General features: G+C 39.8%; 1 protein-coding gene and 1 pseudogene across 8 annotated transcripts; both read right to left on the reverse strand.

Moving 5' to 3' along the window:
• Positions 1–9,693: 9,693 nt before the first annotated feature.
• ARHGAP21 (Rho GTPase activating protein 21) lies at positions 9,694–145,447 on the reverse strand. Of its 8 annotated transcripts, none has more exons than XM_042945125.1 (26): positions 145,373–145,447; positions 143,497–143,956; positions 86,424–86,603; positions 86,138–86,162; positions 61,838–61,930; positions 59,795–59,873; positions 57,236–57,290; positions 50,032–50,061; positions 46,789–48,685; positions 35,018–35,194; positions 34,765–34,867; positions 29,927–29,963; positions 27,691–27,816; positions 26,059–26,343; positions 23,652–23,716; positions 23,436–23,572; positions 22,700–22,842; positions 21,726–21,881; positions 21,545–21,623; positions 20,779–20,852; positions 20,612–20,701; positions 17,747–17,872; positions 17,489–17,530; positions 17,063–17,168; positions 15,093–15,124; positions 9,694–12,217 (listed from the first exon to the last, which is right to left on the reverse strand). In XM_042945125.1, the coding sequence occupies exons 2-26, from the start codon at positions 143,572–143,574 to the stop codon at positions 10,580–10,582; spliced, it is 5,853 nt and encodes a 1,950-aa protein (XP_042801059.1). In that variant the 5' UTR covers positions 143,575–143,956; positions 145,373–145,447; the 3' UTR covers positions 9,694–10,579. The 8 variants fall into 8 exon arrangements, with proteins under 8 accessions (XP_042801059.1, XP_042801058.1, XP_042801057.1 ...); XM_042945124.1 differs by lacking the exon at positions 145,373–145,447 and adding an exon at positions 144,961–145,045; XM_042945123.1 differs by lacking the exon at positions 145,373–145,447 and having other exon boundaries at positions 143,497–144,056.
• LOC122225721 lies at positions 127,262–127,360 on the reverse strand (annotated as a pseudogene).
• Positions 145,448–233,596: the final 88,149 nt, after the last annotated feature.

Here is a 233,596-nt window from a genome sequence, read left to right on the forward strand (position 1 = left end):
AGGACCTATGGACTGGAGTAGATCAGCGTTTGGGGATAGCGAGCCCCAAACAGACCGGCACACACATGGGAACATGATATATGGCAGAACTGGTGTTGCTCACCAGTGCGGAAATGGGGCTCTGGTCACGACACGGTACGGAGACCATAGGATGCGCCGAACCTAAGACACGTGTTGTGTGTGAGGAACTGACTTCTTTTCTCCGAACCTAGAATGGTACTGGGCATGTAGCATCCACTCTTGAGAGAATCGCTGCTCAAACCATTTTCTGTGTGGTGTGTTTCGGATGAGAACTTCTGGCTGGGGAAGGCTGCAACGATGATCTCACGGGCCAAGAGATGCGGGGGGAAAAGCGCCGAGCTGAAGGCGCCCTGAGCGGCATTCCGATGCTGCCCGTTGAGTTCTCCCCTCAAGAATTGCAATCCTTGCTGCCATATTGTAGTAGCTGACAGAGATTTAGGTTCGTAAGCATAATGGAGAGAATAAGCACGAGCCTAGCTCTTGGTCCCTGCCTCCTTATGTTGAGTACATTTAGGGTTAGCGTATACTTAAAAAAAAAAAAGTTATGTCGTTAGAATACAGTCATTTAAAGCCTTCTGGTAGACCACCCTTGTGGTAGGCTGGATAATGGCCTCCAGAGACACACAGGTCCTAGAACCTGTGAACATCACCTTATAGGGCAGAAGAGGCTTTTGCCAATGTATTACGTTACCCAAGTGCAGGAGAGTATCCTGGATTTTTGGCAGCTCTTAAATGTAACCACAAGGGTTTTTATAAGAGAGAGGGAGCGAGGGGCTACAGGAGAAAGTAGTATGGGAACCGAAGCAAGGTACTATGCCACCAGCTTGGAAGATGGAGGGAGGGGCCACCCGCCCCCAGGTGCCGGGACAACAGCTCCAGACGCTAGAAAGGGACAAAGGCAGCCTCTCCCCTCGAGCCTTCAGGGGGCACAGCCTCACCGTGATTTCCAACCAGCGAAGGTGGTTTTGAACCTCTGACTTCCAGAAGCGGGGGAGAGTAAATGCGTGCAGTCCTAAGCCACTGATTTGCTACAGCTATGGTAAGAAATGAAGACTGCGGTTATTTCTACTGAAAGGACGTTAAGCTCAAGACCGCACTCCCCTTTCCGAAAACTCCGGCTCTCACAGGGCGGTGGGGGTGGAGGAGCTAAGGAAGACGAGGGCGGAGAAGCGTGCCATCCCTCCCCCCCCCCCCCAACTCTCTTTCAAGGCCCTCCGGGGAGGAGCCGGGACGCCGCTGCCCCGCAGAGCCCCGGAGGGAGCGCTTCTAGCGGTGACCGGTGAGAGGGAGGGGCTGTGCAGCCGGGCACCGTTTGCCACGTTCTCTTGTCCGTGGATGCGGTGGCTGGCAACGCCCAGCCCAGCGTGGGGGAGACGCGGAACGGGGCTGCCGCTGGTCCACAGCCGCCGAACACGGGGGAGGAACAGACCTTGCTAGTCGTGAGCCAGCGCGGCCTGACCTAGCTCACCCCGCGCGACCCAGCGGGCAAACAGCCCCGCCGCCCGGCCGCGCACCTGCCGGGAGATGGGAACACCGAGGGCAGCTGCCGAAGGGGCACGTTGGCGGCTTTCAGTTTTTGAGGCAGGGGCCTGCGGCACTAAAACAGAGCCGACGGGGCTTATGGTGTTCAAAGTGTTGGAACACCTGGGTGGCTCAGTGAAGTGTCCGACTTCAGCTCAAGTCATGACCTCAGGGTTTGTGAGTTCGAGCCGTGTGTCCCGCTCTGTGCTGACAGCTCGGAGCCTGGAGCCTGCTTCGGAGTCTGTGTCTTCCTCTCTCTCAAAAGTAAACATTAAAAATTAAAAAAAAAAAAAAAAAAAAAGTGTAAGTGGGAAGAGGAAAGGCCTGGGAAGAGCATTCTGGAAACTGTGGCTGTCCATCCTGCTGCTTAGAGAAAATACCTTTTGAGGGCGCTTGAAAATACAAATACTGATACTAAGAGGCAACGCCCTAAGCCAGAGATAAAAGAATTAACACAGAGAAGTGTACACTGGGTTAAAGAAAGCCACAGATCCTGCACCGTCCTTTGCCTCGAGAGGTAGTCTGATCTGCCTCCCTTTGAATCTGGTCTGGGCTTGGTGCCTTGCTTGACCAATGGAATGCAGAAGTGATGTTCTGGCTCTCCCAGGCTAGGTCCCAAGTAGCCTTGTGGCTTCTAGTCTATCGCCCTTAGAGCAGCTTGTTGTTGGGACGCTCCCTCTGGGCACCCAGCCTCCATGCTGTGTGAAGCCCAAGCTGCTTGGAGAGGCCACGTGTGCACTGGTCAACATGTGCAGCTGAACCCCTAGCTGAAAGCCAGCGTCGGCTGGTAAGAATTCAAACTAGGGGCGCCTGGGTGGCTCAGTCGGTTAGGGGTCTGACTCTTGATTTCCGCTCAGGCCATGATTTCATGGTTCATAAGTTCGAGGCCCGTGTTGGGCTCTGTGATCATGGCATGGAGCCTGCTTGATATTCTCTCTCCCTCTCTCTCTGTCCCTACCCTGCTCTCTCCCACTCTCCCTCCCTCTCAAAATAAATAAACTTAAAAAAAAAATCAAATTGGAATCAGATGTCTTTGTGTCAGGTTAAATTACTTCCTGTGGATGGAAAACACCCTAATAGACTAAAGGCAGTAGTAGATGTGATTTTTTTAGGGACACTAGAATTTGCTTATTTCTTCAAATGAACATTCTTGGTAATGGCCACTAAGGTATGCTTCCCAAGATGCTTAGGTAGTATCTAAACAGAAAGGGGTGGGGGGGGGGAGATCCTGGATTCTCCATAAATAACATTCAGTAAGGAGGATACAGCTTTTGTGAGAGTCTACACAAAACTTCATTTCCAGGTCATGATCTCACAGTTCACAAGTTCGAGTCCTGTGTCGGGTGAGCACGAGCTTCTTGTCAGGTGAGCTCGAGCCCCTGCTTCGGGCTCCGCACTATCAAGTGGGATTCTCTCTCTCCCTGCCGGTCTCTCCCCCTCTCTGCCCCTTGCTACTTGCACCCTCTCTCTCTCAAAAACTAAAATAAATAAATAAGTCAATAAATAAATAAAATAGTTAAAAAATTTTTTTTTTGCAAAATCTACTTTCTGTCAGTCCAACAACCAGAACTGAATGAGCCACAATCGAGAGCAATCTAGCAGAGCAAATGCACACTGATGTCAGCTTTCTACTTCCAAAGGTCAACTCAACTCACTAAACAGTGGGACCTGGTTAGAATTCTCTTCCTCATATGGAGATAATATCCACCTCCTTTTAACTTTCAACCACTCTTCCGTGTTCAGCAGTTAGGATGCTTAAAATGGAAAAAGATAAGATTTGGGAGACATGATAAAGGTCTTTAAATACTTGTTGTGAGAGTAATTCTGTAGAAAATCGAGACTGACTTCAATATATGTATTTAAAAACCCACCAGGAAACTATGAACATCATTGTAAGGTGACCCACACATCTGTATTTACGTAGCGCAGTCAAGAACCGGGAGAATAGTAATTCTGCCTACTGGAAAAATGTATCCGTATCTTGCAATCTAACACTGACTACTAATCTATGTGAATTTCAGCATATGGCGTGTGAGCACCCTGGTGTTTTGCTCAATTCTGCTGGTAGGTTCTCATAACCATCATCTTTATCCTATTCTCGAAAGTAAAGGTTTCACGGCCTTTTTATTTTTTCTATGTCCGGAAGAAAGCATCTGTAGAAACCCCATAGTCGGGGCACCTGGGTGGCTCAGTCGGTTAAGCAGCCGACTCTTGGTTTTGGCTCAGGTCATAATCTCACGGTTTCTGAGTTGGAGCCCCACATCCGGCTCCGTGCTGACAGTGTACTGCTGGGATTCTCTCTCTACCGCTCCCTCTGCCCCTCCCCTGCTCTCTCTCTCTCTCTCTCTCTCTCTCTCTCTCTCTCAGAAATAAACTTAAGACAATTTTTTTTTTTTTAAAAAGTAAGAAACCCCACAGTCAAGTGGACAATTGATAAGTCTCTATCTGCGTTTCCCAATAGTTTCCTTTTGTAGCTGCTTTACGATTGGAAGGTTGGGACATATAGAGTCTCAATCCTCTCCTTGGCTGGAGAGAACTAAGCTTTCTCCTGTTTGTGTATTTCATCACTGCTCCAGCTCTCACTTTAGTTTGCACTGCAGGGACGCCATGAGGCCGGGTGGCAGGTGTCCCCTCGCCCCCGCAGTACAGCCCTACTTCCTTTTGAGCAGCCAGCTGACCTGCCTGTGTTACAACCAGCGCCTGCTGTTCTCTGTTGGCACAAAACAGTCTGCTAAAGCATCCTCGCTGCTGGGGTAGAATTTCTCCACCTTCCAACAGTGAAGTGGCAAGGAGGGACACTTGGTTGTCCTGTTTAAGAATTCCTGGATCCAATGTAATATTATGTGTCTGAAACTAGTGTAACATTGTCAACTATACTAAAAAAGAAGAAAGGAAGAGGAAGGAGGGAGGAGGGAGAAGAAGGAGAAGAAAAAAGAATAAGGAGAAGGAGACAGAGATGGAGACGGAGACGAAGACGAAGAATAACATTATTATTATTATTATTATTATTATTATTATTATTATTAATATTCCTAGATCTGTAGTTGTGTAGCAAAAACATCCACAATAACTACCATAGGAGAAAAAAAGTGTTGTCATACCACCTCACATCATTTATAAAAAAAGTCCCAGACACCTAAACACCTAACAGTGAAAAACACTCCTTCCCTCCCCTTCTTTCCTCTCCCCTCCCCTCCCCTCCCTCCCTTCCTTTCCCTTTCCCTTTCCCTTTCCCTTTCCCTTTCCCTTTCCCTTTTCCTTTTCCTTTCCTTTCTGCTTCATGCCCAGTGTGGAGCCCAAGGTGGGGCTTGAACTCACGACCCTGAGATCAAGACCTGAGCTGAGATCAAGAGTCAGACTCTTAACCGACGGAGGCACCCAGGCGGTCCTGGAAGTATTTCTTAAATGGGACTCAACAAGTACATGTAAAAGCTAGTAACTCTGATTTAAAAAGACAAATTTAAAATATACAGTTAAATACCTTAAAAACTACAAACTGAAAGATGATATTTGAAATCTACACAACAGGTAAAGGATTAGTATCCAGCTTATATAAAGATCTCTGAGAAAAAGCCAGCAACAGAAAACACTGTCTTGACTATGCACAACAGTCAGACATTACCTCACATGCGTCAACTTTCCAAACAAAACATTAAGAACCCCAAAATATCTAGCATCCAAGAGGATGTGAAGAAATGAGAAAACTCATACACGGCTGATGGTGTCTAAGTGGACACCACTTTGGAGATTATTTTGGCAAAACCTAGTCAAGTCGAAAAGGTGCACAGTATCGACCCAGAAGCTTTTAAGACACTCTGTATGTGTGTGCACAGAGGCAAGTACAAAGACACCCCTTCGAACACCACGCCCACCCCAAGAAAAATGGGAAAATAGAATACAGCTACATGGTTCAATAAAGGCAGATCTCGAAGACATATGAAGTGACAACAGCAAGTTAGATAGATACTATGCTATGATTTATGTAAATTAAAAATATTATACGTTATAATTATGGTTATATACATAATAAAAGTAAAATGTGACTGGAGCGATATACTCATGATGTCTGTGTTGGGAGGAGGGAAGGGAATAGGAATGGGAAGGGTAACAAACTGGAGTAAAAACAGAAATATTTATCCTGTTAAAAAAGAGCTGATGCCAATATCACAAAAATGTTAATAATATTTGTTCATCCTGGGCAATATAAACAGAGTGTCATATTCTTCTTCTCTGTGTTTTCAATATTTTTCTCTACTTTTTCTTAAGAAAAGATAAAGCAATGTTGCCATATGTGGAAGACGCTAGAAGATGCTAGAATGCATTATACTCTACAGAAGAATCAAATGGTGGGCCTGAAGCTACTTTAGGATCATCTGTTCCAACCTGTTTTTACAGATGGGAAAACTGAGGCCCAGAGAAGTAACTTTCTGCCGAAAGTCACACAGCTGGTCAGCAGCAGGTCATGACTATAGTCCAGGGCTTTGAGCGTTCAATGCGGCGTTCCAGGTGGATGTGAAGTAAGGCTTAGAGAATATGATCTCAAGGGGTTCCTGAGTGGCTCAGTCGGTTAAGTGTCCCAACTCTTGATTTCGGCTCAGGTCTGATCTCAGTTTGTGAATTCAAGCCCTGTGTCGGGTTCTGCGCTGTGCTGACGTGCGAAGACTGCCTGGGATTCTCTCTCTCTACCTCTCTCTCTGCCCTTCCTTCACTCATGCTCTCTCTCCCAAAATAAATAAACTTCTGAGAAAAAAAAAAAAGAATATGATTTCAATTTAAGAACCGAGAAGTAGGAATCTTTGACACCTCCACGTAATTACATATTTCCACCTGTCAGCTCCTTCAGAGAGCGGAAACTGCATTTCAGCGTGCACTTTATAAATCTGAATAAAGGAACCCCCAAACAAATGCTGGGTCCCTTCTTTCACTAAAGAAGCAGTATAAACCACTTTTAAAATGAGATCCCAAAATTTCTTAAAACCTTTTCATTAAAAGGTAGACACAAAACAAAACAAAACTTAGACACAAGACCTGCAGGATAAGCTAATCTAACCATTACAATTTTTTTTTAATTTTTTTTTTAACGTTTATTTATTTTTGAGACAGAGAGAGACAGAGCATGAACGGGGAGGGGGAGAGAGAGAGAGACACAGAATCGGAAGCAGGCTCCAGGCTCTGAGCCATCAGCCCAGAGCCCGACGCGGGGCTCGAACTCACCGACCGTGAGATCGTGACCTGAGCTGAAGTCGGACGCTTAACCGACTAAGCCACCCAGGCACCCCTCTAACCATTACATTTTTATTGAAATGAGACCAGAATAACTTAGGCTGGGGACAATTTGAATAACTGTAAATCACTGACCTATGCACATAAAATCATACTACTTAACAGGAGATCTCTGGCTATCTGGGTGTTTTTAGAGAAATCACTATTTCTAAGATTTTTTAAGTTTATTTTTGAGAGTGTGGGGGGGGAAGGGGCAAAGAGAGAGGGAGACACAGGATCCCAGCTGTTAGCACAGAGCGCGACGTGGGGCTTGAACCCATGAACCATGAGATCATGACCTGAGCCAAAGTTAGATGCCTGAGCCTAGCCAACTGAGCCACCCAGGCGACCCTATAATTAGAGTTCTTTAGGAAGAGAAAGACTGCAGATAAAACACAAAAGTAAGGAAAGAATAAAGAGCAGTAGAAATGGTTATTGTTGGTAAATGCAGATGAATATTCAAGTATATAAAACAAAAATAATGTCTTACAAGGTATGGAGATATATATATATAATCAACTGTAATAAGCAGCATGTCAAAGTAGTAAATGTTTCATTTAAATTAGGTCCTATTAGATGAAAAATGTCTCTAAAAGAATAGTAAAAGAATAAATAACATGCTAATAGAAGGGGAAAAGGGTATAATAATAACATTTGAGTAATTCAGAAGAGGCAAGAAACAAGAGAAAAAGGTACATAAAACTTGTGAGACAAGTAGAAAACAAATAAGACAGCACATATGAATCCAAATACATCAGTAATTTCATTAAATGTAACTGAATTACGTACTTCGGTTAAAAGACAAAGATTATCAGACTACATTTAAAAAAGAATAATATGCTGCTACAAGAGATAAAAACCGAATATAAACACACAAGGGTTGAAAGTAAAAGGATGAGAAAGATTACTATGCAAACACTAGCCAAAAGTAACTGAGACAGTCACATCAGTATCATATAAAATTAAACTTTAACACAAACAGCTTTGGTAGACAGAATGAAGGGCATTCCATAACAATAAAGGGGCCAATTCACCATGAAGATAAAATAATTCTAAATCTATGTCCACTTAGTATAAACTAGCTTCAAAATGTATAAGGAAAAAATGGACAGAAATAAGAGACCAAAAAAATTTGTAAACATAAGACTTCATCACCTCTCAGGAAATGATACGAGCTAGGTAAGATATCAGTAAGGATATAAAAGATCTGAAAAACTAAAATTAAGAAACCTGACCCAGTTAACATAATAAAGCACCAGTTATATTGTTTTATTTCTTAAAAAAAAATTTTTTTTAAATGTTTATTCATTTTTGAGAAAGAGAGACAGACAGAGCGTGAGCAGGGCAGGAACAGAGAGAGAGAAAGAATCTGAAGCAGGCTACAGGCTCTGAGTGGTCAGCACAGAGCCTGATGTGGGGCTTGAACTCATGAACCACGAGATCATGACCTGAGCCGAAGTCAGAGGCTTACCCGACTGAACCACACAGGCGCCCCCGGTTATATTCTTTTCAAGTGGACGTGGAACATTTATAGAAATCTGCCACATGCTGGTTTATGTAATGGAAATCTCCATTAATTTCAAACAGCTTGAAACTATCAGAATATGTTTAATGATCATGTGAATTATACTAGAAATAATTTTTTTACAAGACAAACTAGAAAGCCTCCAAATGTTTAGAAATTAAGCAATATACATCTAAATAACTCACAATAGAAATCACAATAAAAAAATCACAACAGAAATTAGAAAATGTTTTGAAACAAATGAAAATAAAACAAATAGCCTTTTAAACAGCAAATATCAAAAAACAAAAAGTGGCTGAAAATCAATGATCTAGCAAACATCTCAAGATCCAAAGAAAAGTGAAGATAATAAATATAAGAACCGAAATGAATAGAAAATCATTATTTGAGCCTTGAACCAGCTTCTTGTTTTTACATATAAAAAGTACTTTTGATGATTTTAAGAATACACTGGCTTTTCCAGTAATATGCCTACTGTGTACAGTAGGAAAGAGCGTACTTATATTTTGTTCAGAATTTTATCATCGTTTAAGAGTATCATGTCACCAGTAGCAAAACTACTCACGGTACATAAAGTTATTGCACTGTTAGTGACTCTCTATATTGGTGCAAATATCTGACTGCTTCTCATATTGAATCGTTTATTACTTTATTATAAATCATTTTCTTTCCTTTCTATAAGAAAATTATAGACATTCCATAATATATGGAATAAGATATATATTACATATATAGATTTGTTATACAGGTAGTTTATATTATCTGTGAATTTCTCTTCAGAATAGTAAAGGAGAAATTTAAAAATATTCTTTACAGAATGAGAATATGGGGTCTGGCAGGGTTGAAAACAACTCGATTTGATGATTTTTAAGGCCCTTCCAGTCTTACCATTCTGAGACTTTAAGTACCCATTATTTCTTAGAATAGGTTTGACATATTTTGCAAGTTGTGAGTGGCAGGCACTATATCTGGAACAGTATGGCATTTAAATCTAATAACCCTTATAATGGATACTATTATCATTATTTATCTGAGGGGATGAATTCAGAGGAGTTACATAATTTGTCCAAGTTTACATATCTAGGAAGTACAGAGTTGGTCTGATTCCCAAACACATGCCCTTTTCATTCATTATCTCCAACAAAAGGTAAACACAACATGTTACTTTAGCTAGAAAAGCTAAATATTATCTGTGTGCAGAAGGGAGGTTAGGCCAATGTAAACATTTATAAGAGATCCCTGTCCAACACAGCAGAGAGATGGACTATATAAAGAGAGCAGTGATTTTCTTAAAGTCAGGACCAATTAAGGCAGTTATAAATGGAAGACATTTAAAAATATATTAGAATAAGTTTCAAGCCGTGCAAAGTTCACCAAAACAATTTTTATTTCCAGTGTTTAATTGGGTATGCACACAGGCATGACACAGGTTTGGATTCATTAAGTCCTCATGCAGAATTATATTCTTCTCGATAAAGAAGCCAGTTCCGTCCAGGTCACTATCTACACACCTATGTTACAACATTTATATCAAATCTGGTATCTGAAGAAAAGATACACATATAATATGTTCATTTAAGTTATGTATTTTACAGAAAGATTAAAAATTCAAGTCACACAAAACTCAAAAACTGTATTAAAAGTTTGAATATAAAACTCAGAGATCCACCTGGAATGACTAAAGAATGGAAGTTCCGTATCCACCTGTGTTAAAACTGGTAAATGTAATGAACTTTGTTACCAATAAAATGCGTTCATTTATTCAATGTAAGTTATCTAATTTTAACAATATGGCACCCTAATAACCAAATGGATTTTTATGATGAGGCACTTTTGTTAGTGATGAAACCAAAAGAACAAATTTGCTGCATACTAATAATGCCAGCTATTTTCTTCAGTAATCTTGGGTATACACTATGTAGTAAGTTGCAACAAATACCTTGCTCATTTGTATACAACTATCCTATATATATATATATATATATATATATATATATATATATATATATATATATATGTTCTTCTGGCTGTAGTAATGCACTGTAAAGCTATTCCACAGTGCAAAATGATGAAACCAGCCCAAATGAAGGCTGCATAATAACAATTCTGGTACAAGAAAATATTTACAGAGTTACTGGAACGTGTAACAGTAGCTTTTTTTATTTGCTATGGAGGACATACCCCAGTTTAAAGACAGGGATGCAACTGTGCTTTATCGCCGGGGTTTCAGACAGTCGAGGAGGCTGGGCATTATAATGCTGCAGAACTAGCGTGTTGGCTCATGTTCTGGAAGCTTTCTCCATTTATTTGGTCAGGTGACTGGGGTGGGCTGGAAAGAAGGGGCCTGTTGGTTGAAGCCAAGGTACCGGGAGAGCCGCCCGCGTCGGCCTGGGAGGACAAAGGTGCGTGGGCCGTGGCTCCTTCCAAGGCGCGCGAGCTGTCGGGCTGGGGGCCCCCGGTCTCCCCTCTGCTGAGGTCGGAGGCGCTGGTGCGCAGGCGCTCCCTGGCCAGCCAGTCTGAGATGGAGAGGTCCTGGGCTGAGCACTTGGGCTTTAACCGATTCACAGCTGAAAGTTCGGATTCCCTCTCCGCACCCTGCTCGTGCGCCTTCCAAAAATTCAAAACACTGATCTCGGCGGCATCTCTGTGCCCTCCTAGCGTGTGCCGCCGTTTGATGTTTTTCCTCTTGGCCGCCTCGGCGCTCGCTTTTTGGGTTCCTACTCCGAACATGTCGTCGGCCGGCGCCCGGGGTCTCAGTTTTAACCGATCTGCTATCTTGGTCTTCCAAGTGGGCTCCTGTTTTTCGGATTCACTTCGGGTCGGTGTCAGTAAACTGCCCGTCGACTTTCCTTTCTTCATGACGTCAAACACCCGGGTTATGGCAGGGGCTTCTCGGTCGCTCTTGGCATCCCCGAGGCTGCCGCTGTCGGACTTGAACCGCGCCGATTTCTTCCTGGACAGGGTGTCGCACTCGATCAGCTTGTGGGAGCTGAAGAGCTGCCTTCGGCTGTCCAGGCTCGGTGTCAGACTTCCCTCCGTGCAACTGACCTCGCTGCCTTCCGAGTTCCTCCGGCTCGCCTTCCCGGCCTCCTGCAGCTTTCCCCGGAAGAGCCTGTCCGGGGCCAGGGCCGCGGGGAACACAGGGAAGTCACTCTCGCTGTCCGTCTCGACCGGCCGCCCCTCGCTGATGAGCTCGCTGCGCTCGTCGTCCGCCTCGTCCCCCTTGCTCTCGGCCACGGAGCGCACGTCGGGGCTCAGCCGGCTGCAGTCCAGGCTGGCCGGGTACGCGGTGGGTGGCGCGGCGGAACAGTCGGAGGTGGCGGTGCCCACGGTGGCCAGAACCTCGCCGCGTTTGCTTTCCGGGCTGGTGGACGTCTTGGTGGGAGGCCTGGCCGGAGAAGCCTGCGAGGAAGTGCTGGGCAGAGGGCCAGAGTCGGACCCCGGCTCTTCCAAGTGGGGGGACGACTTGTGCGCGGCCGGGGATCTGGAGCTGTCTCTCAGCAAGGGGAAGCGGCCGCTCAGCGTCGGAGACTTGCTGTGCCTCGAGCTGTGCGGGGGTGAGGGTTCTTCCGACGGCGCGCTCTCCTGCCGCGGGGGCGTCTTTTCATCTTTTGGGGCACCGCTGTCCTTCTTGGCGCTGTTTTCTTTGGAAAGGACGAGCCTTTGCTTTCTGCACAATGCCTCACTCTCTTTTTTGGACTCCTCTTTAAGGTCATTGTGACACTGTTCTGTGCTCTCTTTCTTAAAAAACACACTGTCCAGTTCGTCTTCTGAGCTGCTGGGCTGCGCCTTTTCTTTGGGCTTTTTCCTCTTGCGACTAGCGGCCGCGAATATGGAGGACACGAGCAGTTCCCTGCTGTACTGGTCTCTTCCAGATCCCCACGAGCCCTGAGAGGCAATCAGAGAAACGAGGCTTTCAACACAAGGACGCCACGGAGCTCGCCTGAAGAGGCCTTCCCCCAAACGTTTCTTACCGAGTTAGCTCTACGGAAGCTCTACGCACACTACAGAGTGTGGGGTTTTGTGCCTCCGTGTGACCTGGTCCCAAGAGACATTTTTCTTTCTTTATGACCAGTTCCAGGTCTTGGTAACTGGTGGTATTTATCTGGCAAGTCACAGCGCACATACATCCGTCTTTCACAGGGAAATAGTTCGTGCTTAGAGCTACCTAGCGCTCCTATTCTTGTTAGTTTCCCTGCACCTACCGACTGCCCCTGCTTGTGCAATGCTGGACCTACTTCAGGTTCCTTAATCTGGAACACAGGTTTGAGAGTTAATATTTTGACAGAGTTGCATACAATATTCTGCCATGGGTTACTAAAATTGTATGACTGACTTCCGTGTTCTAATTACAGACGCCATATGATACACATCTGGTATCAGATAAGCTCATTAAGGGAACCCTTTGGTCTTGCATTAGTTCAGCCAGACTGGGTCTTCAGACTTGCCTGGGCAAATCAGGTAGGGAATGTCTCATTTATCTCAAGGTAACAACAAAACCAGACAATTCAAATAATGTGAGGTCAGTTAAAGATCTTAAATCCTTACCATAGAAGCACCATCATTGCTAAAGCTGTAGTGCAGGCTACTGGCTTCCTTAGCTATGCTCAATAGGGTCTTGACGACAACTATTTAATTAGTTTCTTCATAATGCCTATCTGCTAAGTCACGGGTAGTGGTGGGCGAGGGGGTCAAGAAACATTTGATCACAGACCGTGGAAGACAAGCAGGAAGGCAGGAAGTATGCTGAGTAATAGAAGCAGAAAGTGTGTTTCTCTATTGTCATAAAGATCTGACACAAACTAAAACTACCGTATCAAAGTCGTAAAAAAAAAAAAAAAAAAAGGAAACATTTAGGCTGTTGTATGAAAAAGCATTCACCACAATAAAATCACAGATTAAGAGAACTTTGTTTTTATGGGCTGGAAAGGAACGCCCGGTTATCCAGTATCCTTCTAATTGGTTATCTACATTTTAACGCCTTCTGCTGAAGATTGTAGTGGAGAATGGTTGCGGTTGGACTCTGAATCAAGCCTGACCTTCCTTCCTCTGGCTTGCCGCACAGAACACTGAGCAAGTGATTTACTTTCCAACATCTCAATTTCGTTGTTTATTTAACCAAGACAAAATTAGATTACATTAAGATTTCCTAGGGTCCCCTTCAAAATCCTATGATTCTGTGACCATATACGTGTTGGAGCAAATAATTTGGCTGTGGTTATTTTACAATTGAAAAATTGCTACAAAGAATTATACTACTTGTATATCCACCGTATTACAGGCAGAATACAACTACCACCATTGTTAACATGGAAAAGCTGTTATAACAACAGATTAAGAAATATGCACCTAGTAAGAGGGAAGGAGAGATTTCAAGTAACTCTGAAATCTCAAATATAACATCCAAATCTAAATCTGAAATCCTCTGGCAAAAAAACCCAACAAAACAAAACAAACAAACAAAAAGGAAACTGTCCTAGATCAAAGAAGCCTAAAGAAACATGACAATAAAATGCAAGGAGTGATCCTTCATTGCATCCTGTATAGGGAAATAAAAAACAATTTACATCATTGGGACAACATGGAAAATTTGTATAAAAACTCTACATTAGAAATAATAATGCTGTGTACTCATGCTAAGTACCTGGGTATTACGATTACCCTGTAATTTTACAGGACAATGCCCTGTTGTTTGGGGGTGGCTGCTGAAGCATTTAGGGATAAAGTGTTATCGTGTCTATATGTAACTCTCAAATGATCGACCCCCACATGTATATCAAGATTTACCAAATGATGAATCTAAGGCAAAAGGTGTGGGCGCTATTTTTCTGGTAACTTTTCTCTAGGTTTAAAATTTTTCAAAATAAAAAGCTGGGGCCAAAAGCCAGTAAAAATCACAACATAAGTTATAGCAAATGGTGTGATGTGACTGGAATATTTTGTAAAATTTCTGGCAAGAATTATAATTTAATCATACACAGCCCCGTTATGGAATTTAAACACGATATATAAATCTCTCGTCTCATTTCTGAATAGAACAATGTTTTAGGAAGTTTCTTGACAATTCTAGTTGCTACTGTCTCAGCAGAGCAAAGTTTGGACAAAGTGAACTAATAAAAAACTTCCCAAAACTACTCAAAATGTTGTATAGTTTGGCAGTGTTGTCAATGGCATACAAATTATGCAAAAATACTGAGTTTGCTGAAAGGAGCCGAGAATATATATTTTCTTATGAAATATGTATCATTCAGAAGAATGTGTAATAGTCACAAAACCTATATTACTACTGAAATATTTACAGATGAAATACGATGCTTGAACTTGCTTCAGAGTAGTCCAGGAGGAGGGAAGTGGGTGAAATGCACATGAAACAAGATGGCCAGCCACGTGTTAATTGTTGAGAATGGATAATGGTTCCATGGGGACTCGTTATACTATCCTCTCTGCTTTTGTGTGTGTTAGAAAATTGTCATGTTTAAAAATGAAAAAGTGTCTACTCCTCTGGTTTAGGCTAAACTATGCTGAGAGAAACCCAACATTCCAACTCAAAATCCAGTATTCTACCATATTCTAAGAATCCATTCTTCCCTTTAAAAGACTTTGTCGGTCTGTGTCCGGAAACGCAGAAAGGGATGCATTTGTATACTCATCACAATAATCAGCCACAAGGCAACTCTCCCCGCCCCCTCCCCGCCCCCCCCCCCCCCCGACCAAAAATCAGCCACAAGGCAACTCCTCCCCAAAACTGTACGAAACAATTTACCTTAGATTTTGTTGAGTCACTAGTAGCTGAATCTGTGAGAAGTTAAATAAAACACGGTCAGTATCAGCCAATGTGTACTGCTTTCAACGGACAATGCAAAACTTATGGAAAGACAGGCACAGAACAAAATGTGAAAGCAGAACTCAAACAGAACAAGAGAACACAGTGGATAGTCAGAGCTCACAAAGATGCAAGCTGCACCACAGAAAGCCACCGCCATGAAAGGATGCTGTGAATTGAAGGCAGAGTCAGCTCGATGATAGGAATGGCAAAGGAGCCCTGGACTAGACAAGAACAGAAGCGCTAGTGTTTAATCGAATTTCTAACGAGTAAATCTAGCAATAAAGAAGCTGGAAGACCTTTGTAAGAATTGTACTATGTACCACATCCTGTATCTGAAACTGATACACAATGTAGAACTTTCAAGACTGTCAGCTGGCCTCGCTGCGAATTGAGACACTCATACTCGGTGTGCTTATGTTGATTTTTGTCAGACCGTCAGACTTCAATTTTGTAAGCACGTACTGCATGCATACGGATGCATTAGGTAACCCTGCTTCCAGGTCACTTTGGTTTGTAAATAATGCTGATCTTTGTGCTTTAGACCCCAGGGTCACATCTGTGCAGTCAGGGATCCTTTTGACTAGTTTGGTCAAATTGCTACCAGTTTTGTAATTATCTATCACAAATGCTATTATGGAAATGGAAAAATGGAGACCATAATTTTCACTGTCTGGCAAAAACTCAGATTATACAATTAGAAAGAGGGTAGGAAGGGGCTAGCGCTATTCAGGAGAGTACCAATTGTGCAATTTTTGTCTTTCAACTTGAGGGAAATTGATTTTCAAAATTAATGAGCTGAGCCCCATGCCACGCCCCTTTGAACACATGGCTAAATGCTTTATGACTTTAAGAACTGGTGGACCATACCATGCTATTTCTCCTCACGGTCTGCTTCAGAAATAACAAGAAACAGCAGAAAAACTTTTAAGAGAGTAGTATTGATCTGTTTACAATAATCTTGAAGAGAAAATTTACACCACAGATCAACCAGGTTTGCATTTACAAGAATCGGGGGTTTCTGCAGACAAGGCAGCTACAGTGTGGACAGCAATCCTCCTTCTTCCTACAGCTCCAGCTGTCCATCAGGGCCACCACAGAATCCACTAGCGACATTACCGTGTGATAGACTCCTCCCACTTCGCCTGTTCAACATCAGTATAGATTTGCCTGTGTCAGTAAGTGCTGAAAAAACCCTTTAGGACTCAAACAAGAACTAGAGACAAAGGGAGAACAGCGTGTGAAACAACATGCTAGATTTAGTGCAACAGTTTGGCAGGCGAAAATTGTCAGCAAAAGAGCCTAGGAAAACCACTACTTAACCAGACATTAGGGCGGCAAGAGAAAAACAGAAGAAAACGTCAAATAGATTGACTTTTTTACTGTGACATCTCTAGTGACAAATAATATACTGCATTTATGAAAATGGTGCCCACTTAGCAGTTCAACATATTTCGCTGGCTGCTTTCAAACAGAATGTCTAGCTCAAGAATAAGAACTACTTATATACAGTCCAGATCATACTTTCTGCCATCACAGCAACCACATATTCAGTAGCATATATCTGTTTTACCTTGTGATGACTATTACATGGAAACTGTGAATTAAAAAAAAAAGAACAAAACAGTGGTTTGCATGCTCATTTCCCTCCTATTTCCATTCGGACAAGCATTACAATTCCATGCACTGCCAATGGCATTATAGTCACTGGAAGATAATTAAGATCAATCAGAAAAGGAAGATTACGTTTTTTTATTAGTAGAAAGGAAAGAAAAATAAAGTAGAAGAAGAAGAAGAGGAAAAGGAAAAAAAAATCACAGTGAATTGTTACTTGTGACTGATTTGTTCTTTCATGTTATTAAGAATTTAGCTTTTAACCTAGAGATCAACACTGCCCAGGCAAAAGTTACCTGATACATCTCCAGGGGAGACTCCTGTCCTTCCAATGTTGGTGAGTAAATGATCTATGTTTGGCACTGGCTGGGACTCTACTGTGTTTTCCTCCTGCACTGTTGTCTATGGTTAATAAACAAACATCTCTTCATCATCTCTTCAAAGATACTTTAAAAGTCAAACAACATTTAGCAAAAGACACATTACTGAGTGGAGCACATGTGCTTAACTTTTTACACCGTTTACACATAGTTGATTAACTACAAAATAAGCATCATACTTGTATTTTCATTAGACCAGAAACTGAGGAGCTATAGACCTGCTTCCGGGGTGCAAAGCAGACAATAGCATACAAAGCAGGAAGGTGACACTGTTGTGTGGCATCGGGATCTGGTGTCCCAAATGAGAACAAGTCAGTACAAATGCTGACGGACAATACTTACAAGAGGCTCTTCGGCACCTTCTTCTGTGAAAAACCAGTCATGCTGAAAGTTAAAATAAAAAAGGTGAAAAGAGAAATGAAATAACCCCCTACATAGATCTATATTTTGGAGAATAATATAGGAAAAGAAAAAGGTAATTTTCTCAGTAAAAAAAAAAAAAAAAAAAAAAAAAAAAAAATTATAATCAAATTCTGTCCTACCAAACATCAGCTGCTTACAACAAAAGGATTTTCTTGAGGAGACGAAGCCTGAACTTACGTGCTGGATAAGCGTCTCTACGATCTTGTACTGGTCTGGCATGTGAGTGACCATGTGGGTCATGTTATCTTCAGATGTTCTCACAAGAGTTGGGCCAAACACTATTGCTAGGTTTCTGGGTTCCATCTGGAACAAAGGATGTAATTGAAAGATATCAGAATGTCTCTTAAGAAAGTAGGCTTAAATTCCCATTGCGTGTTTGGCATTTTATTTCTGAAAGGTTCTTTTGATGAAAAAGAATTCAAAGAAGAATGGTTGGTTGATTGTGTGTAAAAAAAAAAAAAAAAAAAAAAAAAAAATGCTTCCTAGTTAGGCTTTCTATAAGCTAATCTACACCTAACTTCTTTTTCCTGCTTTAATGACACGTACTATGCTTAACTGGCATTCGTTTTTTTCAATGAAGTCTTTGATTGCAAGCGACTGATCTGGTTCAAAACTAGTATTATGACAGCTACATTAACCGACAAAAATATGAAAATCAAAGGAAAAAAACATTCACGAAAGAAGAGGGCAACCCTCTCCCCTCAAAAATGAAAAACTGGAAAAGGTGCTCAGAGACACGTAACGTTTTCCAAATTTGTCCCTGTAGTACATTAAAAATGCAAATATTTAAAAACCTAAAGTCCGGAAATACTCTTTTCTGACCAATTTTTACTTCAACGAAAACAAAGCTGTCCGCTTATCCTTGTGCCAATCTGAATGCCTCGACAGGGCATGCTTTTATGTTTGAACATTCATTTCCACGATATTTTGTATTCCTTGTTTAATTACATAGTTACCTAATGTATAGATCCTTTGTTTCCTTTTGTTATATCTTACAGTGTCTGGTGTCATATTTTGAATTTAGGATTTGATTAAAATGTCAAATAGCTTTAACCAACCCTGAAAACGTACCAGGAGGCTAAAAAAAATCACTGCAGTACTCAAAGAGTCAAACTGGTTCAGGGGGCCCCACTGCTATACTATTTTGGGAGAGCCAGGCGCATGCCCACACGCGTGCATACACACATTTTAGGTATGGTGCAAAGTGGAAAACGCACAGACTTCCTGTTCTGAAGTGATTTTTATGCATCAAATATGTTAACTACCGTAATACATGCATTATTACACTGTGCTCACTGCAGAGATATAAGTAGAAATTGCGATCAAAGTCAGTATTTTCATAGAAAGCTGACTTGGTGGAAAGAAAATCTGACAACAGGAAAGGCTGACTTGAACTGGGCTCACAGGCCTGTTTCTTATTTTCCCTCCGGGAGATGTTGTCCTCTTATTCCTCCATCTGTACTGGTGAAAGTGGCTCACAAAATAAAGTCCATCTCAAAGGTCTCATGCAAAATTTTTGCTAGATTCATTTACATTTGTAGACTAATGGTAACACACATTATTATTTCTGGTATACAGTCGTATTTATTATGCGGGTATATACTTGTAGCTGGCTCCTCCATAAGACTAATAACACAGGTAGTTCACAGTTTATTTAGTCATTCGTTATTTAAGGCAAATTCTGTATTTTTTGAAAGATGTTCCAGAAGTGTCATCAAATAAGTCAGGGAAATGAAATGCCTTAGTCACTTCTTAAAGAGTCACAGTGTTAGTTAACATATTAAAACCACTAAAAAAAATCTACAGTAAAGAAACCTGTTAAGTGTTGTTTAATTCAGTGCTTTCTACACTGATTAGACCATCAACCGCTACTTTTCCAGTGCTTCTAATACCAGCAAAAGTGATGAACTGATCAATGATGTAATGCACTTAGGGGAATGCTGAAATAATTAGAAAATACTTCAGCTATAATTGTATCGAGAACTCTTTGGATTCTACTGGATGAACTTCTGGAAACAGTACAGTCAATCTCTCTCTTGTTTTTTCCTTTTTCCTTTTATAGCCCTATCACTACTGAGGAAATTGAGAGCCTGAAGGATATAATAACACTGCTTGTAAACTGCTCAATCTGCAGGGAAAGGGCTTGACACTGTTCTCACACTCCAGCCTTACTACAGCTGTGAGCAACTGTCTTCCAGAACACCACAGACACTGAACTGACTGAATCGATGCTTTTCTCTACCTTAAGCAGGCATAACTCTTAGAAAAGGGGGACAGCAGTGTCCTGAGCTTGTGGTATTCTGTGTTTTTCTTCTCCAGAAGCCAAAATGACTTCGTTTAAATATTGGTCAGTAATGCTGAGCTTCAGAAAACCATCATTTTGCAACCTCTAATGATATAATGGGTTTAGGCAACAATCACCAGTGACGGATAAAAATGATGAATGAAGACTACAACGGTATCAACCAAACACAATGTGTGGAACTTTAGATAATGATTTAAACAAACAGGTGTACAAAGACATTTCTTGAAACCAATCAGGAAAAACTGAACACAAACTGAGTATCAGATCATTTCGAAGGGTAACTAATCTTGGTGTGTTTGATAAAGGGAATGCGATGGTGTTGTTTAAACAAGCAAACAGGAAGGTCTTATCTGCTTAACACAAAACAAACCAAGAACAGGTCAGTTTTGCTGTATACACCACTTGGTACATCTGGATCACTGTAGCACGCAAAAGTGTCACAAATGGTGCCTATCCAAAATACTGATACACAGCTGAAAAATAAAAGAAGGTTTTGACTTTTTTAAAATTTTTCTTGCTGGATAAATGTGAAAAGAAATGTGTTTTTCAAATGGTGACAACTGATATTTTGGGATCTTTTCCTTTTAAGGGTGATCTTTACAGGGGCTCACCGGCCAACAGGATTTCAGAGCCTTTGCTGAATTGTAACCCCGTTTTTGATAGACGTGAAGCAATGAAACTTATCTTTTCAACTAAAGCCACTGAAAGTATACCTCTTCCATATGTACTTTACTCACCTTATTTTTTTCTGAATTTTCTGCCACTGTCTTCAGATGAGCAGAAAGGAACTTAAGAGTTTCGTAATGATGTTCGGGCAAGTCGTGGATCTGAAACATATTAGTTTCATGGTGGATTTAAAGGCTGAATTTCAGTTGTATCTCCAAAAATAGAAAATAATACCTACTAGTCTTTTTAATGTTTTCAGACGGTCTAGAGGATCTTCTTTACGGTTGGCCTCAATGAAGTCGGCATATTTATCTGACAACAATAAGAACAATAAAAAGAAATTTATCTTAAATTGCTTAGGTGAGTTATAATCTGGATTTCCTCTGAGGTTCAACTTCAAAACACCACACACACATTTAAAATGTAGGAATGACCCCAAATAGCCTTTGAAATGTAAGTCTCCAAACCTGCTACTGTTTTTAACGATCCTCTAAGATTTATCATCAAATAAAATTCCCTAAAATGTGAGTTCTCTGAGGGTACTGTCCTCTATTTGTAGTCTGTCCATTCTTTTCTCCCCCCAACCACAACATTGAGAACAGTGTCTTAATAAGTCAAATATTTGGCTCGACTGAAAAAATGTTTTTCTACTAATTGTACCGTAGTATGTCTGAAAATTTTGACAGAGGACAATAACACATTTTTAATCTGACAAGTAAACATGCATGAACGGGGTAAGATATGTTTTATTGAACCTACATAATTTTATAAACTTTTTCACTGAAATTTATCAGGAGGAAAAACCAATCTGAATGACAAAAAATAGCTATAATTTTAAAGAAAATAGCCATAATTATGGTTTACACAGAAGTAACAAGTAAATAAAATCTCCTGCTTCCTTTAACAAAGTATTTTCTCCAGGTTCAATTTAATATTCTCTGGCTTTCCAACAATGTCATTTTAAACTATTTCAACTGGTATCTTTTGTGTGGGAGTTCACTCACCATTCGTGAAGAGAGGCTCAGGGAGTTTTCTGAAGAAGGATTTTAGTAGACTGCTTATCACATTCAAATCTCGCCATTTCTGGGGGTGCAAAAATAGAAATGTGGCATTTTTGTTGTCAGTGCTACCAAAGGGAAAAAAAAAACACAGATCAGGTATTCAAACAGATATAAACACACTTACATCGTCTTGTATATCAATATCCGCCATTCCCTTGTTGAGCTCCTCCTGCATACTTGAGATGGCTGCATTATTTCCAGGAACTCTGTAAATACCTGTATATTCAAGACCTCTTTCTTCAACTAATTTGCAACATATGTCAACTATTAATGGAATATACTGCAAAACAAGAAATAAATATTTTATTTAATACAGCACAAATGTTCATATTTGTTAGTAGATGTATATCGTAGCTAAAAGGCCCTTTCCATCCAAGAGGAAAAACATCAATCACTGTTGTTTGATAGAGAGAAAATGAAGAATGCAGACATGGCAGAACCAGGAATAGATCAAAGCAGCAAGAGAGATTTGGGACAGTGGGAGGAGAACAACTAGGTCAAGACAGAGAGAGGAGGGTCCCCAGGGAGATGAAGGTCTGAAGAGGAAACGAGGAAAGTCTGCAGTAATGAGAATGTGGGCATGACTCAGGTGGATAAAGGGGAACAAGGTCAAAAAAAGAAGAGGGGGAGAGAACAACATCAGTCAACTCATGACACAAATCCTAACATGGACGCTGTATACACACACGCGTGTGCGTGCACACACACACACACACACACGCACATTTACATTTATTATTACTTTCTTAATCAGGTTCTTGTTCTCATCCTTCTTTTAAGATGCTAAAAGCAGAAACACACAGGATTTGAAAATGAACTCTTACCATTTCAGATACATTTCAGATATATTCCTAATGGATGAATCATGATTCGATTTCAGAGTGAATATGTTAGAAAAAAATGCGTTTATAGATAAAATTACTCAGCACACCCTGACAGGTCAGCAATGCTCAGGGAAGCTGGGTCTGCTAGGAGGAGGAACATGCTGGGCAGACTGACACACACTCTCTGTTATCTGACTGGCTGTGTACTCAGGTCCTACAATGACTATAATTGAACTAGTGACTGCAGGAAATCCAGGTGGCTGGGATCTCATACCCGATTGGTGTGTGCGGGTGGGCAGTCGTCTAGTCTGACACCGAACGTTCCTGTAGCAGTAGGCTTTTTTTCAAACGTCTTTCTCATAATACTTGGAATGCCTTTTCTCCACGTGCCTTTGTCTTTTGGGGGACTGGTATCGTCTTTTGTTATGCAAGAAAAAGACATAAGAAAAAAATGAAAACAAGCACAGTTAAATCATGTCCTTTATCAATATTTCTATAAATCAGAGTCCTGTCCTATAAATAATATCTCCTATATTTATCAAAAATATTATATTCTCTTCTCTTCCTAACATAGCACTCCTTCTAACCTTCTATGTAATTTAATCAGAATCTGTTCCGCTTCTCCACCCTTTTACAACCTGCAGTTTTCTTTAAAACAGTCAGGAAATTAGGATCAATGTGACTTCTTGATAGTGAGATTTTAGCAAAAGGAAACATGATGGTTTTATCTGACAATGACAGTGCTTGTGTCCTCTGCATTAATCACATTTGCAGTGTCTTTTACGTAGATGTATGTGTTATATTTTCCTTCACTTCATCTACTACAAGACAAAGACTCATCTTAAGGGAAAGGGCCCATTAGCCTAGACCAGGTCCAAGGTGACCTTTGAGCTAGCTCACACTGGGCTGAGGTCAGCAGAAATGGTACAGAGAAACATGAAATACCTTTAAAATCCCAATCTTAAACCACTGTATTTGTCAAATTTCTCCAGAAATGCTAACATCAGTACCTTTACTGAGAAGTTTCCTTTCTGACTCTTCCTTGGGAGAGTGTGGACTTTGAGTCTTTGGCTCTGATTTAGCACCAAGCAGAGTCTGCCGGATGCTGAGACTCTGGCGAGGTGTTTTTGGCAACTGTTCTGCTTTGCTGCTGAAAGAAACGAACATTTCTTAACAATTATGTATTTTACATCCAAAATAACTTGTAGGCATGGTGGGATTCTCACCTCATCAGACTGTTATATTCTTTTATTCTTCGACTAATTAGATCCCTGTTAGTCACTCCAGTGTCCTACAGAATGAACAGGAGGTAAGATTAGAAAATCAATTCTAAACTTAAGTGGGGATCTCTACTTATTTTTTGAAGCTCTTTATTGTACTACATTGCTTAGTAAATACAAACCCTATATTCTCAGTGCGCTTGTTTTGAAACCTCTGTTCAACATCACCCAACATCACTCTGCAATAAATGATCCAAATACTTCCCACCCACTGCCAAAAGAGCTTTCTGTTTCTTTTCTGTACTCCTACGATACCTAGACTAAAGCCAGCAAGCAGCAGGTGTTCAAACTTATCGATCTGACATTTTTTATCAATGGCAGAAAGCAGAGAGTCATTTTTTCCCCCTCTAACACCAGAAATGATCAGCATTTCAAAATAATACAGTTGTGGGGGCGCCTGGGTGGCTCGGTTGGTTGAGCGTCCAACGTCGGCTCAGGTCATGATCTCATGGTTTGTGGGTTCGAGTCCCGCGTCGGGCTCTGTGCTGACAGCTCAGAGCCTGGAGCCTGTTTCAGATTCTGTATCTCCCTCCCTCTCTGCCCCTCCCCACTCTCTTTCTCTCTCAAAAATAAATAAACATTAAAAAAACCCCAGTTGGATAAAGGATAGAAAAATACTGTCAAAATTTGTTAATGATGAATCATAGAAACATTGAGATTGGGGGTGACTTAGTGTCAGAAATGGTACTTAGATTATCCGAAGAGAAAAGCACAAAACTGGGCTTTTCAAGTTCAACAGATTAACTTTTATAATATGCTATACGGTAAACTCAGATTTGACCATGAAGTGATGATTGTTTTCTACTGATTCCAATTATACATCGACATGTATCCCCATTTTTTTTATTAGTCTCATTTTGATTAGAATGAACAATTCAATTTACAAATATACTTTGGAGTCAAACAATCTCGAGTTCAAATACTCTTCCTACCAAGCAGCTGAGAGATCACACAGTTAAGATCGACAGTAAGATCGCCTGGGTTTAAATTCTGGCCCTGACACTTACCAGCTGTGTAACCTGGAGGAAATTACTTAACCTCTCTTTGCCAGTGTCCTTGTTTATAAAACGGTGATGACACATTCATATGGTTGCTGAAATTTATTCATGTAAAAAGTTCTTACTCTCCCTGTTTACTCTGAAAAACTTCAAGTCTGAAGCTTTACAGTGGTGGTGTAAAACAAAGGTTGTATTGAAATGGATCTGGTGTTAATTTTTAACTACAAAGACGGTAGGGTGTAAACTATCAGAGAGAAAAGCACAGACTTTTTCCTAAGACCTAAGACCTTTTTTCATAATCTGAATTGACGTAATGGAAATGACGACATTAGAGAACATAACTTTACAGTTAATCTGGGTGTCCCTGTGCACCGTGAGTTAAGGGAAAAGAGTGTTGTGCTTTCTTTGTGTGTGCCTTAACAATGAGCACAAAAGGTGAGAACAATGTGTAAGAAACACTGTGTTAATGATATGAGAAGATACTCTTGAGCAAAAGTTATAGACTTAATCACCACCGAATGTGCACTGTCAGGTTTATAATTATGTACCCTGAAAACACTACCTTTATGAATGAAATTCCTGTTGTAAAAAATATCTTGCTGCTTGTGAGCCAGAAACCCTCAAGTCCCTACATATTTCTTATTGAAAAGAAAAACAAGCTTATCCCATGATTTCTGACAATGCAAGTTTTCTTGAAAACCAATGACTAAATTCTAGCAGGCTCTATTATATTCTTGACTGAATTTATATTTCCATTAACAAAAATCCTCCTATCAGTATCGCTTTGCATTTATACAGTAATTTGTTTTGACAAGTATTTTCACTATAACTTAAGCCTCACAGTAATCCTGTTTTTGAGATAAGGAGCCAGAGCTGGAATTACTTAGTAATGACCAGGACTAGGACCTAGGATTTCCTGACCCTGCTTCTAAGAAAGTAGGCAAAATATAGGAATTATCTCTTTTTGTAGTTCAGTAATGGAGATTTTCAAAATAATATTGAGTAGGGACATGTGAGTTTTCCTTTTGATCAATTTTTCAAGCAAAAATAGCATATAACTTGTTTTTAATGTTTATTTTTGAGAGACAGAGCAAGAGGGGGAGAGGGGCAGACCGAGACAGAGACACACACAGAATCCGAAACAGGCTCCAAGCGGTCAGCACAGAGTCCAATGTGGGGCTCGAACTCACAAACCGTGAGATCGTGACCTGAGCTGAAGTTGGCGCTCAACCAGCTGAACCACTCAGCACCCCCCTTATAACTTCTTTTTAAATGATGTATCAGATCCTTTCAGTCTTCCTAAGAAAAATGTCACAAAAGAATCTGGTTTTACAAGCACCACTCTGAACACACACCTCCTCATTGAGGTTGCTGCTCTCCTGGATGGTCTTGATCCACGCTAGCATGTCGTCTCTGTCCTCGGCCTGGAAAAGGCACTCGCAGTCTGATGTGGTGAGTCGAAACACATTTTTCCTCTTGGTCTCGCTGTACGAGATGTCTATTAAGCAAGCATTGACGCTGATGGGCTGTTCTTCTTCAGACGGAGTCATCTGTTCCCTTTTATCTTTGTACAAGTACAGCGAATGGCCCCGAAGCACAACATACATCTGTTTCCACGGCCGAATACTTCCACCAACTCGCTGGAAAACATGGAACAGTTCAGGAATACTTAATGCGTGGCACAGTCTTAGTGACAGGATAAACACACCAAGCAATACTGTTAACACACAAATGGACACCAAGTCTAGCAGGTGTCTGATTCACGATCGTATGCGTTGGCCAGGAGAGGATTGGCAAATTGTGCGGAGGGTAAACCAAGCTAGGCAAGGTATTCATGACAAAATCAAGGACAGTGAAATGTCAACTTTAATTTTGGTCGGAGAAAAAAAACTATTTTACCGTTCATGAACAAAGTAATTAAGATAAATTGAACAAAGCAAGGTAAAACAAGAGTAGCAAAATACGTAAAATATATAAAAATGGTAAGAGAACAAAAAGTAAGAAAAAAATCGGTCAGAAAAGTCTTTTGAGTGAAAGTAAGGCTGACGACAAAGTCCCAGCTCATGCAAATGACAAATAATGCTTAAAAACAGCATGTACAAGGAATGAATTAAGTTAACAAGACTGATCAACTTTATGCGGTCAAGCAACAATATCCATACCCAAGGTGGGTTTTTCTTAAAAATTAAACTCTTTTGACAGTATTAAAATTTTTTTATAAATAATCTGCCCAAATATTGTAAGAAATTTATGGCAAAGGTTTTATTGTATTGAAATCTACTTAATGAAGCATATAGATATTGTGATACTCATTTATATAACTCAATATTTATAAAATAAAGTGAAACAAGGAAATTATAAAAGCAATTTAAAAGAATAAAATGGGAAAGCTAAATAAAATATTTAAAATTATTAATATGGAGAATTGTCACTCCCTAAAGGAGGACTCCGAAAATCTCTGGCTAATAAACTGATAAGAAAAGCTGAGTTCCTTCTTGAATAACTTCATTTCTCTTTTATGCTGGCAAAATATAAGACAGTATACTCCATTTGCAGTTGATACACAGGACAAAAATATACAAAATTAAATCAATGATTAGAATTTTTTTAAGTAACTTTTTCCTTTATGTAAAAAACTATTTTTTATAAAAAAGTGACAGAATTTTATTTATTTTTTTTAAATGTTTATTTATTTATTTTTGCGAGATCATAGATGAGTGGGTGCAGGACAGAGAGAGACAGAGAGAAAGAGAGACACAGAGAGAGAGACAGAGAATCCCATGAACTTCGAGATCATGCCCTGAGCTCGAATCAAGAGTCGGACGCTTAACTGGCTGAGCCGCCCAGGCACCTGGAAAAAGATATTTATATGTGATGTTTTCTACTCTTTATTCTGGATAATTTGCCGTCTCATCTGTACAGACTTTATGTGTTACTTCACAGGGGCTGCCTTCCATACACTCGCAGTAGCTGAGAAAACATACTACCTTGCCCTTATCGGTGACAAGTGGTCGGAAATGGAGCCATCCTTCCTTTGCAGCATCACTGAAAACCTCTGAGGAAGAATCTTTCCTGGACCCAGAGTCTTCCGATGACTTCTGGCTGTCTATGATCTACAGAGAAGGTCAAAAAAATATAGTAAAATATCCTTTTCCTTTATAAATATTTGCACATGGAAATTGCTTTACTGAAAACAACTCTTTTTTACTGTTTATTTTTGGGAGAAAGAGAGAGAGGGAGAGCCAGCCGTGTGAGTGGGGAAGGGGCAGAGAGAGAAAGAGATCTGAAGCGGGGTCTATGCTGACAGCACAGAGCCCGATGCAGGGCTTGAACTCATGAACCATGAGATCATGGCCTTGAGCCTAAGTCAGAAACTTAACTGACTGAGCCACCCAGGCGCCCCTGAAAAAAATCTTTAACGTTCCAAAATGAATGGTTATTTTTGAAGAATACCAACTTTATCAATTCTGTTAGAAAATGTTCTGGTCTTGTTGAAAAAAAAAAAAAAAAACCAAAACACGTGAATTGTGAGTTGACTGCCATCATTTTTTAAAGGTCATCTGTAGGAAGTTTTTCATCTTTAAAAAAATAACAGAAATAGTATAATGTTCCTGCTCTCGAGAGCTCACATTTTCGTGAGCAAAGACAAATCAGAATAAAAAATAAAAACAAGAAAATGATCAGATTGTGATTAGTACCATTTGGGAAAGGAAAACTGAGATGTTGTAACAAATGACTGAGTAGCGGCTGTAAGTTCAAGGCCTACTGAAGGAAGAATATTTAAGATGAAATATGGAGGAAAGGGGCCATCCATGATAGGTCAGGAAAAAGAACAGTTCAGGGAGAATGTATAGCTAATGAATGTACATTCATCATTATCGCTTCAGGGCGTGTTCTGGAGGTACAGTGAATAACACTTGATATGGGGGAGGGTGAAAAAGAAGCAACAAGGCTAACTCCCAGTTTGGGGGCTTGAAAACTGGGTGAAGTGGACCTAGTGGGATGGGGAAAACTGGATAAGCATGTCTGGGGTATAACCCAGATCTATTTGGCCACTAAACCTTGATTGCTTATTAAACAGCCAAATAAAGATGTCAAAAGGGTAGCAGCCTACATGAGCTGCAGCTTGGGGAAGAGGCCATCGCTAGCAGTATAAACTGTGGGAGATCTCTGGAAAAGATCATGTTGGCAACGAGGGCAGATAGAGATGAAAGAGGGGTCAGAACCAGTTCTAGACATTCCAACATTTTAAATGTTAGAATGGCAGAGGCAGAAATGGAAACCAGCAGAAGAAAGCGTTTTAGAAAGGCAGTGGGAAATGGTGTTGGATACTACTGGAAGGTCAAAGAAGTTAAAAATCGAAAATAACCGTTAGTTTGGGGACCTTGAACATCACTGGTAATCTTGGCATGAGCAGGGTCATTCTGGTACATGTGGGGTGAGAAAGATGTGACGTGAGGAAGTGGACCGACTGGCCATTTTTTTCAAGCAGTTTTGCTGTGAACAGTGGAAGAGAAAATATGAGGAGGAAATGGAGGGGGATGTAGATTCAAGGAAGGTTTGTTTGTTTGTCTTTTAAATACAGCAAATAGTAGAATGCGCCCATATGATGGTGAATGAGCCACTGGCGAGAGCGATTCTGCAGAGGGGAGAACGATCTCGAGAAAGCGAAAAGTGATAGAATCCAAAGAAATGTGGACGTAGCCTTTTAACCGGATCATGTTCCCAGTAAACGGATACTTAAGAGTAAAGGAGGCAGAAACCATGGGTGCGAATGAAGATGGCTGAGATTTCTGGAGAATGTGAAACAAGGAAATTCCTGTCTAACAGCCTTCTGTGTGTGTTGTCAACAAAGTAGGAAGGGAGAGTAGACGAGAGAGGACGGGGTGAACTGTACCGAGGAAAGCGGAGGGTAGGAGTGAAACGATAATTTTGAGGAAAGAAAAATATGCATACGGCAAGATACAGGGCGGCTGGGTAGTTCGATTTTTGGCCGTAAACTGATAGAGTGAGAAAAATCGGCACAATGTGTGTGAAGTATATATATTGATGAATACGTTTAGAAATTAGAAAAGAACACCTTATAAATAATATTTTCCAAATGCACCTGAAAGGGACAGAATATAGGATAATAGCAGTAATTTCCTGTGAAGAGCCAAAGTAAGCTAAGGTAAATAGAAACATTTATCATTTGCTGATATTTAAAAAATATTGAATACCAACCTTGATTCCCTTCAGGCTAGAAACGTGCTTAAAGGACCTGTCGGAAAGAAATGTATAAATATTTGCCATAAATGCATAAGACACCTTAGAGATGTAAAAACAAAGTGAGTGTCACAAGTTAGTTTTCGATAATAAGCTGATGTTTCATCATTACCATGTTGAATGCTCACTGTTCAATGCAAATGAGACAAACAGCTAATTTTCTAAATACTTACACTTTTGATTCCATGCTAGAAGCTTTCTTAGTGGATCTGGTCAATTAAAATGGTTTCTGCATAAAGTTTGAGAGTTTATCCTTCTTTTTAGATGAAAGAAAAAAACCACTCGGGCTGAACACTGGGCTTTAGAATAAATTATCAGTTAACCATAGTTGCAATGCTCTGTTAAGGGTTCCCACAATGTTACAATGATTGATAATGTGGCAGGGAGACCATTCTTCCTGCCAACCGCATTCGGGATGCTTTGATATGGAGACCAGTGGCTGCCAGTGAAAAGGCTTAGGGCTTCCAAAGATAGGTGTGCTTTAACTACTCAAAATAATTTCACTTTAGGGGACAAAGTTGTTTTGCTGGGTTTTTTTTAATTCAAAATTAATTTTAAGAAATTTAGGATTCTAAACAACAGCAGTGAGAGTGGACATCCCTGTCGTGTTCCTGATCTCAGGGGGAAAGCTCTCAGTTTTTCCTCATTGAGGATGATATTAGTTGTGGGCTTTTTATAAATGGCTTTTATGATGTTTAAGTATGTTCCTTCTATCCCAACTTTCTCAAGGGTTTTATTAAGAAAGGATGCTGAATTTGGTCAAATGCTTTCTCTGCATCGATTGACAGGATCATATGGTTCTTATCTTTTCTTTTATTAATGTGATATATCACATTGATGGATTTGCGAATATTGAACCAGCCTTGCAGCCCAGGAATGAATCCCACTTGATCATGGTGAATAATTCTTTTTATATGCTGTTGAATTGATTTGCTAGTATCTTGTTGAGAATTTCTGCATCCATATTCATCAGGGATATTGGCCTGTAGTTTTCTTTTTTTGCTGGGTCTCTGTCTAGTTTGGGAATCAAAGTAATGCTGGCTTCATAGAATGAGTCTGGAAGTTTTCTTTCCCTTTCTATTTTTTGGAACAGCTTGAGAAGGATAGGTATTATCTCTGCTTTAAATGTCTGGTAGAATTCCCCAGGGAAGCCATCTGGTCCTGGACTCTTATTTGTTGGGAGATTTTTGATAACTGATTCAATTTCTTCACTGGTTATGGATCTGTTCAAATTTTCTATTTCTTCCTGTTTGAGTTTTGGAAGTGTGTGGGTGCTTAAGAATTTGTCCATTTCTTCCAGGTTGTCCAGTTTGTTGGCATATAATTTTTCATAGTATTCCCTGATAATTGCTTGCATTTCTGAGGGATTGGTCGTAAGAATTCCATTTTCATTCATGATTTTTTATCTATTTGGGTCCTCTCCCTTTTCTTTTTGAGAAGCCTGGCTAGAGGTTTATCAATTTTGTTTATTTTTTCAAAAAAACAACTCTTGGTTTCATTGATCTGCTCTACAGTTTTTTTAGATTCTATATTGTTCATTTCTGCTCTGATCTTTATTATTTCTCTTCTTCTGCTGGGTTTGGGGTATCTTTGCTGTTCTGCTTCTATTTCCTTTAGGTGTGCTGTTAGATTTTGTATTTGGGATTTTTCCTGTTTCTTGAGATAGGCCTGGATTGCAATGTATTTTCCTCTCAGGACTGCCTTCGCTGCATCCCAAAGGATGTTGGATTGTTGTATTTTCATTTTCATTTGTTTCCATATATTTTTAAATTTCTTCTCTAACTGCCTGGTTGACCCATTCATTCTTTAGTAGGGTGTTCTTTAACCTCCATGCTTTTGGAGGTTTTCCAGACAATAGCCAAATTATGGAAAGAGCCTAAATGTCCATCAACTGATGAATGGATAAAGGAGATGTGGTTTATATACACAATGGAATACTACTTGGCAATGAGAAAGAATGAAATATGGCCTTTTGTAGCAATGTGGATGGAACTGGAGAATGTTATGCTAAGTGAAATAAGTCACACAGAGAAAGACAGATACCATATGTTTTCACTCATATGTGGGTCCTGAGAAACTTAACAGAAGACCGAGGGGAGAGAAAGTGGGAAAAAAAAAGTTACAGAGAGGGAAGGAGGCAAACCATGAGAGACTCTTAAGAACTGAGAATAAACTGAGGGTTGATGGGGGGTGAGAGGGAGGGGAAAGTGGGTGACGGGCATTGAGGAGGGCACCTGTTGGGATGAGCACTGGGTGTTGTATGGAAACCAATTTGATAACAAATTTCATATTAAAAACATAAAAATAAATTTAAAAAATCATAAATGAGAGACAATAGCATCTGCTTTAAAGAGCTGTTACAAAGATCAGTGATAATATATGTAATATGCCCCAGAACATTGCTTAGCACGTAATAAATGTTCAAAAAGCAAAAAAAAAAAAAAAAAAAAAAAAAAAGGATTTGATTGTAAGATGGGACTGAAGATGGCACTCCCGTTCCTTTTCAAACCGCCCTGAACAAGATCGCTAGAAACAGATACGCAAACTTCATCTACCAGTATCAGGAGACACGTGTAACTCTGAACTACAATATATACATACATGAAGATAGGGGGTTAAACACAGGGAAGAAAAGAATGGATACCGGAAGAGAGGACACCCCTAGCGGCGTATTTCAGACAACACTGCAGTGCGCTGCTCACTGAGAGATCAAAACCTTCCCTTGTTTGGAATGTGGGAAACCGGGTGCCAGAGCTGGTGACAGGAGCCTCGCTCGTCACCACGGATATCAGGGTTTATGAAAACGAAGGAGGAAACACACAGTCTGGCCATCTCTGCAGGGAACAGTGTGTAGTTGGTGCAGGGTATCTTTCGGGGAGGAAGAAGTGAAGGCAAAAATAGGTCACGAATTCAACTCTGCATCATTAGAAAACTTCCTGTTAGCCCGGACCACTGCCATGGCCACACCTCACACAAACTTCCCCCATGTGGTTGGTCCAGGAAGAACTGACTTTATTGGAATATAAGTAATAATCAAATGGAAGCCTCAGAGAATCTTTCCAAAAATACCATGATAAAAAACGACAAATTGTTCTTTGACCGAAGGTTCAATATCATAAAAATGTCAATGTTCCTTAAGTTAATCTTAGAAATTAAACACTGTGCCATTAAAAATATCCATAAAAATTTAAGAACTAGAAAATTGACTTTAAACTTCAAATAGTAAAATAAAAATAGCCAGGAGAATTTGGAAAAACATAATGTAATGAGAGAATGGCCTTACCAGATGATAAATACATTATAAAACCACCACAAAAAACCACCACAAGTAACAGAATCTGGTGTACACGAGTGGATAGATAAATCAACTGAACAGAAAGGAGGCTAAAAATAAAACTAAATATACATAATAATTTAATATATAATAAAGATGAAATATCAGTGGGAAAAATATTGTTCTGGGGACAACTGAGAGACACTGGAAAATATAAAGTTGGCCCTTTATCTTATTAATTGGAATAAAATAAATTCCAGATGAATCAAAGTTTTAAATACACAAAAGAAAAAGAGGAACATAAATCTGAGAGGCAAACATGGAAGAATTTTGTTGTAATTCTGGAGGAGAGAAAGGCTTTTTCAGTATGACCTCAAATCCGAAGGCCATAAAAAAGAAAAAATCCTAAGTGTGACTGCAAGGAAAAAGTTTAACAGTTTTGCAGAGTTTAAATAAAAAGAACTTAAGAAAATCAGATGAAAAACACTGAATTGGGAAAAGACTTAACAACACTTATCTCAGAAGAGAGCTCGTTTCCTTTATATAAAGAGCCTCCAGAAGCCAATCAGGAAAACCAGTAGGAAGATGGGCAGAGGATATGAAGAAGCAGTTCACAGGAAAATATAAATATCTCTTAAATATATACGAAGTGATGTTGAATTAATTTAATAGAAATTTTCAAATAAAAACTACAATATGATACCATCAGATTTAGAAAAATCAGAAGTGAAGTAACATGTTGTGCTGGTGAGGAGAAGGAGGGACTTCTATGCTCTGTTGGTGGAATTGTGATTTGGTACAAGCTTTATGGAGAGCAGCAGACGATGCATGATGCATATTAATATAAAAAAAATACACACCCCTTGATGTAACAATCTCTCTTCCAACCATATTCACTTATACACTAAATGAACTGTGTACAAATATAGTCACTGAAGTATTGTTTGCAGTAGCAGAAGGCTCAATCAATCTAAATGTCTATTAATAGAATGTAGAATACCAGTTAGATAGATTTTGGTACAGCCATTCAATGGAAAATGAAACAATCATGAAGAAGTGAGCCAGGATTGTATGCACTGGATGATCTCCACGGTCAGTGTGTATAGCATCTATCACTTGTTTTTATAAGTGATTAGGATACATGCACACACACATAGGAACTTATGTAAACATGTGTATGTGATTCGATGCATAGAATAGCTCTGAAATAATACAAAAGAAAACAGTAACATAGTCATGTCTGAGAAGAGAACTGGGTGGCTAGCGGCCTAGAGTAGCAGTGATTGTTTAATACATATCTTGTTTGTATTATGTTTGTGTATTACTGATTTTTAAACATTAATTTTAAAAACTCAACTGAATATATTACTGAATAACAACTTTGCTTTATTTTTTATTTGTATTTCTAATGTTATATAAAGTTAGAAAGTATAAAGGAAATCATTAAAATTCAGTATTTATATGTCACAATCATGCTGAACACCCACAAACAGATACTTAAAATGATATGCTTGAGACTTACAATTTTGCATCTTCTCTGTAATCATCCAGGCCCTCATCATAGGATTTTGATCTTTCGGTCTTTGAGCTGGGCTGGGCATCTAGGCTGGGAGGGCCGACAGATTCTGTAATTAAAATCCAACATTTAGACATCTGTAAGTGGTTTCCAGATCTTCTTATTAGAGAAGAGATCACAGATCACAGTATGCCATAGCATTCTAAGCAAAAAACTGAGAAAGCAGAGATGGTTTGCACAGCCACTCACTGAAACATACCCTGATCATGGGAGAGCTGGCGGCGAATTAAAGGAGCCGACGTGGTGAGACTGGGCGGGACCGTTGCTATGGAGGGTGCCTGGGGCGCCTGGGGTGCCTGGGGAGTGGAGGCTGAGATGACAGCCGAAGCAGGGATGTGTGCAAGGTCATGATCAATGCTGGGGCTCGTTGGTTCATCTAGAAGATAAAATGAAAATAAATATTGGAGGGGAGCCTGGCTGGCTCAGTCGGTGGAGCATATGACTACTGAACTCAGGGTTGTGAGTTCGAGCCCCAGGCCGGGCTTAGAGCTTACTTTAAAAAAAAAAATTTAAGAAAATAAAAAGAAAGGAAATATTGGAATGTTAAATGACTTAATGATCAGTAATCAGCATTTATTATTAAAGAAAAACCAGATACAGATTTTAACACTTAACCACTAAATCACCAATAAATGACATACTTGGTCTGATAAAAATCTTATAATTACTCTAGTAATTCCAAGTAATTCTGAGAGTGTGGTCCAAAAAATTAAATAAGTTGCTTCTTCTACCAACCAATTAATACTTTCACTAACTGGCAATCAAGATACCAAAGTTCAACGGTATTTAGAACCTGAACCTATAAAAGCAGAATGATAATCATACATTACCCTAAAAGAATTACTTTCCCATTTTAAATGTATTACCCATCATTTCAGGAAGTTAAGCAAGGTGATGTGGCCAAGGCTTAACTCTCAGAGTATCAATACCTAAAATTTTCCTGTGCACAAACACACAGGTATACCTTCAATTTTTGAGAAAAATGAGAAAGGACAGTTACAGTCTTAGAAAATCTTAACAAAACCCTCTATAAAGAATATATTATAGGGGCGCCTTGGTGGCTCAGTTGGTTAAGGGTCTGACTTTGGCTCAGGTCATGATTTCACTGCTCGTGAGTTCAAGCCCTGCATCAGGCCCTGTGCTGACAGCTCAGAGCCTGGAACCTGCTTCAGATTCTGTGTCTCCCTCTCTCTCTGCCCTTCCCCTGCTCATGCTCTGTCTCTCTCTCTTTCCAAAATAAATAAACATTAAAAAAAATATTTAAAAAAGAATATATTATAATGATGAAAGAGGGTTTTTGATTTTTTGATTTAAAAGATCGAACTATTTTAATTTTGACCAAATTCTAAAAATGCTCTATCATTTTAATGATTGGCATTTTAATCAAGATGACTAATGATACAAAATTATAACATGTATACCTACAGTCTATAAATTCTGACTACCTTGAGCTCAGTTTCTGTTTTTACAGTGTCTTTAAAAGCAGCTCTTTATATCTTTGCAATAGAGAACATTTTAAAAATTTCTCTATGAATCAAGCTTACTAAGTATTTGATGATTTAATATCTTATGTTAGTGGGCATACAATTTTCTTTTTTCAAAAGGAAGGCGATAACAGGTTTTTACATCAATTGAATAAAGATAAAATTTAATTTTACTACAGATTATAGTATTCTTTAAAACTGTCATTATGACTTAAATTACCACAAATTAACCAACCTTTTCAAATGATACATATCTATACAGTAAGTTAGTCTTATGGGGTCTGCTTAGGTCACCAATCTGTTATAGATTCAGAAACATGGTTATAAATGGGAAAATACTGTATTCTTTAGAAATGATCAGGCATATGTAGGACTGATAAGTACTAATAGTCTGAAGAGATTTCTGTGCAAAAACATCGACAAGAGTGGTGTGAAATATAGGTGTCAAAGAGTGTCTAGGAGATGCCGTGGGATAAATCTTTCAAGACCATTTCATGCCTTGCAAAGTAACTTAAAACATTTTTATATTTGTTTAAAACTAAATTACATGAAATGAAATTCAAAATGTTCATGGATTAAGCATTAAACAAAATTTCAAAGGTGATTTTTTTTTTTTTTTTATGACTCTGGACTTCCTAGAGGTATGCATTCAATCTATTTTGACTGACTACACTTTGGAGGAAATTTCTGCATTACACTGGGTTGAAATAATCTCTGTTTTAAGCATGTTGTGCAAAAAGGGTTGGGACAGACCCCTGCCGGTCTGGGAGCAAGGGTGAGTGGAGGAGGCCCAGCTGGAAGGTTAGAACGCTGTGCTCACGCATTTTAGTCTTTGCATTCTTTAGAATAAACAGATCTACTATGTTAAAGATAGACAAAGAAAAGCCAGATATACTTTTAAAATACACAAAATTACATTACCCCACATTTATGAATTATACTAATAAATCCAATTCCTTATTCTCTGTAAAAATGTGAGAACTTTTTCTATCGTTTTAAAAATACCACTGTAATGATTAATTGGAATTATTTTATTTTATTTTTAATGTTTATTTACTTATTTTGAGAGAGAGGGAGAGAGCGTGAGCAGGGTTAGGGCAGAGAGAGGGAGAGAGCGAATCCCGAGGAGGTTCCAGGCTGTCAGCGTGGAGCCTGACATAGAGCTCAATCCCAGGAACCGCGAGATCACGACCTGAGCCAAAACCAAGGGTTGGACGCTTAACCAACTGAGCCACCCCTAATTTTAATATCTGCTTTCATTATTACCGACGTATAGATTACATAAAAACAAAAATAATTCATGCTCATCTCATTTTCCAATGTAAGAAAATGGGCACTGTTTAGTTGTCCAAAGAGAAAACCAGTGTGCTGTCAGATTTTCAACTAATTCCTATATTTTTAATAATCAAACTGATTCTGTCAGGTGAAAATAACGGATCATCTCTGTCCTAAGCATATCATATACAACATTAAGATGTTAAGCAAGGCATACAAAACATACTTCTGACCTATCAAGGCTGCAGACTTGCTATTACCGGGCGGCATAACCCCTCAGGGTAACCTAAACTGCATAAAGAACTCACTTAACATATGAGGCCCTAATTGACTTTATTCACTACAGGCCCCATAGCTCTTCACAATAAAGAAAAGGTGGAGGACTCTGAAATTATTATATATTAAAATTCAAAGCGATACTGTTTCCTAACCTGTAAAAAAGACAGACCTAAGTGTCCAAAGTTTTATTTTAGGTTCGGAAAATACTGCTTGCCAAAAATAGATAAATAACTAATTCTCCCAGAAAATATATACTCCATAATTTGGGTTTTTTTTTCCAAATAGAGAATACTACAAGTTATTATGTTTAAACTGATTAGTCACATCTGAATAAAAAAATCTTCACTGTTATTTCTTAACAGTTAAAATTCTAGAAGAACATCTATAAAATTTCACAAATCAAGAAAAATAGAGTGGTACAAAATCAAGGCAGCATATTGTGAAACGATGAATAACTCTTAGAATTATTTTTCAAACAACAAAGAAAAAAAATGGAAGCCCTAAAGTATATTGAGAGCTCTTATAAATGGAAAAAACTAAAATCATAACAGAAGAAGAGCAAAGCACATGAAAAGACAAATCATGGAAGAAATACAAAAGCCTGATAAAAATGTGAAAAAAAAATCCTGTGAAAACCTGACTACTAATGAAATAACAAAACGAAACCAAGTGAAATAGGACAGCTGTTTTTCATCTCACAACCTGGCAAATATTTTCACCTCATGATGTTCTTATCCTATTTGTTCCTCTTCATCTGCAAGATGACTGCAGAGAATGTATGTTGCTAGCTGCCCAGCTCTATCTTTGGGGTTCAGTGGGGTTCAGCAGAGCACCCCCCATCCTGTGGATGGGTATACGTGCAAGGGCCCTCGCTCACTGAGTCCACAGTGACTGGCCAAGGGTGAAGAATATGATCCATTTAGGACTAGTCACACAGTCTCTCCATTGGATTTGATATACGGATACTGAGAAAAGTAGTCTTTTTCTTCCCTTCCTCCGGCAACAAAAACTATAAAAATCAGTAAACTGAGTTGCCAGCGGCCATCTTTTCTACCACGTGGAGAAAAAGCATCTGAGAAGGAAGAAAGCAAAACAGAAAAAGATACACAATCTTGATGACAAATCACTTGAGTATTTGGCCCCAGCCACGCACAGAACCAGGTCCACCCCAACACTTCTTCACCCTGAGCCGACAACCCTTTTTGGCCTGAGCTAATATGAAAAAAACTTTCTATCGTTTGTAACCAAGAGAATTCCAACCGACACAAAGGTAGAGCACAGTGTGTTTCTAGTTCCCTTTCACAGACCAGCTTTACTCCTAACACCTCCTGTCCAATGCTGCAGGTTAGAACAGAGGGCAAAATGGGCCTTTTCTAAAACAAGCTGAGCTATGAAGAATTTTTCTCACAGTTCACATAATTACTCAAAGAAAGCATGGCATCAATGTAGTTTATATTTTGAAATTATAGTTGAGAATAATTTTATGCAACTCAGTGAAATTATTGGAGTTTTTGGCAAAGACCAAGGCAAAATAGTTTCTTGAAGTAACTTTGCTTTTTATTTCACTTCTGCTAACAAGAGGTAATCCTACCCCCTCCCCAAATAACAGGGGTTTAAGGAATGTAAACAGCATAATATTCAAGGATGGAATAAACTGTAGTTGCAAGGGAAGGAGTAAATTTGTGTGAGTTGGAAGAAATGGTAACTAGTGTAAAAGTGCATATTTCCAGAAGAGCCTGAGTGTGTGCGTATGCATATGTGTGCGTGTGTGTGTATATATATCATTTTTACTAAAGATATGGATTAAACAAAATGCTCCACAACAGGGGACATTCACTACAAATGACCTAGAAAGTCAACCTACACCTCACGCAAAATACATGTTTAAAAATCTTTGAGATTTTTCCTTGTCCTTAAGGAAAAGGAGAATGAATAAAGTTAATGTATTCTTTGTCTAAAAAGAAATTCAAATGGGAAAGCTATCCTTCCTTTTTATTTGCCTTCTGTGATACTTCTACTCAGTTTAAATCAAAGGAAATGAACAGGTTATAGCAGGTTGAATTCTCTTTTCAGCAGGCAAGCATAAGTTCTTTCTTGTGTATTAACAAGTAACAACCGATTAATCTTTGGTAATACCACAGTTTTGTTTTTAATCTACTGTAACCATAACGAACTGAAGGAATTCTAAAAAAACTGGAACTCTCTAGGCAAATTTTCTTAACTTCATTAACAGCAATACCAGTTCCCGAACATCAGGTGGAAAAGTTGTGGGGTTGATAAAAATGGCACACTCAAGAAATGCCCCATACATTAAATTAAAAAGATGTGGTTAGAAAGGATGCTTAAAAAATAAGTCACTAAGGGGCGCCTGGGTGGCTCAGTCAGTTAAGCCTTCAACTCTTAATTTCGGCTCAAGTCATGATCTCAAGGTTTCATGAGTTTGAGCCCCGCATCAGGCTCCGTGCTGATTGCACAGAGTCTGCTTGGGATTCTCTCTCTCTGTCCCTCCCCCGTTCATGCGCTTATTGTCTCTCTCTCTCTCTCAGTCTCTCAGTCTCTCTCTTAAAATAAACTTTAAACAAATAAGCCACTAATATATTAACATATATTTCTCATCTCTGATCATTAAGCAACAGATCTCTACTTACTGAAACTCTTCATTAGTTATAACTAGAGTTCCTGAAACTGCAAGTCCTATTATAAACTGATAAGGGGTGCCATCACCTAATTCAAATATCTCCATTTTTAAATAATAATTCAACTCATTATCACAATAGGAATTATTATGGCCAAGCTTCTTTAATAATCAGCTCAATGACATGCATTTAAGTAAACATTTGGCTTTGTGAAAGCCATTTTCAGATTTGGTTATTTTTAATAACCAAAATACTGTATCTTCCTATGAGATAGATGATTTTTTTAATGTTTTTTTTTTTTTTTTTTTTTTTTTTGAGAGAGAGAGCAAGCATGCATGAGAGTGGGGCAGGGAGGGAGGGAGAGGGAGGGTGAGAGAGAGGGAGAGGGAGAGGGAGAGGGAGAGGGAGGGAGGGAGGGAGAGAGAGAGAGAGAGAGAGAGAGAGAGAGAGAGAGAGAATCCCAAGCAGGCTCCACACCATCAGTGCAGAACCTGACGTGGATCTCACGAACGGTGAGATCATGACCTGAGCCCAAATCAAGAGCTGGATGCTTAACCGACTGAGCCACCCAGGTGTCCCTGAGATAGATGATGTTTTGAAAGACTAAGAAGTGAGAAGAATTTTGAAAACTTTATGGAGATGTAAATCTAAGCAAATCTAATCTAAGCAAAAATCTCAATCTAAGTTTTAAGTACCAATGGAGTCACATCTAAGTATATGAAAAGACTGTAAGATGAGGAGTATAGTTTTTCTCTTTGTAGATTAGTTGCTTTGTAGAAAGTATCTATGTACTAGTATAAAAGAGGGACTGGGTGCTCAGTGCACTGCCTCTAATAGGCGACTAGAGCTCCCAGAGAGGAAGGGGTGTATAGGGTGATAGTCACCCACTCCCATTCCTTTGGGGTAAATTTTGGACACTATAATCTAGATGTGTATCTCACAAGCTTTAAAACTCCTGAATTGGTTTAAAATGGCAGGACTAGTAAGGTTGTACCAATCTAATTCAATTTTACGTAGGCTAACACTAAGTACATGCATATTGGCCAGCTTTGGGGCGAGAACAAGAAGGGGTATTAGAAATATGGCAAAAAAAAAAAGAAAAGGGGGAAATATATTTGAAATGAAATCTGAGCGTGGGTAATACAGCTAGAGTTTCTTTATATCAACAAAATTATATGAGTAGTATAAAGAAATGTAGAAAGTCCACATGGTGGAATACACCTGAAGTCCTACTATTGTGATGTCAAATTACTTATAAGCTCATTACTCATTTTGTGTTTTGTGTTTACTCGTGAAAGAAGTCAAAATTTATTTTCAGTACTTACTGTGAAGCTTTATAAACTGCGGGTAGGGGGTAAACAAATTACTGTCAATGACTGATATTCCTAATTTAAGAACAAATAAAATGGTTTCTTTTCTTCACTTCTCTAAATCTTTGTGAACCAAAAGAAATATTAAACAATAAATCTGTAACAAAATATTGGAAAATTTTCCCTCTGTAAGACTTATCATTTGCTCTGTATTATAAATAACTAAATAAATGAATTGGCTCCATTCTCTGGTATTTTGGGAATAAAGCCAAGGCACTTATTATTTTTTGCATTCATTTATAATGTTTTCAAATAAAAAAAATAATTTTAAAAAATTTGTTTTAATGTTTATTTATTCTTGAGGGAGAGACAGAGCATGAGTGGGAGAGGGGCAGAGAGAGAGACAGAGACAGAGGGAGACACAGAATCCGAAGCAGGCTCCAGGCTCCAAGCCGTCAGCACCAGAGCCCAACGCGGGGCTCAAACTCACAAATCACGAGATCATGACCTGAGCCGAAGTTGGACACTCAACCAACAGAGCTACCAGGGCGCCCTCCAAAAATAATTATTAAAATCACAGAAATTAAGATTCTGGAGTATGATAATATAAAAGCAAATCTTGATTTCTTCCCTTTAAATGTTCCATGAAATACCATGAAGTATATTCTCCGAAGTGTTTTATGATACATTAAACAGGGATACTGTAAATAAAAGGGCTCATGGTCAAATATTTCTGAGAAAAATTGTATTATATCCTACCTACCTAGAAAATATAGAGTAGCACATCAACGAGTCTAAGAGTCTTATGGGAAAGACAAATAAAACTTGTATAGCTATTTAAACCCAGCATTTCTCAATTTATTTGATCCCTGTTTTTCTTTTTTTCTCCTTAATCAAATGGAATTAATGTTTCCTGAAAATATACTGGGAAACACTGCAAATAGTCTATTTTACTTCATTTCAGTGCTGATGTCTATCCCACTTTTATAATATATATATAAAATTTTTAAAAATAACTAGATTGGAAAGAGAAACACGTATGAGTCAGGTAACACTCTAAAATGATAAAAGGATGTCAATATTAAGTTACAGAACTTATACTTAATGAAATCTAAAAGTTCTTTCATTGATCAGTTACTTATCTATTCAACAACACAGTCTCTAATAAGTACTTTTTGGACTTCCAAGGTGAAAGTGCAGGATTTGGGTTACTGAAGAGCTAAACGCTTTTTGCAGTAAAAAGGCAAGTATATTGGGGCACCTGGGTGGCTCAGTTAGTTACGTGTCCAACTCTTGATTTTGGCTCAGGTCATGTCTCAGTTTGTGAGTTTGAGCCCTATTTGAGCCCCGCATTGGGCTCTCTGCTGATAGTGCAGAGCCTGCTTAGGATCCTCTCTCTTGCTCTCTGTCTGCTCCTCCCCTGCTCATGCGCTCTCTCTCTCTCTCTGTCTCTCTCTAAGATAAGTAAATAAACATTAAAAAGAAAAAGGCAAGAATATTAAGCAAAAGAAATTATACTTTTGATATTATGTTCTAAAAATTAGATAAATATTACAATTCTTTTCAATGCCTTTACTTCCAACAGCATACAATTAAAAACTCAGGAGGCCTGGCATTATTCCACCAGGGCATAGAAACTTTTAAGAATTCTTGTGTTGTGGACAACTTTTACATACAGAAACAGAGGGAAATAAATACTGTGTTTGTCTTTCAGTTTGTTATCCTGCCCTGTTCCACTGGTTATGGTATAACTTACACACTACAGTAACCATATGCTATATATTAAGGCTTTAGGAGGTAAATATGAAATTGTACTAAAAAGTACTTAAAGTAGAATGTGATCAGAACTAGTAAGTTGAGCATTTTTATTTTTAGTGACTTAAACAAAATAGTTTATTTTAATAATGTCTCTAAATCCATATGCATATAGAATTATAAGGATTTTTATTTTTTAGCCAAAGTTCTCTCTTCAATAGCAGTGGATTTTTTTTAATGTTTATTTATTTTTGAGAGAGAGCAAGAGGGGAGGGGCAGAAAGAGAGGGAGACAGAATCCACAGCAGGCTCTGCTAGGTCAGCACAGAGCCTGACAAGGGGCTCCGACTCACGGACTGTTGAGATCATGACCTGAGCTGAAATCAAGAGTTAGATGCTTAACCAACTGTGCCACCCAGGCACCCCTAACAACTGAGTTTTTCATTTATTCAGCGCATAGATAACTAGGAAGAACTATTAAAAGATATACCTAGCACATTTTTTATTATTCCAATATAATCTGATTATATTATTCTTATCAAGTAGGAAGAAAATACGATGTCATTATTCTGGTATAATCTCATAGGCTTATCAAATAAAACCGCAAGTTGTAGGGACTTTTATGTTTAAAAATAATCATAAAACAATCGTTAGTCCTCAGTTATTTTCTAAAAAATATCTAGATGATGTATAAGATTCCATTTATGGCAAAGTTCTATTCTCTGAGCTTGGACTTAAGGGTATGGATATAAATTTGAGTACAATTTAGGTTGAGATTCCCTGCAATGTTTATAACTTGAATATATAATATTTATAAAAAAATACAAGTTACACAGAACTTTCTCAAAAGGTTTCTGCGGGCCTGGGTGGCTCAGCTGGCTGAGCGTCCAACTTCGGCTCAGGTCATGATCTTCAGGTTTGTGAGTTCAAGCCCCACAATGGGCTCTCTGCTGTCAGCGAGGAGCCCACTTCAGATCCTCTGTCTCCCTTTCTCTCTGCCCCTCCCCCACCTCTCGCGTACACGAACGTGCACTTTCTCTGTCTCAAAAACAAACATTAAAAAAAAAAAAAAGGCTGATTCTGATAGTGTTGCCTGACTGTCCAATAGCTCAGTAGATTTAAAAAGTTTCTCTAGAAGGGTGCCTGGGTGGCTCAGTCGGTTAAGCGTCCGACTTCGGCTCAGGTCATGATCTCTCGGTTCATGGGATTGAGCCCCGTGCCCGGCTCTGTGCTGACAGCTCGGAGCCTGGAGCCTGCTTCGGATTCTGTGTCTCCCTCTCTTTGCCCCTCCCCCGCTCACTCTCTGTCTCTAAAAATGAAATAAAAACATTAAAACAAAAAGTTTCTCTAGAAAAGAAAAAACCTTGAAATGTTGCTCAAGGAGAAGCACAATATAAAATTATGGAGAACTCTTCATGAACTTATGGGGTAACAGGATATGAGTACAGGCCGTGGCCTCGAAAGAAGGCCCCTGCATCACACAACTCCAGGGGGCGCTCCTCACAATGCATCTATATAAATGGTATGCTCTGGAGCCGTGCTCTGTGATGAGGCTGAGTCAGAGGGCCAAGTGTCAGTCCCTACTGTCTATTAGTTGTGTGACTTCAGGGAAGTTAGTTAATCTCTCTATAGCTTAAACTTCTCATTATTAGGGAAAGGTAATTCTAAAGACATACAAGACAATCCCGTGAGCAGATTATGTGTGTTAGAGCTGCATAGTAACTATGATGAGAACTTTTTTATTTTGCTATACATTTAACCATCATCTCAAACATTATCCTTAGCCTATTATTTCAACAAATACCATGTTGAACATGTCAGGCAGTGTTCTAGGTATTGAGATTACAGACGTAGACAACGGATCTAAAATCCCGGCTCTCATGTAGCATATGTTTTAGCTCTACAGAGAAACGTGTAGTAAAAAATATAAAACATGTCAAGTGGAAACAAGCAGTATGAAGATAAATAAAGTAGCTTAAGGGGATAGAGAATGTCAGGTTCTGTGTATGTTGTGGGGGGGGGGGTACCTATTTTAGACAGGCTGGTGAGGAAAAGCTGCTTTGATAAAGTACTAACTTGAGCACAGACCCAAATGCAGCGAGGGAGTCTTGTGACTATCTATGGAATGTGTTCCAGGGCTGGGAACTGGCAGTGCTAGGGCCCTGAAGCATGCCTGGCATGTTCCAGAAGGGCAAGGAGGCTGGGGTGGCTGATGATGGGTTACACATGCACAGAGGACAGGAGAAGTGATCAGAGAAGTGGAGGGTGTTGTGGGGCACATCACGGAGGGCCCTGCAGGCCACGGAAGGATTTGAAATTGTATTCTGGGTAATGAGGAAAGTAAACAGGGCTTTCTGGTCAGAGGAGTGGAATGATCTGATTTACACTGTTATTTTATTATTTTAAGTTTATTTATTTTGAGAGACACAGAGACTGTGCAAATTGGGGAGGGGCAGAGAGAGGGAGAGAGAGAGAGAGAGAGAGAGAGAGAGAGAACCCCAAGTAGGCTCTGCACAGTGCAGAGCCCGATGCAGGGCTCAAACTCATGAATGGCGACATCATGACCTGAGGAGAAACCAAGAGTCGTAAGCTTAACCGTTGACTGAGCCACCCAGATGCCCGATTTACATTTTTAAAACACCACACTGGCTGCATTGTGGAGAATATATCTAGGGTGCATGGGAGCAGACAAAGCCTAAGTAAACATAACAGCTGTTCCATATTGGGGCACATGCTTGTAATTTAAGTAATTTTTCCAAACCTATCCCAAGATTCACTCCAAGACAAAGTAACTTGCCAACGAGGAGGTCTATTCATTCAAGCCAAAGAAATAAGAAATAATAAAGTAAAAAGCACTGCATAAATGAAAGGTCGATGACTAATTATTAACACTGTTCTACTTGGCTTTCGGTTCAGATATTATCGTCAACTAGGTACGATTTGGTTTGCTGAGTCCCTTGGGCCCAGATAGGGAAATTCTGTCTTATTCAAGAAAAAGAAAAAAAAGTATTGAGAGCATAATGTTAAAATAAAAAAGGCAAACAGTCACTTGAAATAATTTTTGAGGGTAAGAGCTCATGGCTCTGGTCTTAGCTTGGTGCAGGAGATTCGGAACAAGTGTTTTAAAATCCGAGCGTACAATTTTTGTGCCCGTTGGAACTAGAAATAATACTTTGCTGAAAAGATCTGCAAAATATTTGACACAGTAGCCACGGGCTGTGAATAAGCTCACCTATAAACGGGATTGATGCCAAGGAATCCCCAGGTGGGCTGGTACTTGAGGCCTTCCTTTCCTCCATTCTTTTTATATGGACCTCTCGGCGCGCATCATTAGGCAGCCAGCAGGTGGTGTCTGACCCGGCCTCCTGGTCATTTACTGCCAAGATGTAAGACTGATGCCTTAAAGGCTGTGGTGTTTGGCGGCCAGATGGAGGTTTTTCTCTTAGGATGACAGTTTCTTTATTATCTAAGGTATTCGATTCCTGCATTTCAGCCTCTTGCAGAGTTAAATCTTGATTTCTTTGAGGGGCAGGTAATTCTAAATCCGAAGCGCCCTGGTTCTCACTCATCTGAGGGACAGGCTTAACAGAAGCTCCAGGTAAAGAGGGGGGTTTCCCCGTCTCCACTTGGTGATCCGGGGCACTTTCGGTTCTCAGCCACGGCTGCTGATTCAATAGACTGTTTTGATGCAAGTGATTTACTGGTCTTTGGTCTTTGACAGAGACAAGTGAGTTCTGGCTAAACGATGGTTTGGTGACGTGCGTAGAAGGCGCTTTCAGAGAATTACTTCGGACTTTCACAAGAGGTGACCTGTCTTGTGTAATACCTCGAGACAATGACATTCCACAGGTAGTCTGAAAATTTCTGTTGGACTGCAGTGTTTTCAGATCTGGTGGCACTTTTTTAAACTGAGACACAGACCCCACTCCTCTGCCAGTCATTCGCCTGTTATCAGAATTAACGATGCTCGGGGCCACGGTAAAATTTGAACCTCGAAAAGACTTATGAATTTCTTGCTGTCGAGGTCTTTCATGAATACCTCGTCTATCATCCTGTTCGGTAAATCCACTCCACTTATAAGTCTGTTTTCGCTCTCCATTTGAATCGGGTATTTGACCTTCAGAACTGACGTTTTCTAAGGTTTCGCCCTGTCCCTCGATATAATCCCATGAACGAGTTCTGTGATTACTGAAACTAACAGACGGAGATGTCAGCGCTCCTTGAGACGCACTTCGTGGGCAATACTTCATCAACACAGAATCCTCCAGCCTCTCCTGGGACACGCTGCGCTGTCGGATCTGAACAGACTGCGGCACTCGATCGTGAGAGGTGCTTCGACGTCGTACCTGCAAAGTAGTGCGGTTTGGTACCACCTGGTTATAATCCGTTGTGCTCTGAGATGCTGCTCTTAAACTATCTAGTCTTTCTTGAATCGTCCGACAGCCTATGTGCAATCGTCTGTTATCAATATACTCTTTGTAAGTTTTATAGTTTTTCCAGTCTATGTGCTGATGGGAATTTGGAGAATAGTGATTAACAGAGACAGAAGGAGAATCCACAGCTTGAGGTCTGCTGCTTGAGATTCCTTCTGAATGTCCACTGTAATTGCCGGATTTAAGTAAGATTCCAGAAGGTTCCAACGATCTGGAGCCTGTCGTCTGATGAATCAGATGGGCAGTGGGAACTGATGATGGTGGCGATGTGGTTCTTGACACTGTTTTCAAAGCGGTCTGCTCATTTATGCCATACCTCACCTCTTCAGTTCTATGTGAAGGAACTGTGTGGTTGTTTCTATTAGTTAACAAATCTACAACCTTCTCAGAAGGTACAATGACAGTCCTTACACTTTCATTGCAAACACACACCGCTGTGTTGGACTTTGCAACATCTGTTGGTGATGGAGGCACTTGTATTTCCATTCTATAGGCCCTGCCAGGCTGCGTCAGTACTGGCGTAGTGGTTTGTGGTTTGCTCGATGATGAATCTGGAGGAGAGATTTCAACTGGCTGTGCCATGGCTGAAGGGGCAGATGGCAGCCAGGGATAGCAAATTGGTGGGGGTTCAGGTATATTGCGGGCATTTCCACTGTAGGCTTCATTGCCTTTCAGGTAGGCATCTTGAGAATACGCCTACATGGAAACGAGAAAAAGGCGTCATTTAAAATTCACAGAAAGAACAACAGCTTCTGTTCTTGCGATGCACTATTTTATTTTACCATGCCCTGCCTTCTTCCTAAGTGACATTCGCTAAAGCAAGCATGCAAACACAACATAAGGATGCTCCACAAATTTAGAAAAGGGCTAGTCTTTCAGAAATCAAATAAATTGTAGAATTTGCAACAAATAGAAATGACAACTGCCTGTTTTCTCAAAAGACTGAAACATACCAAATTTCCCCCTAGCCAATTAGATACAGCCTTGTTGCTTCTAAAATTTTCCCCAGTCAAGTTTGATGATCTTTCAGCATTTGACAGGTTAAATGGCTGCCTGATAAATCCCAGCAACATTCTGATCATTTTGCCAGAGAACATTTTGATCTTTTGCCAGAGTGAAGGTGAAAATATTAAAAATCTTAGCCAAATGCCTTTTTATCTTAAGCACCACTGCTAGCATAAATTAAATGTAACATATTGAGCAGTGTCTTGTAGATTCATGATTACTGAGTCCTTAAAAATAATCCATTTTGATAAATTAAGTCCTAAGCCATGCTAAACATTTTAGTATTTAAAATCAGAGAAAATAGGCATGTTTAAAGTAAGCATGTATATTAAAGACCCCAAAATATGAAAAAAGTAATTCATCTCTCTGTACATAATTTTTATTTATTTTAAGCAAATGCAAAATTACATTGCACAAATTTATTTGGTCTCTTACTATAAGGAGACATTTCTCTATTACTAATAGGCTGGCATGCAGCTCAAATTATTTTTTATCCATTACTGGTGAAATTAGCTAGCCATATATTTTAAAACTTCAAAATAACTGAAATTAAAGACAGAGACACAATAAAACAGAACCAATGGATGTAACTGAGGACTATGTCAGCATCTGAGACAGTGAGGTGTGGTATCATGTTACACATCCTCCCCTAATCAAAACAAGCTTAAATCCATGTCTATCATCACATCCTGCCTTTGCATCAGACAGCTTGCAAAGCCCAAGTGCAGCCACAAACATAACAGCAAAGTACCAAGGAAACAGAGAGGGTGAGATACTTAAAAAAATACACATACAGGTAAATGTTATGTTTTCATACCAGTTATGCACAGGATTCAAAAGAAAACCAAACATAAAACAAACAAAAAAAAGAAAATAAAGAAAACCATACATCACAAACACATTCTGCAAATTAGTAAGATTAACACTATGGAGGGATTTCGCTAAAGCAAACTTACAGTTTTAATAGGTGGGCTGATTACAAATCTCTATAAAACATAACTTAAAAAGCAAGGAAATGGCTTCTGTGCATTTCTTACCAGAGCTGTGACATCCTTTGTAAACTGTAGCTAGCAGAAAATGGGAAAACATAGTAGAAGCTGCTTACTGATATAAAGACAGAATCATGTTGTCATACTGATGCTGGAAACAGCAAGCTAAAAATACATCTATACTGATTTCTCTGGAAGGTACCAAGAGAAGTAAAGGGCAGTGAAGCATAAAGAATAACTTCAGTATCCTTCTGAGCGTCTTTTTCTCAGGTTTTTATCTGGTTCTTATTTGATTCGTCTACCATTTCTGAGAGCAAAATACATGTGGTGACATGCACTCCTGACAGGTATTGTCTTCCATCTGCGCTGCTGTCTGATACTCTGCCACAAAGCTTCCCTTCCACAAGAGCAACATTGAGGTCTCTCATTTCCCCTGAGCTGCTTCCATCTCTGCTTCCAGATGACGAAACGAATGCTCTATTATGCATTTAAAATAGTACAACCTCCTCCTTCCCCGGTAAATCAGAGCACGACCACAAGCTGTCAGCGGACGGGAGCTGTCTTTACACTATGACTTGGAAAGAAAAACTGACTGTTTTATTAAATATGTTTCGCTCAAAAATTGAGATCTTTCAACACTGTACCTTTTGTCCTGTTTTACTAGGTTAAGAAAATAATTACTGAATAGACATAAAAATATTACTTCCAGAGTAATTCTTTAAAACTTATAATGAATATTACAGAAAACAAGAATGCGGTGAAAAAGCTGAGTGAGTAGATAAAAGAAAACATGCATGCCATAATATTTTTAAGGCATGAAGACAGTCAATCAAAATATACATGGGTATATGCCTATAACAAGACTATCTTTTCGATGCTGATTATATTCACACCAATATTTTTCCATGGCAGGAAAATTGCCTCTGGATGAGTGAACAGTCTGGTACAGTATTTCCCACAGTGTGTTTGTGCAATTTTATTAAGCATCACCTGAAAGGGAGGGGGAGGAGAGTATTCTCCATGCTCAATGATGTAGTGAAGGATTGATTGGTAGGCTCCCTGCCTTCTCAAAACCTCTACTACATTAATGTACATTATTAAACTCAAGGGGAAATGACAAGCTTATTCGGCTGTAGCACTCGTATTTTTTGAAGGTTTAAAAAATTTTTTTTCTAATGTTTATTTTTGAGAGAGAGAGACAGAGACAGAGACAGAGCACAAGTGGGGGAGGGACAGCGAGAGAGGGAGACACAGAATTGGAAGCAGGCTCCAGGCTCTGAGCAGTCAGCACAGAGCCCAACACGGGGCTCGAACCCACAAGAGCTGCGAGATCATGACCTGAGCTAAAGTCAGATGCTTAACTGACTGAATCACCCAGACGCCCCTGAAGGGGTTTTAATACAACTGGAATTTCTGCTGGGAAGTACTATTCTAGAACTAATAACTTAGGGATACCTCCTTTATTCAAATTTTGGAAAGGAATATTATCTTAATAATAAAAGTATATAACAAGAACTATTAAAAACTTGAAAAAAATATTTGACATACTTCAACTATCTCTATCTAAGAGCACAAATAACAAATCTCAATACTAAAAAGCCTACATTCATGGGTCCCCACTTCTGGGTAAAGTTATGGCAAAGTGGGTCCTCACATACATACACACGGACCACACGTCAACAGTGGACTAACTAAACAGCATATTCTACACAGACTAATAGAAGCGGATATAATTGAGATGAGTAAAATATGAATTCACTCAAGAGCATTACTGAATTTCCTTACACAGTCTCAGAGTTCATGTACACTAAACAGCTTGTTTATCTGTCTCCTTGAAAGTTCCTCATTCTCATAAAATTTGGGGTCCAATGCCATTCCATTAACATCCACAGGCAAATCAGCAGTGCCCTCGACCATTGTGGCTTTGTATGTGTCCAGGTAGGTCATGGACATACCTGGGAATTATGCTAGGGGAACACACTTCTACGGCTACTCTCAGGGCTATGCTACAAACATAAATTAGCTCCAAAATAAGTTTAGGGAAGTAAATTAGGAATAGACAATACGCATTTTAAAGAATCCTCTTCTCCCATGATGCTTTTAAGTATTCCTCTGGAAAACAAGCTGCCTACTAAGGACCACTTTAGACTCTTTCAAGGAGGAAAGTATTAATCAGGGCTGGAGCAAACGTTGGGTGGATCACCTGGGATGGATTACAATATGCAACCTCTCGAGGTGAACAGGAACCCACTGATAAGGTTTTACCTTCTGGGAACAGAACCAAAAACTCTATAACCTGCTCACAGCTGTGACTGTGGGATACTTTTTCTCAGGTGCTTGGTTGAAAAGTACCAACTCTTCCATTAAGACATCATGACCTGACATGAGTGTTGTAACTACATACATTCCTACATGTTGGGAATCTGAATTGTCAGCGGGCACCAATTAAATAGCACAAAATATCATGTAAACAAAGTAATTCATATGTAACGATGCCAATTTATATTCTTTTATAATAATGTCAACATCATGTGTATTAAGTTTGTCTGAAATGACATGGCCCAGCAATTTTTGAAACCAATGTCATAAGAACTGCATTATTTGGCTCTTAGTAATGTTTATTTTTACATTTGATTTAAGCCCAAATGGATACCTCACAACATATGCAGATGTTTTGATGGAATTAGAAAACACTTAAATTTTCCTCCATTGAACTCAACAGGCTATGACAAAAAAAGTCTAGCCCATTTTTTACATTTAGCCCTTTTATATACCACTCAATATTCTTCCTTGGATTTCCTTTACTTAGTAGTTAATTTTTATACCTCATAGTAGTTTAGTAGTTTAAAAGCTCATATTTTAAAAATAAAGCCATTCCAAATGAAAACAGAGTAGCAACAGCCCTGCCTACAGATCCAAAAGGTTCTTTAAAAAGAGAGGGGATGGGGGGTGAGGAAGGTAAGGAAAGAAAGGTGACCCACAGAATTCGTCATCTGGAATCAGAACTGCAGAGAGCATATTAAATAAAATTTAATTTTAACAGTCTGGATCTCGATTCTATGTATAGTATCTAATAGTAACTCATCCTAAAATAATCTTCCAGTTCGGTTTTAGTAGAGTTGAACCAAAACCGCAATTACCATACCTATTACCATTACAATACTATTACTATTCCATATTTATTGCCTAATAGATGATAAAAACAAACAAACAAACAAAAACCCACAAAAAAACCCCTGCAGAATAACTAAGTCGGTAAGACTGAAATTCCTGCCTACCATTTCACCTTTAACAGGCTGATCTATTAATTTAATAATATTACCTATGATAAAATAAAAAATAATTACATGTCTGTCTGTATAATAAAATACACGCCAAACATGGCAAGGTGGGGTGTGGAAGAAGGGGGTGGTGTGAGAACTTTATATCTTTCTAAATTATTTGTGGCTTTACAAGCATGTTAGAATTATAAATATTTAAAACTGACAGTGACCATGTGACTATGCTAAGCCACTTAACTCCTCATCTGCACCTGTTGGCAGTAAAGGGCTGCGGTTCAGTTTAAAGAATAGGCTTTGGTCTCAGACCTACCTGGGTTCAAGTCCTAACACTGTTGCTTCCTCCCCTGTCTACTAGAAAAGCTGTTTAACCTTGCTGTGTTTATTAACGCACAACAGCAAAAGCAGGCTCAGAGTGCCCTGGTCAAACACTAGACATGCCCACAAATCTCCACAGCTATAAGGACTAATCAACCTAAAATTTAATTTGGAATCCAGTAAGCCAAACTTGGCTTAACAAAATCTCACGATGCATCCACTGACAAGAATGGTCAGGTCGAGATCTCCTATCTCGAGCCCGTTCAAGAAAGGGTTCTCTTCAGGCAGCAATCCCTTTTTAGGTGACTTGATGACTTCATGCATGGCCGACATTTGGGAGGGTAACGAAACAACCCTTCTGGTTTTGGTTTTTTTGAAAATGGAACAGAAAGAGTTTTTTATTTTGTGATAATACCTTAAAAATATGAAGCTAAGATATCACAGTCTAAACTATCATTATAAAATATGTCAAAATGACTAAAATGAATGTAATACTATTCATATTGCTCATCTAGAAAATAGATGTTGGTTTAGGAAAGGAGGCTGTGGGTACAGGAGCACTACTAACGGCACTAGTAGGAACACAATGAATTGTTCTTCGTTTTACTTCATGTTTTTCAATATTATGTGACTGGTCATCTGCAATTATGAAATTTATTACTACATACCTATCCTTCCGTGAGTCGAATTTTAAACCAAATTAAATCTTCTATGCCAAGATGAGCCGAGCGCCTCTAGAACAATTTGGTCCATATATCACTTTAGAAAAGAAAATTCCATGGACACACAGCCCTGCTGTCACCCAGGCAAACACATACAAACTACGAGAAGCTTTCACTTGGGTGAGTAATTTTTACAGTGGTCGTAAAAATGTTCATGTTTACTTTTTCTTTACAATGAATATTCAACCTCAAGAGGGACAAATACATCTTTAAAGCATATACTTTGGGTACCAGACTTAAGACCAAGATAAATACTTAAGGCCTTTACAGAACATTTTAACTCTAGAATCTGTTATAACAATTTCTACATATGTTTTTTTTTTAAATCCCAGATTCTCTTTGTGTTTTGCAATAGCTTTAAAAAATGACACTCATAGATATCCCAGCTAAAAACATTTATGCAGAAAAAGAAGGTGCCACCTTCTAAAATCCTTTAGGGAACAATGCATAGTAGGCATTAATTATATACACTCCTTTGGTTTTCTCATGAATTACAGTACGTTCAAATGTGAATGAAGGCTGAGTTTAAAAGTGTGGTTTTCTTTTATCATTCAGGGCATATGCTTTTAATCTCTTAAGATTAAAATAATTCAAATAACGTTTTAAAAATGCATTTTGTTACAATTTTACCACGACCTTTAAAATTTTTTTTTTTAACGTTTATTTATTTTTGAGACAGAGAGAGACAGAGCATGAACGGGGGAGGGTCAGAGAGAGGGAGACACAGAATCTGAAACAGGCTCCAGGCTCTGAGCTGTCGGCACAGAGCCCGACGCGGGGCTCGAACTCACGGACCGCGAGATCACGACCTGAGCCGAAGTCGGACGCTTAACCGACTCGACTGAGCCACCCAGGCACCCCTTACCACGACCCTTTACTAATGAACTTTGTAGATCGTGTGCTCACGGCACTCAAGTGCACCAATTTTTCCCTGTGTTTGTAATACTTTGTATTTTGCCTTTGTTTTAAATACACATATCCTAAATAAAATATAACACGACAGGCTAATTAACCTAATTTTCCACTGATCGTGAAATTAGAAAATTATTCCCTCCACCGCTGCCGCTTCCACATTGATACTCTTCATCAACCACACAGCAGGCTGCGACGGTAATTCTGTGCTTGATTCCTGCCCTAGGAATTCAGTACAACTCCAGCCATTCTGTGAAACGAGACCTGTTCTAAACAGCATCCAACCCAGTGCCTTCACCTTGGCAAGGAAAGAGTCCACTGAAGATGAGAAAACAGTTCTGTTTTGGAAATGCCTTCTATCTTTGAGTCATCAAATTGCCAAGGAGGATTCAAGGGAAGGCCTCCTCCACATCTGTGCATCATCTTGTGTAGGAGGAACATCAGCCTGGAGTCCCTCATTTATTTCTAATCCCGTGACTCCCATTGCCTTCAGTGGTTACGTCTGCGGCTCTCTTACTCTGCTCAAGTACCAGGGTGGGTACTCCAAGCTAGTTCTACTTGCCTAGGACAGCTACCCTGGACAGGTGCACTTTCCTCCTTGAGACTTCCCAATGCCAGAAGAATTATGTACGTGAGGAGGGTGATCTGTTATCGCTAAAAAGCCATTCCTAAATACAATCCGCATGCCTATGCCTGGAAAACATAAGATGGGTCTCCATGGATTTTAGTCAATTATACTTTACATGTCAGTGGATAAACTGAATCACTAGGACCAGCTTTAATCACATTTCTGTTAAAAAAAAAAAAAACACAAACATTTTGGGACACCAGGGTGACTCAGTCGGTTAAGGGTCCAACTCTTGATTTCAGCTTAGGTCATGATCTTGTGGTTGTGAGGTTGAGCCCCGTGTCAGGCTCTGTGCTGAGTGGGGAGCCTGTGTAAGATTCTCTCTCTCCTTCTCCCTCTGCCCCTCTCTCGTGCTCTCTCACTCACTCTCTCTTAAAGAAAAAAAATTGTTTACAGAAGATCTTAGGACTTATTTTAAACTAAATTCAAACTAATGCCTTACAAATGAAAAACATGACTTTACCCTTTCCATTCCCATCACAAAGATTCCATGAGCTCCCTGTTGTACTTGAATAAAAAAAAAAAAAAACAACACACAATTATTTGCTAAAAGGAAAAACACAAACTTCAGTGGTCACTGAAGCTTAGAGGGTGTTACTTCAAAGCTTTTACTGATGCTATTTTATTCTACTAAACTACAAAGTCAATTGAGGAAAACTAGTATTTTCTTGAATGAAATTTATATATGTTTATAAATTTATATATGTTTTACTTCTTTTTACTTTCAGCAATATTTAAGCCCAATAAAATAGTTAAGGATTCTATTCAACTTATTTTCTTTCTGAAAATGAGGAAAAATTTAGGCTAAATACTAAAGACTTCAATATAGTATAATTTCTTCTTGAAGACCCTGACATTTTTCCTTCACAGGGTAGACTTCATTCATTGCGAACCTTTCTTCTAATGGAATGGATTGAACTGTTACCAACATTGCTTGGTAGGTTAATTTACAAACAGTCATACATATTGAAAAATTAAGAAATGGCTTTCACAAAATCTCTGTTCTCATAAGAAAAAAAAAAAAACGATTCTAATTCCTGGGGATATATACTATGCCCTGAACTATGACTTCTGGTCAAAGGACTACCTAGGCTGTAACACCAGGGCAAACTCTTTAGGAATTTCCTTCCAAATGGCAACAACAGAAATTCACTGTCAAAATGAATAGAACATTCTTATATCACTTGATTGTAAAAATTGATGATTTTTTTTTGTTGAAAAATTTTTTTGTTTGTTTATTTGTTTTTTGGTAAAATATAGAGAATCCCAGACTCTGCTCAATTTCCCCAGAATCTTTCATTCTGTCCACCTCCACCTTTAAAGTCCATCTTTAAAGGATTTTTACTAGTGTTTGAGACTGTTGAACAATTCAGATTTAAATAAATAAAACTTACCACTTGGAGAATGTCTTCATCTTTTGGCATAACACTAAGTTCCAATGTTGTATCACTGAAATTGAATATATATAAAAATTATTTTAGGGGAGGGGCAAGTGTATACAAAAGACATAAAAGATAGCTCAGAGGTATCTGTTAAATTTGCTTACGAGTTTAATTTTTGGGTTTTTTTTTTTAATCTTTACTTTTCAAACCCAAATCATTAAAAAAAGAAGTCACTTTTATATATACAAGCTAACTATGAACGAAAGAAGGCATCCTGCCATATGTTAGAGCTATTTATAACCAGGTAAATCTTCTTTATAATGTGTTTCTAATTTAGGAACATGAAGTTTATTACTTATGTTAAATACTCCTGGAACAAAGCTCTTCAGCATATATTTATTTATCATTTTAATTCAAGACACAGAAAGAATTATAATTTTTACCACATATTTTCACTATTTATCAAGTTAAAAATATAGTCACATGAAAATAACCAAAGAACCCTCAAATTTAACATTTTAAGTAATATTAAACATCTCAATTTTGAAATATTCCCTTTTGGCCTCAGAAGTGAAGGAAATCAGAGTTCACCATCATAACTATCAAAATGACTCATTTCTAAAAACTATATAGTGTCTCAACTATTTGCTTTCTTCTCTGACTTAATTTTAGAGGCTTTAGAGAAACGGCTCAAAGTCTCACTTTATTTTGGTACTATAACTGCCCTGTTAAAAATGATAGAGAAGTTTCTCTAGGTTCAAAAAAGCACAAAGGGGTGAATTATACTGAGTCCTTTGACCTGGAATTACATTTAGAAAAGGCAAGGATGGTGGGCTATCTCCATCAAGTGATTCAGTGTCTAACCTAACAATATCAGACAGATTTTTTTCTTCCCCCAATACAATCAAGAGATGAAGAAACAATTAACAACAAAAAAAAGAAAACGAAACCTAATAATTTACTGGTGTCACTTTTTGTTCGATTTGAACTTATTATGAGGTTCATAAATGCTGAGAATAGTCAACTGTAAGAACCACAGGTTCAAATAAATTTTATTGATAAAATATGTAGGTACTTGTATTTCAGTATTTAGAGCTGGTAGAAAATACATACTGACGCTTAGATAAATTCTTCTGCAAGGATACATTTTTACATTAATACACTGCAGAATCTCAATGGCTTTGTGCTGCATTATCCATTTGCTACCAACTGCAGACAAAAGGAACACAATTTTTTAAAAGAAAATAAGATAATCAAAAAACAGTTTTCCTCTATTTTTCAAATTGCTTTATTGGCTGAAAAATCAAGACTGTCATTCCAAAGTGTTATTATTCTGAGAGACGAACTGCACCAGGAACAAAAAAACAAAAAAAAACTTAATGTGGATTTTGAGTAACAGAGATTAAGTCGTGGTTACTTGGAAAAATACTATTTTTAAAGAAGAGATGTTAGCAAATACACAAAAAATTCTTAAATTACAAATTGATAAGATACATTGGTGTACGTATAATGATCTAAATTATTTCAAGGGAATAAAAATTTGGGTGACCTCCCCACTGCCTCTGAAGTGGCTTTAAATTGTTCACCAGTCCCCTGTTCTCTCCGAAACTTGAGATCAAATAGGGATCACTGTCAGGAACACCTAGAATCTAACATCAGACGCAAGATTTAAGATTTGCTTTCTCTAAGAATTTCATTAAATAGTAAAACAGTAAGAAGAATACTTGGAGAGCAATAAATCCCAATCACATCATCTAACTGCAAAAATGACAATGTATTAGGGCATTAGTGTAAATAACTTAGATTATATCAAAAAATGCTTTAGACATGGTTGGAGGACTTTGATAAAAGTCTTCAGAAAATAGTGAACTTCAATTTAATTATAATAGGGATGATCTGGACAAGGGGACCCCAGTCATGGCCAGTAGCATCTGACAGGAATTCAATTTGGTAACCACTTTGGCTTTCCATTTATTTATTTATTTATTTATAATTAAGAAAAATTTTCTCGGTGTGTGGTAGACAGGAAGAGTAAGACTAAGTTATCTTTGAGATCTCACAGTCTCTCTACACATATTTATTTGCCTTTAGAATTCAAAAGTCTCTCATTCTGTAGAACGTAGGTGAGAGATGGATTCAAAGAGAATTTCTTGCTGTCTTTATTACAACAAATGAATAAACTGGAGCCAAGAATGTGATTCAATAAGGTATATAAAGATATCTAAGGAAGAGGTTTTAAAATAAATTACATTGGCTTTCATGTACATTTTTGTTATAAACAAATCATAAATTTAATTGTCATTTCATTTAAATCTAAACTCTGTTCCTTTCAGATTCTAAAGGACTTTACTCACAAATCTGATAGATTTGCTAAAGCAAAGCCACCAAGTTAAGCTACCATCAGGTAGTTCAACCTTGGCAATTCTCAAATGTGTTATCCACTTTAAGGAAAAGTCCTGCTTCTCCACATCCCATTGTAGGGTACAGACATTAATGTATTAAGTGTACTTCCTCCACTGATTTATAAACACCCATCTTTGGCCAAAATTAATCATATTTCAGGAATCTTACCTGTTCTGAATTAAAGCAATTACTTGGGAATAGGTCTTTCCAATAACACTTTCTCCATTGACTTTTATAATTCGATCACCTACAAAGAGGAATAAAAAAAAAAAAAAAACACATGGGGAATTCCTTAAAAAGTCATTTCTGAATACTTTTGAAATATTTTTTTTAATGTTTACTCACTTTTGAGAGACAGAGAGTGATCGGGAGAGGGGCAGAGAAAGAGGGAGACACAGTATTTGAAGCAGGCTCCAGGTTCTGAGCTGTCAGCACACAGCCCGACACGGCTTGAACTCACGAACCATGAGATCATGACCTGAGCCGAAGTCGGATACTTAACTGTCTGAGCCACCCAGGTGCCCCAACTTTCGAAATATTTCTTAATGTACTTAATTTTAACATATTCTTGTTCATTATCTTTTAAAGTATCTTTCACAAAAATGAATCTAAATTTTAATACATACAACTTCTGATGAAATAGAGCTAGGTCTTAAGAGCCCCAGGCAATGATGAGCTTAGAAATGCCAAAAGGTATAGTCACCAAATGGCTCCAGCTATACTATTTATAACCCTATCACTTGTTTTCTGAGTTGCAGAACTCCTAGCTTTTTCTCTGTTTACCCTGTCATCTCTGATAGAGAAGCATCGTTCAGTGCGCTTAGACAGTTGATTGTTTTTACTACCTTGCTATCCTCTACTTTCAGTCTCATTTCCTTGTAGTATCCTCCCAACACATTTAGTTTTTTTTATTAGTGCTATATTACGGAACTTGAATATGGGTGTGCACATGGTTTTGGCTTTCTGTATATTAACTTGTTCTTCATTTTAATAAAGGACATTTGGATTACTAGTAAGAATTCAGGGGAGCAGAAAGGAAAAGACTGAGAGAGAAAAGATATGGAAAATAGAAAAAAAAAAAAGTACTTTCTGTGTGCTTCTCACAGCATCTCCATATCTTCCTGCTTTTGCGAGGCTTAGGATAAGATAGGAGATACATTCCGGGTAATGGAATCCCACATGTACACTGATATACATGTTATACACATTAATGAGATTAGGATTAGGCTTACTTTAACTATGACAGAAGAGATAATCAATAAATAGTACATCCTAATAAATCTTAGTGGCAACATCCGCTGATTGTACTATTTATAGCTGAAAAGACTACACTTTATTCAAAAGGCAGTAAAACATAGTTTTTTTACTAATTTCCATTTAAATTATTTCATATTGAAAACAAAAAGAGTAACTATTTTAGTGTGTGCATTAACCTAAACTAAATAGTTTTTACTAAAATCACAGAGGGGCACCTGGGTGGCTCAGTTGGTTGAGTGTCTGGCTTCAGCTCAGGTCATGATCTCATGGTTCGTGGGTTCAAGCCCCATGTCACGCTCTGTGCTGACAGCTCAGAGTCCAGAGCCTGCTTCAGATTCTATGTCTCCCTCTCTCTCTGCCCCTCCCCTGCTCAAGCACTGTCTCTCTCTCAAAAATAAATAAACATTAAAAAAAATTAAAAAAAAAAAAAGACTTGCTGAAATCACAGATCACAAGAGTATTTTAGAACAGTTACCAGACCACATCCACGGATACCTACGTGGCAAGTCCTGCCTTCCACTGCAGACTTAGGTTATTCTTTGCAGTGCAAATTAGTTAATTCACTTCTGGCAGATAAGGTACTTCCAAATCTTGGATTTCCAAGATTATTTCAATTATGCCAATAAACATCTTTATCATTTGGCTTTTTTGTAATCCTCATCAAAATTAAATGTATGCAAAACAGGTGCTTTTAAAAGGGCCCCCAAGAGTCCATTCTCTAAGTGGTAACCAAAAGTGCTCCTAATTTATAATTTATATTATTTCTGTCCAAACCCATCAGTTTGGGTATCAAGAAACACACAGCTAAGTAGGTTTCAAAAATAGTAATAACTGATGCAGAGACATAGGAAAAAACATACAGGAGATAAAAATGTGGAAAATGAAATATGGAAGAAGGAAGAAATGAAGTAAAAAAGAAATTACAAGCTATTATTTAAAGAAAAATATTAGCACCTGTGCATAATCCAGCTTCAAAAGCAGGTCCCCCTTCTTTAACCTGTTTAACAAATATGGTGTCCATTGGTTCCAAGCGGTTTCTTGGTTTTCCTGCAGGAGAAAAAAAGCCCAAGGCATGATTTTATCTCACAATATTTTATTAAAATGCCAAAACAGAAAATGGTATTTTAGGCAACGAAGCAAAGATTTTTAATGAAGCGTGAAACACATATCCTGAATATGGATGCTAAAATCATAATTTAGGAGTTTTCATTAAGTCAAACATGTATTTTGCTTCTTCTAGAACACAACCACCATCACAATAGTAATGGTTTCCATTTAGTGGGGACATTCTGTATGTAAATTGCTACACTAAAGACTATACATGCCCTGAGAACTAATTTCCACAGCACTTAAGTGTTGCTACCACTACTGCATAAAAGAGGAAACTGAGGCTAGGATAGATTAAATCCTCCCAGGTCACATAGCTAGATTTCACAGGCAGTACGCACTCTACTGCTCTTTAACACTGCATTGTGCTAAGCATTAAGTTATAATGATGACTAAGACTCAGTCCTTTCCCTTCAGGGGCTCTGGTGGGAGACAGACATACACACAAAATGATACTGTAGTATAGAAAACAATAATAAATAAAATACACAATCATAGCAATGACAAGCGCATGATCAACTCCGTAAGTCAATATTTCACAATCTATCGATGGATCACCTGCATTAACACTGAAAGTGCTTGCTAAAAATCCATGTTTCAGGGTCCAATCAGAAATCTGCTTTGTCAACGAGTTTTCCAGGCGATTCTTGCACACACTAACATTTGAGAACAACTTACAGTTTCAATAAACTAGAAATCAAGGGAAGATTCCCAGATGAGAGGGCATTTAAGCTAAGTGATAAGCACCAAGGCAAGGACTGTGGTGAGAGGTAAGGCCAAGAGGTAGGCAGCGGTTCTCAAAGTGTGGTCCCCAGACCAGCAGCATTGATATAACCAGGGAATGTGTTACAAATGCAAATTTGGGGACTCCATTCGAGACCTACTGAATCAGAAACTCTTGAGATGATTGTGATGCACACTCATGCTTGGGAACCACTGAAGTAGAAGACACAGCCCTGACTCTTAAAGAACTTGACTGAGAAAATGAAGCACATATATATGCATGGAGTAATATACTAATATATGTTAAATTGCAATGCTAGGCAAAAGATGAGTGTCATATATTAAAAGTTTACATTTCTTGCCATATAAAACTAAATTTTCATCATGGTGCATCACAAAGGTGGCTCAAAAAATTCTTAATAAAGGAATATATTTCAGTAGATTCCTTTACATATTTAACTATTTACTCTGAAGGAATTCCTCTGAAGTCGTGAATGGCTAAGTCGATCACTTATAATGCAACAGGATATAGTGGAAATTGCTTGTTTTTAGAAGCCAGTAGATATGGATCCAAATCCTTGCTTTGCCACTTGATAATCTAGTTGCAATTAAGTAAACACTTCTACTTAAACAAACTAGTAACTTTTTCTTCTATAATAGAGATAATTATTCTGTATTTTTACATTCTTAAAGAGTTTCCAAAGGCCAAATGGAGTAATTCCTCAGTCAATGTACATTTCCACTCTTCATAGCGCTTAAATGAAAACTAGTGACATATTTTTATGTCTTTAAGAATTAAAAACATGAAAGGTAATAAAAACACACTTACACAGTACCTACTATCCAATTTAAAAAATTATAAATATACTGTATATCACATATCTTCCCAAAGAAACTTTATACAGCCTTCTATGTTTAGATGACATGAAAATATTATAAACCCTTTTGCCATTTCTGATGACTGCTTTCTCCATGAGGCTTTGGAGGAAAAAAAGAACTAATGTTAGTTCAATCCCTACTATAAAGAAGAATGTCCTAATTCTTAAGAGATATCTGTTAAAGTAGTTAGGGACTAATTGTTAGGATTATATGATTATATCTCTATAATTATATCTGCAACTTAATTTTCAAATGGGTTGGGAGAAAAAATAAACCAAGATACCCACACCCCCCAGATACACATGTGGATAGGAGGTAAATGAAGCAAATATAGCAACAGGTTAGTTGCTGAACCAAGATGGACAAGGTTTTTGCTGTGTGTTGAAAATTATAATAAAAAGCCGGGGGAAACTTCCCATGGATGTCAGGCTTTATTTTTCTTCACAGAACTTATCACTCACTACTTAAAATTACATTTTTATTTGCTTTCCTTTTGGCTGTTTGTCCCTCCCACTAAAATGAAGAGCAGGGATTTTTATCATGTTCTCTGATATCCATAGTACCTACAACAATGCCTAGTACAGAACTGGTATTCAATAAATAGTTATTCAGTGAATAAATAAATTTATTATTTAGTTTGATTCTCATAACAAGCCTTCAGGATGGGCATTATGATCCTAATATTGTCGTTGTACCTGAGAGGAAACAGACTAAGTACCTTATAAAGAGGCAGAGTAGGGATTTGAACTCAGGTCTGAATCCAAACATGGTGTTCCCTGCTGCTTCAAAAATAATTGAACTATTTATTCTTTTGTCAAGCTTTACTGAATACAAGTAGATAGTCTGCTTATAAAGACTTTGAATAGAAAAAAGTTTCTTTTCAGTATCACTCACTTAAAATGCAATTACTTAATTTCAATCAAGTCCGTAATCAGTCTAGGTCTCTCTGTAGCCAACTCAACATTTACAGGAGCTGGCATTGAAAGAAAACCATCTACTTTTTCTTAGCTAGAGATTTGAGGGTTTAACTAAATTTTACTGAATCAAGTCATTGCTTTCATGGAAAGATTTGTACAATAAAAGAGAAGAAACACTTTTCTCATTAATGTTTTCTGGTCCACTATGTCCGAAAGGTGATTATACCCTACTTATATTTAAAAACACAAAATGTAAATGACATTAATAATTTCTATTAAAAAATTAAAAGTTAGCTGGATAGCAATGTAGTAAACCCGATAGAAAATTTCACATATACAGAACAGATGTAGTCCAAAATAATTTTGTTTTAATTTCTATAAAGGAAATATTAACTTTGCAGTGATTGTCATTACAAATCCAGAGACACTCTGTCATTGACAAATCTTTCAATACACTGTGCCTGAAAACATATGAAGGTGGAAAAGACTGAATAAAATAGGGGCCAATATTATAGCAGAAACTATTACATCTGCTGAGAATTACACTTATGATTCTCGTTGTCACTTTCCTTTCTGAATTTTCTCTAAAATCTGACTTACTATTGCTACCTAGATATTATCTGATTCCTTCTGGACAATAGAAAATTGATATCCCTTAATTACAGACAGGTTTCACTACAAAACATACTTCTTTTCAAATTCCATGTTCCTTGACTCTAAGTCTTGAATTAAACACTTGGCTCATTAATTTTAAGAGTGTCTTCTTTTTATAAGATGGACAGAGAACGACAAATACCATATGGTTTCATTTCTATGTGGAATCTGAAAAAAAAACAAACAAAAAACCAAAACAGACTCAAATTCAGAGAATAAACTGGTGGTCGCCAGAAGGGAGGGAGGTTGGTGGGCAGGTGAAATAGGTGAAGAGGATTAAGAGGTAGAAACCTCCAATTATAAAATAAGTAAGTCATGGGATGAAAAGTACAGCATAGATAATATAGTCAATAATATTGTAATACCTTTGTGTGGTGACAGATGGTAACCACACTTACATAGCAAGCATTTTGTAATATATATAAACGTCAAATCACTATATTGTACACCTGAAACTAATATATTCTGTCAGCTATACTTCAATTAAAAATTTTAAAGAATTTTTAAAAGAAAAAATAATTTTAAAAACCATCTTCTCTTTAATATATCCTACTGAAACTGGAAATGAAAAATACCAGATTTAAAATGTGTGTTTATTCAATCTTTTGTGTCCCTGGTTTTTTTTGTTTTGTTTTTCATTTTTTGTTTGTTTGTTTGTGTTTTTGTTTTTAAGTAGCCTCCACGCCCAACGTGCAGCTTGAACTCACAACCCTGAGACCAAGAGTCACGTGCTCTACTGACTGAGCCAGCCAGGCACTCTGTGTCTTTAGTTTTTTAAGTCAATTTCCAGATGTGCAAAACTAAAAGTCTGACCCTGAGTTGTGGTAATTCATAAGGAAAAATGATTTCTTACTTCTCTGTATTATCATCTGGCAGAGCCAGATAGCTTCCCTGGCAATTCTTAGTGAAAAGCCTCTTTTAATTGTACATCTGTGTTTTATACTTTCTCATTTTTTTTAAAGAACACATAGGACATGCTTCAAAGAACTGTTAAACACCTTTTTAAAAAAGGTTTTTTTATCTTTATTTTTGAGAGACAGAGTGTAAGCGGTGGAGGGGCAGAGAGAGAGGGAGGCACAGAATCCGAAGCAGGCTCCAGGCTCTGAGCTATCAGCACAGAGCCCGACACGGGGCTTGAACTCATGAACTGCATGTTCATGACCTGAATCGAAGTCGGACACTCAACCGACTGAGCCACCCAGGCGCCCCATGTTAAATACCTTATTCAAGTGTCATTTCCTTGATCTTATCAAAAAAGAAAAGAAAAGAAAAGAAAAGAAAAGAAAAGAAAAGAAAAGAAAACGTATCTTTTTAGCACACACATGTAATTAAATCTTTCTGTATCTGAGAAAAGGAAGTAAAAAGACAAGAATTTGAATAATCTAAATGGCTAAATGATAATGGCTATGTTATTTAACATATAGTTAATAAAGACTTAAACAAGAAGACATAAACACATATATGAATTTACTTGAATATTAGACTTTGAAATCAGGGGAAAAAAGCACATATTTTTACATTATACTAAATACTGAAAAATAATGAGTAAGAAGGAAGGAAGGAAGGAAGGAAGGAAGGAAGGAAGGAAGAAAAGAAAAGGAAAGAAAGAAAGAAAGAAAGAAAGAAAGAAAGAAAGAAAGAAAGAAGAAAGTAAGTGTAGGTAGTGATTGCCTTCCAAATACTGGATGAATATCCAGATAGATGTGATTTTTATTCTCCATAGCCCGTATATGGCAGTAGCTAACAGCTTGGACCTTTTAGGCAGATTATATGGTTTAAAATCCTAGCTCTGCCATTTATTTTCCAGGGAGGGGGGTATCAAATTATACAAGAGTTAGTTGTCTCTCAGAAATTCAATTTAATTGGGCATCCTGTATTTTATCTGGCAACCTCACCTCCCTGTGATTTGAGACAAATGATTTATTTGTGATCCAGTTAACTCATCTGAACAATGAGGATGATGGTAACATATCCCCACCTGACAAGGCTGTTATGAGGATTAAAAGAGATAATCCATTAAAATGCTTATATAATGTCTAATACAAGTAGGTATTTAATAAATGTTATTACTCTGCTAGACTGATAATAAACGTCCAGAAGGTTTACATACAGATCAGGGATAAATGAGCCAGGGGGCCTGTCACTCTGAAAGTACTTAATTAAATCCTGGTTGAAAGAGTATCTCTACAAATGTAACTGCCAGATTATGGGAAAGTTGAGGAATATAAGCCAAACACTACAGAACGCTAACAAAAAGAAGGTCGAAAAAAATTAAGGGATTGCACTAAAAAGTCTCCAGTAACTGACATGAACTACACACCTGTTTTCAAAAAAGACTGGTGTTGAAACCAGTGTGCTACATCTCTAGGCCAGTGGGCTTTGTCGGTTAAGAAAGATTATTTAGCGGCACTTGGGTGGCTCAGTCGGTTAGTGTCTCACGATCTCATGGTTCGTGAGATTGAGCCCCACATCGGGCTCTGTGCTGACAGAGCAGAGCCTGTTTCAGATTCTCTCTCTCCCTCTCTCTCTGTCCCTTCCCCACTCGTGTACTCTCTCTCTCTCTCAGAAATAAACATTAAAAAAAGAAAGATTATTTAAACCTATAATAACTTTCTTCTTTAGAGAATGCTAAAATCAAAATCACTTGCAACATGTAAATTATTTCAAAATCTAAACTTAGGATAGAAGCAAACAGATTAAAGCAAATAGATTATTTTAAGAAGTGACAGTTTTGAAGTATGCCATTTGCAAAAAGGACCCTGTAATGAATATCCACAGAGTAATAGGTATAAGTCAGGGAATCCTGTAGTTCTGAGGACAAGAGAAAAATATTTCTTTTTTTTTTTTTTTTTAACGTTTATTTATTTTTGAGACAGGGAGAGACAGAGCATGAACGGGGGAGGGTCAGAGAGAGGGAGACACAGAATCCGAAACAGGCTCCAGGCTCTGAGCTGTCAGCACAGAGCCCGACGCGGGGCTCGAACCCATGGACCGTGAGATCATGACCTGAGCCGAAGTCTGCCGCTTAACCGACTGAGCCACCCAGGCGCCCCAAGAGAAAAATATTTCTTAACAGAGTGAAAAAAATATATACTTTTTTAAAAAAAAAGTTATTTATTTTTGAGACACAGAGAGACAGAGCATGAGCCGGAGAAGAGCAGAGAGAGAGGGAGACACAGAATCCAAAGCAGGCTCCAAGTTCTGAGCTGTCAGCACAGAGCCTGATGCGGGGCTCGAACTTACGGACTGTGAGATCACGGCCTGAGCCAAAGTTGGACGCTTAACCGACTGAGCCACCCAGGCGCCCCTATACTTTACACAAAGAAATACCATCCATGTTTTAAACAAAAACAAAGCAATAGAAAATAATGGCTACCACTGAGATTAAGCTTTTAAAATTCTTCCTTCTCTCTGAGTTCTTAAGGTTGCTGCTGAACAATTTTTTAAAAAATGGAACCAATCTTCTCATTTACAATGAGAGTTAATTTTTTTAAGTATTCTTTTAATTTATTTCTTTGTTGTAAAAAAAGAATCTCTACACAAGAGAAAACCGTTGAACTTAAACTGTGCTTCATAGGAAAGTTATACAAGCCTTGGAAGAAGTATACTCCCACAAAGGTGGAGAGATACATCACATAATGGAACATTAAAGCTCCAGGCATTAATTATTTAAAGAAAATCAATTAAATAGCTTATTGAAATTGATATTTAGTTTTCAGACCAAAAATAAGTGAAACCACAATGTAGATTGAAATAGATACTGGAGTTAAATCTAAATAATGAAAAATGAGCTCAGCTTCTTTTGGATGGGTAATAGATTGCCACAGGGGAGAAAAAAAAGGTTATGCAGAAGAATTTAGTGAGCAAAAGTTAGGAATTATGAATCTACTTTAAGGCAGAAAACAAACGGGGGGAAATAAACACCAAATTCAGGCTAGTGATTACCTCTGAGGAAAGAGAATAGGGAAGGAGTAATATAAAACACCTTAACCATACTTATAATCATTTATGTCTTGGGGGGGGGCGATTAGGGAAGGGGGAGCTGGAACTGGGGGGAAGGATGCGAGACGGAAACACGACAAATACAGGTGGCAAGCATTTGGAAGCCACGTTTTTTCCCCTATATTTTCTGTTTGCCTGAAATATTTCATAACCATTTTTAATTGCTGAAAACAGGCTTCTAATCTTTATTTTGGGGGTCTGGTTTGCTGATGGCATACAAGATTACCCTAAGAGCCTAACAGAGACACATTGTCTAACAAGCAAAAATCCATATATATCATTATGAAGCAGCAGCCAATTTAAGAAGACTGATATGGCAGGTTATTGGGTACTCCATTTCCTTTGGTTATGGCAGAAGCACTAATTAAAAAAATAAATATATGCCATTTTATTAAATCTAGGTATTCCCAAATTTCTACTAAAGGTGCTCTCATTTCCAGAGTGATGGCTAGTACTTTAAAACTGTATCTCCCAAGCCTCCAATCTGCAGCTCCAATAATTATGAGCTGCAAACCTCAAATTCCAATAACCTCTGGACATTGTAAAATGTTGCCTGCTGGGGCTCAGTCAAATTATATCTATTATAAGCAAACACATATTCTCTACTCAACCTCATCTTCAAGAGGTATCAGGTGAAACATAATGAAATAAAATCTGTTAAATATTAAAAAGCAGACTATATTCTACTTTAATCATGATACACTTTCTTTTAACCCACACCCATCTGATTATTTTTGTTTACTTTTCACTGCAGAAAATGTCCAGCATAGACAAAACAGTAGAATAAACCCCCATGAACATGACTTAAATAGCTGCAAAAACCCTGCCAGTCTTGTTTCACTCCTGCTTACTTTTTTTCCCTAAAGTATTTTAAAGCAAATCCCAGATATCATGCCAATTCATCAAGAAATACTTCAAATACTTCAGCATACATCACCAACAAATAGGAACTCTACTTTTTCTTAAGGAAAGATAACAAAACCCTCCCATAGTTCTCCAAACTATGTAATACTCTCCAAGGTGTGGATAATATAAACGGACAACAAACACAACCTTGCCTTCTACATTCATTGTCCCAAATGCCTACTTAACATTAATGAAAAGCAGTATGCCATGACATAGAAATGACAGCACCAAAAGCTATGAAATAAATTTAGAAAGGTTTCACGTGTAAAATCACCACAGAACTCTAAGTTCCCAATCAAGTTAACCGTTCCCAATGAATGCTCTGCCTACGTATTCTAATTCAGTGAGGTCATCCATGTGAAAGAACATACCCTACATGAAAAAGTCCAGCATACAGAACAGTGCTTGGCATATGACAGATGACCAATAAATATTCACTACTGACTTATTCAAATTACAGCCCTAGAAGATGTCAATAGTAAAACTGCCCCAAACCAAGTCAGAGATATGTTTCAGGAACAAAGCTCTTACACTGCAAATGACCTGCCGCAGAATCTCCCTCAAATAAAAGGAAAATGCTGCCACTTAGTAGCAGTTTGAGTAAAATACCACTAGGTGTCAGACATGAATCAAAATTTTCTGGCATGACAATCTATTTAGACAAGAAAGACTCTGGAAGAGTGTTATTCATTCAACAAATATTTACTGAGCTCATAAATGTGCCAGGTGCTGATTATCCTACAATGAACACAACAGTTCTGGGATCTGCCTTCTGGAGTATCTGAAGTTTATGAAGCATCATTTTTCCTCTCTCTCTGAAGTTTCAGGAATTTCACAAAGTATGTCTCGCGTGTAGATTCACAGCCCTGCCATTCCTGTTGTGCTGGATTTTAATTTCTCTGCAAACCCAGAAAAATGTGTTACAGTGTTCTAACCACAAGCAGCTATCTTTCCATCTGTGTATCTTTCCATTTTACCATCGCTGGACCCCTTGACCAATGAAATTTGCCCCTCACATTGTTATCAAGCCCTTCCATCTTAAAAAGGAGGACTTACCAGGCTCCCCCAGAAATCACTCTCTTTCTTGCTAAGAACACTCATGGATCAACAAAATCCAACAGCAACCTCCACTTCCTTTTCTCCTTGACCTTCCAAAGCATTCCATTTGCCAATCTCCAACTATGGAGAATTCTGTCCAGATGCCCACTCTGCTCCTATTCTTGGCCTGCTATTTCAACATAACCTGTAACCCAATGATTTACAGTATCCAAGTTCAGTGAAGTTCTTGGTACTGCTCACTGAACCTTCAAGGTTGCGGTTTCAAACCTCCAAAAAATCTTCTTAAACTGGCTATTCCATCTTGATTTCCTCACACTAGTTGGATAACTTTGCCTCTTACGGCACCATACCTCGATGGCTGTATCCTCATTTTTTAATCTTTGCCCACATCCATACTTCCTTTTGCTCCACCTCAAGTAAGGACTTAGTTACTGGCCTTCTTTAGAACCTTGTTTCCCTCATGGTCTCCTCTCGTGGGTAAAACTTCAGTCAGTCTCTGTTCTTCTCCCCGCTGGACGGAAATACATGTTCTCAGAGACCTACCAAAGCTTCCCAAATGTAGAACAACAATAAATCTTCTCCCTGTCTTTCCACATAGCTATCATCTCTTATACTCCTTCCCTTCCTTTTCATGCTTCCTGAAGAATAGTCTATACTCCTATCCTCATTACTTTCAGTTCAGGGTTTCTCAGACACTGAGAAGTATGCCATTGGGGGCAAAATCGCCCACACACCTCACTCCCATGCTCACTGAGGTTCACTGCTCTAATTTACGTTCCAACCCACTGATATTTGGTTCTCACATCCCGTCGGCTCACTGTACTGAAACTATTCTCCTATCTTACCACTTTGCTACTTGTCAGACTGGGTCCAACAGTATCTTTTTAGTCATCAGCCTAATGAATTTTCTGTGACAAATGGCACGTTATCCACTCCCCCCTTAAAATGACCACCTCTTAATTAGTAGGTCGTCGACTCCTCCTGGTTGTCCTCAGACCTTCTAAAACTTATTCTCAGAGTTCCTTTTCTGATTCTTCGTTCTCTGACCATCTCTTGGATGTTGTGTTCCCTAGGGTCCTATCTTTTATTCTGTTTTCATGCTCTCTGTGCATGGTTTCATTTATCCCTAGGACTTAATTACAGCATATATAACAATGACTTCCAAATCTATTTTCAATCCCCACCTCTATGAGCTCCACACTCAAATTTTCAACTAGGTACTAAACGTTCTACAGGCATCAGAAATGCAACTTATCCCAAACTAAACCCATTTCCCCAGAGGAAGATATGCTTCCCCTCTAGAATCCCGCAGTTAATGCCCCTTCCCCCATCTATCTACTCATGTATGCCAGAAAAGCTAAGCATAATCCTCCACAAATCAACCATTGTTGGTGACATAAAATCCACCCCCAAGCCCTACCACCAAATCTGGGCAAATATAACTTCCGGGTGTCTCTGATATATCTGTTCCACAACACTGTTCCTCCTTCCTCCTGATAAAGTCCTATTCATCTGTCAACAGCACAGAGGACATCCCGCCTGAGACCCCCTTCCCTGGTGCTTAGACGATTCCCCCTCTCTACTGTGGTCCTGTCAAAACTGTACACACCTCTGTGGTTGCACTTATAGAATTATATTACACCTTCAATGTCCACCAGAGCAGGAGTTTCCAGAAGCCAAGGCCCATATCTTACCTACACATTTGTTGAATGTATACAGGCCAGAAACTGTTCTGGATTTTAAGCCAAAATAATAAAATAGAGTTCCTGTTCTACATTCTAATGGAGGAAGAAAATGTTCCACAAGAAACAGGTAGTAGGAGAGATGGTGACAGTGTTAGGAAAAATAATAAGCAGAGTGGGAAGGAGAGGGAAAATGAAAGGCAGGGCTGTAATACTATCTTCCTGAAATGGTCAGGCAAACCCTCTCTAGCAGGTGACATTTGAACAACTATCTGAAGAAAGCCAGGTTAGACGCCATATTGCTCCCTTCCCAGCAATCAGATTAGCGACTTGTTCATGGCAGTGACTCAACAAATGTTTGCTAAGTGAATGAATAAGCAACAGGAAACATATTTCTATATATAATATATTTAGCATTCGTATGCAAATATTTCTACTCTGAAAAGTTATCTGTTAAACTTCGAAAACAGAGACCATAACTATTACCATTAACTTATTAGCCGTATCTATGAATCACATACTTTGAATGTAGACTAGCTGGAGAGCAATCAGGGAAAAAAAACCAAACGGGACTATCCAGCCAGATGGTGTCTGTGATCAAGGTCTTAAGTCATGCAGCAGCTGGGAAAAGACAGCTCAAAGTCACCTAATTACAGGATCACCTCTGCAACAACATTTTCCGTGGAGAAGTTATTCCAGGGGACAGCCTAGAACATTAATACTCCAAACACGTACCTTCCTTGACTTTTTCACCTTTATAGCCCTATCCCCAGTTAGCTTTCTGAGACCCTGGATGTCATATATCTTAAAGGTTTTAGAACGCTTCCAGAAACTTTTAAAATTGCATTTATTTTCTTGACCACCAAAGTAACTTCATGCCTTTCAAAGTCTTAAAACCTGCTCCAAAAAATTGGATTTCTGACAGTGCCTACTTTAATCCAATCAAATTCCATTATTGTGAAAATGGTTTCCTGGAACTTTTAAGGTGAAGTTTTTTATATATATATATATATATATATATATATATTTTTTTTTTTTTTTTTTTTTTTTTTTTTTTAACTCACATCTAACTTGACCACCTTAGCAGTGTATTTTACAAAGAGGTTGCCCAAATTCCTACTGAACTCCAGGATTACCACATTTTTGTTACTGCTGTCCCAGCTCACACGCTCCGCAGTTATATGAAATAAGATCTCTAAATTAAAGAAAAAAAAAAAGTCTGACACTTTGCATAAAAAGGGGAGAAAGGTGAAAGATAAGAAGGCAGACAAGAGACAATAACTTTCTTCCTCGACAGCGGAGGTACAGACATGAACATGCTGAGTTCTGCAGCTTTGGGAAGAGTCATCTGGGAACAGTGTTTACTCAACAAACATTTGAGCTCCTACCAGGTACTTACTAGGCACTGGAAATTAACAATAAAAGACAGTTTCCTTCCTTAAATAATCTTTGTCCTTAAAGCAATGCATAAAAACACTGTCTTCATAAATACAATGAATAGTCTGGGTATGTAGGAAAATTTCACTTTGCACACGCCGATGATTAATTTTTGATAAGAGATATCATTGCCCCTCTTATTTCTGCATTTTCCTGTATCAGATCTGTGCTGCGGCCACCACCTCCCAGAATCAGGTATAGGAGGAGGCAGAAAATCTCAGCTTGTTTACCATGGAGCAGGAGCAATCACTCGGATTAGCGGTCTCCAAAATATGAGGGATTTTCCAGAAGAGAATTAGGGAAACTAACTGTGAAGCATGAAACAATCGATTTACTTCATCTTATACAAAATGGGCTTCCAAACATTTGAAAATAGCTATCACTTTCTTGCCCTCTGCATCTCTTTTGCAAGCCAAAGGTTCAAGTTCTTTCAATCTTCTCAAAAAATACACATCATAAAATTTATATAGATCCTTGCCATCACTGTCTTTGATTTCTGGGGCTCCCCAGTGTTTCAACCATGTCCTATTTAACCACAAGAAGATCTGGGAGCCCTCATTTCCCATCCTTTCCCACCTGTCAAATGGAGATGAATAAAATGAATATCTGAAGTTAACTTATCAATAGCAACATGAAGAATCACTTATCTTGTGTGTGTGTGTGTGTGTGTGTGTGTGTGTGTGTGTGTGTGTCTGTAAGCCTATACATTTTTATACTAGGAAACATTGCTCATAACAGCAAACTACAAATAACTTCGTAATCTGATTTTATCCATGTTGATAGGATATAAAGATATTTTATTATGACATATGGGCAGCAAATCTTCCAATGAAGTATCGATGTACTAGCAAATTGAGCTACTACAAGGGAATGCACAATTTATATTTGAACCAGAGTGCGTATACATGTGAGCCTAGCTGCTAGACAACATCTCCAAACACTATTAATGTCAACCCTATATGTGCAGGCTACTGAACATGAGCCCCTTCCATTTTAAGAGTTTCTTCACCCAGCAGGCAGAAGACAAGCCTAAGTCCTAGACAGTTATGAATCAATTAGAAGATTAGCCCACATTTAAGAATAATGTTAACTGAAAATTATGCTTCCACCAACCTGAAAGCTACCTGGGTGCTAAGCAAAGGAAGGGGGAAAAGAGAAGGAAACCAATTTCTAAAAAGTGGCTACAGACCAAACTTCACATTGATTTGCAGGCTAAAAATACAATCGCCTGGTTCTGTATAAAAGCAAACACCAGTCTACTTGAAAACAACTTTTTCACCCTAGATCTCAAAAAATCTCCAGTAATAACTTTTGAAGGTCAACAAACGCAAAATAGTCCAATACATAAAGCAAAAAAAAAAAAAAAAAAAAAACCCAACCTATCCTGAGCTAGAACCAGGAAAAAAAAAAAAAGGAAAGAGAAACAGAGGAGCGCCTGGGTGGCTCAGTCAGTAAGTGTCCAACTTCAGCTCAGGTCATGATCTCACTGCTCGTGGGTTTGAGCCCCAGGTGCTGTGCTGACAGCTCAGAGCCTGGGGCCCACTTCAGATTCTGTGTCTCTCTCTTTTTCTGCCCCGCCCCCACTCATTCTCTCTTTTCTCTCTCAAAAAAATGAGTAAACGTTAAAAAATTTAAAAAAGAAAAGAAAAGAAAGAGAAACAGACCCAGAAAGACTCTTGATAGTGGAATTTCCAGAACCAGATTATAAAACAACTTTGCTTAGCATGTTTGAAGAAATTATTAAAAAAAAGGCCTAAAAATGATAAAGAGAAAACTATAAGAAGCAATCATGTACAGTTTACTACATTACCCTAAAGAACTTCTAACAATCAAAATTTAAAACTCAAAATTATTAGATATATACTAGAAGAAAATATCCAAAATGCAGCTGGGGAAGACCAAAAATAAAAAGGAAAAAGTAGAGAATTTAGGAGCCATAGGGGACAGAATAAAAACATCTAACATATGTTTAATTGAAGAATTAAGAGAGCATTGAAGAATTGAAGAGAGCCTTGAAATACAGATAATACGTGAGGAAACACTGACTGAAAATTTTCTAGAACTGATGACAGACACCCAATGACAGACACAAGAAGCTCAATGAATTGGAAACAAGGAAAATAAAAATAAATTTTCACCAAGAATGGCCAAACACCGAAATGGCCAAACACCAAAGACATGAAGAAAATCTTAACAGTAGATATGAAAAAAGTTTGCCTTCAAAAAACCAATAAACCAAAATATGAATTCTTATGAGCAAGTATAGAAGCCAAAAGAGAGTGGGATATGATCTTCAATATGTTGGAAGAAAATATCAACATAAAATTCTGTAGCAACAATCTTTTCCAAAATGAGAGCAAAGCAAAGACCTTTCAGGAAAAAAACAAACCAACCAAAGTCCCGAGAGAACTGTGACACAACATAAAAGTATCCTGCAGGTAGGAGGGAGAGAAATAAGTAGAGAGAGCATGACCTAAGGCCCTTATATTGTTTCAGAACAGAGTAAAATATTAATTAGCATTAGACTGTGATAAACTTGCATATTATAATTTCTAGGATAACCACTAAAAGAATCACAATATATTACTTAGTCTTAAAGAGAGAAAAGAAATATAAGAAATTCAAAATAAAATAGAAACTTTAAAATAAAGTAGGCGAATAAACAATAAATGTATTATGAGTTGTATTAAACGTAAACAGACAAAAATTTCCAAATCTGACAATAGTGAACTGCCTTATTTCAGAATCAACTCTTCCACCCATGAGCCACAACCAGAAAAGCTCGACCAAGTACAGGTAACATTTGTATGAAGGCAGAGACAGCCTCCAAGGCAAGAGCACTCAGAGGGACAAGACCCCAGAGAGAAGGAAGTCCAGCGAGGTGGTCTCGGTGTTTTACACCGCTTTTCACCTCGAGGCCCTTTCTGCTTCCAAAGCCACAGCTGAGAGACGGAGGGGCTGTGCAGAGCTTCCATCAGTCTCAAAGGGCCACGGGAACAAAAATGGGCATTCGAGGCCAGCCAAGGAAGAGGGCCTGGAAAACACCACCATGCTTTCAGTTGAGGCCTCCAAAGTAACATGTGGGGTGAGCAGGGGTAAAAAAGAGAAAGCCCAACCCCGTCAAGCGTGCAGGTGTGCTGTGCAGATTTCCTTCGAGAGAGGCTGCTATGGGGAACACAGCTGGGTGACAGCCCCAGCTGCTGCCCTTTAATATCCACCGCCACATTCGCACAGAGGCCACGTTTCCCCACGCCTGCCCAAGGATTCTCAAGGGCAGTGTTTGCATGGGAGCTCCCCAGTTGCCTCACAGAGACCTCCATACCTTGTGCTGCAATCTGGCACCTTTCCTACCGGAGCCTCCCTTCCCTCTCTTCTTTCACAGATGTCAGACCTACAGTGCGCTCTGAAGTCTTCCCCTGCCTCTCCCGCCCCCTTCGTCTCAATCCTGCACAGACACTTCTCCCACGAAATCTCTGGCACGTCTAACGCTGTCTTGCCATCTGTTCCTGTTGTGGCGTCTGTTTCGCAGAGAACCCGAACTGTTACACCAAATGTCAAAAAAACTAAGGCCCACCTTTAGGTAAAGACAGTCTCTGAACAGAGATGCAAAAATCCTAAATACAACAGAAAACCAAACCTGGCAATATGTAAAAAGTATCATATATTATGAACAAGCTTGGTTTAGTCCAGTAATGCAATGTTTAACAGTTGGAAAAATAAATCAATATAATTCACTATATTAAGAGATTAAAGGGAAAAAAATAAAAGGTTTATTCCAAAAGATGCAGAAAAATTCAACACTCCTTCATGGGAAAGACATTACACTCGCAGATTAGAAGATTCAATTATTTCAAATGTTTTCAAATAATCAAATATTGTAATTAATACAAAGCTAATTAAAATTCCAATAGGATTTTTTTGTGGGTGTAGAAACTGACAAACTGATTTTAAAAGTGTTATAATATTGCAAATGGACAAAAACAGCCAATCCAATCGTGAACAACAAAATTAAAAGACTTTACCTTTCAGCAACATTTATTATATAGTAACGACAGTAAAATTAAGATCGCAGTTTTGCTGCAAAGAAAGTGACCGATGGAATAGAACAAAGGTTGACAAATTTTGTGTGTAAAGAGCCAAGCAGTAAACATTTTAGGCCATGCAGAACATATACAGTCTCTGTCACATATTCTTCTTCTTTTAAACAACCTTTTAAAAATATAGAACCGTTCTTAGTTTGGAAGCTACACTAAAGTGAGGCACAGGCCAACCCCTGGAAAGAAGGAAGTCCAGAAACAGACCTACACATATACAGATACTTTATGATCAAGGTGGTTTTACAGAGCAGTAAAGAAAGTACGGTCTTTTCACTAAAGAGTGCAGGGTTAAATGTATATCCATATAGGGGGAAAAAATCTTGACTTCATACTACATGCAAAAATAGTCAATTACAGGTGAACTGGAGATAGATAACACAGGAGAATATCTTTGTGACCATGCTTAAATAGGATTCAACGTATTAGCCATAAAAGGGAAGATTGACAATTTGGACTATATTACAAATAGGAACTTTCCTTTATGAAAATTACTAACGAGAAATTGAAAGGTAACTAATAGCTGGATATTTGCTATAGATACAACTAATAAAATCCTCATCAAGAATATTTAAAAAATTGTTTAATGTTTTTTAAATTTATTTTTGAGAGAGAAACAGGGTATGAGTGGGGGAGGGGCAGACAGAGAGGGAGACACAGAATCTGAAGCAGGCTCCAGGCTCTGAGCTGTCAGCACAGAGTCTGATGTGGGGCTTGAACCCACAAACCATGAGATCGAGACCTGAGCCGAAGTCAGACGCTTAACTGACTGAGCCACTCAGGCGCCCCTCCTCATCAAGAATATTTAAAGAACTCCTACAAATTAATTTTTTTTAAAGTACTGATACCCAATAGCCAAACGAAAGGTAATCAACCCCATTAGTTTTCAGGAAGATAAAAATGAACCCACATGCCACACCACTATACACCCACTAAAATGACTAAAATTAAAAAGACTGACAAATATTAAATGTTAGTGAGGATATGACACAACTGGGACTCTCACACCTCGTGGTTCAGTATATTAGTTGGTATAATCACTTTGAAAACAATTTAGCGGTATCTACTAAATGTGCCTGTATGCATACCTATTAGTGTTACCCCTGGATACACAGACCCACTAGAAATAAGTACACGTGTTCCCAAAAGTTCATGTATAAGAATGCTCCTAACTGCACTGGCTGAAATAGCTAAACACTGGGGGAAAAAGTCCAACTAAATTATTATATATGTTCTCTTTGTTTTAAATCAACTTTAATGAGGTATATAATTTACATGTAATAAAATGTGCTCATTTTAAGTGTGAGCTTCCTAAGTTTTGACAAATGTATAAACCCATGTAACCACCATGACAATCAAGATAAAGAACATTTCCATCTTGCCAGAAACTTCCCTTAGCCCCTTTGCAATCAATTCAGGCAACCACAATTTGGGTTGGATTTATCTTTCCTCCCATACAAATAGCATCAGACAGTCTGTACTCTTTTGTGCTTGGTTTCTTTCACTCATCAAAATGTTTTAGACAGCAAAAGCATGAACAACAAAAGAAAAAGTACATAAATTAGATTTCATCAAAATTAGGAACTTTTGTGCATCAAAGGACATTATCAAGAAAGTGAAAAAACAATCTGTGGAATGAGGGAAAATATATGCAAATCATATATCTGATAACAATCTACTATCTAGAATATATAAAGAACACTTACAACTCAAAATCAAAAAGACAAATAACCCAATTAAAAAAAAAAAAAAAAGGAGCAATGGACTTAAATAGACATCTCTCCAGAGAAGATATACAAACGGTTAACAAGCACACGAAAAGATGCTCAATTTCACTAGTTATTAAGAAAATAAATGCAAAGCAAAACCACAATGAGATACCACTTCACACTCACTAGACTGGCTATAATTCAAAAATGGAAAATAACAGGCACTGATGAGGATGTGGAGAAACTGTGACCTTCACACATTGCTGGTGCAAATGTAAAAATGGTACAGTTACCATGGAAACGTGGAAAACAGTTTGGCAGGTCCCCAGATGTTAAACACAGAATTACCACATAACAACGGAGCAATCCCACTCCTAGATATATATCCTAGAGATCTGAAAACAGGGACTCAAATAAACACTTGCATACACAAGTTCATAGCAACACTAATTACAATAGCCAAAAAAGGTAGAAACAGTCCAAATGTCCATCGATGGGTGAATGGATAAGCAAGCTGTGGTATATACATGCAAGGGAATACTATACAGCCAGGAATGAAGTATTGATTCCTGTTCCCCATGGACAAAACTCAAAAACATTACACAAAATGCAAGAAGCCATATGAAAAACATTATATATTGTATCATTCTATTTTTATAAAATATCCAGAATAGGTGAGTCCAAAGGGACAGAAGACAGACTGGGATTTCTCAGGGACTTTGGGGAGGGGAGAATAGTGAATGACAGCTTAATGGATATGGGCTTCCTTATGGAGCAATGAAAATGTTTTGGAACTAGACAGAGGTGATAGATGTACGTTTCATACATGACCTTTAATTCTATACTAAATGCCATTGAATTGTTCGCTTTACAACGGTGAATTTTGTATTATGTGAATTTCACTTCAATATAAGAAATGTTTATGAGATTGATCCACAAGGCTATGTGTATTCCATTGCATTGATACACCACAATTTGGTTATCTATTCTTATATTGATGAATACTTAGGTTGAATCCAGTGTTTATTTATTATGAATATAGCACTTATGAATATTCCTGTACAAATAGTTTTGCAGGCAAATATTTCATTTATCTTTGGTAAATACCTATGAATGCCCTTAACATCTCTTACAACTAAGTGAAAAATACCAAAAACATTCTATCAGTCATGAGATGCATAGGTATCAAAAATATAACCAAATCAAAGATGGAAATCAATTGCAAATATTAAAGCAATAATGCTTTATCCTTCTGCTGAACAGACTTAAGCCAATAGGACATGTTCAGTTAGGAAAAAGAAGAAGAAAATTAAAGAACAAGTATAAAATGCTAAGACTATGTTAACCAAAATTGCATATGAAAGTTGAATTAAGGTATTTTAATACTCTTTACCTTTCAAGGGAACAGAATGCTCTTTCTTACATTTCCAAGGATGAATTATGAAAGTAAAGAATTTTCTGCAAAACCATGGTAGAAAGTGAGAGGAAACCCTAGAACCAGATGGCTTGTTTGTGGTCCAATGCTGTCCCTTGCTAATTACTTAAACACTTCATGCTTCAGTTTCCTCATCTAAAATAGGGAGGTGATAATATCCACCCCAGAAAGTTGATGAACTAATCCACAAAAAATCTTAAAACAGTGCCCGGCACATTATAAATCAGCTGCCACCACTGCCACCACACTATCTCCCCCTCCTCCTCCACATCATTATCATCATTATCATCATCATCATCATCATCATCATCTTCTCATCATCATCATCATCATCATCTTCTCTTCCTCCTCCTCCTCCTCATCAACAACATCAACATCATCATCTCTACTTCCTAAAGTATCTTCAGGACAATATCAGACATCTGTGGATGTTCTAATGAATAGTATTAAAAATTAACAAAAATATGTAACTAATTAGTATATTTGGCTACCTACCAGAGAAACTCAAATTGTTTAAACTGTCAAATACGTGAAAAATGGATCCCAAGGGGTTTAGTCAACGCACAAGACATCAGCAAAGACCCACGGAACTCACTTAGTGTTGCTACATTTTAGAAATAGTGAAACACTCTTCTAGGACCTACCGGGACATTACTGACCATGGACCTAACCATAAGAAATTCCTCTTACGATGAATTTTCAGGTCCATTTTTTACTGTTATATTATTCTGAGGGAATAGGTTTTCACCTTATGAATGGAAATTAGTGGCATAAAATACGCCCGATTTTCTCAGGTTTTCAGAATTTACCTCTTCATTAAATGGAAGAATGTTTGACCTCTAAGCATAATGGGTACTGTTCAGTGGGCATAAAATGATGAACTGGGCCAAATTAGGTTTCATTCTCAGGAATAGGAAGTGTTATGATAAGAGAGGAAGGAAGAAAGAAGATATAATGAGGACTGTACCTTATATACAGATGTCAGCTCATGAGAAAATCAGGTATAATCAAAATTAATTATGAAAGTCATTTCGATCCTCCAGTAAATTCCAAAGTTTGGGTCGTTGTTGTTGTTACTCTTTGCATTTAGTAGCTTCCCAGGTCCCAATTCTGGTGTCTATGGCTACCCAGGTATCCTATCACTCTTGACATTGAATTTGGAAATGCTCTATTGATTTTTCAGAATCACCACATCTTTCCAGAAGTGGTCTGAGGAAGTTTCTATTTCTTGCCACTAAAAAAGCCTTGGTTAGAAAACTCCAACATAGGCTACAGAGCTCTTTAGTCAGAAACAACTGCAATCAGGGGCCCTGCGTGGCTCAGTTGGTTGGGCATCCAACTCCGGCTCAGGTCATGATCTCACAGTTCATGGGTTCGAGCCCCGCATCGGACTCTGTGCTGACAGCTCAGAGCCTGGAGCCTGCTTCAGATTCTGTGTCTCCCTCTCTCTGCCCTGCCTCCTCTCACTCTGTCTTTCAAAAATGAATAAACGTTAAAAAAAAATTTTTAATAAAAAAAATTAAAAAAAAGAAACTGCAATCACAAAATACAAATTTTTACTACTGAGAGAATTTATAAAATTCCCACTTACTTTTTTGTACTATTAATGCTTAAATATACATTTTGATGCCGAAGTAGAAATCCAACAGTTATTCAGGTACCTAACAAAATGACAAACACACTCCTGGACATGTCCCTATAATTAAACTTCGACAGAATTTTTACTCATGGAATAAGTAGAAAAGAAATAACAGTAATTACAAACTTCTAATTATTCTTGTTTTGATTATTTATAAAGATCTTCTCCAGAGATCTAAGGGACAACAGGACAACAGCAAGACAGCAATTATCAACAACTATCATCAACAAAAAATATTTTTCTACTTTAACAGCCTTTTTCTTATAAATATTATTTGCATCATAATACAGAAAACAAATCAACAAGAAAAAATAATTTTAAAACACAAGACAGTACACGTATATAGGCTCTAAGAAACATACCAGAATGGAAGTTGGGGAAGGAGAGTAATCAGAAAGTCAAGTGTCAAAAGAGATTCCACTAAATTGCCAAAAGGAAAGAACACTAAAACAAAACCTTTCAACTGTTTCACAGAATTTTGGCATTATCACAGGATCTCTTAGGAGTTTGAATAAAATTCTGGCAATTACTTCCTCTCCAGTGATTCTAGGCTTTGACTTGGATCATTACACTGGAGGCTTGGATTCTATTTCATTAAAACAAAATTCACATAAAAAGATATCGTAATCTCAATATGCTTGAAAGTAAGTTTTATCAGTAGATGAAACTGTAAAATAAAAATCGTCATATTCAGTTGAATTAAAATAAAGAAACTTTATTCTCATAAAATATGTTCTTATGGTTGGTTGATGAGTTGAGTTGAAACGGTATTATGAGGGCTATACTTTAGCTAACTAGGCCTCAATGGACTAACTTGTGACCCCACTACCAACTGGGATGACCAGAGCAAACCTAGGCCTGGGGGGCAGAGGAGGCAGAGGACGACTCAGTCAGTCACTCCTTAAACTCCATGAACTTCCCAAATTCACTGCTCGCCAGGGAATCAGAACTGAGTAAAAAGTGATGGTTGCTCTTCTAAGATGTTCAGGGCTTCTAAACTGAGGATATCCCTGACTTTTATGTGAATTCTTTGTCCTTAGGTATTCACAAATATGGAACAAACTTCTTTGTTTTTAACTTTCTCAAGGCAGAGAAATATGACAGAGTAATTTCATATCATACTAACTATACCCTGTTTTATCCACCAATTCTTGACTTTACATAAGTCAGACTGTTTCTTAAAAGACAGCATTATTCTAGGTGCTGTGTGTAACAGGCCACCTGAGCACCAGCACATCGTCCTGCGGGACGATGGGAGGACAGAAGACCCACATCCTCTTTCCTCTTGCTGAAGCTGGTTTTGTAAGCTTTCCCTTTCCTCGCTAACACCTATTTCTAGCTCATGCCAAGTAACATTTGGAATTCTTCCTGAACCCCAGTGCATGACAGATGGTGACACAAGAGTGGCCCTCCCTGCACAACAGTGATAACCTATGAAGGGTCCTACCTGGCCTTACACTCACAGAATACTTTTGATAATGCTGAAAGAAATTGTTTTCTTCCCCTTTAGCCCTTAGCATGACCATTCTAAGACCGCAAATCAGATATGGGTATTACAAAGTTTCATCAACAGGGGAGTGGATAAACAAACGGGTGGATAACCAGTCTGCGGTGTATTCAAACAAACTAACCAGCAACAAATGAAAGAGCAGTGTTAGTATCTATCCGTACCATGCAGTGGAACCTCAAAAATACTACAGCAAGCAAAAGACACAAACGAGTACATGATACGGTATTCCATTTATAAGAAATACTAATCTGCAGTGATGGGAAGCAGATTAGTGGTTGTCTAGGAACAGCAGAGTGCTGTGTAAGGGAACTTTATGGAATGATGGAAAGGTTTTTTTTTTTTTTTTTTTAATTATTGAAGTATATAGCAATATACAATGTTACATCAGTTTCAGGTGTAAAACATACTGATTCTACAGAAAGGTTCTTTTTGGTATTAGAGCTTGACTGCGATGGTGGTTTCACAAGTTATAGATTTATCAAAATGTACCTTACATGTATAACTGTACACTTAAGATTGGTGCAAACATGACATTCTTGTTAAAAAGGTGTAACTTCAAAGTCATGATAAGAAAACATCAGACAAAGCCAAACTGACGGGAACTGTACAAAATAACGCACTGGTACTCTTCAAAGGTGTTGAGGCCATGAAATACAAGGACAGACTGAGGCGCTGTCACAGACTAGAGAAGACAAAGGGACAAGACAATTGAATGCAATGTGGAATCTCGCATCGGAGAAAAGATGCTGGTAGAAAAACTAGTAAAAAAGCAAATAAAGTCTGTAGTTTAATTAACAGTATCAGACCAATGCTAATTTCTTAGTCCTGTTCACTGTACCACGAATGTGTAAGTTGTTGGACATTATGGGAAGCTAAACGAAGGATATACAGAAACTTCTGTACTATTTTAGCAACCTTTATTCTAGTCTAAAATCATCTAGAAATAAAAGTTTTTAAAATGAGCACATTTTATTGTGTGTGACATTTAACTCATCAGAGTTCATATAAAATTAAAACAAAAATGAGTGGACGTTAATAAGAAATATGCCCATCCCTGGCCTGATTCTCCTTTTAATAAGCTTATTAAAGATAATGCTTAAGAGTAAGATTAACTATGAGAAGACCCCAAGTACTCTCTTTTTCACTATTTGAGTCAATAAATCTACTAGATAAAACACACAGCATTTCTTACCTAAAAAAAATTACTGAATTTAAAAGATTACTAATTAAATAAAAATATCACAATTACTTTCCTCAGAATCATAGATGTTCCCCTGCATAAGCACTAACATATAATTAACAATAAAATCACCGCATGTTGAAATCATGCTGAGACAATGGAATCCATAAAACAGTAAAATTATTTCATTTCTAGGGCTCTCCCATCTAAGAGTTATATATATATTTGGACTCGAAAAACTGTATCAGCTCATTTAATATTACTTAAGGAATAGAAAGACATGTAGCAAAACAGAGAAAAATTAAAATTTTTATAGCATACCTCCTCTGTTGCCATTTTCTTCATCCTACAATATAAAAAAAAAAAAAACACCCATATGTGAATAGTTATTTAGAAATTCTAGTAAAATCAAAGCAAGCCTCAATTCAATTCAAAGTGCCCTCCCCAAAACGTGGCAATAACAACCTCATTAACCTCCAGAAGGATGGAGCCTTCATAAGGAAGGCACAAGGGGAGGATGAGAGGAAGATAAGAAGGAGACAGGAACTGCCTTGCATTGTTGTTGTTGTTGTTGTTGTTTTTAACTTACTTTAATTAATGTTCTTACCTTATATGAAAATTGAATTGCAGACTCTGGGGGATAAACAATAAAATGCCTCAATGTAAAACCAAAGCCTTGAGATGTTCTTTTCAACATAACTGTTTTGGGACCTGGCCAGGAGAATGTTTCATCTTCGGATGGTGATACAGTTTCACTTTGTTCTTTTCCATCTTTACTCTTTGATACCTAAAATAAAAAGACATTTAAAAGTTAACTAGAAAATTCAACAGACTTCCTCACTTGGACAAAAACCATATGTATGAGTGCAGATACAAACCTAAAGGAGAAAGAGGAACCATATTCTTTGTATTACAAATCACGTAGATCATCGTGATTTTTTTTTTCTTTTTTTTTTTAATGTTTATTTATTTTTGAGACAGAGAGAGACAGAGCATGAATGGGGGAGGGGCAGAGAGAGAGGGAGACACAGAATCCGAAGCAGGCTCCAGGCTCTGAGCCATCAGCCCAGAGCCTGACGTGGGGCTCGAACTCACGAACCATGAGATCGTGACCTGAGCTGAAGTCGGACGCTCAACCGACTGAGCCACCCAGGCGCCCCTCATCGTGATTTTTCTAGAGAGGGATGCTATGAAAGGTAATCAGATGTAAGAACCCTTGGTAAATCTAACAGTTAAAACTGACAACACGATAGAAGGTATGAAGCTAACACCATGACCATCCTGTAAAGCACTAAGAAACACAAACTATGAAAGAAGAGACGTGATTCTCTTACCAAGAACACTAAAACTGTTATCAGAGAGTCCAACAGAAATAAAAGATAATTAGAAAATAATAGACAAGACCTTCAAGTCCTGAGCACAAATTCAGTACCCACACAGCTAGTCCTTCCACTACCCTGGCTATCCAGCATTCTGCTCTCTTCTCTTCCACTCTTGGCTTTCATCTGGTCATGGCTGAAAACCCTGCGTAATCTCAAATCAAACACCCACTCTTCATTCCCTCCCATCCATCCCTCAGCTCTTCTAAATCTGCCATCTGGAGCTGCTGCCTCCTACCTCTTCCCTGTCCCTCACCACCTCATGTTCTCACTTCCCTTGTAAGCCAGCTTCAGTTCACTCCATTGCCTTTCTCTTCCTTCCTCGAAGTCCTAACCTTGACACAATCTAACCTCAGATAAATAATTAACACTGCCTGCTCTGGGCCTGCACCTATGTAGCCAAACATGAGCAGAGATGAAAATAAAGAAAGAAAGAAATTGAACAAACAAATAAATACGAAGCTGTTTTCATTTTAAGTTCATAACCTCAAGGGAGCTTTTACTGTTGTCTGCCAATAATAATATAGTTCTGTCCAGTATATTCGAGCTACATGACTATTTTATCCCTTCTCGTCCTCACTTGCAGCTAATGACCCTGCTTTCTGTCACACTGAAAACCACAGGCCATGAGATGAGAGCTTAGTCGCTTGCCACATCTACCCCCCTACAGCTGTGGCCAGCTTCTCCTGCCCTCTTTCTCATCACAATCCTGCTCCGATGGCCCACTCTTCTGGGGTCCCTACCCATGTACCAGACCCCTTTTACTGCTCACAGATGTGATTCCTGCAATTCTCCCCTCTCCTTCACATCATCTATTTTCTTTACTATATTCCCATCAGCATAGACACATTTTGTAGGTCCTTTAATTTTAAAGTAACAACAACAAAATCCTCGAACCACATAGCCCTCTCAAGCTACCCCCTTGTTTGCCACCACCACTCTGCCTATCCTGTAGAGCAAAACTTTTTGGAAGTTGACTATCGTTGCTCTCTTGAATTCTTTTCCTCCCATTTTCTTTTGAATCCCCTTAAGTCAGGCTTTTGCCACCATAATTCCCTGATACTGTCCCGGTCAAGGTTACCAACGGCTTCCACATTGCTAAACTGAGCAGTCAATTCTCAGTTCTTGTCTTAATGTGACTTACCAATGGGTTCAAGAATCACTTCTCCTTTTTGAAAATTTGTCTCCACTTGACTTCCTATACTGATTTTACTCCTAACTCATAGGCTATTTCTTAGTCTCCTTTGTTACTACGTCATCTGCTCAACTGCTGACATTGGGAATATCCAGGGCTCAGTCCATAGACTTTTCTAGTTCTACTCTGTCTTTTGGTGATTTCATCCAGTCTAATGCTTTAAATACCATTTATATATAGACAACCCCTAATTTTTAAATCTAGCCCAGATATCTCCCCAATCTAATAGGTATCTCAAAATTGTGTCTGCATTACTGCTAAGATTTTGTATTAAATTACAATTCCAAGTTCATCTCAGCAGTTTGAAATATCACCTTTATTGGGGCACCTGGGTGGCTCAGTTGGTTAAGCATCCGACTCTTGATTTCAGCTCAGGTCATGATCTCATGGTTCCTGAGTTCAAGCCCTGCATTGGCCTCTGCATTCACAGCACAGAGCCTGCTTGGGATTCTCTCTCTCCATCTCTCTCTGACCCTCCCCATTTGTTCTCTCTCTCTCTCTCAAAATAAATAAATAAACTTAAAAAAAAAAAAAAAGAAATGCCACCTTTGTCAAATGGCAAATACTTGAACACGCTTCCTTTTATTATATTTTTATTATGTTTTACTAGTGAATCTACCTATTCCTTCAGAATGACTTGCTTCATATAAAGGTGTTAAAACTTAAAAAATGTCCTGAAATTAATTTTTGCATGATAAAAAATTTATTACACTACAAAGAAAATAAATCCAAGAAACTTCTAAATCCTTAATATTTTCATCACACAGTCAATATTTGGGCTGTTAGTAGTTAGCTATTCATCAATTTCATTTTCTCTTCTTCCTGGAAAGATAACTAGATAGTAACATTCTCCAGGCAAACTTGCCATAAGGGCAGCTGTGACCAAATTCTAGTCAATGGAATTCTAGTCAGTGGAATGTGAATGAAAATAATATGCAATATACAAAAATCAGTTGTATTTCTACATACTTACAATAAGCATTGGTAACTGAAAAAACTTTTAAAATACTGCTCAAAATACGAAATACTTAAGGACAAATCTGACAAAAGATTTGCAAGGCTTATTAACTGAAAATCCAAAACACTGCCGAGAGATTTAAAGCATATCTAAATAAATGGAGAGATATACCATGTTCATGGATCAGAAGACAAAGTATTCTTAAAATGTCAACTCTCCCCAAATTGATCTAGAAATGAGATCACAATAAAAATCCAGGAGATTTCTGTTTAGAAGTTAACATACCATTTCTAAAATTCACTTTAAAATGAGAAGAATCCAAACAGCTAAAACAAATTTGAAAAAGAACAAAATTGGTGTACTTACAGAACAAGAATTCAAGGCTTATCATAAAGCTACAATAATCAAGACTGAAATCATCTATGGAGACTTTGTGCACCTGAAGCTAATTTATCATAAATGCATTTTAGTTTATCCTCCCTTCTAGGACTTTGCTAGAAAGAGGGAGTAAGAGCAAACATCAACATGGGGGAATCAAGCTGAGTCTCAAGTAACTGCAAAAGTGATCATACAATTAGGTAAAGTTTGCAGGATAAAGGTTATTATTCTGGGCTTAATCACCTAAATAGTTTAGTCACAATTTAAGCGGTGACTAGATCCTCCTTTTGTGATCCAAATGAAAGAATCATTTTATACATGCACATAAGCAATCCCCCCATTTATTCAGTAAATAAATACTGAGAACCTACTGTGTATCTAACACTGTTCCACCCAGTTAGGATACAAGGATAAATAAAATATACATAATTTATTTTGTTTTCTAAATTAAGCTTCTAATTTTAAGATAACTATAGGTTCACATGCATTTGTAAGAAATAACACCAAGGGATCTCCTTAATCTTTATGCAATTTCCCTCAACATCAACATCCTGGAAAACTATAGTACATATCACAACCAGGATAATGACATGGATAGCATCCATTCATCATATTCAGAGCAGTTTTACTTGTATCCTGTTTATGTTTAGCTCTGTGCAGTTTTATTGCATGTGTACAATTGTATATTCACCACCAGTCAAGATACAGAACAGTGCTTTTACCATAGGATCTCTCCTGTGGTCCTTTCATAACCACATCCACCCTCTCCCTTCGCTCCTCACCCAGCCCCTAACTCTAGGCAACCACTACTCTGCTCTGTATTTCTATCATTCAACAATGTTATATAACTGGAACCATGCAGTCAGTAAACTTCTGGGATTGCCTTTTTTCACTCAGCCGAATTCTCTGCAGAATCACCCAAGTTGTTGCATGTGTCAACAGCTCATCTCTTTCATTGCTAAACAGTACTCCACGGTATGGATACACCACAGTTTGTCTGAAGGACATCTTGGTTGTTTCTAATTTGGGGCTATTATGAATAAATATATTACAAATATTTGTATACAGGTTTTGTGTGAACATAATTTCCATTTCTCTGGAATAAATGTCCAAGAGCATAGTTGCTGGGTTATATGGTAACTGCATCTTTAGTTTTGTAAGAAACTGCCGAACTATTTTCCACAGTGAATATACAATTTTAGGTTCCCAGGATGTATGATGTATGAGTGATTCAGTTTCTTTGCTTCCTTGACAGCATTTGGTACTGTCATTATTTTTTATTTTAGCCATTGTTATAGGTGTGTAGCGATAGTTACTGTGATTATACTTTGCGTTTCCCTAATGGCTAATAATAAACATCTATTCATGTGTTGCCATCTTATTACATAATTGTAAAGCACAAAAGACTCTTCAAGACTTAAGATTAATAAATCGTTTCATGTTACACATGAGGAAACTGAGGCCCAAATTGGTTATGCGATTTATCTGAGATTACTGCTGGCTAGTGTCAGGGCAAGAATTAAAATCATGGCTTCCTGAATCTAAAGCTAGAATATCTCCCCTATGTCATATTATGTTTCTTCTCTTTTATTCTGTAGTCTGCACAGATTCTTCTCCCCAATAGCTCTTTGATCTAATTTATTATATTTTTAAATTTCACTTTCCTGCAGGACTACAATTTTAGCACTTTGAAAACTGTCCATGTCTTAAATTTATCTTGAGTGAAGTATTATGACTTGGCCCCTGAGCTTTCAAATATATTCAAGTTTTCTTTACTTTTCCTTTGAATATAGAGATAACCCTCTTGCATTATGAGTTCATGTTTCAAGTTTCTTAACTAAGCCTGCTATGTCTTATTCTACTGACTTCTTCACAAAAATGGAGAGGATGGGATGAAGAAGAATAAGGAATTTCTTTTTGATCCTGAAAACTTTTAAAGATTTTTTAATGCAACATAGCTCAATTGTTTCTATTATTCCACCTTCCCAGAACATCACACTAAATCCTCTCCAGCCTCCTACCTTTTCCCGACAGGACAGAAGGGAGGGTTATACTCCTTTCCACATAGAAAGAGAAGATGAAAAGAAATACACATATGGGCCTTCTCTACTCCTTTTCTACTTACCCACAGAGCCATTTGATGTGATGACTTTATCAGAAGGGCAAACCACAGGCACACGGTGAAGGGCACAGCAGTTACAGAATCCTCCACTTAAGAAGACCCCTAAGGCATGTCCCTCTCCACACGTCTCACCTCCCCACCATGAGCATCAAGTCATGTACTAGCAGCATCAGGGTGCAAGAGGTAACCAAGAGACTAGAACAATGGCAGTTAAATTTCTCTGGATGAAGGACTGTCATTTGATCCCCTTAAAAGACTTCATAACAAGGTCACTCGATTGAATAAATAATAGCTCAAGGTTAAAAGAAACCAAAATAAAGGACGAAAACTAAGTGCATAAAACCCAGACATAACAATTAGACAAAGCAACCCAAAGGAGTGAAAGAAGGTATAAGAGGAAAACAATCATATAACAATAAAGGAAATTAAAACCTCACGGATGAGAATACAAATTGGCATGACGGAACTTTTTAGGATAATAGAAATGTTCTAAAAGTAGGTTGTGATCAAAGTTCCACAACTGTATAAATTTAGTGCGAACCACTGAAATGCAAACTGACAGTAGCAGGTGAATTTTATAGCATGTAAATTATACTTCAATGAAGATATTAAAAAAAAAAACACTCACATAGGTTAAAAAGGACAAAGTCTAAATGTTATCCTGAGCTGTCATGAAAGTAAACACAAGAGTTACAAAAGAATGCTTATGCACACAATAAATATATGACTCCTCAGCTATCTTTTGTAACTACTTGTACTTTAAGTAGAATCTGGACAGCTTCCTAGAAGTTTCCAGGAACCAGGCTGTGTTCAGCTTAAAAAATTCTAATATTAATTCTATCATATACCTAAGATTATGAGTCCTACTCCTACTTTGAAAATATTTTAGTTTATCTTATTACTGACAATGTTATCAGTTTCCTAAAGTAAGATTTTTCTTATTTTAGGGCCAGGCTTTTTTTTTTTTTTTTTTTTTTTTTTTTTGAGAGAGAGAGAGAGAGCAGACATGGGTGTGTGCACAAGCAGGGGAGGGGCACAGGGAGAGGGCAAGAGAGAATCTCACTCAAGCAGGCTCCACACTCAACACTGAGCCTGACACAGGGCTTGATCTCAGGACGCGGAGATCATGACCTGAGCTGGAATCAAGAGTCAGAGGCTTAATTGACTAAGCCACCCAGGCTACCCATAGGCCAGACTTCAAACTGATAAAACATCCTTTTTTTTAATTTAATGTTTTTATTTATTTATTTTATTATTATTATTATTATTTTTAATTTTATTTTTGAGACAGAGAGAGACAGAGTATGAACAGGGGAGGGGCAGAGAGAGAGGGAGACACAGAATTTGAAACAGGTTCCAGGCTCTGAGCTGTCAGCACAGAGCCTGACGCGGGGCTCAAACTCACGGACCGTGAGATCATGACCTGAGCCGAAGTCGGACGCTCAACCAACTGAGCCACCCAGGCACCCCTGTTTTTATTTATTTTTGAGAGAAAGAGAGAGAGAGAGAGAGAGAGAGAAAACACAAGTTGGGGGAGGGGCAGAGAGAGAGGGAGACACAGAATCTGAAGCAGGCTCCACACCCTGAGCTGTCAGCGCAGAGCCTGATGCAGGGCTTGAACTTATGAACTGCAAGATCATGACCTGAGCCAAAGTTGGATGCTTAACCGACTGAGCCACTGGGTGCCCCGATACAACACCCTTTTAAGATGTTTCTCCTTTACAGTTTTGAAATGTTACCACAGGTAAGGCTGTCGTCTGGCTGGATTTTTTTCTTTGATAACCCAAGGAGATGGGAATTGCACAGAGGGGACTGAGCACGGACTCGAGCCAGTCTACCTGGGCCTGGTCCTTGGTTCTCCAGCTGTGGACCTTGGACAAGTTCCTTAACGCATCTGTGCCTCAGTTCCACATCTTTACTATGAGGATAATACCAGTGCATACTTCACATCCTTATGGGATTAAAAGAGTTAAAGTCTGTAAAGTGCTTAAAACAGTAAATCATGGGGCGCCTGGGTGGCTGAGTCAATTAAGCATCCAACTCTTTTTTTTTTTTTAATAAGGTGAACTATTTTATTTTTTAATTTATTTTTTAATGTTTATTTTTGAGGCAGAGGGAGACACAGCATGAGCAGGGGAGGGGCAGAGAGAGAGGGAGACACAGAATCCGAAGCAGGCTCCAGGCTCCGAGCTGTCGGCACAGAGCCCAATGCGGGGCTCGAACTCACGAACTATGAGATCATGACCTGAGCTGAAGTCGGACGCTTAACTGACTGAGCCACCCAGGCGCCCCTTAAGTGTCCAACTCTTGATCTCTGCACAGGTCATGAGCTCACCATTTGTGAGATGGAGCCCCACATGGAACTCTGTGCTGACAGGGCACAGCCTGCTTGAGATACTGCCTCCCTCTGCCCCTCCCCCCATCCCCACTTGTTCACTCCCTCTCTCTGCCCCAGTCGTGCTTGCTCTCTCTCTCTCTCTCAAAATAAATAAATAAACACAACAATTAAAAAAAAAAAAAAAGAACTGGAAAACAATGTTAAAACCAAAAAGAAAAAAAAAAAACAGTAAATCACACGTACTAAGCACTAGTTAACTGTTCTTTAAAAAAACCCAGAAGTCACCAATAAATAATGGCTTCTTTCAAAAAGGTATCATGAAAACAGTTTTCAGATACTCAGATGAACCATAAACCACAGTGTTGTCTGAAGGGAAAAGAAAAATCTGGATTCTCCATTAAAGTTTCTACTAGATTTTTACAGACATCATAGCAAGTCTGATGGAGACCTGGGTTCATGGTGATTGAGTAACCCGTCAAAACCAACTGGCTAGTAGGTGATAGAACTTACTCTTTAGCTTCTGTGTCATGAGTAGAAAGGAAATGACAACCATCATTTAGATATTGCTTATCTTTAAAGTACTTCCTCCATAGTTGTAATGCCACAGAGAGGTTAATCTTACAGCAAATTATTCCTCACATATTAGGTTTCCTTGGTGTGGCATTTCTCTGCAAAATTTTTCAACATATGTGGAAACATGATGTTTTTCAGGGTTTGTCTGTTTAAAGTCCAATTTAAATTCCAAGTTCAAGCTAAAACACACTTGAATAAAGTTTTTTTATATGCTATGTATGCTTGCTAACCCTTGACTTGCAGCTTCTGTTTCTAGAGTCTCCTAAAGATGTGTCTAGATGTGTTTTTCCAAGGATTCTAGTTCTCAGTAGGTATTTTAATATTTAAGAGATGAAAGATGATGAGCAAAGAAACTGAAAAATCTAGATGACTTTAGTCTAAAATATTTCAAATTAAATACCTGGACTTAATTTTTAAAATGTAACTCTTAATTTTTACATTAATTATTTCCTTGCAAATTCCTATAATATCTTTTATCTAGGTTGACTGTTGACATAGGTCCTTTCTGCTGCTATTCCTATATGCTATGATTTACAATTATTTTGAATCAGTATTTTTTTTATGTGATTTCCTTTCCTATTCAGAGTTCTGGTTTTAAATGTAATTTTTACATAGATGCACTTTTCTCCCTTCTGTCTCTTTCTCTCTGATTTTCAGATCCCAATATTTCAAAGACACAAATTCTTAATTCCTCAATTTTACAACTTCACCCTCATAAAAGATAGGTATTTTAAAATTTGTGGTAAATTTAAAAATTGGGGAGATTATTGTGAAATTTCGAGAAATTTTATTATGACTTTGAAAAGTTTATCTTTTTATCTTTTTTTTTTTTTTTTTTTTTTTTTTTTTAAGAGAAAGAGAGTAGGGGAGGGACACAGAGAGAGACACAGAGAGAGAGAATCCCAAGCAGGCTCCACGCCATCAGCACGGAGCATGATGCAGGGCTCGATCTCACATAACGTGAGATCATGACCTGAGCCGAAATCAAGAGTCAAGCTTAACCGATTGAGCCACCCAGTGCCCCGAAAAGTTATTTCGAATTTACTTATGACCCATATAACCTGGTAATATTATCAGGCTCATAAGATGACAAGATGATAAAAGTCAGAATGTACTTCTCTTCACAACCATTCAGCCCCATTTCCTGGGCATATTCTCTGAGTTGTGTTATCAGTGGTGGTGACAGGTTTAGATGACACCTACTTAATTCTCTCCCTTGGTCCTCTTGTGACTAATAATAAATGTCTTCATGATAACAGGGGAAAGTCTGAGTTTGTCTGCTAAAATAGCGAAATCACTTTCAAAATAATACGTGGAACGAGAATCCTCATGAGTCCTCTGGCACACGTAAACCTTTCCTTACAGTTTTAAGGAGTTCCTCCTTACTAATCTGGTTCCGGAAGCAGGTATGACTGAATCTAACTGGCATATTTTCTGCATTCATTTTTTTCTTCCTTAACAGCCTCTGGCATCACCTTCTAATTCTGTTACTTAAAAAATTCATTAAAGCAAGGTAGGCTGGGGAATGTGACTAAACTATTTGCCAGAAAGAGGAGGAAAGGGATTGATGAACAGCTGCCCCATCTCTGATGTGGTTCACTGATTTTCACTGGTATATAAAATTCCATTGTGAATATACCACATCTTATTTATCTTTTATCCTATAAAAGGAAACAGGCCTTTTTCCAGTTATTTTGCAATTACAATTAAAAAAAAAAAAAAGGCCTCAGGGCACCTGGGTGTCTCAGTCAGTTGAGCGACTTCGGCTCAGGTCATGATCTCACGGTTTGTGAATTTGAGTCCCACGTCGGGCTCTGTGCTGACAGCTGGGAGCCTGGAGCCTGCTTCAGATTGTGTGTCTCCCTCTCTCTCTGCCCCTCCCCCGCTCATGCTCTGTCTCTGTCTCAGAAATAAACAAACATTAAAAAATATATATATTTTTTAAAGCCTCTAAGAACATCTCCCCATTGGAAGGACATCCTTTATACCATAGTTTCTTTAAAGTATTTACATAGGGAGTGCCTGGGTGGCTCAGTAGGTTGAGCGACCAACTCTTGATTTCGGTTCAGGTCATGATCTCAGGGCTGGTGGGACTGAGCCCCACCCTGGGCTCTGTGCTGACAGCATGAAGCCTGCCTGGCATTCTCTCTCCCTCTCTCTCTGCCCCTCCCCCACTAGCTCGCACACAAGCACACAAACACATGCTCACTCTCTCTGTCTCAGAATAAATAAAAACTTTAAAAAAATGAAGTATTTACATTGGATTTACCTACTTTCTTTAAGGCATTTACATAGGTTTATATACTATTTAGATGGTTTCCTTATGGTATTTACCTGTATGGGATATGCCTTTACAATTTAATGCCAGAAGATGGCTTGCTAATATAGTAAATTTCAATGTGTAATTCAGAAATCTGATCTGGACTATGGCCATAAGCCGACACTACCATAGTTTATCCCTATCATCCTACTTTACCGAGAGGAACATATGGTTTAGGAGACCATCTCTCTTTGAACACACAGACTTTTCTCAATATTTCCACCTCAGTTTCACTCATACTGCCTTAGTGCTATGTCTGGAAATATTTGAACCTCATTTCTCATTAAAAAAAAATCATTTATGGCTTTGGTTTTAGAGAAAAAGAAATCAAATGAAAAATATTTTTATAAAGTATTTTGCATGTGCTGTACACACTGCAGGGTTGTTTCCTGAACAACTGAGCGCCTGAATTCCACTTCATATAAGGGAGAGATATTTCTACTTCAAGATGCATCATTATATCAAAAATTCTTCCGATATTAACTACAAGCAAATATGAGCATAAGTGATGCTAAAAGTTCAGCTAACGTCCAGTGAGCATCGCCCATGTGTTGTCAATGTCACCATATTTAAGTGGTATTACAACTTTGAGACACATGGATCTCCATTTTTTTCAAAACGAAGCTCAGAGAAGTAAAGTGACTTTCCCGCAGTCCTAAAACATAAAACTCCAATTGTAGAAACCTTTTCTCTAAAAAGCAGCTCTCTATCCAAAAATGTAAAAGAACTCAATCTGATTCTCCTTAAAATACTCGTGACTTATAAACAATATTTCATTTTTAAAATAGTTCATCAATCCATTTATTAAGGGCAAATACAACTAAATACACGTTCAACTAACTCAAGTATTTATTTAATCTAATAAATTTGTCCTCTTAGATTGCAAGGCATACTTAAATCCATACAGAAGACTCCACACAGAAGAATGATCTCCTATAGACTTCAAATACTTCTTTTTAATAAGGCCTTATATAATTTAGATTTTACAGAAACCAAAATTCCAAACTAACTACCCACGAAAAACGAAACGTCACAGAAATTTATCAGCTTGATTGTCGAACGCCTTCTGAGCATACTAGGAACAGATTTACATGAAATGATGACTATTAACTGGAATGCCAAAGTTATTTAAATCTGCTTTACATAAACGTATTTATTTATGTATTCATATTTAGCTGAAGGGACGCAGAATGATGTACTTCTCCCACAAACCATGCAGCAGTACTCTATTAATAAGTATTAAAATTTCTGCTTAATTGCTTTTTCCTTTCCTGAGTTTTAATAAATATGGAACTTCCTAAAGGCAGGAAAGAGCCAAAGAATGGAAAGAAATAAAGCATTTGCTAAATGTAGATTTAAAAGAGTACAGTGGTAGTCACATTTAGCATAGACCCAAACAACAAAACAAGAGCATTATATCATGCAAATATTCACAGTTTAATACAATTTATGCAAGGACAAGCATTTTGCCCACAGCATCAAAGTCTATCAGGCTCTACTGAGAACTTATAATCTATTGCCTTTTAAATATATCTACCAAAATCAAGGAACATAGTTTTAGTTACATTCCTCCTTTGCTAGCTGGCTGCTATCTTGCCAGAAAATATCTGCTAATCATAAAGATGCAATGACAGAATTGATCATTTAGTACAACATACCTCTCTCTTTTCCCAATATAGTATTATACTGCTAGAATTTTCTTCTTAAACATGAAATTAATCAGTTCCTAAATTCTCATTTCATGAGATTTTCAAATCATAAAGGAAAGATACTCAGCTTCCAAAATACTTTTCTCCTAAGGATTTTTGAAGGGAATTACTTAACTGATTCTTTCTAGATAGAGAAGGACACGGAAGAAAAAATAGTACACTAAAATTAATCAGGAAAAGAAAGAAAGAAAGAAAGAAAGAAAGAAAGAAAGAAAGAAAGAAAAGAAAAGAAAAGAAAGAAAGGAGAAAAGAAAAGAAGGATGGAAGGACTGGGGAGGAAGGGAGGAAGGCAAAAACGTGGTCCCATGGTGTTACAGAAAATGGAATCAAATGAAAATTCTCATACACTTCTACTTGGGAGCATACTCTTTCTGTAAACCTATTTGGCAATATTTATCAAGAGACTTAAATTTTATACCTTTTAACCTAATAAGTAGCAAAGTAATAAGAGATAAGGGCAAAGATTCATATTCTAAGATGTTCATTCCAAGGTATTATAAACGCAAATTGGAAACTAAAGGTCCAATAACAGCCACAGAAAGGAATAAATAAAATCATGATATAGCTACTGAAGTCATGATTGTGAAAAAATGGTTAATGGCATGCATGGTAAATGGCATGCCCAAACACAATGCTAAGGAAAAAAGTAAAATATAAAAGTCAGAGTATGATAAAAAGTATTTTTTTAATGTTTATTTATTTTTGAGAGAGTGAGAGAGACAGATCGTGAGCAGGGGAGGGGCAGAGAGAGCTGGAAACACAGAATCCGAAGCAGGCTCCAGGCTCTGAGGCGTCAGCAGAGAGCCCAACGCAGGGTTCGAACTCACGAGCTGTGAGATCATGACCTGTGCCAAAGTCGGACTCTAAACCAACTAAGCCACCCAGGCGCTCCTATAAAAATTATTTTAAACACACACACACACACACACACACACACACACACACACACACACAATCTTTGGAATGAAACGCCAGATTTCTCTTTTTTCTAAATAACTCCTAGATTTTCTACAATGAACATGCTTGCAAGCACTAATAACTTTGCCCATCTGCCTTCAATGTTGTGTAGCATATTCCTTGCTGACAGGTTGTATTCTGAAAATTCTGTCTGTGCTGAATGGTCCACTGCCTTCTCAGTGCCAGAGTTCCTTACAGCAGAATTCCCCAACCACTACTTTGAAGCAGTTTCTCAGGTCCTTTACCCGACAGAAGGTCCTTACCGTACAACATATCCTACCGTAGTATAATTACTTGTTTATACCTTTGTCTTTTTAATCACAGAGCAGCTTCCTGAGGAGCAGCTCTATGTCTTATTCCAGTGCCCAACAAAAACCTGACAGAAAGCAGTACATGAAAAGCAAATTAAACTTAAATGAATTAAATGAGCAGAGTTTAAGAAAAAAAAGGATAATATAGGGGCACCCGGGTGGCTCAATGTCCAACTCTTGACTTCAGCTCAGGTCCCTGTGTTGGGCATGGAGCCTGCTTAAGATTCTCTCTCTCTTGCTCTGCCCCTCTCCCTGTTCATGTTCTCTCTCTCTAAAATAAAAAAAATAATTAAAAAAATAAATTTTAAAAAGGATAATATAAAACAATTAATTTAAAATCTTGTGGAATTATTCTGTTTACTCTTTCCCCCATTTTTCTCAATTGAGACAGTAAATGTATATAGCTCTATTTCCTATCAAACAAAGATAGAGAAATAGCCATAAACTCAAATACAGATGTCTATTTTTACACGTATTTTCTTATAAAGAAGCTTTATTACATGAGTTATTTTCAGAAGTTACTTATTTTCTGATATAAATAAAATCTTGTTGACTCTGAATCAGAGAACAGATTTTATTTTTAGGTTAAAAACAATTATATCCCTACCCTTTGGGCAGACAGGAATCTCCAATTTAAGCTTAAACTTCAGTTCATTTTAGCTACCAACGAATAATGCAGTCCCCTCTGAGCAGACACAAGTAACTCTGAGCATACACACGGGATAGAGAAGACATATGTAGAGTACGTCAGGCCCGTATCATGTGGTTTCACTATTTTGTTTGAAGCACTGTAATGATCTACAAAGTCAGGGGCTGGTTAAACAAACATACAGATAAATTTTCCAAATCTAATTTAATTTATGATTATCAATGACCCTATACTGGCAACCAAGGTTAGCAGCTGACTCAATTTCATTGGACTGAACTGTAAAGACTACATAATTTCACAGAATTAGATGGACCTAGAAGGAAACATAGAGATAATATAATCCAACTTGGTCATTCACCATTTCATTAAATAGAACACTGAGTCTCCAAGGGGTTAAGTAATTTGCCAAAAGTTACCCAATTATTATTGGTGACCCCAACTATTCATTAGGGTCCAAACTGAAGTAGGGTAGGTCAGTATTACATCAGGAAGAGAGTATTACATCAGACAAGAAGATTAATTTCCTCACTAGCTCTCAATGAATGTAGCCTATCATAGTCTGACACCTGTTATTTCCAGGAGAGCAAGGTTGACACATGTAAGATAAGGTCTTCCCGATAAGAACCTTATACCCCAATGAATATGAAGGTGTGAAGCTTAAAGGAAGTAGCATAAAAAGTACTTAGAATTACTGAATCTTAGAAATAGGGTATTTTTTTTTTCCTTTCCCTTACCTTTGGTTAAAAGGTATCCTAAAACAGAAGCTCAGTATACAAGATATCAAATACATCGAGCTGCTCTGTCTGGGAGAGACGGGCAGGGAGAGTCTGTACAGAAGCCGGCTTCATTCTGCTAGTTCTACAGAAACTTCCAACAGTCTGTTAGGGAGCTTAAAAATCAGAGATCTAGTTCAACAAATTTATTTCACAAATACAGAAACTGAGGCCCAGAGAGACTTGCTGATGGTCTCGTAGCTAATGAGTGACATAGTTCGGACCAGAACCTGTGTTTCCAAGTCTCCTAATCCTGAAACTTTTCCACTACACAACGCCACTGATAGACTGTTTCAGCAATCTGGGGAAAATAGTTAATGGGTAACCTATCTTTCTTTTTCCTTTCATAATTTATGTTTTTTAAACACATAGTACATGTTATGTTCATTAAAGACATATTAGAAAATAGAACTAAAGCCAAAAGAAAATAACTCATGTACAGTGCTCCTCTAGAGAAAATGGATGTCAATATTTTGGTGTATATATACATCCTTCCAGAATTTTTCATATGTAAATACATATAAATATGCACTTGGGAAAAATGTTCTTTTAATCTACTTATTTTTATTTAATATGTTATGAATGCCTTTCCATATTAACATGTTTTATCATATGAATAAACATTTTATTTATTCACTCTTTCCTAGTGAATAGGATATGTTCATTCCTATGAACATATGGAATGTTCTAAATAGGGTAAGTCATTTAGATATGTACACAGTACATTAAACTTCCCTATGCCACTCTTACTATTAGTATTACTACTATTACAACCACTTTAAAGACAATATTTGTGAAAACCCATAAGTAGTTGTCAGGATAAATTTCTAAGCATGGATCTGCTGGCTCAAATAGTTTTGTTTGTTTTTAGTTTCCCATACAAAATTCCAAAGTGCCATCTATAAAACAAAGTCACAAACCCACTGACAATACATGAGACCACTGTATCCGTATTCCAGCATACAGTGGGTAGTCATTTTTTAATCTCTGCAAATACGCTAAAATGAAAAGTGGTTCTTACTGTTTTAATTTTGTTTCTCTCATTAGTAGTGAGACTAAACATCTTTGTCTGTGACATCCTATTCTTAAAGACTTATAATATAAATAACACAGACAAAAAATACACAGAGAGTCTCCAGCTTGTTTAAGATTGAATTACAAGAAAACATGTCGTCATTGGAGTTCAGAACACAGTTCTCATACAAAATTATAAATGAGGGTTGACAGTAATAGCTTAAAACATGGTTGTAGAAATCAAAGCAAAATCTCTGGGAACTAGAAAGAGAGCTTAAAATACACAAGAACTCAGACACGACCATGTGGGGAAACAGACCCCAGATCTCAGAGAGTATACAACAAGTCACTCTAAGAAGGGCCCAACTACCTCACGTTCAAATCAGTCTGAGCACTGGGATGAGCCCTAACGTGAGGCAGAGACGTGACAGTGGGTCCACCTTTGAGTTGCCTGGTCCAGCAAAGGCAAATGAGGTGACGTGATCTAAGCATCCATAGTCCCCTGGGGAAGACAGGGCTTCGAGATGGAGAAACCAGGCTGCCATCCAATTACTAATGTAGGAATGTGGGAGGTCTGTTTTTGCCCTTTCCAATGCGTCACTATTTCTTGGTCGAACCCAATTGTGTTTTACTCATTTCAAAATCCCAGCTATGTAAAAAACTCCAAATGCAGGAGGTCCTTGTTTTGTAATTTGTTCACAAAAAGTTATGATTAAATATTAAAAAGTATTTTATACACATTTTGTGGAGTTTGCTATTTAAAGGAACTCTGGGATAGAGCCTTTTAGAAAGCAATAAATTATTTTAATCACTCCATAATTTATGTCCTATAAATATAACTGCCTTTCAACCTAGCATATTTCTGGAAACTACATCATAAAATGGATCGTTTTTAATAGATAATATTTTCACGTAGAAAAAGTCCTTTAATTAGCTAAAACACAGAAATGATTCAACAGTATATCAGAAAAGCAAAGATATAACAATTTAAAGTCTCTAAAACCATTTACAAGTACAATTTTTCAATAGGCATAAATATACCAGCCACATATGGAGTATCTTAAAATACTATAAAGTCCATACAATACTCATAAAAAATACAAATCCAACCTACATAAATTTTACTAAAAAATTTATGAACAGCCTGAACAGCCAAAAGGGAATTCTATATCAAAAGAAGGGCTTTTTACATTCCTTTACACTCCTTTGCTTTGGTTATAGAACAGGCATTTATGGTTGCATTGGATGACACAGGGCATTTCTTTGAATACTAGCTGGCTGGACCATCTCCCAAATCAATTTCCAGATTTTTGTTGATGATACTGATACTGTTGTTGTAGAAGTAATTCAAATTTTGACTAAATAATTATAATTTCCACAGGACTAAGCAAGAGTTTATCTTCTTACAAACAAGTCCTATTTTTTGAAAGTTGATTCTCTATTATCTGGATCTCCCATCCTTAAAAACCTTTATATTTGAGTAGATAGTGTCAATGAGTGAAATATTTAATAAGCAGTTCTTAAGGATTTCTGAAAAATGAAGGCCTGGGATTGATACTAACTTGCTTTGTTACTCAAATAAAGACTATTCAAAGAAACTGAAAATTAGATGACATTAGTCCTATTTTATCAGTTTTTAACAGTATACTCAAAGAAATTAGGTAACTCACCTACTTCTTAGAGCTAGTGAATGAGGGGCAAAAGATCTGAACAGACCCGTCACAAAAGAGGGAATTGAAATGGTCAATAAGTGTAAGAAGAGATGCTCAACCTCATTAATTATCAGACAAATGCAAATTTAAACCATAAGATACTACTAAACATACACCAAAATGGCTAAAAAAAATTTTTTTTAACTGGCAATCAATTATTGGCAAGGATGTAGAGAAATGAGAATTTTCAAATACTGCCTATTGGAGTATAAATTAGTACAACCACTTTGAAAAACTGCAAAACTGCTTATAATATCTGTTAAAGTTTGGCCATGAAATATACATATCCTGAGTCCCAGCATCTTCACTCCTAGACATAGATTCAACAGAAATCCACACATAAAACTATGTTCAAAATATTCTGAGCACCATTATTTATAAGGGCTAAAAGTTGGAAACAAGCCAAACGTCCATCAAATGAATTGAAAAATAAATTGCGGTATATTCATAAAATGACCTACTATAAATGAAATTTTTAAAATTTACAGCTAATACAACATGGATGAACTTCGAAGATAATACTAAGTGAAAAAATCAGGGGCACCTGTGTGGCTCAGTAGGTTAAGCATCCGACTTCAGCTCAGGTCATGATCCTGCAGTTTGTGGGTTCAAGCCCTGCGTCGGGCTCTGTGCTGACAGCTCGGAGCCTGGAGCCTGCTTTGGATTCTGTGTCTCCCTCTCTCTCTGCCCCTCCCCTGCTCACAGTCTGTCTCTCTCTCAAAAATAAACGTTAAAAAAAAAAGTCGAACACAAAAGGGTACATAAAATGTGACAGCATTCATAAAACTCAAAACAGGCAAACCAATACATGGTGGTTATCTTTAGAATAAGAGGGAAAGATGACTACAAGGGATATAACAGAGGCTACTAAGGAGCTGTTCACTTTCTATAGCTTGATCTGGACAACGATCCACAGGTGTGTTCACTGTGTGAAATTCACCAAGCTGCGTATTTATGATTTATGTGTGTTGTGTACTGTTGTATTTCTATTTAAAATGTTTATGTGTTTGTGAAAACATGAATCTGATTATGTTACTGTCATGCTAAACGCCCTACAGTAGGCTTCCCGTCACACTGGGAAGGAAATCAAACTCTTCTCTTACAGACCCTCCATGACCTTGGTCCTGGATAGAACTCTGACCTAATTCCCTAACTCCTCTCCCCTGTTCAAGGGCTCCTGCCACACAAATCTCAAACACACCGAACTCTTTCCCATCTTTGGGGCTTTACTTTTGCAGTTCCCTCCACCTGAGTGCTGACATTTATATGGCCTGTTTCCTTAATTCAATCAGGATTCCACCTACACATCATCTATTCAGAGAAGTTACTCTGCTCAGTGGGGCTTTTCCTGACCACCTTATCTGTCTCTCTGTCACTCCATCCTGCTTTATTTTTCCTCCTAGCACTTAGCACAGTCTGAAATGTTTGTTTGACTGATTGATTTTCTGTTCCACTCCCCCACCATTAAAATATAAGGTCCGTGAGAGCAGGAATTCTGTTTTGTTCACACCAGAACAGTAGCACAAAGCAGGTACATAGAAAAATGTACATTGAATGAACAGAACATGAATATTTCTTTCCCTACAAAGGAAATGCTATATTTGTAATGATTTATTTCTGTGTTTCCTTGTTTAAATCTGTCTCCCCTACTTGAGTATAATCTCCAAGACCACAGACATACATGCTCAGCATTTTATAGCTAAGACCTAACACAGAAGCCAGGTAAAAACCAAGTGCTCAATAAATATTTGTGGAAGCAACAGATGTATACCAATGCACCACCAAAATTTCATTTTTCCTAAGCTTACCGAAAAATACGCATTGTAACACTTGAGTCAGGATCTAACCATTAGGGTTACTGCCTGAATGAAGCTCCTTATATTTCAAGGCCCTAAAAAGCACCATTTCTCCCTCACCACTAGGTGTACACCCAGAATCACTGATTTAACAAAGTATTTTGACTGATCACCATTATTTATGGTAAGCTTAATATAAAGTCCCGTTCCCTCCTGTGCAGAAAAGAGTTAACATAGAGGAGGCCTGAGACTGCCATCCTTAAGACAGGCCAGCTTACAAGGTTGGTTCTTCATTGTCATTGGAGTATTTGGATCCAGGGGGGCTCCCACCATTCCCTAACTGACGAAAGTCGCTCACTGAGCCTAAACTGTGTATGCAGACGACATGGTTTATGCTGAACATTTGCTTGCCCTCTGGGGGTCTGGGATTTGGGTCCATGCTGGGCAGAAGGTGACGGTCTCTGATGAGCTTCCCTGGTAGACAGACTTCACACACAGTCACACTGTGATGCTAGAGGAATTCGGCGTGCTGTGCACGACTCCACTGGGAGAGATTCTTGGAAGTTTGTGTGGTTTTCTCTGGACTTCCTTTGCTGCTTTTGCTTTGTGTCCTTTGCTGTTATGAAACATAGTTCAGTACTACAATATGCGGAATCTTCTACATCCTCTGAGCACATCATCGAACTAGAGGGTTGTTTGGGGGATCCCAACACACTTCCCAATTCTGAAATAGATGATGATCAGCCCCAACTATAGAGAGACAAAAGAGGAAAGAGAACACTGATCTCCACCTTCTGGTGTTTATGCCTACATACACTCCCCTCCCTTCGGGTGTGATTTGCTTCTAATGAATGGAATTCAGCAAATGTGATGGGATGTCACTTCTAAGATTAGATTACAAGAGACTGTGACCTTTCTCTTGCCCGCACTCTCTTTCTGGCTCTTCTCCCTTGCTCCTTCTTATGAAACAAGTTGCCATCTTGTGAGCTGTCCTCTGGAGAGGCGCATGTGACAAGAAACCCAGGACAGTCTCCAGCCAACAGCCAGCAAAAAACTGAGGCCCTCAGCCCAGCAGCCTGTGAGAAACTGAATCCCACCGGCAACCACGTGAGTGAGTCTGGAAGCAGATCCCTCCCCAGAAAAGCCCTGAGATGATGTCAGCTCTGGCTGACCCTGAGTGTGGCCTCATGAGACACCCTGGGCCAGAGGACCCGGTGAAGCCACGCCTGGAATTCTGACCAGCAGAAACGCAGATAATAAATGTTATTGTTCTAAATCACGGAATTGTGCAGGCAACCTGTTTTTCTGCGGTAGGTAACTACTCTGCCACTTGAAACAACTAAAAATCTGAACATACATAAAACAATGATTTCCAGACATTGGGCGTCAGACAACAAAGGATAGTGATTGCTGAAAAAAACGGAAATAAAGTGAGCACTACTCCCCCAGCGTACTACACAAGAAAACGTCAAGGCCAAGGCACACCTTGGGCCCCCCTAAGTTCAATGAAGCCACAGTGGCCAGAGCTCTCAGGGAGGGGTACGAAAAAGAAAATGGAGCAGGGAGGGAGCTCTGGGTCCTTCCCACCCAGGCTTTAGCCGAGTACTAATGAGCTTTTATGAGGAAACTGGCCGAGACAAGACCTGGAGAGACCAATCCCTGCAGCTCACACTGGGATAGGAAGAGTGCCAGTTCCCGCCAGACAGCATGGGGAAAACCCCAGAAGTCATGGGCACCAGGTAAAATACTCCCAAGTATATTGCTTCACCAGAGGGGGAATATTAGCACTAGACTAAAGCTGCTCTGGTTCCGGTAATAAGGCTTTAAAAAAAGAAGGAAGGAAGGAAAAGAAAAGAAAAGAAAAATGATTATATGCCAAAGGAGCAAAGGGCCAACATATACTGGTATATGGGCGAGTACAGCAGGAATGGTTGTGCGGGTGCTAGATCAGGGAAGGGTAGAATATAAAGTTGGATAACAGTTAAGATGAGGCACTTTGAGGGGCGCCTGGGTGGCTCAGTTGGTTAAGAGTACGACTCTTGATTTCAGTTCAGGTCATGATCTCAGGGTTCGTGAGTTTGAGCCCCAAGTCAGGCTCCACAGCTGGTGGTGCAAAGCCTGCTTGGGATTCTCTTTCTCCCTCTGCGTCTCTGACCCTCCCCCAGTCATTCTCTCTCTCTGTCAAAACAAAGAAATAAACTTTAAAAAATAAAAAGACGAGGCACTTCTTTTTTTTTTTTAATGTTTATTTTTGAGAGAGAGAGAGAGAGAGAGAGAGAGAGAGGGCAAGGGGCAGAGAGAGAGGGAGATACAGAATCCGAAGCCAGCTCCAGGCTCTGAGCTGTCAGCACAGAGCCGGATGCAGGGCTTGAACTCACAAATCGTGAGATCATGACCTGAGCCAAAGTCGGGCGCTTAACCAACTAAGCCACCCAGGCGCCCCAAGATGAGGCACTTCTCCTTGACACAGGATTTAACACCGAGGCAGGGAATAAGACAGCCAAGGCTGATACACTACACGGATGGCTCCAAGAAGCTTGGCAGACGTGATATCCCATATTAAATGAAATACAGATGCCAGAACTGCTGACTGTGGTGGAAGGGACAGCTCTAAAGGCCAGACAACTGGGCATACTAGATGGGCCTAACGGGTCAGACCAGAAAACCAACCAGCAAACCGTGTTCCTCGGGAAGGCCTGAGGACACTGCATTTACCAGGGCAATTTAGAATGGACCGAGGCAGGAGGATCGGCTCCTCTGAGCAGCAGGCCAGAACTAATAGCAGAGAATCCTGCTATAGATCTGGGCTTCTCCAGGAGCAGTGAGGATGTTAGGAACACAGAACAGCAGAGCCCAGGAAGCAGCATTTAACATTTAGAGTCAGGGTGGAGAAATTCAGGAATGAGAGTCAGAATAAGAACGGCATCCCGGGGGCCTAACCCAGAATCTGCAGAGACAGGTGATAAAACATGTCTCTCCTAGGGGCAGTCCGTCACTGGCTCTCCCAGGCCCCTGCAGGAGATAGGAGTAAGGTCCCAGGAGTGACAAATCTCACTAAGGCAGAGAAGGGGGACAGCTGAAGCTATGAGCTGCTGGAAGATGGGTGAAATGGTCTTGTAAAGGGGAGATGGGTGAAGGGGCAAGAGGGGGTGTGGGGACAACAGGGGCAAATAAAGGGAAGGAGGCCTTCCCGCAAGAGGAAAAGAAAACAGAGAGACTCTAGTGCAGTTTTCTGTTTTCTTAACTGTTTTCTCTCTCTCTTGTCACTTTCCTATCCTACCTTTTCTTCTCCCTTCTCCTATTAGTCCCTGTTCAGGCAACATCTTCTCCAGTACTCCCTAAATTGGCCATCAATTAGGAGGATGCTTTTTCACATTGGGAATATAGCTTTATAATTCCCATTTGATTGATTGATTGATTGATTTTTAGAGAGAGAGCATGCATACAAGTGGGGAGGGGGGCAGAGGGAAAGAGAAAGAGAACCTTAAGCAGACTGCATGCCCAGTCAGCACGGAGCCTGACACGGGGCTTGATCCCAAGACCCTGGGATCATGACCCGAACTGAAATCAAGAGTCAGACGCTCGACCAACTGAGCCACCAAGACCCCCTATAATTCCCATTTTAAAAGCTAAAATGTTGAACACTATATTCTTCAAATAAGAGTTTGAGAGTATTACGTATTGCATTTTGGAGGGAACATTCTAAGGCACTATGTTGATAAAACTAGTAAATTCTGCAGCTCTACATTTGTTTCTGTTTGGACACCCTTGGGAAAACTAGGTACTTACTGCACAGTTCAAAGCAACTACTGTGAAGTTTCTATTAAATAAATGACAGATCCCTATCTGCATGGGTGGCTCAGTCGGTTGAGCGTCCGACTCCGGCTCAGGTCTTAATCTCACAGTTCGTGGGTTCGAGCCCCACATCAGGCTCTGTGCTGATGGCTTGGAGCCAGGGGCCTACTTCGGATTCTGTGTCTCCCTCTCTCTGCCCCTTCTCCACTCATGCTCTCTCTCTCTCAAAAATGAATAAACGTTAAAAAATTTTTTTTTAAATAAATAACAGACCTTCCCATTCATGGCATAAACTAAAAGTCACTATGAATGGTACCCTGTATCAGCAAGGTTCTCCTCTCAGTCGTGAGTAAACACGGTACAACACAGGAGTGAAAATGTCATTCCTCAAATATATAGCAGCATGTAAGACACATCCGGCTTTTCTAAAAATCATTTTTTTTTGCTAGAACTGGAATCATCTACTTACAGGTAAGAACACCAAAATCCAGAGAGTCAACAGAATTGTTCAGAATCACACAACCAAATAATGGCAGAGCACACAGCATATACAGAAGCCTCTACTCTCAGTCCAAAGCTCTCTCACCACCAGACCATCCGACGTCTCAAGCAAATGGGTCCCCCAAAGGCGGGGAAAGGTAGCATTCAAAAGCTCATGCTTTCAGTGCTTTTTTCCTTGTAATCAAGCCTAACTATCATCAAAAAGTCCAAACAGATGAGTCTGCCATTCCATTTATCCACAGACTATTCAGTCTGTCATTTACAAATCAGTCTTTTCCTTCAGAGAATTCCATTTTGTCTTTCTTATTCATTTAAACCCGAGTTTGCCCATCAACTGGAGCTCCCAGGCTGAGTATCTAGGCTAAAGGGGGCAGGACAGAGTTTGCCTCTGGCCCCTCTGGCTACAGGTCCAGAGGCAGCTGGCTCAGGGTTAACCATGGATAGGAACTACCTATTTAATCTAATTGCTTACTATTCAAACCTAACCACTTTTGAGTTCAGAAGCAATTATGCGTATTGTTATAGGAAATTAATGACGCTACTTTTTAAAACTTTATTTCAACATTAAGCTTTGCTCACATAGGCTCAGTTGATAATTACATTGCTTATATAGCATGGTCACCACCTCGAAGTATTATCACACATGTATATGCATATTAGCAATGCTGGAGTTTCAGTAGCAGAGCAAAGACCTAAGAAAGTGACATTAACTAACCCACATTACAAAAGGCACCTAACACTCACGACCACCAATAGTTATTGCAAAACCTAGTTCTCCCTCTTTGTGTTTTCTTACCTGTCTTACCCTTAGTGTTCAGCCTTTTCTCTCTCCCTTAGTACCGAGTATCTCTCATTCCAGACTTCCTAAGCCTTTTCTCCCCAATCTGTGCTTCTGTTACTCCTTTTTTAGTCTCCTTTTGTCCCCTGCTTCCTATATTGGCCATCAACCAACAATATATACATATATAATTTTTGTCATTTACGTTCTTTTTTTAAACAATTTTTTAATGTTTATTTTTGAGAGAGAGAGACAGAGAGTGAGACACAGAATCCGAAGCAGGTTCCAGGCTCTGAGCTGTCCACACAGACCCTGATGTGGGGCTCGAACCCATGGACCATGAGATCATGACCCGAGCCAAAGTCGGACGCTCAACCGACTGAGCCACCCAGGCACCCTTTGTCATTTACATTCTTTAAATTTTCTTTTTAACATTTATTCATTTTTGAGAGTGAAAGAGACAGACCATAAGTGGGGGAGGGGCAGAGAGAGAGGGAGACACAGAATCCGAAGCAGGCTCCAGGCTCTGAGCTGTCAGCACAAGGACCGACACAGGGCTCGAACTCATGGATTGTGAGATCATGACCTGAGCTGAAGTCGGACACTTAACTGACTGAGCCACCCAGGCGCCCCTGTCATTTACATTCTTAATGCAGCTTCAGAGTTACCAGTTTTAAAAACTGATGCACTGAATACCATATTCTACCCTTCAGGACAGAGGCAGAATAGCATGGGCGTTAAGAGCAAGGGCTGCAAAGTCTGACTCCCTGGGCTGCATCCTGGTCTGCAGCTTCTGAGCTGCGTGCAGCCCTGGGCAAGTGACTTATCCCCATGTTTAATCTGCTTCCTGTAAAGTGGGGGTGTGAAAACAATATCATCTCGATAGGGTTATTATAAGATTTAAAGGAGGCTAACTATGTAAAATATCTGACACATAGTAAGTACCCACTAAACGTTAGCTCTTTTTATCTCTCCCAAAACACTGAACTTAAGGGGCACCTGGGTGGCTCAGTCGGTTAAGTGACAGCCTCTGACTCTTCCTTTCAGCTCAGGTCATGATCTCAGTGTTGTGAGATCCAAGCCCCAGGTCAAACCCCACATGAGGCTCTGCTCTGGACATTGAGCCTGCTTAAGATTCTCTCCCTCGCTCACTCTCTCGCTCTCTCCCTCTCCCTCTACCACTGGTACTCTCTATCTCTCTTTAAAACAAAACAGAACGAAACACTGAACTAAAGCTCCTTGTGACATCTTTCAGCATTTTGGAAGCTTGGTGTTACGGAGCTAGTCATAGGGCAGAGAGGTATTTTTCTTCCCTCCTGTGCCTTAAACCAATAATTCACCTCACAGTGGTTATGATGCCTTGCTCCTTCAATTCCTAGCCCCCCCCCCCCCCCACTGATCTCACCTGTAAACTCTACGCATGGAAAATCAGCCCTCTCTGCATTGCAGCAATGCTAGTCATATCCCTACACATGTAAGCGTTTCTGTAATCCCATCTTCACCCTGCCCACCAGCAAGTTTCTCCTGCACTACTCCCCGCTGATCGCAACTACGCATCTCCAGTACAAGGCCGTTCGTTCGCAGGGAAGTGAGCAGTGAGCATAACGAGGAAAGAGATGACTCACAAAGCATGCCACACAGCTGCAGAGAGGGTTCTCCTGGAGGTCAAACCGAGAAAAAAGTCAATTTATACCATTCTGCCTAGCAAAGCCAAGCCATTAGCATCCTTAAAGAGAAGCCCTCATTTTCAGGCTCCCTGATCAAAAAACAAAAAACAAAGAAGTAGGGCGCCTGGATAACTCGGTCAGTTGAGCATCTGACTCTTGATTGTGGCTCAGGTTATGATTCCCGGGTCATAGGATTAAGTCCCATGTCAGGCTCTGTGCTGAGTGTGGAGCCTGCTTAAGAGTTTCTCTCCTTCTCCCTCTGCCCCTCTCCCCCTTTCAATCTCTCTCTCTAAATTAAAAAAAAAAAAGAAGCAATTAACCACTTAGAATTTTTATATAAATATAATTTAAATCACGTAGTAAGTGATAACCCTATAATACCTTACATTTCCCTTAATTCTTAAAGGAAGATAAAATGTAAAGTAATATTTATAGAAAAACAGTCAAATAAGCATTTAGTTCTTTCCATCATTTAAGGCAGAGCTTTACTGTGTAGGAGAATCACCAGAGGATCTTGTTAAAATGCAAATTCCGACTTTATAGGGCTGGGGTGGGTCCTGGAAGTCTGCATTTCCTACCGACTTCCCGGCCACACAGATGCTGCTGGTCTGTGGATCACACTTAGGACTAGCAAGAATTTAAGGTATCTTAAGTGTCAAAAGGCCTATTCCCAATTTCCTAGCTTATCAACTGAAAGCCTCCTCCGACCGACCGGTGTTAGCAGCAGCAGCTTGTTCTAACAGCTGGAAGGAACAGACTGTCGTAGGCTACCAACTGCTTCTTAACAATCAAGGAGCAAAGAGAGGAGCTGGAGAAGAGGAAAGAGCTTCAAGGAGGAAGCACAAAAGGTCTCTGCAGACTCTCTTTCTGTCTTCCATTTGGTTTCCCCGAGGAGGAGATGAAAAATATACACCTGAGTCATCAGTATGGTTATCTCCCAGTTTCCAACTCAAGGAATCCAATCTGGCTCTGCTTCCCTGAAATGGACTTAACACAGAATGACTATTTCTATTAAGGAATAAAGTTTCCAACCATTTTTACAACCTTCTTTCGAAGAAAGAAATGTATCTTCTTTAACAGTATGATTATTTTTCCCTTTGTAACACTTGACAACGAACTTAAAGGCAACACTTCATTGAGAAGGAGACGTGTGAGTAAAACCCTGACGGAAGTGAAAAGGCATGCCGTGCAGAGGGGTCTGGGAGTAAAGCATTTCAGGAAAAGGGAACCGGAAGCAAAGGCCTTGAGATTGAAACAGCAAGGAGTCCAGTGTGATTAGAGACAACTCCCTCCAGCAGTAGAAACAAGGTCACGGAGATGATGGAGGAAGGGGAACGAATCACATGGGGCCCTGGGCTTTTGCGCTGACTCTGGCGGTCTTTGGGGCTCTGAATGGGGGCCACGTTCCAGTGCATACTGCAGGGTGGGCGCTCTGCACATGTATAAAAAGAAGGATATGCCAGGAACTTCCATGCTTGGCACCTCCCAGTATCCCTTCTGAGGTCACTAGATAAGGGGCCGGGCAAGATCTATTGTCACTGGGCTTGAGGGAAAACCAAGAAATGGGTTATTGGTTATGTCCCAAACACGAAACCTTAATGGCAAACTTCTTTGTATGACTGAGCTCCACCACCACCAAACGTTCAGCCCTGGTTCCAAATACTGATCAGAACAGCTGAAATTTCATATACCAAGGGAGAGAAAGGAGAGAAACATAGGGTCCTCTTTTCCTCATGGTGTGGTGCAAATGCAAAGTATTATCATCCATAAAATTTTAAAATTCACTCATCTCTCACAAAGTCTAAGAACACTCTACTCTCTAAGATTTTCTTAATATAGAAATGTGTTTTATAAAAGTTATGCTTTAAAAGTATTATTACTCTCGGGGCGCCAGGGTGGCTCAGTCAGTTGAGCATCCGACTCTTGATTTTTGGCTCAGGTCATGAACCCAGGGTCGTGGGATAGAGGTCTGCACTGGGTTCCAGGCTGAGCGGGGAGCCTGTATGAGATTCCCTCTCTCCCTCTGCCCCTCTCCCCTGCCCACGCGCTCTCTCTCTAAAAGTTAAAAAAAAAAAAAAAAGTATTATCACTCTAAAAAATAAACAAATAAATAAAAGTATTATCACTCTGACCCAGTAATTTCACTTCTGAAATGGTATCCTATATGCAAGTAATCCTAGCAGTGAAAACAACTTTAATCACAAAGATACTCACCATATTTTATTTATAATCACAAAAAAAAACTAGAAGCAATTTAAAAGTTTGGCAACAGTTAGATGACTAAATATATTAATAGTGTAATATATGAAATATTAAGTACATATATTATATATAGATAATAAACATTAAATACATTAAGATTACATTATATATATATATTCTGTAGAATATCACGCAGCCATTAAAAATGACATCACAATATGGCATCTGTGTCACAATTTGCATGTATACTATGATTACAACTTGTAAACTACACAAGCACAGAGGAAAAAAAAAAACACTATGTGGGCAGGAAAAAAAACTGCAACATACATACCAAAATATTAATAAGAGTTGTATTTGAGTAACTGAACTAGGTAAATCAATTTTAATTCATATTTTCCAATTTTTGTAAGTGACTGCACTTGGCTTACAATTTTAAAAATTAAAATAACAGACCTCTCTGCTCCCACCTTTTTATTTCCAATATGGATCTCAAACGATATCACCCCTATATATGTTACCATCCAGCCTAGAATATGTTAATAATTACAGGAAGCACTGTGAAGCACTTATTGTGTCAGGCCCTGGGTTAAATGCTGGACCCAGGTCATCTGATTTAACCTTCACAACAGTCTGTGATGAAGGTACTACTCGAGATGAGGAAGCAGAGGCGAGTAATGCTGGGGCCACCAGCCAGGGATGCACTGGGCCTTGGACACTGGATCCAGTTCTTGGACACTAAAATCTGTACTCTTATCCACAGCACTGTACTGCCTCCCTCCAGCAGTGTACAAGTATTTAATAAATAATAGACCCCGAATCAGAACTCTCCCAGCAGTATGCCAACAAAGTATCAACTGAGAAACGTGCCCACTGCGGCACCCTCCTGTTCCCATCATATCATTTATCTCGTCTGCTGCTCCTTCAGTCGGCCTCCCTCACTCCTCACCCGGCCCTTTCCTTTACTCCTCTTATTTCTCTCCTACATTTCCCTACCTGTATCATAAACTTTCCAGCAGCATCCTTCCACCGCTTAGCTTCAATAGTAACACTCAAATAAAATCAACTGCTGCCCTGAAGTTTCTTAGAAACCAGAAATTATACATGGGAAGCCTTAAGCCCCATTTGGCTGCAGATGTGTTTTGCTTAGATCTCGGTATTTTGAAAAACTTGGATTAGTCACCAGCACTTAAAAATTAGGATGAATTCACATCAAGATGCTAATTTTAAAGTTTCCCTTAAAAACTAAATGATTGCCAACAAGAGGTCCGACATGGTATCAGTCTCCTGAAACTGATTCTCCAGTTTGCCACAGTCTCCACCAGTGCCCGCTGTCTTACACCTGGCTCTCTTCAACTCTCTTTACTCTTTAAAATATTTTTCTTAAGTTTATTCATTTATTTTGAGAAAGAGAGAGAGTGTACACATGCATGGGAGGGGCAGAGAGAGAGGAAGAGAGAGAATCCCAAGCAGACTCCGTACCATCAGCACAGAGTGTGGTGTGGGGCTCGAATTCACAAACCAGGATATCATGACCTGAGCCGAAATCAAGAGTCAGACGCTCTAACAGACTGAGCCACCCAGGCGCCCCTCAACTCTCTTCACTCTTATGGAACCCGAAGCCTAGCCCCCAAATCACGGAGTTTGTAACCTCCATCAAATACTTTAAGGGGTGGCATAAAGTCCCAGGAGACGTGGTCACATGCCATTCTCACTTTACGCTAAATTCTGCAAACTCTTCTCAGTGACGCCAGCAACCAAGTGGCCTATTGTTGGATCTAAACCACAGGGAAAATAAACTCAAAAAATAAATCAACTGCTGCCCTGAAGCAGTTGCAACAGCAAGCCTACAGAACCCCGGGCCACAGCAGGTCCAAAAGCACTTTCTATTGCCAGCTCACTGGATCAACTCATCCTTGGATTCTGTCGCAAGTCAAATATTCTTTTGGGATTAGCCAAAGTCCTGACAAGGTCCTAGATCTCAAACTAGGAAGTTTTCTGATGATGAGACTAACTAATAAGTCCAGTAAGAGCTGTGAACCAGTTACTAACCACTCAGTTTGGTTTGGGCTTTTTAAGTTTCAGCTTTGGTAGGTTCCTGATATTATGAATTTTACATGCTAAGATAATTGAAGTATCTATCTTCTTTTATTCTCTAAGTAGCCATTCAAAATCCATATTTTTACGGTAATGTAAATCCATTAGGAGAGAACTAGAAAGTGCACTGAGAGATCAATCTTACACTGGAAGATATATAGACTACATGACCTTTTCCATCTCTAATTTCTGATACGTTAGTCTATTGTGCCCAACCTGAACTATGAAAAAATCTTTTCACCATTCCAGGACAGAGAGAATAGGACATAAAGGAAAGTACTGGAGATCCACAAGTCCCACTTAGAACTAAATTCATGTCTCATAAACTTCTGTTCATGCTGTGTTTATGGGAGAACTGAGAAATGATGCTGTGTTTGGAGGGGTGGGGGATGGACATTTCATTTATCATTCACTGCTTTCAATATTTTAAATTTAGCTTTTCTTCTAAATTTCAAACAATACTACAGAACAGTTTTAAATAAGGAAGACGAACACTCACAAAGAGATTAATAACCCTGTAAGGTAAGTAATTCTTAGTTTTTAAAGATTCACCAATAACTAGAACAAAGCTACCATCCAGTATCTTTCCATTTTGTGAGAGACGCTATTATGCTGAATACGTACAGAGCTATTTGCGACTTACGAAAGTAGTCTGCACCTGATAATAACAATGTTGACTGAGGCTGAAAGGAGAAATAGAGAGTTTTTGCTTCTTAGGGAAGAAAACTCAAACGTATATGGCAACTCTCATAAAAAACATACTCAGCAAAGTTTCTCTGTTGCACAATAACTATTTCCTAAAAGCCTGTTCAGGAACAAACTAAGTCCAAAAAGGAACTTCCATTTAACCCCACAGTAAAAGAAATCAACCATATTTCATGAAAAATGAAAAACTAGCCAAAAAGCAACTCATTCCAAAATCCTGCCTACCTAACTATAAACACAATGGGAAATGTCTCCAAAAATATACAACATTTACTTTGTTTTATGATTCTATTGCTTTAATTTTTTCCTGGTTTTATTTTTAAGTAATTCATTCCAACTTCCCCTCCCCCACCACAGAAAGCTCTACAAAGTCTCATCTGTGCAACTGAAGAGTCCATGTAATTCTTTTAGAGAAATTCGCATCATTAGAGTTGACATGTGCCCTGTTAAATTAGTATTTCAACACCAAGTCACGTCTAAAAGACTACTTTTTCACTGTTACACGAAGATACTGATTTTATAACCAGCATTTTCACTGATTTTTTTTTTGCTTTATACGTTATAGCAGTTTTGAATTAAAAAGCAAATATGTACATATATATATCAAACAAACCTGACCACTCCACGCACAATACAGATTGCACAATAAGCTCCAATTGTGGTTGATCATACAGTCGAAAATCCTGAACTGGGCCATGACGGCTCACGGCACAGTCTGCGTGTATGTCTTCTCTGACTCAGCTCCCGTCAGCACCGGAGCGCTGTTACCAGAGCTCTGCAGTGATGTGAGCCGCAAACACGCTCTCCCCCTCCCTTTCCTGTCCAAGCAGCAATAACTAACCGGCAGAACTATATCATCTTCCCAAACACTGGTACGTGTAAATTACAAGAGCATGAAGGAAAGACTTCTCACAAAAGCCTCATTCTGACTTTATTATCATCTGATTTTTAAAAAGGTGATTGCTTTTTCCTTCTTTCCGGAAGTCATAGGCTAGCATTTATAGAGTCCATGAAAACACAATTTGGGAAGCTGGTACAATAAATCCATCGTGCTGACGACATCCCACAACAAACCAGCTCCCCATTCGATGCTGTGGCAGCATCAGTGACCACGCTGTGTTCAATCCAAAGGCATCTCTGAATCCTGTCTTCATCTCTCAGTACGTCTCGCCCTGCTAACAACTCCTTAAAGGTCTCTCTCATCCCGGGTACCCTGCCATGGTTCTCTTGGTTCTCTTCCTACTTCTCTGACCATTCCTTCTGGAAAGGGAGCCTAGACTGCAGTAAGACAGACTTCACCTCCTCAACTGCTATCTACCAGATGTAGGACCAGGAGCTAATGGCATAACCTTTGAGCTTCAGCTCATCCATTTATAAAACGGAGATACTAACACCTGCCCTCATGGGGGTTCTAGTATGAAATAAAATGACATATGTAACATGCTTAAAACAGTGTTTAACAGACCCCTAATAAGTAATGGTTATTAATATTCTTAAGATGGGCTTCCTTCCTGTCCACATTAGAATTCTACCTCTCATCTCTTATGCTGTCCCTCCATGATGTCATCCTCCAGACCCATGATTTTGTAAGTATGAATTACCTGCAAACCTCTCTTTGGCCCCACCCTTTCTCCCAAGCCCCCATCTCACGTCTAAACTCTTGTCAAGTGCGTATACCTCGATACCTTATACTAAAGTGCGTATACCTCGATACCTTATACTACATGTCCCAAACTGGACTCATTATCTCCCCATCACAACCCACACCAGCTCTGTGTCCCTCATCTGCAGTATGGTGGCACAATCCATCCCCTTGGTCACCGAAACAGAAACCAGCCATCCTAGACTCCCTCTCCCTTACCTCTCACATCTGTCACCAGATCCTGTCTTTTCAACTAAAACGTGTGAATCGGCCCCTTTGCTATTCCTACTATCACTGCCTAAATTCAGACCCCATCGGCTTTCTCCCGGCTTACCACGAGGACCTCTAGCTGGTCTCCCAAACACCCTGGCCCACTCCTTTCTGGAATCCCACCTCCAGAGGACTACCAAAAACAATCTCTGAAACTACACACTAATCCTATGACTACCCCACCTAAATCCCTTCCTGGTTCCTTTCTGCCTGTGGCAGTGTTTCCTAAAAACTGTTCCTACTTCTTCCATAGGACGCAGAATACGAATTAGTTAAGTGAAAAAAGGTTTTCAGGGCAAAATAAGCTTGCCAAAAGCTAGGTTAAACATAGATAAACAAAGTTGCAAGACTGCTAAGAGTCTAAGTAGGATGAGATTCAAAGGCTCCTGGAAAGCTTGTTTTTAACTAGTTCTTCTTGAAATCGTTAGCTGATTTTTCTTCCTCTATCTTTTCCTTAATTGGTGGTGTTCCCTAAGGTTCTGACCTTGGCTCTTTTCTCTCATCTCTCTCAATGAGCTCATCTATTTCCCAAACTATAATTATAGTACACACTGGCTTAATTGACCTCTGCCTAAATGACTTGCCAGACAAACCAAAATCCTCAATTCCTGCTGTATGAACCCTGGCTGGTCCCATGGCAACTCAACTCTTACGTTTGGGAAGACAGTCTCTAGCCACTTCATTTCCGCTCCCACCAAATGAGATGCACGCTCAACACAACCAGTTTGTTTTTGCACACCTCTGTATGTTGGTTTTATTTGTATTACTGTGGTTATGTACCTTAGATGATATACAAACTGATGAAACAGGAGTAAAAATGAGAGTTGCTATTTCTATGAAAACCCGAATGCTTTGAAAAGATTCAATAAAGGCTGCTGCTCGCCTCTAGATTTTTTTCCTTCCTTGGTCTTGTACTCTTTTCTCCAGTAAGATACTAGAAATTCTCTCTAGCTGTAGCCACTAGGCATATTCAAAGACTAAGGCTGTTCCCTCTGCCAGAAGATTCTTCTCTCTACCTAGCTAACTCCTACCGGACTAAAAACAATCTTCCCAGGAAGACATTCCCTGATCCCTACACTAGGTGAGGTCTGTCTGTTCTGTGTTTTCACAGCTACCCACTCTTCTCCTAAGATAATATTCATTGCATTCTATTAAAATTATGTGTTCAATTGTTTGTACTTCTCATTATCCATGTATATCCATGAAGGCACAGACCAGACCATGTCTGGATTTTTTCACTGGTGTTTCCTCATGTCTGGCACTTAGAAGGTACTCAATTAATATTTTTTGAATGTGTTAATAAATGTTGAAGGATGGTTCTAAGTATAATAGAAATCTCTGGCACTAGAAGCATCAAATGTGAATCATTTTAAGATAGATTAACTTTTAGGGGCACCTGGGTGACTCAGTCAGTTAAGCACCTGACTCTTGGTTTCGGCTCAGGCCCATGATCCCACGGTTCCATGGGTTCGAGCCTCACATGGGGCTCCACACTGACGGTGCACAGCCTGCTTGGAATTCTCTCTCTCCCCTTCTTTCTGCCCCTCCCCAGCACAGGCTCACTCTCTCAAAATAAATAAATAAACTTAAAACAAAACAAAAAGATTAACTTTTATCCTAGGAACCAAAGGGTCATTATCACCAATTGTGAGCCAAACACAAAATGCTTCCTTCCTGAATGATCTCATTAAGCTGTTGAAACAGACAGGATTCTAGCAAAATCCCCAAATACCTATACTATTCTATCCCCATATTGAGATTCTGAAAAATTCTGGGAGAGGGGAAGGAAAAGTTTCAGGCATCTGATGTCCAAAAGTTCCCAGGTGAGTGATAGATCTTATTAGTTAAGAGCTACTGCACAGAAGCACATACCAAAAATAAGTAATAATACATAAATAAAGACTCAGAGACTCAAGGTCCAACTATAATCAAGCTTTTATCAATCATTCCTAAACACAGTGTATACTTCAATTGTAATATTGTAGCAATACTAATTTTCTGGTTTTGACAACTGTCCTATGGTTACTTCAGATGTACATGAAAGAAATTTGGGTGAAGACTCTAAGACAACTCTACACTATCATGCAACTTCTCTGTGAGTCTAAAGTTATTTCAAAATAAAAAAAGCTAATATGAAAAGGATCATAAACAACTGAAACCCAGGGGCAAGGAACACTCCCAAGATCCAGACGTGATCTCAAAATACCATTCACCACTAAAAGAAAGCAGGACTTCTTAGAGAAATGGCTGGTTCTAAGGTCCTGGGCAGGAAATGTACATAAAAGATGAGCTAGAAAACCACACGGGCCCATGTCTCATGGACTCAGTTGAAAACTTGAAGAGGCTACCACTGGTCAAAAATGGGATAACTGGAGCCAGTATAAAAATTGAAACCTAGGAGCTATGTTTGCATTTGTCAGCTAATAATACGAGATAGGCAGATAAATACAGAAATACATACATATAGGTCACCTTTGAAAGCTGACCAGGGAACTGATCATTTCTGTAAGTAAAGGGAAAGAATTAAGCAAAAAAAATCATAAAGTCATATGATCACTACTTTTTTTTACAACATATGGTTCATACTTCTAAAAAATTAGTTAATCTATAATCCCATATTGACACTTCTGAAATTCAAACAACCCTGAAAGTCAAAACATATTTTGTAACTCACCGAATGGCAAAATCTGCCCTTCCATGACCTGACACAAAGCTCTTTCTAAGCTTTTATTTATTCCCTATAGGATAAATATTCCTACATTGTCAGCAGAAATTACTGATAGCGGGGTGCTGTCCCAGAACCTGCATCATCTTAAATTTCTAAAATCTGAAGACTTCTGGATTCTGAAAAACACAACGACTTTGGATTACAGATCTGTACAAATAACACGGGAATTGAGGGTAACTAGGCAGCAGGAGTCCAAAAGAAAAAAAAAAAAAAAGAAGCGGGGGGAGAAGACCACAGAAAGCAAGACCATCCACCCTGAACTGGGAACATCAGCTTCACCTAGAGTCACTGAGGTCAGAGAAAGCTTTACAAGCAGATAAACCCTGAGCCAAATTTTGAAGGAAGTGTGGGAATTAACATAAACGACAAGCCATGAGAAAGGCATTTCAGGCAAAATGAACAAGATCAGACATGATAACACTTCAGACTTCCCATATATTCAAGGGACAACGGATCGGCCATTTGGCTTGAGTAAATGCCCCATCTGGCTCTTGGTGGACAATAAGAAGACACGTGGAAGAAGGAGATGTGCTTTAAGTCCTGCCATGGTGATTCAGCGTTAAATGAACTTCAAGTTTTCCTCAAAAACACATCTTTTATATGTGATATATGGTGACTGTCAGGATTAAATAAGGTACATAATAAATGTTAAGGTACTTAATAAGGGTTCAGTGTTCACTCTTAAAACCCTAAAAAAATATCTAAAATCTACTTTATCTCCCTGTATGTTTCCAGGAAACAGGCATTACAGCCTAGCACTTACAAAAAGCATATTAAGATTAAATAGGCTGGGGCGCCTGGGTGACTCAGTCGGTTGAGTGTCCGACTTCAGCTCAGGTCATGATCTCGCCATCTGTGAGTTCGAGCCCCACGTCAGGCTCTGTGCTGACAGCTCGGAGCCTGGAGCCTGCTTCAGATTCTGTGTCTCCCTCTCTCTCTCCCCCTCCCCCACTCATGCTTTCTCTCTCTCTCTGTCAAAAATAAACATTAAAAAAATTTTTTTAATAAAAAATTAAAAAAGATTAAATAAAAGGCTAGTCAATGCCCATAGTATAAACACATAAAGGGCAATAGGAATAAAAAATATTGAAAGACTGTGACACTCAAAACTGGAGACAAATAAATAAATATTGCATGCTAGAAGTCAAAGCGCTAATTAACTTTTTTCTGATTTATGTATTTTTAGGCAAAAACAAGTATAAACTATATAGCTCTTGGGGCACCTGGGTGGCTCAGTCAGTTAAGCATCTAACTCTTGGTTTAGGCTCAGGTCATGATCTCACAGTTCCCTGAGTTCAAGCCCCTCATGGGGCTCCACGTGGACAGCACAGAGCCTGCTTGGGATTCTCCCTCTCCCTCTCCCTCTCTCTCTGCCCCTTCCTGCTTATGTTTGCATGCTCACTCTCTCTCAAAATAAATACATAAACTTTAAAAAATAAACTGTCACAGCTCTTTAACAACCATATCACCTTTTGCAAAGGCTTAACTACTCTTTTACTTCCAGCTATTGGAGATCTATTCTGATGGTCTGTATTTTTGCTCTCTTCCAACTAAAGGTTTGAGACCATCCTGGCCAACAAAATCTTCTAGAAATATACACAGTTAATCTAACAGAAACAAATTCACTTTTTCCTGACCTTGCCTGTTCATATTATCTGCAGAAAAGCAAAACCATCACCATAAAACCTCCAGGAGCTTACAGGTTATAAAACAGTAGAGGAAGGAGATTAGCAGAAACAACGATTAAATAAATAAAGATGTCTATAGAACCAGAACACATTAAAATATTTCAAATAAGAACTGTTATCTGATTTAACTCTTTAAAGAGGAAAGCTTAAAAAATACTATCACCAACATTACTCTTTCTTGGGGGTCCAGTGGCCAATTTGCTTGTGAGAATCAACAGAATCAAACAGTAGTTTGTAAACAGCTACTCACAGCTACCTAGACCCTAGCTTTTAAAAAAAAATCAGATACAAAAACACTAATCCAAAGGGATACACGCACCCCTATGTTTATAGCAGCATTATTTACAATAGCTAAATTATGGAAGCTGCCCAAGAGTTCATCAATAGATGAATGGATAAAGAAAATGTGGTACACACACACACACGCACACACACACACACACAGTGGACTATTATTCAGCCATAAACAAGAATGAAATCTTGCTGTTTGCAACATGAATACAGCTGGAGAGTATAATGCTAAGCAAAATAAGTCAGTCAGAGAAAGACAAATACCCTATGATTTCACTCAGATGTGGAATTTAAGAAACAAAACAAACACGCAGAGGGGGAACCAAAGAGGAAAACCAAGAAACAGACTCTTAACTGTAGGGAACAAACTGATGGTTACCAGAGGGGAGGTGGGTGGGGGGATGGGTGAAATAGATGATGGGGATTAAAGAGTGCACTTATGACGAGTACTGAGTAATGTCAAAAGAAGAAGAACAACAACAACAGCAACAAAGCTGGAAGACTCACACTCCCCAATTTCAAAACTTATTATAAAACTACAACAGTGGTACTGGCACACTGTAGTATAGGCTAGACATATAGACCAATGGAATAGAGAGCCCAGACATAAATCCGCACATATACGGGCAATTCGTTTGCAATATAGGTGCCAGAACCATTCAATAGGGAAAGGATAGTTTTTCAAACAAACAGTGCTGGGAAAACTGGATATCCACAAGAATGAAGTCGTACCTTTACCTTATACCATATAGAAAAACTGGCCTAAAGTGGATCAAAAATCTAAATTTAAGAGCTAAAACTATAAAGGTCTTACAAGATAACATGGAAATTCTCCATGACCTTGGATTTGACAACAGTTTCTTCATTATGATGCCAAAAGCATAGGCGACAAAAGGGAAACATAAATTAGGCTTCATAAAAATTAAAAATCGGATACATTAAATGACACTGTATGGAAAGTAAAAAAGAAAACACACAAAACGGGAGAAAATATTTGTAAATCATATATCTGATAATGGATTAATATCCAGAATATAAAGAATTCCTACAAGTTAACGACAAAAACCACACCCAATTTAAAAATGGGCCAAGACCTAGAACAGACATTTTTCAAAGATGATAAACAGCCAAGAAGCACATGAAAAGATGTTCATCAGTAGTCATTATGGACATGCAAATCAAAACCACAATGAGATTTCGCTTCATCCATATGCTGGCTGGCTACGATTTTTAAAAAAGTAGTATTTTAAATATCAGATAACAAGTACTGGTGAGGATGTGGAGAGACTGCAAGGCTCATACACTGCTGGCAGGAATGTAAAATGGTCAGTCACTGTGGAAAACAGTTCAACAGTTCCCCAAAATGTTAAACACAGGGTTACTATATGACCCAGCAATTCCATGTCTGAGTATATAATCAAAAGAATTAAAAACAGGGGTTCAAACAGAAACTTGTACACCAATATTTACAGCAGCATTATTACTATAGTCAAGGCGAAAACAGCCCAAATGTACATATCAACAGAGGAATGGATAAGAAAATACACTACGTACATACAGAAGAATATCATTCAGCCATAAAAAGGAATGAAGTTCTGATGCGTTCTACAACATAGGTGAACCTTAAAAACTTTATGCTAAGTGAAATAGTCCAGGCACAACAGGACAAATAATGTATGATTCCATTTATATGAGCTATCTAGGACAGGAAAATTCATATTAAACATAGAATAGAGTAGGCGCCCCTCCTCGGTGACTCAGTCGGTTAACTGTCTGACTCTTGATATCAGCTCAGGTCATGATCTCACGGTTCATGGGTTCGAGCCCTGTGTTGGGCTCTGCGCTGACAGCGCGGAGCCTGCTTGCAATCCTCTCTCTCTCCCTCTCTCTCTGCCCCTCCCCTGCTTGTGCTCTCTGTCTCACAATAAATAAATAAACTTAAAAAAAAATAGAGGCTACTAGGGGTTAGGGGAATGGGGAGTTACAGCTCAATGGGTACAAAGTTTCTGTGCAGGATTATGAAAATGTTCTAGAAACAGTGATCATTACACAACACAGTGAATTGTATTTAATGCACTTAACTGTACATGTAAAAATGGTACACATTTCATGTGTGTTTCACCACAATAAAAAAAGTTAATCAAAAACTTCTGAACCAAGAAGAAAATATGAACTATAATTACTGATCATAACTAAGGGAAACATTACAACATAGGCTCTTACCTACATAAGAATCTAGTACTACAGTAATTAAGTACAAAATTGTCATAAGCGAACAAATCAACGACCTTTTTTTTTTTTTCTTTTTTTAAAAACTGAATTCAGAGAAGTTTACTTATTTATGTTGGCTTCCAAAACAAATTAAAGGCTGAGATAAAATTAAATTGCCTAATAGTTGTATGCCAGTCTCCTTAAACCCAAGACATATCAACATTTTGCAACTTAAAATCTACAGAACATGTAGTTTTTCAATAATTTTTCATATTCAACTATCTTTAAGTTTTCAATGTTAGCTACAACTAAGAAAAAAATAAAAATTAAAAAATTTTCTCTATCAAAAAACAAAACTTAAGAATTTTTCCGAACTACCTAGGAGGATAAGAGAAGTCCAATGATATGATGTAATGATATGATGTTAGGGCTATAAATTAAAGGTTTAAGAGGTCAACTTTCTGAAAGGTACAGCAACTCTCTCTCCCTGACCATTCTCAAAAAAAAAAAAAAAAAAAAAAGCTTTGGAATTAGATCTTAGAAATCACAGAAGCTAAAAGTATTTTGATTTCCTTCTTTTTAAAACATATAGTTGGAGGATTTGAGAGTGAGGAAAGACAACTTCTCATTAACTTCTCATTAACTTCTCATTATATTTAATTTTTTTCCTTGTTTTGCATTTTTTAAAAAATATGGACTACTTCACCAATGTGTGTGTCATCTTTCTGCAGGTGACATCCTAATCTCCATATTGTTCCGGTTTTAGAACAATGTGTGCAGCTCATGTGAGCAGTGTCTTGCTCACTTAAGCAGTGTCTTAATTGCATTTTTCATATATTTTCATTGAGGCATAAATATTTACACATTTAAACATTTCCAATGTTTAACTCTTATAAAACATAGCTCTTAAGTGTATATGACACGTTACAAACACATGCATCTAAGTAATTCCCCCCAACCTCAAGAGACAGAACATTTCCATCACCCCCAGGAAGTTTGCCGTGTGTCCCAGTCATTCTGGAAATCATCCCCTTTACCCACAGAGGCAATGTGCATCCATCGTGCTATTCATTATATTGATATTCATCCATATTGCTGCATGCACACACAGCCTGCTGCTTTTTATTGCCAGAAAGTATTCCACACTAGGAATACATGAAAATCTATTTATTTTCCTATTAATAGACATTGAGTTGTTCCTAGTTTGAAGCTATCTTGAGTAAAGCGGTTATGAACATTCCTGAACAAGCCTTTTGTGTGAACGTGTGTTTTATTTCCCTTGGGGGTAATTACGTAGGAATGAAAATGCTAGATCATAAAGTAGGTATATGTTGAACTTGATAAGAAAATGACAAAGGTTTTTAAAAATATGGTGGCATTTTACACTCTGATCAGCAGTGTAGCAGAGGTCACTGTGCTCTACATCCTAACTAAAATCTGGTGTTGTCAAACTGCTTTCCTTTTACATAAATTCTGATGAAGTTTAATTTATATACAAGAAAGTGCACCCCTATAAAATGCACAGTTCAGTGAATTCTGACCACTATAGATACCCATATAACCACAACCAGCATACAATCAAGAACATTTTCATCACCCCAACTCCCTTCATGCTCCTTTGCAATCAAAGCCCTCCCAGCTCCAGGCAATCCGTGATCTGCACTCTGTCACTAAGGCTTAGTTTACTCAGTTCTAGAATTTTACGTAAGTAGAATCAGACGTTACGCACTCTTCCAAGTCTGGCTTCTTTTTTCTCAACATTTTGAGATTCATTTGTGTTGTTGAGTATATCAATACTTCTTTTTAAATTTCGGAGCAGCATTCCATTATGTGGATATACCATTATTTATTGATAGATTTGGGGTTGCTTCAAATTTGGGAATACTATGAATAAAACTGTTATGAAATTAATGTACAAGTCTTTTTGAGGACATTGGTTTTCACTTCCCTTGGTAAGTACCTAGGAGTGGGCCACATGACAAATGTATGCCGAAATATTTTCCTAAATGGCTGTGTCATTTTACATCCCTCTCAGCAATGTTTAAGAGTTTGGCTGCCCCACCTACCCAACAACCCTTGGTACTTTTATTCTTCTTACGTTTAGCTTTCTAATAAGAGTACAGTGGTAGCTCATTGTAGTTTTAATTTGCATTTTTTTCCCCTAATGGTTGACACCACTGAACATCTTCTCATGTGCTGAAATACGGTTCCTATATCTTCTTTTATGTAGTTCAACTTTTCCCCATTTTAAAAATTGGGTTGTCTGGAAGCAGGTCTTTGATCAGATATATGTTTTACAAATATATTTTCTCCCCACCTGTGGCTTTGCTTTTCATTCTCTTAACGGTGCTTTACAAGAGCAAAAGGTTTTAATTTTGATGAAATCCAATTTATCATTTTGTTTTCTTTTCTGGTTAGTGCTTCTTGTGTCCTGTCTCAGAACTCTTTGTCTAACCCCCAAAGTCATACATATTTTGTTCTTTGCTAGAAGTTTTATTGTCTTAGATTTTACATGTATGTCAGTGATCTATTTAGGGTTGATTTTTCTGTGGGATGTTTGTCCCATAGGTTCATGTTTGTCCCAAAGGTTCATGTTTGTCCATATGGATATCTACTTGTTCCAGCACCACCTGAGTAACCTCACTGAATTCAAATGATCAAATACACACACAAGGGTCTCCCAACTCTCCACTGCCTTCCACTGCTATACAGATCTATCATTATGCCAATTCTATACTGTCTCTGTTTTTGTAGCTTTCAACATTATAAAACAGTATTATAAATAAGTAATATAAAACTACTCTTTTTCAAAACAGTTTTGGCTACTCGGTGTCCTTGGCATTTTCAAATAAATTTTAGAATTAACTTGTTTATTTATAAAAAAAATTTTTGTTAAGCCTTGCTAGAACTTTAACTGGGATTGAACTGGATTTATTTGGCAATTTGTGGCTAAGTCATATCTTAATATTGAGTCTTCCAATCCATAACATAGGGTATCTCTCCATATTTAGGTTGTCTTTAAGATATTAAAATAAGGCTATGTTTTTATTTCATTTTCCAATTGTTCAATGTATAGAAATACACTGATTTCTGCACAGTAGCGTTGTATCCTTGTGTCTTGTGACCTTGCAAAATCCACTTACTAGTTCTAGAAAGTATTTTTGGTAGATTCCTTACAAAGTTCTATGTGCACAATCATGTTGTCTGCAAATAAAGAGTTTTACTTCTTCCTTCCCTTTTTCCTTCCTTCATTTCCTTTTCATGATTTGTTACACTAAGTAGGGACTCCGGTACGTTGCTGAATAGATGTACTGAGGACAGACATCCTCACCCTGTTCCTAACCTTGCTAGCAAAGTATTCAAGATTTCTCCACGTATGATAGCTGGAGCTTTTTTCATAAAATTCCCTTATCAAATTGGGTAAATTTCCTTATATTCCAGTTTTCTGAGAGATTTTATGAGGAATGAGTGTTAAATTTTGTCAAATGCTTTTTCTGCATCTACTGAGATGATGACCATATGAGTTTTCTCCTTAATTGTATTATGTTAAATTGTTAAATTTGTTCATTATTAATATGTTAAAATGACAAGCTTTCATTTCTGGGATAACTCCCACTTAATCATGACATTATTATCCTTTGCATATACTGACAGATTTGACTTGATAACATTTCGTTAAGAATTCTATCTACAGCCATAATGGTTCTTGGTCTGAACGTTCCTTATAACGTTCTTGTCTAGTTATTACCAGGCTGATGCTGGGTCTCAGAAAAAGGAGAGGGTGAGTGTTCTTCCACCTCGTGTTTTGAGTTTGTATAGTATTGGTAGGATTTCTTTCTTAAACACGTGATAGACTCTATCGGTGCAGCCATCAGGATCTGCAGTCTTCTTTGTGGGGAGGTTTTTCATTACAAATTCTATTTCTTTAACATTTATGACGCTAGTTAGATTTTTTTTATTTCTCCTGTGCCAGTTTTGGTAATTTGTATCTCCCAAGGTGTGATACTATGATTTATAATAAGAAATACATATTTGGTCTTCATCCCCATTCCTGGCACAGAGTTCCTAAAACCCTTGGAATTTCCTAAGTGGGGAGAGCAACAATGGTGTCTTTTGTTGTGTTAATGAGGTGACTTTTGGACTGCACCTAAGAATAGGGGCTGGTTGCCAAGAGAACCAACCCTGTGATTAGACTTGGAAGTTTCAGTCCCAACCCTCTGACCTCAGGGAAAGAGAGAGGGCTGGAGTTCGAATCATTCCCCAGTGGCGAATCATTTAATTAATTATGCATATGTAATGGAGCCTCACTATAAACCCAAAAGGATGGGGTTCAAAAGCTTCCAGGTTGGTGAGCACGTGAGGATTTGGGGAGAGTGGTGCACCTAGAGAGGACATGGAAGCTCTATACCCACGCCCTTGCCCCACACCTTGCCCTAGGCATCTCCCCCATCTGCCTGTGCCTGAATTGTATTCTTTTAAAATAAACCAGTGATCTAGTCAGTAATATGGTTTTCTGAGTTCTGTGAGTCACTCTACCAAACTAATCAAACCCAAGGAGGGGGTTGTAGGAACCTCTGATCTACAGCCATCTACAGCTGGTGGGTTAGGCAACAACCTGGCAGCTGAAGGGAGGGGGCTGTCTTCCAGGAATGAGCCCTTAATCTGTGAGATCTGATGATCTGATGCTAGGATGTTATCTCCAGGTACACAGTGTCAGAACTGAGTAGAACTGTAGGACACCTAGTTGGTGTTGGAGAATTGCCTGTGGTGGGAACCCACACCCCCCACAAACGTAAAAAAATCTGAAAGGGTACCAGAATTCTTACACAGAATTTGCCCATTTCATCTAAACTGTCAAATTCACAGACATAAAGTTGTCCATAATATCCCCTTTTCATCTTTTTAAATGTCTGCAGGCTCTGAATGATGTCCCCTCTTTTATTCCTGATATCAGTATCTTCTGTTTTCCCTCTTAATCACACAAACTGATTTCTAAAGTTTGAAATCCTTTCCAGAGACTGACATAAAGTTGCTATCTGGTCCGCTGTCAATTCAAAGCCAACTAGAAAAGACATACTGTCAAAAATCTGCTAAACATTTCACCATAGCTTGGCAAAATCCAGTAGTATTCACTCTCTAAGCCATATGTTTTTGGTATCCTTATGCATCCTGAAGACATACGAAAATTTCAGAGCCTTAAGTATCGGCCTTTTTTCCTAGAGATCCCGCTTGATCCAAACATAGTGTTTCAGCAACTAGTTCAAGGTAAGAGTTAGATAAAAGATTATGATGATCAAATTAAAGGCAGCCGAGAGTGGTGACAGAAGCTAAGGAGTAAACAGGGAAAGACGATTCCTCTTCCAAGTTCCTCTAAACTGAAGAGAATTTGCATTATCTCTTATCTAGAGCAGATGCAGTTCTAGTAACCATGAACTATGAATATGAAATGAGGTTTTGTCAATATCTTCAGCGAGGGATTCTATTTGATTCATACCACCCCAAGGGAGATTCCAATGACACCTAGTCTCTCCCACTAAGTCTATAGTGTATAGTGTAACCCTTGTCAAAGGGTACAAGGTTTCAGTTATGCAAGGTTCTGGAGTTCTATACAGCACAGTGCTTATAACTAACAATACTGCACTGGACACTTAAAATTTGCTAAGAGGATGGATTTTTTTTTTCTTTTTTGAGAGAGAGAGAGAGAGAGAGAGAGACAGAGTGTAACCAGGGGAAGGGCAGAGAGAGGGGGAGACACAGAATCCGAAGCAGCCTCCAGGCTCTGAGCTGTCAGCACAGAGCCCGATGCGGGGCTCGAACTCACAAACTGTGAGATCAATGACCTGAGCCGAAGTTGGACACTTAACCCAGGCGCCCCAGTAGATCTTAATTTAACGGGTTTTACCACAAAAATAACAATAATAATAATAGTACAAATAGCAGTAGCAATAATACAGGGGCAAGAGGAAACTTTGGGAGGTGATGATTGTGTTTATAGCCTTAATGGAGGAAATGATTTCATGGTATATACTTATCCCCAAACTCACTGAGCTGTACACATTAAATATGTACAGCTTTTTACATATCAATCATACTTCAATAAAGGGATTAAAAACACCAAGGCATTGGGGTACCTAGGTGGCTCAGTTGGTTAAGTGTCCAACTTGATTTCAGCTCAGGTCATGATCTCATGGTTTGTGGGTTTGAGCCCAACATCGAGCTCCATGCATGCTGGCAGTGCAGAGCCTGCTTGGGATTCTCTACCTCCTGCTCTCCCTGCCCCTTCCCTGCTTGTGCTCTCTCTCTCTCAAAATATAAATAAATAAACTTAAAAAAAAATTTTAAGGCCAAGGTATCTAAAATATTCAGAACCCTAAAATATTTGGGCATCTAACAACTACTGTAACAGCAGGACCTTTGAAGAAGCAAGCCATGGACCTCTGTTTAAACAGCTTTGCATCAAAGGCAACTAGTGAAGTTTGGATTTCCTATTAACTCTCAGAAACAGTCTTTACCTAGGAAAAGAAAGCAAAGTAAGTCCATTCACCACTGCTATTCCTTCTTCTATTGATGTATTCATACCTGCTTTTTAGTATTTCTTGGCAAACAGAGATTCAACCATGGGGTCTAAGATAAACATCACTTCCTAGAAGAAAAGAAATACATCGCATATTTGCCATGACATTCAAGGACATCAGTTTTCTCAAAGGCTTCTCTTAATCCTGTGAATTCAAATCATTCTCTTTTGAGATGCCTATCAACCTCCGTTATGCCTTCTCCATTTGCCTACTGGTCTCACTCTGTCAGATCCTCCCGGTCGGTGGCTTTGCTCCTTCTCCAACATTACTTTCAATGACTTCAAGAAATCCTGCTTCTTTTGCAGAATTAGCAATTGGACTCTATAATTAGCTTACATTGTATTTGCATTGTGATAACACAATGTGGATAACTAGTGCATCTCATAGTCCATGAGATTGAAAGACAAAACGGACTCAATGGACAGACAGAACAGGGGCTAGTGTTAAAAGAGGAAGGGTATGTAGAGGGAATTATTCTGTTAATAATTATTACTTATGTTAGAATGCTTTCTGAAACCCTTCAGGATGTATACTCAGATAAAGAGTACCATATATACACATGAATGATATATATGAATGAGCACATATATAGAGATAATGTGTATATATACGTTTTCTGCCGTTGTAACTTTTCCTAGTCTTGACGCAGAGTTAATATGAACAAATGATCATAAGATGCACAAAAGAAATTATTCTACCAGTTACTTGCTCAAATATACCCTTCTGTCAATGACATGAAACAAATTACTTTTATAATACAGCTAAAAGGTAACAATAGCTTCAATATGACCAGAGTCAGAGTTCCATCCGTTTTAAAATGGTAACTTCTGATTAAAATATAACATACAAAAAAGTGGGAGTATCTCACTGTTGAATTTTAAAGTGCTCTTTTGACTTAAAGTTTATTTTATATGAAACGAATATTACTTTGGTATACCAATGACCTGTAGAAATATATACGATTACAAATAGAAGAAAATAATTGTAATGTTAATCCTGAAGTGCTCACTGGCTTAGTCATTTAAATTCTGTCTCCATATTTCTGCCTGTTTTCTTTATACTGATTTCAATTTGGTCAGAAAAATTCCAAAATCAGGGTACCATAAGAATTCAGACTTTGGAAGGAGCTATGAATGTCATTTAGGCCTGTTGTTCTCAAACTTGGAAGGTCACCAGGGAATCTTTTTTAAAGTTAAGGCTTTTCAGTCTCACTTCCAGGGATTCTAATTCATTAGCTTAATGGTGGGAACAAAAATCTGTAGTTTTATAAGTTATGCAAGTGATTATAACGATCACCCAGATTGGTCTGACTTAAATTCCTACCAAAGCAGGAATTCTGTCTGTTATTCCCCCAAGTGAAGGTCATTCTATTTGCAAAGAACACATTGAATTTCAGTTACCTTCTATTAAAAAAAAAAAAAAAAAATTCTTCTGAATACTGAGCTCAATCAATTGGCTCATCTATCTATCCACTGACCTTAGTTCTGCCCTTCACAGCATACAAAATAAATCTTATCTCTTTTCCATATTATAATCCTTGAAAATAACTTGGTACAGTGCTTTGTAATTTTCTTTTCCTGCACTTACAAAATTGGTAAGATCCACGTATGTGTGTGTGTGTCTAGGTATATGTCTGTCTGTCTATCTATCTATCTATCTATCTATCTAGAGAGACACACACACATCCATCTACAGAGACACATAAACACAGAAGGGGTGCCAACCCACACACACTTCAAAATCTGTGTATAACTTTCGACTCCCCAGAACTCAGCCACTAATAGCCTCCTATTGACTGGAAGCCTTACTGATGACAGAAACAGTCAACTAACACATATTTTGTATATGATATGTATTATATACTGTATTCTTATAATAAAGTAAGCTAGAGAAAAATGTTATCAACAAAATCATAAGGAAGAGAAAATACATTTACAGCACTGTCTTGTCTTTGTCAAAAAATGTCCACATTTTAGACCCACACAGTTCAAATGTCCATTGTTCAAGGGTCAATTGTATATATCTTCCCTATGGGCAGAGAAGGGTATCAGTAATATATTACTAAATGGGAAAAAAAAATAAATTGAAAACATTTCCTAAAAGCATTAAAATAAAGAAATGATTTCAACTAGGTGCCCAGAGCATTTCCTTCCCCTCACATTCACTCGGTAGGTAATATGTTTCCAGAAGCCAATATGCAGAACCCAGAGGAGAAAGTAGGTCTCCTTCACCAAGCTAACACAAATTCTTTTAAATACTGAATCTTTATTATCAAAATGCTGGGGATTATAGATGTCTAGATATCTTGAGGTTAAAACAAAAAAAAAATGATGCCAATATCCCCAAGATCATAACAGCTAAGACATACCCAGAAGAAATGTAATCATTAGTCCAGCTTTCCATCTATCGACATTCAAGGATACTCTCCACATTGTAAGAAAAAGGAAAAACAAAATGTTCCTAAGAATGTAAGTTCTGTCAAGTTGTATTAAAGATTAAGGCAGTGAACAAGAGTGTAAGTCAAGAGACTATGTCCTCACTAGGTTGTAAGAAGGAAAAAGAAGTTGCAGGATCAGGAGCAGGTCGCGTATGTAGCACTACTCATAATTGTGCCAGATGTGGATCTAGAACAGGGATACACATACAAGAGGGAAAGGCAATAAAAAAACCAATTCTGAATCAAAAACACACCCACTATCAAATAGAAGACTCAACAGCAGCTGGTGCGACTAAGGAAAAGTAAATACGCTCTTTAACTTGCCATCTTTTGGTAGTAATAGCTAGCTCTGGGCTGCCTAAAAAATTTCCCCCAAACAGATGAATATTCAGAAATATCAAATTTGGGCTCTAGATCTATTCTCTTATTCACAAATCTACACAGCAGGATTTCTTGCATAGTAATAGATAACCGGAAAAAAAGAGGACTTACAAAAAAACAATTTCCATCACATTTAGTTTCTTTAACCTAAGTACGAGGTAACCAGTTGTCTTTCAGATAATTTTAGAAGTACAAAAGGCCATCTTCCATATTTTTTTAATGAAGTAAACTACTTGCACAATACTCATTTTTTTAAGAATAAGACAATTTCAACTAAAAAACTATTTTGGTGGGAACAATCCAGAATTAAGCTTTTAAATGGAGATGTCCTCCTACTCCAGACCAATAGAACTTACAGAAGGCTCATAAGATTTAACATATTTAATTCTTTCTGGTCAATTGAAATTAGATAAATAACAGGACAATCTTTAAGCCCACTAACCTTTCGTTTTACTAATCTAATCACATCAACCAGAAAGAAAAACAAGTGCCTACCATATGGTCTTTCTGTAATAGAAGATAGCTGCATTCAATAACAGCATCTGTGCATCTTCAGCGACACTAGCATTGCTCATACTTAAATCACCATGTTGTTAAATATAATAAGATGACAGGTCCCTTCACAGAGCAAAGAACAAAAGAAACTGAATTATCACTTTCCTGCTAGATTATCTGACCTGGTCAAAAGGACAGAAATGAAGAAAGGATCAGAGATTATGTAATCAAGGAATAAGGACTTCATAAAATGTTTAGCTTGGAAGAAACGAATGCTAAGGAACACGAACAATGTGTGGAGAAATCTTCTTTTGACCGGGGTACTCATTTGTTGATGGCCTGTATCTAGTTATGTGTCCCACTCAATACAGCCAAATCCGGACTCCTGCGGAAATGACCCTCCGTACTTGCTGTTGGCGACTGCTGCCATTCTTAATTCTGACAGGCTTTACCTTTAATCCCAACCTGCAGCACAAAGCTTTTGACACACAATGATATTCTGACATCTAGACTCAGGTATACAAAGGAACACATGTTTAAATAACAGTGTTAGATTACATGGTACTACAACTAGCCTAGAGTGAATCCTAGGCCTCCACTGGAAAAAAACACATGCTTTAAAAAAAAAAAAAAAAAAAAAAAAAAAAATTAAGTACTGTTTTGAGTAGTGTGAATCCTTTTCAAAAAGTATTTAAGTATTACTTTAAGCAGTGTAGGTTTCCTAGAAACCAAATTTTCGCAAGACTAGTAACGTATTGCTTATTTTTTAAAATCTGTAAATGGTGTCTTCTTATTGCAGTTTTGGAATCAGGCAACAAAGAGAAAATACAAAAATAATATCACTCCAAATTCTCATCGTCTAGAACTAACAAGTGCTAACATTTTGTCATAGTCAATGTTGTGAACAATTTTAACTTACAATGAAAAGTCTATGATATGAACAATATTTAATAAAGAGCATTAATACATTGGCCATTCATTTTAAGAAAAAAAAAGATCACCAATACAGACATATTATCTTTTTATAGTTTCCCCACCAGCCTGATTCCCCATCCACCAGTCTATTAATTACCATTATCTCACCTCTTAGTGCAAATCATTTCATTCATTTCTGCTGCACACTGTCTGGGTTACTGTTACTTGGATACCAGCTTCCCAAAGGAAAGAAAGATGCAAAGAAAAAAGGCACCAAAAATGTGAACAGCAGTTGGTCCTAACGGAAATGGAGGTCTCAGAGACAAAACACCCTACACACTTCTGTCTCATCTAAATTAAGCATTCACATGTTATGTACCCATAGATAAACTCAAAAACACTTTGGAATTTTTCTTAAGTTTTGATTCACTCGTTCATTCGCTCATTGGAAAAAAAAAATGTCTGTGGGCCTATAATGTGCAAGGCATCGTTCTAGGCACGGAAAATACAACGTGAACGAAACAAACTGCACTGAACACATTCTAGATGTACGATCTGTCCAAATAAATAAGCAAAATCAGATGGATAAGCTATGTCAGAGGGAGATGAAGCGATAGGGGAGCAAAATACAACAAGGAAGGAGGGATGGTCGTGTCATGGAACAGGGGAGAGGCCTTCACTAAACCTAACTAACGGTCAGCAAAGGCGACACTCAGGTGACCTCAAGGCAAAACCTGAAGGAGACAAGGAAACGAGCCGTGCAGAGGCCTGAGCGGGGAGAGTGTTCCACGTGGAGGGCACGGCTAGTGGGAAGGCTCTGGGGAATGCCATGCCCAGTGTGTATATACAAGAGTCCAGAAGGGCTAGTACAGACGGAGGACAGTGAAAGTAGCAGGAGGTGAGATCAGGGAGGTGGGAGGGCGGACTGGGACTGTGCATGGAAGAACTTCAGCTTTTAACCCGGAGGGAAATCAGAGGCCATCAGAGGAATGGGAGCAGAGGAGTAACCCTGTGATGTACAGAGAGACGGTACCGTCCGCTCTGGTCTGGTTACCGTGTGGAGAACAGACTCCAAGCTGGCAAGCACTGAAGCTGAGAGACAGTCAACCCGATTTGCAAGGTATGCATGAGGGAGGCCAAAGATCACTCCAAGAAGCCTGACCTGGAAGGTGGGAGTGCCAGTGCTTGAGAGGAGGAGAAAACTGGGAAGGTGGGCAGGAGTGGTTTTCGACATGTCTCTTTACTATCTATCCAAGAAGAGACAGAGTGGCCAAGTGAATGCAGGAATCTGAATTCAAACAGGGGTCGAGACACACACACACACACACACACACACACACACACACACACACTCTCTCTCTCTCTCTCTCCCTCATAGGTGTATATATGAATTATCAGTATATACTTGATACTTAAAACCAAAGTGCTAACCATCACACCATGGAACCCCACTTGATATTTAAAATCATAAAACAGGGTCACCTGGGTGATTCAATCTGTTAAACATCTGACTCTTGGTTTCAGCTCAGGTCATGATCTCCCGGTTTCACGGTTTGAGTCTGATGCTTGGGATTCTCTCTCCCTCTCTCTATGCCCCTCCCCCACTAGCGCTGTCTCTCTCTCAAAATCAATAAATAAACTTAAAAAAAAACACTTTTAATAATAAGTAAAACCATAAAACTGAGCACAAAGAGAAGAAAAGAGGTCCAAACTGAGCCCTGCTGTAGATGAAGATTTAGCAGGCCAGAAAGTTGAGGAAACTTCAGGGACTGAGAAGGAGGGATCAGTGAGGCAGGCAGATCATCAAGACAGTACAATACACTGGAATCTAAGTGAACTCTGAATAAAAATTAAAGCCTTTCCTATGTATTCATTCATTAAGTCCACAATATTTATTAAGCACCTACTATGAGCCAGACACAGTAGAAACAAACATGGCACCTGCTCCTATGGAGGTTGCAGTCCAGGGGGGGAATAGAGATAAACAAACACTTAAGGACTATTCCTGAGAAAGTACAGGGTGTTTGGGGGATATCGCACTGGGGGCCACTAATCCAGCCTGGGAGGATCAGGAAAGTCTTTCCTGATGAAGTGAAATTGAAGAAAAGACCAGAATGATGAGTCAAAATCAGGCATGGAGGGGTGGCAGGTGGAGGAGGGGGAGCTGGAGGGAAGGGTGAAAGAAAACAGCATTTGTGAGGGCCCAAAGCGGAGAGACTTGTGTTGCCCCAGCGGACCTGACAGCAGTTCAGTACTGAAGTGTAGGAAGAGGTGACATATGACAGGAGAAGGGCTGGACAGGTGCCTTTCTTCCAAAGGCAGTGGGAAGCCCGAAAACTGTTTTCTACAGGGGAACGTTGAGGAGGAGCACTCTGACGACTGCACGGGCAGAGCGTTGGCTGGTGACAAGGCTGGGAAACTGGGAGAGGAGTTTGGAAGTGAGAAGCCGCTGACCTGAACTCGGGTAGCGGCGGTGGGATTTGAAATGCAGACTCCACAGGACTTTGGATAGGAGCAATGAGGAGAGAGAAGGGTCAAGGGTGCTAACCTGGTCTTTGATGGGGACAGATAAGGAGGTGGCATTGCTACTCACAGAAAGAAGGAACTCAGCAAGAGAAGTCGAATTTGTTAAATTTGAAATGCCTTTGGGCATTTTTTTGGATTAAAAAAAAAACTGTTTGGTAAAGAGGCAAAAGGTTCCATAGGTCTGAAGATCAACTATGAAACCTGGGATTGAGCTGTAAGTTTAGAATCACCAGCATGCAGAATAAAGCCATGGGAGAGTGTAAAATGAAACCCAGGGAGAAAAGAGAGGAGTAGAGGAATGGCAAGAGCCTGGCTCTAGGTAAAGCCAACATGAAAGGGGCAGCAGAGGAAGAAGAAGCAGAGGGAGGAAGGGACAGAGACAGAGAACAGGAGAGCACCTGAGAAGGAACGAGGGGGTCTGGGATCGAAGCAAAGTGCACAGGTATTCCAGAAAGAACAGCAAAAGGATGAACTCTCGTGAGTTCATACACAGGAAAATGCCTTCCTGTATCATTTACACCATTCCAAAATCAACCAACCATTGTCTTTCATCAGCTATGGTACACTGTAGTCACAGGATAATCTCAGGCTGGATGAAGAAGCACGCCATAAAATGAAAGAAATTAATTAGCATTAGTAAATAAGCCTGTCTTGATAACAGGCAGTGAAAAGTGCTAAAAATTCTATCGCTGGGCAACACGAGGGCCTACAGACAGAGTGAAATAAATATGAGAAATAGGAAAAATAACGTGCTCTAAAAAGCTGAGGAAAAAGTTTTTGCCTTTGGTTTAAAAAAAAAAAAAAAGCAAGCTGGACCCTAAAGGATGAGCTCTACAGGGTATGAAAGGGGTGATCAGATCACCAAATCTAAACTAAGTGATTCTGTAAGCAAAGCTCCTCAAGGCTGGCTGTCAGAACACTTCACAGATGAGGCTGTACACACACACACACACACACACACACACACACACACACACCAAAGCACACTTAGCCGGCTCAGAGTGCGGGAAACCATATTTTCAGATATCTAAAGTATTTAATTCTGTATGAAGAGAACTGTGCTATCCTTACCGCACAATCCTTAAATACATTCTATGAAATTGTCACAATTCATTATTTGAAGAGGACTGTTATTTGTTTGGTTTTTAACCTTCTGATATATTCTTGGGGAGTGGTGCTTACATTTATTCATGTATCAACACAATTAGATTCTAATACAGAAGATGAACAAGAAGTTTCTGAATGTTTTCCAACAAAGCAATAGACCTTACCTATAAAAAGTGGAGTTAGCTAATTAGATAAATCCTGAATCAGAGATTTCTATTAATTCACTGCATCGATTTCTTCTGTCCTGCACAGTTAAGTTTCTTGGATGATCAACAGCATCGATATTAAGACATATATGCTCGTCTCTTTTTAGGTTAAAACACATACCAATTTACGATTCAAACACACATTTAGGAACATAGCTATTGGTTTCTAAAATTTTTTAAAGAATGACAGTATTACTTCAGAATGTAATACTTCTAATAAAATTAAACACAAAAATTAATTGCAGTGTCAAAGACTTAAATTATCTATCAACCCAAAGTATTCCAGTGGCAAGTCTCATTTTATTACTAATAAATACGAGATTTAACATGCTTCAGAAGTATCAAAGAGAGCTAAATACACAACAATGAAACAGGCAATAATTACTCCTTACCCTGAGATTTTAAGATGCTGTCTGATAGCATATAGCCCCTTTATTTCTATTTCGCATAGAATGTAAGCTATATACCTATTCTTTAAAAACCCAAACAATATTATAGCTTAACACCAAACTCAAGTTCTGTGTATAACCTTTAAATGAGCAAAATACAGGCAATGTAATGTTTTCTTGTTTCCCAAACTAGAAATAATGTGGCCATCCCAGCAGTAACATCCAAATGAAAACAAATTTCACAGTCCTTAAAAAAATACATAACTGTCAGTGTTAATATAAGCCAAGTTTGCAACTGGAAACATTGCTTTCTAGCCAAGGACAAGATGTGTCTATTAGAAATTCTTGGTTTCAGGACAACCCTTAACTGACCAAAAAAAAAAAAAAAAAAAAAAAAAAAAATCAAATAACATTAGTTCTTGCAAATATAATGCAAATAGCATGCTAATTAAAGTATTCACAAGACAATGACAAATAAGGCTTTGGGACCACAGTACATATTATTATGTAACTACAATACACATTAAGCAATCACCAAAGTTGTAGGGAGGCCTTCCAAAAGGAGTTATTATGGTTTACCATGATCAGAGGATTGTGGTGTTATACTTAATCACATTTTACCTGCAAGCAGGTGTTTACAGGTGTCAAAAAGTAAAACACTGGTCCTAACTGCAAACCTACAGTTCTAACAAGTTGTGCAGTAATGGCATACTCTGCCTACCTCCCTGTATTTTCTGCATAAACTTTCTAATCCAGTATGAAGTCAGATACAGGAAGCAAGTTCTTCTGCATGCTTTAAACACAAAAATTCACCCTGACTCATTTTTACCAAAATGCCAAAACTCACACACTCAGAACTAGAACCCGTGGCCGTAAAGTTAAAATTTAACACTTGCAAAGCACAAATGACAGAATGAGAGCAAAGGCTCTTTGGGGGATGTTACTGTTATCTATCCCATCTGTCAATAAAAATAGAGACGGCTCAAAAGTAAAGTTTAAAATTCAGCGCATTTAGCAAGCAAATTACAGAAATCCCCAATAACCAAGTAAACACAATATAGTCATCACAGAACTCCAAACATGAAGAGAAAAAAGAATACGAGAGGCAACGGGGTACATGGGTGTAATAAATCAATGGATTTTCTGCTTTCTGTCCTGCCTGCTCCAAAAAATTTCAGGAAGCCTGGCACAGAATCTTCTGAGCCCTCCCAGAGGCGATGGGCTAAAGGCGATGCAAGCCACCTGACCCCCCGGGGCGGCTCACAGAACTTCTGAGCAGTGAAAGGCAGGCATAAATAAAAGGACAGCAAAGGCAGGAGATTTTTCAGGGAGTTGGAGTTACAACTCTATAAATCTTTTCTTTCCAAGGCTGTGCTTAAACTGTCCACGGGGAAAGACCTGTTTTTCTACCCAGAACAGAGGTCCACACCAACGGTAAGCCAGAATACCCATCAAAGCCAAAGTGAGACTGAGGTCCCGTGGCAACAAGCGTCACCAGCTCCCCTCGCTCCACCTCTGAGGGCAAATCTTGGCGACGGACACACGAAAATGCACAAAGGCACCCCGTAAGCAGCCCAACTCCAAAACTGCTGGAGGACGGGGACTGAAGGAAAAGACACCCGTCAAAGTATTCCCAGCCACCTGCAAGGGGAGAATTCCCAAGTCTGAGGTGATGGGGCATGATGGGGCATTTCAAAATGAGGAAACCCTTCTTGCAGAAGAATGGCTGGAAGTTCCTGGAAACAAAAATGGGCAAGGCTGCACCGCCCTAGGGTCAAGCGGGGGCGTTCCCACAAACCAGTGCAAAAGGGCCCAAAGCCTGTCAGCTGACCCCCCAGCCAGCAGGACACCCCGCGGGCCAGTGGCCCAAGATGCTGCCTCTGCACTTACCTCACACGTGGGGGACCCACAGGCCTTGAGCTTGTCACCATCTCCCTCCGGTAGCCCAGTCCGACGTGTGGCCATCATTTCATTTCAAATGACAAAGAAGGGACCAACCCTTTGGAGTCCACATTGGGGGGAGGAATGCTACCACACACCAAAAAGGGAAGAATTCCACACCAGGCTCCCGGAGGTGCAGGGCTGGTGAAACAAGTAACGTGCCAGGGAATGAAATGTTTTGATGAAGCCCCTTCAAAACGCCCCGATGATTTATTTCTCCGGACTTCAACTGACTTCACCGTCTTCGTCCATTTCTCAAGACTTGAAAAACAAAGACGATGGGTCTTCTCGGCAGCTAACGAGGCCAACTGCAGACCGCGGTCCCCCTCCTCCTCGGCGTGACTCCCAGACCAGGAGGAATCCGAGTGGGTCTCGAAGGCTGGAACGTCAGCTCCCAGAGAGATCTCTCCTGGAACAGGGAATGGTTACAAGGGCATGAACTTTCTCCAGACGCTGACCTTAGCCTTGCCACATGTCTACACCAAGTTCGCCTTTCCACCACTTGGAAAGATTATTCGGTCCACGCTGATGGACCTCACGCACGAAAGAGGAAATAATCCTCCTAGAGAAAACTGTCCTGATTTCCTATAAATCAGGAAAAAGAGAGAGAGGGAGAGAGGGAAGCCTCAGAACTGCACGGTGGTTGCGTCAAACACGCCTGGTTGGTGTGCAGGCTTCAAGAAAGAATTTCCCTTTTCTCCAAGTGCATTTTCATCAGTGTGTTGTCTGGGCAGAAGAGAGAGTGTCTACGCTCTCCGGCATCACCCAGACACTTAGGCGTAGCGGAAGTTTTCTCCCCACGAGATGAAAATGGAATAGTACTTTTCAAAACCCCTGCTCGCTCCTCTCCACCACCCCCCAAAAAAATAAAAACAAAAAGCCAGCCTCGGAGGCCGGCAGCGCTGGCTGGCCGGCGTTTGCAGGCGAGCCGGGGGAGTCTGGGCGCCCGCACCCGGCGCCCCCGCGCCCCGAGGCTGCCCCGGAGGAGGCGGCTGTTTTGCTTGGCCCGCGGCGGGGCTGGGTGGGGAGGTGTGCGCGGCCGCGGGTGGGACTCGGGAGCAGCTCCGTTTCAGGGACATTATTTCGGAGCGACAGAAACGAAGCCGCAGCCCGGGCAACTTTTATTTACTTGCTTCTCCCCAAACTACCATTCGACGCTATCTTTCCCTTTCCCTGGGGCCACCTAGGGAAGAGAAAAAAAAAAAAAAAAGAGGAAAAAGAAAACCACCACCCACCTACCACGATTTCCTCCGCCCCTTCCAGAGGCGGGTCGGTGATCTCGATCTCCCGGGAAGGGCGGCCCAAATATGTACTTTTAAAAAGGTGTCGGGAGACCCGGGGGAAAGACAAAAAAAACAAACAAAAAAAAAACCCAAACAAACAAACAAAAAAACAAACAAACGGAGGGCTTACCCTTCCCAGCCCGCCTGGCCCAGCTTGCGCGGCGCGACAGCGAGCAGGAGCGGGGACGCGGGCCGGGCGCCGGGCCCGGCCGGGACGCGCTAGGCCGCAGGCTCGGTTAATATTCATGAGCGGACGGGAGGCGCCCCTCCTCCACGGCCGGCCGGCCGGACCCCGGCGCCCGCCGCCGGCCTTTGTGCCCTTCCCTCCTTCCTCCGGCCCTCCCTCGCTCCGCACACGCGGGCGCGGCCCCTCCGCCCCCGCCGGGCGCCCGCCGCGGACTCCCTCCGGCCCCGCGCCAGCGCCGGGCGGGGTGGCCTGAGGTGGCGGGAAGGGAGGGAGCCCGCGGCGAGCCGGGCTCTCCACACCCGCCCGCGGGCGCTGCGCCCTGTCGGCTACGGCGGAAAGTAAAACAGACACGCACCGGAGAAAGCGGGGCGAGAGGATCCGCTCAGGGCTGGCCGGCCCCAGGCAGCGCGCCCCGCACGCCCGGAGCGAGCCGGACGGCGCGGGAAGACGATCCGGCGCTGCCCGCCCGCCGCCGCGCTCCGAGGCCGCCGCCCCCGGCCGGCCGCTCCCAGGCACCGCCGCGACCTGCCCCGGCCGGCCCCGGGCTCTCGGCCGCCGCGGGAGGGCGTGGGGCGGGGCGGCGGCCGCCGGACTCTCCCCTCGCCTCGCCGGGCCGGGCCGGGGCCGCGCTCGGGCGCCCGCGATCGCCAAGTGACAGAAGTGCCTCGCTCCGCTGCCGCGCCGAGCTGTTTCCCGGGGGCGGATTTCTCGCTTCTTCCTCCCTGGATCCACCTCCTCCCACTCCACCTCCTTCCCCTCCCCTCCCCAGGGGAGGCTCTGAGGCTGAATATTTTCTGTCTTGAATAATACGGTCCCGGGAACCGACGCTGGAGAAGGGATTAGCCGGGGTAGGGGGTACTCACTCCAACCCCCTCCCAAGGCGTCTCCGACCTGCAAGCCCTCACTGCCCCCCCCCCCCCGCCCCGCTCGCCAACACCCCTCCCAGAAACCAGGCTCACACAAAACCTTCCCTGCCTTCTCCTGTCTCCCGAGGGCAGAGCGGGAGCGGCCAGGAGCCGAGGTTTCTACTGGGGAAGACTCGGTGCTTGGCGTCAGGGGCGTCAGGGACAATTCTATGACTGGATTCGCGAATGTAAGGGGTCACGGGTCCCACCCAGACTGCGAGGAACACATCTTGGCGAATCTTTGCCCCCCCCCCCCTTTTTTTTTTTTTTTTTTTTTTTTTGCTGCGGGAGGGGAAAGAACCAGAGATGCGACGTGTGACTTGAAGATAATACGGGAGTGTCCTTTTCACGCCCAACAGCAAAATTGCTTCTCCTGTTGGGGGAAAGGGGTCGCAGCGAGGCGTGGTTCATTCAATTATTTTTCCTTCTTAAATCTGCAGACAGCTGAATGAAGCCGGCGCGGCTAGCGGAACTGAGGAAAAGGTGGCTGCGCCGCTCCACTCCACAGGTCAGAGCCGCTCCGGGGACCGAGCGCCACCGCCGCCCCTCCCCACCCAATTCCGGGGCCTGCCTCAGACCGCAGGCGGCTGGCTCCGCCCCGCCGCGCCTCACAACATCTCCCGCTGCAAATGGCCCAATCGGGAGACGCGAGGAGAAAACAAGAGCCAATCAGGCGCTGCTGACTCAGGCTTCCCTCCACCCTTGGCCCCTCCCCCGGTAGGAAAAGCCACCGCCCCTCTGTCTCCCCTTCCCACCCCCTCACCCCCCCGGGAGGTGGCTCACCGGCTCCAGTCCCCGTCCGGCTGGAGTGGGGTAGCCCGCTGAGGTGGCGGCGTTTGTCACCTTGTCACCCTCATCCTCGCCCCCTCCCAGACACACCCCTTCTCCTTTTCCCAGTCCTCCTGCTGGTGCTGTTGAGGGTCATTTGTATCCTCACACCGGCAGGGGACCACCAGCTATTGTGTCTGATCAGCTGCCACCACCATCCTGAGGGAAAAGAACAAAACCAAGAAGCTATGTGATCTGCTTACCTTTTCCTTCTTTCTTAACCACTCTATCCCCTGAGATTTTAAGACGCCTGCCCATCCCCTGCTCCCTGCCCGCCGCCAGGGGTCCTGTTTCTTGATTTGGGCGGGATGGGAGGTGGGGGGGACACCACTCCCTGGAGCCTGAATACCTGTGCCTTAGTTTTTAATATTCCTCAGAGTGGAAGGTGACAAACATTTAGAATATACAACTAAATCCTCGGCCTCAATTAGAGGAAAGACTTTGACTGCATCATCTTTATATGGCCATGAAATTTGCATGTTCGTGACAGCCCCTGACAAAACTAGTCAGCCAATAACAAAGAAAGGAAAAAAAAAAAAAAAGAATAAAATAGAGGGGATGCCTGCCAGTCATTTGGTAATTTACTGAATAGCCCACTGGGCTATAGCAGTATCCAGTTCTAGATACTGTTGAGTAAATTAACAAGAAGTGAATAGAAATGCAGGGTTCAAGTAGCGTACCTCTAGTGGGCTTATAGAATATGCCCAGAAAGGGAAAACAATTTCAAGCACAAAACAGCTCTTTACAAATGCAAATGTGCATGCATGGAGTACTTCACCGCTGAGGACATCTAGGGTTAAGATTTTTGCAATGGAAATTTTCATAAATGTTGATTTTGAAAAAGATTTTCAGTTTGGTAAAGGAGAGTAAATATTGGCCATGGAAGGAGACATGAAAAGGAGGTTAACCCATTTTAGGAAGTGTGGAAAAATAACATAACCTAGAAAGACATTTCTATAAGAGGTAAATGGAAGCATCCAGATCACAGTCTGGCTCCATCATTTACCTTGTGACTTAAGGCAGAGTATTATTTATGTGTCCGAGTACTAGAGCTATCAAGTAATAAGAGTGCTTGCCATCTATAAAGCACTGCCTCTGTGCTGGGTATTCCTTCAAGAGCTTTGCACACAATGCAAGGAGATAGCTGTGTGACAGAGCCAGGATTAAGCCCAGGAGATGGGCTCCAGAGTCCGTGCTTTTCTCCACAACACTGTACTACAACACGATACTCCAACATGGTTTTTCATAATCATAACAACAATATTAACTAACACTTACTTAGCTTATTATGCGCTAATTAGTGTGCTTTGTGGGTAACTAATTTAATCTCACTTCTGGGTTAGGCATGATGATGATGTTCCGTATTGGGGAATGTTTTTAAGAGCCATTATGATAAGTTACTGTTATATGTATCTTATTTCTGTTAGGATAGGAATGATCATGATGTTCTAAAAATTTGGGAATGTTTTTGAGAACCATTGTGATAAATTGCTATCATATGTATCTGTGCATTAGGCTATCCGGATGGACAGGGACAGTAGCACAGAACTAAGAGTTGGGAAACCTGGGTCCTAGTCCTTTCCTGGGACCTCCGAGTAGGACATCACCTTTCCTAGCTAGCTGGGCTGTTGAGAGTGTCGAATGACATAATACGTGTGAAGGGACTTTCAAAATGTAAAAACATTATTCTGATTACATTATTTGTCTTATTATAAAGCAGGTGTTTATCCTGTCTCCCTGACTGGGAACCCTACTCTTTATAACATTTTGTTGTTATGTATTAGGAACATTTTAACCCAGTTAAAAATTAGGCCAATTCCTTTCTTGAAGGCATGAGCAATAATAGTATTTTATTAACTGTTTGAGCTCTCATTTAGATGCATTCTAAGCAGACCACTGTGGACACTCTCTGGGTGGCAGCCATCAGCCAGTCATTCGCCATGCCAAAGGTGTAACTGGTGGAGAATGTAACTGGTGGAGAATGTAAACCCTTGGAGTTCCCTTCAGCTGCCCATCTTGGGCATTTCACTCATTAACACCTCCACCAGAGGGAGGGCAAGAGAAAGGAAAAGGAGCCAAACTTCCATCCTGCGGCTACGTGTTAACTGCTCCAGTGAGAGATTTGGTGAAACAATAAGTTTGGGGATCACTCTAACTGAAAGGAGATTTGGAACTAACTGTGGGTTTCACAGTTGATATCTTGATAGTTTTCTTTACCCTAAATACAATGGGTAAGCAAGAGCTAACAGTAATTCCACCTTTGTTTTACTTTGGAAGGCTAATATTTTCCTCTTTTGTGCAAAGCCAATTAATAATCTAGCTTCTTAGAAATTTCCACAGCTATATTAATAATAACTACCAGACGGTCTTGTACACTATAATTCTGACAACGTAGGCAAGACATTTTTAAATATGGGAACTATATCCTTAAAATGTAACTTTTGACTTTGTTAATGACACAATAATATTGTTTTGGTGAACCACAATCAAGGAAAAATGTCGGAGCCAGAAATAGAGCCAAGTGTCTTAACCTCTGGTCTAATGTCATTCTGTTATAAACTATGGATGATTTCTACTCTGAATATAGAAGCTGGCAATTCTAAGAGGCACAAGTGTTTGCCATTGAATTCCACAGATGAAATGTGTAATTTGGGATGAAGCATTTGCAAAACTATGTGTCTGAGGTAGTTAAGACCAATGGCTCTCAGAAGAGTGAGCATTTTTTTTTTTTTTTTTGGTTTTAGGACAATGCTGTAGACTTCTTTTTCATACAATACTAAAAAGATACGTTACCTGCTAATATTTCCTTGAAAAGGCCTTTGATGTTGAACTGAATAGCTCCAGAAAGCCCACCTCTCTAGCAAAGCATTCACTACTGTAATCAAAAGAAGGGAGTGATTTTCCACAATAAATAATTTCTAAGATTCTTCTTCCGTCATCACCTCTTTTACATTAGTGATGTAAATGATTTACTAATTTAATGTTCTTCATTGGCGAGATAGATGACATTATTTCTGGCCTCATGATTACTATCATCAATTACTAATTTCGAATCTAAAGGAAAGACACTATTTAACTCAATGCGTACAGTACCTAGCAAAGTGCCACACGCAATAGGTATTTTTGAATAATTTCTCTGCCCTCAGCTTTGTGGTTTCTTTTTCCTCTAAACTAGTGCTCTCCTTGGGTTTTTCTTTTTGGTTTGTTTGTTGCTGTTAATTAGCTCCTTGATCATAAACGATCTTTTATTATTATTTAACGGTAACTGAATTTTGTCTCCTTTTCTATCTGCATTATAAACTTCTGTAGGGAAGATTCCTGGGGCTTTTACTTCTCTTCAGGCCCCCATAATGCCTACTGCAGCTTTTGCACATAGTAATCACTTCAAAATTATTCAAGAATGGAATGATGATTGTTTCACTGTTATTCAGAAATATTTATACCTCAAGAAATTCCTGGCTGACCAACAACTCTCCAGAGTGGAGGAAGATATGTGTATATATGTCTGTGTGCATATGCTTAAAATAGTATAAATCACAAGAGGTGTCTACTAAAGGAGGTCTTGGTGTGGCCCTCAACTTCCAGAAATGCCACATCTTATCTCTTTACTTCACTTCTGTTGACTGAGATGCTTTTTGGCCTCAAGACCATGCCAGAAATGAGTATCACTTGCATGTTGTTGTCAGTTATAAAATATTAGCCCATAGCTTATCCATAATCATATATCAAACATTTTCTTCTAGATTCAAATTATTTTTCTATACCAGCATCTCCTCAATTAAAATTGAGTTGTTTGGTAGTCATATTTATCAGCATTATTAAGATTGTATTTCTAGATTTAAAAAAATAAGCATAAAAATCTACACTTTTTTATGTTATCCTAGGAATCCTGATTTCCATTTATAAGCATTCCAATTTTCCTTAAAATATGAGACAAGTTCTTAAAATATTTCCACCCACCCAAATACATATGATCCAGGACATCATGTGAAAATATCATGCAATCTGCGTAGAAACTCATATTACTGGAAAATTGAAATATGTTTTTATTATCTTGGAGTGGAATACTAAGTCCTAACCATTATAACTAAGAAACTGTGCTAGCAATTGACTCTGATACTACAGACCTAATCCAGAGCAACTAAATCTTTTTCAACAGAATGCAAAAAATCAGCTAGCTTCCCCTTTTCATCTTCAGGGAGCAGAAGTAGGAGAGACATCTTAAAACATCTCCATTACTTGATTCACTAAAACTCTGGGTGTCTTTTAATATTCTCTAGCACTGTAGATTACATTCCTCTATTCCTGTAATTGCCTGCATTCCCTACTAATCCAAAAGTCAACTAACCAAGGGTTCTTCCTTCAGATAGGAAAGGATTGCAGGATGGTATGTGGCAGTTCACATCTGGACTTTAAGAGGAAAGATGCAGGCTTGCATAACTTTTCTCCTAAAAGATTTTTTCAATTAAATTTTAATTTTTAAAAATTGCAACATAAAAGGAAAAAAAAAAAAAAGACTTTGCAACCATGAGAGAGGCCACGCTTGTATCCCATTTTACAAACCCACCCTCTTGCTTTCTTCCAAGCTTCTCATTGGCTGGATCCAACAGGAAGACAAAGGTACTAAAAAAATAATTCCTCCACTCTGTTTTTTATAAACAGAAATCTAGATAGCAAATCCTGATCAAAGATGGTTGGGAAACAAATCAAAAGACTTATGAAAACATTTTTAAATGGGGGGGGTGTCAAGAAGATGAAATAAAGGAGCATATTAATCAAATGAGAAAGAAAGGATATATTATAGAAGACAACTTACCCCAATAAACAGAAAAAAAAATGGAGATAAATGTTTTACACCCTGAAGGAAATAAAACATACTAAAAGTGAAATACAGGAGAGTAAATGAGATATAAAAGGAGTTGGAAGAGCTAAAGAAAGACATTGAGAAGGAAAAAAATCATACCATTGTGGAAGTAATGAATTAGAAATAAGGAAGAAAAAGAAGGGATATCTGGCAGAAAATAGTGAGACTGATGGCAGACTAAAAGCACAATAAATACAAAGGAAAAGGACAACAAGGTTAAAATGATTCAACAGGTGATAAGAAATATGGAAGACAAATAAAAAAAAATCAAATTCAGAGAAATTGATTCTCTAACGACGAGTTTACCATGAATGAAATGCAAAGTATTCAAAGACATAATGTGGGAGACTACTGAATGTCCCCTAATATCTGTTCTCACCTTCTTCTGTAAGAATACCATTTTAGCTGAGCACATGATCAACAAACTAGACTGTATTTCCCAGCCTTCCTTCTAAGTAAGTGTGGCCATATGTCTAAACTCTAGGCAATGAAATGTGGGCAGGAATGAGTGTCTGCTATCCTGGATGTCTTCTTTTAGAAGGCTTGGATCGGTGCCTTCTTAGTCCTTCTTCCCCTTCCTGGTGGTTGTAGGTAACGATTGCTAGATGTAGCAAGTAAAAATAGAGCGCCGAGTTCAACTGGAATTTCAGATCAACAATGAATACATTTTTAGTATAAGTATATCTCAATTACTGCATGAGACATATTTATACTAAAAAAAGTATTCATTGTTGATCTGAAGTTCCAATTAAACTGGGTGTCCTATATTTTATCTGGGAACACTCCTGGAGATAGTGAAAAGTGGAGCATATGCCTTTGACCCAGAGAGGGAAGTCACCTGTGGAAGATGGCAGAGACATTGAAGCAGGCCTGAAATGCCTACTTCTGAATTGCTGCCTGAAAAAGACAATAATTCTGCATGTCACCTCTTCTTTCCCTAAGGACCATGGTGTTCTTAAGATCTTTGGAACTTAGTCTTTGTTCTAAATGATGTGAGAAAACTTTTTTTTTTTTTTTTTTTTTTGCAATTCCAATGATTAAAAGGACTTACTGTGTTTCCAGAATTGTTAAAAGAGAATAATTACTTGGGGAAAGTTATGAAACTTTGAGTATAATAAAAGCAACCTACAAGCAAGTCGAAGTGAAATCATCTAAAAGCAGGGGTTCGGCAAACTATGGCACACAGACAGAATCTAGTCTGCTTCCCGTTTTTGTAAATAAAGTTTTATGGGAACACATTCACACTCTTTTGTTTACATGTCTATTGCTGCTTTAACACTGTAATAGCAGAGTTGAGTAATCACAATAGAGACCATGTGGCCTGCAAAGCCTACAATAATTTCTATCCAGCCCTTTGCAGAAAAAGTTTGCTGACCTCTGACCCAAAGGAAAAACACTACTGACCTCAGAACTCTTGTCAGCATTAATTGACTTGAGAAGAGTTTTGAAGAAAAAAAAAGAATGTGACTTAAGGATCACAACCGTGTAGTCATCCACATTCAAACGCAGCAGAGATATGTAGAGATTTGTGAAATCGCCTGTCCCCAAAGCAATTATATGATATAATAGTGTAACCAACTAAAGGGTGGCTCAAAATAAATATGGAAGGGCCAAGAGTCAGCTGAAAGAATTATTGAGATGGTACAAAATTTACATGTTATAAACCTTGAAAAAAAAGCATGACAGTGAAAAGTAATAATACGATAACTATAATAATATACTAGGACAAAAATGAGCATACGGAAACATTTGAGAGATGGAAAGGGGAGAAATGGAAGAAAGCATTCATTGCTTTAATTCCTTCATTAGTTATGGGGGTTATAGAAATAAGATTCTTAGGTTATTTGAGACAGAATGCTTGAGTGACTAACTAATTTGAAATAAAATGAAAAGACAAGCCACAGACTAGCAGAAGATATATGCAATTGATTTATATTGAGAGTTTATAAAGAGTCCCTATAAACCAATACATAAAATAGAAAAGATAAGCTGACAATTCACAAAAGAGGAAACACAAGTGGCCACTAACCCTAATGAAAGATGCTCTATCACTGGAATCTGGATAATGCAAATTAAAATGATAACGAGACCATTCCAAACCCATCAGAGTGCAAAAATAAATCTGATAACATCAAGGGTTGAAGTGTTGATGAACACAGAAACTCTTACACACTGCAGGTGGGAAATATGAATTCATAAAAGCAGTCAATGGCAACACTACTTGCTCAGGCCTCAATCCCTGGATTGTCTGCAAGATCAAAAAGGACTGTTATCTTCCTCTCAATATCCAGTAGGCTTCTCAAATTTAAGACTCTAATCCACTCTTCCCACATTAAGTGGTAATTCTGTTCCCTCTACAGATCCATACTAAAACATCCAAGGCAGCCCCAAGCCTCTTTCTCTTTCCCCTCAACATCCTGTCATCAGTAAATCCTGGCAGCTCTCACATCAAACTACATCCAGAATCACCTCCACAACTGTCACTCATACCCATCTGTCACCTGGATTATGATGACAGTCTTTAACCGGTCTCCTGGTTGCTGCTCAACACCAGAGCCAAGGTCACCCTTTGAGGACCTAACTCAGATCACATCACTTTTTTGTCTTAAACCTTCTACTGGCTTCCCATTCCACTCATTAAAAAAAAAATCCAAGTCCTTACCATAGTTTGCACTGGCCTTGTTGGATCCACCTCCCGGTTATTTGCTCCTGTGCTGCCACACCAATTTCCCTGCTGTTCCTCGAACACACCAGGCTGGTTCCCACTGTTCCTGCTGCTCATCCAGTGTCTGCACCTGCTATTATCCCAGCCTAGACTATGCATTCTCCAAATACCCACTTGGGTCTCTCTCTCGTTTCATTCAGGCTCTTACTTAAACTTCACTTTATTGGACAGGTCTTCCCTAATTACCCTGCTTAAAATAGAGCCATATTTACCTACCCCACCCCAGTCCAAACGCTTTCTGTCCACCCCTTATACTTTATTTAATTTTTCAAAACCCTAATTGCCATCTGGTGTTTTATATTTTTATTTATTATCTGTCTTTTCAGTTTAGAATGTAAACCTCAGAAGAATAGGAAATGTGTCTTCTGTTTTATTGCTATATCCCTAGTGCTTAGAATAGACCTGGCATATACTAAACACCCGATAAAATGTATCCTGAAGAGGGGCGCCCAGGTGGCTCAGCTGGTTAAGCGTCTGACTCTCAGTCTCCGCTCAGGTCATGATCTCACGGTTTTGTGGGTTCGAACCCTGAATCGGGCTGTGTGCTGACAGTGCAGAGCCTGCTTAAGATTCTCTCTCTCTCTGTCTCTCTCTCTCCCTCTCTGTCTGCTCCTCCCCTACTCATGCTGTCTCTGTCTCTCTGAAAATAAATAAGCTTAAAAAAAAAATCTTAAAAAGTGTGTCCTGAAGAGTAACTGAATAACCACTTTGGCACGCAAATTTTTTAGGACATTAGCTAAGAAAGTTGAGGATGTCCACATTCTGAGAGAGCAGTCTGTCTTGTAAATAAGCAGACATGTATGAAGTACACCTTTCTAGAAAAGCAGAAGTAGCCTGTTCTTTAGTAGGTGAATGGATAAAATCAGTTTTATGTAGGCAATGCAAATTTGTCCAGCAGCTAAAATGAATGACTACATCAACGTATATCAATTTATATCAAAAGAATGATGTTGGGTGAAAAGGCAAATCATCAAATGAAGAGCAATCTGATGGTGTATTATACAGTATATATACGAATCCATACATGTAACATGTATTGTTTATGAATATATAGATATGAATTAAAAGTACAAAATCAGGGGCACTTGTGTGGCTCAGCCAGTTAAGCAGCCAGCTCTTGGTTTCAGTTTCAGCTCGGGTCATGATCTCATGATTTGTGGGTTCGAGCCCTGCTTTGGGCTTGACACTATCAGCTGCTTGTCAGTCTTTCTCCCTCTCTCTCTGCCCCTCCCCACCTCTCTCTCTCATTCTCTCTTTCTTTCTCTCTCAAAATAAATAAACTTTAAAAAAAAAAGTACAAATATCATGGAATGGTATATATCATTTTCAGGAGAAGGGAGGAAGGAAAGAAAAGAGATGGAATGAGCATTTGACTGCAAAATTTCAGTTCTTTAAAATGAAAAGATAGCTCTGAAGACATATAATATACATCCATTATAACATATATATTTTATACATATTGCAGCATACAATTTATTTATCTATTTCTGCAACACCTACTCAAACCAGAAACTGTTAACAGCATTTGTATTGGGGTGTGGGACTGAGAATGGGGGAGGGAAGGAAAGAAAGTATCTTGATTACTATTTGGAGTTAAAAAAATTATTTATGAGAAAGCATTACTTTCATTTATTTATTTATTTATTTTTACTTTTATATTTTAAATGCCAAGTTTAAAATGTCTTTGTTCAGTCCCTATCAAATCAAGCAGACAGAAAAATAGAAACACTGAGGACCTGAATAATAGAATTAACAGGCTTGAAATAATAAACATCTGTTAAATTCTCCTTCTGAAAATAAACGACTACCTTCTGCTCAGGCTCCCATGAAACAGTAATAAAAATTAGCCATACATTGAGCCATAGAAAAGACTCCAACGCACTCTATAAAGTATAAAGAGCATAAAATATTTTTACCATGTACACAACTACAAGTAGTTTTTGTTTTTGTTTTTAAATGAAAGCAAAGCCTCCAACCCTTTGGAAATATTCATATGCTCTCCTAAACACCCCTTGTATCATGCAGGTGATGGAAGCCATATTGTCAGAATATCAACAAAAGAAAGACAAAGAGAACAGTAGTTAATCAAAGCTGGAGGAATGTCATCAGAACTGTACTTATAAGAAAATCTGTGACCTCATATCATTTTGTTATTGAAAAGGAAAAAATTAAAATAATTATTTTTTAAAATTAAGAAATTAGAAGAAAAAGTTAAACCTAAAGAAGGCAGAAGGAGGGAATTAACAAAATTAAAATATGGAATCAAATTAATGGAATGGAAATTGCAAGCAAACCTTTTTGTAATACAAGCAATAACATAAATCATTTGATTATTTAATAGGGAAAAAAGCAGGAAAGATGAATATATGGAAATAGGCATGAATAAAGAAAGTAGCCAAAGATATGGAGGAAAAAATAAGACAGGTAAAGTAATAACTTGATAATATATCTGAAAACCAGGAGAATAAAAATTTCAAAAGTTGAGTTAAGACAGATCATGCTTAAAGAGACCAACAATACTGGAGGAAATTACAAAAGTTCTCGAAGAATTATCTTTTAAGAAAGTGCCCTAACCATGAAAGAAGCGTCTGGGAGATAGAAATTTTTTCTATACCTCTTTTAGAAATAGATAATTCTTATGCCATTTAGATGGTTCTACGGCACAAAGGAAGAAGAAATATTGCCACAGACAATCTTCTAAAGATTGAATGATAAATATGATAGAAAAAGAAAACTATGAGCCAATTTCATGTGTGAATATTGATATTTAAAATCCTAAATAAAATATTAGTATTGATCATAAGCAAAATATTACATATCATTTCGTGATGATTGAAGGATTTATCACGTAAATGGAACTGTCAGTCAAAATTAAGAGATTTCTTCATTTTAGTACAGGAAGACAGATGCAGCTGAACCATTCAGTGTTCCCTCCTAATAAAATTCCTTGGACTTCTATTTCTGGGAAGATAGAATAAATGTACTTTTCCCTATTCTTCTCACTAAGTATAATTTTTAAAAAACTAGGAAAAAAATATATAGGGGTGCCTGCATGGCTCAGTTGGTTAAACATCTGACTTTGGCTCAGGTCATGATCTTGCAGTTTGTGAGTTCGAGCCCCGTGTCGGGCTCCGTGCTGGCAGCTCAGAGCCTGGAGCTGCTTTGGATTCTGTCTCTCTCTCTCTCTCTCTCTCTCTACCCCTCCCTCGCCTCACACACACTCTCTCTCTCTCTCTCAAATATAAACACACATTAAAAAAAATTTTTTTTAAATGTAAGGAGTATCAGAAAGGTTGAAAGAAGGAAAAAGACTAGCTAGGAATTACACAATGATGAATCCTCTGCATTTCTTTTTTGCTTCCTATTTCCCACAGAAGAAGCTGGCAACCCAGAACGGCCAACAGATGCAGACAAAAAAAAAAAAAAAAAAAAAAAAAAAAAAAAAAGAAAGAAAAGAAAAGAAAAGAAAAGAAAAGAAAAGAAAAGAAAAGAAAAAAGATCCCATGAGGAGCCTCTCTCTCTATCCAGAGGACCGGGAAAGGGGTAGCCTAGCAACAAAGAAAGTTTCTAAACAATCGACGCTCCAGGGAAACACCACAGAAAGCACTGTGGCCCCATGACATCTCCACCCAAAGCAGCAAAGGTAGTGTAGAGAGCCTCGAATTCCACACTCGCCAGGCCATGACGAGTCCCCTGACACCACTGCCCACAATGTCAGGGGGGATTACTTGGGGGGGGGGGGGGATTCCATCCTCACCCTGCAGTAAAGGGGTGGCTTTTCCCTCCACCCTTAGGTGTATCTGAGGAGGTTTAGGAGAAAGTCAGGGCTTCCACCACTTCCCAGTGGTAATGAAGCCATCGTGATGTGATGCCCATGGGGAGCGTTGGGGGAGCAGGAACAAGGAATTCTTTTACCAGTCCCAGCCTGGAGGTATCAGTGAAGGCCTAATATGTATGGACCAAAGGACAGAGCTGAAAAATATGTGAAGCAAAAATGGACAGAAATGAACAGAGAAATAAACACACAATTTTGTTGGAGACATCAAATACACACTCAATACTTGTTAGAACAACTACACTAATCGGCAAGGGTATAGAGAACTTCACACTGCGATCGGCCAACAGGGTTGAGTCAGCGTGTGGAAAATACTTCATGAAAACAGCAAATAAACATTCTGTGCAAGTGCTCACGGAATATACATCAAAACGGAACCCATCCTGGGCCACAAAACAAACCTCAACAAATTATAAAAAATTGAAATTATACAGAGTATGTTGATCATAATGGAATCAAACTAGAAACCAATAATAGAAACCTCACAAGAAAACCCAAACACTTGGAAAGCACACAGCACATTTCTACATAATGCATGAATCCAGGCAAATGTCTTGAAGGAAATTTAAAAATACATTTAAGTGGAGGAAAATGAAAATACATTTAATCCTCTAACAACATGGGTAAGAAAGGAGAAGAAACAAGAGAGGGAGGGAGGCAAACCATAAGAGACTCTTAAATACAGAGAACAAACTGAGGGTGGATGGGGGGTGGGGGAGAGGGGAAATTCGGTGATGGACACTGAGGAGGGCACCTGTTGGGATGAGCACTGGTGTTGTATGGAAGCCAATTTGACAATAAATTATATTTAAAAAAAAGAAATGGATGGGCCCACTTATATGCAGATTTTTTAAATAAATGCAGTATAGTATCATAAACATATTTTCTTTTTCTTATGATTTTCTTAATAACATTTTCCTTTCTCCAGCTTACTTTATTTTAAAAATACAGTATAGGATACATCTAACACACAAAATATGTGTTAACCAATTGTTTATGTTATTCCAGTCAACAGTAGGCTATTAGTTAAGTTTTGGAGGACTCGAAAGTTATACACGGATTTTTGACTCTGCAGGGTAGGTACCTCATCCCAGGGTTGTTTAAGGATCAGCTATACAACATACCAAAATTTGTAGGACAGAGGTAAAGCTGTGCTGAAAAGGAAGAAATATAGCAGTAAAAATGTACATATTACCACAGAGAAAAATTCTCAAATCAATAATCTAAGCTCCCACCTCAAAAACCTAGAAAGAGAAGCTCAAAATAAACACAAACAAGCAGAAGGAAGGAACTAATGAAGGCAGGGGCAGACACCAACGAGATTGAAACAGAAAAACCAAAGAGAAAAATCAATGAAACCAATTAGTGGTTTCTTTGAAAGATCAATATAATTAGCAAACCTTCAGCAAAGCGGACAAAGAAAAAAAGTGAGAAGACATAAATTACAAATATCATGAAAGAAGCAGATGGTATCACTACAGACCCTGCAGACACCAAAAGGAAAAGTGGATGTGGCTGATTCCTTAACCGTATCAATGCACATAGCCTGGTTGTGACCTTGTGCTAGTGTTGTGAAATGTTATAATTGGGGACACTGGGAAAAGGGTACAGTGAATCCCTCTGTATAGCTTCTTATAACTGCATGCAGAATTCCTACTAATCTCAAAATAACAATTTAATTCCATGAACTATCAAAAAAAAAAAATCTCTTAGGGAGGGGCACCTGGGTGGCTCAGTCGGTTAAGCGTCCGACTCTTGATTTGGGCTGGGGTCATGATCTCATGGTTTGTGATTCTGAGCCTCGCGTGGGGCTCTGAGCTGACAGCACAGAGCCTGCTTGGGTTTCTCTCTCTCCCTCCCCCTTTCTCTTCCCCTCCCCACTCTGTACACGCTCTGTCTCTCTCTAAATCAACTTTAAAAACATCTCTTAGGGAAGTATAATCAGAAACTTACTTCTTCAACGTGATAACTGCTGTCATGATCTAGTGAAGCACTTGTGGTTATCTTCATTAAAGACGGGAGTGCGATAAGGTAAGTGGCCTATTCCCTCAGCTATATTTTATATTTTTCTAGAAATTCTAGTCTAAGCATTTTGACAAGGGAATGAAATGAAAGGCACAAATATTAGAGAAGAGAGGGTAAAAATCCCAATGTTAGAATTGATAAATTATGTAACTAGAAAGTGCAACAGAAACAAATGGCAAACTGTTAGTAATCAAAGATACTTCAGATAGAAGGCCAGTTATGAAATACATATATAAAAATGTTCTCATTTGAGATTGTCAAAATGGGAATAAGTTGCATGTCTATAAGTAGAGATAGATTAAATACAATATGGTCGATCCAAAGGATGCAACACCATGCATGCACCTGCTTACAAAAAATGTGTAGGGCCATATGTGTTTAAGTGCAAATAAGTGTGTCAGTCAGGGGAGGACAGGTTTCAGCTAGGGTAACAAATGAGTCCCAAATCTCAAAGTTTTTCTTGCTCACTTCATATATCCACTGCGAATCAGCTCTACGCCATTTTCTCTACATCGTCTTAACTCTAGAACTCAACGTGATGGAACAGCCTCTACATAAAATGTTCTGATCTCAGGGAAGAGGGTAAAGAGAAACGTGACACCTTTTGGGATGAGCACTGGGTGTTGTATGGAAACCAATTTGACAATGAACTTCATATATTGAAAAAAAAAGTAAAAAATTTAAAAAAATTAAAAAAATAAAAAAAGAGAGAGAAACATGACAAAAATACAAGCTAGCTTCTAAAGCTTTTGCTTGAAAATGATATATACCCTGTATGCTCCCATTTCATTGGCCAAAGTTAGTCAACAGCTCTGCCTGAGATTACCGAAAACAAAATTTATTGTCTTTGCACAGGGAACACCACCTTAGAAAGGAGCATCAAATATATACGAACTTAATTTCATCTGCCATAGCATCCATGAAATGTTAACGAGTGAAAACCAAATAAAACAAGTTATAGTTGGAAAGAATATTCACCAACAGTACTGACTTTTTTTTGGGAGGGTGGGTAGGATTAAGGGGCAACAGAGCTACTATTTTCTGCGTTTTGTATTTTTGTAACGTTATAGGATTTCGTAATAGATATGTATTAATTTTATTTTTTTAATTTTATTTTTTAATTTTTGTATTCATTTTTGAGAGACTGAGAGACAGAGCATGAGCAGGGGAGGGGCAGAGAGGGAGGGAGACACAGAATCCAAAGCAGGCTCCAGGCTCTGAGCACAGAGCCTGACGCGGGGCTCGAACCCACGAACTGTGAGATCGTGATCTGAGCTGAAGTTGGGCGCTTAACCGACTGAGCCACCCAGGCATCCCATGTATTAATTTTAGATTGAAGTAATACCATTTGATTTAAAAAGTGAAAACGGAGAAAATCTGATCTTAGTCTCTTCCACTGTCTCTGAAACTCGGGCCTTTCCCCTTGGTCATTAGCGGACACGGAAAACACACATGGTCGTCCACAGACTAATGCTTGGAAGCATTTATTAAATACATCGGTAGTTTAAAAAAAATATTCTTGTTTGAAGCAAACGCACAATTGATGAAGAGGTTCTGTGCACAGCATCGGGCTGCAAGAACATTCAAATATAGTTGAATATATAGAGGAAAATATCCACGCATCATACATTAAACAACCACACAGCAAAACCATACATGCAATACATTGTAGGATGTTATTCACCAGGGCCGAAAGCGGAGAGAGAGCGATCGTATTTCCTAAGGGGTTTTGTGGACTTTCCCCCACGTGGAGAAAGAAAACACAAAAGTGTTGGTGACACGGAGGTGCCAGGTGTTCTGGCCAACGAGTGGCTTGGTTCTGCCATCAGGCAAGAGTGCAAATCCCAGTGACCATTTTCAGCAGGGAGGCTGGGTGACAGGGGGTGAGGGGGAGGATGGGAGATGAGAGAGAAATTAACAGAAAGACAGAGTGGTGATGAGGTTGTGTGTGGCTGAGGGAATATAGATATTTTTAGCAGATTTCTGTAAAAGTGAAGGACTGTACAGGGGATAGGGTGTTCCTTCTGTGTGAGGTACTGTGAAGGACTCCATACTGTCCCCATGAAGAAAGCCTTCTGGAAGGAGTTATAGGCATTTGTCCCAGAGATAGGGATCCTCCCTGTTCTCCTGTAACATCAACACAGCAAGCCCTTGGCATTCCTCAGAAAGATCTGTTAATAGCTTCACCAACGCCCCAATTCTCAGGTGTACCTGGAAGAACCACATGCACTTGCTGCTATGACCTCTAGGGGCTCATCATGGAAGGAGATGAGGGTAGCAAAATAAATTTGTCTACGGTTCCTCTTCTCCAGAGACAACTAGCAGAGAGCACAGCTTTGTACACAGTAAAGAAAAAAAAAAAAAAAACCAACGTAATTTCAAAACCCAGGTAGTTGTCCAATTAGCCAGGGGGTTGAAGACTGTATTGTTTGGAAAGACATCATAAGGAACTGTTATTTCCTATGCCCAGCTAACCCCTTGCATGACCCAGAGGAAGAAAATGAGAAGAAACGGATTAAAATCGCTCTGGGGTGTAATTTAGAATGTGCTCTCCATTGTAGCGGGGACAGTTGCACAGATTTTGTTGCCTCTAGGAAACTGTTTCTTTCCCTTAATGTGGATGTAGACTATTGTCTGTCTCTGAGAATTGTTTGTCCTTGGGAGAATGTGTGAATGTGTGTGAGGGGATGTACGTGGGTGTATCTGTGTAGGAGTATGTTTGAGCATGTTTCTGCAGTTACTCACAAAGACAGCTAGCCTCAGGGAGAATGAGGGCTTTCACCTCGCTCAATACAAAGATCTCAAAGACAGGGAGCCTTAGAGGGCTAAAACCAACCCTGTACAGGTCTGCCTGTCAGAACTCACCTGGATGATTCTGCAGGTGCCTGTCAGTGGCCTTTTATGCAAGGTCATCGTCTAAAGCAGGAGTTGGCAAACCGGCACCCAAGGACAAAATGTGGCCCACTGCCTGTTCTTGTAAATAAAGTTTTATTGGAACACAGCCATACCCATTTATCTACAGTTTGTCTATGGCCACTTTCACATTATAACAGCAGACAAGTAATTGTGACCCAGACCGTATTGCCTGCTAAGCCTGAAATATTTACTATCTGGCTTTTTTCATGAAATGCCTGCTGATCTCTGGTCGAAAATCAGCACTTCCAAAGATAAAATTGCATATAAACAACATTACCCTTGACAATCCATGAGGAAGTGAAGACGGATATTTTGTTACCCAATAAGTCCCTATCAGTGTTTCCTCCCACAACAGAGGAATAGCGTTTCTTCAACTGAATGCCAAATACATGATTGGAATATGTTAGGAACCACTATGTGCAAAAAACACATATATGTAATAGCAGAAATACCCTTAGCACAGCGAAATGAAAAGCTTGGAGAAATGCTACCCACAAATGCAGATTCATGTTTCCCATCTCATTTTCACATTTGGTTAAAAGCTTTTTAAGAAGAAAGTAGGCAGGCGCACCCGGATGGCTCAATCAGTTAAGCGCCTACTTTGGCTCAGGTCATGATCTCATTGTTCGTGACTCTGAGCCCCACATCAGGCTGTCCGCTGTGAGCTCAGAGCCTGGAGCCTACTTCGGATCCTATGTCTCCCTCTCTCTCTGCCCCTCCCCGGCTCGTTCTCTCCTTCTCTCTCTCTTTCAAAAATAAAATAAACATTACAAAAAATTGTAAATGAAGAAAGTGGGTAGCATCACCTCCACTATACAAACTACAAACTGTCACTGTTTGCTATGTTTAAAGGAGTAAATTAAGTGGACACACGCTACAACTCCATTTTGGGAAATGTACTCTGAGGGTTTTGGGTGCTATGGATCGCTCTGGTTGGAGGAGACAGTTATTTCAGGGGGAGGAGAAGATTTTTCCAGTACTATGAAGAATGGGAGAAACGCCTTTCTGCAGAGAGATGGGAAGGTAGATCTTGAGACAAGGCAGATAGGCCACGAACTAGAATGTGCAGGAAGGACTTTAGGAACATGGTTTGATTTCATTTTCTTTTGCCTTAACACTGAGAACAGCCACATTTGCCTCCTATTGGAAGTTCCTTTGCCAACATTGTAATTCTGTCCAGTTAGTTGCAAACCTGCAGTGAATCTTCTCATGCATTCAGGTTGGGGTAGTGTGGAGAACCAAAGGTTGGGGCAGTAAATGGACATTTGATCTCCCCACCCCCCCCCCGCCCGTCACTCCTCAGCCCAGCATGACTGTAGAATGTTTTATTGAGAAATGCCGGTGGTAGGAAGGTTTTCAGCAGCGATTAGCCGCAAACTGAACATAGGCTTAGTACAAAAGCTGGAAGCCTTAGAAGGGAAGAAGGGTTACTGGAGCCATAGCTACACGTTGCAGAATTTGAGGACAAACATGAGATAAACTAGCTATTTCTTTTTCCCCAAATAAATTGTAGAAACATGACTGACTCTTGAAAATGGTGGAGAATATGAGGGTGAATGTTTGTGTGTGTGTGTGTGTGTGTGTGTGTGTGTGTGTGTGTGTGTGTGTGTGTTGGGAGGTAAATGCATGAGTTACATAAACACGGGAATATTTTACAATTGAATGTTTTGATATATGTCATCATACCAAAAGTGGACTGCTCTTTTCACTGTTACCAACATTTTCTTTCTCATGTGGAGGCCAGTTTTTAAAAATCTGTTTTTAAAGTTTATTTATTTTGAGAGAGAGAGAGAGAGCATGCGCACAAGTGTGAATGGGGGAGGGACAGAGAGAGAGAGAGAAAGAGAGAGAGAGGGAGAGAATCCCACCCAAGCAGGCTCCACACTCAGCACAGAGCTTGACTTGAACCTCGATCCCACAACAATTTCATGACCTGAGCTGAAATCAAGAGTCAGACACTTAACCAATTGAAACACCCTGGTGCCCCTTGAAGCCATTTTTATCTGGAAGACAAAGGAGTCATGAACTGAGCCCACCCCCAACAAGCAGAGTACCAATGAACTGAATTGAGACATAGATATTCCTGCTTTCCAGCCTAGAAGCCCATCTCATTCCAATTTGTGCTTCAGCCAAATTACAACTTGCTACATGTCAGAGATTTCCAGTTTGTATATGAATGTTCAAGCTGCAAAATCTACTTTACCAATTTTTTTTAAATAGTAAAATTTAGGAGTATTTCATTTTTTTTTAACTTTACCGAGGAGTAATTGACAAGTATAAACTGTGTATATTTAAAGTGCGCAATGTGATGATTTAGTATACATAACCATCAGGGAATGATTACCAAGACCAAGAAAACTATCTTACTAATTTAAAATTGAGCTGTCTGATCATTGAAGAGAGAACCCAGAACCTGCATGCAAACTGTGATTTAGAATTCCAGTGACAGTTTTGAAAAATGCAGTCTCATTAGGCTAGGAATCGAGTTGGTAAAAATGGCAAATTAAGTTGACCTTAGATTTGATCAAATGCATGAAACTTTGTGCTTCTCAACCCAGGCTGCATTCGAAACTTCTGAGACCTTTAAAGCCTCCTGAGGCTCAGGCCACACTGGAGCTGACCATTCACCTCCACGGGGGTAGGGCCCAGGCATCAGTATTTTCGGAAGCTCCTTGAGTGCTCCCATCCTGAAGTCAATGCTAGGAATCAGGGCTCCAGATTCAAAGAAAGGGAAAAGGAAAAGGGAATGGCCTTCAGGGACCTGACACTTGGAAACGTTGTGGAAGGCTTTCTTTGATTCTAGAGCAGAAGGCATTTTAAGAGTGTGTATTTAGTCCAGAAATGTGAACTGTTCTGTTTAGACTTCATTAAAGCACACGTGGGCGATGTCGCGATGAAATCACTTAGGCCATCTGGCAGTGCAACAGGAAGTTATTCTGGTTTTGAATAAAGTGAAACAAGGAGGGGTGAGGAGCAGTTAAAACTTATCAAAATAGCTGTGATTTTCTGCGCGGTACAGAAGGGTATGCAACCTTTCCAAAGGGATTTTTTTTTTCTTTCTCCCTTACGTCCATAGAAAATATTTCTAGGGGCGCCTGGGTGGCTCAGTCGGTTAAGCATACGACTTTGGCTCAGGTCATGATCTCACGGTCCGTGAGTTCGAGCCCGGCGTCGGGCGCTGTGCTGACTGCTCAGAGCCTGGAGCCTGTTTCAGATTCTGTGTTTCCCTCTCTCTCTGACTCTCCCCCGTTCATGCTCTGTCTCTCTCTGTCTCAAAAATAAATAAACGTTAAAAAAAATTAAAAAAAAAAAGAAAATATTTCTAAAGTTAAGATTCGACTTAATTTCATCGTGCTGATTATATTAAAAAATAAAATAAACTCTGGGACTTCAAAGCCTTCGTTAAAAACATAAAGCTCAACTCGACTTCTTCTCATGGAGAAAGCATAAATTCAATTAATGGTCATTTGAAGTGAATATGGAAACACTAATAAAACCAAAACAACTTTAAAATGGAAGAAGGACTTGACTGGAACAGAACTCAGTTGGGACCATGAAACATCAATCTAGGTAGTGACGCGAGGGGGAGAATGTTCTCTATAATGTGCTTTTACCGTCGCTTAGATGTGGTCTTTCGAGGTAATTGTCATAATATCCACTCTTTCATCTCAACACTGTTTTCTTTTATTGTGTTGTTTTCATTTTAATAGGTTTTTCATTTGCTTCTACGAGTTCTATTTTTTTCAATTCTCATTTGAAGAATTTCTTCAAGCCCTACTGTCATCCCACCCTATCCTGCCCCTCAGCCATAAAGGATATTAGAATGGTAAGCCTGGGCCTATCTTCTTATTACCTTTGAACATAAATACGGTTTCCCAGATTTTGGCATGTTGTCAAATCCTTTTTTTTTTTTTCTAATTATTGAAGGACAGTCAACACCATCACGTTAGTTTCAGGTGTACGACATAGTGATTCGATGAGTTTATGCTGTGCTCACCACAAGCGTGGTTACCATCTGTCATCACACAATACTGCCTATTCTCCCTATGCCGTCTCTTCCACCCCCGTGACCGACTCACCCCATAAGTGGAACACATTACCTGTTTCTTATTTAAACTTTTTCTTTGGGGAAAATTGCAGATTCACATGCGGTTGTAAGAAATGATTCGGGGAGATCCCATGTTCTCTTGACTCAGATCCCCAAAAAGAGAACATCCTCCAGAACAATAATAAAGCCAACATATTAACATTATTTGAGCCAAGATCAAGGACAATTCTATTACTGGAAGAGCCTGTCTTCCAGTAGGCAAGCCCCATTTCTCTCCTACTCCCAATCCTTCCGTAATTCCTGGCAATCCTGTCATTTCAAGAATGTTATATGGGGGTGCCTAGTGGCTCAATCAGTTGGGCATCTGACTCTTGATTTCAGCTCAGGTCATGATCTCGTGGTTCATGAGTTCGCGTCTTGCATTGGGTTCCACGCTGGGCATGGAGTCTGGGATTCTCTCTCTCCCTCTGCCCCTCCCCAGTGCGCTCTCTCTCTCTCTCTCTCTCAAAAAAAAAAAAAAAAAAAAAAAAAAAAAAAAAAAAAAAGAATGTTGTATAAATGGAATCACATGGTCTGTAACCTTTTGGGATCATTTTTTTTTTTTCACTCAGCATAATTCTCCGGAGATTCAGTCAAATTACTGCATGTGTCAATAACTTGTTCCTTTTTATTGTTGAGCAGTATTCCATGGTGTAGATATTTCACGCTTTGTTTTACCGTTTACCTGATAAAAGACATCTGGGCTGTTTCCAGTTTTTAGCTGTCGTCAACAAAGCTGCCATAGAAACATTTGTGTACAGGTTTTTGCATGAATGCAAGTTTTTATTTCCTTGGGATAAATACTCAAGAGTGCAATTGCTGGGTCATATGACAGTTACATATTTTTAAAGAAACTACCACTGTATTTTCCAGGGTCCCTCTGCCACTTTACATTCCCTCCAGCAAAGTATGAAACCAAGTTTCTCACATCCCTGTCAGCACTTGGTACTATCATTTTTTTTATTTTTTTTTTTATTTATTTTTTTTTATTTTTGGGACAGAGAGAGACAGAGCATGAACGGGGGAGGAGCAGAAAGAGAGGGACACACAGAATCGGAAACAGGCTCCAGGCTCCGAGCCATCAGCCCAGAGCCTGACGCGGGGCTCGAACTCACGGACCGCGAGATCGTGACCTGGCTGAAGTCGGACGCTTAACCGACTGCGCCACCCAGGCGCCCCTACTATCATTTTTTTTAAATTGTAGCCACTCTGTCTTTTTACGTGCTCTTCCTCTGTTTGCTGTATATAGAAGGTACAGGATTGTACATAGCACCAGCAAGAGGAAAGTTCCACATTTTCTTTTATGATGGGTCAAAATAAAGTAATAGTTAAGAGATCAGGTTCTGTTCCACATGGTCAAGGTCCACAACCTGGCTTAACCACATCCTGGCTTTGCAATCTTGGACAATCCCTCTTTCCTCCATTTCCCAATCTGTTAAGTAGGGATAACACCTACCTTGTTTTGATGGTTTAGTGAGCTAGAGCTAATGCAAAGCACTTCAAACAACAGGTTCGGTTATTTTTTAGTTGTGTGGAATTCATAATGCATTTCATCAAATTAATGACACAGTAAAAAATAACATAGTTTCAAAAATTGTAACATTTGCTCAACTCTCTTCTGGTATTTAATGTTACTGAAAACTATTTTGATGCCAACCCATTTTTCTTTTCTTTTCTTTTTTTTAACTTTCTTTAAGGTTTATTTCTGAGAGAGAGACAGATAGACAGACAGAGTGCCGGTGGAGTAGGGGCAGAGAGAGAGCAAGATACAGAATCTGAAGCAGGCTCCAGGCTCTGAGCTGTCAGCACAGAGCCCGACGCAGGGCTCAAGCCCACGGAGGTGAGATCATGACCTAACTAGAAGTCAGACTCTCAGTCAACTGAGCCACCCAGATGCCCTCCCTTCCCCATATTTCCTTTTTAAAGTAACCTTCCCTGGGGATGTCAGGACTGCTTGGGGGATTTTATTTTTCCTTGCAATTCCCAGCTGTCATCAGTCTGTGTGTAGGAGAGCATCTCTTCATGCTTGATAAATACTTGATAAGCTCTTCCAGTCTGAAACTACAAGGGTCTCAGCAACTCACAGTCATGGGGAAATCTGGTCCAGATTCTCTGAATTTCTAAGCATGTGTAAGACACACTTCTCTTTACTTAATATTAAATTCCTACAATCATTTCCAAAATTAAGATAAAAGGACTATATAGAAAGGGGGAACATTTTGAAACCTGATTATTCTATTCAAAACCCAAGATATAAACCAGATTTGCTAGTATTTACTCTTCTTTTAAGGATTGAGTAACACTATACTATTCTGAAAATTTGTATACAGTGCTTTTAAAAGTGTAAAATACACCTTCAAAGTATAAAGATGCAAAAGGTTATCTTGCGAGTGACAAAGAGGGGGCCATCAGATCATTGGCAGCATAATAATAATTTCATAGCACTTCCCCATCAGTGACTAATCCTTAAAGAATATCTACAAATAATGTAAGAGGTATCTTCATATTTTTTCATATTTATAATAGAATACAGGATTCTAAAGTAAGTTCGATGAAATGTACAAAGCTATCTTCTATTTTGGAACTTTTGGCTAAATGGCTATAACTATGAGATTGGTTAAGTGAATTATGGTACATCTCTAAAATAGAATATTATGTGGTTGTTAAGATGAGTTAGACAAATATATGTGCACAGATGTGTAAGATAGTGGTAGATATAGAATTATCTCATAGGAGGAAAATAGATTATATATGTGTGTGTGTATAATTTACATATCAAAACATTTATGAAAAACATTTATTGGAAGAATACTATTAAAAAAATCTGCAGAGTAGGACTAGGTAGTGAGAAGGAGATTTATTTTACATCCTTCTCTATTATTTGAAAATTTTTAACATTGTCCATTACAAAAACAATTAACATTTTCAAAAATCGATGCATCGCCACAAAGGATATTGGATGTTTTTTTTTTCAATATGTGAAATTTATTGTCAAGGATGTTTGAATGTTCATGGACAAAGCACACCATTCCTGTTAAATAAGGAGAAAAAATAGAGATATGGATGTCAGGATCTACCTGAATAGCTAAATAGGAGATAGTGCCAAATTTTGTATTTGTTTAAGGTGCCATTTTTCTTTGTATCTCTTAACAAGAAGGTCAGTCCGGGTGAATAAGGAGGAAAACAATGAACAATGTTGGCTGTTATTGTAATCGTACCCTGAACCCACAGGATCTTTATATGTTTACATCGCTATGTTTGAAATTCCTCTTTGCTGACTGATTTTAAAAGAATCCTAGGCTTCTCTGATGAGAAAGAGGAAGTGCTTAAGAATCAATTAATGAACGGGAAAGAGATCACAGTGCTGTCTTTAGTGTTACGCTACTCCAGAGAGGACTCCTGGCTATTTCTCACTGTTGGAAAGCCACCGTATAAACCATGACAAAAGCTGTCAGGGCAGCAGATAAAGTCTTTTCTAAACTGGCCATCATTTTGTATTTTATCTCTGGGCTAACACGTCCTTGAGGCTTTTTGAATTTATATTCACAAGTACTAGCCTGTCAATCAAAAATGTACATATGTTAAATTTCATTTAATATTCAATATGAAATGTCATGTAATATCATAGCTCTGGGGCACAACTCCAATTACATATCAAATGAACTGAAAACACAATTTAATAAGTTATAGTCTTTAGGGAAAGAACTTATGTGATCTTAAATTTTGGCAAGTCTTTACTTTTGTAAGCTATTTAGAGTAGTGGATGACATTCAGATGGTATAGAATATAATACATCAGTCCTTACAGATATACATTTATTATAATTACTTTTAAGCATAAGCTGAAATACTGCATGAAAGTATAACATTATTTTTATGCATATAAAACCTTTTTCAAGTTATAATTCTTAAGTCTGACATTTTACAATGAAAGTTGTACAGCCTTTAAAAACAAATAATATATATATTTTTAATGCTTATTCACTTTTGAGAGAGAGAGAGAGAGACAGCGTGAGCGAGTGGGAGAGGGGCAGAGAGAGAGGGAGACACAGAATCCAAAGCAGCTCCAGGCTGTGAGCTATCAGCACAGAGCCCAACGCGGGGCTCGAACTCACAGACTGTGAGATCATGGCCTGAGCTGAAGTTGGCCGTCCAACCAACTGAGCCACCCAGGTGCCCCCAAAACAAATAATATTTTAAAATAGACACAATACAAATACTATCATAATGCATACGAATAAACTAGAAGAAATGGCAGATCAATGGAGCTGATTCTTTTTTTTTTTTTAATTTTTTTTTTAACATTTATTTATTTTATTTTATTTTATTTTTAATTTTTTTTCCCAACGTTTTTTTATTTATTTTTGGGACAGAGAGAGACAGAGCATGAACGGGGGAGGGGCAGAGAGAGAGGGAGACACAGAATCGGAAACAGGCTCCAGGCTCTGAGCCATCAGCCCAGAGCCTGACGCGGGGCTCAAACTCACGGACCGCGAGATCGTGACCTGGCTGAAGTCGGACGCTTAACCGACTGCGCCACCCAGGCGCCCCAACATTTATTTATTTTTGAGACAGAGAGAGACAGAGCATGAACGGGGGAGGGTCAGAGAGAGGGACACACAGAATCTGAAACAGGTTCCAGGCTCCGAGCTGTCAGCACAGAGCCCGACGCGGGGCTTGAACTCACGGACCGCGAGATCATGACCTGAGCCGAAGTCGGCCGCTTAACCAACTGAGCCACCCAGGCGCCCCTCAATGGAGCTGATTCTAAGGAATAAAACCATTTGAAAATTGCTTTTCTCCTAGATAAACAATTATGTTTGAAGATATTAAAATAAAAATGTTTGAAATATGGTTCCTCAACTTCTATAAAAAGGATCAATAAAGCACCTTGAGAATAACTAAAGGTATGTATTTCATAAAGGATGATTTTCATAGTTTCTACAAGATCATGGACAATAGGAAGAAACTTACATATTTTTTTTTTTTAACGTTTTTTTATCTTTGAGACAGAGCATGAACGGGGGAGGGTCAGAGAGAGAGGGAGACACAGAATCTGAAACAGGCTCCAGGCTCCCAGCTGTCAGCACAGAGCCGGACACGGGGCTCAAACTCATGGACCGAGAGATCATGACCTGAGCCAAAGTTGGGCGCCCAACCGACTGAGCCACCCAGGTGCCCCAGAACCTTATGTTTTTGAGCAAACTTATTTTTGAAAATTATGAAGTTATAGAATTGCTATGATAGAACATTGGACCATTCTCAAAATGTGAAGATTCAAATCGGGTTTGAATCTTGGCATTTCTCCTTAGAAGGTAAACCCTCCACAACACCCCTCTCAGATGTGACCATTAACATCAGTGGACAAGGGAGATCCTTGCAAATCACAGAATAGGAGCACCCTTACTGCAGGGCAAGTTCCTGCCTTTCCTGGGGGACATGATATAGGGTACGAATTGGCAACTAACTTCAAAACTGGTTCCAATTCTCTACCCTTCCCTCTATTCGTGTCCTTTGCAGTATGACTTTGCAGTTTTCACCAGCAAGTGACAGTGTTGGTTTCTTCACTCAGTGAATCTGAACTGACTTTGTGACTTGTTCTGCCAATAGAATATAGGTAAAGTAACAGTGTGCCAGTTCTGAGTCTAGGCCTCAAGAAGTTCTGTGTACTCCTACTGTCTCCCTGGGAACCTTGCCATCACCGTATGAACAAGACCAGCTCACCTACTGCAGGATGACAGACACATGGAGCAGAGACGAGTTGTCTCAGCTGAGACCATCCTAGACCAGCCAATCCTCAGCCTAACTACAAGCTGATAGTTGATGCATGGGCTAGTGCAGTCAGGATCTCCTGAGCATGATTTAGATCAGAAAAACCACCCAGCAGCCCTGCAGCCTTGTGAACTTCTTGTATTATTACTAAGCTTTGGTATAGTTTGTTATGCGGCAATAGCTAACTGATGTACAAAGCAAATATCTTCAAGTCTTCTATCTCCTTCAACTATTTATTTACTCTTACGTTCTCCTTAAGTTTCTTAAAAGAATAGTCTATGTATGCCTCCATTTCTTTTCTTTTCAGTTATTCCTTGACGATTCTAAAACTGCTCTTCCTAAGGAGTCCAGACATCTTAATTGTTAAGTCCAGTGGACACTTCCTTTTTTTCTTTTATGAATATGTGGCTTTTCAGGTCACGGTATCTGGTCTCATTGAAAACTGTAATTGATAGCAGGATAGATTTGGACATGCAGAAGTGGGAGGAAAGAGCGTTCTAGAATTAGTAAAATCACAAATGTAGCAAAGTGGAATGCATCATCAGTGCCCAATGAATAGCTCAGATTGGGGCACGGGTTGACACGGGAGGTTAATGAAAGATAAAACCAAGACAGGGGTGCCTGGGTGATTCAGTGGATTAAGCCTCCGACTCTTAATTTCAGCTCAGGTCATGATCTCATGGTCATGATCTTGTGTTCATGAGTTCGAGCTCCATATCAGGCTCTGCATTGACAGGGCAGAGGCTATTTGGCATTGTTTCTCTCTCCCTCTCTCTCTCTCTCTCTGCCCCATGTGTGTACTCTCTTTCTCTCTCTCTCTCAAAATAAATAAATCAAAATTAAAAAAAAAAACCCTGAGAAGACAGGTAGGGACTAAAAAGTACAGGACATTTGACTAATACAGTCTAAACAGTTTAGACTGTATTTAGGAGACAACCAGGGGGGTCGCTAAAAGTTTTGAGTCATATGACCAGGGCCCCCCCTACAGTGATTAGTCAGGTAGCAGCAGCTGGTTGGGGGCTGAACCACCGGCCTGGAGTCAGGGTCGGAAGACAAAGATAGAGTCAGAGTAATCTCCGAGAAGACCATGCAAAAATTTAAGGATAGGGTAGTAATCCTAAACCTGATTTAGATAGTAAGCAGTGGAAACAGAAGAGAAATACTGGACTGTGTGAATCCATCTGATTTGTGATTTAATTGGATATATGAGAGCAATTTGGGGAGGGATATCTTCGAACATATTGATTCCAAAATTTTGGCCAGATTTCAAAATCCACAAGTCATTTGGAAGGTTGAGAACCAACTCAGAGCTGAAAAAATATATATTTTTACCTTGTATTCGCTGAGTGATAATCTGCAAAAATAAGCCCCCTCCTTTAGGAATAATTTTCTAATGTGTCTCTTGGCTATTTGTGTTTGATCAGTCATCTTAAAAGATTCCCTTATGGTTTTAATTGAAATAGTATTAAAGGGATTATTTAATCTGGGAAAAATTCATGTTCAGTATGTAATAAGAGAATATTATGCTTTCCTATCAATGAACACAGATTCTTCTCTTCAATTTTTTGTCTTCTTTATCTCCCTCAGTGAAGAGGGAGATAAAATAATTCTTAATTTTTTTCATGTTATTCCTACCTATTTCTTTTTTTTTAAGTTTATTTCTTTTTTATGAGAGAGAGAAAGCACAGGGGAGGGGCAAAGAGAGAGAGAGGGGAGACAGAGAATCCTAAGCAGGCTCCACCCCATCAGCACAGAGCCTGATGTGGGGCTCGAACTCATGAACACAAGATCACGACCTGAGCCCAAGTCAAGGGTTGGATGCCTAACTGACTGAGCCACCCAGATGTCCCCTGCCTGCTTCTTATTCACTTTATTCTTAGGTATTTTATAATTTATAGTGATTTGTGATCAGGATGTCTGCCTCCTGGGCTTTGAGACTCTTTATGGTATATGGGAAAATGAATCAATTTTGCATGTTGATTTTACAACTGGACAACTTATTTAACTCTCTCATTAGCTTTAATAACTTCTGTTTTCCCTCCTGTCTTGTATCTATATCCATTTATTTTTCTTGTCTTATGTCATGACTAGAATCTGCCCAGGCAATCCTAAATCACTACAATGACAAAGGCCAGAAACACTAGATATCTTCTTAACCCTTTCATTTCTAGGGAGGTCATTATGTTATCTTCATGAATGAAACACAACTTTATTTGACCTGAGATATTAATTTTTACTTCTTTGAAGTTCTTTTTATTTTACCCATTTTGTTTGCCTTAGGCTTTTTGTCCTATTCTGTCACTTTTTGTCTTCTTCTTTCCTCTTAGATTTTTCTGCTCCCATTCGTCGAGACCACCTCCTTCTGCACTCTGTTGAGGAAGTCAAAGAGATTCCTGAAATTCTTCAAAACTTTGTGGAGATTACCCTTTTCCCCTAGTTTTATACTATATTTTTATAGACACTTATTTTTCTTCTGTTGCTTATTCTTGAATAGTTGACATCTAGTTGTACTAGTTTGTTAACATGTTACAAGTGGGGACTGTGCTGTCCTCTCTCTGCACACTTATGGGAAGATCATGTTCGCTTCTTAGACCTATTGCTTGAGAGTAGATTAAAGTGCTGCTTGTTCAGTTGCCAGTTTTTAGAACCTTTTCACTTATTGTGATTCTATTCATTTTTTCTCACCCCTTGCACTTATGAAACTATGGAGTGTTTGAAAAATTAATATCCCCACTAGGTACCAATAATGGTTAATTTTATATGTCCACTTGACTGGACTATGGGATGTCCAGGCATTTGGTCAAACATTATTATAGATGTGTCTATGAGAGTACTTCTGGATAAAATTAATATTTGAATGGGTAGACTAAATGAAGCAGATTACTCTTCCTTATGTGGATGGGCCTCATCCAATCAGTTGAAGGGCTGAATAGAACAAAGAGGCTGAGTAAGAGGGAACTACTTCTGCATGATCGACCTAGGACATTGATTTTTTTTTTCCTGCCTTTGGACTCAATCTGAAATGCTGGCTCTTCAAGCCTACCAGCTTTTGAGCTGGAACTACACCATCAGTTCTCGTGAGTCTCCAGCTTGCCAACTGCAGATCTTGGGACTTCTCAGCCTCCAAACCTGGGTGAGTCAATTTCTTATAATGAATCTCTTTCTATATACATCCTACTGGTTCTGTTTCTCTGGAGAACCTGACTAATATAACATTGCTACTGGCATTCTGCAATCTTGGCCCTCCACCTTTGGAACTTGGAACATGAAGACAATTACAACCACCCTTTGGTTTGGGGTGTGTGTATGTGTATGTGTGGGTGGTGGGTGTGAGTGTGTTTGGGGGAGGAGGGACTATAATATATGCAAAACTGCTTTGCAAATTGTGAATCCTATATATATTGTAGTTGCATGGTAATCTATGTACAGCATCTTCTCGTGACCAAGATTCCAACCACATATTTTATTCTGTCATTTCCAGAAGCAACAGTACAGTATTATACTCAGTTTCTCTACCAGACTCAAGGGCCGTGATCTCTTTGGCAGGGAGAGAGTTACTGTCAGGAAAATCTTACTGTTGGATACAGGACAAACTATTAAAAGTTGCGTAAGTCTTTGTCAGCATCGAGCTGTTGTCCTGCAGGTGTTTTGCCATGTTGACACAGCTCATGTTTGCCCTGTTTTATTTATTGCTCTTTCTTTTGGAGGAAATCAGAGAAAATAGGACTCATACCAGAAACGGAAACAGTTTATCTATTTAGCTGTTGAACTCTTCGGGAGGGAGGGAAGAAAGAAGTAAGAGATGCACGAATATGTAAAAAATATTCACCTCCAAAACACACTAAAAAGAGTAATGAAGGATCCAGATTAGAGGGACTTCTGCCAGAGAGACACTGGAGCTCCTGAAAATGCAGAGGAAAAATGAAAGGAAATTCCATTACTTTTAATAGAGTGAATGCTAATCTGCAGTCACGGTCAAGGCTCTGAGGCAGTTACATAGGTGAGTAAAACACAATCCCTGTCCTTGCGTTGCTTACAGCTGAGCAGAGAAAAGAGAACCAGCAAATAATTCTAATCTAAAAGCAAACCATAACAAAACAGCTATAGCCAGCATAATATCACCCATTCTAGACGATCTTAATAATCATCAATTATATTAACACATTTTATTATAAACTCACGTAAGAATTTTATTTTCGTATATAGCCCATAATGCATCCAGTGAATAAAGCTTCAGAGAATACTATATAGTTGTCTGGGAAGAAATAAAAGGGTTTAGAGAATATAAGTAGCTTCTGTCCAAATGTCTGTCCCTGTGCTTGTTGGTGGCCACTGGAAAGGCTGAGCATATAGGAAATAGTCTTCTTTCTAATATGAAAGGCATATTTGTGTCCCATGGAATGAGAGGTATGCGTGGTATGAGAACAGGACCCAAGGTCATTGCAGAGCTCACAGTTGTAACGCATATTTCCTGAGTTACGCTCCTCCACACGGATCATTGCTTGTTGGCTATTCACATCCATTCCTTCTATCAGATTCGTCCCAGAGTGTTTAATTATTCTTCTAACTTTTTACTGTTCTTCCCTCTCTTCATCGTTCTCTATCCTTGCTTTGTGGACTTTCACTTCTGTCTTGAAGCCCATCCGATCTCATCTCTAATGTTTCCACAGCATCTGTTTTATAGGTTCTTGGGGTTTTTACACATGGTTCGGCAATTTTTCATTTCTTAAAACTTTTAACTCTTTGATAAAGGAAAGGCTCAGAAATACATACGATCTTTATAAACACATGTGTTTCAAGTTTGAATAGATGACATGTGTTTAATGAGCCTAGAAATTGGAAGCTACTTTAGAAAATTAAATAAACATTCAGAAACACAAATAAGCTTTATAAACTGTCACTCACCATTCATGTTATGTGACAAAGTTAATATTTATTTAATTTTTAAAGCAAGATTTAAGCAGAATAAAATACATAAATCTGAAGCATGCATTTTGATGTTTTCATAAATGTACACATCTATGAGACCACCACCCCAATCAAGACAGCAAACATTTCCATCACTCCAGAAAGTTCTTGCATATCTTTTTCCAGTTAATCTTCAACATCCAGGGCAACCACGGTTCTGGCTCTTGTCACCATGGATTAGTTTTGCCCGTTCTTTAACTTCCTATATAGAAAGACACAGTTTTTATACCTTTGTGACTGTCTCCTTTCACTCAACATACTGTTTTTGAGGTTCATCAGTATTGTTGTATTAGGATTTTCTTTTCTTTCTGAGTATAAATATTGTATGAATCTACCACAATTTGTCCATTCAACTATTGATGGATATTTGGGTTATGTCCTATTTTCAATTATTATTAATATGCATTTATAACTAATTCAAGTCCACTTTCAAATAATGCTATACCACTTTGTGAGTAATGTGAGTGCCTTATAATAAAACAATTATCCCAATTCTTCTTTCTCCTGTCGTTTGTATCATTGCTGTCATTCATTTCACTTGTGTATAAGCACACAAGGCATATATATGTGTATCTGTGTGTATATATGTTATATATACATAAGCATATGTAAATGGATACATTGTTGCTATTATTACTTTCAGTAAACTATTAACGGTCAGATCAATTCAGAATAAGGAAAAAGTTTTATCCTACCTTCACTTATTTATTCTTTGATGCTCTTCCTTTCTTTATGTAGATCCAAGTTTCTGACCTGTAGCATTTCCTCTCTTTGAAAAACTTCTTTTAACGTTTCTTGCAAGGCAGGTCTACAGAGCCCAAATTCTCTCAATTTTTGTTTTTCTCCTTCACTTTTGAGAGATAATTTTGCAGAGTGCAGAATTCTAAGTTAGCGTTTTGTTTCTCCTCTCAGCATTTTGAATTTTTCACTCCACTCTCTTCTTGCTTGTGTGGTTTCTGAGGATAAGTCAAATGTAATTCTCATCTTTGCTCTTCTGTAAATAAGGCTCTTTTCCCCTCTGTCTTCTTTCAGGATTTTTTTCTTTGTTTCGTTTTGTCTTCTTTGTCTTTCATTTTGGATAATTTCTATCGCTATATCTTCAAGTTCCCTAATTTTTTCTTCTGTAGTGTCTAATCTGCTGTTAACCCCATCTGGAGTGTTTTCACCTCATACATCTCATAAACATTGTATGTTTATCCCTACAAGTTCAATTGGGTCCTTTAAAAATATCTTCCATGTCCCCGTGTAACTATTTGAACATCTGGAGTGCAGTAATAATGACTGTTTTAATGTCCATGTCTGCCAATCCTCACATCTATGTTGGTTTCGGGTCATTTGAATTGAGGAATATTTTTTCTCATTATAGGTTCTATTTTTTCTGCTTCTTTCACCTGGTAATATTCGATTGGATGCTAGACAAAGTAAGTTTCACTTTGTTGGGTGCTGGATATTTTATATTATTATAGGTGTTTCTTTTTTTTATTTTTATTTTTTATTTATTTTATTTTTAATTTTTTAAATATAATTTATTGTCACATTGGTTTCCATACAACACCCAGTGCTCATCCCAACAGGTGCCCTCCTCAATGCACATCACCCACTTTCCCCTTTCCCCCACCCCCCATCAACCCTCAGTTTGTTCTCAGTATTTAAGAGTCTCTTATGGTTTGCCTCCCTCCATCTCTGTTTGTAACTTTTTTTTTCTCCTTCTCCTCCCCCATGGTCTTCTGTTAAGTTTCTCAAGATCCACATAGGAGTGAAACATATGGTATCTGTCTTTCTCTGTATGACTTATTTTACTTAGCATAATACCCTCCAGTTCCATCCACATTGCTGCAAATGGACAGATTCCATTCTTTCTCGTTGCCAAGTAGTATTCCATTGTATATATAAACCACATCTTCTTCATCCATTCATCAGTTGATGGACATTTAGGCTCTTTCCACAATTTGGCTATTGTTGAAAGTGCTGCTATAAACATTGGGGTACAAGTGCCCCTGTGCATCAGCACTCCTGTATCCCTTGGGTAAATTCCTAGCAGTGCTATTGCTGGGTCATAGGGTAGTTCTATGCTCAACGTCACTCCTTGTCAGGGAAATATAAATCAGAACCACAGAGATACCACCTCACACCGGTCAGAGTGGCTAAATAAACAAATCAGGAGACTATAGATGCTGGTGAGGATGTGGAGAAATGGGAACCCTCTTCCAGTGTTGGTGGGAATACAAACAGGTGCAGCCACTCTGGAAAACAGTGTGGAGGTTCCTCAAAAGATTAAAAATATAAGTGCTTCCTGAACCTTGTCCTGGGGTGCAGTTAATTTTCTTGGAAACAGTGTGACTCATTTGGGTCTTACTTTTAAGCTTGTTAGGCAGAGCCAGTATTGTGCTCAGTCTATTATTCCTCACTATGGAGGCCAGAACCTTCTCTCTCTATATATTCTATCAATGCCTACTGAATTATGGTGTTTTTCCAGTCTGTCTAGTGGGAACAGTCACTACTCCTGGTCATGCACATGCAAGAGGGTCTGTTCTGTTAACCCTTTTGGATGGATATTTCCCCAGAATCAGGTAGTTTCCTTACATACAACCATTGCTGGGAATTTTGCTGCATATTTGAGGGACACCTTCTTTAGATATCTGGATACCTCTTTTTGTGCAAAACTCTCCTCTCTACTACTCTGTCCTGAATACTCCAGCTGTCACAATCTCTCTGTCACTTCCATCTCCTCAATTCAAGGAGTCTACTGGGTTTTGAGGGGTTTTCCCTCAATTTACAGAAGCCCAGAAGCTCTCAGAGCTTCTCAAGGTTGAACACTTTGGCAACTCTAGTACTCACTTTGTTTACTTCCTGTTTCTCAGGGATCACTGCCTTTCATCGCTTGATGCCCAGTCTCGTCAAAGTCATCGGTTCACATTTTGTCTGGGTTTTTGGTTTGTTTATATTTGTTGGTGTGTTCTTGCTTGATAGTTTTAGGTGGAAGAGGAAACTGGGCTGGAAGCAGACGTCTCTATACTTTTGGATGGTATTTTAAATGGATTTTTAAGCATTTATTTTCCAATTGCTTTTTGCTAGTACCTAGAGATACAACTGATTTTTGTATCCTCCAAGCAAGTATGGTTTTAACAAGATGGCTGGGTCATTCTCACACACATCTGAAGAAAGCTAAACATAAAGGGATACTAGGGATTAAGGGAGCAAGAACTCGCAGCTGGCTGCGGAAATTACTAGAAAGGCTACAGGGAGGAGGTGGAATTTGAAAGATATATGGAATATGTTATAAATAAAAACAACAGGGGTGCCTGGGTGGTTCAGTTAGTTGAGTGTCTGACTTCGGCTGCGGTCATGATCTCACGGTTCGTGGGTTTGAGCCCCGCGTCGGGCTCTGTGCTGACAGCTCAGAGCCTGGAGCCTGTTTCAGATTCTGTGTCTCCCTCTCTCTCTGCCCCTCCCCTGTTCATGCTCTGTCTCTCTCTGTCTCAAAAATGAATAAACGTTAAAAAAAATTAAAAATGAATAAATAAATATATAAAGATTTAAATTTTTTTTTTAAAAATTATAGCATGAAAAAATCACAGAAGAAGGCACAACCTGGGATTGCAAATAGTTTTATTTGAATGAAAGATTGATTATGAGTAGAGAACTTGAGAAAACTAATACCTCTCTCCATATGATATATAAACATAAACCTTCTGTAGGAGAGCCTTCTCTTCATCCTCCAGACCTGATAAAGTTATTTGAAATAAACATTATTTCCTTTTCATAATTCTCACAATTCTAATTAATTTTTTTTTTAACCTACTCATGTAATGTTTGTCTTCCACACTAGACTGAAAATTCAGTGAGGGCAGGAACCATGCCTGTTTTGCTCGCTGTTCTATTTCCAGTATTTAACAATAAACATTCACTGAGTTAGTAAATTGAACCAGGATAAGAGGTCTGAATTTAATTTCATGTACAACTAGGAGTCTTTAAAAGTGTTTCCACTGGGAGAATGATATGTCCAGAGTTGGGCTTTAGGAAGATTTTTATAGCAGCAAGTAGTGTATGAACTTGAGAGAGAGGAACTAGGCACGAGGAAGGCAATGAGGAGGTTACTGGAATAGTAAGGTGAGCCTGAGCCATGGCACAGGAATTGGAAGGAAATAAATACAAAAGATTTTATAGAAGGAAATTCAACAAAGTATAAAAATTGAGGATGAGAAGGAATAAAGAAATCAGTTATGTATCTGATGTTTTGATAGTGGGAAATTAGGGGGAAAACAGTGCCATTCATAGGAGAAGTAGCAATCTGATAGCAAGACCTGCATTGTGGAGGTAGCTGTCCACCTTGAGTGCCAATTTCCTGTGAACTCTCTAGGTGGATTTATTGATTGATCAGGCAGTTGGAAACTGTGGATCTCAGAACAGAATTGTGTATTAGGGACGTGAACATGAGAATCATCCACCTAAAAAGGATAATTAGCCAGAAAGAGACAGAGAGAGAGAGAGAGGAAGTTGTACACAGAGCAGAGAAGTCCTAAGAGACAATTTCAGAGGGCATTAATTTTTGGAGGCAGGAGGAAGTCAACAAAGGATATGGATAGGAAAAATATTCTAAAGTTGGAGGTAGAACCATGCTATGTTATAAAAGGAAAGAGTTTGAAGTTACTTAACTGACTGTGTAGACGGTTTGAGTAGTGCAAAGACGGAAAAGTCCATTGACTTTGATTATTAGATAGCTAACAAACTTCAACATAACTTGACTTACTTCATTTGATTTTTAGAATAACTGTTAAAGAGAAGAGGGGCATTATTATCTTCACTTTGTAGGTGAACAAAACAAGTCTCAGAGAGTTCAGTGGCTTTCTGAAGACCACACAAACATGAAACGTGAGAACTAGATCTCCACCCCAATGTCATCTTTGACATTGCCCCCTAATACCACCCTGCTCCTATTCTTTCTAACATTATTCGGAAAAATGTATCTGTTCTCAGAACTATGCTCTGTTTTTATGCATATCCTTATTGTCTATTTCCCTAAGAAACCTTTAAAAACACTTGGCTTGGATGCTGGTAGTTTAAAGATTGATACTAGCAGTTCTTGTCAATAATGTAGGAAGAGTAAAGACTCCAAATGCTTGTTTGCCATCATAAGATGTTGCTTGTTGGAATGAAATAGGTAAATAAGTATTACTAAGGGGGTTATCTCTCTATCAGAGCAGCAACACCAACTCAGGAGGATGTCAAGTTTTCCTCATCAATTCTGTAGGTAAATTAAATATGCTCCGTATTTATTTAGGTTTAAACTTGACTAAAGACTCATATATGTATTCACTTACTTCATCTAATGAGTGCCTTACTGTTATTTGAAAGTCACATAAGAATATTTAAATATCAATAGAACCTTATGAGTATACTATAGTACTATAAAGCCCAGAACAGCCTCCTGTCTGCTGTCCAATATTGACCCCAAAAGGCGCAGTTGTGTGGTGAAGGGTGCAGAAAAGGCTCAGAAGATTTCAATTTACTAATTTACTTTTTCTTACCTCAAGAAAATACCAAGACATCGGAGCTATGGGCTCAACTGCTGTATGAAATAAGGAGCATTTCACATATTATTGTACTGGGGTCATCTTCGAGAACATCAAAGACAGATAAACAGACAAACACAGAAGAAAATCACTGCCCTACCTGTAGAAGCTAATGTCGGAATCTGTGACTAGATTATTGGGTTTGCTGATTTCTATGATGGGTATTTATACATAGGAAGAACTGACCCCATCAAAATCAGTGGTCATTAAAATGCTTTCTTCTAGACCGAAGAGCCTGGTTCATTTAGTTCAGAGGAGAATTGCAATTATTGTCCTGAAAAGCCTGATGGCTGGTCTTCACAAAAACAGAGTAGTCACTTTGAAGGAGAGAGAGCTCTTTATTATGCAGCTAATAAAGGTGAGAGCATGTTCTCAAGTGTATGCTTAGTTGTCTAACTACTGCCTCAGAACATAATGCTAACACCAAAGTTTGGGCTAGGTTGAGTGTTCTTTGAGAGTCTTCTATTCAGTGTCCCCTTGTCGAGGATTAAAATATATACTATAAATTGGTACCATTTTTCAGAAGAAAATAAGGACAATTTTAAGAGCATTTCCATGGATATTCACTTTTCCCTTGCCAGAAAGTAATGAGACAAGCCTACAGGCTTGGTTCCATTTTGGTCAAATTGCAAATATGTGACATTTTAGAAATCTTGGGCTGTTTTACTCTTCACACCCATTTAATCACAGTTTGGTGACTGGGGCTTGATGGAATAAGGGAGTCCTGTAGATTCAGTGCAGTTCTGTTTCTGGGATTTTGTAGCAACTATGGTTTCAGAAGAGAATGGAAAAAATAAACATACTTAGCAACTCAAAGGCCAGCTGCTTAAAACTGGCTTGGACATTCTGGACTCATCACCATGACTCTCAATCTTCTTTGTTGTTGTTGTTTTAAATTGTAAACAGACTTGTGTGGATACTTCTTTTGTATATTTATATTTGGAGAAGGAGGAGGTTGGGCTGTGCTTTTTTTCCTACATTTGCATAACCTTTAGAAATTTAAAATAATAAGACCCAGATTTCATATTTATTATATTTATTAAAAACTCAGAGAGAAGACTTGAAACAAATGTTTTAATGACTATTGGCACAGTTTACTTCCCTTTTAAGTAAAACTGGATGACAATATTCTTCACCTAAATAACATCCTCTAGTCTAGTCTGTCAAAAAGCTTTAGAAAACATCAATTTAGACTCAGAAACCTCTGCTGTGTGTGGTGGCTATTGTACTTACTTACATTACAGGGAATGCAAGGGAAATGTGGTTAAAGCTTAGCTAGTAGGCTAACTGAATTATCCAAGTTTATACAGTAGCCTAGTTGGCAGGTTACCCATCCATTGAAGTCTCTCCTCCTTGGATCTAGACAAAGCTCTTGAAATTGAATTCCTACTATTGTGGTACATCTAATAATTTTATACCTTTTATGATACTTACCCAAAGATATGTGTCATTTATATATACAGCATGATGGGGGGGCCATCATAGTATAGTGGAAAGAGAGCTGCCTGGGAATATAGAAACCGAACGCAGGCTATACTATTGCCTGAGTTCTGTGACCTCTGGTATGCCATTTTGACACATCCTTAGACATCGTTTTGGAGAAACAGTAAAAATGAAGGGTGTAGTGGATATTTGGGGGATGACTCACCATGATCTATTCTTCTCTTCTTTTGCTTAAAGTACTCTGAGTTTTTTGAGAAGAATATCATTGCAAATCCATTGTATGTTAGTCATGACATTTCAGTAATTGCAGTGGGATTGACCCAGGGGTGGGCTTGATTGATGTAAGCCTATCTTAAGTATTCTATCTTTCTTGCCACAAGGATCACTCATAGATAAATGTCATCAAGTTTGGGTCAATAAGACATAACTATATATACGCTGAGGATTCTGAGAAGTTACTTCCCTCACCCTTCTTACTACCCCAAAAGAAAATTCCTCCTCTGGGTGGGGTGGGAAGGTCTGTAACTACTAGAGCTATTGTCACCAGGAATGGCACTGGCCTTAAGACAAAGCTGAAGCATTAGGGGGTGGGGAAGAAGTGAGGAAAGAGTAGACATGGCAGATAAGCAGATTAACAGGACGAGGAGACTGTATGGCCCAAGAACCTCTAGGTCAAAGGCTGGACTATCCAATTATGTGAGACAATAAATTCCCTACTCTTTTATTCTTTGGTTAAGTCAGTTTGGGCTGGGTTTTTCTCCTACATGTGACCAAAGACATGTTAATTGCTACAAAGGGGTTGAATTAGAATGTAGTTGCTAAAGCTACACTGTCCAATAGAAATTTCTGTGATGATAGAAATGTTCTATAAATGTTCTGACCAATGTGATAGCCATGTGTGTCTGAGGAAGTAAGTTTTTATCTAATTAATTAAAATTTAACTAGTCACATATGGCTAGTGGCTACTATATTGGACAACCCATTGGACTAGATGGTCTTTAAGACCCCTAATTATTCTAATATTGTATGATTTTATGCATAATTTAGAATACATAACACCTACGAATGGACCCAAATGTGACCTAAACTAAAGTCTTTGTGTGTTGCCAATACATACAAGACAACTGATTTCCAGTAAGAATGAATATATTAGATTTATGTTTTCATTCAAAGTTGCCATGGCAGTTAATTTAATAGCAGATGATAAAAAAAAATCAATATTCACTACTTCTTTCCACATTAAGCATTTTATAGCTGGGAGGACTCAGGCAAATTACATAAAATCTCTAATGATATTTTGAAGGTTAAGTGAGAAAATGCATGCAAAGGACCCAGCATAGACTCTTGCCCACAGTAAATTTTCAGTGAATGGCAGCTGTGCCTCTTGCTGCTACTGCTACTTAAGACTGACCTAAATGACCGGATACTGCCACTCCTTAGTGTCTAGAAAGACCAGTGTCTGACCAAGCAGACCCACAATTAGATCACTGAGATATGGACAGACTGAAGTTGGAAAAGACTTGGGGAACAAGTAACCTAGTAAGATATAGTTGCAGAAGGGTAAAGTAAGTCTCAGTCATCCAAATGGCCAGCATGTTAGTATAGGAGAGAAATGAAAACTAAGGTCTCTGGTTTCAAAATTCAGGGTCCTGATTACTCTCCTACACTGCACCTTGTCTCATTTCACCTTTTCCCAGATTTTTCAAACTGCCTGCCATTCTCTATTCCGTTTAGCGAACAGGTTAATCCTGGTGACTTTTGGAAAATTCCAGCTGTCTCCTCCACAATTTTACAGTGGGACAATCTTCTCAAGACCACTTAGCCTCATGGTTCACTCTAGTTTCCCTCTTCAAGAAGTAATGGGAAGGCTCTTGTTATTGGGGTTATTGAATGCCTGAAACATCACTGTTTAAAAGATTTCAAACATTCAAACACCTGTTTCTCTTTCTCTATTTCCTTTTTTTTTTCCTTAGGGGAAAAAAATCTTTTTCTTGAGTTTATAGCACTGTATTGATATGGTCAAAGGGAGGATCATTCCTTATTGAGTCAGAGAGTTTCCTCTTTATTTCACTCTCTTGCCCATGGGCTGCCATTTTATTGCCTTCAAAATGGAGCAAACAATGCCTAAAAACAAAATCTCTGCTCATTCAATATTGAGTAAGTTCATCTTTGGGTCAAGGTGGTAGGACACAGCCCACCTATGGTCTATCATTAAATAAACAGATAGTATTCATTCCACATCTCCAAATTTAGGGGTTTCAAAGTCATCCCAATTGTCTCTGTGGCACACTGGGTGGTGTGTGAATTTTGTGGCTGCATTACTTCACTAAATATTGTTATTAGAATAATATTTCTATTAGTTTGTGATATGTAATTTATGATAGGGAAATCAGAATGAGACTACAAGACCCCATTTGAGTTAATTTTGCATTATATCGCTTCTACATGGATCTATGTCTGTTAAGCTACTGTACGAAATTAAGTATGAATAATTGGAAAGAATTCTCAGATTTACAAAGACTTTTTTGTTTTATCATCCATTTCAGGCTATGCCAGATGTTCTAAGAGGCTCACCTAAACGACCTGAAGAGGAAGAAGGATTCCTATACCCTATACTTCCATAGTCTTAAAACAATAAAAAATGTCAGCTGACTATTGTTTCCACGTCTGTAGGAAAGAGAAGAATGTGTTACTAGAGGTGCCACATTTCTTCCCTTCTCATAAGAAAGTTTAAGGAAACAAATATTTTCTCCAGATTAATGTGTGCCTTTTTCAATGCCAAAGACTTGGCTCTCCCAGACATTGTTATACGTTATGTTTAGACTTCTAAAATGATCCACACATAAACACTCAAAAATATATTTTTGCTACCTTAGGGATTAAGTTGGCTAGGGGCGCCTAGGGTGGGAACTAATTATGGGTTTCAGAATTATTTCTGGGGAATGTCACCCAAGTTCCAAAAAGCAGACTGTTAATACTTAGAAGATAACCCACGTGGAAGTTGGGGACTATTTCTATCAGGTGTAAAGTCTGAATGATATTAACTCAAGCATTTTAACAAGATAGTTCAATTTATGGGTAACAATACAAAATAAAATAACAGATTGTGAAAATATAATGATGAATATGTTCTACAAAAAGCTTCAAAATGTAAAGCACTAATGCAAATGAAAGACTACCAGACATATTCAGGATGGCATTCTACTTAAAAAAAAATGCCTTACTTGAAACATAAATGTTATGGTTGATATGTACATACAAAAGATGCAATAGGTCAATGTTAATCACATCATCCATTGCATTTTTGCACTTTGAAAGCACTGAGAGATCCAGTAGTGAGTCATAACTGTTACTTCCAAACTAGATCAATTTTGAAGGAGACCTAGTCCTGAAACTAGCTGATAAATGTCATTTGTAATGGGAAACATTTGTTTTCTGGCTAGTTTAGTGCATTTAGGTAGACAGTAATGAGTTGCAGCTGAAGGGTGGAGATCCTCTAAAAAGAAGTATATTTTTTCTTTGCCAAATATAATGAAGAAAGTATGATTTCCAACTGCCCCACTATTGATATTCATTCAAAAAGGATTCTTGCACTGTGACTCTTTCACACACACACACACACACACACACACACACAGAACGCAAAACACTGGAAAGTCAGAAGAGGGAATTATTACAACTCAATAAACCATACGGAGACAAGAAGAATTAAGATTTATCACTATAGAAACAAAGACACAAGTCAAAACAAAGAATAAAATGGCTTGAAGTGTAGGAAAATGTTTGTGTGATAAACCACATATGAGGATGGGCCAGTTTATGTTTTAGTTACAAATAAACCCCAAATCTCAGGTGCTCAAGACAATAAAGGGTTATTTGTCTCCATGCTACATGTGTGGCATGGCTCTGTGAGAAGGCCTTGCTCATCCTCGTCACTAGTATTTCCCTACTCAACATGAGAAGATTGCAGCACTCGAGAACTTAGCACTGGCAATTAAATTCCTCCACCTAGATGTGACACACGTCACTTCCAGTTTCTTTTTATTGGCCAAAACAAGTCACATGGCCACGACTAACCTCAACAGGCTGAATTGTAATTCGACCATGTGTCTGCCTGGGAATATGTGGGGTGTGTGTGTGACTGAGACAAAAGTTTCACAAAATACAACTTGCCTTTACTACATGCAATAAACTCTGATGTGTTCTGTTCTATGCTATTTTTTTTTTAATGTCAGTATCAACCCCCTAAATTGTTTCACGATCCACTAAAGGATCACCACCACATATTGAAAACACTGACCTGAGGAAGGTTTCTGGTTGGAGTGCCACAAGGATCTAGTCTGCTAAACATTTCTCCCCGTGGTTTGAATTAGGAGATTGATTGAACACTGATCATGTTTGCAGCTGATATCAGATTGAAAGACGCAGGTAAGGCTGCGACAATGGGTCTAAGAAAACAAGGTGAGGGTTCAAAGAGTTAATGTATAACCCTACACTTGAGCCTAAAAGATATAAACCATATATACCAAACAGGAGAAATATTTTAAAATTTATTTTAGTCTTGTAGGAGATGTGGCTTAAAAGTAGAACATATGGAAAGTATTCCAAGATTTTAATTTACTGTAAGCGCAACATGAGTCATCAGTGTTAGGTGATTGCCAAAATACCCAGGTGAAGCTAAGTTGAAGAGCAGTCAAATGAAGACTCCCCAAGAGCCTTTGCCGAGGCTGTAGGCTACGTGGAGCTTTGTGTGCTGTTTTCCGGACCGCGTCTCCATCACATGGTCAAGGGCAAACGAGAACTAATTCAATAAGTACAGTGGTAGAAGAATCACATCACATGAGGGGCAGTTGAAGGACCTAAGGACACGGGGCCTAAAACTACAAGACTAACGGAATAGTGGTCTTCAAGTATCGAAAAGTCTGATATGAAATCGCATGAAAGAAAACTTGTCCTTGCTCCCTCTTCTCTGAGAGGGTAGAACCACTCATGTGTTCATTCATTCATTCCTTCATTTGTTTATTCATCAGGTATCTCTTGAACATTTACCAATATTTACAAAGGTAGGTTTTAGAAGTACAGGAATAAAAGTAATTCTGCCTGCCCTCAAGGTACACACAGGCTAGCGGGGAAGGACAAGTTCCAGATTTCTGGAACTTTTGTACATGTTTCTGTGGGCTGGCTTGGCCCCTGGCAATGTTCTACCTTCTATGTGGGATTATTTTATGGTCAGGCTCACTGAAACTGACCATGTCACCATCCAGCAAAAATCTTTCAAAAGCCCCCAGTTACCTTTAGAATAAAATCCAACATTCAGTCAACCCCCAAGGCTTGTTTTCAAAATCTCTCTATGTTTTCACCAATATGGTCTGCCGCTCCCCCAGTATGCCTGTACTCCACACTCCCGCCTTTCTGAATTAATTTCAGCTTTCTGAATGTGCTATGCTTTCTCACTACCTTCACAACACGGCATGCCCTTCATCAGCCCCTGGCTGACTTCTGTTTGTCCATCACGACATCTCAGTCACTGCCTTCCTTGGGACATCTCCACGACTCCCACTGACCCTTCCTGAGGGCTCCCGTGGCTCATGCAGGGTCCCCCTTTGTTACTTATTCTAGTGAACTATCACTTACCTGTAAACTCTATGAAGACAGGGATGCTTCCTGTCAGTACCTCAGCACCAGGTGCAGCAGGGGGCACAGAGCTGGTCCTCGACAAATACCTGTTAAACATATCCGGGAATGAACGGTACAGGATCGCTCTGTAGCTCAGGCCGCATCAACAGAGACGTACAGAGATTTAAGCCTTTTATTGGCTTCCAACTTTTGAAAATGAATCTAAATAAAGGAAACATGACAGAGATCCCTAGAGACTCACTTCTGATTCCAAGACGGCTATTGAGTGCTAAGCAACAGGGGTCACAAATCAGTCAGGTACCAGGAAGCACTTCCTCCACCTCGCTTCCCTGGGACATCGAAAGAGGGGAGTCCTCATCCCAGGTGCTCTCCATTGGCTGCTTTGTAAAGTGCCCTCATATCGCGGGGGGCACCCAGCATTTCTCTCCTGCTCTCCTGCATGAGGGCTGGCACCAGGCAGTCCGTGTGCCAGGGCAGTAAAACACTCTCGCATGAGGGGTAGCACGTTGTCGTGGGCCATGCCAGCCCAAGGAAACAGGGCCGCCTTTGAGAGGCACAAAGAGCCACTGTCTTGGCCTCTTTTTTTCTTCTTCAGAAACTGTAAGAGTCCAAACCTCGCTGTGGAGATAACAAAGGCTCCTCGCAGAGCGAGCAGAAGGCTGCAGTCATTCACCTGTAGAATTCCAGCCACAACCAGCCCACAAGGGCTGGGACGCAGCCCACAAGATTAGAGCAACCAAGCATCCTTTTCACCTGGACTGTAATCTGAAAGAAAAATAAACTCTGCAGAAAACAGGCTATCCCGTTTTCCTCAGCAGCTGTCTGCTCTGGGCTGCCCTGTCCTCAATGACAGAGCAAATCAGCTCCCGTGTGTGCCAGGAGGTCGTCCTGGTAACGTTTATCTCACACGCTGGTGTCCACCATGATGCTTCGTGTCCACCATGATGCTTCCATCGTGTCCACTTACTATCAAAGCCTTAGGAATTAGTTCAGCAGACGCTGAGTGACCATCCATAAGGGGAGTCCTGCCCTAGATGGGAGGTCGGACTGGCCGCTGAGATCCTTTCCTTGCTCTGTAATTAGGAGGCTGGGAGAGGAAACATGTGATTCATTCAAATCCATGGTCACCTGGTGGCCACGTTAGCCCCCAAAGGGCTCAGATATGCATGGTGCTGCCGTGGATTCAAGTGCAGAGGGCAGGGGTTATAAGGAGGGAACAGAAGAAAGAGGAAGGCTAAGAGACAGGGCTGCCGTTAAGGAGAAAACTGGCTTAACAAATCCACGCCGGGCACTTGCTATGTTTCAGACAGGGGCCGGAGACAGAGATGAAACTCAGATTTCTTTTAGACAGGTAGTGAAAACAGACCTGCACCCAGGCCATTATAATACAGTGGAATTGGTGCCATGGTATGTGTGTGCTGTGCAGTGAGGAGGCGTGTCTGGAGGCAGTCTAAGGGAAGATTTCTTGAATGACGTAACAAGTGAGCTATGGCTTAAGAATGAATAACGGCTGATTTAGGTTGGGAGGAGGCCACGGAAAGACATTCCTGGTATAGGGGACAGCAAATACAGAGCAATTAGGTGAAAGGACACGGTAGACGTGGTTAGGTGCAGGTTCCTTGGCATGGCTGGCATAGAGGATATATATGGAAAGATGATGGGAGACATGTAGGAGAAATACATAGAAGCCCAATGGTGAAAAGCTTTCTCGCCATTCGTAGCGGTAGGGAATTTACTGCAGTGGCAAGAGAAATGGGTTCCAGAGCCGTGGGGGAGAAGAGTTGCTTCCTGGTAGTGACCCGGGGAGGGGGCAAGACTTCAGACAGGGAAAGAGACCGCAGGCACTGGACTTTCCAGCCTCATCACACATTCCCTCATCCCAGGCACAGCAGGAGAGTTGAGTGAAAGGCAACAGGCATCTCAAAGATTGACTAAAACCCTTACCCCTCACCCCTGACTACGTCCTGGTACAGTGTGAGGCTTGGGATCTGTCTGAGGGCGGGGGGTGTGCATAAGAAAGCTTCTAGAGTTAAGTTAACCCCCCAAGGGGTTAGGGCTCAGAGAATATATGGTTTAAAAAAATCTCTCACACACACATCAGAATTTGTGGTTTGGGATTTATGCCTGCTACATGTACCATCTCATTTAAGCCTCACAAAACCCTTATGTGTGAGGTATTATTATTCTCATTTTCCAGTAATTAAAATGGAGGTTACATAAAAAGAGTGTGAAAATAAAAAGACATGCTCTCATTTAGACACTTCATTTTGCAACTGAGGTAACGGAGGTTTTGGAAAAGCAGAGTGGGTCTTGACGTTGACAGACCAAGCTTGGAGAAAAGATGAGTTATACCAACTTGCATTTTTTAACTTTAACACTTATATTATTGTTTCCCCTTTATCAAGCAGGTACGTTTGAAAGTCAAATTTCATGGAGATTTTCTACTTTTGGAAATATTAATTATAGCCTAGGATGATAGGCATATGTTGTAGAGCATAAAAGCCCTAGGGGTCTGGGGCACCTGGGTGGCTCAGTCTGGTAAGCACCCAACTCTTGGTTTCAGCTCACCAGTCCTGGGTTCGAGTCTTGTGTGGAGCTCCTCACTGACAGCGTGGAGCCTGCTTGGGATTCTCTCTCTCTCCCTTTCTCCCTCTCCTCTCTCCTCTCTCTCCTCTCTCTCTCTCCCTTTCTCTCTCTGTCCCTCCCTCCCCTGCTCATGCTTGTGCACTCTCTCTCTTCCTTCCTTTCTCTCTCTATCTCAAAATAAATAAATAAATAAACTTAAAAAAAAAAAAAAAAGCCCTTGGGTCTAACAGGGATAACTGCTTCCTGAAACTTGAAGCAGCAAATATGAGGAAAGAAGAGAGAGAAACTTCTGGAAGGGATGCTGCCACTGCTGCAGCTGGGGCAGGGAGGGAACCCACGGGCATCCAGCCTAGTGAACAATGCCAGCACTGCCAGTCAGCTGCCAGAACAAACAGCCAGCCCCGTGGTCCAGGGCATCCTGGTTAGAGGTGGAGGTTTCAACTCCGCTGTCAGCCTGAGCTTGGTTTAAAGAAGACACTGCTGTTTCTAAGAGCCTACTGTGTGCCAGGAAATTTTTGCTGCGTTATCTGCTATGAGAAAGCTATCTCCACTTAGCAGGAGACAAAATGGAAGATCAAAGAGGTTAGGGATCTTGTCAAAGTCGGAGAACTAGAAATCAGAGGGACTGAGATGCAAAGCCAGGTCTTCTAATCCCCAAACCCATTTGCTTGTTTCATCCTAGTTCAGCTCCATACCACCTTCCCCTACTGTTTCTCCATCTGTAAAAGGGTAAGGTTAGGAAAAGGGCCAGGAAAACATTCCTTACCTCGATGAGAATTGAGGGAACAAATGTGCAAATGTTTTGAAAGAGATGCAAACTATATGTAAATATATGCATATATATACATAAAAATATATATGCAAAGATATGTATATATCTTGTAGTAAAAGGACGAGTGGATTAGGTTTTGCATTACTTTGTGCTGGCGTAAGACCCCTTGCTTACAGTCAACACACAAAACCTTTTTAATTCCACAACTAGTGTAAGAGAGGCAGGGAGGCAGACAGACGCCCTGTATTTCCCAAGGAGTGTGTTTTTGTTGGGGGGGGGGGGGGGGAACCCTTGGTGCGCTAATCGTGAACTTGAGGAACCGTTCCTTTATTGTCCAGCTGCTGCCTTAGAATCCTGTGTTTGTGTTAGGGACAATCGCCACGGAAGTGTTTCATTTCATTTATTTATTATTCATATCCCTCCAACTTCCAAAGATAAACACAAGACATGGAAGGGAAGCTTTTACATTTTCATACTCTAGTTCATAGCGCATGAACTTGTTTTGCTGATACATCCGTTTAAAAATTACGGGGCAAAATACAACCACCGGTCGGGAGGGTTAAGGATAGCAGTTACTCTAAAATTCAAATATTTGGATTTGACGCAGAGGTCTAATGGCTAGGACTTGCTGATCTGCGATTGAAGAGCTAAAGCATGAAAGTGCCAGCCATATTCTCTCCCGACTATGTCACAGGGATGCACTGTTGATTTAATCTCTTTAATCTGTCTTGCCGCTTCCAAAGGCGCAATTATTCTGAAGCCACGCAAGGGCCGCAGCGGCGAGGAGCCGGCCCCTGAGCGCAGTGTGCCGCTGGGACTACAGATCCCCGCAGACTCTTTGTTCGGTCGGCAGAGGATTCTCTCCGTGGCCAGTTGAAGGCCTTTCTTTGTGTTGTGATTGACAGACATGAATTAAATATCACCCCACTGGGCTCTCTGATTGGTGAATGACTATAGATTGCAAGAATGTCTTGGGAAAATGGCGTTTCACGATAGGGGGATGAGAACAGAAAGGCAGGGTTTTTCCAGCTAATGCTGAACTTGACAACAGCAAAGACCTTGATTCTGGGCTCTGTATTTTTCAGCTTCATAGGCCTTGCTCAGGACCCGCAGAGAACAATCCTAGAATGGCCTAAGAGAGGAGATTGGAGTCAAAGGAAGTAAAAATTTGAGGGGGAGAAAAAGATCGCTTTCTCGAAATGACTGGTGTTTCTAGAGATGTGCTTTAAGGATATCTATTCTAAAATGGGTCTGGCGCGGTCCCTGAGGCATTTTTCTTTCTCAATTTATCAGAGTGGCAATTAGTGTTCCTTATGCCAATGATATACTCTGTGGAGCCCACCCCATTCGCAGCAAATAATGCACAGCCTTGGGCATAAACAGCTCTACATACGTGATCTTTCTGGTTTCGAACAAGCAGAAATGGGGCGATAACAACATATGGAAAAATGGAAGAGCAGAGAAAGACGTCTCAGACTTCTAGGTGACACAGCACTTGTATATGGCTAACTAGAAGAGGAAGGAGGAAATGAGGTGCAATGTGACAAAATGACAGAAACAAACCTGTCATCTAGCCTAAGAGCTGGGGAAGGTTTACATGAGTGTTGATTTCAAAGACAGCTGGCTCAGCTGATGACCCCACCCCCCACCCCCAAAAGAGAAAAGGCTGATTGGAATGAAAGTTCTCACAGCGGTTGGGAGTGACATTATTGGTCTTAGTTTACATTTTGTGAATGATCATTTTGATATATCTACCAGATATTCCAATGTGAAAGTAGTCTTGTTAGGTTTGCCGCAGAGATATACTGTCAGTAACGCCATAGGAGGAGAGCATTAGGGAAGAATCTTTTGCTTGGCTTTTAATGAATACCAAATTTGTTTTGCCCTTGAGCGAGGTGCAAAGACCCCTTCCATAAGAGGAGAAGAAGGCAGAAGTAGGTAATTGTTGGCCAGACATCGGGTGATAAAAAGGCAAAAGAGTAAAGAGGTGACAGTGCAAAGAGCTCGTCTGGCTTGGGAGTTCTCACAAGGTGTGGGAAGGTAGTGTTCACATTAGACAGATCTCAGGGACAGGCTTATAACCTTAGGAAAGGAAACCCTTGGGCCTCATCCAGGTGAGCAGGTGAGATCAGGGTTGCTGCCGAGTCCACAAGCCAGCCACAGACAACTCTGGAACAAAGGGGTGGTAACAAATTCAGGAACACACTGGGCACAGGGCTCAGGGAATTGGGGGAAAAGCTGGGAAAACAACTCAAATCCTGGCAAGAAATTTGGGTAACAGGTAGAATCCACAGCACCAGAAAGACGCCTGAGCCAGAGTTGTCTCTGCCTGGAGTCTGTAATGTTCCCTGAAAGAAACAAAAGTAGATGCTGGCATGGCCAGGCTGAGTAGGCGGTGAGACCATATGGCTCCTGTGGGGTGTGCTGGAGGTGGTGGGAAGGGAAAAGCACAAGGCAGACACTTCGGGAGCACAGTTCTAAGGAGCTAACCACCCACATCCTCTGCCTGCTGGAAATGGCATCCTTTGGGCATTAAAGCTGAGAATTTTCATGTTCACGTAAATCACGATCAAAGCACGGTCCTCATTTAGAGACTGCACAGTTTGAGTGAACTGTGGTGAATAGATGCCTGGGTGCTGAGCTGTTAATGCAGCCATGCCAGCCCCCGGAGAGGCTTCCTGAACTGGAAGAGTCCTACTCTAGGAGGAAATGGGAGTAATAACAAATATGCCTTTTTAGTAGATCAACAGCTTGCTGAGCTGTAACATGGTACGTCCCCACCCCCCTCCCACCATGTATTTTTCTTCCTAAAGCACACTGTGTTGCTAGGAAGATTTAATAGCTGTGTATTTCTTCGTCTCCTTCGTGAATCCAAACAGTTCAGTCCTGATGTCTTAGAAATGATGTCACTGAGGGAATGGGATTATTAAGTGGGCAGAGAAGTGAACTAGTAATGGTAGAATAAATGAGTTGGCTAGGGCTGCCATAAACAACATACCACGGAAAGGGCAGCGTAAGTGACAGAGATGTATTTTTTCACAATTCCAGAAGCTAGAGGTCCGAGTTCGAGGTGTTGGTAGGGACCCCCGTTGGCTTGTAGGGGGCCGTCTTCTTGTGTTTTTCACGTGGCCTTCCTCTTCTTATAAGGACATCAGGGCCCATGCTAAAGGCCTCATTTGACCTTCATTACTTCTTTAAAGACCTTATCTCCAAATATAGTCTGAGGTACTGGGGTTAAGACTTCAACATATGAATTTGGTTGGTGGTAGTTGGGGGCACAGATCAGCCCATACCATGCCCCTAGTGGCCTCCCTGAATGCCCAGGAGATACAGTTGCTTTGGGGTTTGTAAGATTGTGGTGGAATAGTTTTCATATAAAAGCAGAATGTTTATGGACCTGTAACCAGTGGATTTCCATTTAATCAATCATGGACCCATTTATTATCATAACCCTCTTATTATCACACACCACATAACTGTCATATCAGTATCAATAAATATTGAATAAATAAGTAACTCTTCTTTCTTGAAAAGACTCACTTTCCCTCGTAAGAAGTCTCAGGTTACACTGCCGACTGCCTCCTATTGAACGAGTCGTGGGCAGTCTCCAGTGGACTATAGAACATCATAAATAATTCAGATTAAACAACCTTTGTCAAAAAACAATTAATAGAGAGCTTTTTATGACACAGTCACTTCAGTTTTTTCAAATCTTTTGGCTTGTTGACTAACTCGAAAGCTCCAACACCAGGTGTGGGGCTGTCCGTCATGAGGATAGGGTCCTCTCCTGGGAATGGAGGAGAAATGCTGGGCAAATTCTCCTTCAAAATGAGATTCTGTGGAAAATACCAGATTGGCTGGAATGTGGATAGGGCTCAGGCCAGACTAGAGCCAAACAAGCTCTTGGTTAATTAATGGGCCTCCTCCATGCAGGTTCATATAAGCAGATGAGCCTCTGAGTGGCATACGAGTCCTGTCCTAGTAGATTCTAGCATCCATTTGTTGCCTGTGGTCCCTGAAGACAAGCCCCCTGCTCTGGGAACATAATTTTCCCTCGGCTAACATTTCCTTTGGCCAACAGCAGCCATGAGACAGCCCTATGTCAGCAGTGTCTCCAAGTCAACAAAATACTTAGAAGGAAGGGCAAAGTTGTGGGTCAGATCCAGGAAAAGAATTAAGAATTGAATTCTGTCATATTTAAGGGCCAAGGATAGGCTGATTTTTTTTTTTTTTTTTTTTGCTGTAGTAAAAAAATATCTATTATCATTTAAAAATTTTTATTTATTTATTTATTTTGAGAGAGAGTTTGAGGGTGAGCAGGGGAGGGGCAGAGAGAGATAGAAAGAGAGAATCCCAAGCAGGCTCTGTGCTGACAGTGCAGAGCCTGACACAGGGCTTGATCTCATGAAGCCTGAGATCATGACCTGAGCAGAAATCCAGAATCAGACACTTAACTGCCTGAGCCACCCAAGAGCCCCTCACTTTAACCATTTTAAGTGTATATATAGTTCAGCAGCACCAAGTACATTCACGCTGTTGTGTAATCACCACTGCCCTCCATCTCCAGAGCTCTTTTTATCTTGTGAAACCGAAACTCTGTACCCATTAGACGCTAACTCTCCATTCCCCCCATCCTCCATCGCCGGGCAACAACCATCCTACTTTCCATGTCAATGAGGTTGACTACTCTACATATCTCATATTAATGGAATCCTACGACATTTGTCTTTTTGTTGCTGCTTGTTTCACTTAGCGTAGTGCCTTCAAGTTTCCCTCTTGTTGTAGAGCCTGTGTCAGAATTTCCTATCCTTTCAGAGCTGAGAAACATTCCATCGTACGTATGTACCACACTTTATTTATTCACTCATTCATCAATGGACACATACATTGCTTCTGCCTCTTGGCTACTGTAACTAATGCTGCCGTGAACATGGGTATACATATATCTATCCAAATTCCTGCGTTCAATATTTTTGAGCATTTCCCCCACTGGAAGGTTTGGTTCTTAAAGCCAGGCCTCTTAAACCCAGGAGGGAACAATAAGAACAAACAGGGACACACAGCAAGCACCAGAACTCAGGAGGTATTGGGAAGAGACAACTTGGCAAGTCCAGTCAAAGAACCTAGGCAGTAGGAATCTATCCTCAGCCCCCTGAGATATTGTTCATTAGGAAGAATTTCTGCTTTTGGATTATGCATCTAGCTTCCCACTGCTACACTGTTATTTATACATGTCCCTTAAGTTTCCTACTAAAGTGTAAACTTCCTGAAGGCAGCAACTATGCTTTGCATATCTGGGAAGCCCCAATGGCACCTAGTACAGTCTCTGGAGCATAGATTTGGTTAATAAATATTTACTGGATACATGAACCTAATATTCAACATTACAGAAACAGACCTACTTACTCATTTCCTGGAATTCTTCAAGGAAAGCACCACACTCATATCAGCTTAGATGTTATTAATAGCAGTCGAGTAACCAGAGGAAGTAATAATACCACTGTGGGAAAATTAGGCAACATCTGAAATACCATGTGCAAGTTCAAGCCTGCCTTAAGGAGTCTGTATCCTAGGTATTGCGGATACTCTAGAAAGAGCTCAGAGGGAAGGGGAAGCAGAAGGGTGAAGACTCTAGAAGCTGTCAGGTAAGAAATAGATGAATTGACTCTTTAACTTGGAGACAGGAAGACTACAGAGAGAGATGTAATAGGTACTTGTAAATATTTGAAAGGTTTTCTTGCAGAAGAGAAAACTAAGTTTTGTTGCAGAGAAAGATCCAGAACTAATGGATTTGAGAGCAAGAAGATAAGATTCAATCTAAGAGAGAACTATGAAACTTTTATATTTGAGCTCTCCAACGATGGAATGGACTGATGGGTAAGATAGTGAGTTCCCTGTTAACACACAGATAGTCAGAGATGCAGTAGAAAGGGAAATACAGGCTAGATGCTAAAGATTCTTCTTTTGACCATCATAGTTTTTATTTCCAAGCCTCCAATAATTTCCTTAAAAAAAAAAAAAAAGTCCTATTCAGAAATGCAATATCCTCTCTTATCTCTCTGAGGATATTACCCCGGTGTCCTTGGGGGAAGAAAAATCTTCCATTTACTGAGTTTGGTACTATTTTTTGGGATATTAGTTTTTCTCAAATGATTGATCATTCTTAGCCATGATCTCATTGTTGTAGGTGAAATCTCTTTGTAACTGGTGTGTGAATGTTTTCTCGCTTCCCAGCATTCTCAAGCAGAAGTGGGATACTTACCAAAAAAAAAAAAAGAAGTGGGATACTTACTGTTAGCAAAGTGTGCCAGTGGCTAGTCTTTTGAGTATATATCCAAAGTATCCCTTCAAAGCTCAAATTCATCGCCCCGGCCTGAGGGCAGTGCCTCTATTTGACAAAAGGAGGAGACAGACTTTGTCCCATCTGACTGCTTCTAGCAATCATCCCTAGGTTTGCCCCTCAGCACCCCTGTTGCTCTCTGTACTGCTACCTTTAAGCTTGGGGTTGGTGCCTTGGAGCATTCCAGAACAATTTCTTCCTTCTAAAACAGGCCTTTGGTTAGTTTTTTGATGTTGTTGTGTTTGTTTGTTTGTTTGTTTGTTTGTTTGTTTGTTTTGAGAAACATCCTCCTCTATAATCCCAATGCTATCTGCCTTCTCTTATTTAGGAATTCCTTTTTATTTCTGGTCCACCGAGAGTATCTCTTCTTGTTTTCCAGTTACATTGTGGGTTTATTATTTTAAACATGTAATTGCTTTCCGTCATTTTTAGGCATCTGTGCTCAGTTAACCATCTTAATTCAATCTCCTGTCCCTTCCAATTCTAAGTGTTATAATTCTATAAATTCAAAAGGGAAGGTAAACAGAAAACACACAGTAATTATAAAAAGAACTCATCTTAAGATGTTTTTTTCTAATTATAACAATAACAGCATAGAGATGAAATCCACGATCATTTACAATACCAAATTTAACTATCATAACACCAGTCATTGCTAATACTTCAGAATATATGTAGAATATACATATATGGATATATATATACACATATCTTACAATAAATAAATAAATAACTTACAATAACTTTCAATAAAATAATGTTTTTATTACATGGATGAATAAAATGAGAACGGCCTCTCCCAATTACCCTGTCTCTTAAATACCATCATTATGTGATTATTTCAGTAACGAAGCCACATATCAACGTCTGGTTACCTTTTCTCTTTGAACTCTTGTTAGTTTTTCTCTTTTTTCTTTGCATTTTGTCGTGTAACTGTTACCTTTTCACTGGCTAACCACAAGACACATGTTTCTTAGACATTTTTGTTTCCTTCACTATGAGTAGCGACCTCTGAAACATTTAGCAAATACAAAAATATGGCAACTGCCATTCCTACATGACTGGAATGGCGCGTCCATGCTGTCTTTTAAGGTTAATTAATTTTCATTTTAATTACCATAACTCAGGAACATAGTTTTAGAAATCTAATAGTAATTCCCATTCTTCCTAATTCATATCATAATTTTTGAGTCAATCAATATTCAGAGTTTACATTATTATGACTATGTAATTTTTTCTTTTTGCCTGAGCTAAGTAGAAGAGCAGGATTACATTCCTTTTTTTACTCGAATTTAAACAATGTTCCTGGAGTTGTACTGAGCCCTGGCTTGAGAGCTGGGCAGGGCTGACAGTCAGACAGACAGATGTGCCCACCTCACCGCTCCAACGTGGTCCAGACCCCACACCAAAGCACTGGCTCATCTGCCACCCCCCAACACCAGCCCGCAGCTGTCCTAACTCTGTCCTCCCCCCCTACCCCCACCCCACCCCCTCCGTCCTAACCCCACCTGAGGCCCTGACTTTTTCAAGGGAGTCAGGTGCCCAGGTTCCCCTGGGCCTTTGAGGTTGCCCTGGCTCTCATTCTTTTCCCCTCTCAGGGCTAGCAGTTGGGGGGTGGGGGGTGGAGAAGGTTGAAAGGCCTCATGGGGGTGGGCCACCTTCCAGCTTTCACCTGTCCCACGTGAGTTCAGTAACTGTCTAATCAGGGTGCCTTAACATTTGGAACGTGTGCTGTGGGGCCATCGCTTACCTCTACCCCTGGGTGTCTGCATGAGCGTGTGGTCTCCCGTGGTCCCTGCCCCGTCCACAATCCCCGTGGCCAGGAGGTGTGTGGGATGTGCTGTTGCTTCCCTGCCTGCCAGGGCCCGGCCAGCCCTCCTCTCCCTCCCCCGACCAGGGATGTGGGGCTGACTCCAGGGACTTGGGGAAAGCCCAACTGCCAAGTCGCCTCCACTCCCATCTGGGCGGCCGGGTGTCCTCACGCCTCTGCCTTCTCTGTCCCAGCAGGTCCCGAGCCCAGGGCCCTAGTAGACAACGCCAGAAGCATTACCCTCCCCACCTGGGCCTGCGGGCCTGGAGTCGCGTGCCTGGCCTGTTGGTATTTATTCCCTCTGCACAAGCTGTCCTCTGGGCCCGCTGGCCTGCCATCTCTGCCCTCAGGCTCCTTGTCACCATCCCTGTCAGGCCTTCCTGGACCCAGCCAGGACAGCCATGGAAGGAGGCGCTGGTGGGGGGGAGGGGGGGCGGGTGTTGCATTATATGCCTCTCCTCCAGGTCAGGCCCCTGGCCTAGAACACGCAGGAGCCTGACCCCGCTTCTCCTTTTTTTGACCAGGGAATAAACTCCCCCTGAAGGAGGGGAGGGGATATTAATTGACTCTTTTTTTTTTTCTTAATTTGTACAATCATTAATTCTAAATACTCCAGTCACTTGGTAATATGCTTCTTGATTCTATTTTCCACTCAATCCAGCAAGTTAGTTTTGTTTTTTTATCCAAGAGATCTCCCTGGAGCCTTCCCTTCTCATATTCCAACCTGGGCTGGTTGTTTCCTGGCCTCCTGGACAGCTGTCATCCTGTGTTAGGTCCTCTGGTTCCTATAATTTCTGTTTCTTGGTTCTCTCCCCTATTTTTCTGAAGAACGTCATTCAGTATTTTTCTGACCAAGAGCCTACAAAAGCTAAAACATCTGAGGATTTAAGTACCTAAAAAGATCTTTTATTCTATCTTTATATATGGTTAATAATTTGGCTGGATATAGAGCACTTACGTCAGAAAAAAAATCCCGCAGATTTTTTGAAGGCGATGAGCCATTGACCTATAGCTTCTGCTATCCTGATGAAGAAGTTCAATGCTATTTTGATTCCTGACACTTTTTTATGTGAACTGTGTTGTTTTTCCTCTCTAGACATTTTTAGGATCTCCTCTTTGTTTCTGATGTTCTAAAATTTCCCAGTGATATTTCTGGTTTTTGTTCCTTTGTGGTAGGTGCTCATGAATGCCCTTTTAAGTCTAGAGAATCAGACTGAAAATGATTACTTGTTTCCCACGCATGTGTTTGTGTGTCTGTGTGTGTGCGTTTTTGTGTGTGGGGGGGGGTGGGGGAGGCAGTTTGGCTGTACAGGGAAAGGAGAGAAGCTGTACTGTGTATACATTTCTTTGTTTGTGTTTTCATTTGCGAGCCTCACACAACCTTCCCTACTCCTTGGTGACTCCAAGACCCACCTCTTCCTAGGGCTCTGGGAGCAAACTGATTCTCTTCTCTTTATTATCCTCCTTGCAGGAATTTAGGCATCTGGGTTCTCCATTCTGTGTAATATCTCATCTGTCTTTTTTTTTTTTTTTTTTGTATTCTAAAGAGATGTTAACATACCATTCATTTGGTACCTTGGACTTTTTACTTTTTTTTATTCCTGACATTCTGTAGTTGACATTTTATTAGATTTATTAGGCTTGTGTTAAACTCACCATATTTCACCAGAAGTCTAAAGAGCTTTTGGAATGAGTCTTCCCCCCCCCACACCCCCCGCCTTGGGGGTGGCAGGGAGGGACAGAGAGAGAGGGAGACAGAGAGAGACAGAGAGAGAGAGAGACAGAGAGAGAATCTTAAGCAGGTTCTACCCTCAGTGTGGGGCCCATCTTGGGGCTCAATCTCATGACCATCAGATCATGATCTGAGCCAAAATCCAGAGTCTGATGCTTAACCAACTGAGCCACCCAGATGCCCTTAGAGTGAGTCTTTGAAGGCAGAAATGGCCATAGTTTGCTATCAAAAAGTTACTGGGGAAATGTTTCCAGACAAGATAAAGAATAGGGATATAGTGTTTCTCTTTTCTTCCCTAAAGAAAAGAGGAGAAATACCTCCTGGCAGCAAAAGGTATAAATGACAGATGTCAATCAATTGTAGCCTTCCCATCTTGCCTGAAGTCTTCCCCACTGCTGACTTCCCTAACTCCTCTTTGATTCCTAAGAACTGAAGGATTTGTTGTTTTACGCTTGGACTGACTGATGAATATGGGGCCAGGAGTCATTTGGAGTGCTAGTCTACAAATCTGACCTAAATACAGAGGTTGTTAGAATAGTTAGTTCTAGGGACCAGATGTTGCTATATCTTAAGGGCACTAGACTGAATTTTCCCGCCTTTTTTCTTTCTTTAACAGCTTCAGCAAAGGCAAGAAGAGAGTAAGATGCTGACACGGTGATGTCATCAAAGCTGTGTTGGTATCTGATGTATTTCTGATGATGCATTTGATATACTTTCTATAATAAATATCCTTCTAATTCAAAGTAGTATATCTCCCCTAGAGTTGTTACAAACCCACACTGGAGCCAAAGTGCCTAAGTCTGAATCCTGGTTCCGCCATTTCTTAGCCCTGTGGCTTTGGGCAAAATACATAGTCTTTCCTGCCTCAGTTTCCTCATCTGTGAAATGAAGGTGTAATAATAGCAAACTCATTAGATAACTGTGAGAATAAAATTCAAATAATGTCTCAGGCATCTTAAGTATTATGGAAGTGTTTGCTATGATCGTTGCTGTTGCTATTTCAAATGACAGGATGTTGAGGTTGTTACTTTGGTTTTAAAGAAACTCATTAGAGGAAGAACAAAACCAAATGGTCTGGAGTAGCAGCTGCTGATCAAATACAAGATATGGAGCTAATTCCTTAGCAACCAATCCTCAAATGACATTCAGGAGACTCATTTTTGAAGACCCGTCATGTTCCTTTTCTATATTAGTTGTTTTCCAAGGTGAGAAAGTTCGAGTCTGCCTAATAAAGCAAGTACTCCGGATGTGAATAGAATGGGTCAAGGGGACGCCTCATGTGCCCACGTGACATCCCTAGATTTCCTCTTTCCTTCGCTTCAGGAAATCCCCTTTCTTATCTGATTCTTTTTCTATAAATAGATGCAATATGTTTGGAAGGCCATGACTAGTTTGGGCTTTGGAGAGGAAGGTTTGTGAGGAGTGAGATACTTTGCTCTGGCTTATCTGCAGCATTGGGCCCTTGCTCAGTGCTGGTGGAGGTGAGAGTCTGGCAGGAGGGAGGGACCTGCGCACAGGGGCCAGGTGTCAGTGGCCTGAGGGACCCAAGGAAGCCTCTCTACCTAAGGAGGACTGTGTCCTGGAAAAAGCCCAGGGTCCAGAGTCTGTCAGATCCAACTTCCAGTTTTACCCCTGATTCAATGTCTCGCCGCTTTATGCACAATGATCTCCTCATCCGTAAAAGGAATACTTGTAAAGTGGAGTAAATGAGTGAGTTTGCATATGTAAGATGGTTTGGCACGTCACAGAACTGCCTCTACTCCTCTCTACACATGATTAGCCCTCCAAAATGCGTTTCCCACATTTCCATTGCAAGACAGGATGTATCCAGGCAACACCAGGATGCTCAGGGCTCTGGTGACTATCCTCTAGGACATTCACTTAAAGGATCTGCGGAGGTCTGATTTTCAAGGCTATCCTAAATTACCTTTGATAATGGCTTGTTTCCTCTCAGCAATTGAATCATGTGTATCCAATCAATTTAACAGTATTTTTATTTATTAAGCCCTGTCCTGTGCCCTAGGTACTGCAGAAGGTAGAAAGGAAGAAGAAAGGAGCTTACAGTTTCATGGATATAGCCAAACAACTAGATAAGTAATCTAGAACTAACCCAATGGACTATGGACAAAGTCTGTGACTCACTGAAGTTCAGAGTGGGACACATTTGGCTTTGACGCCTTATTCACCGACACTTAGGCAATAGAGTCAAGTGTTGGGTAGAGATGTCCTCACCTCCTCCAAGCGAAGGGGGTTTTAGGGAGTTACATGCCAATAAGGGTTGGGGTCTGGGAGGTTCTGGCAACACGTGCGTCTGCTGATTTTTTTCAGAAGCCAAAATTCTTTTCTAGCTCAGAGCCGTTTCAGTTCAGGGCTGTTTCCTCAGCTTCTTGGGAAAACAACCAAAGGGAGCGTGCAAATGGATACAGAAAATTATTTTCAGAGCGTGTTCTAGCCAGACTTGGCTGTCTACTGACTTTTGATTTTTGGTGATTTGCTAGGAGCAAGGCCTCAGTTTTACAGCATGCAGTCTTTTCTAGAGGACAATTCTCTTCCTGCCTGCCCACCTTCCATTTCGCTCGAAGAAGATGGAGAGACTCTTGTCTTAGGCATCAGTAAAATATTTGGCACATCTATGTTATTTCTCATTCATAGAACATCAGACCCTCTGAAAACACCTAAAATCAGCTACTCGGTGCCCTTCAGTTAAGGTCGTGGTTATTAGTGGTCAACATTTTCTAGGCAGGAACTAGAGGTTAATTATCAGCAAAAGCCTCTTTTTCCCCCCTGTTCTTGTGTAAGAATTGGAAGGTAGGCCTCCCCCTGCTAACTTCTGCTTTTCTTTACTATCTGTACCCTTTGCCCTGATTTGACCTAAAGTAATGCTGCTTCCCCTTAATTTGATTGGGTAGTTTACCACATTGGAAAATTTGCAGTTTATGTCCCTGTAGAATAAGTAAGGACACACCCGCATAGCTTGGAATGCGCTTCAGGTTAAATTCAGATGCCATCCCGGCACCTTCGATCTCAGGATCTTCTGTGTTCCGGCTGCTGCTTACCTCTTACTGATGGACTGACCTGTTGGAAGTTTCGGAGAGATTCCGTTCTGACCTCAGCTTTTCCCGGGTCACACAAAGGGCTGAGACAAAAAACAGGGTTGCGTTGAGTGAGAAGCCATCCTTTCTTGCTTCTGGCTTCCCTTTGCTAATGCAGTGCCTCTGGGAATCTTGAAAGTTCACCCCAGTTTTTTTTGAGGGGTGACCAGTTGCTGTCTCCCACGGGTTTGCCCTCCACTGTGTCTCCCTTAGGGGACGTTGCTCCGGAAGTCACAGCAAACGCCTCATCTGAACAAAAGTACTGATACCTGGTCAAGGCTGCTCTCAGCTGCTGGCAGAGTCACCACAACCGCTGAAATCATGGCTGCTCTGGGGGTGCTGTGCCTGACCCTGGGGTGTGTTGGCCGCACCACGATGAGCCTACCAATGCCATTGTCATGGGACTGCCAATGGGGCTGTTGCCCACAGATGTTGCCCCAGTACTGGTTCTTGGGTGGGTTCTGCCACCCTTTATGGGGTAGCCACCAGCAGAGTGGGTGCTGGCCCAGGGGCCACAAATGCTGGTGCCGTGTGCTGCTTCCTGGGGCGGCAGTCACACTGCGCCCATGGTGCCCTGTGCAGAAATGGCGTCAGAGAAGAGGGCTAGCACTTTTCTCCCATGTTCAGGGCATGCTCTTACACTTCAGGCCAAAGTGGTGTTGCTCTGTGCTCCCAGGGTCTTACAGAGAGTTTTGCATATGATAACCCACTTGCAATTTTTACATGCCTCCCTCCTCTCATCCATTAAGACCTCGCTGCTTGCTCATCGGGGATGGACTTGTGGAAACATCTAGGTCCCAGGCGCAGGCTGTTAGCTCCTCCCCCGCTAGCATTATGTTGAATCAAGCTACTGAGTGCTTTCCTAGGGGTGCTCCAGTCCCTCAGACCATAAATCTGTCTCTGACCTTCTTTCCGCATTCCAGCCAGGAACACAGTTTGCAAATCTGTTTTGTCGCAGAGAAGCGTGATGGCATGATTAATAAAAGGCTCTCAAGGATAAAAATCAATATCGTTAGGCTAAAAATATGTGGAGAAGTGGAACGGATATAAGTTCAAGGAGAAAAACGAAGGCTATGTCATTTCCAAATATTAAATCAGAATCTTCGTGTATTTTTTCGTGGAGGAAAATGGGGAATTAAATTGCCCAGATATTTTGATTCCATCAGACACATTTAAAATGATGTATACTTTTAGTTTAAAATATTAACACTTGCAGCCTGCTGGATATCATATCCTTGGCAATGATTCAAACTTATGTTGCACAATTTTGACTGTCATCTTTAAAACAGGTGAGAAAGCACACAGAGCTTCAAAATTATTTTTTGAAGGGGGTGCTGTGAGCAGACATGATTGAGAACCTGTAATTTAAAGTGCTTTGCAAATATGCTCAGAACAACGGACTGATTTCTATGAATTTTATTCCTCAGATTGCTTTTTCATTGAAATATGTTATGTTTGGTTAACTTTGTTTTTTCACTGGAGACCCTGAAGAACAATAATCATGTTAGACTGTTACTTGGTTTGGTTTACCCTCCATCCTTAACTTGCTTCTCAATCTATGACCATTCAGACACTTGCCCGAAGCAAGCGACCTCAGATCAATGATCACTTGACAAGGGACACACCTTGCAGGGAACCACGGTAACACTCTTATTTTAAAGCTTAATTTGTTCTCATTTTCTGCTGCCTCCTTCTGCTTTTTAATGTTCAAAAAAAAAAAAAAAAAAAACAAAAAACCAAGTGGCAAAACTCGAGATTGCTTGGCAAGGAAGATGAGTGGGAAGGGAACATAATTAGTGAGTAATCCTTAGTTTTCTATGTGAAGTTATTTTTACTGCCACTCCAAGCCTCAAATATCAGCGGGGATGGAAGAGTTAGAATAAATCAGTAACTTGATTATCAAGAGAACCTTTTCTTGATTGGAAAAAGAGTAACCGTCCCAGGAAAAACTGGCTCATGGGGAGCTCTTTCCATGAATATCTTTATACTCTGTTGCTTACAAGAGAGACGGCATTCAGGGGCTGGAAATGGGGAGAAACCTCTGCCAACTGCCTTCATTGTGGGCAGAGAGACAGGGATTTCCTTTAGCAAGGGAATTGCAGGGCACTGGGGTCCTTGGGATTGGCTGTCAGAGACAACATTCTTTTGCTAGGGCAGTGAGAGTCAGCGGGAGGTCAACTGATGCCAGCAGCAGGGAGAGTTTATGGGTTTTAATGCCAAAGCTGTTGCACAGAAGCCGAGCATAAGCCCCGGAAGGCTCCAGACTCTGAGGAAAAAGTCTAGAGGGAGTTCAGTTCGTCCTTTGCCCTGGTAATGAACATCAGAGTCATTTAGTGTGCATTTAGTGTTGCAAACTGGAAATTCAGCCAGTAAGGAGCTTAAATTACATCTATGCATTTGTATGTAGTTAAGTCATATTCGAAATTACATCCACTGTAAAATTTGTAGGCAAACATTGATAAATTGTGTTTGTTAGAGATTTGCACTGATAAGTATATGCACACAGTTTTATGTCTATATGTACACAGACATATCCATACACATATATGTTTTATGGGAAACGTTTAACGTATGGCTCCTCGTGCAGAATGTTCCATCAGATCAGCACTGCAATCCTAGGAAAGGCCCAGATGGTTGGTTCACTTTATGCAACCAAGTCTTCAAACGCCGTCGCTTATCAACCCAAATTGCAGGAATTCTGCCTAAGAAGAAACAAACAGCAAGGGCTGCCCTTGCCAACCAAGCAAGCCGGAAGGTGAGGGCAAGTGTGCTGCCACATCCAAACATGCAGAGGTGACTGAGCCCGGCGGGAAGTGTCTGTCTGTGAGCTCCCTGCCCCAGTCTTCTTTGACTCCCATTTCTAGCCTGGGAGCCAATATTTCAGGTTCTGATGATTGGAATATGTCTTCTCTGGTAGGTGGGCCAAGAGAAACCTGGGAGAACCACACAGTGTTCACAGAGTCACATCTCAAGCTATTCTCATGGCTATCATGGCGTTCAAGACCAGGCTGGACATCCCTCCACTTTGTCGACAGTAGGGACACCGTGCTCCGTAGCCATGGGACTTTGTTGGCTTTGGGGAAAGCCACGCCTTGCAACCCGGGCATCGCTGTTCCCTGCTCTGGGTCAGAAAGTTGTGAATGGAAAGTCTATGGAGAGATTGGAAATTCTGATCCCCAAAGCCCCACCTCTGAATAGCAGAGACACGTACATTACATCAAAGTGGGCCTCTGTTTGCTTGATTGTCTTGGCCAAGTGGGAGGAAGAACTGGAATGTCCAGGGCATTCCCATAGAGAAGTAAGGCCCTGACTTGGGATGTTGTTTGCAGGGCCTTGCTGACTGAATGCCGCTGCCAGTGAACTGGCTTGGGCACAAATGTTCACAGCTGCATGAAGGATGTTGCCGGGGACATAATGGCTGCTGTGTGTACTAGACTACAAACAGTCCCACACAGGCCTGGGCCTGAGAAACAATGGGGCCACAAACAGCCTTCAGTACAATGCATTCATTTCCTGTAATGACATCAGGCTAAGTAAGCAAGGCCCAGCAGGCTGTTGCACCTGACCACGAGACATCCCACTGGATGCCATCGCTGGAGCGGCCTGCTGTTCATCCAGAATGAAGAACACATAAAAAGAAAAGAGATGGTGAGCCTTTGGTTGTTTTTTTTTTCCCCCTGCGGAGGAAGATATAATTAAAACTATTTTTTTTTTTTAATGCCCAGATAAAACAGTGTGGTAAAAATACTGGAGGGGTGTTAGAAGCTATTTCAATTATAAGTCTTTTTGACATTACATGCGTGTGATTCACTATCACTGCTAAAAATACTGGCGTGAGGCACCCCGGGTTTCTCCGCTTCCTAGCGAACCGGCTTGCTCTAACATGAGCTCGCCTCTCTGCCCTGCCTGAGATTCCGTCCTCATGCAGATGAAAGGCCTATGGGGAGCTGGCTTAAGATAGCTCCCTAATAATGATAATGATAATAGTAACAGCTAACATCGGCTGAGCACTTGCTATGTAGCAGGCCCAATTTTAAATGCTTAAATCTCATCATGAGGATGAGAACGCTATGAGGTGGGTACCATTATTAGTCCCATTTTGCAGATGAGGAAACCGGGGCATAGAGGCAGGAAGCAACTTGCCCAAGCTCATTTGTCTTTTCAAATACATACCCAGGGCCTCCCGCGAACCCACTTTGCTGGGTGATATTCCACTTGTGCGGGTAAATGCTTCACCCCACGTTTGTGATGAAACGGATCTACAGGTCTGGCACGAGGTAGGCATATCTCGGGGAGACAATGAGGGGGCTTCTGGGGTAGAAAAGGTTTTGAGGAGAGAGGAAGCAACCTTAACAGGCTGCTTACTTCCTCGGCCGATAATTAATCAAACACTGGGAGATTCTCCACGGATCTGCTCAGAAAACCATGCCTCGCACACATAACGCTCCCGACTTTCAGGCTTGCCGGGCCGTCTCTGGGCATCGAATGTGCCTCCAGATTGTTTAAGATGTTGGGAGAGGCTCAGGAGGTGTCAGATGGCTTGAGTGGAAAAGGACGGGGCAGGCTGGAGGAATCATCGCAAGACGGAAATGAGCACATAGAACTTTGGAGCTGAAAGACCCTTTAGAGATCATTCATCGACGTTCTCATGTCATCATTGAGAAGCCCTGAAGCAAGGAAGTGAGGAGCCCCAGCTGCTACCGCTCACCTGGCTCCAGACAGAGCCAGGAGTAAAACTGAGGTCTGCTCTCTCCACCTGTATTAAAGAACAAACCCTGATCCAGCCATTTGTCAAATATGTACTGAAAACTGAAGTCTGTGTGAATGAATGGTCTTGGCAGGGATGTGACAGAAAGAAATAAGAGAGAGGATTCCTCCCCTCCCAAGGTGTACAATCTCCCTGGGGATTTACATGATCCATAAATGGAAGCACCAATGGGCAAATCTTGCCACCTCCCATGTGAATTCAGCTCACGTGTGAGAACAGAGGAGACAACTTCAAGGGATAAACACGGTGGTAATAACTCGGGAAGGTTTCTGGAAGAGTGTGAATCAATAGAGGGAAAGTAAAAAGCATTCAATGTAGAGGTAAATCCCTTTTGCACCAAAGGACAAAGGAGCAGGGAGTGAGAGCTCCAAGAATAGGCAGCAAACAGGTTTGTTTGGCCCGGAGAGTATGTATCTACAAGCAATGAGAAATGATGTCATGAAGAGAAACCAACTTTAAAAACATTCCTGTCATACCTTGAGGCAGCGAGTTGTCTGACATTTGAGACCCCAAAGATTCTGCCGTTGGTTTCATAGCTAAGGAATGAAACTAGTTGTAGGCAAACCAATGAAATTACGCGCATTGTTTCCCAGTGCACCACGTTAGCAACCATTAAGTGATCAGAATGCGGTTATTAGCGAGCTCCATAAATGAGTTGAGAGCGGCGATGGGGCTTCTTACCATATTCTAGGTATGATGTTGGGCTCCAGGGATACAACAAGGAAGACAGACTCAGTCCTGCTCTGGGTGTTCTTTAGAGACGGTTTTTGTTTCGACATTTCCAGCAGAAAATCAGCTCTCCTTACGTCTTTCAAAATGAAGGAAGCCTGGCAATTTTCAGAAGTATTCAAAAATCGATCCATTTCATGGATGTTTAAATGAGCAAATGGAGTCATGGGGTTTATTGTGCCCTGCCACCTACTCGAGAAGAGAAATTAGGCTCTTCTGCCCAGGAGTCAATGAAGCATTACCCCTTCTCTGGGAATGCTCTCTCCCTGGGGGAGATATTCCAGGTTATTCTCTGATTATTGGGTTGTTCTTACTGTGGAGGCCGCTGGGTAGCACTTTGTAAGACCACATCGGGGGTGAACTCCAGCCGGAACTCATCTGGAGAAGCCCCAGCCAAGGGCTCCTAAAGCAGAAGGACTTGATAAGCCCTGGAAAGAGAGCCTTAGTAATTCTCCTTCATTTTCCCACTCTCCTTTTGATCCGTCAGGGACCAGGCATTTCCTTCAAGCTCTAACTAGAACTGACTGCAAGGAGCTGAGGTAGCTGGAATAGGGGGACAGGTTGAACAAGCAGAGGGTTTGGATTTTCATAAGGAAGCCATTCTTGTCTTTGCTGAGAGACAGAATGGACAGGATCCCCTCCTTTGGGGGGGGCAGGGGAAAGGGGTGTGTCTAGATTCAAATAGGCCAGACCATCAAATCGGTTTATGACAAGTAAACCAGTTCAAAAATATTTCTAGAGTACTTGGTATGTGTCTGAACCAGTTATGAGTCTGAAGCACCTTAATGTTGTTTTCTAAAAATGTATCTCTTACCACCAGACAATTGAAGTTCAGATATGATATATTTAGAAACAGGTATATGCTTTTAATCCTTCTTTCCTTCTTTCCTTCCTTCCTTCCTTCCTTCCTTCCTTCCATCTGTCTTGTCATGCTTTAGGTTTTCATTAACCCTGCTTTCTCCCAATGCCAGCTTGGCTATGCCATGGAAACTCAAGGAGTTTGGGTGGGGGAACAGGCTCTGTGACCTGTTGTGGGCCACTCACAAGAATATAATCCAGGGAACATTCAGGATATTTTCAAACTGAGGGTGTTGAAGGCAGTGGAGCACTGAACCTTCCCATCCCCCTCTTTCTCCCTCTCTGCACAGTCTGGCACAGCTGTGGGTTCACAGCTTGGGGTGCATTCATCTGGGATCTCACAGTTCTGAAAGCCATTGCTTTCTAGGACCTGCATGGAGAACTTGCTCCGGAGAGCTCATGGTGCTGAAGAGATTATGGCAAGAGTGGATGGAAAAGAGAACAAGGGAGCTTCTCTGAGCAGTGGCTTCTCCTCCAAAGGGAGATTGTGTTGTTAGGACAACTCAATTAGCCTCAGCTTAAAGGGAACTGAAGACAGTAAGGTGGATATGGGCCACCCAGCTTGAGATAGCCTACCTGTTAAGTCTCTATCCCAAGAACTGGTCAACTGGGCATTAAGCTAGGAGGGATCTAGTCATTACATTATACAAGGTTTTCTGAACAGATTTCAGACTAGAATCAGAAGGCTCTGGGCCAATGGGGAAAGAAGCAGGGATAGTCAGAGAAAAGACTATGCTAGTTAGTGAATGATGAATCAGTTCGGGCACCACCATTTATCAGTGGTCTTGTGTTGGCAAATGATTTAACTTTTCTGAGCCTCCATATACTCATCTGGAAAATACAGAACAGGCTCTGGAGACAGACAGGTTCAAATTTTTATCACTTTCTAGGAGTACCTGGGTGGTTCAGTTGGTTAAATGTCCCATTTTGGCTCAGATCATGATCTCACAGTTCTTGAGTTTGAGCCCTGTCTAGGGCTCTAGGCTGCCAGTGCAGAGCCTTCTTGGGATTCTCTCTCTTTCTCTCTCTCTCTCCCTGTCCCTAAACCCCCACATTCATGCAATCTCTCTCTCTCTTTCAAAATAAAATAAACATTAAAAAAATAAAATATAATAAAAAATTATTTTATCATTTTCTAGCTGTTTGACCCCCAGAAACTACTTTCAGCTTCCATGAGTCTCAGCTTCCTCTTGTGTAAAATGAGGGAGAGGAATTATTATCTACATCAAAGGGTCATAAGAATTAAATATACTGCATGTTAAATATTTAAGGCAGTGTCTAGTACATGATGTTCAATAAATGTTAGCAACTGATATAATAGGATGGACGTGAGGATTAGAGAAACACATGCAAAGCACTTGCCATGCTGCCTGATATATGGTAGATGTCTAATAAACATCAGGTATCTTGCAACTTTGAGCCACCAATAAACATTTGTTGGACAAATATCCAAGGGAGAAATGTGTCTTTTCAAATAGATTCTGTATCACCTAGCAGTGGAAATAGTAGGTGTATTGGTTTCCTATTGCTGCTGTAACAAATTGTCACACTTTTAGTGACTTAAAATAATACAAGCTAATTACATATAGTTCTGAAAGCCAGAAGTCCACAATAGCTTTCCGGAGGCTAAAATCAAGGTGTTGGTAGGGTTGTGTTCCTTTCAGAGGCTCCCGGGCAGGATCCATTTTCTTGTCTTCTGTGTCTAGAGACCTGTGGTATTTCTTGCTTTCTATCCTCTTTCTCCCTTTCCAGAGCCAGAAGTGAAGCATCTCAAATCTCTCTGATTCTGACCCCCTACTTGTGTCATTTCATCTCCTTCCGTGCACCTGCCCTCTTGCCCCTCTCTTACAAGGACCCTTGAGATATCACGGGCCCACCCAGACAATCCAGGATGATCTACCCATCTCAAGGCCCTTAATTTAATCACATCCATGAAGGCCCTTTTGCCATGTATGGCAACGTATTCACACGCTTTGCAGATCAGGGCATAATGGATGTCTTTGGGGGGGGTGGTCATTGTCCTGCTGACCTCAGTAGGAATGAATGAACAGCGTGTTGCACATTAGCAATTTCTTCTAGAGCCTCTGCCCTCCATGTAGCCTTGCTCAACTTGTCTTATATTGAAAAAACTCTGCCCTGGATTTTATATAAATTCAAGGGAATTTGACTTCACAGTGAGCCTTTACAAATGCTAATACTTCAGCCGCCTTGCCTCAGAGGGAAAGGTAGTTCATGATGAAGGCAAGCATTTCAACCTATCTCTTTTCCCCAAGTTAATTATAAGCATCTTGATGTTTGCTATTGCCGATAAGTTTATTTTATTAACTTTCTTATTTTCTTATTTTATAAGAAAATATTTATATTTTAATATAAATACCTGTATTTATTTCTTATAACTTTCTTATTTTCTTATTTCATTAACTTTCTTTTATTAACTCATGATTCCTCGTAGCTACACAATGAGGAGGCCTGTTTGTCTCTCCTGGCTTTATAGATTGTAACGCAAGTCTTAGAGAGGGCCTGGCGGGGCCCAGAATTATAACTCCATGTTGTAAATGTCAGAGTTACTCAGATTCTGAGTTTTGGCCTCGAGATGCCGCTTCTCTGCCTTTAATTGGAAGAGTGGAACCTGTTTGATCTTAACTGTTGATGTTACCTGAGATTTACAGTGAGATCAAAATTCTCTTTGCTCTGTGCTCCATTGGCACACTTCCTGGTCTTGGTGCCTGATTTAAATGTTGCTGTGCTCTTTTGTGTTTATGAACTTGTGACACTAAATTAACTTGTGGCACTTCTCCGGTGGTCTGCCCAATAATTCTGGCTTCCTGATTAAAAATTGGAACTTTCTTAAAAGTTTTAACTGTATTCCATTCAAAGATGGTTGCTAAAATAATTTGTACTAAAAAAAAAAAAGCCATCTGTTCAAGTTAGATCAGCAGCGCAATTATTTTAACCATAGCTTTGATTAAGGTAAGGTTAAAGCCAAAGATTTTGTACCTTTGTAATGAAATCAAGGTTCAGGCAAATACTACTTGGCCACGGAAATATTCAGTCATTATTCAAAATACCTTGAGATAAAAGGTATGCTAAGAGATGAGCAACAAGGAAAATATCAGCATTAAGTATTTACATATGACCATGTATTCATTCGTATGTTGTACAGAGTTGGGTTAATACAAAATGCTGAACATTTTACATATATCATCTCACTAAATCCTCACAATACTAGAAAGTCCGTATCATCTCTATTTCACTGAAGCTCAGAAAGGTTAAGCCACTTGTCCAGGGCTCACAGTTAGTACAGGGGAAGTCTAGGCTCAAACACCGGCCTGCTATCTCCAATGCTTGGGACTTCACCCTCGTGTTCTAGTATTATACTCAGAGGCGGAGGATACAGTTAGTTCAGCTCTCGCGTTTTAAGTATGAGTTCTAGAAAAGTAAAATGATGTGTTGCTCCCAGAGAGGGTAACAGGTGGGTCAAACTCCAGAGTGATTTCTAATAAATTTTTGCTACCACTTATTTCGAAGGATTATGGAGGAAACCTCTCTCTTTAGTTTTTGTATTTTGGGAAGCCACTGCACAACCTAGTGTAGCTTCGAGGCTGCTGGGGCTGGGGAGAGAATGCCTTTGTTTGAGTAAGACAGACTCCAATGAGGTAGATGGAATATCATCTTGGAGCTGAAAGGATGACCTGGCCCCTATTAGTCACAACTGTCAAGCTCAGGCTTGAGCGGCAGTGGCTAATGGAGGCAGGGCACAGAGCCAGGAGCAGGCTGGGAATACCAAGAAGCTGGGGGCCTGTGACCATGGGGCGAGCTCAGGTCCAGAAGCCATGTGAGAAGACTCAGTCTCTGCAGGCTACGGAACAGGGGACAAAAATCAGTCCCGAGGCCCCAGCACCCAGCAGGCTCAGTATGGAGGCCCTGCACACAGCTCCTGTTCCAGGACCTGTGCGTGGAGGCCCCAGCCGAGAGCTAGATCATGGGTGTTCATGTTGTTGTTGTTGTTTTTAATTTTTTAAATGTTTATTTACTTATTAAATTTTTTTTCAATGTTTATTTTTGAGAGACAGAGAGAGAGCCCGCGCGCGTGCATGAACGGGGGAGGGGCAGAGAGAGAGGGAGGCACAGAATCCCAAGAGAGCTCCAGGGTCTGAGCTGTCAGCACAGAGTCCGAGGCAGGGCTCAGACTCATGAACCGTGAGATCATGACCTGAGCTGCAGTCAGACGCTTAACTGACTGAGCTACACAGGCAACCTGCAGGTGTCCATGTTCAAGGACAGTGTAGATCCTTGTGCGCAAGCCTGTGTCAGCCCCTCCATATGCATTTCAGAAAATATTACCATTGAAACATAACTGGTTTATTTCCAGAAATGAAGCAAGATTCTGTGTAATTTTTTAAATATATGCCTCATCTATATCTAGCATTGTGTTGGTGGTCAAGATCATTGTTTAAACACAGAGTCATTCTCAAGAAAGTCTACTGATTTTTAAAGGACCCAAATCTAAGATATTAAAGGGCCGTGTTAAATGGACATGCATTGTTAAGAACAAATGCCTCGGGGTGCCTGGGTGGCTCAGTCAATTACATGTCCAGCTCTTGGTTTCGGCTCAGGTCATGATCTCACAGTTTGTGAACTCAAGCCCCGCATCTGGCTCTGTGCTGGTGGTGCAGAGCCTGCTTGGGGTTCTCCCTCTGTCCCTCTCTCTCTGCCCCTCTCCTGCTCTGTCTGTCTCTCTCTCAAAAATAAATAAATTAAAAAAAATTTTTTAAGTAAAAAAATATATACTTGGAGATGGTACATTAAAAAAAAGAGCAAATGCCTAGTATGTATTAAATAATAACTACTTGTTAAATAAATGAATGAACCTACGTTGAAACAAACAAAAAGCCTATTATTTTGGAGACACTAAAGGGAGGTCTGCATAAACCCAGAGAAGCCAGGAACTAATGCACAGGTGAAAAATTTCATGTATTTGGAAAGTGGAGGAAACCATCCCCCTCCCCACAAAAGTGAAATTTAACACGTAGGAAAGAGATCTTGGATGAGAGCAGCAAATGGAGTGAGGCTAGAAGACCTTCCATGAAGGTCACGTTCAGCCTTCCTGCCTCCTATGCTCGTACAGACTTCAATGCGGAAAGGGATTTACTCAGTTACCTGGAGCCTATGTGTGCCAGCAGCAGGTTAAGGCAATGAATGAAATGCCGCATTATTAAGTGTTGCGTGTGGGAGCATCTGCAATCAAGATTTTGTCACTTTGACTCTGTCTTCCACACCCGCACAACGGAAATGGACCTTAGCGCATTGGCTTGAGCACAGGAGATAAGCAGAGAAACCAGCAGACACTCTGGTATTTGTACCACACACACATTCCCTTTGTTCTAAGTCCTGTTCCCCTTTCATCTAAAAACGAATCTCCCGTGCCACTGGGTGAGAATTAAGACTTCTCCAGGGAAGTGAAGGTATGAACTGATTGCAAATTCCAGTGCCTCTGAAAATAACACAGTGCACAATTCCTTTCAAATTTCTATCCTAAAAATCCTCTTGCCTGAAATCTGGGCACTTCTACAGCCCCGTCGGATTTTGGCGGGATGAGTTATTTAACATCTTTGGAGCAAGAAGCAAGAAGCGCACCTGTTATTTTTAGGAAACTCGGAGATAACGGCAAGTTTCCATTCCTCTCCCACCGCAACGGGAAATTTTAAAGTAAAATAGACTTTGGGAATGAAAAACCTTTCTGAAGAAAGAGTAATTTCACATTCATTCATTCATTTATTCTTGCAGTAAAAAATATATAACTTAAAATTTATTATCTTAACCATTTTATGTGTACAGTTCAGTGGCATTAAGTATATTCACATTGTTGTGCAACTGTCCCCACCTGCCATCTCCAGAACTTTTTCCATGTTTGAAAACTGACAATCTATACCCTTTGAATAATTACTCCCTATGACCCATATGATAGGGAAAAAAAGAAGATAAAAGAGGCAGAGAGGGAAAGGATTAGGACCTGAGGTCCCTGGGTGAGGAAAGATGTATTTTGGAATAATGCTGGGAGCGTCTGACCACAGCAAACCCCCTCGGGCTTAAGGTTCCTCTTAAGAACGTAGCAGACACCGCCCATTCCCCCTCAGGTTCCCCTCAGGAATTTGACAAAAGACCTGACCCCAAATAAGTGGTAGACCATAAACCCTATGACCCACAAGGAGCAGTATGGCCATGGCCCACCCCTCATCCAATGGAACGGAGCCAATCAGGAATGGACAACGCAGCACCTAGAGTTATCCAGCCAATAAGGTAGGACCTGAGAAGGAATGAGGGAAAAAGGATGGGGGAGGGGGGTGGTGACCACCTTATAAAACAGGGACCCTTGCCTATAGTTAGCGGGCATTTACTTTCAAACGTCCCCTCTCTGTAAAGAGAGCTTTCCTACCGTGTTTCCTTTCTGATCTTAATGCTCTAATAAAGTTTTGCCTGCTGTTCATTTTGTGTCCACCTCTTCATTCTTTGAAAACGCGAGGCAACGAATCTCAGGTATTGTGGTAAAAAATCCTGCGACACCTACTCCCCCCAACCCCTAGTAACCACCATTCTATTTTCTATCTCTATGAATTTGATTCTCTAGGTAACTCTTGTAAATGGAATCACACAGTACAGCTGACCCTTGAACAACAGGGGGCAGGGGATGGGGGTGCATATAGGCACCCCTCTGTTCAGAACACAGAACACACAGTCAGAACTCTGCAGCTAACTTTTGATTCGTCCAAAACTTAACTACTAATAGACTACTGTTGACCAGAAGATTTACTGAGAACATACACAGTCAATTAGCATCTGTTTTGTATGTTATATTTATTATACACTCTATTCTTACAATAAAGTAAGCTAGAGAAAAGAAAACGTGATTGAGCAGAATCATGAGGAAGAGAAAATACATTTACAGCACTGCCCTGTTTTTATAGGAAAATATCCATGTATAAGTGGATCTGCAGAGTTCAAACCCATGCTGTTCAAGAGTCAACCATATTTGTTTTTGGTTTTGTTTTTTTTTTTTTTTTTTGTGATTGGTTTATTTTACTTAGCACAATGTCCTCAAGATTCATCCCAGTAGCATGTGACAGGATTTCCTTGCTTTTGAAGGCTGAATAATAGTCCACTGTTGGTATATACCACATTTTGTAATCTATTCCTTAGTCAGTGTTCAGATGCAGTGCTCCTACCCCTTGCCAATTGCAAATAGTGCTGCTATGAACACGAATGGGCAGGGAAATAGTAATTTCTTGACCTGGATCCTATGTTGTTCAGAGAAGAATGAGTGGATTTAACGTCTCATTAAGGGTGGAGACAGGGGAGGGGAGGTACTGGCGACCCTTTAAAACATCAGCAACACTTGAAACTATGCCAAGACTTCGAACAGTTCTGCTGTAAGTATATTCAAACGTGCGTATTAGTTTCTCTTCAGTACGGATTGTTTTATTTTATTATTTTTTTTTTTAAGGAGCCCTACACGGGGCTTGAACTCATGACCCTGAGATCAAGACCTGAACTGAGATCGAGAGTTGGACATTTAATGGATTGAACCACCCAGGTGACCCCAAAACAAATTATTCTAAACCAAGTCGTTTTCTTCTTAGGCTTGATGACGGCATTTAGTCTTTAATGAAATATTGAGGAATGCAGTTTAAAAAAAATTTAGAAATACTACCTTTATTAAAACCATCCAAACTACCAAATATTCAAGTGAGCCATTCAAGTATTAGGAAGCAAGATAGTTCCATGCATAGATAAGAATAAAATAGCTTTCGTTGAGTAACATCTTATCTATAATCGATATTAACCTATACTGGATTTCAATTTTTTTTTCTAAAATTCATTTTGTTGCTCCTAAGTATCTGGAGTCAATCATTGCCTCTTTACCTGCTCAATTTGATTACAGTGTATTTTTTAACTCCTGGGGTATTTTCTCCCCTGGAAAAATGGAAATGCAAACAGAAGGAGTAGGTGGCTTGAGCTAACATTCTTCTTCTGCCTGAAGAAACAATAGTAGAAAATTTTAAAAGGATCTTATTTAAGTGAATGTAATTCCTCTGCAGACTACAAGCCTTGTTCCCCACTCCCATTTGAAAGGTTAATAAAAGACTAGACTAGAGCAGGAACATTTAAAAATCCAGGGACATGTTTCAAGAACATTTAATAGTATGAATGTCACGAATAGTTTATCTCTGTCTGAAGGACTGAGTCAGAATAAGATGTTAAAAACGTCTGGGTAGAAAAAATAGTGTGTATCTAGGAATACATTTTGTGATTTTTGATCCTTATCTTCTCTTTTAGTGGTTATCAAAGAGACTAAAAGGATTTCTTAATATATATATAATCCTCTAAAAGAAATATTGTTCTGCCTGTGAAATGGAAAAGGCTGATATATTCGTTTTCTTCTAATTTCATTCACAATGATCCTTAGTTTTCTTTGGTCTTTTGGACCAATGCAGAACAAACTAATGGAAGAGATTTAGGAACCGATTGTTACAAAAACGTATTGTGCAATGTCAGATCAAACTCCTGCATGTGTTAATCTTCAGGAAAAAATTAAGATGCCAGGGTTAGACTCCATGGAGAGTGCAACTCAGAGGGAAATGGAAGTCTGCCAATTGCAGAAACATGTTGTCCAGAAAAATCACGGATTGTAAAGAACATCCTCTCTCCTTATATAAGCTACCAGATGTTGTTGAACTGAATTTTGAAAAGAAAAAAGTAAGAAGCTGATGAGTCATGGGGTGCAACCACAGCTAAGCAAAGTTGAACAGCTCTTTTAATGAATGCATGTTGTGGTACGTATGTGTAATAATGTTACAGAATGAGGAAGTGTTGGTTATGTACCCGATGGAGATTTAAATTTCCGCACTGCATTCAAAATACCTTTTACACTTGCCCATTTAGAAAATCTTAGTAGCTTCATATAGTCGCAAGGACGCTGAGAGTTCCGAGCAATCACTTCTATGACCTTCCACTTCCTCTCTGCACCCCAACAACATATTTCAGAGAAATCCTTCTTTTTTTTTTTTTTTTAATGTCAAAGGTTGGTATTATACTGCCTGATGAGACAGAAATTGAGAAAAACGCCCTATTTATCTCAGAATCAATTCAGGTGCCGTGTTAGACCATGCCTTTTCTTTCATCCCAGTGGAGATTGTGGGAGGTTAGCCCTTCGCCTCCAGAACATCTGAATTAAAGCCTAACAGTCCCAAACTTTCACCCTAGGCCTACATTTTTCTGCAAGCTGCATCTTCTTCTTCTTTTAGAGTTTATGTATTTATTCTGAAAGAGACAGAGACAGTACAAGTGTGGGATGGGCAGAGAGAGAGAGAGAGAAAGAGAGAGAATCCCAAGCAGGCTCCGTGCTGCCAGCACAGAGCCCAACTCAGGTCATGAACCCATGAAACCGTGAGGTCATGGTCTGAGCCAAAACCAAAAGTCAGACGCTACACCGACTGAGCCACCCAGGTGCCCCTCCAAGGTTCTTTATTCTATCTTTAGAAACCTAATTTCACCTTTCTTCTTTGCAATTTTTTGCTGTCTCCTTATCTTCTACCTTAACATTCTTCCCAGAACTGGTGCTAGCACTCTAGAAAAAGTCCGATGCGTTCTTCGGTCAACAGGGCCAAGCAGTTTTGTTAGCCCCACTTCATACAATCAACAGATATTTGTCAACTGCCTATTGTGCACCTACTGTGTAGGCACTGGTGACAAAGCCTAGATGACACAGTTCCTGCTCTTTCCATCATTTATGCAGATGTCTCCAGAACTGCGTGTTCCTATCTCCAGATGGATACACATGATTCATTAAGTGGGCAGGAAATACTAAAACTTGTATTTATTTCTTATTTGCAATCTAAAAATAAGAAACTAAACCCAACTCACATTTACCATATGGACTGTCACGGGAGCCCTCACGTGGCCCACATGTCAGATGTCACATTGCAGATACGGTATTTAAAATAGCCTGAGACTATAAGGTTAAAGGGTTGACAATAGGGTGTGCATGCCACACATAAGACATTTCTGATGGGACTCATTTGAGATTGTACTACCTAGTTTGATTTTCTCTCTCAGCTTTATTCAAGTATAACTCATATGCAATAGACTACCCGCATTTAAAAGGATACAATTTGCTCATTAACATGTGTATATACCTGTGAAATCATTGCTACCATCAAGGTAATTCAACACTAATGAAAGTTTCCTGCTGCACTTCTGTGATCTCCTCTCACCCCCCACCCCCACCCTTGTTCCCTCATCCTCTATCCCCAGGCAACTACCCATGTACTTTCTGTCTCTATCCATTGCTTGGCATTTCCTTGAATTTTATGTAAAGGTTTCACATAGTATTTTCTTTTTTCTTTTTCTTTTCTTTTCTTTCTTTCTTTCTTTTTTTTTTTTTTTGGTCTGGCATTTTTCACTTAGCATAATTATTTTACGACTCATCCATGCTCTAATGTCTATCGGTAATTCATTCTCCTTTGTTGTTGAGTGACATTTAATTGTATGGATGTACCACATTTCCTTTATTCGTCTACTGATGGACATTTGAAATGTTTCCGGTTTAGGCTGTTATGAATAAAGCAGCTATAAACATTCACGTGTTTTCTTCTAGACACACATTTTCCTTTCTTTTGGCAAACACCTAGAAGTGGGATAGCTGCATCATATGGTAAGTGTATAACTTTTTAAGAAACAACCGAACTCATTTCCAAAGTGGTTGTATCATTGTGGATTCCCACCTGCAGTGCATGAGAAGAATTTTCCCAAATCCATGACAATAAATGTGATTTCCCCTTTTCCAGTTCCTAAAGGTGAAAGCCGAGCTTACTGATTTACAACCATTCTCCCTTTTTTTTAAATTAATTTTTTTTGAGAGAGAGAGAGAGAGCACATGTGCAAACACACGAGCAGGGGAGGGGCAGAGAGAGAGGGAGAGAGAATCTTAAGCATTCTTCACACCGAGCATGGAGCCAGACATGGGGCTTGATCTCATGGTCAAGTCATGACTTGAGTCAAAATCAAGAGTCAGATGCTTAACTAACTGAGCCACTCAGGTGCCCCTCTCCTTTTTTAATATAAGTGTTTAGTGCTATAAAATTTCCCTAAATGTTGCTGTATCTTCATTCCACAAACTTTGATAGATTGTGGTTTCATTTTCATTCTGTTGAAAATATTTTATTATTTTTCTTTTGGTCACTTGTTTGACCCAGAGTTTATTTGGAACTCTGCTAGTTGCCAAATACTTTGGGACTTTCAAGAGACAGGTCATTCTGTTATTAAAGATTCCTAATTTTACTCCCTTGAAGTCACAGAACACATTTTGTATAATCTGAATCCTTTAAAGTTTTTGTGACGTATTTTATGTCATAGAACATGGTATATTTTGGTAAATGGTCTAACTACCTGTGAAAAGATTGTGTATTCTGTTGTTGGGTTGTGTGTTCTATAAATTTCAATCAGGTTGGGGCACCTGGGTGTCTCAGTTAGTTGAGTGTCGGCTCTTGATTTCAGTTCAGGTCATGATCCCAGTGTTGTGGGATCGAACCCCACACTGAGCTCTGCACTGAGCATGGAGCCTGCTTGGGATTCTCTCTCTCCTTCCTTCTGCCCCTCTCTCCTGCTCTTGTGTCTGCTCTCTCTCTCTCTAAAATAAAAAATAAATGTAAGTATCAATCAATAGCGTGGATTGGTCAATAGTGTTATTTAACCCTACTATATCCTTACTGATTTTAGTCCTACATGTTCTATCAGTTATTTAAAGAGGGGTGCTGAAACTGCTGTCTCAGATTGTGGATTTGTCTATTTCTCCTTGCAGTTCTCAGTCTTTGATGTACATATTTTGAAGTTCTGTTTTGTTTTTTTTTTAATGTTTATTTATTTTTGAGAAAGAGAGAAAGAGACAGAGCACAGGCAGGGGAGGGGAGGAGAGAGAGGGAGACACAGAATCTAAAGCAGGCTCCGGGCTCTGAGCTGTCACCAGAGAGCTTGATATGGGGCTTGAACTCACAAACCGTGAGATCATGACCTGAGCCAAAGTCGGATGCTTAACTGACTGAGCCCCTCAGGCCCCCCTGAAGTTCTGTTATTATGTGCGTAAACATTTAAACTTGTCATGCTTACTTGATAAACTGACTGCTTTATCATCATCATCAAATATATTTTTTATCTCTGGTAATATTCTTTGTTCTGCAGTCTACTTTGTTTGACATCAACGTAGTCATTCCAGCTTTCTTTTGATCAGTATCAGTGTGTTGTGTCTTTGTTCATACTTATACCTTTAACTTATCTGTGTCTTTATATTTAAAGTTTGTTTCTGATAGACAGTTGGGCCTTGGATTTTTATCCAATCTGGCAATCTATAGCTTTTAATTGGGGTGTGTAGGCCAAGGGATGGTGAACCAACATCGTGGACCAAATGCTATTTTTGCAAATGAAACTTTATTGGAACACAGACACAATTACTCACTTAGATGTTGTCTATGGTTGATTTTGCATTCAAAGGCAGAGATGACTCATCACTCCCAAGTCCGTATAGCCAAAAAGAATAAAATACTTACTATCTGGACATTAATAGGAAAAAACCTTATCTACTCCTTCTTTAGGCTCTTTCCACTTAATGTGATTATTGACATAGTTAGGTTTAAGGCTATCAGGTTGTTGCTGTTGTTGTTGTTGTTGTTGCTTAGTCTCACTTTTGTCATGACTGTTTCTATGATCAAACTCCCACCTGGCCCTGGTCCTGGACTTTCTCTCCTTCTTACACCTCACCAGTCAATAAAAATAAAATCTCAGGTTCAGCAAGTTTGGTAAATATCCCTGTGTTAGTTTGGGTTGTCTGAGAAGCAGATGCCAAGATGAGATTAAATGTATTATAATGGAACATTCCCAAGAAAGAAAATGGAGAGGGAGCTGGGAGAAGATGGAGAGGGTGGAAGCATCTTAGACTATCCTATGGTTCTAATGAAATTCCAGCAAGACCGTCAGGGGGTCTTGGATACAGAGATATGCATGACAAAGGACTCCCATGTTCTCTAGGAACAGACCTGGCTTAGTATCCCTGCTGTGCTCAGTCACTGACCAGGAGCAGTGACTGGGAAGAGTGGCTGGAGGGCAGGTGCAGTGATGGATTTCAGGGTAGAGCAGCTGAAGCCCCCCAGTCTCTGAGCCAACAGCTCTCTGCTGTTGGAGGTCTGAGGCTCATTCTCATGGCCAATGTGGCCTTAAGGTGAAAGCTGGCTTTAGCAAACTTACCTGTCTGGGTGTCTGCTTTTACTCAAGTTTTGGCTTCTGAGTATTTAGTATTTTTTTTTTTTATGACAGTTCATGAGTGCAGTCAAAATAACAACATTTTTTTTACCCTGAAATTTTTATTGTTTTCTGCAAGGGGGTCAGTCAGGTTATCTAAACTTTTTAAGTCTGGACACTGGATGTCATGCCAGCATGACTGGAATGAATCTCATTCATTATTTCATATCTACTTTTGTGTATATAGCTAAAAAAAATTTTTAATGTTTATTTATTTTTGAGGGAAGGACAGACAGAGCACAAGCAGGGGAGGGGGAGAGAGAGAGGGAGACAGAATCTGAAGCAGGCTCCAGGCTCTGAGCTGTCAGCACAGAGCCCGACACAGGACTCGAACTCACGAACTGCGAGATCATGACCTGAGCCAAAGTCGGATGCTTAACCGACTGAGCCACCCAGGCACCCCAGCTTTTGTATACGTATTTATAATGAACATATTATAATTGTAAATTCATATGTAAAGTCCTGTTCAGCGACAAAAAGGTGATAAGCAAGCATGGACTGCTGAACCCCTCCCTTCAAATAAACTCTAGAGAAACTAAAGAAGTGAGAAGAGAAGTATGGGTTCTATCAATTAACAACAACAGCCACTGAGGTAACTGGAGGAATAGGAGGCTGCCTTCTATAGATGGATAAGAGAGGTGGGTAATTAAAGCCCAGAGGTGGAGCAGAAACACCTCTTCTGCCTCTTCCCTTAGCCCCATTGTCCTGACCCTCCACCACAGAACAATGGCAAGAGCAGCTCACAGAAAGCCACAGTATTGGGGAATGGATGAAAACAAACATGGGTCGAGCAGCCAGCCTCACACATTCACCCTGGGAAGTGAGGGGAAACTTTCCCTGTAAACCCCTGGGACTGTTTTCCCCTTACCCTCAACTCACTTGGTTGAGCACAGACTAGGCTCGACCTTCTGCAGTACACATTACCAGCCAAAGTTGCTGATCTATCCAGGGAGATGTGAAATCACAAGCCAAAATAACTAGATACCCAAAGAATACAATGATTGTAAAGGGAAAACTACATTAAACAACAGTTACCATCTGAAGGAGAATTACTGAACTACACGCAGCTGAATTTTAATTTTTTCAAGTTTTATTTATTTATTTTGAGAGAGAAACAGAGAGAGAGAGCATGAGCAGGAGAGGGGCAGAGAGAAGGGGAGAGAGAGAGAATCCCAAGCAGGCTCTACACCATCAGTGCAGAGCTGACGAACCATGAGAAACACATGAACTGTGAGATCGTGACCTAAGCCAAAATCAGGAGTCAGACGCTCAACTAACTGAGCCACCCAGGTGCCCCTAAAATAAACATGAAACGTTTACCTTAGAAGGTGAAGAAAGATAATGGGTGACATGAATTCAATAACAAGAAGCCATTATTAAAGACCAAGTGAAAATATTAGACAGGAAAAATATAATAGTTACAATAAAAAACACAATAAATCAGGACAGCCAGATGGATATGACTGAAACATGCATCGGTGAGCTGCAAGATCATATTGAACAACATTCCCAGAATGTAGGAGGAAACAATAGAGTTAAAATATAAAAGTCAAGGAGTGGCTAAGATTGAGGTAAAAGTGCTTATGTCTCAATAGTAGAACCTCCGAGAGAGAAAAAAAGAAAAGGAGGAAATAGTTGAAGAAATAATGACAAGGAATTTCTCAGAATTGAAGGAAGAGATGAAAGTCTCAGATTAATGTTCAACAGGGCCCAACAGGAGAGAAAGCAACAAGTTTCTTAAAGCTTCTGGAGAGCAAAAGCAGATTCTCTTCAAAGAAACAATAATCAGATGGACAGCCTGCTCCCAAGGGCAATAGAGGATGTAAGACCAACGAATAATGTGTGCTGTATCTTGAAAGGAAATCATCTGAAACCTATACTTTTATATCCAGCCAATTTTTCATTCAAATATGAGAACACAATAAAAAATATTCACAGACCTACAAAGGCTTAGAAGGCTTATTTAAAGAAACACATTGAAAACATGCTTGAAAGTCATATTTAAATAAGAAGAGAAACAAAACCAGGAAGCAGTCCAATACCTTGGCAAAATTTATATTGTCTTAAATAAATAAAATAGCTAGAACTAAAGAATGAAAGAAAAGAGCTTAGAACTTAGACTCTGTGCAAAGCAGCATGGTCATAAGCAATAGTATTTATCTTATTGCAGGAGAATAGATCCAAGATTTTAAAAATCATGAACATGAGCACGGGTCTTAGTAGCCTAAGGTCAATTTCCATGAGAACAAAAATAGATGATATAACTTTCAAACCAGCATGAGAAATAAATCTATCCAATGACATTCAAGAAATTCAAGAAAAAGAGAAAAAAGAAACAAAAAATACTGTACATGAAAAATAGGAAATAAAATGACAAAGTAACTTTGAATACACTGGTATTTATAATAACTATACTTACAGTGAAATCTATAACTTTAAAGATATTTGTCGGGAAACAAAAAGGTTAAAAACTAAAAATTCTAGGAGCACCTGGGTGGCTCAGTCGGTTGAGTCCAGCTTCAGCTCAGGTCATGATCTCTGCGATTTGTGGGTTTGAGCCCCGCATGGGACACTGTGATCACAGCTTGGAGCCTGAAGCCTGCTTTGGATTCTGTGTGTGTGTCTCTCTCTGCCCCTCACCTGCTTGTGCTTTGTCTCTCTCTCTCTCTCTCTCTCAAAAATAAAAAAATAAACATTAAAAAAAAATTTAAAAAACTGAAAATTCTAATAATTCAGCTCAAATAATATAGCTAAGTTCTTTTTTTGAACAATAATCTCAGAACAGAAATAAATAAAGTAGAGCATAACAGAATAGAAGAGTTTCTTGACTCAGATTTCCTAGAAGTCTGCAAAATTTTTTGGAAAAGGCTAGCTAGCTGGTAAATATTTTTTGGTTTGGCTGGTCACATAGGATGTTTATTGAATTTTTTTCTTGTTTTTCCTTCCTTCTTTCCTCCCTCCCTCTCTTCCTCCTTTGCTCCCTTCCTTCCTTCCTTCCTTCCTTCCTTCCTTCCTTTTTCCCTCCCCTCCTTCCTTCCTCCCTCCTTCCTTCCCTCCCTTCTTCCTTCCTTCCTTCTTTTGTTCATTCATTCGTTCCTTCCTTCCTTCCCTCACTTTCTTTTTTTTACAATCCCCCATAAATGAAAAACACTCTTAGCTTACAGGCCGTATCAAAAAGGTTATGGGCTGAATTTGACCTGTGGTTTTCACTTTGCTCACCCTGTCCTAGAAGCAGAGCTGGAGAAAATGATTCAGGCACACTTGTTCTTAGGTGTATTGAGGGAGTGCTCTGAGGAGGAAAAGAGTGAAGAAAGCAGTCCAGGACAGAGGAAGCTAAGCAAGGATGTGGAGGACTTCAGCCTGATCCCACAGGGACTTCCAGAGCATGACTTGTACCCAAGTCGGACTAGGGCTTTTGTGGTGCTCACGTGTCTGAAAGTCATTTGTTGGGTGGATTACCTTGGGGAGGGTGCAGACCTCCAGGAAACAGGGAAGGGGGCACTGGGGGCTGTAGCAGCCAATACTCACGGAATCTGGGGAATGGGTACACCAGCCTGGAAAAAAAAATCCGTTAGAAGAACGTTAACAAAATTAAAGTGGTTTCTTTGGGGGTGGGGTGGGGAAAGAAACATATTAGAAGGAAATTAAATATGGAACAGAAAGAAGAAATGATTCCCGTCTTGCACTGTTGGTGGGAATGCAAACTGGTGCAGCTGCTCTGGAAAACAGTGTGGAGGTTCCTCCAAAAATTAAAAATAGATCTACCTTTTGACCCAGCAATAGCACTGCTAGGAATTTACCCAAGGGATACAGGAGTGCTGATGTGTAGAGGCACTTGTACCCCAATGTTTACAGCAGCACTTTCAACAATCGCCAAATTATGGAAAGAGCCTAAATGTCCATCAACTGATGAATGGATAAAGAAATTGTGGTTTATATACACAATGGAATACTATGTGGCAATGAGAAAGAATGAAATCTGGCCTTTTGTAGCAACGTGGATGGAACTGGAGAGTGTTATGCTAAGTGAAGTAAGTCATACAGAGAAAGACAGATACCATATGTGTTCACTCTTATGTGGATCCTGAGAAACTTAACAGAAGACCATGGGGGAGGGGAAGGGAAAAAAAAAAGTTAGAGAGGGAGGGAGCCAAACCATAAGAGACTCTTAAAAACTGAGAACAAACTGAGGGTTGATGGGGGGTGGGATGGTGGGGAAAGTGGGTGATGGGCATCGAGGAGGGCATCTGTTGGGAGGTGCACTGGGTGTTTTATGGAAACCAATTTGACAATAAATTTCATATTAAAAAAAGAAGAAATGATTATATACACAGTGAGATTTTTTAAGTAGGAACAATTTCAATACACAGAGAACCCCTATTTTGCACAAGATGTTTGGGAAAATGGAAGAAAAGTAAAAGATAGTGTCGCTTTTTGAAGCTAAAATAATCCTGATTCTGACACCACATAAAAATAATAGAAGAAAATTATTGGACTATTTCATATTTGATGCATAAAAGTAATAGCTAATGAAATTCAGTTGTATAATTACCCAGAGGTTGGTCCGTGGGGCTAGAAGTTCCAGCTCTCCAATTACTGGTCTTTCTGGTGACCTGCCTCATCCTGAGTCTCTCTAGGGGGGGTCCTATTTTAAATCACCTCTTTAGCATAAATTCAAGTATGATAAAAGGGGCTTGTTAAGAGTATCAAAAGGTCCTATCCCCACTTTGGAAATTCCAAGGGTTTTAGGAGCTCTGTGCCAGGAACCAGGGACAAAGACCAAGCATATCTCTTATTACAGCACACCAGTCTTTCTTATCCTCATCTGACTGTCACCTATAAGTCTATAGACACACTTTCTACACTGTCCATGAACTCAGCCCTGTGTACTGAGTACTGACTCGGCAGTCTAATAGCACTGGTTCAACTTCACGTTTGGATCAAAGCTCTGTGACCCTGGGCAAGTGATTTAATCTCTGTAATATTTCATTTCCTTGTCTCTAAAATGGAGATGGCAATTCGTACTTCTGAGTTTCGTGCTAAATATTAAATTGAGTTATTGTCAAGTTTTTATACAGCACATGGTCCACAAGTAGTGGCAGCCAGATCTTTCGTGAAATGTCAACGCAATGCCTGGGCTCCAGGCTTTCACGATGCATCTTGTTATGCTCATGACGGATCTCTTTTTTTTTTTTTAATTTTTTTTTAATCGTTTATTCATTTTTGAGACAGTGAGAGACAGAGCATGAATGGGGGAAGGTCAGAGAGAGAGGGAGACACAGAATCTGAAACAGGCTCCAGGCTCTGAGCTGTCAGCACAGAGCCTGATGCGGGGCTCAAACTCACAGACCGTAAGATCATGACCTGAGCCAAAGTCGGACGCCCAACCGACTGAGCCACCCAGGCACCCCGATGGATCTCTTTTAAATACAACTCTAAAGATTCGTGCAGTCCCCCAGTAGCTATGTAGTGTAAGTCATTTTCTCAGGCTACTGATGAATATTCTTCACATGGCACAACCTAAACCTTGTTAAAATAAAGATACACAAATTACAACGCTTCCCTTTTCCAGTCAACCAGTCCTGTCGTTCAATATTAGGAGATTAGATAAATCGGACAGAACATTTTTCATTGTAAAGCTCTGTTGGTTTAGCACTCAGTAATTTGTTGTTTTAAAACTGCTTTTTAATTGATTTGGTAAGTACTATTTCCAGCATAATGTTACGTGTATATTAGTTTCTTGGCCAAATTATATAGCAATTTTTGTCGTATAAAAATGGAACCACTTCTCAAGTTTCAGCATGAATTTATATTTACTTTCGCAAGCAAGAACTATTTTGCTATGGCTTTTATATTTCAACTTTAAGCACCTTAATAGAAATAAAACTGTACTTTCAAAGTCTTCTAAATCTGTTCCAAACACTATCGGTTGGGAAAACATGTATTTTTACCCTTATAATCAAGGTGGGCTACTCTTTGGTGTTCTTTTCATCATCTCCTATTTTCCCCGTATGGCTAGGCAGTAGTATTCTGTCATTCTTAAAAATCTATGCAAGCAGGCATGTTTTCAGTTATGCACAATGACCACTGAATAATCAGCTTCTCCACTCATCTCATTAGTGGAAACTGCAGGGAAATAAATCAAATCAAATCTGTGGCAGATTTGATCTCCAGTGCTCGGACAATGGCCAGAGCAATATATATCCCACCCCACTTGATCTTCTCATAATGTTCTTTCTTCCAGTGGTGGCAGTCTACACTCCCTCCTCCTGAACTCAGACACGTCTTTGTAACTGCTTCGACTAACAGAATGTGGTGGAAATGAGTCTGTCATATAAGGCGCAATATGGCTTCCGCCTGTCTCTGTCTCGGTCTGTCTGCCCTTGCCTTTGGAACCCAGCTGCCATGTTGTGAGGAAGTTCAAACCATGTGGAGAGACCACACAGAAAAAATCCAAATGACAGCCTCAGCTAAGTTTCCAGCTAGCAGCCGATATCAACCACCAGGCCAGTCTTCAGATCATAGCTACTTACAGAACTTTCTGTGATCGTGGAAATTTTCAGTGTTTGAGCTGTCTAATATGGTAACTGACTACCACACGAGGCTACTGAGCAATTGTAATGTAGCTGATTTGAATGAGGAGGTGGATTTTAAATTTTATTTAATTTTAGTTAATTTAAATTTAAATAACTACATGTGGCTAATGGCTGTCACGTGGGGCCGTATAGCTTCATCTGGTCGTAGCTCTCAGCCTTTGAATCTTCCAGCTGAAGCAAAAGACATCACGGAGGAACAAGCCATCCCCATGGTGCCCTCCCCATATTCCTAATTCTCATAAGCCCTGAGGAATAATAATTATTGTTGGTTTAAGCCACTCAGTTTGGGAGTGGCTTGTTACAGAGGAATCAGTAATGAATATACCCCTTCTACTGTTTTGTTCTCTTGTTTTTTGTTTTCCCCAGTAAATA

This window comes from Panthera leo, chromosome B4 (genome assembly GCF_018350215.1).
Source record: "Panthera leo isolate Ple1 chromosome B4, P.leo_Ple1_pat1.1, whole genome shotgun sequence".
NCBI classification, from domain to species: Eukaryota; Metazoa; Chordata; class Mammalia; order Carnivora; family Felidae; genus Panthera; species Panthera leo.

Coding starts and splice junctions, on each gene's coding strand:
- ARHGAP21 (XM_042945125.1), bottom strand. CDS start 143,574: ATGATGGCCACACGTCGGACTGGGCTACCGGAGGGAGATGGTGACAAG. Junction 23,573..23,651: donor GAATATAACAGTCTGATGAG/GTGAGAATCCCA, acceptor TTCTTTCAGCAG/CAAAGCAGAACAGTTGCCAA. Junction 12,218..15,092: donor GTGACTCAACAAAATCTAAG/GTAAATTGTTTC, acceptor ATTGCCTCTCAG/GGCTCGTGGGGATCTGGAAG.